This window comes from Brienomyrus brachyistius, chromosome 11 (assembly GCF_023856365.1).
Source record: "Brienomyrus brachyistius isolate T26 chromosome 11, BBRACH_0.4, whole genome shotgun sequence".
In the NCBI taxonomy this organism is placed as follows: Eukaryota; Metazoa; Chordata; class Actinopteri; order Osteoglossiformes; family Mormyridae; genus Brienomyrus; species Brienomyrus brachyistius.
The window spans coordinates 15,733,821-16,022,178 of NC_064543.1; the positions used below are offsets into that span (position 1 = coordinate 15,733,821).

General features: G+C 43.4%; 8 protein-coding genes across 21 annotated transcripts; all 8 read left to right on the top strand.

The window, feature by feature from the left end:
* Window positions 1-1,639: 1,639 nt before the first annotated feature.
* Window positions 1,640-28,847, top strand: pkd1l2a (polycystic kidney disease 1 like 2a). Its single transcript, XM_048969621.1, has 41 exons — window positions 1,640-3,261; window positions 4,184-4,342; window positions 4,450-4,656; window positions 8,184-8,294; window positions 8,823-8,970; window positions 9,313-9,539; window positions 9,666-10,073; window positions 10,995-11,086; window positions 11,509-11,665; window positions 12,825-13,008; window positions 13,796-13,907; window positions 14,137-14,257; window positions 14,391-14,789; window positions 15,050-15,180; window positions 15,350-15,502; window positions 16,108-16,245; window positions 16,946-17,101; window positions 17,743-17,867; window positions 17,976-18,096; window positions 18,212-18,343; window positions 18,571-18,796; window positions 18,918-19,108; window positions 19,467-19,697; window positions 19,891-19,992; window positions 20,608-20,786; window positions 20,902-21,048; window positions 21,734-21,933; window positions 22,277-22,524; window positions 22,740-22,938; window positions 23,758-24,221; window positions 24,366-24,462; window positions 24,581-24,718; window positions 24,893-25,078; window positions 25,505-25,832; window positions 26,062-26,195; window positions 26,286-26,413; window positions 26,542-26,702; window positions 27,229-27,439; window positions 27,717-27,818; window positions 27,905-28,036; window positions 28,188-28,847. The coding sequence occupies exons 1-41, from the start codon at window positions 2,940-2,942 to the stop codon at window positions 28,329-28,331; spliced, it is 7,551 nt and encodes a 2,516-aa protein (XP_048825578.1). The 5' UTR covers window positions 1,640-2,939; the 3' UTR covers window positions 28,332-28,847.
* A 5,878-nt stretch (window positions 28,848-34,725) lies between these two features.
* On the top strand, window positions 34,726-89,391 carry nfat5b (nuclear factor of activated T cells 5b). Of its 9 annotated transcripts, XM_049030072.1 has the most exons (16): window positions 34,726-35,100; window positions 60,471-60,556; window positions 60,697-60,855; window positions 62,637-62,762; window positions 71,467-72,145; window positions 73,653-73,842; window positions 74,369-74,559; window positions 74,924-75,096; window positions 78,492-78,626; window positions 78,734-78,786; window positions 79,251-79,383; window positions 80,812-80,892; window positions 81,222-81,346; window positions 81,487-83,440; window positions 84,664-84,920; window positions 85,217-89,391. In XM_049030072.1, exons 4-15 carry the CDS (start codon window positions 62,705-62,707, stop codon window positions 84,900-84,902), a joined length of 4,011 nt encoding a protein of 1,336 aa, XP_048886029.1. In that variant the 5' UTR covers window positions 34,726-35,100; window positions 60,471-60,556; window positions 60,697-60,855; window positions 62,637-62,704; the 3' UTR covers window positions 84,903-84,920; window positions 85,217-89,391. The 9 variants fall into 9 exon arrangements, with proteins under 9 accessions (XP_048886029.1, XP_048886026.1, XP_048886024.1 ...); XM_049030069.1 differs by lacking the exons at window positions 60,471-60,556; window positions 60,697-60,855 and having other exon boundaries at window positions 81,487-81,774; window positions 81,847-83,440; XM_049030067.1 differs by lacking the exons at window positions 60,471-60,556; window positions 60,697-60,855.
* A 471-nt stretch (window positions 89,392-89,862) lies between these two features.
* On the top strand, window positions 89,863-100,860 carry kars1 (lysyl-tRNA synthetase 1). 2 transcript variants are annotated; one of them, XM_049031438.1, is made up of 14 exons: window positions 89,863-89,957; window positions 91,182-91,326; window positions 92,531-92,696; window positions 92,927-93,020; window positions 93,390-93,576; window positions 95,383-95,508; window positions 95,793-95,912; window positions 97,074-97,236; window positions 97,343-97,516; window positions 98,195-98,280; window positions 98,366-98,451; window positions 98,567-98,693; window positions 98,882-99,025; window positions 100,372-100,860. In XM_049031438.1, the coding sequence occupies exons 1-14, from the start codon at window positions 89,911-89,913 to the stop codon at window positions 100,444-100,446; spliced, it is 1,740 nt and encodes a 579-aa protein (XP_048887395.1). In that variant the 5' UTR covers window positions 89,863-89,910; the 3' UTR covers window positions 100,447-100,860. The 2 variants fall into 2 exon arrangements, with proteins under 2 accessions (XP_048887395.1, XP_048887394.1); XM_049031437.1 differs by lacking the exon at window positions 89,863-89,957 and adding an exon at window positions 90,339-91,063.
* Window positions 100,861-102,922: 2,062 nt separating this feature from the next.
* LOC125704075 (glycine cleavage system H protein, mitochondrial-like) lies at window positions 102,923-110,544 on the top strand. Its single transcript, XM_048969379.1, has 5 exons — window positions 102,923-103,110; window positions 106,091-106,170; window positions 108,331-108,394; window positions 108,483-108,614; window positions 110,025-110,544. Exons 1-5 carry the CDS (start codon window positions 102,957-102,959, stop codon window positions 110,120-110,122), a joined length of 528 nt encoding a protein of 175 aa, XP_048825336.1. The 5' UTR covers window positions 102,923-102,956; the 3' UTR covers window positions 110,123-110,544.
* Window positions 110,545-118,973: 8,429 nt separating this feature from the next.
* Window positions 118,974-159,674, top strand: LOC125704154 (copine-7-like). The gene is made up of 17 exons (XM_048969500.1): window positions 118,974-119,553; window positions 119,991-120,154; window positions 122,773-123,335; window positions 133,121-133,303; window positions 133,599-133,673; window positions 135,137-135,211; window positions 137,270-137,353; window positions 137,553-137,642; window positions 138,221-138,319; window positions 138,759-138,845; window positions 139,341-139,400; window positions 140,077-140,210; window positions 146,656-146,710; window positions 151,206-151,257; window positions 151,474-151,607; window positions 153,007-153,243; window positions 156,019-159,674. The coding sequence occupies exons 3-17, from the start codon at window positions 123,150-123,152 to the stop codon at window positions 156,154-156,156; spliced, it is 1,689 nt and encodes a 562-aa protein (XP_048825457.1). The 5' UTR covers window positions 118,974-119,553; window positions 119,991-120,154; window positions 122,773-123,149; the 3' UTR covers window positions 156,157-159,674.
* Window positions 159,675-196,225: 36,551 nt separating this feature from the next.
* zgc:162592 (uncharacterized protein LOC561993 homolog) lies at window positions 196,226-199,698 on the top strand. 4 transcript variants are annotated; one of them, XM_048969609.1, is made up of 3 exons: window positions 196,226-196,379; window positions 197,557-198,337; window positions 198,924-199,698. In XM_048969609.1, the coding sequence occupies exons 1-3, from the start codon at window positions 196,377-196,379 to the stop codon at window positions 199,232-199,234; spliced, it is 1,095 nt and encodes a 364-aa protein (XP_048825566.1). In that variant the 5' UTR covers window positions 196,226-196,376; the 3' UTR covers window positions 199,235-199,698. The 4 variants fall into 4 exon arrangements, with proteins under 4 accessions (XP_048825566.1, XP_048825568.1, XP_048825567.1 ...); XM_048969611.1 differs by lacking the exon at window positions 196,226-196,379 and adding an exon at window positions 196,507-196,751; XM_048969610.1 differs by lacking the exon at window positions 196,226-196,379 and adding an exon at window positions 197,291-197,308.
* A 7,038-nt stretch (window positions 199,699-206,736) lies between these two features.
* LOC125751319 (cytochrome b5) lies at window positions 206,737-210,823 on the top strand. Its single transcript, XM_049029983.1, has 5 exons — window positions 206,737-207,093; window positions 208,450-208,578; window positions 209,195-209,221; window positions 209,401-209,429; window positions 209,711-210,823. The coding sequence occupies exons 1-5, from the start codon at window positions 206,947-206,949 to the stop codon at window positions 209,799-209,801; spliced, it is 423 nt and encodes a 140-aa protein (XP_048885940.1). The 5' UTR covers window positions 206,737-206,946; the 3' UTR covers window positions 209,802-210,823.
* A 715-nt stretch (window positions 210,824-211,538) lies between these two features.
* Window positions 211,539-227,640, top strand: dhx38 (DEAH (Asp-Glu-Ala-His) box polypeptide 38). Of its 2 annotated transcripts, none has more exons than XM_049029981.1 (27): window positions 211,539-211,678; window positions 212,054-212,475; window positions 212,729-212,889; window positions 213,056-213,205; window positions 213,288-213,450; window positions 214,065-214,183; window positions 214,900-214,979; window positions 215,179-215,334; window positions 215,749-215,910; window positions 215,990-216,097; window positions 216,418-216,542; window positions 216,646-216,783; window positions 217,131-217,317; window positions 217,792-217,977; window positions 218,069-218,209; window positions 218,551-218,661; window positions 218,741-218,857; window positions 219,149-219,256; window positions 219,671-219,783; window positions 220,736-220,944; window positions 221,295-221,449; window positions 222,116-222,271; window positions 222,706-222,840; window positions 222,927-223,052; window positions 223,422-223,517; window positions 223,865-223,986; window positions 226,415-227,640. In XM_049029981.1, exons 2-27 carry the CDS (start codon window positions 212,147-212,149, stop codon window positions 226,494-226,496), a joined length of 3,735 nt encoding a protein of 1,244 aa, XP_048885938.1. In that variant the 5' UTR covers window positions 211,539-211,678; window positions 212,054-212,146; the 3' UTR covers window positions 226,497-227,640. The 2 variants fall into 2 exon arrangements, with proteins under 2 accessions (XP_048885938.1, XP_048885939.1); XM_049029982.1 differs by having other exon boundaries at window positions 211,543-211,678; window positions 212,112-212,475.
* Window positions 227,641-288,358: the final 60,718 nt, after the last annotated feature.

The window sequence follows — 288,358 nt, forward strand, 5'->3', positions numbered from 1 at the left end:
AGGGGGAGCGGGGTAATCTATTAAATTGCACATCTCTAACTTTGTATAGTACTAATACAATTAGTAAAATCAGTTTTAAAATTTGTAATTATTTTTATTAACGTGACAAAATATTTTGCCGTATCGCACAACCCTAACATTTTATGTGCAGTTATACCTTTCATGTAAAATATGTGCATTTATAAAGATTTCATCACTATTATAAACAGACCCTTTAAAACTGCCTGCTATCAGTACAGATAGCTGTATCACCCTACCCCTGTATTATTCATTTTCACTACAGTTTTTCTATAGTTTTCTCAGCAAATTCCTATTGAGTTGTAATGGCACCGTTATAACGTAAGAAGAGTTCAACATTTTAATTATAGCTACCTAACAAAACTATAAAAATTGAGTTTATTATAAGCTAGGCCTACTATAATATATACTTATTACACAAACTAGCTAAAGTTGGTCTTTAATTTTGCTACTTCCTTACCATAATTATTCTTTCACCAGACACTTCTCTGCTGTCATGACCTGCGCCTGCAGTCCTGGTGATGGCAGATGAACGACTCAGATTGGGATGCCAGTCAATCAGGGCAGTGGCGCCCCCTCCTGTATGTCAAATACACACTATCAATTGTCTCTTAGTGTCCGTCGTCTCTTTTCGACTTTATTATCGATTTATTTCTAGTTAAAATCTTGAAATATCTCTACCTTAGGCTATAACCAAAAAATACAACTTTATAGTTTTGGACCATGGTCAATTCAGAGGTGCCAGTTAGTGTGATGAACAGCGGGGAAAATGAGGGCTCAGATATGGAGACAGGAGACACGTCCTTGTCAAAAACCAGCACAGGCAGACAGAAATTGGTGGGACAGGTGAGGGTCAGGCAAGGAGCGAACAGCAGTCAGAACAAGGGCAAATCAAAATCCAACACCGGAAGACAGATTTCAAATTGCACTATCAAAGTCTCAAAAACTGGGGCAGATTCAGGCAACAGGTACTACCAGAGAGGCAGGACGGCCACAACCAGGGACTCCCAGGGAGGCAGGACAGCCACAACCAGGGACTCCCAGGGAGGCAGGACAGCCACAACCAGGGACTCCCATGGAGGCATGACAGACACAGCCAGGGACTCCCAGGGAGGCAGACAGCCACAGCCAGGGACTCCCATGGAGGCATGACAGACACAGCCAGGGACTCCCAGGGAGGCAGGACAGCCACAACCAGGGACTCCCATGGAGGCATGACAGACACAGCCAGGGACTCCCAGGGAGGCATGACAGACACAGCCAGGGACTCCCAGGGAGGCAGGACAGCCACAGCCAGGGACTCCCATGGAGGCATGACAGACACAGCCAGGGACTCCCATGGAGGCAGGACAGACACAGCCAGGGACTCCCAGGGAGGCAGGACAGACACAGCCAGGGACTCCCATGGAGGCAGGACAGACACAGCCAGGGACTCCCAGGGAGGCATGACAGACACAGCCAGGGACTCCCATGGAGGCAGGACAGACACAGCCAGGGACTCCCAGGGAGGCATGACAGACACAGCCAGGGACTCCCAGGGAGGCAGGACAGCCACAGCCAGGGACTCCCATGGAGGCAGGACAGCCACAGCCAGGGACTCCCAGGGAGGCAGGACAGACACAGCCAGGGACTCCCATGGAGGCAGAACAGACACAGCCAGGGACTCCCATGGAGGAAGGACAGACACAGCCAGGGACTCCCATGGTGGCAGGACAGACACAGCCAGGGACTCCCAGGGAGGCAGGACAGACACAGCCAGGGACTCCCATGGAGGCAGGACAGACACAGCCAGGGACTCCCAGGGAGGCAGGACAGACACAGCCAGGGACTCCCAGGGAGGCAGGACAGACACAGCCAGGGACGCCCATGGAGGCAGGACAGACACAGCCAAGGACTCCCAGGGAGGCAGACAGCCACAGCCAGGGACTCCCATGGAGGCAGGACAGACACAGCCATGGACTCCCATGGAGGCAGGACAGACACAGCCAGGGACTCCTAGGGAGGCAGGACAGACACAGCAAGGGACGCCCAGGAGAGGAACTATGATAAGTTAGTCCACCTCAAGTCTTTGGATTGCAGGAAGAAACTGGAACTCCTAGAGGCAATATGCCCAGACTCACATTCACACGGCTCGTTTCCACCAATGCGGTGCAGGAGGGGTGGATCCCCCAGCCTTGGATCACATTCACCAGCTGCTTAGCACAGGATTTTTCATATGTTGTCTTTGTGCCTTGGCTAATGTGTGATACTCCACATAAACACTAACAAACTGCTAAGTTTACTTGTGCAAATAGTGCTACTGGTAGTACTGTAGCTGTAATGTGATAAACTTCATGTCATCTGAATCTGTGCACTGATGGCTACGGATTACAGGTCGTGTTCTCTTTGCTGTAACAATTATAAGAGGCTTTCAGTGCTTTATTTCAGTTACATGAATACATTTTAACACATGACTCATGGGATACTTTGGAATATATATTGAGCATCATTTTATGAATGTATTAATGTAGTATACTGAAGGAAATGTTCCATGTGGAGTAAGAGAGCTGTCTTTCATTTGTGTTTATGACCCATGGTACTTAAAATGGGCCATGATTATCAGCAAATGGTACCACAAAGCTTATCTCTCCCTGCAGGTGGAACAGGAAAACGGTAATGAGCGCCCGGTTTGATAGCAAAGCACCCAGATGTATGCAGATACTCAGAGTTAAAGACTTTATTGTTGCTCGCCTATAATGCCTTGGTGCGCCAGAGATAATGGATCTTCTTGAACCACACAAAACCAGCCCATCAGTCGTTCAGGCTCATTGTCGGAGCTTACGCACATTGTCCCATCGCTAGGAGATTGTCAGTGATGTCATTGCACTTTAAAGGTAGACTGTGGGGGTGCCTGGGTCAGACCTGTGAGGGACCAAGCGAAGATGGGCACTGCCCCTGTTTTGCTGGGTCTGTACGCTGTTCTACTGTGTGCATGCCGGTTAGGTGCTGAGGAGCAGGGAGGTGGGCCACTCTGCCCAGAGTACCAGAAGAGTTTTGACACCTCCTGTTATGAGTTTGTTAGCCTGCAGCGCTCCTTCCTCAGTGCTCAGGGCTGGTGTGAGAGGGGTGGAGGGCATCTGGCCTTCGTCCTGAATGATGAGACCCAGCAGTTCCTGCAGAGGCACCTGAAGCCAGAAAAGGACTGGTGGTTGGGATTAGCACCTGCTAGGCAGAACCTCACTCTGGAACTCACTGTAGCTGAAGGTAGGACCCCTGTTTCATGACTAACCTTATATTAGCATGTGTGGATTATAAAGTGCTTGACTAATGTTTCGTGCAGTAATAATTTTAGTTGAATGAGTTGTATAAACACTTAAGGTCTGACAAGGGAAAGGATGGATGGTTCCCTTCTTGCTTCCAAAAATGCCTCCGGTGTTTGTGTACACAGAATAATCAGGTGTCATTTATAGCAAATTACTCAAAATTTAAGTGCCAATGGAAAAGTATGACAGTGAAAGGAAGCTTTGGTAGTACAATTCATTAAAAAAAAAGAAATTAAAAATTCCTAAAAAAAAATTGATGAGGGTGACTTCATGCCTCCAGACTCAGAAGATCAAATCCCCCCCCCCCCTTCTGTGTGCTTAGAATTTGCATGCACTCCCATGTTTGTGTGGTTCTCCTTTGGGTATTTCAGAGTCCAAAATGATATAGATAGAGGGAATGGAGTTTCTAAATTGACCTTAGAGTGTGGACATGGTCCCCAGAGTGTTTCTCTACCCTTTAACACATTCTTCCAGGTATGGATTCCAGGCTCACCGTGACCCAGTGCTTGATAAGTGGCACATGTAAAAAAAAAAAATGTTCTTATCAATTACAATTATGGTCTCAGATTAGCCACAGACATCCTTTGCGGAACACACAGTTAGGATTCATTTATCCCTTGTTCAATTGGGCTTTTTATTGTTTCCATAGTTCACATTACCAAAGGATGCGTCATACACCATTTCATAAAAGTCTTGTATGTTTCAAATGCACGGGAATTCCTCTATACAGATGCTACTAAAACTGTGTAATGTAACTGAAGGAGCTCCCAAAAACAGTTGATATTTCCTTGAATTTCCATGAACAGAAATGTGCAGAATAAGAACTTTTGGTTTCTTCTTCGCTGATTTTGTTGACCTCACAGACTCGCTGTCCTGGTTGGATGGCTCTGATGTCAGCTACGCTAACTGGGCTGAGGAGCCGCTTCCAGGTGCTTCCTGTGCCCACGTCCAAAGGCACTCAGGCTTTCAGTGGGAGGCTACAGACAACTGCAGCCAGGAGTTATACTTCATCTGTGAATTCGGTGAGTCCAGCCAGCCTGGCCGCTCTTGTGCAGGATCATTGGCGTGTGGCTTTTCTGCTTGTGTGTGTCAGTGATTTCCCAGATTCCCTGATGTTTCTGTATGTCAGAGTCGGCTCGCTCCTTGGCCTGTGCAAACCAGAATGCCACTCTTCAGTGTGGATCGGGGCGGGTGATCCAGGTTGACGACAGCTTCTACGGCAGGAAGACCCCGCACTACTGCCAAGTGACATCCACGCCCCCTTCCACACCGGGGTGGGAGGCCCCGTCTGTCCTGGAGGAGTGCAGCTGGGTGGATGTTAGCCACCTAGTGGAAGGTACTGCATTGCACACAGCCTCTATGCATGTCCCCAGAGTTTCCTATGGAAGTGTTGTTGAATTTAGCCTTAGTACCCTGTGATCTCGAGTTACAAATTCCTACAGGGGAAGAGCAGAAAAGGCACTGGCATTTTTGTCATATGCAAACTATTTTTGAGTGGTGCTTATCCATTGTATGCATAACACATATTTACATTAGACATAAGACAATATGTAATGCAAAATAATAATAACAGAGAGAGAAATATATTTCCCAAGAATCGTGAGAGAAAATCGTGATCTCGATTCTGAGTAAAAAAGAATACTGATTCATATTTCACCCAGAATTATGCAGCCTAACTCCTTTTTTATGTTTCTGTTGCAGACATAGCAAGTCAAAAAACATATGTAACAGTAGCCAAATCACAAGTATAAATGCCAAGAGTACACACAGTGCGTTAAGCTGCAGGTGCCCGTGATTCTCTGTCTATATTCCAGCACATATAAGCTATCACAGTGCCGTGACAAAGTATTCATGATTCCTTCTGTATTTTCTTATTCATAGCATTTAAATGTTTCTATCTCCAAACAAATTTAGGGTAATATAAAAGTGTAAACACAACACACAGTTATTAATTGATCATTTGATTTATTGAAGGATAAAAAATTACCCATATCACCTTTGTGACAAAGTGATTAGTCTCTCAATTGACTACTGAACTAAATCGCAATGATAATGGCTTAAATTACACTAGACCAGGGCTCTTCAACTCTGGATTCTGATTCCAAATCCAGGCCTTGTTTTCAGTTCTCCCAGTTACTGATTCTGATTGGCCAGAGGCTTCACATCTGGCTCACAGGTAAAACAGTGCTTGGACCTTCAGGACCATGAGTTGCATAGACTTGCACTAGACACATCCAAGCTTGATTGCTACCAGCCCTGTTGAATCTACACATCACTTAAATAGAATCATTCCAGGAATGTGGGGGGTGGATAAGAGATTTCAAGAAGTAGCATGCCATACCTCGATCAAAAGACCTTCCTGAAGACCTGAGGAAAAAATATTGAAATATATCATTTGGGAAAGGGGTACACGGGACTCTCTGAAACCCTTGGAGTCCAGCGAACCACCATGAGAGCATCATCCGCAAATGGAAATAACTTGTTGAGGCAGGGTATGGTAGAGTAACAGGTGATCCATGTTGTGCCTTACAAAGCAGGGGAACTTTATTGAAAGGCGAATTCAAAAAACAAGAAACAAATAGGAACCACAAGTGGTCTAACAAAGGCACGATATAAAACTTGAACTAAATGGTATGTAACCGTAACAATAAATCAAACACTGGGACTGAGAACAACAAGACAGAGGTGAGGCTCATTAGCTAAAGGTTCAAACACTAGGAGACACCAGGATTGCAAAACTGGGGCACAAGGAGAAATAAACAAAAGTACCAAGCAAAGAACCATGCAGAAATTAGAAAATCAACAAGGTATATTAAACCGGATATAGATTACACAAAAATATTCAACAAGTTCAAACCCATGATGGAAGAGATGCTTAGGTAACAACCACTCACTTAACCCATTCAGCCAGAAAGTGGGTGTGGGAGCAGAGGAACACACTAGGAACAGAACAGACCTAAAAAAGTACAACATGGCCAGTGACACCTGCTGGCCAAAAGGAGGATATGACCGACAAAATGGGACAAGACAGGGATCAATCCTGACAAACACAGATTTCCACACAAAGAACATGCCCATAATCAAATATGGTGGATGTACTGCCATGGTGTGGGGATGCTTTGCTGCTTCAGGGCCTGGGTGATTTGCCATAATTAGGGGACACATGAATTAATCTGTGTAGCAGAGAGTACTGAAGGAGAAAGACAGGTCCGTGATCTGAAACTCAGGCGCAGTTTGGTTATGTAGCAGGACAACGATCCATAATATAAGAGCAAGCCCATCTCTGAATGCCAGAAAAAAAATAAACAAAATTTATGATTTTGGTGTGGCCTAATCCTGACTTGACTTCAAGATTCATGGTTCTTTATTGTTACATATAGCTACAGTATACAAGTACAACGTGTAGTGAAATGTAACTTGAGCCCCATTGAGATAGAGTAGCGGGACCTTAAAGGGGCACTTTGTATTCCAAAACACTCCAATATGGCTGAACTTCTGTAGTGAAGAGTGGCATCTCTAGTGATGCTAAGGACTGATCATCTCTTACCCCCCAGTGTTTGATTACAGTTGTGGCTTCAAATGGTGGCTCAACCAAATATCACTTTGTCACATGGGTGATATGGGTTTTGGTGAATTATTTCATTTAAATAACTCAAATGAACATTTCTAACTGCGTGTTGTGTTGACTCAGGTTGTCTTTTGTATTATACTAAATTTGGTTGGAGATCAGACACAATTAATTGTTATGGATAAGCAAAAATAGAGGGAAATATGACAAAAGCCTTGTTGCAGCACTGTACCTAACAACTGTTCATTTGGTATTACCATTCATTTAATCATGATGTATTATTTTGGTAAAATAAGTAATAAAATGAATTATTAACCATTTTAATGTTAACTTTTTTTGCACCATTTGATAAAAGAAAGCACATGCACTTCTCACTGAACGCGTTTTTAATTCTGTTAGCTAGTTTAAAATATAAATTCAGATATTTTTTTACCAAAATGTTTTGTCGATCTGTCTGTCTGTATTCCCTATGACTGACTTCCCGTCCATCCTGGACGTTTCCCGCCTTGTGTCTTGTTCTACCTGGTATAGGCTCCAGGCTTCTCACAACCCTGTACTGCATAAGAAACCAGAAAGAAGCTAGATTAATATGTAATTTAATAAATCTGACTTGAGATCACCTGTTTAATTATGATCTCTTGTACTTTATGGTGTCTGACACTGAAATGTTTGATTAGGTGGGAAGTTACATTTAAACTCTGTACAAACACCCATTTATCGACCTTGCAGCTGGTTCTGTATAAACAGATTCCTGGGAAATGTGTTTGGTGCAGGGCTGGCTGATACAGCCCCAGCATTAGCTGGGGTGGTATCACTAATGATCATTGGAGGGCCTCGGTCACATGTTCAGTGTCAACAGAGGACCAGATGCACAGGCCACCAATGAAAGCCACCTTGAAACCCAATACGAGACTGTCATAAACATGCCTTTGTACTGCAGAAAACACATTAGCCATATCAGATCCTGATCAACCTGTCCCATCATCAATTATAAACCACAAGGGACTCTCATTTTCGAAAACACCCTTTGACATGCTGAAAGATAAAAGCATATTTAATTACATGCTGACCGAAACAACTGAGTAGTATTTGTGTTTTTATATCATGTTTCCTGGGTAGCATGATAAGTATTGATACTTGCATGAATTGCAAAAATAATGAGTCCCATTTAATGCAGAATGTTCCCTTTTCCAGCTAAGTTGGTGTTGTAGACATGATGGTCTGAGGGCAGAGAGCTGTAATAGTTTCACTGAGGTAGACAGAGGTGCCGCCATTCAGCTTTGCTGCGTTCCCAGGCCACTGCCACGGACTGCAGGTGTGCCAGGTTACTGCCGACGCGGGTTTGTTTGGGGAGTCCTGCCCACGGCTGGGTAGCTACCTATCAGTGGACTATCACTGCAAAGATGGTCAGTACTGTGGAGCATCATGAATATGTTTGACATTCACTGCTAGGAGGTTTTGTTGATGTAAACCCTTACATTATATTATATTATATTATATTATATTATATTATATTATATTATATTATATTATATTATATTATATTATATTATATTATATTATATTATATTATATTATATTATATTATATTGCATTGCATTTGCAAATTTGCATTATTGGGCATTCAGAAGCTACAAATCCAGACCAAGATTTTGTTTCTACCAAGCAGTTCAGTCTCTGTGACTGTGATTCTTTAAGCTTAGCTGGTTAGTAGAAACAAAATCTTGATCTGGATTTATAGTTTCCAGCCTGAAATGCCCAAAACTGCATATTTGTCATTGCTCATTTTGCCCATAACTGTAGATGCTAAATATTAGCCACCTGAACACACAAACTGTGTACAAATGAACGTATTTGTAACCATATGTTTGCTCTGCACTGGTAGCCTAGAGAAAGTGGCCTTTGTCTTTATTCCTGTTTGTTGTGGCCCTCAGGCCTGCTTCTGCTGATGAGCGAGGTTGCAGCAGTTTTTGACAACATCACCATTACAGTAAAGTGGCTGCTTCACCCTTTCCAAGGAAATCTTACTTGTTCCCTGAGTGCTGGAGATGGACACACTGTCGACCCCTACAATCCAAAAAAGTGAGTAGTTCTGTCTGTCCTGATTCCCATCCTCCTGCTTGCTTCTCAAAGTGAGAGCATACACCCAGGGCAGCAGAACATCCTTCAGCCAGGCAACCCAATTGCAGGGCACACAGTCCCACACAATCTCATACATCAATCCGCCTTCCTTTTGAACCCCTGTCCCTGAAGGTGTGAGATAGCATTACTACCCATTGAGCCACCAATAATAAAGAGATTTTCTCTACATCCAGCTTTTATCAAGCACTTTTACTACCTTGAAACACCAGTTTAATATTCGCGCTGTAAACCAGCGATTAAATGTGCAGTACTGTGTTTGAGGATTTGGGTTCTTCCCCTCAGGTCAGAAAGTATGGTTCACAGATACAACCGATCAGGTGTCTTCACTGTCAGTGTGGAGTGCAGCACCAGCGAGTGGCATGTGACTGCACAGAAAGTCATCATTATCCAGGAACCGCCTACTGAATTTGGAACCATCAGGTGCTACAGTTCCAACCAAACATGGGAGAGCAACAACTGCAAGGCCTTTTACGGCAGCACACTGGAAATCCAAGTTCAGTTGGAAGCTGGTAGGAACACATCTTCTCCCAGCATGTCTGTTTGCGTCAAGCCAATGGCCAAACACCACATGCTTATGTCGTTACTGAGAGGTCATATGACATCTTTGTGAAACTAGTTATGTTTAACTCTTACAGGAAGCAATATCACATACAGATTACAGCAAGGTGAGGTTTTGCTGGCCATGGCCATGACAATGAGAGGCATCATTCCATGCAACATCACAATGGATCCTCTGGCTCAGCAGCAACTAGGTATCGGCTGCCACCTGGTGAAGCTGTCGGCCTCCAGCGATATGATGGCGGGGGCCATAACCACGCCTTTGGAGGTTTGCCTCCTTGAGGCCGTGGACGGTCTGCGGGTCTCCGTGGAGCAAGGCCCAGACTCGTGCCTGAGCTCCAGCCTGCAGGTGAGCGTGTCGCTGGAGCGTGGCAGCCCAGTGCAGCTTCTCTTCCAGGTGTCTGGAGAAAGGAACAGTTATTCTGAGGCAAGGGATATGCTGAACGGCAGCCTGCAGGTCTTCAGCATTACAGCCAGGATTCAAGGTGCTAATCCAGCCCATTCATTCATCTGATTCCCCCTATCATTCATGAAGTGTAACCTATACTAGTTTTTCTTTGTTTATACATATATAAAGTTAAGAAAAAAAGACTAATAATAAAAATATTAATATGACAGCTTTACTAAACAACTAGGCTTTTTCACATTTTCAAGATATCGTCAGTGTCCGATGAAAAATACATACAGTATCTCCAAAAATCCAAGAGCACGAAAACGAAACATTTTTCGGAAACTACTTCACAAAATAAACCTGCAACTTCAGCTGAGCAGGCACAAATAATAAACAAAGTGAGAAATAATGAAGTTATCCTGAAATAATATAGTTCCTGCGTGAAGTACAAGAACCTTCATGACTAATCACTGATGAACAAACATGGGACCAGTACTTAAATGACACTTCGTTACTGGTTAATAAATGCATTAAGTAAGCGTGTACTACTACATTATTTGTGCCCCTCAATTAGTGCTACCAATAAACCTATAACAATGTAATGAAACACCCTTACCATCACTGATGGAAACCTATCTGTACACAGCCTAGAGTGAATGGCTTAATGTTTTAAATGAACTTCAGCAAGGCAACTATGTGACTGTCAATAAGATACAAGCTAATCTCGCTTTATGTTCAAAATTACCAATGACGCTAGCAAACTATTAGCTATCAACTTTAAGATGTTAAAATTAGTGATATAAAGTAATCAGTACAAATGAACATCATGAAAACAAATAGTCAAAAAGTGAATATGAGGTTTGCATCGGACAGTGACAATATAATAGTTGCCAAAAGATTCTTAGAGCTTTATTGTAATTGTCATACCATTGATCAATGTTAAATATGTAGATACACTTATAATGCTGTTAGACGTAGATCACAGCAGTTTGGAATTTCATCCCTTTTTTTACAGGGCCAGTGAGTGTAAAAGTCAATGCAACAAACAGCCTCTCCAGTATGGTTCAGGATGCTGGGAATATAACCCTGATTTGCAGTGACCCTGTCGTAAGTTTCATTCTGTCTTCCAACCTGTTTCTGGATTTTCATCTAATCAGGGTTAACGTGGAGTTAGCATCTTCTCTGGAGTTAGCATCTTCTCTGGAGTTAGCATCTTCTCTGGAGTTAGCATCTTCTCCACATTTTCCCCCACAGTCAAAAGACTTTCTATGGCAGTTTATAAACTGGTGTCTTTAAATTTTCCATCGTGTGTGCATGAATGCACTCATTCCAGCCAGGGATCAGTAGTTATGGGAGATGGAAGGGTGGATGGATGGATGGATGGATGGATCTTTAATTTACAAATTTTTAGACAGCATGATATTTTGCTAATCCTTCTTTATGCATATGTTGTATATTTGCATTGCCATTAAAAAAATAAACTCACGTTATGTATTTTTTTTAATACTATGAAAATTTGTCTTTCATAGCCTGGTGACTCTTTGAGAGTGCCTCGTGATTATACAGGTGGATTTGATATTGAGGCAGATCCAAATGTTATATACCAAAACACTACAATGGTCACATTAACAGCAAATGGTGACAGTGATGTCCTGAACTCCGGTGCTACCTACTCGTGGTCATGCAGTAAGTGTAATATATGAAACCAATGATAAAAGAAAACATTCTGTTCACAGATCACAACTGAAATCATGAATAGCTTATGGCAACACTGGGTTACACAATAGTTTGCTTTGTTCTTTGAAAATAAATCTTGCATCTTTTACTGAAAAGAAAACTTTAGATGGAGGTGCTACTTACCATATTTTCAGTATAATAGCAAAATATTTGGATGAGGTTAGTGGGAAATATTGACACTTCTAGGACTGTGGGTTTAAATTTGATCTCTGTGTGGTTAATACATGGTCTTTGCATATACACTCACTGGCCACTGTATTAGGTACCTTGGTTCAGTTTCTCTTAGAAGCAAATACCTAATCAGCCAATCCTAGGTCAGCAGCACAATGTATGAAAATTTGCAGGTACAGGTCAAAGGTATTTAATGTTCATATTAAACGCAAGAATGGAGAAGGATGGTGATTTAAATGACTTTGAATGTGGCATGATTGTTGCCAGATGGGCTGGTATGAGTATTTCAGAAACTGCTGATCTACTGGGATTTTCTTGCACAACCATCTCTAAGCTTTACAGAAAATGGGCCGAAAGACGAAGAAACACATTGAGTAAGCAGTGGCTCTCTGGGTGAAAATGCCTTGTTGATGGCAAAGGTCAGAGAAGACTGGCTGGTTTAAGCTGATAGAAGGGCAACAGTAACTGAAATAACCGCTCGTTGCAATATAGGTACCCAGAGAAGCATCTATAAATGCACAACACATTGAACTTGAAGTCCTTCTGCTACAGTGGGCATGTGCTCATCAAAAGTGTAGAGTGGAAAACTGGATAAACATTCCCTGGTCAGATTAGTCTCAATTTCTGCTGTTTTGAAGGCAAAACCAGGTATTAGCAAGGTGCACCTAATAAAGTGGCTAGTGAGTTCACCAAGTTTTTTAATTTTCCTTTGTAAAATCCGAAGAATTCCTCTAATGGTAAATTGGTTATTCTGGCTTGTTCATAATATATGTACAATTTAATGTTTGTATGGTTCTGCAATGATTTGACCGCGAGGGCTACTGTGATATTGAAATGTATGTATCCAAACTCAGCATTTCTTCTTACCTTGTACAATGCATAAATTGTTACCTGTGTTATATTTACGCATATTTTCTTGCCTATTTCTATTGTATAGGTGGGGTGTGTCCCTGTAACACCACCAGTACTAATCAGCAGTTGGAAATTGAAAATTCTTGTCTTCCTGAAATGTACAACGTTACAAAATACACTTTGACAGTGACAAGTTCACATGGCAAAACTCATACAAGCAGCAAATGTATTATGGTTGTCCCAATGAATAATATTTCACTGAATATCACGTAAGTATGGCATGCAAATAACATACACATGACATACAAGTTTTAAAGCCACAGGAACATACAGAAACCTTTATGACATCCCATTGTAAATCCATAGGCATCAGTATGGAATTGGTTCCCCTTTTACATCTTCTTGGAAGGCCATTTGGTGTGTGTCTGTGGGATGTTTGCCTATTCATCTCGAAGAGCATGCATAAAAAGACATTTTGTACAATTTTATCTTTCCAGTTTTGTGGGAACATTTTGGGGAAGGTCTTTTTCTGTTCCAGCTTGACTCTGCCCCAGAGCACAAAGCAAAGTCCATAAAAACATGGTTGGGTGAGTTTGGTGTGGAAGAACTTGACTGACCCACAGAGAACCCTGACCACAACCCCATCAAACAGCTTTGCAGTGACCTAGAATGGAAATTGTGAGCCAGGCCTTCAGGTCCAACATCAGTGCCTGACGTCACAAATGCTCTTCTGGATGAAGGGACAAAAACTCCCACAGACACACTCTAAAATCATGTGGAGAGCCTTCCCAGGGGAGTGGCAGCTGTTATACCTGCAAAGGGAGGAACAACTCCATATTGATGCCTATGGATTTAGAATGGGGTGTCATAAAGGCTCCTGTAGGTGTAATGGTCAGGTGTCCCAATACTTTTGTCCATAAAGTGTATATTTCATGTTTATGCAAAGAAATTTAAGGTACAGTCATTATCGAGTGGACACATAATACAAGCATAGTCATTTGTATCTTGTGAAGTAAGAATTCGGAAACACATATCTGTATTTTTGTGTTTTTCTAGGTGTAAAGAAGGCTGTGACCCCACAAATTCTATGCAGAGTATTCAACTAGCAGTGTTCAGTGAGCAGTGTGATGACTTTATGTGGTATTATGAAGACACTGCTAACATGCCTGTAAGTATTTTGCTTGGCAATGCCACCATCATTGTGGTGTGATTTTATGTCTCTCAGTCGGATTCAGAGAGTGCGTCATATTTAAGAAGCCTCTGGTTTAAATTTAGTAAGACATGCTTTTCAGAAGATAGGACAGTCAGTGTAATTGCTTCTTTTTTACCTGTGCTTTGGTTTTTACTGGCCTAGCATAACACAAATTTCAGATCAAATCCGTTTTTTATCTTTTCAGGCTGCTTGGTACGGCTGCCAGTCTGGTCAGGTGCCTTTAACTCTTTATGCGAAGAAAAATGCATCGATTGTGATAAATGGGCCAAAACTCCTGGCTACCATAAAGAGAGTCGTAGTCGTAGGTGAGACTCTGATTACGCGACGCTAACCTTATTGCCATACCATGTGACACGCTGAAGAATGAGTAGTGTGCAGTTAAAATGTCTGCCTTCTGGAATGAAATTACAGAAACCCAATTTTTTATCACTTCTCCAGGCTTCTCTAATGATGGAATGTCTGGAGTTGCCAGCTACAGCCTGGACCATACCAGGACCACTCAAGCCCCGTCAGAACACAGATATTCCCGGACCACACATCCAGCCCCAAGCAAAGACTATAAAGTTCCAAAGGATCATTCTCACACCAAGCAGCCAAAATTCTCCACCTCCTCCCCTCCTGTGTCCAGAACTACTGCCAGTGACAAGCGTCGTCTCCCATCCGTCACCCCCGCACACAAACCAGCCAAACCCAGCTCTGTGCCCACCGTTCCCAGCCTGAGCTGTACACTGGCGCCCCCGCAGGGCACTGTCCTCACACCCTTCACTGGCACTTGTAATGTGCCCCCAGGCTTCTGTACACCTGGCTCCTGCACGTTGTGCTTCAAGACTGTCAAAGGTAAGGACCCCAACTCGGTGGCAACCCACTTCCACTGCAAAGGCCCTTAATCGCATTAACTCTGCCTTTCTTTGCTTGGTGCCAGAAGGAAACCCTGCCGCAACCGTTCTGTCGTTAGCGATAGAAACTGAATTTTTGCAACTGCCGCCAGATTTCCATTTGCTGATCTAACAAATGACTTCAGCTGTTGTGCAGTAATAAAATCTGAGTAAAATTTTAAAAATGACAGTAAAATTTCAAAACACTGTCTCCTCTTCCAGGCCAGAACCTGAGCTGTGGACATGAATTGGAGATGAAATCTCTGTTCCTCCCTTCAGGGGACAATATCATTCTGATAGCATCTGTAAATAACAGCAAGGGCCAGACCCTCAGCACGACCCTGACGACGCAGGTACACGATGGACATTTTTAAAAATGGTGTTTTATTGTGTTATTATTGATTAATGATATAACATTTTTTCCAAATCTAAAAATGTGTTTCTCCTTGGTATTCACTCTCCTGTACAATGAAATCTGTACTCAGAGTTTCTGTGAGATTTGCTGCTCCTCCTGACTCCCAGGTGAAGGATGCCAATGCCACCACCTCTGCAAAGGACCTGCAGGACCTCGTGAAAAATCAGCAGCACTTGTCTAAGGAGGCACTGGGACAGCTTTTCCATTCTGTCTCTGCCACCCTGAATGGAGCAGCCGGCGACAATCGGGAAAATGCAAAGGTATGACTGGAACTGGAAAATAGAAGAGCGTAACAGACTAATAATTTGCTGTGTATTTTATATATATCATGTATTTTTATATATTTTTATAAAGTATACTGAGAAGGCAGGCCCACGACAGCACGCACTTAGTGTCTTAGTGTTCCTTTGAAGGTGTATGTTCTATGTATGTGCTGCTCTTGTCAAACAAACATGCAGCCCTGTAGTTTTCAGGTCGTTTATTTATCCAGCAGGCTAGTCACTCAGTAATGCATTGGTCAATCTAGCTAACAAAAATTTCATGAAAGGCACTCGGTGACCGGATCTTCAAACAATGAAGATGGTTCACCTGTACGGTTCAACAACCTTAACTTGTACCATCTGTTTTTGTAGATTGCTCTGTTGCTGTAGTAATGAAGTTTATAGTGTTTTTATATCATAGTACAACTGTAATTATGGAAATGGGCCTTTAGGTTAGTACAAAGAGGAACGGACAACGAGTTTAGCTTATTTTTTAATCATATGATCAAATGTACTATATATTTTCTATGTGGCTAAACTGTGTAAAATGTCTGCCATGGTATCTATAATCCCTCGTATGCATTGTGGAAAAACAAAATCTGAAGGTCCGGGAGAAGATGTTGGACAGCCTCTCGGCAGCTCTGCAGGAATACCCTTGTAATGCCCCCAGTGATGTGCAGCTGACCGCCGAGGCAGTGATTCAAATTACCCAGACGACAAATGAGCTGACCTCATCTGCACAGGTACTTGGAGTGGAGGTATTGGGCTGGACCCCAGGACTCTCACTTGCTATTTCCAGAAATGCCGTGCAAGCAAGACATTATAATCATTACAATACCGCTGACTTTTAATATGAAGCCCCTCATTTTATGTATACCTGCAAAGAAACAATTAGCAAAGCAGAGACTTGGAAGCATTTCGAGATATGTTATATATGCCAGACTAATTCTATGACAAGTGGATTAATATGTACATTGCTGGCCAAAATTGTGAAAACACTTCCACTTTTTAGAGATAGTAGAACCAGTTTCTCCAGTTACTTATTTAATCATACTTAAACGTTGTAGGTGTAATATTTGAAAACATTCTTTGATCATTTGTAAACATTACTGTTGATATTCATGTAGTAATTTTTACAATTTAGAATTAGAATTTAGTGATCAGTGATCATTGTTGACACACCACAGCACACAGTGCGCAACAACGAAATATCTCCTCTGCATTTAACCCGTATGTGACATCGTGACATAGCAGGGGGCAGCTAATTTAGCGCCCGGGGAGCAGTGCTTGGGGGCGGTACCTTGCTGGTTGGGGATTCAATCTTTCAATTATAAGTGCGCTTCCCCAACCATTAAGCCGCTACAGTGCCAAAAATGGTAGGCGTTTCCACAATTTTGGCCACTGCTGTAGTCCTGTGTATACTTTATGCTGACTCCTTTACAGATGCAAGCAAGTTTTTTGCTGGCAAACCTCAGCCAAGCCCTGCTCACCATGAACAGCACGGGAAGCGAGGGAACTGCCCAGGTGCAACTTGCAGCTGGTGTCATTGTGAAAGCAGCCAGTAACGTCCTCCAGGCCTGGGCAGAGTCAGGCCAGCAGGTGCTTTTTCCTTAATAAATTCATGTGACCACAGGCCAGTCTCCTTGGTCAGCTTCCTGACTGGCTGGGCCGAGGCCTAGAGCTCAACTGTCATTGAATTACAGAGCCAGTTTTCCACATTTCAACAAAATCACACCACCACAATACACATGAGACATATCTGTTGTTATTTATATAATGAAAAGTTTTATTTCCAATTACCATCGATTTAAAGCACTTGTTTAATATGATTCCTGCATCTGTGTATCTCTGAAAAGTTAACATTCTGATGATGTTTTTTTTAGCAGACAGTTAAAATTTAGTCTATGTTAGCTACACCACTCGGAATGGCTTTTAGATTTACTTTTTCAGGTCAACTATTTTGAGGTACATCTATTTCTTAATTCTTCCTTACAGCTGCAAGGCAGCAGTCAAAGAGCCATAAGTTGCCAACCCCTGGTTGTTCTTGTTGGTTGTGGTGCAAGTGCCCTCTAGTGGCCAGTCTGGTGCCTGCAGGTTTCTAGGCACTAGCGTCTCTACAGTCTATGCTCGAATGTTGTGCACAGTGCTGTGGCTGTATTTCTGGCAGCCATACAATGCCCAAATCAGCATTAGGGGCAGAATAATATATAACACTGAACTTTGCTTTATCACCTTTTCAGAGCGAGATTTCTAGTTGTCTGCTGCACACCATGGACAATGTGCAGACCGCCCTTTTGGCAGAAATGGGGACCAATCAGGACCCTGTCATACTGTCATCCCCTGATATCAGTATTTACGTAAACAGGTGGGATTAGCACATCCGCTGCCTTATGAAGGGCTCCTCCTGAAATGCTTCACTTCAGTAAAAATGTATGGGTGTCCTAATTCTGTGCTTTTTGATACTTTACCAAAGACTGTCACCCGATCAGCTTCAACAAAAGCCTATCGGCATTCAGAAAAATTCCACTTCCTGGTTCAGTCTTCCTCCAATAGGACCTGATATCTTGCCAGTCGAAAAGCCAGTGGATGTACGGGTGGGTAGTGGACAGGTGTCACTTTGAATCAGCTTTCAAAAAAACACAACTTAGATCTTAGTGAGTGATGGATTGCCCTCATCTCTCTGCCTCACTCCTATTTTCTGATCCTCAGATGATGAGTTTGGGCGTAAGCCCTTTCCCCAAGGGCACAGGGGACTTAATCAGTGGGATTGTTGGTGGCCTTACTCTGACAAACCACGATGGCTCCATCATCCCAGTGAAGAACCTCAGCAGTGAGATTGAGGTCAGAGTAACATAATTCTAGCCCCAAAATGAAAAGACATAATCTACGTGCATTTGAATTACAAATAGGTTTAGAACTTGCTTCAAATAATTTATTTCACTAAGCTGCATTCTGTTTCATATACCTATGTCTGATCAGCATCCATGAAGCTTTCACTGATTGATTCACAGACTCGTTCGTTCTTGGATTTCCCTTCCTCAGTTTGCCATCTTCTTCTTGCTCCCCAGATCTTTCTGCCGCAACCAAATGAATCACAAGTGAGCGAAACATTTCTGAACCTGGGCAATTTCAGTACAGTGGCCATCAACGTGACTGTGCCCAACATCTCACTGGTGCTGAAGCTGGACCCCTCAGAAAACTTGACCTTGCAGCTGTTGCTGGGCTTCCAGAGCTATCCCAACCAGTCACATTATATTGCCATGACCAACCTACCTCAGCAGGGTGCTACTCTAGGTAATGCCCCCCTCCACCTTCTCACTGACAGATTAAACACAACATCACATGCTCGGAATTCAGGAAGACTTCTGTTTCTGCGTGTGAATGAATAAATAACATGTTGCTGTCTTTGGTGCAGAGGAGCAGTACACATGGGTGTTGGGTCCTGGGAACCTGACCGGAAATCCTGGGACGTACTATCTGCTGGTGAGACCTGTGGTAGCAGCAGGGGTCAGTTCCATAAATGCCACGGTGTCCGTCACCACCATAGCTTCCCAGTGTATGTATTGGGATGAGGTTACTTCTGATTGGAGCACCCATGGCTGTAGGGTATGTACTGCAAGATAAAACACACTGATCGTGTATTTTGATTCTTGTTTGTGTTCAAAATTGATATAGTACTAACAAAAAGTATAACCATGTTATACTACAGAGCAGTGTCTCCCAACCTAGTCCTTGGAGACCCCCAGACAGTGTCTGTTTTTGTTCCCTTTCAGCTTCCAGTGAGCAAAAATGTGGACTGTTTGGCAGGGAGCAAAAATGTGGACTGTCTGGCAGGGAGCTGGGAGGGAGCAAAAATGTGGACTGTCTGGCAGGGAGCTGGGAGGAAGCAAAAATGTGAACCACCTGGGGGCTGTCGAGGACAATGTGAAAGAACAAATTCTTCATGTCATCTGTCTTTCTTCAGGTCGGGCCTCTTACCACCCCATCGGCCACCCAGTGCTTGTGTAACCACCTGACCTTCTTTGGAAGCTCCTTTTTTGTCATGCCCAATGTGGTGGACGTTTCCCAGACAGCTCAGCTCTTCTCCACCTTTGTCAACAACCCTGTGGTGGTTTGCTTTGTGGGTGCCATCTTCCTGGCCTACCTGGTGGTGGTCGTGTGGGCGCGCAGGAAGGATATCCAGGACTTGGCCAAGGTCAGGAGGGGTGGGGGGAGCTATGAGTTGGCACTCAGCTACACTACGTATTCTTATTGTGTATTATGAAACGATTACGTGGGTAGCAGTGAAGGACACATTGTTTATTTATGGTTTTTTTGTAAGCGGATTATATTGGCCTGTGTTGTGGCATGACTGTGAACTTCCTTTAGCTGCTTTGTTGTCACCTCAGGTTAAGGTTACAGTCCTGGCAGATAATGACCCTCTCGCCCAGTACCGCTACATGCTGACCATCAGCACTGGGCACAGACGCGGGGCATCCACCTCCTCCCAGGTTAGACCTCCTGCCTAGCATAGCTGCTAAATAAAGTCATTAGAGTATAACCATGATGGCAAAGTGATTTTATGGTTAATATCGCACCAGTATCTTGACCTTGACCATCATGTTTTATGGGTTTCTCCTGTGTGGTTCTCCAATGGTAGATTGAGCTGCCAAACATTTGCTCATCAGATTCTCTCTCCACCTTCAAGAAACATCTAAAGATCCCGATGCCTCTGTGTTCCCTGGCTTTTCTTAATGCTGCACTTCTGGTCAATGAATAGTATTATTATGTTCTTGCTTTGTCTGGTAGATGTTCTGCTGCTAAGTGAGTATTCATTGGAAGCTCAGCCTAACCGCACTTATACTTTATCGACTCCTTGCACATATGTATGTAAGGTGCTATTTGCCTCACTTTTGTCCTTGTGGACAACAGGGTCTACTAAATGAAAATAAATGTAAATGTGAAAAGTTATATGCTTTCTGTAAGTGTGATTAGTAGAGTAACAGTAGATTTTTGTCAAGTTTGTCATAATTCATTTTGTTTTCAACTGGAAATGCATTTGGGTAAACGAACATAAAATGCTACTGTAATAAACAGTTTCCTAATTGTCTGGATTGTCTTCCAAGGTGACGGTGATTCTGCTGGGCTCAGATGGGGAGAGTGACCCTCATCACCTGAGTGACCCTGACAAACCGCTGTTTGAGAGAGGGGGGGTGGACATGTTTCTGCTCACCACTCCATTCTCCCTGGGGGAGCTGCAGAACATCAGACTCTGGCATGACAACTCAGGGAGCCACCCTGCTTGGTGAGTACATGGCTGCAGATGTCCTGTCTATAAATGAACTTTAGTTTTCAAGACATATGCAGTACAAAAAGCTCTGGCACAATACACCTTCATTTGTTAATCCCATAACCAACAGGTACATCAATAAAGTGATGGTTCAGGACCTGGAGACAGGTCAGAAATGGCATTTCTTGTGTAACTCGTGGCTGGCGATAAACATGGGTGAATGTGCCCTGGACAACGTCTTCCCTGCTGCCACGGAGTTGGACCTTACACGGTTTAGGTGAGTCTAACCTATAGCATCTTTGGCATGACCTTTTGGGATCAGCGTTCTAGAGGTCTGTGCTAATATCCCACCTGGGATGTTGGCTGACCTTGGTTATGTCAAGAGATTCTATGACAAATAGAAAAAATTATCTCTGTTTAGGCAAAGGTTCCTCCATTAAAACCTGAAGCTCTTTAAAATGAAAGGTGTTTTGCATTTGCAATGTACCGTCCATATTAGATAACCTTCCTACTGATAGCCCTAGATCTTTTTCATAATTAATGAATCAAAAATTCAAACATGTTTTAGCTCAGCTAAGCCCAACAAAAACTGGATGGTTAAAATGCATGTTATCTATGTAATATGCTTAAATTTAGCTATTATTCATGCATTTTTTCAGTAGAAACTAGAAGTAGGAAGTTCAGGTCCAGAAAGTACAAATCCAGAAAATGAAATTTGTTCCAACCAACCAGCTGAGTATGAAGAGTCCCATTCACAGAGTACTCACCTGGTTGGTAGGAACAAAATCTTGGTCTGGATTTATACTTTCTGGATCTGAAGTTCCCCTCTCTGGTATAAGCCTTTTGCCTGATACACCCTAAAGCTTTTCATCTCTATTACCTGGATTTCTGTAAAGAGTAAACGTATTGCTGCTGGCCCTTTCCTTCCATAGCGTGATCTTTATCTCCATGTGTTTTGGCAGTAACTTGTTCTTCACGAAGACAGCAAAAGATTTCGGCGATGGGCATATCTGGTTCTCTGTGATCAACCGGCCCCCAGCCAGTAACTTTACACGGGTGCAGCGGGTCTCCTGCTGCTTCTCACTGCTGCTCTGCACCATGCTGACCAACATCATGTTCTGGGGCATCCCAACGAACCCATCTGAGCAGAAAATGGACTTGGGTACGGCATCTTGTTGCTGACTATGGGAGACCAGGGACAAATTGTTAAATCAAATCTCGTGCCTATTTAGTCATTAATCTGTGTACTTATAGCATGACATGGTTCATAAGCATCATGGTTGTTGTTAGGACACTTAAACTAGCAGAAGTGGAGGAATGCATAGCTGGGATTAGCTACGTGTTGAAAATCAGTTCAACCTTTCTAACCCCATTCAACAATTGTCCCAGGTCTTTCCTAACTGCATTGAACTGCTGTCATTCCTATGATTAGACATGACAGTTTATGGGGATACTTTATGACGAATTCCACGTGAGAGAGCAATGCACCATTTGCCCATACCCAGGTCAGATCGAGATCACCTGGCAGCAGGTCATGATAGGTGTCCAGAGCTCCATCATCATGTTCCCCATCAACCTCCTAATTGTGAGCATCTTTAGAAATATCCGCCCAAGAGAAAAGAAGGTACTGCAGGTTAACAGTCAAGCCAAGGCAGATCCTAACAAGCAGGGGAAGACCGGCCGCGTGTTTCCAACCCAGCTGCCGTCCCCAGGGAACATCCACAAGGAAATCACTCCCAGTTCTGTTGTCAAGGTAACCTTCTCTATGCGAATACTCTTTCTTAATCCCCAACATAGATGTACAAAAATACCTTTCATACTCTATTGTCTATGGCCCTCACTTTGAACCAAATCCAACTATGATGCCTAAGAGGGCCTCTCTCATTCATGTCAATATTCCCGACCTGTCTGTCCTGTAGTACAAGTTCTTCGCAAGCCTTCAGAATGTGTGAAATCTCGCCCCCCCAGGATATCAAGAGGATTGCCCAGTCTCTCTCTAAGACCAGGAGGAGCCCGGTTCCTCAGCTTGAGGCGGGTGCTGAAAAGACAGCTGACATCAACACTCTGCTGTCGCTAGTGGAGGAGATCATCCAGCAGCAGAACCGGGCGGGAGGCGACTTCTATTCCGAAGGCTGCAAAAACGAAGCCGCCCTCGTCCTGACATTAGGTCATTGTAATTGGAGTTTAAGATTAAATTCATGGATTTGTTTAAACAAGCTTGCAAGAACAATGTTGTTCCAGCACAACTAACAGTGCCTGCATGAAGTACTTTATGATTGATTAATGATAAACAAACATGGGATCAGTACATTACTAACCATTAGTTTTCTGGTTAATTAATACATCAAATAAGAGTGTAGTAATACATTACTTGTGCACCCTCAAGTAAATAGTTATCAATATGTGTTTGAGCATAATATAAGAAGACAAATTGTTTTGAATTAGTGCTTCATAGTCTTGTATGTCTGATTAGTATGATTTCACGTAAACATCTAAATGTAAATATACAGACGCTCCTCTACTTACAACCTTTCAACTTATGAACTTTCAGACATACGAATGAAGAGGACTATAAGTCCAAATTGTGTTCATTGAGCTCCCGTTTCCTGTCCGCAACATCAATTTTTCTGCGCGCCAATTCCGCCTAGTACTGCTTCTGGCTGCTACTCCCGCTGTGCAGCAGTGTAGTGTACGTACTCCCAGCGTCTTAGTCCATTGTACTTGCGTATACCCTTAAAATGATGTGGAATAATGACTTACGAACATTTGAAATCACCAACGGCCGTTTGTTATGTATCTCATTCGTAAGTAGAGGAGCGTCTATTTGTATGTGTGATGACTGTAGGTTTGTTGTAGTTATAATAATCTATAAATCTGGAAATCATTATGTAAGTATGCACAAGCAGTAGATAAACATACAGAGAAATTTGCAATTTGAAGTTGGTTTCCTGCATGATAATGTGTTTGTGTTTTGTTGTGCCTGCAGAGAGCAGCCCTGGTGGCAGCCCAGAAAGGTCAAACAGTGTTTCCCAGAGACAGAGAGACTACAGTGAGTATTTGTACCGACAGCTACGTCACGTGGAGAAGGAGCTGGAGGTCCTGGACCCTTCTTGCTTCCCTAATCCAAGAAGTTACCAGCAGGCAGTACGACAGGTGCAGGACATGAAGGGTCTGCTGGAGGGTCGGCTGTCCTCCAAGAGCCTGGCTGAAAAGCATGTCGTAAAGACCCCCTGCCCCCCAGAGCAGGAAAACAAGAAGAAGTGCTGCCAGGGAGGCCTGCCCTGGTGGTTTGTGTTTGTGGGCTGGTTTCTGGTAGCGGCCACTAGTGGAGTGGCAGCATACTTTACCATGATGTACGGGCTCACCTACGGGAAACAAAAGTCCATAAGCTGGCTGATCTCCATGGTGGTGTCTTTCTTTGAGAGCATCTTCATTACCCAGCCACTCAAGGTAAGCCGGCCCGAAGATGACAAGAGTGGCCCTCCAGCTGGTCACTGGGCTGTTGTTGGAAGTCTGTAGCTTCACCATAGTAAATTCTGGCATTAGCTCCTACTAGGAAATTTTCATCAGCGTTGCATGGATGTCTTGTGACAGGTCTTAGGTTTTGCCATCTTCTTTGCTCTGGTGCTGAAGAAAATTGACCAGGAGGAGTATGGAGATGCAACCATTGAAAAGGCACTTGTAAGCTCAGGTAATCCAGTTACAGGACCCATTTTTGTAGTGATAACTGGAAACCTTGCTTAAATTAAAAGTCTCAGGAGAGTTTAAGGGCAAGTGAAGCCCTTACTACACCCTCTCCATCCTAACAGACCCCAACGTAGTGCTGGGCACACGGAGAGACAGCACATGTAGCTACTATAAGCCTCCTCCACCCACTGACATCGAGAGGATGAGGAATAATATGATAAAGGAGCAGAAAGCCATTGGGCTCATCATGGAGATTCTTGGTAAGCAACAAAGCTAAAACTGTCGTCAGAGTTATCTCAACATCCTAAAGTCAAACTGCTCAAAACACTGAAACTAATATTGAGTGTACTCATTATACAGTAGCTTTATGGGCCAAACAAATACATTTTTTTTACCCAAATGATTGTATTTATATTTTTTATCAATTGTTGTAGCCTATTTGGGGTTCATGTGGATGCTGCTGCTGGTGGCATATGGTCAGAGGGACCCAAATGCTTACTTCCTGAACCAGCACATTCAGCAGAGTTTCGCCAATGGCATCTCAGACATGATGAGTCTTAACGATGTGTTTATGTGGACCAACACCACCCTCCTCAGCAACCTCTTTGGACAATATCCAGGTAACGGTTTTTCCGCTCTGCACACATGAATAGCTGTCTGAATGTCACGGTTAACCGGACAGGTCGCTAAGAGACACGGCCGTGTGAATGAAAGTCGCGGTAGCCGAGGTGTGACCATGACCGTGCTTATGGTTTAACTTCAGCCTTCCACGCTCAATCTCTTCTATCCTTCATGAAGTAGACATTTTAACTCTTTGTTCATTCTATTTTAAAGATCTGTCTGATTCCGGCGTGTGTTACTCTGAGGCTTCTGAAATTTGGTCGTGAATGTTCCCATTGGTTGGTCCATCTTTTATTGCTGTGGTATTTGCGAATGATCACCAACAGAGGCAATCTCCAAATGAGTGGTTGTATTGGAACCGCTAATATAATATTAATTGAATATGAGGTTATTAAAATCATGGTGACATTGCGATGTTCTTGCAGGCTTCATCACAGACGGGAATTCCATGCTGGTCGGTAATGGTCGCATCCGTCAGGTGAGGGTGAAGAGAGACTCCTGTCCTGTTTCCCCCTCCATTAGCAGCTTGGCGCCAGACTGCCAGAGTCTGTACTCCTGGGACGTGGAAGACATGGGCCAATACGGACCAGGTTGGAGCCAGAACAGCAGTGCCAATGACACTCTCAACAGCAGTGCCTGGACATACCAGAGTGAGGGTCAGCTCAGGGGGTGCCCCATATGGGGTGATGTGGTGCTCTACAGAGGGGGGGGCTTTGTGGCTGAGCTGGCACTGGACCAGGAAAATGCAGGAGGGTGAGTGAGCAGCAAAAAACGCCAGATTTTGATTAAAGCTAATAATTAGGAAGAATTCCCCTGCCTTTTCCCTACTTCTACAGCTTAATATTTTGAAAGGTAAAACATAATTCAAAGTAACGTGGCATGTATTTAGTAATTGCATTTTGGAACTACATTTTCAAAAACAAAGTTCTTTTTCCTGTCGTTCTTTCCATGATCACTCTTTCCCATGTTCCTTTGTGGACAGGGTCCTTCAGTACCTCTTTGACAACACCTGGCTTGACATTTACACGCGGGCAGTATTTGTAGAGTTCACCGTCTACAATGCTAACATTAACCTCTTCTGCATTGTCACTCTGATATTTGAGACCTCAGCTAATGGTAAGGAGATTGTTTTTTCAATCTTTGGCACCTTGGAATGTAATCATTATTTTTAGAATAAGGGTAAGCAGAATTACTTGGACTTTCCAGGAGCCTTCCAGTATCTTACTGATCTGCAGACGGTCCGGCTGTATCAGTCAACTGGTGGCCTGCAGATCTTTGTCATGGCTTCTGAGGTCATATACTTCCTCTTCATTCTCCACTACATGTTTGTTCAGGTTGGTTGGTTCTTGATTACAATTGTGAAGAAAGTTCAGCAAAAGTATCTGCACAGACGAATGCATATAAACAGTCCCTCCATGCAAAAATACAAATGACTAAAGGAAGATTCTCTTGGCCCTTGCAGGGAAAGCTAATGAAGCAACAGAAGTGGGCATACTTCAGCAACAAGTGGAACCTTCTGGAACTAGGCATTATCATCCTGAGCTGGAGCGCACTCACTGTCTTCATTAAAAGGACATTGCTGGGGAACCGAGACGTGGAGTTCTACCGCACCCACCCAGACCAGTGAGTGGACCGGCCCATGACAACAGCTTCAGACTGCATTGTATTCCTGTCACCCTGAGCTGCCCTACTGGTGAAAGCAGACATTTAACCTGCATTCTATATAATCCTCAACCACACCCTCAGAGAGCTGTTACTGATGAGCATTCAGTATTTCAGTGGTTACTAATACTTTTCAAATCCTGTGCTTATTCAAAGTTTTCAAATCAATCATAATATGATCCCCAAAAGTACATGTACTATAAGTTAATGAGCTTTAATGACCTAATGAGTGAGTTCCAGTCATACACTTAAACGTCTATGAAATGTGCATGAAATCCCTCTATAACACAAATGAACAGCAGCAAGGGGTAGTATCGTGATGTCATTATTTGGTCAGTTTTATGTTACAAATCAAATATGAAATCGGTAAAGTCAGTTCAGGTATTCAGGTAGTCAGCAATTCTGCCTGATTTCTTTGACTGGCACTTTAAATAAGAGGTTTCTATGGGTATACTGCTCTGTGCTAACATTCTCTACCCTCGTCCAGGTTTCCCAGTTTCTACGAGACGGCCGCTGCAGACTCAGTGCTGGGCTACCTGATTGCATTCTTAGTGCTGCTGGCCACCGTTAAGCTGTGGCACCTGCTGAGACTCAACCCCAAGCTGTACATGATCACCTCCACACTGAAGAGGGCCTGGAATGACATCTCAGGCTTCATCATCGTTTTGACGATCATGCTCCTGACCTACTCTATAACTGTGAGAGCTCTGGGTGCCCTTGTGCTGCTAACCATGCCACTTCCTTGTTTACATCAGTTTTCATGTCAGTGTTCAGTGTCATTCAAAATCAAGCACTTTCTTCATTATGTAATTCGGTTCATTGCTTTTTGGCCTGACTACATGTCACCTTGAGTCTGTAAAGATATTAAGTGAATTGTTTTTTGTGAATTGCCTAATTCATATGTCATAGAGCACATAAATTGGAGAAAGGTAAGAAATGTGTGAACTTGACACAACATTCTGTCTCCTACTGCAGTGCAATCTAATATATGGTTGGAAGCTCTACTCCTACAGAACTCTTTTGGAGGCTTTCCAGACCATAGTCAGCTTGCAGTTGGGCATCTTCAACTATGAAGAGGTGAGTAGCGATGTGCTTGAGTCTGCCTATAGCAGATGCAGTGACTGTGAAAAGTCAGTCATGTGATCACTGGGAACGTCTCACAGATTCTGGACTACAACCCAGTGCTTGGTGCATTCATCATTGGTTCCTGCGTCATATTCATGACCTTTGTGGTCCTCAATCTCTTCATCTCAGTCATCCTAGTTGCATTCAGCCAAGAGCAACTGCACCACAAGGTAGAAGTACTTTGTCTTAATAATACTTGTGTTGGTGTAACTGTTGTTTTTGTGATGTTATAATGAATATATAATCTTAATAATAATCTTGATATAGACTTAGAAACTTAAAAAAAAAAACTTTGTCAAGCATCAACTTTTCCATCTGCAGCCTTCCGAAGAAGAAGAGATTGTAGACCTTATATTCACAAAGCTCTGTAGTCTCCTTGGGATCAAGTATAAAGATGAAAAAGGAAAGGTTGCAAATGAAAGGATCGTAACAGCCTCCAAAAAAGAGAACTCACCCTCAACATAGACATATATGAATATATTCTTTATACATGTTATAACCTCGCTGTAATGTGCATGTGAAAACTGACTCATTATATGTTAAACTAAAAATAGCACACTGAACTATAATTTCCTTTTCCTTGTCCAGACGTGATGTACTCTAAATCGAAAATGGTAGAAGAAATGCTTAAACTGATCTATCTGGGTGTACTTCGAATGGTTCTTAATATTCTAGGTATAATCTGCACTTCTGTATTAATCTGTGACCATTTTCTCAAACATTATATAGAGTATGTCAAGTACAGTGCTGATTATTAGTTAAATAAAAGTATGTGAAAATGTAACAATTAAAATGTATCAATTGTGACTTAAATGTCCATCAAAGACTTTCCTGAAGGATACATATTCCCTTTTAAATAGAAAAAAACAATGAAAAGCATTTCACAAAAATAAAACTCCCTCCTTGTATTGTTGAAAAGGTCTGAAAATCATGTGCTTGTGTGTGTGTATATACGTGTGTGTGTGTATAGTATAATTTGATTGTTAGCAATAATAAACTGATGTGCAGTAAACTGTACTGAAATATTACATATTTACATATTACATATTACATAAGTGCAGTGGTTAGCACTGTTGCCTCACACCTCTGGGACCCGGGTTCGAATCTCCGCCTGGGTCACATGTGTGTGGAGTTTGCATGTTCTACCCATGTCGTCGTGGGGTTTCCTCCGGGTACTCCGGTTTCCCCCCACAGTCCAAAAACATGCTGAGGCTAATTGGACTTGCTAAATTGCCCATAGGAATGCATGTGAGAGTGAATGGTGTGTGAGTGTGCCCTGCGATGGGCTGGCCCCCCATCCTGGGTTGTTCCCAGCCTCGTGCCCATTGCTTTCGGGATAGGCTCCGGACCCCCCGCGACCCAATAGGATAAGCGGTTTGGAAAATGGATGGATGGATGGATATTACATAAGGTTGAAATATTACATATTGCCAGGATATATTTTGTTCATTATGAAAGTAATGTTTTCATTCATTTTGCATTATGCTACCTGCCACTCAAAATAAACATAACCTTCATACAGCTAAAACTAGTCAGGAAGATGCTAATCAAGTGAGATTTAGGCATAAACGAATCATAGGAAATACTCATCCACCATATCTACGACTGACTTTTGTTATTTCAAAGCTAGTTCACCGGGTATTTACTTGGAATCGGCCTGCTAAACAAACAACAGTGAGTTTACAAATTCACACAAAATAAAACTTTCATTGTAAACAAAAAAAAGCGATACAATAACACCTTTTAAAATGAACCATCACACTTAGCAACACCAACATATGGACAACTTTTTCGATCACCACCTCCACCATTTTCTTTCAGTAAACCTACCTACTTTCCTCTACTCGCCTAATAAATAGAGAATTGCTAGAATGAACGTAAACTTCAGTGAGGACTACCGCAATCCCATAATGCAATAGGATTCCGGAGCCCCGGTCACGTGTGTGCTAGGGAACAATTAAGAGCATGCGCAATGTAACTGGAGGCGTGAGCGCTGCTACTTGCTTGAGCTTTATTGTTGTAGTAGTTTTGTTCTATAGCTTTGTGCACAGTTGTGTAACATATTTCACTTATCGTGTTACATTTTTAGAGCTACATTCTAGTGCATTGAAATCGAAGTTTTTCGAAATGGTTTTCGAATGTGTATCTTGCCTCTGAGTTAACTCTTAAAGAGTATATTTCCAATAATATATCATTTGTATTTTTGTTTGGAAAATTATAAATTAAGAAAGCAAGTTGCAATCAAACAGTGGCAAAATCAGCTATCATCCTACTACATGGAGCCTGACTTTTCAGTCATACTGTTTATAACTGAGCTGTTAGTGAAGTGTAATGCAAAACAAGTAAGACTAATTCTATTGATTTTTCTTTTATATGTATTTTTAATAATGTAAATATTACAAAATAATTTATTATTGTTATATTTTTAAAGTATATCTTAGGACAAAGACACATCTAATCTGATATTCATATAAATATATATTCCTCAAACACAAATTTGGATTAATAATATTTAGTTTATTCTAATTAGCAATATGACTCTCAATCAAGCATCAAATTTGGAATCTATATTTTTCAATGCCAGCACACACTTAGATATGTGACGATATCAGATGCTGGTGCCAACATGACTTTTTTATCCAATGGCTATTTTTTCCTGCTTACTCTCAGTCAGGTACAGCGGAGAATTCATGTATGCAGAGTTTACACTTACATTGGACTAAAGGAACACTGTATTGTACCATTTCTTCTGGTTGCTACTCTCACAGTTCAAAAACGTGCACTTAGCACAAAGATGCCAATTAGCCTATCAGAAAAAGTATCAATTTGCACATAATGAGTGTACCATTCCTTGTCACTGGGGCTGTACTATCCATTGTCTGCCAATTGTACTCTAGCTGTAGGTAAATGTATCCTTTAGTCTAATTTAAGGTACAGAAATGGACTCTGGAGCGCATTTTTCTACCATTAAGGGTACATTAATGTTCTTTGTACCTTTGCGAACAAAACTGTACCAGGGCTGTACCCTTTTTTCTGGAAGTGTAAATTACTCATAGTGTATGTTTGCATGTGTGAGTGTATGTATGTGTGTGGCCTGTGGACTACCGTCCTGTCCAGGATGTGCCTTATATCCCATGCTGTCCAGGACAGACTTCACTCCCCCTAAGACCCTAACCAGGATTAGTGGTTAGAAGATGTAGTAGAAGTGTAACTGCATTTTTAAATAATGAATGCTGCTTTTACCCCTGTAATTTCTGTAAAACAGGAATCCACAAACCACTGGATAAAAGAATCTAAATGGTCGTATACACTTAAATTATTTAAAATCGGCGTATTTCCAAATATCTAATTTGGCTTGTCTAATTAAACATTAAAGCCCATTATTTTGACTGGTTGCACTGGATCCCCGTGGATGAATAAAAATGTGGTAATGGAGCACTCACTGAAGAACAGAATCAGATATTGGCAGATTGTGCGGCAGGAAGTATGTATAAGGAATATACTGATTTCAAATGCACATGTATATATATGAGGTTTAAAAGGCAGCATGATGCCTCGGGAGGTCACATTGCTACTTCTCATGTTCAGAGTTGGAGGTTTGAAGCACTCTCCCTTGCAGTTCAAGTAGTTTGCTGGTTCTCTTTATGTTTTCTCTGGGTACTGTAGTCTGGAAACAGGTTTAGGCAAAGTGGCGACCTTCCAAGTGTGTGCTGGTTGAGGCTGTGTAGGAGTCTAGGATAACAATTCACTCTGGAAAAGATTCCCGCTAATTATATCACGTCAACATTAATATTTAAACACAACATAAATATACCTTAGTAGGTCTTGTCTTCTGGGTGGCTGTGCAATTCCCCACAAACCTGTAACACAGCTGGCATTTGTCCACACAATGTGCCCATGCTGACCAAAGCATGGCCAAAGGGGTGGAGAGAATGGCCGGGGGGTTGGCACTGAATGGTATGGGTGGATTGACAGCATCTGAAATGTGACACTTCATCAACAGAGAAGTGATAGAAGCTAAGAAGACATTCAAAAACTTTAGTTCCCTCACTCTAGACTGTGAGTGGGATTGACCACATATGAAAGACTCACAGCAAAAATATACTGATGTGACAACGAGCTGGGTAAACAAGCCAAAAGTCATGTTTTCAAAACAAGCAGTGCGGAGAGAAGAAGAGCAGAGACTAAAAAGTGTCTCATAAGCCACCCATCCAAAAAATTCCAAAAGGAGTTTGTGATGTTCCAATTTCCAAATTATTCTGAGAATCACATTAGCATTTTAAAATGTCATTTCAGTGATTATTCAAATGCTTTACATGAATCTGTCATTATTTATGACTTGAAAGATGTCGGAATACACCTCGGAGTGTGCAAAAAACCCAAATTTCAAATCTTTGCTACCAATGACGGCTAAGACTCATGCCTGCACAGAAAAAAAACAGTAGATAGTTTCATCATTTGAAAATTAAACAGATTATTTAGGGCTAAAAATGCTCTACATCATCACACATTAGGTGCTTCACCTGAACAATGGAGTGCAAAACAATCAGGCATGTTTAAGTCCACATGCATGTTCTCATCTGCATGTATACAGTCACTGGCATTCAAGGAAGATGGGTAAGCATGTTTATTTTGCTGTTACTTTTTCAGATTCCCACTTCAAGAAGCTTGGTTACAGAAATAAAACAAAAAATATATGTGTTTATGCTTGTATTTTCACATGGCGTCCATATTTGGCATTCATTTAAAAAGTTTCAGAATGCCTGATACCCACAATGTCAGGATCAGTCCCTGCCCTGTCCTGTCCATTGTATCCCCATTTGGCCAGCAGGGGTCGCTGGTCATTCTGTTCATTCCTCTGTTTAGCTCCTTCACTATCCCAAACATGTTCCCCTGGTTCCCTGGCCTCTGCATGGCTGAATGGGCTGTGTATGTGTGGCCGAGATCCGTGCATCCCTACTGTTATCAATGTTGATATTTGTTTTTGTTTACCCCATATTAATTATCTTCCTGTGTTCATATATTTCAGTGTTGGTCTTGGCTTGTATATCTTTGTTTTTGGTTAGTCCTGTCTGTCTAGTTTTATAGGTATGTTCTCAACCATCTTCCTAGTACTTCCTAATATTTGAGTCCTTAGTGCTTGTTTATGATCGTCACATGTTCTTTGTAGCTCTGGATTCCTAGTGTTTGAGTTAAGTATTAAGGATGACCTTGTCTTGGTGTATATATGTGCCTGCCCTTGCCTTGTTCCTGTGTTGGTTATTGTGGAGGTTAGTGCTGTGTTTGTTCCGTGTGTGTAGCACACAGGTTTTGGATGCCTATTTGTGTTTTGTAATATGATTTCCTTGTGCCTCTTTGAGTGTTTAGTAACTCTGGGAGGGCCGGCTCTCATTCCAACACCATCATTATTTTTATTATTAATGAGAAATTCTTCATCCGCTTATGATAACTAACTTCCACATACTCTTAAAGGTAAATCAGATATTTTTCTCTGGGCATGGATTTCATGAGGTCTAAGTAGTTGTTTAAATGTTAAAGTTATAGAGATAATGAAATAGTGCTTTCTTTTAAACACTCCAAATAACTGAGGCGGTAAATAACATTTCAGTCAGAAATGTTTTAAACTCTTCTCTGAAAATCGTCATAATTCATTGCTTAATAATTAAGAGCCATATTTTATTTAGTTTTCAAGCCCTAATATGCTCTCGAAGTATGCATGTATGGGGACTGCAGCACGTCCAATAACAGTACGTAGTTGTTCTCATCTGTCTTCGGTTTTTATGTATGCTTCACTGGAAAAGTCATGAGAAAAATTTACCAAAATTAGATAAATAGTGGAGGCAAACGGTAAAAGAGATTACATATGGTTTTGGATGTAGCTTAATTATAAACAGCCAAAACAAATCGCCATCAAATTGCCTTTTTAACCGATGAAGTAATATGTTTTCCCGTTTTGAAATATGTTTGTAAACGAATCAGTGGTTTTGCATTTGAGTACATGGGTACATGGCTGTTAATAGATTTCATAAACAGAATACCACCCTCAATCTCCATTAATCATTTAACATAATAATTGACTCATAGCATACAATACATTTGTGTTGAGTGAATATGCCACATGCGGCTCGTTATTTCAGGACTAGTAATGTACGAAGGCTTCTCTAATGAAAAAAAAAATCTTTGTGACGTAGATTAGAATGGAAAATTACAACGCTAAGAATTTAACGTTTTTTAACAACTAACAGTTAAGCTTCTGGTATAATCTCCGGAGCTTTGCCACCCTGCATAGGCCAGGCGGGTATAAAGGATATTTAGAAGGATGTTCAGGATACGTTATGTTTCTAATGTGAATGTTTTAGATTTTAAGAAAGGAATTCTAGCTATAAGTGGTATTAGATGAAATCATATTATACGTTGGTGATACAGATGTACTATACTGAGTGACATAATTTTTGAAATGTAAGTACAATTCAATCATTTGTAGAACTTTCTTGCAGGCTGGCCTGTGGGTATAAATAATACCACTGTACTGACAAACTGCTGAATTCAACCAATTCTTTTATCAAAACACTGGAATAAGGCATAAATAATTAGCAATTATATATAAGTTAACACTTTCACTATTTGATAAAATGTTTCCCGCATCAGTTCTGGGAAAGAAATGTCGAGGCGTTGATCCTCAGTCAGGGTGAAATGATTCACAGACCATGATGTAACAGAAGCAGCAGGACACACGCACGACGGCCCGCATGCCGGCCTGCATACCACCCAGCCAGCGGAGTTTGGGCAGACTGAGTAGCTAATTCCGCGTAACCCCGGTCTGGGGCTAGCAAAATCACGTGACAGTCTCGCGACCTGACGCGCCTGCGTGGAGGGGAGGAGTCGCCAAGGAAGCAGAAAAACGAAAGGCTTTAGGCGAGCTCCTGGGTAACGTTATTAGCTCAGCTTTTAAGGAGACTTAACCGGACACGTCAGGCACTTAAAATAACTTAAACTAGTTTGTAAGAGATATACTTCCTCGCCGTCCGCTTCCTTTTTTAAACACTCGTCAAGCTTAACTTTTTCAAAGGTTTTGGTGACTCTTCGGTGGCTAAGGAGCTAGCTACATTTTTTCCTTACCCAAAGGTGTCCGATTTCCCCTGCTCTCTCAGAGGCATTGCGATGCCCTCTGATTTCATCTCCCTGCTCAGCGCTGATCTCGACCTTAATTCCCCCAAATCCCTCTACTCTAAAGGTAAAACATATTCATTTTTACTCCGAGTATTGTGTCTGCTTGCAGATGCGAGCTGTGTTTTCTGTCCGTGGTGCGGCGCGGTGCATGTAGCCAGTCCTGCAATGTTGTTTTCCTCCTCCTCTTTAGCCATGTTGGCATCGATGCCTTTTACCGCCTTGACTTGTGTACATTTATGAAAACGTAGAACCTAATAAGAAGCAAGGAGCTGGTGGAGCTGTCATTTCTCCACTCAAATTCATGACTGGAGCCTGTTTACCTTGGAAGTTGGGGAATTGAAGGGCAGCTCCCTGAACTCATCAGTTCCGTTGTGGTCCATAAGTGCCTTTACAGAACAAAACCCAGCTACCTGTCTCTCTAAATAAGGTAACTGGGTGTCAGTGAATGTGTGATTTGCGTTGGCGACCTGAAATTCTGCTTGCTTCTGGCTTCTTTAATTTCGTTTCTGGGATATCTAAAGCTATGAAAATGAATGTATTCACCTAGATGACAAATAATAATTGTAAGCACCTTGACGATCAAGGTTTAGAGAATGACGTGGAATTCTTTGATTTATTTTTGTCACTTTATAAGCGTTCAGTGTTTAAGAAAGTATTTCTGGGTTTTTGGCTGAATCGCTCGCTAGTTTGTGTTTTAGCTTGAGCTAGCTAGCTCGCTAGCTTGGTATCCACGCCACTGAAGACTGTAACTTGGCATAAATACAAAGGATTTTGTTTCACTGTAATAGGGCCGCGGTACACTAAACTTTATTCCAATGGCCAAATAAGACACGATTATGATGTATAAAAGTTATCACTTTTCACGACTATATGCATTGTCCTTATGCATTTCTGTCATTTTTGGCGTGATGCCCCCGCCCCCCAAGACCAAATTGCGAGGGCAGGCTTTAATATAAGAAGTGTTATGGGCTTTACGTTTTATAACAGCTTTACACGGTGTGAGTCGGTTATTTATGTTTGTGATAAACGCTTGATGGTCGTGCACCAAATATCGAGACACTCCAAGAGGTAGGTTTTCAGGATTATGAAGGGACATATTTTCATTGCACTTTTCTCATTTGAGATGAAACCTACAGATACTTAAAATGTATCTCGTGCACATTTTAACAAGTTTAAGGGCACTCACCCGGGACCATATCTAAATCGCTTCAATTTAGGTGCCGACCTCGTTGCCGTTAATTCTGTTACCAATGTCGCTGAATCAGTCCAGCAAATCATAAGCACAGTTGTTGTGCATTAAAATCAGGATCATTGACTGAAGAGTTTAAAGTTTTATAATGCAGTGTGTGGTAGTATATGCATTTTATGGTCATTTTTCCTTGAGTCAGATGGTTGGGATTCCTCAACCTGTAACTGGAATCCTTGCACTTTTAGTAGTTAGCTGTTCACATAACTTTTTCCATAGTTTACAGTTTGCATGAACTTGTCCTTAGACACGACTGCCATTTGAAACAGTTATGTTTTCCTGTGTAGGTGGTAATGACCAAGATGAGCTTCCCTTGCTAAAAAAAGCACCATCCATCTTTATCTGTGAAACCCAGAGTTGCTTTAAGAAAATATAGTTTAAGTACTAAACAACTGTATGACTGGCATTCCACATGTGCTGTTCTTTATTAAATTCTCTTCTTAATAGGATTTGTTCTTAATTTCCTGTGTATTGGAAAGAAAAGGAGAAATATAACAGGTGAGCACTCCATATATACCGGGCATTGGTCAGTGGCTATGCTGAAATCCTTGGGTGTGCTTAGTGGATACAAAAACAGCATGTGGAGATTAGTAGTTGTGGCCTGTGACTAAGCCCAATCCTTGGTCAGTAGCTACATTTGAGTTTTATTTGAGCAGATATTCTTTGGGTCACTACTTTAATCTTCTGTCATTCCCAAATTGCTTATGCTGAAAGTTCTCTATACTGGGAAAACATTTCTTTGACTTATATTTATTGCTGTTGCAATTCAGAGTCAGCTCCTACTTATATTCTTGATGTATTGGTCTTCTGTGAATAGTAAACAGAGTAAAAAAGTTTGAGATTCGAAAAAGCTTAAATGATCACTCACTCGTCAAAATAAGGTAAGCGCTATTTTTCACTGAAAGGTGATGGCTTAGTTTCTTGTGTCTCTTCCACTGTGGTGCAACATGAACCTTAAGTAAAGAATAATATTATGGGTTATTTGTGATAGCTGGACAGCTGCTACTTTAGCTGCTGCTGTTGTCATGGTCGAGGTATTTTTAATTCAGCCCGATTATGACGGCATGTCTTGTACTGAATGGTTCCTGTTGTATTCCGTTTCTAGTTGCCCACTCTCATTGTTCTCTGAGTTGAGGGGTATTCTGCTTGTTATGCCACAAACCAACAAAAGGAGTTTCTTCTTTAATGGACATGTTGGTGGCTTGCAGAAAATACATGTCTTAGGTTGGCTACCCTGTGAGGCTGCTTGTGTGTATTAATTGTTTTTCTATTTTGTTTTTTAAAAAGCCTTTAAGTGCTTATTCAGAAATAGCATTAGTTAATAGAATTGCTGTTAGCTCATGACTTGTACTTATTCAAAAATTACCATTGCTTGATAAATGCTATTAGCTTATCACTTGTGCTTTATTTAAGACACAAGTCTTATTGAGATTCAGCCTCTATAGGTAAAGCTCCTATTTATTATATTTTAACAAGGCAGGTGTGCAAACAGCGTAACTATGGTCCATCTCTGGTCTCCCTTCATTTGTTTAAAGAGTGAGAAAAAATATTTGCTCACAATAAAAACACCCCTTCCTATAATGGAAAGAATTCGATTGTATTCTTTTTTGAGCCGGGAGAATTATTTGTGGTGTTGCTATGAAATGTCAGTGATTCCAAGCATGTTGACAATGTAGTTCGCGTATGCATTTTGTAGAATCTGATTCCAGTGTTGCCTTCTTTTTATTTATATTACTGTAATATTCGAATGCTTGCAATGAAGAGGGATATGCAGAAATGGATCTTGTACTGTTCAGTAAAGTTAGTCTTATTTTTGCATTTTGATATTGTGGTTAAGGCTGAAAAATGAAGTCTCCATGGTGACAACTGAAGGTCTGCTTAACTTGGCACTGCTTTAAAGGACATTTGTGTTAATGGGACACATAACAAAGACACATTGTTTACGTCTTGATGAAAGCTTTCTGGTTTTGAGGGGGGAAAAGTTAGTGGTCAGATATTTTTGCTATTCACCTGAAACACCTGTGACAGATTAATTTTTGTAAAATCTTTTCCCATTGGCGGCAAGACTATACTAGACATTTTTGGCTCAGTTTTGCCTTTGATGCACCTGCAGAACCACACAGGGTATTGTCACATAACTGAGCCAACTGACAGGTCCCTTAAACTACGTTGGGTTGGGGGATATTGTTGTTATCCTGGGAGTTTTTAAGAGGTGGGAAGGCACAATTTTTGGGGCTGGGGAGAGGCTGGTATTAATGACTTCTATGCAATAAGTGTCGGGGTAATATTCATCCACAGAGTGGTGAACTATCTATTTATTCTGTAATGTTATGTGCTTTTGTGTATCTTTGAGTTGTGTACAAACCTGTAGTAGTTCCTGGAGTGTGTTATACTTCCAGAAACAATTATTCTGTGGATCAGCAGTCTGGTACTATTTGTATTCACATAAAATTTCCTTTGAGTTGTAGTGTGGCAGGGTTTGGATTTTGACAATGATGTGCAATTTAGATGTTTATCTTGGTAGAATGGTGTCATTCTCCCTGATGAATCTGATTAAAGATCAGGTTGGATTAGGTCAAACAGGCCAAGTAAGTAGAATTGGGATATTCCTCCTGTATTTGCCCCTTTGGAAAACTGGTGCATGTAATTACAGTCAGTTGTATCAGAAACAAATGGATTATATTGTGATAATAGCACCATTTATCATCTAACAGCTTATCTTTGTCAGGGGGCATTTAGAGCTTGTCCTAGACGGCACAGGGCACAAGGCTGCAGTACACCCTAGTTTTAATGCCAGTGCATTGCTAGGGACATATATGCAGATATTCATACACACGGCCATTTATTGTGGGGCATTGTGAGGTCCTGATTAGCCTAACTGTATGTCTTAGGTTTGAGCTAGGAAATGGAGTAGCTGGAGGAAAAACCCACATAAGAGAACAACATACAAACACCACACACAGAGGACAGATGGCATTCAAATCCCCACTCCTGAAGGTGTGAGATCTGATCCACCTTGTAATATAAGTAGTAGTATTTGGAAACCATTTTTTTTTTTTTTTTTTTTTTTTTTAAAACTAGTTTAGGTGGCTTGACCTTAGCCAAAAATTAATCATTTTGTTTAGGAAATAAGTATTCTGCTTTGTAGGTTTGTATAAGAAGGGGTGGAAATCATTGCCCCAAGGCGTTTGGATTACAATTACTGAGGGAGCAATTAGATCCATCGGAAATATTTAATTTCTGTCATAATTTGATTCAATTAATTGATTTATTCAATCATTTTTCTATCCTAAATTCAAACGTTTCATAACTTTGCTGAAAAAAAGTCACAAATATTATTACGGGAACTTAATTACACACTATTTATTAAGGGTGCACCAAAGCATTTTTTACAGACTGAGTGCTGATGCTCGTTTTTTGGTACTCACCAATACCGATACCAAATAGGGCTGTGCAATGTCTAAAAAATAATATGCCACATTTTAACTTACAAATACAGGGTGTCCTCGGGTAAAGAACATCAGACTTGCAGACAACTCATACTTATGAACAGACTGTCATAAAGCCTATTATAGAAAATAGGAGTTAAATACATTCGTTCTTAATTACGAATACATGCAGTCCTTTGAGACATTCATGAAAACGTTGTGCGTCTTAAGTAGTTTGTTGACTTGAGGTACAGTACTTTATGTAGTTACTGTATAATTATCATTATCCATCCATCCATTTTCCAAACCGCTTATCCCACTGGGTTGCGGGGGGTCCGGAGCCCATCCCGGAAGCAATGGGCACGAGGCAGGGAACAACCGGCCAGCCCATCGCAGAGCACACTCACACACCATTCACTCTCACACGCACACCTACGGGCAATTTAGCAACTCCAATTAGCCTCAGCATGTTTTTGGACTGTGGGGGGAAACCGGAGTACCCGGAGGAAACCCCACGACGGCCTGAGTAGAACATGCAAACTCCACACACATGTGACCCAGGCGGAGACTCGAACCCGGGTCCCAGAGGTGTGAGGCAACGGTGCTAACCACTGCACCACCATGCCGTCCCATAATTATCCTTATGTACTGTTTATTTTTTGACTTGCCTAAATTCCGCTTAATGGCGGACTTAGACAACAGATCTGGTTGCTCGTAACCTGGGAACCGCCTGTATTGAGATTAATGGTAATATGTAACTCCTGCCCCCCCCCCCCACTACACACACGCATGCCACAGCACCACCTAAGACACTTAATTTTTTTTCTAGCCAACAATAAACAAAAACCTGAAAACCACAATATACAGACAAGCCGCTAAACAGCTGGCATTGAGATTTGACACCTGAAGGGTTGGAGGAGAGGGCTGGTCATCCTTTAATTTTTGTCTGAAAATGATGGATTGGCTGGTTAATTATTTAAAAACCTGCCACTCTAAAACCTTTAAAGCAGTGATCCACAAACTTTTAATGCGGTGAACCACCTCAGGAAAATATTACGCTTTTTGCATACCGCCATTACGACATTGGGCCTGATCGATACTGGGTAACTGCACAAGGTTTATCCTTTTTTTTCAGGCCTCTTGCACATTGCACTTTATATTGCACAGCACCATACCTTTTACCTATCACTTATGTATAGATTGTGTGCAGCTGAACATTTCATATATTTTTTTGTAATGGATTCGCTTATAACGGAATATTGTCTATAACCAACGAGTTCCGCTGGTCCCGGCCGGCCGTGTGCCTTTAAGAACATGCAGAAAAAGCGTCGGATATAGCGACTTGCAACGGCTCTTATAACGTACAAACGATCTGGTCCCCAGGGCTGCTTTTAACTGTAGTTTTGTTCGTTATAACGGACATGCAGCTCCGCCTACAAGGCACTTGGCGTGCCGGTGATACCCAGCGCAGATACTTAGTCAGGATTATAATTGGTCACGCATCTGGTCAGGTAAAGTTGGATTACTACATGTACAATATACTAATCTATACCACAAGTGTGTCTGCTGGGGTGTGGCATGAGTAAATGGTGTCCTGTAGTTGAGTTCTGGGCAGACAAACTCTGAATATAACTGACTTTGGATATAACAGAGTGTTTTGCCATGTCCCTTGAGGTCCGTTATAATGGAATTTTACTGTGTTGTTTTTTTTTCTTCTATATTTTGTTACTCTCATATCATGCACAGTTTCTTGTAGTGTCCAGGGTTACATTTTCACTACATGCTGTATGTGTACAACTGAGTATGTGATGAATAAACCTCTTGAATCTTCTCTCCGTGCTAGTGTTTGCTACACGTATGGTTGTTAGAATGTTGCTGCTGGTGGCAGTTTCATCATACTCTTCCTTATGCTTAGTTTTTAGAGGTTTAATTATATTACTAGTCTTGTGTGAACCTGGTTTTGTACCTGTAGCGCACATTTTGCAGTTTGCTGTGCTTTGGACTTTCTTTTGACATATTTTCACAATGTGGATATTTTGTCCCTTTTTTATTATTATTAATGATATCGTTGATGTGTCATTATGTAGTATCCGTTAGATGTCGGCGTCTTGTCACCAGTACGAGGACATGAGCATGGTATCGGAGCTGATAACGATACTAATATTGGTAGTAATACTACAGATACTACTACTGGTATTGGTACATCCCTACCATTAATGGAAGACATAGAAAGTAGAACATCTCCAACATAATCTTGAACATTATCTTTTGGAGAAAATGCCACTGTAAAAACTGTCAAAAGGCAAACTACTGAACTGCAGAATGAAAAATCAAACGCATTAAAGGAAGTGCTACTTAATGGGGGGGGGGGGGGGGATGTGGGTTACTGGCACAGATTAGCGGAATGTCATTATATTTTGTTTAGAAAGCGAAAGATCGACCTGTGGGCCAGATTTCATTATATGATAAACATGTCACAGCCTGATACTTTGAGACCTCTTCTAAGTGGTGGTTGTGCACATGAAATCTTTTATCCTTCACTAGGGAAAATGCCATCATCTCTGTTTCAGTCGTTGTGTCTTTACCTCTGGTGCTGCTAATTTTGAGTATTGATAAAGTTTAGATATCGTCTGGGAGAACCGGCCATAACTGACGACACAGACCAATGCTGATATCTTTTTTCCGCTAATTCCAATTATGTTAAAAAATGTTATTCATCTTTAAGGCTAACAGTAACATTACTTGGCTAGCTAGTTTGAAACCTCTGGGTTTTGACCATTGATACTGTTGCTTGCAAAAAAGCACTACAAAACAGAGGCATTACCCAAAAGCATGGTAGTGCAAAGATCATAAGGTAGTGCTTCTATTATGAATATTTGATGAATCTTCCTCTGCCTTCCTATGTTTCGGAAATTTGCATGCCACTCCTATTTCTGAGCCGCGTGAACAAAACGGTGTGCAACCCAGTAGTAGGAGTATCTTTTTATTTTACGCCCAAAAATCGAGTCTAACTTTACAGATCAGTGCATTGAATTGCAACCTTAATCAGTTCATCACAATGCATCAATGCATCTTTACACCCCTATCTATAGGACAAATGTTTACAGTGTTGTGTGGGTCTGCTATATATGTACAGCATGAGTGAAAGGTTTGCCTGTGGCTTACCCTCACTTGCATACAGTATATCCCAGCTGCTGGTGTCCTGTACTTGGAATTGTTTACTACTGGCCCATATTTATCTGGCACTGTGGTTGATCTGGACTGCAATGCAATGAGTCGGAAATACAATACCCCCTGTCTGTCACAAACTGTTAGCAGCAAAGATGCAAAGCATCAGCATGGATTGCAGGCAATGATGCTGATGCTAGGCCAAGTTCCAGTGGATGTCACTTGTGGTGGTTCGAGGTAGGGTGATATGAAATTGCTGCCAAGCCTGGAAGAGCAAGGGCCTAGCAGCAGCAGGGTGTGTGGCGTGTGGCTGACTGGGAGTGGGATGGAAAGAATTTGTTTCCATACCCCCCAAAACAAAAGCCACAGTTTAACTCTAAATATATACTTTTCTTCAGCAAGAGACTGTTTACGCAGTTTTAATCTGTAGGAGTTTGGGATGTTTCATGAGGCTCTTGTCTACAACAAACTGATAATGTGAGTAAACTTAGTTCAAGTCCCCCCACCCCCCTCATTTGCTAAAAATAATTTCAGTTGGTTTCTTGCTAAGAATAATTCCTATTTTCTTTGAAGTACTCTTTGGAATGATTGAATTTAACAATCAATATGTATTTTTGACAATTTTGTCACGGTGTATAGTATATACCAAAATATAATCGAATAGCATATCTGAATTCCTTGACTGTGAGGATTAAAATTTATGCTGCTTAATTTTTTGGAAGTTATCCCTCTTTCAAATGATGTTTTGTCGTGCTCAGTTGACAGGGTTTATTTTTGATATTTGTTTATTTTGATATTTTGAAATTAAAATATTTCCCAACTAGCTTCAGTAGATGGGGACTTAAGCTTGTAAAGCATTAGGTGTTTTTGTAACTGATTTAGCTTATGTAAACTTAGTTTTACGCAGGGTAATCATCCGCATTGTTCTTTTTCCATTTTTGATCCCAAATTTGAGGATTGTGATGAGTTGTTTTTTTTATTGATAATGACAATAATCACCAATAAATAGTTGACAACGGATATGATTTAATTAACTGCTCTTGCGGCTTAATTTTGCAGATAATGACATCACCACCTAACAGCGTTAACATTGGTGTGTTAAGCCTAGTTCATACTTCACTTTTCTGCTTGTGGTTATGGCTCGTCCATATACATGCGGACTCTTGCATGCATACTAGATTTGTTCATGGACACAGTCAGTCATGGTTGCCTCAGGCATACTGCTATGATCTGATGGTGGATGTGACAAATACTAGCAGAGTAGTAACTTATGAACAAACTTATAACATTTAAAGTTGTTACTAGGCTTGGGCAGTATTACAGTAATTAAGTATATTAGGGCTTTTAGCTGATACCTACCGCCCCCCAGCATAGCTTTTGAAAATTATGTGTAAACACTGTATACCCCAGTATAAAGTAAGCAAGATTAAAGTAACATTAAAATATTATTAATTTTATTTATTTATTAATTTATTTATTTAATAAAACACTTGCACTTCTCTTTAAACTGTTTTGGCCCAGCTATGCGATTAATCATCTAATCACATGATTAATCGGGTATTAAAATAATCAGTTTTTGCAGCCCTAATCAATTTTAATTTGAATATTTTGATCTTAAATAACTGAACGTTGCAATTTTTAAGGTGCGTTAAGTGACCTGAATATTTCTCTCTGTGTAGCAGCGCAATGACCAGGTCATTTTCCTTGGCCTTGCTTTCTGAGAGCAAAACTTATTTTAGTGAATTATATTGGTTACTAGCTAATCTAATTTTATTGTTGACTTCCGCAGAAAATAATTGAATGCATAATTAGTTTGTAAGTACATAAAACTGAACTGAAAATCTTCCTATGCTTATCCTTCATCTTTTTAGTGTAGACCTCAAATTTACATATTACTTAACTTCTCAGTCAGTCACATAGTATATTTTTATTGTATCACTCATATGTGAATTATGGTCTTGGTGAACACAAATTTGAGCCATTAGTCTACTTAATAAACCAAAATGTGTGTTAAAACTGGACCACAGTTTGCACAATCTGTGCCTTAAGTGGGCTGATTTTAGCCTAGAATAGCCCAATGGAGGCTAATATATATGCGAGTACCTTTTTATTTCCCCTAAAAAACATTAATAAAGCTGCTATATACTATTTAAGCAAGTGTCACATTGGGTGACTAATGTTTAAGAATATCATAATTTAGTATTCAGCAAATAGATGAATACTTCTGTTAGCTTACAGTTAGCTGACATATCGGTTTTTATTGCTTTCTGGATTTCTGTAGTGGGTAGCATGGTGGTCTTAGGACATGCACATAGAACCAGAAGGTCACTAGCTCAAATACTCTAGAGGAAAAGTAAATAAACTAAATGTTAAACAGTAAAGTATTACAGCTATACAAGGCACACATACACATTAAATGGGTCGTTCTTTAATTATAATTGGCAGTATGTAAGGTGAATTTAATTGAAGCTGTTGGCCAACAATTTTAAAGCATTGTTTTTTTTCCATCGACTCCCCATTGTGTCTTGGGGGGGGACACTGTGCTAACAGGAAACTTGCATATATATTGACTGATATGTTTCAGGACCGGTCTGTTGTATTATTACTAATCTATCAACTTTTATTCTTGGAAATTTCTAGATTTCTTTATATAATTGTTTCTTTTGGTCTGTGCATGTTAGGTAAGCTCTTCCCTGTTTTGTCATGGCACAGTGTGTGAACTCATCTCCCATATGTATTATCAAGGTGCGCACTTAGTTCAGTAGTTCATGACCTGCTCTGAAGCAGTCTGAAATTGTGCATAAAAAGCTGTTGGCTTATAAAATCAAGGCTGGAGTTCCCCTGTGACCACCAAGGGATTCACGTTATTTATGCCATGTGAAGTATTACTTCAACAAAACAGATGCTTTCCTTGCTAATAACTTCTTTTTTTTGCTGACTGTCCTCCTCCCTCTTCGCTATCCATTTTTACCCTGCCACCACTGTGCAGGAGCCCCAGGAACTGCGTGCCCTGATGAAGCTTTGGGTCATGTGATGCAAATAGGACTGTGGAGATGGCAGAGCCATATGCGCGCTCTGTCCTAAATGACAGGGAAATGCCCTTGAGAAGATGTTAATAGATTTATTTTTGGCCATGGCCCGTGTGTACTGCTTTTAACAAACGTTCTATAGCCTCATTCATAACCAAGAGAAGGAAATCCCAGATAAGTACAGACACCTGGTTCTTTTTATATCTGTGTCTCACTCATATAGGAATGGCTTGGCTGCCTTGCCCAGTTGAAAGGAAACATGTCACATTCTTCTTCAGTCTAAGTATGGTTGAGCACAGAATGGAAGGTCCAGTTTAGGGCTAGGTAATATTGTATCACAATTGTGTCTTGACACTCTATCTCGCTTTAGCTGATGCAACATTAAGGGAAGACAGCAAAGTTGTCTCAGGATGGATGTGGATATCATAGGGAGTCCTCTATCTTGGCTCTTCTGGCACATCATAGCAGATGCACCAGTGGCATCAGGGTAACTGGTTTGGAAATTTGTGTGTGTGCTCTTTTGATATTAATTCCACTTTGCCAAACAAACTCTGTGTCATGTCCCTCTTGCTTGACATTGCTGGATTCCCTTGAATTTCTAATCTCCATTTACCGCTGAAAAAGCCTGAATAGTTAATGCAAAAACAAAGTAGCACTGATCTGCTTAGGGAATATCTTGCTTTGCTTGGTTCTCAGTTTAATGCACTGTTTCATGTCTTATCTCCCAAGCTGTCAACAAACGAAATGTAACACCCATTAAATTTAACTCATGAAAACATTTTTTTAAAGAGCTGCTGTCATGGTGTCAGTTCTGTAGAACAAAAAGCCAGGAATGTGCGAAGTCTTCTCTACAACATAAGTTTAGCAGCGTTAATGGACCTGAAAAGTGCCCCCCCCTTTCGTTTTTTGTATATAAAGGTGTGGGAGGTGTGTGCTCCTTGTTGCCAAGCAGCTGATTTAAGGCTAAGGTGGGCTGAGCTGGTTAAGAGAGGGCAGTGCTGCCAAGCCCCAGTGGAGGCCTGTGGAGTGGGTGATGGAAATAGCACGGCCTCATTACCAAGTTATGCTCCGCTTCGGTTTCCAAGGTTTGTCATGTGATTCGCTCATTTATGCAGGGTGTACTTTTAATGCTCTTTCTCTGAAGTCCCTCCCCCTGCTCTTTTTGTATAAGGTATGTGTGCTTGTATATGCAATGTCATGCTTGTCTACACACTCACGTAGACATTTTGAAGTGTTTTTTATTTTTCTTTGCTATCGTAAGCGAGTTTGTTAGTATGGTCATAGACGCCGTATTTTGTGTGATGGACGCAGGTGAAGATGTTGATTGCTTTTGAGGGATATAAAGATTTGCATCCATGGCCACGTTTTCTTTCTACACAACTAAACTTCATTTGAAGTTTGAGTTTCATTTCTTGCTTGAGGAAAACCCTCTTTGCTCAGATATTTCTTTTTTATATTGTATATCACTTTGACTTTGTTTCAAACCTAAGTGACAGCTGTCTTAAAGTGAGGAGTACACATGATAGTTGATGCTCAGTATTACTAGTCATGCAAGGTAATTGTTTTACTTTTTAACAGAGTTGTATTTGGATGCCATAGTTTGACTCACACTTTTTTATTTTGAAACTCTGTTCATTGCAGCACAGTGTGGCTTTATCATGATCACAGACCTGTTTATAAAAGCTTTGCTTAACTGCTCATGACTTAAGGTTCCTGTTTAGCCGCTTTGCGTCCCAGCCTGCTGATGAACCTGTAACTTGACATTTATTGGAGTGCAGCTTGTACTTGAGGTGTTTTTGCAGTCATTGTGTAAATTGTGAAATAATGCAGGTGATCGTAGGTGTAGTGCTGATGTTTCCACCTAAGTTTCAGGTCATTGGCTGGGACGAGCTGTGGATCCAGGAGCCTTACCTGAGCTGAGAAAGTGGTCTTTGTGACCTCTGGTTACAGCGCTTGACGATGGCTGCCGTCATGTATCCCGGACGGACGTGCCGTTGCTTTGGAAACTGGAAGCATGCCCTCTAGGTGCTGCATGAGGGCTGTATTTTCAGCATAGGCAAATTATCTGCTGAGGGAAGAAATTAGTTCCACGAGAGTAGGAGTGCTTTGCTTCTCAGCAGTGTGACTTACTTCATGCTTTTATACGGTATGGCTGTGCTCTGGGTCCTGTTTTACGTAATCGCTGTGTCTGCTGTGCAGTCTGCATGTCTCCATTTAGTGCTAGAAAATCCAAAACAGTCATAAATGCCAATAAAAACAAAGCAGTACTGCTCTGCTGACAAACTTCACAGAATGGGTTGTCACTGCAGGCAAATTCAGGTATCCAGTCATAGTACTGAAATGTGGCTCTGCCCAAACTATATAAAACAGACGCTGCTCTACTAGCGAACGAGTTGCGTTCCGAACGGACTTTCGTAACTTGAAATGTTCGCAAGTCATTATTCAACATCATTTTAAGGGTATAGTCAAGTACAAAGAACTAGGATGATGGGAGTATGCGTGCTACGCTGCTGCACGGCGGGAGTAGCGGCCAGAAGTCGTATTAGGTGGAATTGGCGCGCATAAAAAAATTTATGTTGTAGACAGGAAATGGGAGCCCAACAACAACAATTTGGACTTGCAGTCCTCTTCGTTCGTATGTCTGAAAGTTCGTATGTTGAAAGTTTGTAAGTAGAGGAACATCTGTATAACCTAAAATAAGATGTAAAAAAATATTTCCCCTACTTCTCGTTTGGAACTCATCTAATTTTGCATATCCTCCTTTAACCATGGGGCAGCACTGCACAAGTTAATTGTTAACTTTAACCAAGCTGCTCCAAGTGTGTTAAATAATATTTCTTTAAATATTTGCTGCATATTTTGTGTGTTTTAGCACAGGAGTGTTAGACAATGCAGGATGTTACAATGAGTCCTGGTTCTCTTACCTAGAGCGATTGGCATGGGCCCTGCAGGAGTTATTTATTTACTTTTTAGAGCTTTTTAAAGATTGACTAAAAAGCAGTCATTTGTCAATATGGCTGCTGCACATTCACTCATGTTGAATGTGCAACCAGGCATTCTGTGTTTATTTTTTCATCTTTTTTTGGTCACAACCATTTCCTTTTTGCTAGTCCCGAATTTTTCTGTTTTTGCCTTGACCCTCCACATAGTCCATAGTTGACTCCTTTGCATGCATGGCTTGCATGTTAACCAACAACGAGTTCCTTTCTATAGACTACTTAGCTTATTGTAAGACCAAATGCCCTTTCACTGCTTCTCTTACATTAGTAACAGCATCTAAAGCTTTTTTGAACCTCACTTCTTGGGGGGGGTTTTTGTACAGAAAACTCTAACGTTTCAATGCTCAAAACTCCAAGGGTCTGGAAATTTCCGGCCATCGTGTCTTGAAAATGGCATGATTGTCACAAAAACATTTGCAAAAATGACTGCCATTCATTTTTTTCTTAAAATTTTGTAAGGAATGGGAGTCACAGGAGAGAAAGTCAGGTGGTAAGAGTGTTTTTAGATTAGTTCTACCTGGCCCTGTTTGCAGAAACGTTATTTATTGGTGCATTGTGTGTGCTTTCAACCCCCAGACTGGCTTTGTACTTTTTTGTATTTGCTTTCTTTTCTACCAAAATAATTTTATTTTTTATTTTTGTGTGATAGTCCAGTCATCCATGTCCTGCCCCATAATAACTTGCTAATCCCTGTGTCACATGGTTCTCTTGCTCTTCTTACTGAAGGGACCTTATTACAAGCCTAGCAAATGTACAACGGTCCTTGGACATAAGGGTTTACTGTGTAAAATTCTGTAGACAGTACCACAGAAAATGGCACTGCTTAGAATAATGGTAAAGTCTGTTGATTGTGTATGTGAGGTGTTTGATCCAGAGAGATCATGTGTTTTCTATGTGCTGCCCCCGGCTATGACATCTGAATCAGTGCCCTAAATGACCTTAATAACCACCTTTATAATAATAATACGCACATCAAAGTTTTTATTTGATAAAGTTGTTGATGTAACCTTTGAGCCAATGGGGTGTCCCAAATCCAAATTAACATCTTAGCTACAAATTCTGTTTGTGGAAGTATTGGACAACGGAAATGTATTGTCAATCAGCCCCATGGGGCGATTTTGTGGCAGTCAAGGAGACCCATCTGCAGCGGCCAGCTCGATGTTGTGTTCCCCACTCAGAAGTCAATGCCGCAGTGAATTTTTTATGAGGCCAGACAGGGCTACTGTCAACCTGTGTACTTGTGGAAGAAGCAGTGGCCGGACCGGGTTACAGGCTCGCCTTACGATGCCATGGCACTGTTGTCAGACAAAAGTCTTATGCTTTGCCAGTATCTGAAATCACCTCACTTGTGCCCCATGCCTTTTCTCACTGTTATACTCTTGTTGCCTATTCAGGTCACCTGTCAAAAGGGGCAGGGTGTTGGTAATGAGAAATGAAGTCTGAATTTTTAACCTTTGGTCATGTCCTCCTGATCTCCTGGTACCTGTTCCCATGTGGATAACCCTGCAGCCTGTCATCATTGAGCTGCTGATCCAGATTTCCCAGCTCCTGCGCTGTAAATGGATTTTCATTAAAGCTATTGCCATCCTTGTTTCCGTTATACCCGTTCACTGGGGTTTGGAGAGATTTCCCTTGAGCAGATGATCTGCGAGGGATTTCAAGGCCCTCTGCAGCAGTCCATATGTATGTATGTGAAAAAATGTTAGTTCTTCTGTAATTTTAATTTCCCGTGCTTTCAGGCTTACACTTCCTGTCTTTGTTGCCAAGGTTTTATTATGGTTCGTCAAACTAATTTGCATTCTTACATCTCCAAGAACATAATACTTCCTGAGCCTTCTTAAATGTATAAGGAAAGAGTACATGTTTTGTTTCAAAGTGCAGATTTTAGCAGAGTAATTACATTTCATAAGGACAGCTAGGACTTCATGTATTCAGTTTGGGGGAAAAAGTGAAGGTGAAGTTCAGAATAGGTTAGTGCTACTTTTTACTCATCTACATGGAGGAATTGGTCAAGGGTGTGGGTGTGATATTATTACTTCTAGATTTGAACTCATGACCTTCAGGACATGGGTAAAGATACTTAACCTGCACATCACCATATTCACACAGCAGAAAACAAATCCTGGTATATTCACCAGAGATGCAAGGCTATTCAGATGGTTTCTTTAGTATGGGAGTTTCGTTTACAAGGGAGTAATTTTACAATAGGATTAAAGTGTAATTGCACTTTGCAGTGATTATTTGTTTGGTTTGTTCACCCCAGCAGGTCTTAGTCAGTAATCATTATGCTGAGTTGCATGTGGTTCAGAATGGGTATAATTGTTGAAAAGTGATGGCCTTTATCATTCACTAGTATAACTGGCTTGGTGGAACATATCAAGCTGATAAGGGTCCTGGGTTATGACAGAGGGAGGAACCCCTGAGTGATCTCAAAAGGAGACATATCCTGGAAAGGTATCTGACTTTTCCAGGTGACCAACCTTAGGTGTGTTTCTGCAGGTGGTGAATTTATATAGTTCAGTTTCTTCTGTGTTCTCATAGGTGAAGCTTTTCCATTTTCCTGAAATACCTGCTGCTCCTTGTGACCTTAATGGTTGGATGAACTTATTTATGTGCAATTAATATTAGTCTCCTAGAGTGCAGGTGGTGCTACTGTTGACCAGCTGCATGGCAAACATTCAGAGCAGTAAAAATGCTTGCTCACATCTTTTCCTTGAATTTACTTTTAGCCTAATTTAACGTTTGGCTGCATAGCATACTTAGCAAACTAGCAAATAATTGTTTTGTTTGTTTTCCCTAACTTGAACGGTTTTCTAGCGTCTTGCAATTTTTCCATTTCGCAGAGGGAGTGCCGAAATACATGAAGTAGCTGACTGAACAGCGAGCCATTTGCGGCCCATTCATTGTGATCGTGGTTTTTTTCAACGCTCCTTCATTTTCGTGACCTTTTCCCTTCACGTTTCAAAATAATTATCAGACAAAAGTTTAACACAACTAGACACAGGTCCACTGGTATGTTTCATATTGTGGGACAAATGTATGATGGCCCTTGTGTAGGGTTGTGTGATATGATGTGTATTTGATGACGAAATAAAAATGTCTATCGTTTCTTATTATGCTCTATCATTTATTTCGTGTTGTCGCAAAGTACACTGTTTACGGCAAGATTTTTTTCATCATTTGTACACGTGAAACATGTTTTGCACATTTGTGGATCCCTTCCTGTTTGTGGACCATGTTACATTTATGACTTCCCTCCTAATTTATTTACGGATTTTTGTCCAGTTCGTACCACTATGAACCCCTAGGAGGTATTTTGTTTAAATAGCTTTATGTTCCCTTGCAGTAGTTTTGTGATCCCAATATGCCACTTGCCCACTTGCTGACGGCAAGGATAAGCCTAAATAATACAGACATGTACTGTAAAGTGTGCTTTGAGCATTGAACTGTGGGGGACAATGTGCAGTGTCATGTATTTATATGTACTTATTAATAATTGCACTATGTATATTCACTGCCACTGACTTTAAACAAGACAGTTGGGCTATTGAATGTGAAGTGTACACATAGAAACAAATATAATACTTGAAAAACCTGAAATATATTACAGCCGGGAAACTGCATATAAACCAGCTTCACCGCAGTGTCACAGTTAAGGTTTAAACTCGAACCTGCTTTCAGGAATATTTTAGTATAGATCCGCATATCCCCACATACGTCATCAAGCGATAATACCAGGGAGGTATAGACCAAAGTGGGTTCGGGTTTATGACACTGTGGTAAAGGTAGCTTTATAGTCAGTTTTCCAGCTGTAATATCTTTCAACAGAAGCAAGCAGCACCCCTTGGTTTTCCATATTTCTTTTTGGGTAAATTTTAATTTATATTTCAATGTTTGTGCGTAAACTTCACGTTCAATAGCCCAACTGTGTTGTTCACAGGGCCTTGTGGTAAATGGACACATCGCCATTATTAATAAACATACATAAAACACACACATGAAAGTTACATGCTGTGCACTGTCCCTCGTGGTTTAATGTGAAAAACTATAGCGAGAGAACTCAAAATGATAAAAAAAAAAGAAACATTTCTCGCTCAGACCTCTTGGGGTTCCATATACTGCAGCCGATCTGTAGAAAAAAATCACAAATACATCACTATTCACAAATACGTATTTGTAGTATGTAGTAATATGTAGTAATTTGCGTTGTGGTAAATTATCCACAAAAAGTGGGTTTTGCACATTTGTGTGTCACATTCCGTCCATTTATGACCTCGCTCCTTTTTATTTGCAGATTTTCCTCCAATTCCTATGCAGCTGATCTGTAGAAAAAAATCCATGAATATGGGGTACAGTCGTGATGTATGTCTGTCGGGATATGAGATTTTGAGATGAGAGAGGGTCTACCGTTATGAGGAGAAGTGAGATTACGGTTAGGAAGAGCACTTCATATTACCTAAGTTATTATGGGCATTTATTTTACTGGCCTGATCCAACAATGTTGCCAGGAAAGTTACTAAGTTCTTTTGGTAAAACAGGGAAAACCCTACAGGGAATGCGGGTGCAAGCGGGTAATTATGTAGGGTATTTTGAAAACTCCTAAGCCTGTTGTAAGTCCCCTGGGGTTTGCCAGTAGATAGATTGCTTTTCCCATCTTGAGATCCGCAGGTGATGTTTGATTGTAGCTTTAACAAGCGACTAAATGCTCATGCTTCTGTGATATTGCAGCCTTGAGCTGAGATATTGCAGCCTTGGCTTCTGTCCATCGGTACCCATCAAGTTTAGTTTTCTCAGAGCACAGTGTTAACTTTTTTTTTTTCCCTTCCCTTGAATACTGTGACTTGGTGGCACCTTTTAAAATGAGCTGGTTGTTCTGGATGTTACTTTGGGCTTGCTGTGTGAGATGAGAAACAAAGAGAGCTTTGTCCAGGTTTTAAGTCGATCTGTTTGCTTGTGCTGTGCTATGCTGAGCTGAGCAGAGCAGCAGGCTGAAATTAGATGCATGAGGGAGTGAACCCCCCACCCCTCGATTTACCAGTTTTCCCACTTGCTTTATAAATACCTGTGGGGTACACCCAGCACCTTGTGAAATAGCAGCCTTGTGTTTTGTCGTGGTGATGTGTGCCGGGGTTTTGCGACCTAGGAGATGACAGCACCATGCCTGGCATGTAATTCCTCCAGCCTGTCCTATTTCTTCTGACTTTTTTGGGAATTTTTTATCACATCTTTTCACACTCGTGTGAGTGTGCATGTAACTTGAAAAGATGGGTGGAATTCCTCACCACCCTGAAGTTTCACTTTCATCCTAGCTGAGGTGTAGGTGCCTGGCATTCCTGGGAGAACGATATAAAAAAATAAAAAAAACTGAAAAGGCAGAATTTTTACAGAGACGATTTCCTAACTAGACGTACCTTTTTCCGAATGCAGGTCCTACATTCCTGTTTTTAAAACTATGGTATCACTCTTGCCCAATGAACTTGGAACTTTATTCAAAGTGTTTTAAATGCAGCAAACTTAAAAGTAGATATCTGTTGCCTTAGTTGCTGAATGCATCATTGGTCACTTGGGGTTGGTATTGCAAACTTTTTAACACGATCAGAATACACAATATAAATTGCTATCCTTCTTCCCAGTTTTGAGACTGTCAAGAATATCCAGACTTGAACTTATCTGTCAGCACCATTTAAAACACAATGTCTCATTAAAGCACACACAAGTCTCAGCTGTCTTTCAGCTTCTGATTGACTGAACACACCTGATCCAGGTAATCAGCCTTTGTGTAGGGCAGGGATAGCTGGAAAACAAGCAGGGCAGTGGGGCCTGAGGACCACTGCATTAAAGACATCTATCCATTTTCCAAACCGCTTATCCTACTGGGTCACGGGGGGTCCGGAGCCTATCCCAGAAGCAATGGGCACAAGGCAGGGAACAACCCAGGATGGGGTGTCAGCCCATCGCAGGGCACACTCACACACCATTCACATTAAAGACACTGTTTTCAAAATAGTCATTAAATCCAGAGTTAAACTTTATTTTAAATATTAAACAGAGTTGTGTTGGCAGCTGCATTTTATGGTGGTCGAATTGATTTTTCGTTTTTACTTCTGGAAGTTCGGACTGTGGCCCGACAAAGTTTACAAAACTTTGCTTTGTGAAATATTTGACCGTGCATAGCCAAATCTCTGCCACACTACTGATGTAGAGTCCTTTTTCTGCTACCAGTTCCTCATACGCCATGGCGATAGCTCACATTGAACTGTTTTTCCAAGTACATCACACATGAAAGAGACCATGAGATAGACATGCAATGTAATCTGGCTGATCAGCACAGTCATCTAGTAGGAAGTCATTCTGTTGGTTTGTGAATGTTGCATTTTTCTGTGTTATAACTGGCTATCACAGTTTTGCGTGAGGTTTAGACACATTAGTAGGAGAACATAAAAGATCACGATTTCTGCAGTTACAAAAGTAAATCGTAGATGTCTTCAAGACACTATAAAATCATCAGATCCCCAACTCCTATTGATCACTAGTTTTTTGCACAGTCTGGGGTTTATTACATTTATTTTAATCAAAATTATTGATGTCTTTCTATAACCCCACTAATGTGCTCTCGACATGTGCTCTTCACTAAAATAGTATACTAAAATACTTGTATCCAATGGGAAAAATAAGGTTGGGGGAATGTGATTTCAAAACTTAACTTGCGTCAAAGAAAACGAATTAAATAATAAAACCAGTGATTCCAGTGGCTAAATATGTACTTGTATGCATTTTAAATAGGAAATAATAACGATGCATAAATTATATCTTGAACATCTCCTATGGGTCTTATTAGTTTCATGAGATTTGCCTAGCAACCACTTCAGCTGAATGTGCTGAACTCACTGACTAGTCGATTTGCTGAGAGTCGGGAGCAGTGAGCCACAACCAACCTGGCCGGGCAGGAGTTTTTCGGACATTTGCAGTTCAGCTTTTATCTTTCAGGAGAGTATATGCGAAAATAGGCGATTCATGTTTGAAATGGAACTCTGTGCGCTTCCAAGCATAAAGCTGTCAGTGCAAAAAGTGCTGTTTAGGATAAAAAGAAATCGCTGGGAGATACAAAGTTTAATGGCCAAGTCTTTGATCTTTTAAAATATATTTTCCCAGTATGACAGAAGAGTAGAAGTGACCCCCCCCCCCAATAAGATTTGCCCCTGTTGAGTAAGCTGTGTGGATGGGTGGTGTGACTGACTATTAAACAGCATCGATGATTGGAAGTGTGGTGTCTTAATCTGTTTTTTGTGCCATTGCTTAGCCTTTTCTTTTATAAATGCTTGATTAATACATAGTAATACATCGATCTTCATTTGTGGGGGGGGGGGGGGAACAGACGGTAGTTTATACTGCTGTTTAAATTTCGTAAATTAAAAATCTGGTCCCTCCTCATGGTTTTGGGTTGTTCTTGGGAAAAGGGCGTAATTTAGCCTTGAACAATGAACTCTGCAAAGTTGGGAAAAATTCTGCAGAACGTCCAAGTCCACAAAGAACATTCCATAATTTATGGAGCATCTAGATATGAGGGAACTGCCACAGGTAGCACAAAGTCAAGTTTTAACAGGCCCTGGCACTTGCAGTATATCTGCGTTTTGATATGCCAATATTAAGCTTTAAGGCTCTCTGAATTGCATTACATTTAATGACTCTTAAAAGGCCAAAGGCAGTTCCCCCCTCGCCCCTTCTTATTGTATGGCATAGATTATGCATGATAAGGAGCACATGGTGGTTACTGTGGAATGAAGTAAACATCCCCACCCCTGCTGCCCACCAACCCTGTGCTGTGTTGAATGTGGGCCCTCTTTGGTTTACTATGCTGTGAATTATGGCTAAAAATTACTTGGACTTTCAGCTGTAATCCCTGCATTCCAGGGTTCAGTGCTAAATCTCCAAAGCAATAATAGTAACTACATCTAACCATGAATTATGGATATAATGATAAAATCTCTTGTTTACTTGTGAAAGAACTAAATGACTTTAGTTGCCATCAACTAAGTATTTTCTCTCTACTACCGTCAGTGGAACTGGGAAGGAAGGGGCCCATGACAGAATTCAAGTTTATTGTGTTACATAATTATATTATTCAGTAGGAAAGCAACAGTTTAAATGTATTAACTGAACCTTTTCTTTAATGTTTGAGACTTACATTTATTTACAGGGTAAAATCCATCAGACATTTAAGCAGAAAGCCCTGTTTCTTTATGATTCTACACTGTGCTTTTACACTCCTAAGGAAGTGACCACATCATATTGATCTATGTCGTGCTTCAGACATTCATTTCGTGCATGTCGTCTTAAATATAAAAGCATATTCTGTGCATTGGACTGATGCTTTGTAGAATGCTCTCAAAGCTTATTTGTGACTATGTTGCCGGATTTAGATTCACAGCAGGTGCGTGAAACATTTTTCTCTAACATCTTCTTTAAGTTTTTGGCGAAGTGTTTTTTGTTCTTTCTCCTTTTTCTCTCTTTTTTTTTTTTTTGAACTGGGCCACCTGTAGCTGTATGGGGGGGGTGTTATCAACAACAGCGTAACATTTCACTTTAACCTTAATAAGGCCAAGTTGTTTTGCTCTGTCCAAATGACCATTTGTTGTTATACAACTGCCTTTAAGCTATTCTATTTTAAAATCATGTGTAATACCTCTTCAATGGCCATCCAGTGATTTTTCTTGTATTATGAGTTTGCACATAGTTGCCCTTTATTCTAATGATATGATTGCTAGGTTTTAAAAAACCCTGTTAACTAAAGTACAGCCCTTTCGGCATAAATCTTTAATATGTTTGGCTTTAATACGTTATAGCAGTCGACGGGTAATTATGACTGAAGAAAGTGTGTGCATTTTTGAGCTTCATTTTTTTTGTAGTTTGTGCATGTTTTGAACAAAACAGAAAATTTAGAACTGCTTACCTGCGTGGTTGCCCCCCCATATGTTTCAGATTTTAACCAAACTGGTCTCAGTCATTTGTCATGTGACCATGTAAACAAACATTAGTATCTCAAACTAAAGTAGCACAAATTAACATTTCAATGGCACAAACACAGGACAAACAACTAAGGCTTGGTTCAAATCTGACACAAATGGGGGACCGACTTCAAGGTGGTGATGTCACCTTGTAAACAAACATTTAGGTCTATATCTCAAACTAAAGCAGTACAAACTAAAATTTCAACTGCACTAACTGGCACAAATGTGGCACAAACAACTGAGACAATCTGAAACGTATAGTAATGCCGTCTTCATGTAAGTGACCTGTTAAACAGCAAATTTTAGTGCATCTAATCTGCACGTATTTCTGGAAAAAATGAGAAACACATGGCACTTGTACAAGTATTTTGACCTAATTTAAAGAAGCTAAACCCCCTGCAAGTAGGAAATGCAACTGTCTAGAACATCAGGACAATCAGCTTTTTTAATCAAGCTGTCATGGTTTCTAAGGAGCTAAGCAGGTTGTAAAACGTTCTTAAAAATGGTATGGAATGACATATTTTGTGTTATTTAACCATAATTGGACTTCAAAATAAAATGTCTTTCAGGTAGTAGCTGTCCCACAGAGGCACAGTGGCATCACTCTTTACTTGCTTCTTAGTTTTGAATTGTTTTTGAGATGTATGCATGTAACATATCTTGTGATTTAATTAGGAAAAAACCTCAGAAGCCATTTTCACATGTAATGAATTATTTATTTGCAATTTATATGGCAGACACTTATCCAATGCAGTGTGTGTGTGTGTGTGTGTGTGTGTGTGTGTCTTTTTAAATAAAGAAATTTTCAAACAGCGATTGAGAGTTAAGGGCCCCGCTCACATGCCTCAGTGACATCATTCTTCCAAGCCCTGGATATGACCCATCGACCTTCCAATCCCAGGCATAGCCCCCCTAACCTGCTGCGCCACACACTGCCCCATTAATCTCTCACATGGGCTCCGAAGCAAGTAAGCGAAAATGCTGTGAGCGTTTTTCAGTTTAGCTTGTCTCTAGTTAATAATTACCCATTTAATGAATGGATGGAAAAAGGCAAGTAGGATGGAGGATATGGGGTGGTTTGCGAAAGGGGATGTGTCGGCTGTATAAATTATACAGTAGGGTACGGTCACTTTCAAGGGTGTCTGTGCATATGGATTATCTGTGGACTGGTTTAGTTCTGGGTATAATTTACGTTTTACTTTTTTGCATCAATTTTGATGCTATTTACGGCAGATACAAACACTGTAGTTTTAAGAATGGTGCCATTCCCCCCCCCCCCCCCCCCTTAATGTTGTCATTCCTTTTTAAAACATTCTTAAACGGTCAGCTGACGTAAATGTCAACGGTGTCTTTCAGGAATGCGCTGCAACAATACAGTGTATTTCCCATTTCTTGTAAGCTATGGAAAATAATACACTCTTTGTTTTCCTTTGTCTACCTCTCCACCTGCGCAGAGACAGGAGCCCTTGCTCATCAGGTTAGGAGAAAGATTCCCTTTCGCAGTTTTCTCTGTTCAGAGAAGTGTGTGACAGTGGCCAGTGACTTGGTCTCACCTCTCCACCCCTCCACCAATGACAGGAACTGATATGTCAGTGTTTTTGGCAACGTGAATGTGAAATTTGAGCCAAATTTCTATTCTGCTAAAGTAGAACATCAGCCATTTGCAATTCTCATTTTATTAGCTCTGTTTTTGCTTCACGTCCAATTTTTTTTAATGTATGTCAATTTTAAATTAATAAATTCAGTGGTTTGCTTCAACTAAATTTCATTGTATACTAATATGCAGTGACAATAAAGCCAATATAGTCAAATCTCTTTGTGGGCTAATATTTTTTTTCTTAGCAAGAATTGATCACTGATTTGATCCTGGTGTTATGACTGTTGGTCTGCCGGAAAATTTTGACCTATTTAGTTTTGGTTTTGATGTGTTTATATTGATGTGTAGCCTTCCTGTAGACATGTTGGAAACTTGTTTAATTGCTGACATGAACTACTAAATCGACATCTTGCAGAAGTATTCATATGTATACCTATATCACATATTATTGTTTGATGTATAGTGTTTGGCTGTAAACATAGCAGTTGTGTTATAAACATTTTTTTGCTGGTGTTCATTGTTTCTATTGCAGTCGTCCTTCTTAAAGACTAGTGACGGCCATGGAAATGGGCCTTCAGGCAAGGTCCACCCCTGAGGTTGTGAAATCTTCACTCTGTTCTAGCTTTATACAGCCTCCCTTCTGGCAGCCTTTTTTGCTTCTCTACAGCCATGTCACAAGTAATTTAATTGGAAAAACAAGGAATAGGGAAAGTCAAGAGTGCGGTAGAATCTGCCACGAACATATTTACTGCTGTATTACAAACACAAATGAACAGTTTTATTTTCAGTCTCTATCCTTAAAAGACTGAGCAGTTTACTTCTTGTAAGCAGCTTTTGACCATTTCTTAATTGGCTTTGCTAAATACTATGTGCCTGCATATACAATAAGGCACTTATTTCTTTTCACCTTTCTTTAAATTTATTGGCATAAATAAAATGAATGCATGTTCTCATTGAAGATGGGTCCCTCAAACTGCTGCGACTCAAGGCTGACTGAAGTCATACCGAGTTACTTATGAAAAGGAGATGCAAGTCTCACTTGTATGTACGTATGTATTTATGTATGTATATATTTAAGAGGGAAGGTCAAATAGGGGGTCAGAGTTCTGGCCTGCCTTGTCAAACATCTCAGCCAAAACATGTTTATATACGACAGACGGTGATGATATTAACTTCCATTCTCAGCCTTCGCAAGAGGCAGCGTTTATTCCGCACTGACAAGCAAGCTCTGTGTCTCTTCAGCAAGAGGCGAGGGAAACTTGAGTTTTCTCTTGGTAAAAGCCTGTAAACTGTGGAAACACTTTTAACAAGACTGCCTCTGATTCGGTGCTGATGCCGTGAGAGGTGAGTACATATTTTCTGTCCGTGTGGTTGGCAGTCTGTTTACTGGAAGGGCTTTTGCTCTGCACACGTTCCCTTGTGTGCAGACGACTTAAGTGAGACTTTGGAAAGGCAATATTTTTCTTTTTTTTTTTTGGGGGGGGGGGGGGGTGGGTAGTATATATGATGGAGAAATTAATGAAATCCAGATGACATTAAATCCAATGCAGCACAAAAATTCCAGTTCAGCAAATCAGTTAGACGGCCTCCTTGCTACCCTGGAGTAAGCATATAAATCCCGGTCAAACACAAGGAAATGTGGAGGTAGAGTCACCCAGCAAGGAGCAAGATTGCGGGTCGGGATCCTAGAATCTCCTGGCAGGCGCTTGTAACAGATAGGCTGGTGGAGTACCATGGAAAGCCAGGGCCAGCTGCAAGTAATTAAAGCTGGGAGTTGGCGTGGACACAGGCAGCCGTGACGCTTGTGGCCAGGCCTTTCCATAATATTTGCATGATGAATTTAGACGGTAGTAAAAGTTTTATCATAGTGCTGCACTGATGCCCCCCCCCCCAGCCCATTGCAGTTTGTAATAACCTTCCGGACGTGATCAGAGGAATCTCACTGTCAGCCTGGTTAGTTTCTGTAAAACACTTGCAGCAGCAGCAGTTTTTTATTAAAAAAAAAAAATTAACCTCTTTTTTTGGAAGCATGACAGTAAGGAGAGTGTTTTGTCCGGCGAGGTCCCAGAGTGCCCTTGTGATTACAGACCCGGGCGACGGTTCAGGGCTGCATCACACGTGCCCACTCACTACGGCCCGGCTGGACATACTCACACACACGTAAACGAGGAAGCTGGCCAGTCTCAGCAAAGGGAAACCAAACAAAAATAACACGCCCCCCAGGATTGTGGAGGATGGGATGCCAAGTGATTTATGTTTGGCCCAGAGCCTTTAAGGGATAGCAGCTTCCAAAAGAAGATGCAAATCGGCCCAAAGACCTAGTTAAATTTTATCCGCTCAGCCTGTGTTCCACTCCCATATGTGGTGACGTGTATGGCTGTCGGGGCAGGGATGGTGAATGCGAATGGCGGTATGAAATGGTAACTGTCGCTGAGGGAACAGGCGGTACCCATTAGTTAATCTTTTGTGGTGCAATGTATTGGGTGGCTGAGCGGCGTCAGAAAATCGGGATCACCGAGATGTTCCGATCGAGGCCGGCTGACAGCGGAACCCCTGGCATGCCCGCCATTCCCAGCCTGTCCGTGTTTTTCTGAGCCTTGCTCCTCGGCATACCAAACATGGCCAGAGGGTATTGTGCTCGGGTTTCCCTAAAATAGCTCCCTGCCATCTGGGGAGGCCCTAGCTGCTGGGGCGGGGAGGGGCACGATGGGGAACTGCAGTCGGCATTATTCTCTGGCAAAATGGTGAGGCCTGCTTATCTCTGCCTGCTGTCATAAGCAATTTTTAAGTCACCAGGGCGCTTTGCAGAGTGGCAGCCGGGCGTGGTGGGGATCTGGTGCCCTGCCGCAGGCCTTCGGGTGAACGAAGCAGCCAGAGCTCTGTGTTTATGAGAACTTTTCATTGCCAGAGTTGAATGTGATCCATATGTGGCCTCTGGGGGATCGCTGGGGGAGGCCCCTTACCCAGGAGGCCGGGCAAAAATCATGCATTTTATCCACTGTGAGCATAATATACACTCTGTTGAATTGGGCTAAAACTGAAGAGTTTGATGGCGACCCTGTCTGTTTCCTTTGGAACTTCACTGACTCCCTCTGCCCCCTTCATCTCTCTCTGTCTTTGCTCAGAATCAGTATATGACCTTCTCCCCAAAGAGCTGCAGCTACCGTCCACCAGCGAGAACGACCCCACAGCCATGAGCCAGAAGAGCGGTGGAGAGGCGGGGCCCCCGCCCCCCACAGCCCTCGCTTCGGGTAAGCCCCCATCTCGTGCCCTCGCACTCGTCATCCCCCCCCCCCCACCCCGTTGTCCTTCGTTGGCCGTGAGCAGTGCTGGCAATGGTTCTATCTTGCTTCCTGGAGTTCAGCCCTCTTTAGGCCACCTGTCTGGTCTTTTAAACACCTTCCAGCTGCTAGGAATGTAGAGCAAGTGCATGATGCGGACTGTAGCTGTGTGAGGAAAGGCTAGCGATGGCCCTCAGAAGGGGAATGGCCCTGTTTCTGTTTGTTTTATCTGTTTGGCCTGTAATGTGATGGAGGCGATGGACTCAAAGCTTTTGGCTGGAGCTATAGCATATGTTCTTCTCGGCCTCTGTGTGTGAATAGACTTTGGCTTATTTCAATTTTAGAAATTGGTTGGTGGGTGTTATATTTTAGTTTTCGTTTCAGCATGTATTGTTTCTTTTTTGAACTTGATAATGTTCATGTCGTGTGTTTTTCTAGATATTCAGACAATAGACATTATTTTTGTTCCAGAGTACCTTTAAAATAGTCTGAGGTGGACCTTTTTGGAGTGAAACATTTTGTCATTTTCTGACCCTTTTATTTGTAGATGGAATCTTGTATGTATGTATGTATTGTATGTAAGTGGCATCAGGTAGATTGAAAGCAGAGCATAAAAGCTTTGAAAATTCAGTACTTTCATTACAAGGAGCATTTTCCATAAGGTTGTATATTTGGCAGGAATGGAAGTGATACACCAAAATTGTAACTCATTTTGGTTTCTTCACTAGTGCTTTGTAGATGTGCATGCACGCTTAGGCAGTGCTGACCTTTGAGCTCGACCTCTGCTGTGACCGTTGTGCCTTGTAAGTCAGGAAATTTTTTTTCCCTGTCTCACTTTGGAGCGCCGCCGCTTCTGCTCTTGGGGGTGCGGAGCTTACGGACTTGGAAGCTTTCATGAGCAAGTAAAATTGGTGCAAATGCCACGATTCATTTTTAAGAGGGGGTTCACAATTAAATGTCACAATTGCAATTGGCTTGTATCACCAAATCCTCTCACCACAGGCTTCACTCCATTTGGGAGTTGGTTCATTTGATCCATACAGGCTCAGCCTGAACAAAGGAGATGTTCTGAAGCTGGGTTCTAAACCATTTCAGTACTGCTCACAGAACGTTGTGGTCCAATCTGCATAAATATTATAATAACATGATTATTATAATAATGCAGTATGAAATTAGAAGTTTTACTAACTGTTCACTTGCATTTGTTTTGCAGAAGATGTTAATTGCCAGCTTATAAAGTGCTTAAATTATTTGATACACTCACATAATTTTTTTCGAAACTGCTAACACGAGTGTTAAAATAGCCACCAAAAGCGAACCACCCAATCCCTACTTGCCTGAGAACAGTGGTAACATTCCACTCACAGGCTTAATCAATTGCTTCCCTCACAAACATGTGAAACGCATAGAGAGAGAGAGAGAGAGAGAGAGGCGTAAAGCCGTAATTTGGTTGTTTTGCACAGATCTGAACTGAACATTCAAAATGCGATTCACCTTAGTCTCTTTACTCTGCCCCTCACTGAAGTCTTTAGAGTGAGTTTCAGTAGAACCAGAAGTCTATTGCCTTTGGACATCAGTACCTAACTGCAGGCACTTGCATCCCCCTGGCAAGACGGGGCTCTCTGGCTGTATCTGAAGGAAGGTGAAGTATTTTTCCAGTTTCATGATTTTTTTTTGCTCCAAATTGGCCTTACCTTTTCTGGCCTCTTTTTCATTTTTATATATATATACATGATTTATTTTTACTTTGGTTTCTTTATCCCCAGACCTATTATATAAATGGCTTTAAGTGTGACAGTCTGGATTGCTTCTCACCGTTCAGTAGACGGGGAGCAGCCCACTGGGTGAAACCTCAGGAGGTGTCCTGACTGGGGTAGGGGCCAGAGGGGATGGCGGGTGCAGGAGCAGGCCTCGTTCTCCATGTGGACTTTCCCCATGTGTCCCGTCTTTGGGGTCACACATCAGTTCTGTTAGCACTTCTATCCAGGCCCTGCATTTGTGTCACACCCGCAGATATACATGGCTGACCCCGTGACTGCCCCCACCCCCGGCTGGGTGGCTGTACCAGCTCCCACCTCTCTAACCTCAGTATCTACTTTAGATTAACACCCCTCCCCCCCCAGTGTCTCTGGGACACGATTTATAGTTTTCAGTATCAGTATTTATAGTAGTCAGCATGGCCTCTTGTGGCTCTGCACAGGCAGTATTATTTGGATGCTGGTCTCCTTCTCCTCCTTGGTTCATTGTCTGCCCCATGTGGTATATTTTCTTTCACATTCATAACTGCCTGTTGCTGTCATTGAAATGTTACATGTTGTTTTCTTTTAGGATACAAGTATTAACGTCAACATGAACTATTAATGGAAGTCCAAATTCGGCTTTCCTCGTTGAAGAATAAATTTAAGAAATGTGGTCTAGTAATAGTGGATTTTGATAGGTTTGGCACCTGAACAACTGCAGGATGGCTGTCAGACGGAACATCTCCCATTTTTAGTGTCGATACCATCATGATAACGGGCAGGACTGCCTTCACTACACTGTGAGTCGGTTCAGTAAATGCCCATCTGTGGCAGACAGGCGCTGTTGTCATGGCACCAACTCCTGTTGCCCCTGGTGACCAAAGGCCTATCCGTCACCGTTATCTTGCGTCACTCACATCCTTCCATTCAAGCGGCGATATTTCACACCTCCCTCCCCCTACCCCCACCCCGCTTTCCCTGGGCAGGGTGTGTCCGATGTCAGGTAGGGATGCCAGCAGGAATCAGACTTTTAGTTCTGCCAAAACAAGGTTTGTTGCATGAGTTGGATGAAAATGAATTTCCTTCCTTGCAAGTCTCTATTTTTATGATAAATGTGTCATAAAACCACCGACAATTACCAAGAAACAGCCATCATTATGTTAATAAATTATGTAGTTTACATAGAAATTTTATAGTCTCTGGGTATTATGTGCATAGGCAACATTTAATTTAACAGTATTGATGTTGCTTTAACATGAACTAAAAATGTATAGAATAGCGAAGGAAAGTTTCGTATGTGTTGCTAGGATGTTTTTGCCATTAATGCATTAATGCAGACCTCATGTAGGGAGGGGTGGCAGTGGCAGTATCGTTCTGTCAGTAGTGAAAACATTCAGTCCCAGAGACGCTTAACCCATCAAATCTCATTCAAGGCCATAGTCCAGTTTATTCTAGCATTCAGATATTTCTATTTTGCTTTTCAAATTTCATCGGGTTTCTCTTATTACTGTTATAACTGAGTAATTAAAAGATTTTCCCTCTGCTGGATGTGTCTGTGGTATTCAGTAGGCAATCTGGAACGCTGTGTAGTGAAAAGACAGGCAGATTTCTGCCAGCGGTGACACTGGAAGGGATGGGGGTGGGGGGGACCTCTACCCCCACCCATCTCCACTCTCCATCCCATCAGAGGAGGCAAGGGTTTCTGGGACACATGGCTCTGGGAAGCCCCCTCATGCTGGGTATCTCATACTCAGGACCCTCCACCCGGCTGAACACAAATGGGATCTGTTACCATTTTTTTAAATAAAACTAGTGTCTTGAATCCAGCTTCACCCCTCCCCTGGAGTGTTTGATTTCCTTCTGGTCACTGCTTTAGATGTCTAAGGTGTTTCTTAGCTCATTCTGTCTGCCTCTGCTCTTTTGGGAGGATAATCTCACTGGACCTCGTTACCCATTACTTCTGTCTTCTGGGAGGCTGCCGACACTTAAACATATATATAAATAAATAAAAAGGAATAACATGGTATTCAAGCTGTCCAAAAAATGTGTAAAGGCAACAGCTGATTTGCAGCCAGTTTGAGTTTACCAACGTAAACATCAATGACCAGGTAAACCCCAGGTGTTAAAAAGATGACTTCACGTTACTGAAATCAACAGATTTAGGAATGGAACTGCAGTTAGATTTTGTACAAAACCATGCTTTTTAAATTCCGCTTTGGTTACAACCAAAAAATGGAAATTGAATAAAAATAAACATTTTATCTTTTTATTGGTGGCTTCATTTAAATGGACTTTGTACCTACTTTATGTGTGTCTTAAACTCTTTCCTCAGCTCTAATGGCTGTTCAGTACTGCCATGTCACAAAGGAAATATTCAGTACAGCCCGTCCGCCCCATTAAAGAAGGCATGCTTTTGGAATAAGATGACAGTTTTTTTGTCTAAGAGCTTCTGATGGTCACAATCAGTACATGTATACTTTACTTAGCTGTGTGCAATGTAAATAAGTAGGCTATGAAATTGGCTTGGATATCTTTGTGTAATGTCAGTTTAACCTTGCTGTAATTAAAGTATCCTTTTGTGTGTTCGTGCATCATGTGGTATGTTTTAGACATAATCGGTCACCCATCCAAAGGAAGCGTCACGACGTATCAGAGTTGGCGCTGTAGTGCTTCTGCTCCATTGGCCACTGTTGTCACAAAGAGGAGAAAAGTTTATAAGGTGGTTCTAATCTCCCGGGGGGTTGAGCAGGTTTGTTAAATCTGCTGTCCTGCTCTGCAGCATGACCATGGAAGTGTGTTAGTCCTGAAAAGCAAGCTAATCAGAGAAACACTGGGTGCAGGATCACCTGTTATACCAAATTGTTGACCGCACTAATCACAGTGTATTTTGTCCGCTGAGAAAGTGTCACTTCAGTATGACCGTGATTGTGCCCATTTTTAGCTATTCCGAAGTCGATAAGGTTCAACAACTTTAGGTACTTAAAAATGCTGAAATTCCATGATTGCCTAATGTTAATGAAATCAAAACCAAAATGTTTTGAGAATTTTTTTTACCACTATCTGGTGGTTAAATGACTAGAATTAACTTCAAAATTCTTCATTGTAGAACAAAGTCTAGGTCTCTAGGTTCTGTCCTAGTGGAATTTTAGTGTCACAAAATAAAAAGATCAAAAAATATAACCGAATGGGATGGGACAGTCGATGCCGGTCTGTCTCTTTTTTTTTTCTCTCCCCATTATTCAGCAGTTCGGTAGCCTGTTTGGATCAGTGGTACACGAGCAGCCCAACATGGGGGAATCATGGGAAAGCAATAAGTAAGGAATGGGGGGGGGTAAGCTTAGCGTTCACATTCCAGGCTCTAATTCCAGTGACCAGTACAGATCCCTCCCCTCCCTGTCCATCTGCTGGGCATTTCTGTATTTCTTTTTGTTAAACAGGTGACTCATTTTCCCCACTGGAAATACTACAGCTGTCACAAGGACAGATTCTTACATGGTCACATGGCCGCCTGTTAGGACAATAACAGAAGGCCACTCCCCTAACACAGCACAGCGCAGGCCCACAAATAGTGCTTAGCCTGTAACAACAACATGACCAGAGGGGCCAAAACCAAGAGCAGGGGACCTAAACAAAGCTGAGGGATTATAATAAGCAGGCTTCACTCGCTGCTGTGCAGAGTGTTGGAAAGAACAGTCTCTCCACTGTGTTTTTAAAAGCGTGAGCCACATGGAAGCAATTTGGGTGCTGGCGGTGAAATCTACTTGTTGACAACAATGTCAGCAGACAGGCAGTGCGGGGACACGTGCTCTCAGTGGCTGCAGACCGCTCGCTGCGGTCCCCATTTTTCTATTTTTTTTTTGGTACTTTGTGAAATACTTTGCATGACAGACATTCTTAAACGATTTTTTTTATATATGTGTTTAAGCTGATTTCCATTATTTACAATACTTGTGCCAAGGTTAACAAAAAACAATGCCTTTATTTCATTCTTTAAGTTATAGGATGGAATATGAAATGTGTGAAAATGGAACTGGATTAACTCATGTGCTCCAGGTCTCCTCTGGAGGAATCTGACTGGTCTTAGGGAGGAGTTGGAGCCTGTCGGGTTTACGGCCGAATGGCTGGAGAGACGTGCAAATGAACAGAGGTGTATCCGTTATGATTTGCAGTGTCTTTCCTCAGTGTTGTTAGAACGCCTCAGAATAGCGTCATGTGACATCAGTTTGTTGGTGTCTGAAGATCAGTGTCCTTAAAGCCTGTTTTGGAGCAATTACACCAAAACACTTAAACTGAGGACCTTTCTCAGCATCTGATCTATGTCTTTAAGAAGCGACATCTGAGATGGTAGCCCACTCTGCAAGCAGTAGCTTTCAAAATGATAACTCTGCTTAACAAAGATAACACTGTTGGTTAGTTGTGTGTGGAAATAAATGAAGTCACCATCCTAGCATACTCGGTTACATTTTCACTCTCAAAGGGTCCTGTGTGTTGAAGGCATCATGCTGGTAGCGTCCCTCAGTGTGATTCCCAGCTGAAAGAAAGGGAAGCAAAGGGATGAGCAATTTGAAAGCATTCTTGAACATCTGGCAGCCTCCTCTTTCCTGTGTTCTCTCCTGCTCTGCGGTTCTCAACAACGGTGCTTTTTTGAATGCAATTAAAAAATGTGCATTTTTCTTCCTAATAACATTCCATACGCATGCTTACATTATGAAAATTTAAGCAAAACTTTTTACTTGTATGTTTCACAACGAAGTTTGCATGATTATTATATTCCTTGTTTTTGTCAGGCTGAAGTCTCTATCAGCCAGCATAAAGAAAATAAGCAGCTTTTGCCACTGTGACAGTCGGCTTTTTCATGTTTGGTCTTTAGCTTTTTCTGCTTTTCTTGATCATCATTGATTATTCAGAAATCGCCAAGTATGCCCAATGCTGAGGTTTGAATTAAACCTTCTCCTGTCTAAACAGTAAGAAGTATCACTTCTTTCTGTTTTAGGACCATTATTCTCACATATGGGAAATGTAGCCGGTTTTCATTAGACGGTTTCTCTATTAGACCATAAACTTTATTTTGTTTGTGTGTTCGTCTTCATCGGTTTGTTCTGGAATCCCACTGATGGAAAAACATTAAAATACCAGAGAGCCTACCCCCGATCTACAGTGAGGCTTTCTTGCTATGCTAAGAGCTGCTTTTATTTTGGTGAATCTTTGGGTGCATTTTTAAAAATCATTTTAGCAACTGTACAGTGAGATAATGTGCATCTTGTTGCCTTTTGGCAGACCATCAGAGCAGTTGTGTAAATACTAGGTAAAAGCAGCCTTTGAGATTACCTGCCATTTCATCTCTTCTGGCATTCCTGCAGTTTGAGGTGTGCCTTTGAGGCCAGGCCTGCGTGTATGAATCTCTACATGCCTGGCCCTGTTTTTTCCCCCCTCTCCCCCTCCTCCTGTTTATCCAAACACACTGCTGCCTCTCAGTCTTGCAGCCTGTCCCTGCTGTGGTTTGGATTGGAGTCTCCGCCATCATTTTTATCTGGTGGTGTCTGGCCGCGGTTCCTCCTTTTCTGTACTGGTGAACGGTCTTATGTTCCACTTTGCTAATAACGATACCTGCTGAAATTCTTCTCTTTGTCTGTAAGCAAAGGGGTCTTCTGAGATGTCTGTGGTAGACCTCTGTGTTGTAGTAATACTTGGCGAGGAATGTTGCCCTCCGACATTAGCAGAATATTAGTGGAACAAAGCCTTTCCCAACACTTGCTCTGTAAAGCAAGTATGGTGATTAATCCCTTTCATGTCTTGCTTCCAATATGCCAAGAGTTTGAAATAGTTTTTAATAACCTGGTCTGTAAGCTGTTTGCTTCAATTTGACGTGTCTCCATGTAATCTGATTACTTTTAAATACTTACCAACTGGAGAAAACTCATTAACACAAAACACAATGGCATGTCAGATTAAATGGAACATGGCCTATGATACTACTCCATTTCATTACTCTCAGCTTTTATCGAGCCACTTCTGTCATCTGCCAGAAGCCTGCATGCAGGTTCTCCATAACCACCTTGTTCAGAATGCTTTTAAATTGTGGTCAGCCTTCGCTACCTCATGACCCTAGACTCGTCTCTGACACCTTCTGTAGATTTGTCAGATGACCCAAGTTGAAGGAAGTACAAATGTTAAACTGTCAGTTCCATTTTCACAAACTTTTGCTTTAAAAAAAATCTATACAAGATTAAACCTTGAATGACCAGCTTTTGTTGCTCATTCGTTGTCTCATTTTTATTCCAGGAAGTTCCCTCTGAAGCAGGGAGTGTCTGCATATAAAATGGTCTGCAGTTCTCTGCTTCATAGGTCAGAAGCTTGTTTACTTTGTTTCCATGGCTACGCTCAGTCCCAACCAAATTGTTTCAACCTGTGTGGGGGAAAAAAGCTCCAATTGGCATGCATCATCTGACACATGATAATCGTCATTCGCTCTGAACTTTTTTCGAAAATTGATCTGTTAAGATTTTTTTTCCCTTCTTTGTTCCACTAAAGTATGATGAACATCATAGAACAATCACAACCGATAATGTTTTTTTTTTATGTTCCTCAGTTTACGTTTTAATCAACTTTATTTCCTAAATTGTTTTTAAAAAAAAAAAATAAAAAATCAGTTTTTGGAAGAACCTATATTTTTTAAATGGAGGCCAACATTTTCTCAATTTCAAATTGAACCTTCATATGAAACAACACATTTTTTGTAAATATATGCATACAGACACATACAGTCGACATATTTGCACACACAGCACACACAAATTATGATGCAAAATAAAAAAAAAAAACTTGAATTTAAAATTGGGAGAAAAAAAGAACGAAAAATTTCGCTGCTTGAATGGGACTGCTAGCCAACGCTGGTGGAGATGCCTTTATTCACTGTGCAATTGTACACACCACAGATGCCATCTCCACCTCCTCTTCTATGCCCATGGGAGGTCCTCGCAGTGCTTTTCCTGCCTCTTCCAGCCCCACCATTCACTCCTCTACCTCAGTCACTGACCGGACCTCCGTTCACGACAACTGCACTCCGGCTGAGGGGGTAAGTACCCGAGGGGGAGCGGAGATGCTTGGTGTGGAGGGCCAGCTGGGAGGCGCCAGCACGTCCGGGGGCGGAGGTCCCGGCAGCGGCAGTGGTGGAGGTGGTGGTAGCACCAGGGCCGGGGGCAGTGGAGGAGGCACAGGAGGTGCAAGTTCCGGAGCAGGAGGAGCTGGTGCCCAGCACCAGACTACCCCATCTAAACGGCGCACGGTGCTGAACATCTCACCACCGCCGGAAGACCTGTTCGACGACAGCCGCATGTCCTGCCAAGACGAGCTGCTGCCAGACTCAGAGCAGAGCAGCAGCATGTGGATGGATGACTCTGCCTCTAACTTCAGCCTCATGAGCTCCAATTCATACAACGACAACAATGAGGTGCCCCGCAAGTCCCGCAAACGCACGCCGCGGCAGCGACCCGGGCCCAAGCCCGCCCCGGCCGAAGAGGCCAGCATGGACGTGTTCGATGCGGACAGCGCCAAGGGGCCGCACTTTGTCCTGTCTCAGCTGGGCCCCGACAGCAAGCCCTGTCCCAAAGCGAGGTGGGTGTGCCTGGCCTCTGAACGGACCCTCTGATAGTCACATGTCCCTCTCGGCTGCCTTTTGAAAGGCTCTCCTGCTTTGGTATTGCATGGACGCTGTCTGCTACTTGGTCATTCCCAAAGTGGACTAAAGAAATGAAATAGATCTGGATTTTTTTAACATGTGAGCAAATTACACACAAATTGCCCATTACCCAAAAAAAAAAACAAAACAAACAAACCTGGAAGTCCTACACGCTTAATATTTAAGGGGTTTTGTTTCAATAATCACAGTAAATCCATCCATCTTCCAACCATTTATCCTGGACCCTCCTCCAGGCTTTATAGGACATCAGGTAGGGGCCACCCTCAGCAGGATGCCAGTCCATCGCAGGACGCACACGAATGCACACTACTACTGATTTAGAGAGACTCATTAGTGTGTCTAAACTGCATCTTTGGACTGTGGGAATAAACCCATGCAAGATGGAGGAATCATGTGAACTCGACATATAGATACACACAAATGCACAGCAGAGGCTAGACTGAGACACCCCCCCCAAGCTGGAGATGTGAGGCCACAGTGCTGTTTACTAAGCCACTATATTGCTCTATACAATAAATCATATAAAAAATATTAAAGACTGGTTCAAAACACTTCTTTGTCTTTGTGTTTTGACTTGATTTAATCATAAAATATTTTTTTTTTACTGAAGTGTGTTACTCATTCAGTTTTGTTTGGAACCTAGTTTGGTTTAAGTCAGAAGTTAGCAGCGCTGTTGAAAACGACACCTTAGTTTAGTTTAACCTGATCATGACCGCCAATTCTGTAGGTTAATAGCAGACACTTCTTCCCCGAATGCAATGGGTGGTTCCTGATGGTGCTGCCTGTGTGTTGATTCAGTCCCCTCAACGAAGGCCCTCCAAAATGTCTGCAGACAGACCTGTGCCCCTCGCAGTCCTGATAAGCTGCTATGTAAGTGGCTCTGTAAACAGCAGGCAGCGAGTTGGAAGCCACATGAGGCTGTGCCTCTGCTGGAATGCCGATAGGAAGTGGCCGGGATCCAGGCCTCGTCCCTGGCCTACTACTTTGAGTGGAGGCAGAGTTCCAAGACCCAGGCTGATCTTTCCTCTCCGTGGATAAACGAACACACGCTTGGCATTCTGTTGGAGCCGTTTAGCGGCGCAGGCCAAAGCCTATGGTTTCAGTGAAGGAGTGATTATCTGTCCCTCAGGGTACCGCCACAGCCTGGGGACTAGTTAAAGATACCAGTCACAGAATAGTTAATGTATTTGCGTGGAAAATTAGAGGCCTAGTTCTACAAACCTTTGAAGCGAGTCAAGGGTCAGTCTCAGTATTTGCATCACAAATGATTGCAAAATTTCGTTACTGATATCCCTAAGTAGAAATGTCTTAACGACACGATAGCATTGCTGTCATGTCGCGAAATCACCCTCGGATATTAAATGTTGGTTGATCTAAATTCAGTTCGTATTTATCTTGGACATTTTGATATCTCTTCTGCAGCTCTACAGAATGTTCCCCGGCGTCCAGTCAGAAAGGTGGGACGCTGTCGGGCCAGTTCCCGGTGAAGGCCGAAGGCAAAGAGCTGAAGATCCTGGTGCAACCTGAGACCCAACATAGGGCACGATACCTAACAGAGGGCAGCCGAGGCTCAGTCAAGGACCGCACGCAGCAGGGCTTCCCCACTGTCAAGGTAGCATGGATATATCTGTCTTTTAGCTTCAGCTGCTAATTAATGCTAGCCGTCATGCGTAAAATTTCATAGCTGCTACAGTGAGCATGAGCATAAGTCAGTCAGTGTTTTAATGCAGAGACATCGGTTGGTGTCTTCAGATTACGTCGAACGCTGTTTTGGTTATAGCTGTTTTTTCAGTGATCTCTGTGGGAAATATGACGCTTGCTCACATTGGTTTTGAAATAAACCATGTGACGTGTAGCGGCTCTAAATATTGACATTAGATCATACACTCATTGTGTAGGAAGTTGATGAAATGACTTTCTACAGATGCACATTGCTTATTTCCTCTTGTGATAGCCTAAGAGCAGAAGTAATACATGATATATCAGTTTCATTTGATGTTGCTCCATTGTTCGGACTGTCTGAACAAAAATATGCCTCTAATGTGCACAGCTGCTGACCATATCATGTGAACATTCTGGAAACCCCATGACCATTCATGTGCTTCCCACTGAAAAAATGTCAACATTTGTCTCCACAGTTGGAGGGCGTGAATGAGCCAGTGATCCTGCAGGTGTTTGTGGGTAATGACACGGGGCGCGTGAAGCCGCACGGCTTCTACCAGGCCTGCAGGGTGACTGGCCGCAACACGACTGCCTGTAAGGAGGTGGACATCGAGGGCACCACTGTCATCGAAGTGTGTCTCGACCCCAGCAACAGCATGACGTTAGCGTAAGGACTCACCCTCTTGCTCTTATCAGCAGATACGGTGACTCATTGATTTCCGAGTCGTAACGTCGACATGATTAACAGCACATGGTGAGCCACCAGACACACTAGAGCTCATAGAATGATACATGCCATTTACTCCTAAAGGCATCCCTCTGGTGATGTTTAGGAAGTTTTCTCCAGTCTAATTTGTCTTGAAGAGTAAGGTGCCTCTGAGTAGGAAAGATTTTACTTGTTAGTGGGACAGCCATGTTTTCCTCCCAGATGGTACCTCCACGGGGTGCTTCTCGTACCAGCGATGCCCCCTGTCTGCAGAAGGCTTACGGTGTGTGCCGACGCTGGGCTAATATGTGTGTATCCTCCGCAGGGTGGACTGCGTGGGCATCTTGAAACTGCGGAACGCTGACGTGGAGGCCCGCATCGGGGTGGCTGGCTCCAAGAAGAAGAGCACGCGTGCCCGGCTGGTCTTCCGGGTCAACATCCCGCGGCCCGACGGCTCCGTTCTCACCCTCCAGGCCCCTTCGTCGCCCATCCTCTGCAGTAAGTCTATCCCATGCTGCACCGGGACTCCGCCCAACTCTTCTAGGAATCCATCTGTCGCTTTAGGCTTATACCTCACCTGTGAGATCCACAAGGGGTTTAAGGGATTATACCCTTCCCTCGTCACTGGGTCATGAGGCATTATGTTTGCTACAGCTCCTGTGTGGTATTGGAGGTCCTTGCCCCTATTGAGAATCAGTTGTCATGTTAATGCTTATGATATATTCTTAGATCTTGCTGAAAATACAGTGTTCACATCCAAGCAGCAGGTCACACCCAGTCTACAGAAACGACAACTTCAGAAAGACCTTTTTGGTATTTAAAATTGGATTTAAGTGTTGAGTATAAAATGAGGTCGTTGACGGTTGAAAATGATTTTGAAATCAGATTCCCACAACTTAATGTCTGTCGTCAGCCTAATCAAGAGAATAAAGCATGCCTTAGCTTTCCTATCAAACAGAGAAAGGCTGATAATTGTAGGTAACAGAATGGATTTAACTGCCAGCGCACAAAATGGCGAGACTTGTTTGCTCTTAGAGTCAAGGGCTGCTTGAAGCTTCTCCTCTAGCTGTAATTGCAGTCTGTTATTAAGTTTAATCCCCACTTGCCCATAGAGCACCCTGGCTGAGTGAGGCTGGGGTACGTCCTGGACAGCATTCCAGTCTGTCACAAAGCACATATAAACCTTCATTCTCTATGGGCAATTTAGAGATATCAGTTGCTTAAGTGCATGTCTTTGGGCCACACGAAGGTTTTCTTACCCGTTTCCTGTTATCAGGCATGATCATGAATTCGGATCCTGTATGAGCATGATTGATTAGCCCACTTGCATACAGTCTCTCTAATCCACAGACGCTCGCGAGGACAGGAGTTCTGGTGTCTTTTTTTTTTGCTTGAATGCCACGGCGCTTCACTCCTCGCAGCAGGTCATACCTGCTCCTTCCCAATCTGCACGTGCTGCTTTATAGACGCCTCACTTCATCGTCAACATTAAGAGCATTAATTTGAGGCCTACAGCTGCTTCTGCTAACTTGGTCTGCTGTTTTTAGACCTAGAAACCCAGCATGTCAACCCAAACTACTTGAAGGTGGTTATAAACATCCATAATGGGTGCTCCTTTCTTCTGCAAACATGACATCACTAGGCATCAGTCAGGTTTGGAATGACAGTGAATTGATGTAATCACACAGTTCTTTGCAGCCACATTTTCCCTCTTGTCCACTAGTTCCTTAATGGCCACTTTTGCACAGCGTTTTGTTCTGTTGAAGTGAAAAGTCTGCTCAAAATTCCACACCATCCAGTGGATGCAGCATGTAAAATTCTTTGTCATTTAATGTGATTCCCCGCATCCAGTATCCCTTACATGTATATTTGATGTCTTTCAGGCACTTCTAAATGTCTTACAGCTTCGCTGTTTCTTTATGTACATACAGTTTTATGTGATGTTTTCTGTCAACAGGATCTTTTTTATATTTTGTTTGAATGAGGCCGAGCTTTACTGGAACATCAGGATGTGAATTGCTGGAGTCGGTGTCTTTATCTTGGCAACCTGCCATCTCTCAGAGTGTTTTTTTTTCTGTTCCAGTGCTTCAGCTCCGCTAACACTTTCACAGGACAGAGTGACCAAGTGGGCACTGTCTTGGTGAAATCACTAGTGGTAGTGCTGACAGTCATTTCCTGCTCCTCTTGCCTTTGCTCTGTAGCCACCCTCCTCAGCAGATCCCCGCTCTCTCTGACCTGCTTCGACGCATCTCCTCATATGCTGAGTCCTACTCCAGGCACTTTTAATGCCATTTAACGGCCTACTATCTTTGTCAGTGTTAATCATCAAGTAACACTGATTGTTTTCTCTAAGCCCAAGCGATCGTCTTTAGTCTATCAGACATTTCAGTGCTTGTCACTTGTCACAGGAGGTTCCATATCACCTTTAACAGGAGTTGACTTGGCTTCACTCTTTTTACACTTAGTATCAATCATGATTATGAAACTATGAATCTGTGTGGAAATTCAATTTAAATTTTTTCAAGTGTCAAACGCACATAATGACAGGCTATAGTGTAACGTCACTTACAGTAACAACACATATACATATAACACCAAATACACAATTCAGTTTTTGTCATGCAGCTATTGCTGAAATGGATCAGGCAAAAACATCTGATGAATTTCACTGATTATTTCAGTGATTCATAATCACATGAAATAGAACTAACCCCTGACTAGATTGCCTAAACAGTGAATCCACACAAGGGAGCAGTGATCCCTGTCCAACACCTGGATATCAAACAGGAGTCACTGTCCAGTACCTTCAAGAAGTCAAATTACAATGCGTACGTCAAACTTAAACATTAATGATCGCACATAAACCAACATAAATTCTGCAGTACGGAGTTATTTTTATATACAGAGTTGGCTGCATCACGTCTTATGTCGTAAAAGAAGGTGGCTCACCGAATTCACACGTATTTGGTAGATCAGGTAGCTGCAGATGAATCAACAAGGATCTCCTCTGGAGATGGTTGCATTTCATAGTGACTAACTTTAATGTAAAAGAGATAAAGCAGTCAAAGTATGAGGCAAAAGAAAATGAGAAGATGAGTGCTCCCGGACCCTGTGAGACGTGTATGTCTTCGTCAGTGTCTCAACCCAATGTAGGACCCTCCACAAAGATACGGTGTTTTCAGCTTCCACAGCCAAGGACACATTCCAGTATATTTCCAGAAAACTCTGTCTTTGCGGACCTAACAAACCTGATGGTGTCATATGGAAAAATACCCGTTGGTTCATTTAGAAGAATGCAAAGTGTGGAGAACAGCAAGCACAAGGCAGGGTACAAAACATGCAAAAGTAGCATAACAACATATTGGCAAAAACATATAATTAAAAATACCTCAACCCCGAAACCCACATGAAATGGGGGGAACTTGTAAAAAGCTGAGAGGTTTGTGCAAATGCATAGGAATCAGGGGTGGGGGAGTTTGTTATGAAACAGTTTACAACAAAACAAAACTCTGCATTCTACTATTGGGTGAGAATGGAGCAGATAACAATGTTGTTGTTTTTGTTAATGACATTACAGTTGGTGCGATGACTGATTGTACCACAGAAGGGAAGCCAGCATGGTCTGTGAACCCAGTCATTTTTAAATGCTGTTTATGAGGAATATCAAATGATCAGTATCCCTATACTCCAGCTCAGGTTCCCCTGGGGTGTGTTGACTAACGGCTTTCAGTACCAGGTGGTGATCAGCCATCTTGCCTGTATGAATGCAGTGTGAAGTGGCGGTGCTCTGAAGATCTAACATTCCTGTCATTTTTGTGGGCAGTATTTCTGCTTAGGAAACGTTTCTGCCTTCCTCATTAGAGAGGCTTACTTATATTCCGTTCTGTCCACAGCCCAGCCAGCGGGGGTGCCCGAAATCCTGAAGAAGAGCCTGCATAGCTGCTCGGCAAAGGGAGGGGAGGAGGTCTTCCTCATCGGAAAGAACTTCCTCAAGGGAACTAAAGTCATCTTCCAGGAAAATGCGTCAGGTACAGACAAGCATCCAGGCATTTACATCCAGTGCATCTCAGTGAAGTTGGTGTATTTCCTGAATCCTTATATATCAATAGATAACAATTAACTAAATTTCTTTTAGATGACAAATCTTGGAAAGCGGAAGCTGAGATCGACACGGAATTGTTCCACCAGGTAATATGTTTTTAAAAATCTCCATCTAAATATTTTTAGTTGTTACTTTAATTTGCAAGTTTTTCCCTTCTTTAAAGTACTTCAGGTGCAGTGACTGTCGAAGTGTTATTGTGTGGTAAAATGATGACTGATTTCTCTGCCATGCTAGTCTGATCCTCTCTGACTTGTTTGTAATTGTTGTCTTTGGCTCAGGCAGTGGATCTGCAGGTTTTCATTTGAATTTTGCAGTAAATATCCACAGTTGTTTTTGAACGTTTTCTTTTTGAGTTTTGAATATCTTCTCAGCATCTAGACACCAAGATGCTTCTCTAGGTAGATGTTTGTTTGTTTCAGCCTTCCCACTTCCTTTTTATTATCTTCATGCTTTTCTGCAAAGCTACAGACATCAATGCACGCTCTGTATAATTCTCTGCTCTGCACTTTGAGCCTCACCAGATGAAGCTGATCTTTGGTGTTTCCTGCAGAATCACTTAATCGTCAAAGTGCCCCCATATCAGAACCCAGCCATCTCTGCTCCGGTGTCGGTGGGCATTTATGTGGTGACCAATGCTGGAAGGTCCCACGATATTCAGCCTTTCACCTACACTCCAGAGCCAGGTGTGTGGTGCCTTTGCACCAGCTGCTTTTGTTTCCAATACCGTGCATATTCCAGTAGGTGTGCTAATGCATTAGAAGCATGAGGTTTATCTCCCTATCTGCTCTTGTGAAACCAGGCTGGTGTTCTGTCTCTATATGCAATCAGCTCCAGGGGCAGACTGATGAAGAAGCTACCCTAGGCTATAACCTACAGCCCCCTGCATCGTTTTCAATTCTCTCTGGTTTCACTTTCGGCTCTAAAAGTAGCTCAAGTGGGCCGTTTTGGGCTCTCCTAACCATGTTGGCCTAGGGGCCCCAGAAAAGTGAATCCACTCCTGGTCAGCTCTCTCTATTCTGAGGTAATGCTCAGAAGTGGAGAGCAAAACCAGTGAAAAATGTTTGTATTTTTTTTAAATAAAGTTTATATACATATATATTAATCTGAGTACCCTGATGACATGCTTGAAGAGCCGTACCAAGGCTGCTTTTCCACTGCACCCGGTGCCGTACTTTTGGTCCTTCATATTTATTATAACAAAGTCTCATGGCAATATTTGGAAATGTTCAATACTGTGTAGACCTAGTATATTATACAAAATACTTTTTTACTTCTTGTCATGCCGTCTTGGTCTTGTTATATCTCATCTTGCGATCAGATCACAATTAAGGCTTGGATATCTTCATTTCTCCATGCGTCCATTATTACTACATTTTTTTTTTTACCTTCGTTTACTGTTTGCTGAGTTAGTAACTGTTTTCAAGGCGGCATTTGTATTGTATTTCAGAGGCAGGCTATTTGCATAACCAGTTGACAAATGTCCCACCCCAAGTACAGAAGTACCAAAAAAGTACCCCAGCTGGTTTGGCACATTAGGTACTGTAGGTGCTGGAATCCAGTGGAAAACAGAAAGTACCAAATGTACCGCACCAAAAATTCAGTACCTGGTGTGATGGAAAAGCCCTAACAAGCCCTTTTGTATCAGACCAAGCCAGATGACACCAAAATTAAGGACTGAACCTTGCGTCTTCCTTGGAAGTCCTTTAGCAGTGTGAAATTTAAGCCAGATCAGAAGTGGACATTGTTAGAGGTGGCGTCAGAAGTGAAGTTCACTACAGGATTTAATTACAGCGATGACAACACTGACCAGTCCGGTTTCCAGGATATTCTTTTTAAAATACTTTACCAAGAAGCTGTACATGTCAGTTTTATGTCAAAGCAATGTTAAACAAAACATTACTTTTTAATGTATTGACATGTTAAGTGTCTCCCATTATATTCCTCAACTTGCAATTTTTATGATATTAGATATGACAAGGTAGACAATGTGTGGCCCTAACCAGGTTGTGTGTGTGTGTGTGCATGTGTGTGCGTGTGTGTGTGTGTGTGCGTGCGTGTGTGTGTGTGTGTGTGTGTGTGTGTGTGTGTGTGTGTGTGTGCGCGTCTTTCAGCAGTGACAGTGGTTGATGTGTCAGTGAAGACGGAATCTTCGCCCCCAACCAAACCCTGCTCTTTTGAAGAGCAGATGAAAGGTACTTTGGTTGCTATTGACTCAGCGTTATTTATAAAACTTGGAATTCTATTTTTTCTGTTTTTGTAATTTAAATTATATATAAATTAAATATAGTGCATTGGGATATTTTGTATTTTAATTGTATGGAGGTACTAGTAATACTATTTTACTTTTTAATTGAATTTAACAGTTATGTTTGCTTAGGACAGACTTTCGATGTAGTGTTGAGCAATTTAAAATGGTTGACTTTTGTGCAAAAACTTGTTTTGTGGTATTGCTGCTGTTCTTTAGCGGTCGTATGTGTGACGCGCCTTTTATTTGTTCCTGTTTGCACCTGGGTGCTCTCAGTCATACAAAGCAGCAACTGTACGCTGGATGACACTCTGATGGCGCCCATGATGCCTCTCGTTAAGAGGGAGGAGGTCACGCCCATGGAGGTGTCCAGCAACGCCGCAGCATCAGCAGTCTTCAAGGTATTAAAAGATGTAATGATAACACACAGAATTTTTCCCATTTGCGTAATTATTGCTTTGCTTTTATCATACATTCACCTTTTTTGGTTTTTAATCAGTCATTGGATATTCATTGGCTTTCATTGCTGTGTTCCGCTCAGACGTCCGATGCGATCGTGGCTGCACAGCAGCCCCTGGACGTGTGCTCCGGCGTCCCTGCCAGTAGCGGCCCCTTCCCTGGCCCCATGGCTAGACAGCAGGGCGACCCTGAGCCGCCACAGGGGGCAGTCTTTGCCACGGCTGAGCCCCTAAGCACCATCCAGAAGCAGGACCTGGCACCCAGTGGCTCGTTCCCCGTGCCGGGAGATTCCCTGCTCCAGCAGGTACCCCAGTCCTTCCTCCTGGAGACCGCAGATGGCCTCAGTCGAGAGGCGGCTGAAGGCACAATGGTAGGCCTCGCCCAGATGGTGGACGTTCCTCAAGCCCAGACCCAACAGCCACAGCTCCCCCTCTTCTCCCAGGATGGGGTCGCTCAGCTGGAGAGGGCGGTGAGACAGCTGCAGGCCGGAGGCTTCTCGGCGAGCGGGCCGGGCGGCAGCAGCCTGGTGCAGCAGGTCCTGGAGGCGGCTGCACAGCAGCAGCTCAGCACAGTTTTGTATAGCTCCGCCCCTCCCCCGGAAAGTGTCCAGCAGCAGGTCCAGGAGAACATGAACAGCCTGCAGCTGCAGTCCGCTGACAGCCCACTGGCCAAGCAGCAGCAGCAGCAGCAGCAGCAACAGCAGCAGCAAGTCCTGGAGAACCTCCAGCAGCTCCAGTCAGAGCTCTTCCAGCCTCAGATCCCCATGCAGTGCTCTATCTTCCCGGGGGGCTCACGCAGTGAGACCCCTGAGCAGCAGGGCTCTCCGCAGACCCTGGTTCAGGGCCACAGCGCCCTTTTCCAGCCGCCTGATGGTTTGATTGGCAGTGCCGCCCAACAGCAGCAGCAGCAGCAGCAGCAACAACAGCAGCAGCAGCAGCAGGTGGCCCTTTTCCAACAAACGGGGGAGCTGCTCTCCATCCAGACGTCCAGCTTTCTGCAACAGCCTCCTGCCCACCCCTCTCCTAACCAGCAACTCTTTCACACCCCGAGCCCCTTGACAGACACACAGGACCAACAGAGAGCTCTGTTTCACGCCCAGAAGGCCCAGCCCACCCAGGAGCAGGTCCAGGCGGCCCTCTACCAGAACACGCTGAACGTGCTGACTGGCTCCAGCCTCTCTCAGGAGCAGCAGCCCGCGGGCTCCGGCCTCTTCCTGTCACAGAGCGCCCTCCAGGGGCAGCTGACAGCAGAGGCCGGTCAGCAGCAGCAACAGCAGCAGCAGCAGCAACAGCAGCAGCAGCTGGCCTTCCTCACCTCCATGCAGACACCGGGCGCCGAGCCCCAGTCGGTCTCCGTGTTCCAGGCGCAGCCGCAGCTGGCGTCACTGCAGCAGAGCAGCCCCATGGAGCAGCAACAGTCTCCCCAGCAGCAGCAGGGCTCCCTCTTCCAGAGCTTGTCCCCCCACACCCCCAGCGGGGCCCTCTCACCCAGCCCCCAGCAACCGCAGCCAGCCACCCTGCTGTACTGTGGCAGCCCCCTCAACCCCCAGGAGCACCCCCCCGCCCTGCTCTTCAGCAGCCAGGCCCAGATGGGTGCCGGGGGCCTTTCCTCGCAGGAGCCCACAAATCAGGCGCTCCTCTTCCCTCAGAGCGTTGCCCAGCAGGAGCCGTTGGAGCCAATGTCCTTCCAAGACCAGAGTTCCACAGTGGGGAACCCGTCCACCAGCGAGTCCCCCAAACAAGGCCTCTTTCAGGAGCAGCAGCCTATGCAGCTGGTGCCCAGCTCTGCCGGTGCCACCGAGCAGTCCATCGCCATCTTCATGCCCCAGGCCACCATGACAGCCCTGCAGGGCGGCCTGGGCTCCCGGGAGCTCCCACAGACCTCCATCTTCGCCACGCAGAACGGGGGCCTGCAGACCAACAGCTCCTCTCCTGTGCAGCAGCCCGGCACGCTGTTCCAGACGCCCGTGAGCGGCGCCATGAGTCAGCCCGGGCAGGACCAGCCCCCTGGGCTCTTTCTCTTTGGGATCCAGAACGGTGAGGGCGTCTGCCTTGGCTGGGATTTCCTGCTTCCTGTGTCTCTTTTCTCCAATTTTTATGTATTATGTATTAATGTATATTAAATTATATGGGTTAGTATGTGGCTCTTTGGGTTATGAGGTTAGGACGTTGTGCCCGCGATGGGAAGGTCGTCGGTTCAATCCCAGTTGTTTCCACATTCCTTTCATATGAATTTGAAATTTCTCTGAAAAACTAAAATCTTTATATGCTAACTCTACTTCATCTGCGGTATACAGATTAAAATGCAAGGTATTTTCTTGTCATAGTAACACAAATGCACATAAAATAGGTGCGCATCTGAGCTTTTACAAACAATTGATTGTCCCACGTATCGCTTTTAAATATGAATGCAGACTTACAAAAGAGTTATGTCCATCCCTGATTATAATTTAAATAGTCATATTATCTTATATTCATAAATGTGACTTCTGGAAATTCTGTCTTCACGGGGCCCCTAGTGTTCGGGGGCCCCAGGTGGCTGCATACCCGTGCCTAAAAGGAATTTCAAAACATAGTTTAATAGTACGCCAAAAGAAGTCAGATATCACGGTATGTTTACATACTCCCATCTCTGTCGCTTAGCTAATACTTCTGCATGACACAATTCATCCAGCTGTACAGAATTAGTTGAAACATGGCGTCTCCACCCTACAGAACACAAAGAAAATGGGTGGTATAGTGCAGAAGATGTTAGGTCAGAATTCATTGATTTCTGATTTCAGACCTGAAAGTTCCAGGTATGCATGAATTATGGGTAATATACCTGTATTCAGGCTGTTCTTGGCATTTAGCAGTGTATTCTACAGTTGCTCCAGTGAAAGCTCAGCTTAACGCTAAACGGGCCTCAGAGTGGAGAAACAGTACATGTTTCTTGAAAAACACATACTTACCATACTTAAAACTTCTTCCAAATGCCACAAGGCACTTCTTGTCTCTTTAGCAATTAGGAGATAAGCCACCATTTATTTTCGTCATGTCTAGAACAGAGGTGGGCAGTCTTACCCAGAAGGGGCCCCTGCATATGCAGGTTTTCACTGCAACTCCCAAATTAGATTACTAATTAGAGGACTGATTGGCTGAAGAGTCCTCTCATGTGGGTTTGAACAGTTGACCTAATGGTTACCCCAAAAATCTGCATACACACTGGCCTGGTGGCTACACTCCGTGTCAGTGCTTGACGACTCCTGTTGTCTCCCCAGAGTGCGGTCAGCTCATAGATTCTCCTGGGCCCACACTGTCCGACCAGCTCATCGCTATGAGTCAGTCGGGCCAGAACCAGCGGGAGAATGATGCTCAGATCCAGTCCCTTCTTAACCAGTCAATGTCTGAATCCGGGAACATGCAGAACAGCCTGACAACCTCCCAGAACATGGAGAAAATTGATGACCTCCTTGTGAGCCTCCAGGATCAGAGGAACAACCTTTCCCCCCCCTACTAGCAGGACCTTTGGACTCAGGTGATTGACTGAGTCATAGTACTTTTTATTTACAGTTTATGTTGGCTATAAATATGAATATTAAGTTCAGGTGATGCAATTTCCTGAAATGTCAGTTTGATCCTCCAGTGATCTCTCCTAAGAGGTGCACACAGCTCCTGGCCACCTTATCTTGATCCCCCCCCCCCCCCCCCCCCCGGAGCAGTGACATTTACATTCCACAAAATGACGTGACCGTAATGAAAACCAAATAGCCAAATTACAGCTGTGAAGTTGAAGGATGATCTCACACTTAATGCTTTTGGATCTCCATGCAGATTCTGGGAGGACTCCCGCCCATCCCATACCGGGATGCTGCAGAGGAGGAGTGAGCGCCCACGGAATCCTCTTCAAACTAACTGCCCCCTCAAAACATCAATGACTTGTGGCTCAAACACATTACAGCTGAGACCGGCACAGAAGATCAGTGTCACACCTCAACTGGACCTGGGGGTGGGGGTGGGAGGGGAGAGACAAAGGTTACTTTATCCTAGTTTGTCACATTGTTGGAATATAATTGCTATTCCCCAAGAAATGACAGAATCATTGTTGTATAGTCCTCTACCGTTAAGTAACAGTTGTTACCATGTCAGTTGATGAAACGGTTAAATGTCTCAGTTCTCAGCGTAGCACATTGCAGCTCCCCCTACAGGGGGGTAGATGTCAGTGAGCACACAGGTGCTCTGCACTTTAGAGTGCTGCCTGTGTGTATTCCTACTGTTTATGAAACCATGGTTCTTTTTTAATGTTAAAGAACCGTTTTAGGTAAATAATTGAAAAGATGATCTACAACGCAAGAAAAAATGTCCCTTTGTATATTTTTGACATTAGACTTTCAGCACTTTATAATGCTTTACTTTGAGACCAGTTACCCCTTGTACTGACCTGCAGCTCTCTCTCTCTCTCTCTCTCTCTCTCTCTCTCTCTCTCTCTCTCTGCTATTTCATTTTTTACAAATTATTTGTAAGTCTTTCGATTGTTATATGAACATCTCTGCCCATATTTACTGTACATATTTATAGTATTTTCTTACTCATGCATGCTTTTTTTAACCTAAATTTTATAAGGAGTTGGATTCATTGAAGCCCCCCCCCCCGCCCCTCCTGCTCCGTTTTTACCCAGAACCTAAAGGGTATAACGTAAATTTCTCACACTGGTCGCTCAGAATGATGGTAAAGAAGATGAAGACAAGGGAGAGATTAAGGGGGGTGAAGATATAGGCCAGAATTTAGGTCATTCATAATATGCAGTGTGCTCATAACCATATATAACAGTGTACACATAAAATCAGTGTGTGTGTCTATTCAGAATAATGTAGTGTATATTGTTAATTATACTGTGTGTGTAACTGTATATACTTTATTTGTTAGTGATGTCTCTACGGTGGATGTCATTTTAATTTTTCAGCATCTGGCACATGTAATATAAAGGGGTAAATTGGCATTGGATCCTACAGGAGCTCTCTGCCCCTTGTAGTACTAGCGTGAAACGCATAACACAGCTGTATGTGTGACTGGAAGGCAGCAATTTCCCCGCTGTGGGACTCATTCACTCACTTTTACCTTTGTCAGTTTTTTGCCATGTGACGTGGTGCTACATGCAGGAGGGATAGAGTCTTTTATCATGTTAACTATATTAACAGTCATGTTTGTATTAATGTCGATCTTACTGTACAACCCCCGCCCCCCCCCCCCCCCCCCACACTCTTGCATCATGCTCCGCACCCGGCTATGCTCAAAATTTGGGAAATCGAAACCCCCCCCTCCTCCCCCAGGCAGATGTCTGACCTTTCGTCACCTGCCACCCCTTTACACATCAGCACTTTGCCAACTTTATGGCTGAAGCTGGCATATGTTTGCATCTACTTTTCTCTTTTAACAGAGTCTAAGGAGTGAAAATCATGTGCTTTTTTTTTTGTTTTCTTTAAAACACCTGGTGGTGTGTAAAGCTGTAAATCTCAACCTGCTGGGTGCTTCTCAAAGCTGCCAAACTCATTTCTCTTTTTCCACACACGTCCCCCAAGTGTGTGGCTGGAACAGGCAGGGCTCTGGCTGTAGTTTTGTTCATAGTGAGACTATGCAGCTAAAATATTTGCCGAACCTGAGAGATTGGTCTCTGTGATGACGACAATGAAAATGCCGCCGTGAAATCTTCTTTTTACATCTGTGTCCTTGTTGGTGTTTTTAACTGTTGTTATAATAATTACATTTACTAATTGTTGGAAATAAGCAGCTTTCTATAGCGGGTGTTTGTGAAGGTCATCAGTGAAGGGCCCTTTATCCTCTCAATACTCAAGTGTTATCTTTTAGTTGTTTAAAGGAACCTACTGCAGAAACTGTAGCTGCAAGTGGACTTCTGAAGGAAATTACTGTCTGTGATTTAGATTTTTTTTTTTTTCTTCCTTCAACTTGGATTTTATTTCCAATATGGATTTTTGTATATTTTTAGTTTCGTTTTTCCTGGTTTACATCTTGGCCATTGCCTCTCTTTCATCACATATCTGATTTATTCACATTTAAGACTGACAGCAGTGAATGACAATTATCATCTAAGATTGGCTTCGTGTACAAGTAAGATTTTGGTTTAAATCCACGGCCCAGTTGTTCTTAATATTTATCCTTCTATAGTTTTCTCATTAAAAATTGATATTTGGCTGAGCAACTCCCTTCTGAAATTGCAGTTCAAAAAATTATGTAATCGTAATGGAACGTTCAGCATTATGTTACGACATTAATGGAAAAAAATCCCAGGTGTACCTTGTACACTGTGATTGAGAGACACGTTTTTATTGTTTATATACCTTGTTTCTTATGCTTGGTTTTTCCCTAAAAAAGAAGAGTGCATCAATATAGAGAACTGATGTTTTTGTGGGGAACCTATGCTGTACTATCAACATGTACAACTTATGCCATTTCATCATGCAAAGCACAGGTTTCCATGCATTCTGGGACAACAGTGATAAGTGACACCATATAAGTGGTAAAACATTAATCAAAACTCTGATTTCAGAGAGTCAAAGATATGTACTTTGTGTACATTACCTCATAAAAGGTGTAGGTTGTACTTAGACCTCCTGCATCTGAGATCGGACCAATTAAGACATTCTTTATATATTCTTATACATAAAAATATTTTGGCAGTGGAATTTGGTAAAATTTATTTGATAAGAATAAACACAATGACCCGTATTTTTCCTTCCAAATCTCAAGCACACTGTTGTTTTTAAATATTACATATTAATAGTTGTGTTTTAGGGGGCCAATTTTTAGGGGACATTTCTTTTGCCTTGATGGTCTTTGAGATGTTTGGATGGAACCATAATTGCGCAAGAAAAACATATTCATTTGCATACTCATGTACATACACCTAACTGTTAAGACGTTTAAAGAACTACATTGTAAGTTGAAAGATGGTATTTCATATTTTGGAATGTGAAGCAGATGGCAAGAGTATTTCAGGCTATCAGTTAGTACATTGTTTGAGATGTCTGTGCCTTGACGAACCTTTTATGTGTTTTTAATCAAAATGTAATTTCCTGTACCAATGCTGCCTATTTCCTTTTGTCAGTGGTACAGATGTTAGTGGATGTTATTTTCAGTAATGACTTGCAAGCCATTGCATCAGATGTGTGTGGTGGACTATTGCCCATAAAGAATAACCTGTCCCTTTCCCCTCCCTATCCAGAGACCCCGTAAGTGGGTGCATCTGTGAGTTCTTTTTTTGTATAACTCATTTTTACAAAAGCATTGAATTTATCTTGTGAGACTTACCTACAGTTGAAGTCTTGTGTCAAACTGCTATGCAGCTTGATTTGGTACAACTGTAAACCTGTTACTACTTTTTTCTTGTTAGCCACTTGTGATTTTTCATTACAAGAGGAAGGGGAAACTATGACTAAATATTATAATTATGCTGATTTATTTATGTAACTTATGGGTTTTTTCTTTTTTGTTTGTTTGACGCCAAGGCAGTTGGCCATGTTGCCCTGGGGCCGGGGTGGGTTGTGGGTAGAGGGGGTGGGGGGTTAGAGAGCTCATAACCAATCAACATGACCTAAAAAATTTCACTGAAAGTTTAAACACACCCATCACCAGCGTTTTTGTGTGTCTTTTGTTTATATTCGTTTTATTTTGCCTTTTGAAAGTATTATCGGTCAGCTTTTGCACCATTCTCATTGTGTGTCCCTTTAACCCATTGTTTTGATGTGAACGCTTGCTTTATCACCTGTAGATGTGTCCTTTATTTCTGAGCTTTAGTAGTTGACAAACAGCACTGATTTGGGAGGAGTCTGGAGAATAGTTTGCCTATGTGTGTTTAGCTACCTAGGTGAACAACTAATTATTAAAATGGAGAAATATATGTATTTTGCTTTTGTCAAGACATTTGTATACTCTTGCAATTATATTTCTGTATACTTGCTGCTATCTATATCAATAAAAATAGATTTTAAGTTTTTCTTTTCCATCTGTGTTATTTACTGTGTGAGAGTTTATTAATATTGTTATATCTTTAAGATTTGACTGTGAACATTAGCTTGGCTTTAGTGAGTTTAGGGGATGTCGTGATCCGGAACAAAATGGCTGGTATTTTCACTCCAACGGCTGGAAAACACGCATTGTACAATTATAAAATATTAATTTAAAAACTAAAGTTGAGGAAATGTGGGTTCATGAGCAGGTCTAACTAAAAAATTAAAACGTCTTACAAAAAAGTGTAAGCGAGCAAAGTACATAAATCTAACGCAATAAATGAAACATTTTCATCATGAAATATACCGGGAACGATAGAGTTATACTGTACATTAACAATCCGATAACATGATTGAGTAACGCAACATCCTTCAGGGCTTAGTCATGCATGACGTATTTAATCCCACCTCCACGCAGCGTCGCTAAATATTCTTCCGCAGCTGCCCGGAAGAGCATTTCTTCGTAGTGCTTTGTACTGTTTCCCATACTGTAAGCAGGGGATCATGGCGGACGTGGTATTATCCGATGGGGAGACCAAAGTTAGCAAAAAGTGAGTAGACGCACCACAGTGTTATTTCATGTATACTGATGCTAAATTTGAAAAAGATTATATGAACAAATATATTAACCGCATACAACCGGCTAGCTTCCATGCTACGCGGTTTATCGTTGCACAAAAATTGCATCAGGTTCACGAATTGAAAGCCGGGATACCGAGTCTGAGTTGAGCTGCACGTGGGATCTGAAGAAATACAAATCCCGTCGATCCTTGCGTCACTGAGCTGTTCAGTATGACTGTTACTTGTAGTCTTATTTTTGCTATTTCACATTCAGTTTATATGGTATCTGTTGAAAGAGTACTCCAATTCCCGTGAGATACTGATATGAAAACGCAGTGTGCCTACCCTGTTCCTATAGTCCGTAATGTGACGCTGTTGGCACTAGTGGACTACTTTATCCTTGAATATTTTGACGTGTACGAAATAACCATGCTCAAAGAAGTTTTGCTTAATGTTATCTAAGAGGGGAGGGCTGTCGTTTTTGTAAGCAGAATATCGAGAAATAGTCATGATTGATTTAGACGAAAATTCAGACTGAGGAGCATCGTATGCTTTTGAGTTAAACGTGAAGTGACCGATCGATGTGCTTATGTCGGTTTGGTAGCCAACTAGACACTGCAGTGTAACTAAAATGTAGGAAATAGACTAAATTAAATTGAGGCAGCGTATCTGTTTTTTTACCCGTCATTTTAATAAGATAAGACATACTTGATTTCTTAGCACATTATTGCATGACTGTCCTAACGTATACTTGATATGTAGCTAAGCAATACGGCCAACGAACGTTTGGGAGCTCTAGGTAAAACCCCTCTATTATCCAGCAGCAGGATATACTACAGTCATGTGAAATGTTGGCAGACCAAGATAGGCACAGTGACTTTTCTATGAATATCTGTGTCTGTCTCTCTAGGTCTGCGCAGTGACGGGACTAGTTTGATAGCTCAGCTCATCACACCATGCTGACTCTCGTTAAATATGCCAGGCAGCAGGTGTTCCGATCTTTGGGGGTCGGGGTTCAGAGGTCAAATTTAATTCTCCCAAACACAACTGCCATCCCCTCTCGTCTACTGGGGACTCGGTTGCAAGATGACAAAAGGTTGGTAGCTTTTCCCTCTACCCAGAGGAAAAAAAAAACGACCAACCTTTTGCCATCCCCTTAACCTTAACCTGGCTGTAGCTAAGCTCATCTTGTTCGCTTCCTCCTTTCTTCCCAGTGAGCTGAAGAGGCGCCAGAAAGCCGAGAAGAAGGCAGCGGAAAAGGAAGCTAAGGCCAAAGAGCAAACCGGTCAGAAAAAAGAGAACGAGGACAAGGGGGAACAGAACCTGTACAGTGCCGACGAGGAGTCTCTAGACCCCAACGTGAGTTGTTTACAAATTCTGAGTGACGCCACATAGAGGAGCTGATCGGCCCTCACATAACAAAACGGGAAGCCCTGTTCAAGCTATCAAAAGATATATTGTCACGTAATCTTCCTAAGACCTTTGTTTGCCTGTATCATACAGGGAAGGAGAAACCCATTTAGATATTCCTTCCCACATTTCCCAAATTCATAGAAACAATCCCCTAGCGTAATGTGGCTGACAGGGAGCTTTGTTGTTATATATACTGATACTATTTAATAATTCAACTATTTTTAGATATTTAACCTTGAAAACCTGGTAGAATCTCATCTTTAGGTTCCTCTGTAAAATGGTTGCTCATCTTTGATTGACAGTCCTTATGTGTACAGCCATATTGCAGTGTTATCATGCTGTGTGCCCTGAGATGCAGTGTCATCCAGAGGTGTACGTTTCAGGTCCATAAAGTAAAAATTCAGACCAGGGATTTGTTTGTCACCCAGTTGAGTATACAACAGGGGCAGCCAGTCTAATCTACAAAGGACCAGTGAGTCTGTATGCAGTGTTACGATCCCATAGTCTAGGGGTTTGGGTCAGCTGGTCAAATCCAGGTGTGAGTACTCTTTAGCCAATCAGTCCTCAAATTAGTAATCTAATTAGGAAGTTATGGCGAAAACCTGCACATACAGCAGCTCCTCCTGGATAAGGTTGTCCAGAGTTACAGTCAGAGTATTCAGTTGGTTGATTGAAATAAGTAAAAATCCAGACGAAAATTTTAACTTGCCTGAAGTGTCCACCTCTGATAGCACCCAGCCCAGGGTGTCCCTCGCCACATACACTGGCTGTGTGGAAAATGCCCCAGGCTCGTTGAGAGTGTACTGGTGAAGAACATGGATAAACAGAATGTCTGATTTTAACCAGTGATTTCTGATATTTTTTTATTTGCATCCTATGAAGCAGAAATGTGACTCGTTCTAATCTTATGTATCTGGACATGCATTGTTTCCTCTCTCACAGTATGCATCAGAAATCACAATGCCAACTCTCTGCTGTTGGTATATTTTATGTCCCTACCATTTTGTACTACTAGTCTTGCAACAAAGGCTTTCCTCTGTCATTGTTCATACAATTAGTTGATAACTTGATCACATCATAGAAAAGGACCAGCAAGCTCTTGTCCTTGTCCTGCTTGTTGTCTCATCTGAATGGTACTCTCTCACCACAGCAATACTACAAGATACGTACGCAAGCCATCCAGTCACTGAAAGACACGTCGGAAGACCCCTACCCTCACAAATTCAAAGTGGACTTGTCACTCACAGAGTTCATTGAAAAGTACCAAAACCTGCAGCCCGGGGACCAGCTGATGGACGTTGTCCTCAATGTGGCCGGTAGGAGCCTGTGGGACCCTGGTGTCATTGTGTTGTCCTCAGAGGTGGATAGTTCAGGTCCAGAAAGTAAAACCCTTGACCAAGATTTTGTTTCAACCAATCAGTTGAGTATAAAGAGTCACAGTCCTCAACTGGTTGGTCAAAATAAAATCTTGGTCTGAACTTTTACTTTTTGTACTTGAACTGTCCACTTCTGGTCGTCTTCATAGCAACCATGTGCTAACTGACAGGTCGTGTTCATGCCAAGAGGGCCTCTGGTGCCAAGCTGCTGTTCTATGACCTCCGGGGGGAGGGCAAAAAGTTGCAGGTGATGGCCAACTCCAGGTATGTACCTCTGAACTGTCATGCTGCTAGTCTACCAGTAAATCATTCTTCTATGGGGCTGGTGTGTGATTCAGTGGGTTGGGGGCGTTGTGTCTATGATAGGAAGGTTGCTGGTTCAAATCCCAGTGTTGGCAGAGAGATTTTACCACTGGGTCCTTGAGCAAGCTTGTGTTGACCCTGCTTTGGATAAAAAAAGCATCTGCTAAATAAGTAATGTAAATATTATACTTTATTCTACAATTCTAAAGTGTTTTGTATAGCTGTACTGTATTGTTCTTAATTTTACATATAGAGCCAATATATGGGTTCTAAAGAAAATCCCATTAATCTAAACTGGCATCCTTTTCTGTTCACCCTCTGTCACACCAGGAATTACAAATCGGAGGAAGGTTTTGTGGCCGTGAACAACAAGCTCCGCCGTGGAGACATCATCGGTGTCCGTGGTAACCCCGGGAAGACCAAAAAGGGCGAGCTGAGCATTGTCCCCATCGAGATGACCCTGCTGTCTCCCTGTCTCCACATGCTTCCGCACCTGCACTTTGGCCTAAAGGACAAGGTGAGCCGCGGTGGGAGATATGCACTGGCATGCTTCACCCCGTTCTGCTGACCTGTGTTTGTGATCGGAAGGTTGCTGGTTCAAATCCCAGGGTTGCCAGAGTGTTTTTTTTTATTATTATTTTTATTATTATTATTATTATTATTATTATTTATTATAGCTCTTGAGCAAGACCCTTAACCCCCATTTACTCCAGGGACTGTCTGACTTTGCTTCCTTTTTGGATAAAAACATTTCCTAAATAAATGTAAAGAACGACATGGGTATGAAGGGATGATGGGGAGTGCAAGCCTCACTCCAGGCCAAATGCCAGCGGATGCAGGAGTGGAGGTGGGCTTTACAATGCAGTGAGGAGCAATGAAAATAAAGAAGGGTTATATGCACCGATGGAAATTGGAATCGGCTAAGAAAATTGCAAATTTATTTTATTCTTTTTGCAAGTGTCACTTGCCGATATTGAGATTTGCCAATTATTTTCGTTCTAAGAACTGTAATTGACAGCATTTATAAACAAAATAAACTTTTCTTCAATGCATTTTTTTTTCGAAGTAGTTAAACTTTACAGTTTCCCCCAAAATAATAATAATCAATACTTTTATTGTCCCCGTAGGGAAATTGTCTTTACGCCTCCCACAACTTCCTTTTTTTTCATAGAGGAAGTTGTCTGCGAAGGGCTGCCACCCGTAGCGGCACCCAGGGAGCTGGGGGTTAAGGGCCTTGCTCAAGGACCCACAGGCTGAGGCTGGGTTTGAACCTGCGACCTTCTGATTACAGGCACACAGGCTTAGCCCACTGAGCAACATGCTGCTCCCCAAAAATGCACTACGTTACAGGATTTCTCACTTAAACAAGTCTCAGAATAGTGTTCTGTGACTGGAAAGAGGTAGAATGAACAATTAACTGAAAATGTGTTGCTGTACACCCAACTTTATCTGATATATTTTACTTTACCAAACAAGAGCAGCTGCAACAGAGTCAAATAAAACAAATGTCAGTTACTTATATTTTCCAGTTTGCTTACATTCACCAGATACTACATTGACCCTTTTCCTCTGCATAAAAAAGTCCAAATAAAACAGAGGTGTACTTTAATCTTCTGAATAATAATGGGCACATGGTAACATTAACAATACCAACATCCTATGTTATGCATGTCCAATTCTTACATTGCTAGATTAAGATCGGGTTTTTTCATACCTTCATTCTGTACGGACGTTGTAGCGCAGGGGGTTAAAGTTTCATTAAAACATTTTTACTGTCATAGGAAGAAAATCTTAACTAGCTTTACAATTTTAATGATCATTCCATTTCAAGATTATCTAGTATATGTTTAATAATCAGCTTTTAAAGTTTACCTCTGATGTTTCACCACGTTTTCGGAATGGTTCCCCACAGTTTTAACTCTATATGTATTACAAATTGCAAGCTTTATCATTTTCAATCACAGTGAAGAATTTCCACACCAACAGCATGTTTGCGTTTGGCTGTGAGGCTATTGCCTGCACTGCTGTGTGTAGGGCGTGTGGTGTATGCATAAAGCGGACCGGTTCAATATTGGAAATGCATGAGGCTGGCTGGTCGGTCTCTGGTCTGCGCTGAGCATGCTGAAAATCGGCCAATTCTGGTCCCTGGCCGGTCGATCGGTGCATGTCTAGCTATAACAGGATGCAGGCTACTCCATCAGGGTCTGACCACGTTTTCTAGTGCTGAAAGGAGGGGACAAAAATGTTCTCGTGACCTAACTTTGCCCTAACCTCGGTTAACTGAGACATTTTTGTCACTGACACTTTGACTTTTTTCCTGAAGGAAACACGATTCCGTCAACGCTACCTAGACCTGATCCTGAATGACCATGTGCAGAAAAAGTTTGTGACCCGTGCCAAGATCATCACCTACTTGCGTAGCTTCCTTGACCAGCTGGGGTTTCTGGAGGTGAGAGCAGCATCCTGCAGTGTGCATCAAACCTTGCAGTCTAATGAATTTTCACATTATTTAAGGTTATGAAGGTAATTCGACAACATTAAGAATTAATTAAAACGATGCAGGAACAATGTGTTGTGGTTTAATTTGATTAAATTAATTGCTAAGATAATGAGGTCTGAAAAAAGCGATGTTTAATTGACCAAAAGGGGGTGGACAATGAAAGACACGTTTTAATTTCATGCCCAGTAGGAAGTGCCGCCGGTGTGCTGGTGACTGACATTCCCCTTTGGCAGGTCGAGACGCCCATGATGAACCTCATCCCAGGGGGTGCCGTAGCTCGACCCTTCATCACCTACCACAACGAGCTGGACATGAACCTCTACATGAGGATTGCCCCTGAGCTGTACCACAAGGTGAGACGAATGTCAGATGCAGACTCTGCTGGGCTGCTGCTGGGATATGTTTGGCATTTATGAATGAATGCTGAGAAAAAAATACACCTGGTCACTTGCTATCGATTCAGTGTCGGCTTGTGACGACTGTATGGACGGTGATTCTCTAGAACCTCGGTTCTCAAACTGTGGTACATCGGGAGTCTCTGATGTTGTTTCATGAAGATGAAATATGATGATAACCCTTAACCATGAAATCACTGAAATTTTAAGTTTTAACTAGGTTTTGTCTTTATTTCAAAAAAAAAAAAGGTTTTGGAGCATTAGCAGTATTCTCAATGCAGTGCAGTTGATGTGCCCCTCTGCTGTGCGTGTTTAAATGCAGTGCAGTTGATGTGCCCCTCTGCTGTGCGTGTTTAAATGCAGTGCAGTTGTTAACATTTATATTAGGAATACAATCACCACATATGTAAACTATATTTGGTTACAGGTATAATAAGGCCTACACTGCTGTATTTTAATGCATAATGGTCAGTATGGTGGTGCTTGGAGAGCCAAATATTTTCTGAGCTGGTACTTATTGCAAAAAGTTTGAGAACCACTGTTCTAGAATATACCGTCTGGTTCTACAGGCTTCATTCAGTGTTGTCATTCCACTCACGAGTTACATACAGTTCAGGGCAGGACCATTTATTGCATATATATATATTTTCTTTAAAATAGTGCTGCTTGCTAGAAATCAGTCTATAAGAATCTGTAGTCAGTGTATATAGGTAATTTACGTAACATATTAGAATATTGTTATTTTATATATTATTATATAATACTGTTTGTATATTGAGTTCCCTTTGTAATTTGGCCGATTTGTATCTTTGGTTATTGTAATATTTTGTCCATTTGTAATTTTGATATTACAAATTTGTATTATTTGTTATTGTATTTTACCTGTTACTTATCTTACTGTCCGGGAGCAACTGAACCCACATAATTTCCTCAGGGATCAATAATGAATCTGAATATGAACTTTGTTCCTACTGGTAGGGAAACTGTGATTAAAGTTAAAGGTTCCATCGTTTTTGTTTTTAGTAGTAAGAAATTGTTGAAGTACTTTCATGCTTATTTGAAAGCTGTCCGCCGCAACTAGACCCGACTTCACCCTGCTAACATCCCGTCTCGGTGCAGATGCTGGTAGTGGGGGGGATCGACCGCGTCTACGAGATCGGCCGCCAGTTCCGAAATGAGGGCATCGATCTCACCCACAATCCCGAGTTCACCACCTGCGAGTTCTACATGGCCTATGCCGACTACCATGACCTGATGGAGATCACTGAGAAGCTGCTCTCAGGTCAGTCACGGGCGGAGTAGCTGTGAGGAGGACAGTCCTTTGGGTTTGCGCTGGGTTGCTTTGTGGAGTCTTGCACTGATGTTCCTTGTGACACCTGCCCTTGTAGGAATGGTCAAGCATATCACGGGCGGGTACAAGCTGACCTATCATCCCGATGGGCCAGAGGGTCAGGCCTATGAGATTGACTTCACTCCCCCTTTCAAAAGGATCAGCATGGTTCATGACTTGGAGAAGGAGATGGGTGTGAAATTCCCACCCACAGATTCTTATGACTCTGAAGGTTAGTGTTTGGAAAAATCAATCAGCATTTAAGTATTTTTGTCGGAATGAGCACTAGTCTTAAAGAACACAGTGAAGACGAACGCTTTCCAAGAGCGCTAAACTGCCGACACACAGTACTGTGCAGGCAAAGAAAATGTTACTTAAATGATCTTTTAGTGTAAAACTGTGCTATTATGCCTGTCAAAGTATCAGCTTAGCCATTTCAAAACTTTTGCTAAAATCACCCCATTATTTCCAGCAACTATACAATACATCTGTGTATTTTTTGACTCTTGCAATTTTTCAACCACTAGCGCTCCTCATATATTCAGTATTGACTTTTTTTTAAGTAATTAAATTAATTAACTGAGCTGGTGGTGAAATTTAATAAATACATGTAACGTTTGGGGTGCCCCTGAGGAGAGGTTTCGGAACAGAAACGGTGTTCTAGCCATCCTACAAGGTACCTGTAATTTGGCGGAATAGGCAAAGTTTTTACAAAGTTTTTCTGCTGATAAGTATTTCTTTATTCTGAGCAAATGTGCGCATACTGCCCAGAGAAATGGCTTTAAACATTTCTTTTGACTGCCTGAGACTATTGCACAGTACTGCAGATTACTTTGGGCCACTTTGACCTCCTGTCGGTATATACTTAAGGTACTCTCCATGCATTTCACGCATTGCTCCCTTGCCTCAGAGACCCGCAAGTACTTTGATGACCTCTGTGCCCAGAAGGGAGTGGAGTGTCCGCCCCCTAGGACTACTGCCCGCCTGCTTGACAAGGTACGTTTTCTGCTTGCATAAGGCCTCTGAGATGCCAACCTTGGTGTTGACATAACAATCTCATCATACGAGTTTACCTTTACAGCTCGTGGGTGACTTTCTTGAGGTCACCTGCATCAACCCCACATTCATCTGTGACCACCCCCAGATCATGAGTCCCCTGGCCAAATGGTAAGCGCCTGCTCTAAACCCAGCGAGCACGCCCCCACTAGCCTGAAAATGGCTTTGATCACCAACTGCTTTTTCAAAGTGATACAACAGTCGTTTTGCCTCCCCATGCTTGCAGGCACCGCTCGCAGAAAGGACTCACAGAGCGTTTCGAGCTCTTTGTGATGAAGAAGGAGATTTGCAATGCATATACTGAGCTGAACGACCCCATCAGACAGAGGGAGCTGTTTGAGCAGCAGGCCAAGGTCTGAACATGTGATGCAGCCGTGATAATTGTGTCAGTAGATGATATTTATTAACAGTAATCAAACAACTCATTGATTGGTATATAAAGGTAACGTATGCATGTGATGTTTGTATGAAATGTAAGTTTTGTCTTATTTAGTTCTTATAAATGGTGGAATTATTTTATTTCACTTGCTTTTTCAACCAGGCCAAGGCCGAAGGTGATGATGAGGCCATGTTCATCGACGACAACTTCTGCACGGCCCTGGAGTACGGCCTTCCACCGACGGCCGGCTGGGGAATGGGCATCGACCGTCTCACCATGTTCCTCACAGACTCCAACAACATCAAAGTATGTTTCTGTGTACTAAAGAACATGAAGAAATTTGCCGTTCTGTTTAGGTTAAAGTAAAATCCAGTTATAAAGGACTTCAAGGGACCTGGCAAAACACTGTTATATCCAAAGTCACTGTCTGCCCAGAACACAACTACAGGACACCATTTACTCATGCCACACCCTAGCAGACGCACTTGTGGTATAGATTAGTATATTGTACATGTACCAATCCAACTTTACCTGACCAGATGCGTGACTATTAATAATCCTGACTACGTATCTGCGCTGGATATCACCGGCACGCCACACGCCTTGTAGGCGGAGCTGCATGTCCGTTATAACGAACAAAACTACAGTTAAAAGCGGCCTTGGGGACCAAATTGTTTGTCCATTATAAGTGAAATTCCGTTATACGCTAGTCCGCTATATCCGATGCTTTTTCTGCATGTTCTTAAAGGCGCACGCCCGAGACCAGTGGATATTATAGACAATATTCCATTATAAGCAAGTCCATTATAACGACATTTTACTGTATTGTTATGGCCACTTCATACTTCACTTTTCCACGTGCGCTTTTGGTTGCAGATGAAAGGGAAGTGGTGTGAATTTCGTCATCGGGTTGGCTGCGGTTTGTGCGTGTGTAGCCCAGATTTTTACGTCTGAAAGAAACCGTGTGCATCTGTTCAACCGTACATGTGCAAGATAATTGATTAGGTATTTCCAGTAGGTGGCAGCACCAATTTTCACAGATCAGCGGTCAATGACACAAGAGTAGAGGAAGAATAGCTCTTGTAGTTATGGTGAGCAGCTGTAGGAGGAATGTCAGGGGTACTAACATATCCAATTTGTCATACTGTCCGAACATTATACGAGGTATATGGTATTTTAAAAAGCAACACTTCTGGCATTTTGACATATTGCCGATTTAAAATTTACCAGGTGGGTCTGATCCCCAGATAATGCTTAATGTAGTAAGGATTTCAAAATACCTTATATGCCTTTATACTGCTAAGGCTTAGACTTATAACTTTAAAATTGTTCATAAAAATGTGTCTGTTTCACTACACTGCTTGTATCTGAGTTTGTTGCAATGCATCTGCCCTCTCCTTCTCTGGAATATCACTGCTGCATGCATGCACCAACTGCAACCATCCGCATTCCGCAGTCAGATGTAGTATGAAGATAAGTTGCCACGTGCATGATTGTCCGTTGCCCGGAAATGCACGTGGAAAAGTAACGTATGACCTGGCTTTTAGATGTCTCCATTGCGTCTGCGATGTGTCCATTGTGTTTATATGATGTGTGCACAACCTCTGTACTACCTGCCTTTGTGTCAGACTGTGATTGCATTTGTTTTACAGGAAGTACTGCTCTTCCCTGCCATGAAGCCTGATGATAACAAAACGTCCGCCCCTGCCGAGGGCACATCTGTCTAATGTGGACCCTCCTCTGCAGAGAAATCAGTCAGGATTAGCATTGTCTGTCTAAATCAGTTTGAATTTTTCACCGTTTCTCCTACAGGTAATTTAACTGGATATGCTGTTAATCTTGCAAGTTTCACTGACACAGTGCTATTTTAAACTATTTTTCCAAGATCAAATAAATGGATTTAATCATTTTTGTCTGCTATATCTTTTGCTTGTGGTGTGATATATATTGCCACAAAATGAGCACCAAAACTAGCTCTTAAACTAGATTTTTATTTTTGAAGAAAATACATTAAAATGCATTGTCCATCACCTATATTTTAATATTCTCATCCATTCTCTTTGCCAATGATGAAATGCAGCAAATGAAAGTTTCATTTGTAAGAAGGTGATTTCAGCAGTAATAAACTTAATCATTAATGGTTTTGTCTCCATTGAATTTCGGTTTTAAAATTGTTGCTATATAAATATGTGGTTCTGAGTACAAAAATAGCTCTCCATATGTGGACTAGCATGGAAATTTGTATTGCTTGCACAATTAATCTACTCATTGTACTGCAACAAGAAGTTGTTTCAGATTAGAATAGAGTTTATTGCCAAGTACGCTCACACATGCAAGGAATTTACTTTGGTGGTTGGTGCCAGACATTAGGAGATAAAGGTGGGTTATATATATATATATATATATATATATATATATGTCTGAGAGAAATGTATACATATTTAAGAGAGTGCAAGCTTATACTATAGGCCACTTGTGAGTGACTGGTGTGTGTGTGCCCTGCGATGGGCTGGCCCCCCATCCTGGGTTGTTCCCTGCCTCGTGCCCATTGCTTCCGGGATAGGCTCTGGACCCCCCGCGACCCAGTAGGATAAGCGGTTTGGAAAATGGATGGATGGATGAGTTGTTATCATTATTTAAAAATTCCTTTTAACTTTTGTAGGGGTTTCTGTATGAGTATGCGTATTAAATTTGTGTCTCTAATGCTGTAATGTCTATGGGTATGTGTGTAAGTATTCTTATTGGGGTCTCTAACGCTGTGATGTGTATGTGTATGAGTATGCCTGTTGGTGCCTCTAAGGCTGTGATGTGTATGGATATGTGTATGAGTATGCCTGCTGGTGCCTCTAACGCTGTGATATGTATGTGTATGAGTATGCCTGTCGGTGCCTCTAAGGCTTTGATATGTATGATTATGAGTGCCTGCTGGTGCCTCTAAGGCTGTGATGTGTATGAGTATGCCTGTCGGTGCCTCCAACGGTGTGATGTGTATGAGTATGCCTGTCGGTGCCTCTAAGGCTGTGATGTGTATGAGTATGCCTGCTGGTGCCTCTAAGGCTGTGATGTGTATGAGTATGCCTGTCGGTGCCTCTAACGGTGTGATGTGTATGAGTATGCCTGTCGGTGCCTCTAAGGCTGTGATGTGTATGAGTATGCCTGTCGGTGCCTCTAAGGCTGTGATATGTATGTGTATGAGTGCCTGCTGGTGCCTCTAACGCTGTGATGTGTATGAGTATGCCTGTCGGTGCCTCTAACGGTGTGATGTGTATGAGTATGCCTGTTAGTGCCTCTAAGGCTGTGATGTGTATGAGTATGTCTGCTGGTGCCTCTAAGGCTGTGATGTGTATGTGTGTGAGTATACCTGTTGATGTCTCTAATGCTGTAATGTGTATGGGCATTTGTATGTCTTATCTGTGAATTTGGGCTGCTATGATGAAATGCCTTGCAATTCTTCTGCAAACAATTTCCAAATGGGGACAATTAAAGTATATCTATCTATGAATCTGGGGAATTATTACAAATTAAATGTGGTTTACGAAGTGCATTCAATGGCATTACAATATCACATTCTTCAAACTGCAATACTATTCAAACTTGTCATTAAACCGTATCAGGCACTGCAGCTCTCCTGCAGGGATTAGTTGATCGTCATTTTTGAGTTCACACTTCTTGGTATGTGCCGTCTTAGCCGCTGATCAGACCCCTTTCTCATCAGTCTGAATGGCACATGGACACCAAATGTTTCCGCTGTCCTGGCTCAACTTCAGGTTAAAACAATGCGGTCCTAGAACAGTACAGGTCAAGGCAAACCGTTTAGGGGAAGATGGATTGGGCGGCCCGTCATGTTTAATGATAGGAATATGGCTCTTCCACCTCCACTTGGTGTCGCCTTTTTGGGCGGGTAAATCTGTTGGGGATGAAGTTTTTCAGTTGCCCAGTGTTGCTAACTGGTTTACCTCACAAAACAGAAAAAACAAAAAAATCGCACTATTAATTTCCGTGTTGTTATCTTAGGATTCACCTTAAGACATAAATATACTCTGAACTCAGAATATTTCAAATGTACTATATCGTGCTGGCGATATGTACATGGACGTAGGCCCGTTAATTCCCAGTAAACTGATGAATGAATGATTTGCGAAGCGCGATTTACAGCGTGCTGCGAAGCTCATATTGACGTGCGCGCACTGCGCGTTCACATGAGCGCGCCCCACATTCCAATCCAGAACGAGCCAAGATGGCGGCGTGCGTTGGGCTGCGCTGCGTGCTACAAAGTTTCCCTTCAGCCTTGCCCTTGGTCTCCAGAACTATAGTAGCACCTTCATCCAGGCTGTTGTCCAAGACCCATCTTCATCCCCGAACACTGAGCACAGCCTCTCGCCTGGCTGCAGGTGAGCAGTTGCACCATTTGCCTTATCAAAGAGCTAGCTTTTTTAAATACCCCTGCACTTTTGCTCACTATATTTTATTTTCTTCCTCTAAAAAGTGAAAGAAGCTATCTGAAGTATTTAACAAATTGCGGACATGCTCGAAAGTTAGCTATGAAGCTGTCGTGTAGCTTGATGTTAACCTCAAGGACACCTGTCGTGAAACTGTCTGTTAATGACTATAATAAAGCATTTCTTCATGTATTTATTCTATACGTAATTTCGTACACTTTTTACTTTAAATTTATTAGGTAACTGTGTCACTGTCATTATTGTATAATTTGAATGAACAAGTGTGATCTGCTTACTAGTTTTAGAGAAAATAATCATCCCGTTCCTCTTGTTTGCGTAAAAGAGAAAGAATTTTGTCATCTTAGCAAAAAAAAAATGTTATGAATTGTCTAACAGTTGAAGTATTGTAGTTTACCATGTAGTTTACCATACCCGCCTTGGGATATTAGGTACCTGTATTGCCTGTATTGTGCTTAAAGAATCATTTGGGAGCTTAGTGATAACACTGACAACTATAAAGCACAGTTTTGAATGACATGATTTAGCTTTATATGGAGTAAGATCGCTGTCAAAAATAACTCGTAATAATGTACGTCAAATGTACGCTTCACAAGCGTAAATTACGCTTGCACTTCTGAAAAATACGCTTGCTTCTGAAATTTACGCTTGCGCTTCCGAAAATTACGCTTGCTTCTGAAATTTACGCTTGCGCTTCTGAAAATTACGCTTGCTTCTGAAATTTACGCTTGCGCTTCTGAAAATTACGAGTGGTTTCTCAAGCGTGAACAACCTGTCAAAAACCAAAAAAAAATCATTGGACATATAAGGCATTCTCTATCGAGGAAGAAACAATCGATTTTTGTTATTGTATACGCATGTGCCAGAAAGATGGAGAACCAACCAAACGCGCCGAATTCACAGCTATTTCTATTAGTTTACTTGTTGTTGCACAACACTTTTTCTCGGTGAACAGAATGTAAAAATATTAAGGTAAAGAATGTTATACTTTATTCATAGTAATTATAGTTGGTTATTATTTATAATGTGTTATTACTGTCTTAATTTCTGTCATTGCAGAAATGTGTATTTTGCATAGTATACAGAGATCTGGAATGTCTATGACATGTATTAAACTTTTTATGTTGTGTTGTATGCATATGTTTTTTTAAATTTATCTTTATTTTTGTTTGTAGATTCATTTAGCTGAAATTATTAATACAGCACAAAATTTGGTGAACTTTGGTCATGCTGGTGATTTTTGGTGAAAGTTGAGTCATCCTTTCCAAAATTCCAGAAGCGTCAACTCTGTGCAGGCTTTCTTTGACACGACTCCACTGAACTCTGTGTCCTTCTGCTTGTAGACCTGGTTGACAAGCCCAATTCCCTCATACGTCTAAAGATGGTTGCCTCACTAACACCTAATATATTTGCAATACAAGCCACTGAGAGTGGCATATCAGTTAGCAATCCAAGCAGTTCACTTGAAAACACAAAATTTGGACGACCACGACCCTCACACCCTTGCCTTACAAAGGCAACAAAGTCCTCCTGTGCAAGGCTTCTCTGCAGCTTTATTTGAAGGTCAGACAAAGTATTTATAATTTCAAACGGAATATCAAAAACTGTTGAAGCAGATGTCAATATAAACATTTCCTGATTTATGACATACAAGAAGTAGTCCAAATCCTGTTGTGGTTGATTTAAAATGGAAATTATACTGTGTCTGAGTCTGTCCAGCACTTGTGTCACCAATGATACCTGTTAAAGCAAATAACAAATAATTTTCAAAGCAAATATCAACAAAACTTAATAACTACTACATGCCCGTGAAGTGGTTTGTGCTCACTGAACCCTAAGCTGTATGAAAAATCTTATTCTTATGAAAACAAAATTAATTGTTAGCCATAGCTACAGTACACTGTTTATTATTTATCAGAAAATAACAGTGTGTACTTAAATGTCCATCTCATATACATGAGACTATTAACAACTTAGCCTGACACATTACTGGACAGCAGCAGTGACATACGTCTGCATAATAAATAATAACCAACTATAATTACTATGAATAAAGTATAACATTCTTTACCTTAATATTTTTACATTCTGTACACCGAGAAAAAGTGTTGTGCAACAACAAGTAAACTAATAGAAATAACTGTGAATTCGGCGCGTTTGGTTGATTCTCTATCTTTCTGGCACATGCGTATACAGTAACAAAAATCGATTGTTTCTTCCTCGATAGAGAATGCCTTGTACTTCCAATGACGGTTTTTGACAGGTTGTTCACGCTTGAGAAGCCACTCGTAATTTTCAGAAGCGCAAGCGTAAATTTCAGAAGCAAGCGTAATTTTCAGAAGCGCAAGCGTAAATTTCAGAAGCAAGCGTAATTTTCGGAAGCGCAAGCGTAAATTTCAGAAGCAAGCGTATTTTTCAGAAGCGCAAGCGTAATTTACGCTTGTGAAGCGTACATTTGACGTACATTATTACGAGTTATTTTTGACAGCGATCTTACTCCATAGCTTTAGCTCATGGCCATATTGGGAATGACCTAGTAGGATTTTGGAATAGTCACATTCTTGGTAGCATTGCCATAGTTTGTGAGAAAGTTGTTCATTTACAATGCGAATAACACTTGTCTGTAATGGAAAGGAAACACTCGAGTATACTGTGTTATGGTATGAATATTTGTCATCTTGAAAAAGATATTGATAACCAGGTTGCAGAGGAAGAGACACACCTTCAGGAACAATAGTCTTAGTTTTTCTGCTGCAGCCAGGAATATATTTTTCATGACTTTACTTTTTTTAAACATATCATTGGAGTTATTTCGTGATTTGTATATGCCTGATGCTCTGAAAATCACTCGCCAAGAAAAGGTTTGGCCACGTCACCGTTCCATATAGGCTTGTCATTTGCATTTTTTCTGCAGGTCTGAAGTTCACAGACAAACATGAGTGGGTGCGAGTCGAGGATAGAACTGGGATAGTTGGCATCAGCAATTTTGCTCAGGTCGGTATTTTGTTTCTTTAATTGCTGATGGTGTTTATGGTGTAATTAAATTGACCGATAACTGCTCTCAGACTTAAGGATGTGAGAACTACATTTGAAAATGGACGAGAAGTTTGTTCTGCGTAATGACCACCGGGGTGATGTCTGATGGGTTGTCAGTACATTGGAGAAGTTTGCATCTGCGGTTCCACTCTCAGGGTTGACTCAGCCTGCTGTTTATAATTGGTCACGTTTAAGTACATTCATCATTCATTAGCCAAAATAGTGGTTTCACTTTCAGATGTGCAGTGTGCAGCTAACCTCCTTTAATGTAAGGCGCTTGATGCTCCTTGAGAGAAAACCAGTCAAACCACAAGCCCTTCTCTGCTTCAGAGTACATGGTAAACGGAGGTGCTTTGCTTGATAGCTAGAAGACAGCCAGGGCAGTCTGTAATCAGGCTAATGATCAGAGTTGGGAGGAGCTGAGAAGAATCAGAAAGACTTTTGATGTACGGCATCGATATTACCAACAGTCTGGTTTAGTTGAAGCTAATTCCGCTAGAGTTTGATGCTAACATGACATGGAACCTTTCAAAAATGTGCTAGCAGAAATTAGCACATAAGTAAATCATGATGTACACCATGTGAACAGTAAATAACGTCTTTTTGGTTTTGTCACTGTTGCTCTCCAAACCACACCAGGCCTTAACATGCGTCTCCGAATGCGTCTCGACTGACGGCTTTTATACGGATCTCACATTCTTGCACCTTATTTAAATAAGCATGTAAATCACTTCTGTATGCAGAATCTGCCAAACAATAATAGAAGAAGAAATCAGGAGCTATTGGCACATTTCAGGATAAACAAACCGCCATAGATGTTTGTAATACTCATAATAATCAATGTGTTCTTTTATTTTTAAATAATCCCATAAAGGGTATTTTATTTCTTAATAAGGTTTATTTTCTATGTATAAACTCTAAATTGTATTTCGTAACAAAGTTGTGATTTTCAGTCGACAGTCATTATAAAATATTATTTCACATAATGCTAACGTGTTTTCGTAATTCAAACTATACTTCACAATAAAGTTCAGGTTTTCACGTTGTAGTCATGCATTTTTATACCGCATCAGCACAATACAAATGTGTTAAGGTCTTGCAGTACTTAGTTTAGTGCTGTCTCAAACAATTATTTTTTAAACTATTAATATAGCGATTATTTTTTAGATTATTCCACTAATCTAACAACAAATTTTTCGATTGATCTGATGATAAATTTATTGACAAGCAATTATTTTTAAGTCTTTTAATATAACACTTCACCTCCTTCGCCACAAATCTGAAATTCTCATTAACATTTCAGTTTATTAAAACATTTCTTAAACATTACAGCATTATTAACAAAAAAGGAAAATCTTAAGAGATTCAATAATATTTCTATGTTAGACTTAAGTTAATAATCACTGTAATAGTTTTTGCTTAATTATTTTAGTACACCAATTTGATTTGAAATAGATGCTAAAATATGGAATGATTTCACAACTAGAGAAACATGTTTTTAACAAACTCTAGCAAAGGTAGCTAATAGTTAAGCTTACTACAGTAAGCAAGGAACAATTTAGGCTACAGTGTGTAGCGTGTGTATCTTTGTATTGTAAATGAAATCCATGCCGCAGGTCCAATAAGTAAAATATTGTAGCTCTCGAGTGGCGAAGAGATCATCAGGTGGACAGTAAAGTTCAGTGATTAACAGACTGTTTTATTGCGCGATTCTTAAAAGGACAGCGTTAACGTGCTACCGAGGGGAAAAAGTACTTTCCCCTACAATAGGTTTGCTTATCACTTACACGTTGACGCGTTTTTATAATTGACATTGTCAATTCCGTCGAATAATCGTCCCAGCCCTTTTTAGGTTAATACGTTTCCATTCAAGGGCAAAGGGTTCAGTCTGTAGTGCATCATGTTTTTTTGCCAAATAATAATATTCCGAAAACGTTTCAACGAAGAGGTTCATTGTTTTGTCGAAATGCTGAATTATGTCTGAGTCGGAGCAAGTTAAGTTGACTCTGATGAGTCCTTTTGTATAAGATATTTTTGCTGGACTATATAATCAGTGTAATTTTGAGTAGAGGTGCAGGCCTGTTCCATTTTAATAATAATTATTGTACTGCATTCCAGGAGGCACTAGGAGATGTAGTGTACTGTGGGCTTCCAGAACCTGGGACCAAACTTAATCAAATGGGTGAGTTGTTCATTTAGAATTGAGAACATTTTCCATGCACCTTGAACTGTTTCACCAGTTGCATTCTCTTGTGTGTCCCGTATTTCAGATGAGTTTGGGGCCCTAGAAAGCGTGAAGGCTGCAAGTGAATTGTACTCTCCCCTTACGGGGGAAGTGACTGAAATCAACCAGGACCTGGCAGACAACCCGGGCCTTGTCAACAAATCCTGCTATAAGGACGGTGAGCTAATTCTTAAGCATCTTTCACAGTGTGTCAAAGATGAAGGAATTTAAAGGTGAACCGACACCCTAAATTCTCAGAGAAAACCAAAGGAGAAAATGAATAATCTTCATTAGGGCTGAACGATTTGGGGAAGGTATCTAAGCTCAATTTTTGTAATGGATATTGCGATTTCAATTTGATTTGCGATGTCAAGCATCAGTTTTTCCTGAGTGGTATTAGATTTAAAACATATGACTCAGCATTACCACACGAGTCACATTTTGATTGTGACTGGTCTATATTCTAATGCAAGGATGAAACTTAAAGGTATGAATTGCTTCCAAGATGTATTTATTACTTTTTTAAACCCTTGTGTACCTCGAATCTTTAATGACCTGGCATATATATATATATATATATATATATATATATATATATATATATATATATATATATATATATATATATATGTATATATATATATGTATATATATATGTGTGTGTAAAAATCAAGCCAATGAGTAACTGTGCAAACGTTTATTGGATACCTCATTCCTGAACACTAAGAAGAATTTCTAAACAAGCAGAACCTTTGACAGTGTCCTATAATATCGATGGTCATATTATTTGCTATGGGCACTGTCATTTATATGCCAATAAATGCCGGGTCACTAGCGACCCGAACATTGTAAAGTGATTGTATTTTTACACGCGCATTTTAAATGCTGCATTTGCAAACAACCCTTAAACTTTTTTTATCCTTAGTAAAGTAACAGCATTTCCTGAAAGTCCCATGTACATACGGGTTAAATTAAAAAAAAAAAACTGTTTTATGTTTGTTCTAATTTATCATAAAATGACTGTGTTAAGCTAAATAAAGTAATAATATAAATAAAACAATTCCAGTAAGAAAAAATACAACGATATGGGTCCTGTAGCTAATGCTGCTTGGACGCCTAAGAACAGGACGTCTCTGTAAACCATCGCTGACCATGAAGTCCGCAGGTAATTCACTTACAGCTCAGCAGCAGAGTTGACATTTTCTTTTGCTCCGCGACTGTTTTCATAGGGGGTTTCACATGTTAGCTGTTTGTGGTCGTATACGCAGTCACCTTGGGTCACTTCTGCTTGGTGAGCATGACAGGTACGCAGGGAGCTGGGTGAGAATCAGTGTCACACAAGGAGGATGGCACGAATTTGTAAAACTAACCTTGAGTTTTAAACCCTGGATCAGACGAGCCATATAATGCACATGCTAAACTGCAGCCTTTGTGATTTGCTAATTGTGTTTCGTCAAATCGCGATTTCAATTTGAAATTGATAAATCGTTCAGCCCTAATGTTCACTAATGGACACCTGTGCCAAGATGGCCCTATTTTGCGAAATATCACCAGCATGGATTTTTTTGTGTTCTGATTTCTTTTGTAGGCTGGCTGATCAAGATGACTATTGACAAGCCGTCGGAGTTAGATGCCCTAATGGATGAGGCAGCCTATGAGAGATATATAAAATCAATTGAAAACTAGGAGCACCGGTGGAGTCTGTTGTATTTCTAACAGTAACGATGCTTGTAAGTCTTGCACTAATCCTCACCCTATTTTAACCTCTTATCACATCAGCGATGGGAACTTTCCTTTGTGGAAAACTCCAAAATAAATTCTGGGGTTTTTGTAGCTGGGTTGCCACGTATGTTATTTTTTTTGTGGATTAGTTTCAGAGAACAAAAAGTGTAAAACCTTAGAGGTTTAACAAGCGTCAAAAATAGTTTGTAGGAAGTTATGTGGGATGGAAACTGGAAGTCCCCAAATTTTCCTTGGGTCTTTCCCATAGAGAAGAAGCCTGAGACATTTCCAAAATGTTCAGAGGTTCTACTGGAGCTGGAGAAAGCCGTATTCTGGCATGTTAGACTGTAATGGCTGGGATAATAAAGAAGTGTCTTTATTTCAAAGTGCATCGTGTTGTGTTTGTTTGGGCTGGATCAGCTGGGGAAAGCAGCCCACAACTAGCTAGGATGGCGCAATTTCAAGTACCATCTTCCTCAGAACTATTTTCATACCCTTGCAAACCTGACGGGTGAGAATGTCTACAGTTCTGGTTAACAGTAACCTTGACACATGCAGACACAATTGCACACTGTGGGCAACCCAGCGATGCCATTTGTGCTGCTCACTGAGTCACTGTGCCTTTTACAGTCTCCTCATGGTCTCAGGTTTTCGTTTGTTTAAGAAAGTAAAGGTTGAAAAAAAATACTGTGAGACAGCACCTCACCGGCTTGAAAACGGCAACACCTGACATGTATGTACCTGTAGGTTTTTTTCTTCCTTCGGGTTTCTCTTCGACAGGGAAGATCACAGAAACTGTCAGCTTCTAGGTTTGTGCAGTCAGACCGTAGAAGATAAATCTTATTCGTAACATACACGCATGTTGGATGATTGATGTTATTTTAATTGATTTGGTTTGTCTCTCATACTGTATGTAGTATAATGAAATGCTTAACCATCACTTTGCTAGGTGCTCTACTACAGTTATAGTAGAAGCTTGACACCCAATATCACTTTGCCTGACATGCAGTTTGCTAAAGGATTCTTTTTAAGAAGGGCTCTGGCGAAGTCAGTTATTATGGTGTTTGTGATGTTTAGTTAAAACGCATTCAAATCGTTTAGTGATTTATAAAATTCCATACACCTGGAGAACAACAAAAACTGGAACGTACTGTGCGTTTCTTTCGTCCGCGAGTGCGTGACATTCGGGAGGATTTTGCTAAATGTACAGTCCCTTGCTCACAATTCAAACGATTCATTGATATTTACTGCCACCTTGTGGTCAGAAATGCTCATTCTCTATTTTGCGAAGAGATGCATTTTGTTAGTGAAAAGTTAACTTGTATGGGTAATACGCGAACGCGAGCAGTGAATATTGGAGGTGCAGCCACTAAAGATCCAGACGACGTCTAACCTCAGAAATATAAGTACTTCGTATAATAAAGGAAAAATATTTACAACGACTTTCTTCCTCAGAACTATTTTCATGCCCTTGCAAACCTGACGGGTGAGAATGTCTACTGTTCTGGTTAAACAATTATTTATTGCTGAAAAACAAATACAGCCTTTGTCACACTCAAGTTTGCCTTAAATACAGGCCGATATACCATACAAAAGCTGCGCGCGCACAACAACAAAAGCAATGAAACTAGACGTATGGGTCTGCGTTTTACATACGCCGTTGCAAACATCTTTTACAAGAATGAAATTATATTACAATTGGTTTGTTATGCACATGTGTTGCAGATTTTGCAGATCACCTCCCATGGAAGGTCCATTTAATCTCTCCGCACTCATAGTCGTGGTAATACAAAAGAATCGTCGCAGCTGTATAAAATAAATATATAAATCACTTTATAATATTGGATGTATGCCCTAGCAATACAGTTTAGCAAAGGGTTACAACAATAACATCATCAAAGCGATTAGCCCGACACAGAAGAGTACCGCCTGTGTGGTTGCTAATTTATAAATGCACTTCCTGACAGTACTAATCAATGGCATGCCACACTCCTCCACACAACACAGTATAGTCCGTTTTTAAAGTTTCATATAATTATTCCACCCATCAGTGGAGCAGTGGATTTGTCAGGGCTTCATAGAACGTCATATATCTTTTTTTGAGACTGTTGCTAAGGATTAGCCGTTAAGGGCTTGTTTATACATTTTCTTTTTTTTTTTAAAAAAAGCAATGTTTATTACTAAATCAAAAATACATTGCATGAGGTGGGATAAAACAGGACCCACCATCACGAAGCAGGATTAGCAGCTGGTAAGGTAGTCTGGGGTAGATGTACTGTAAGGTAATGAATGATATGGAGAATGATCGCTGTTGATAACAAACCTGACCTTTTTAAGTACCATAGGCCTGTGTTATTTTTGCACGTGCATTTTAACTTAGCTAACATGTTGATGCATTATTGATGGAAACAACTGGGTGCCGTCCTTTTTTTTATTTGTACTTAAGTTGGACAGTCATTGTTTGAAAAGCATCAAGAGATTTGCGGAAAACGTGGGAGTGCTACTTGGTGTAGCAACCAATAATGCAAAAGGACATAAACCATCAATCACCTCCCACAATTACATCCACGACACTGATAAACTGGTTCTTAATTCAATTCGACATTAAAGTGCAGGGTCTTAGGAAATAAAGTGGCTTTGCTACTGCAGAAGATGACATTTAATGGAAAAATGGTAGTTTTATAGATTTCATGGCACAGTTTTAAGGCCAGTTGTTTAGTCTATTTATCAACTACTTACCCTGTTCAGGGTCGCAGGAGCTCTGGATCTGAACATAGGCAGCCTACAGTGGTACAGTCTGCAAAGGATGCCAGTTTTGTTACAAACAAAATGAGAGGAGACTGAAAAGACTATACTAAGGACAGCTGGGATGGGAATCAGGACAGGATTGACGCGGCTCAGACCACTGCCAGTGCAGGGCAGCCGAGTCTGAGTCCAGAAAACACAAGTTCAGTTTTCCATGAATCTGAATTCAAAAACCATAAATTGAAAAGTAAACAAATAATTAAAATAATCACCACCAAAAAATACTTTCAGTTTAGAAAGAAATGATTTGTCAAACACAAAGTATCAGAAATACATCTCCATTGTATCCTGTAGTAATTATTAATTCCATTCTAATGTTACTATATTCTGCTGAATACATTTTAAATTCGTTCTGGAGCCAAAGATGCATAAACCAAGTAAGACCACATAACTACTGCAGGGGGCTGAACACTGACCCTGTGATCTGATCCCAAACTTCCCTTCACAGTCTTACGCAGAAACTCTTTATGGTTTATGTATGTCAAACGGATACAGGGACATGAGTTAACTCCATGGGTGCATGCACCAATGTTGAAAAAACACAGTCTTATATATATATATATATAAATATATATATATATATATATATATATATATATATATATATATATATATATATATATATATATATATATATATGTGTGTGTGTGTGTGTGTGTGTGTGTGTGTGTGTGTGTGTGTGTGTGTGTGTGTGCGGGGTGGGGTGGGGTTAGAGCTCCATAAAGGCTGCAGACAGGCGCTATGGAAGGTTTTTGAGTAACGAGTATTTGACCCCCAGTTGCAATAGAGTAAAAATGTATCTGAGTGCCTGAAAAGACAGAATCCATTCCAGGCCTGTAGCCAGAGATGCATTTTGATAAGTCCACTTGGTATACTTTGCTGATCGGGGGGGGGCTGCATGGATTTCCCGACCAGAGGGCTGAAGATAATTTTGAGCGTTGAGGAGATTTTAAAGGCTTAATTAGAGAATTGTGACAATGGCATTACCGGAATTAAAATGGTGCCAGTTGTAATTGCACGGTTTTGAATACCCGCTTCCAAAAAGACTGGCAAAGAAGCTCTATGTTCGGTTTATCTCCTAAAACAGAAACTGGCATAAAATGGCACCTTACTCAGACTTGTTGTACCACACAATCAGTACCGGCTCCAGGACAAAATCATTATGTTCATCTGAAATTAGTGAGGGGGTATGATCCCCACAGGTATGTCACAGTCATGGGCTGATTGCCTTCCACCTGGGGGGGCACATTATTAATCTGAGGGTGCTATGCACCCCCATGAACCTTAGTAAACCCAGCGCACAATCAAATCCAGTACAAAATGTCATTATGAATCACATTTCAGAGTGAGGTGTGGGCTGGTCTTTTACATAATAAAATAGCTAACATCTGAAAACACTAACAAAGTTTGGAGTTTCTAAAGAGCTACGTAAACATGGGCTTCAGGAACTGGCATACAGCTGCTACTGACACAGAGGAATAATTTATTAATTTCAGGAATCAAACACTGCCATAATTCTATGGAGGTTTAACATGAAGAGCTTCTGCATGTGTTTGTGAATATTTAGATGATTAATAAAAAGCTAAACCGGTAAAAATTATTCTCAGAGATTCATATCCTAGAAAGTGCAGCCCTAAAATCTCTGTATAAAGTAATTTGCTATACAAGGGAATCTGCCCCTTTCAAGAGGCTGCAATTTAAACTGTAAGCTAATATTTCAGTCTGATGGAAAATATCACTTAGTCTTCCTGTTGGGGTCTCAAAGTAAATTATCAAAGGTTTCTTCGATATCTGATGGGTTATTGCCAGGAAAATTACATTATGTTATATTTTTATGGTGATTGTCCGAATCGGTTTGAATGTTCGGCGAAATGTGATAGTTGAAGAGTTGGAGCCAAAGAAATTCTCAGTCTGACTTAAGGAGCAGCACTGAACTTTCAGTTACAATGGTAAGGCTGTGCACCGTAATGTTATCACCTGCTGGCGGTTCTCCAGTTTTGAAGGAACTTTACACATCACATGGGTCAAAGCAGCATACTAGCCGAAGAGCAGGGTTTCTCGACCCAGTCCTCGGAGACCAGCAGATGGTCCAGGTTTTTGCTCTCTCCCAATTCCGTCTGGTGGTCCCTGAGAATTGGGTGGAGAAACCCTGCTGTAGAACATAAATAAAGAAAAATTTCAGTCTGCTTGCAGGAGTCAAGACAGTGTTTGAAGGAGGAAAATATCTTTGCATGGTTAACGGTAATGGTCATCGTACTCACTGGTGGAGTGGAGCGGGGGACATACACCTCTGGGACTGGGGTTCAAATCTCTGCCATGGGTCTAGGTGTGTGGAATTGACATGGTCTCCCCATGTTGCTGTGGGGTTTCCTCCAGGTACTCCAGTGTGCCCCTCCCAGTCTAAAAACATGCTAAGGTGAAATGGAGTTACCAAATTCTCTGTAGGTGTGACTGGTGTGTCTGCCCTGCAATGGGTTGGTACCCCATTCTGTATTAATTCCTACCTACCGCCTGTACTTCCAGGATAGGCCTGGACTGCCCATGACCCTGAATAGGACATGTGGGTACAAAAAAAAACAGATGGTTATTCACTGGTTAACAACAGCAGGCTTTAGATTGAGAGGAATCTGCTTCATTAATCTTACATTGTTTCCCTTCTTCATTAATTTTTTTTTTTTATCAATTTAATTTTATGTGTTGCATACTGTATAAATCACAAAATGGCTACTTGCTTTTAAATGCTGAGTTAGTTTCTTTTATTTTGCAGCTGCATAATAACTATGATGATCGCTGCACCTGTCTGATACTGTCCTGTGCCACGTAAATAGAGGCTGATTAACCTGAGATGATTGCGTGGTTGGCGTGGTCGTATTTCACAGCCTGTCTGTGCCACTGAAGAGCACCGAGGAACAGAACGAGCCGTGTTTGAACTTCATTCTGAAAGTTGGAGTGAGTGTGGATTTTGAGTCAGATGCTGTAGAGCTTGCTGGTCGAGTCGAGTGGCATCCTTGACTTTCTCTAATTGCCATGGCAACGTCAGAGCCCTCGGGCTTCCTGGGAAAATGTCAGGGTTGCGAAATGTGCCAAGAAATGAATCATTTTTGGTGGAGATGGTCAGGTGGCACTTCAGAGAACTGAAGTAAAGCAGGAACACCCTTGAGAGTCAAAGTTGGAGAAAGAAGCGACACCGAATCGCTACATTCCAAGCTTTTGTAGGTAGATTATCCAACAGTCATGTCATTCAAGTATTGCTGCACATGCTGGTTCTCAGTCAATTACTCCCATCCTCTAAATGTAGTTACCAGGTAGCATCATCTTCAAAGGGTCCTCATACAAGAGGCTATTGGATGTGTGCTTTTCCCCTAAAACAGACAGCGTGCCATGGATTCTGGATACTGTCACTCTCCATATCAATGGACAGTCTCACAGCTCATCGAGACAGCATTTACTACATTATCCCTGTTCAGTACATTGTACCTCAGGTGGAGCTCATATTGGTTGCGCAGCATTTGCTGGCAACGAGGACTTGAAAACCTTGAGCTATGTGTCTATACCTTGCAATAAGGAAACCCTCAGGTCCATCTTATCAATGACCCCAGAATGGATCCGTCAACAGCTGTCAACCTTTTCTGATGGAATAATTCAATTCTCACTATCCCTGAAAAACAAATGTTGTATGTCACAGCCAAAATCAGCCAAAAGGATGAAAGAAAATGATCACTACTGATGCAATAACCAATAATCCGATTCTCATACAGAATTTTGTGTTAACTTCTATCATGAATTGGTAATAGGGCCTCAATTAAGTTACAGTACCTATACGACCAATGATCTGTGTTGCAATAAATAAATAAATATAAAAGGTGACCTAATACATTGAATTTCCTTCGAATTTGTGCCAGGGTCAGCTTTTGTTGGGAAATCGTATTTAAGCTTACTTAAGCCTGAGTTGACAGGTTGTACTATTAATAAGGCAGAAGACAGCCACCTAGATTATGATCTGTAATTCTGCATCTTCGTAATTCTTATTTGTTTCTAAGGAGGAACTGAATCAAATGATGTGCATCTGTGAATAATATAGCTTTTATTGCAAACTGCAGCCTGGTTCTTCTCTGCTTCTCATTAATGAAGGGCTTCTTCCTTGCTTTACAGTATGGGACTTTAGTCCTGCTTCTAGGAGCTAGTTATGAATTGTCCGCTTCATATCTGCACTTGATGTTCCCCATTCCTTTTGAAGGTCACTTGATTTGTTTGTTTAAAAATATGTTGGGGGGGGGGGGTCCCTTATTTTTTCCCGTGGCTGTGAGCCTGGAGAGCAGGGAGTAATACATTTTTGAATAACTTCAACGCTGCAGATTTGTTTTGGAGTTTGCGTCTGTTGAGGTGTGAAGTGTATTTTGTACAAGGGACTGAGCTAAAGCTGTTCGAGAGTAATAAGTCATCACAAAGGAGGTTTCCTGGGAGAGAAAAAAGCATAAAATTCCTGTTACCACAGTGGCGGATGAGCTGAGTGGAGCAAGGCGTAGTTCCACGTTTCAGCGGTTGTTGTTTTAAGTGGGACTCCCGCCAGGCTCTCTCTCAGCTCAGCTATGATTAAACAAGCCCTGCGGTGCCGCTCATTTTCATTAATGCCATGTCTTGTCACTCCCCAACGCATCTTCAGTAGTAACACAGCCTGCAAAAGATCAGCATCATCACTAGCTACATTCCTTAGACGAGTGGCTAGACCTTTGCCAGAGCAGGTAGCTTTGACTCTTGATAAGGAGGCAAAACTCATTCTCCGCCCTCAAAACATGGTTTCCTAATCCTGCATGTTTGGATTTGTGGGTTCCTCATCTCATTGGGGCCATAAAGGAGAGAATTACATGGCTAAATTCAGGCTAAGACACTTGTGTCACTGTTTTGGTCAAATGCGATTCAATGCATCACTCCTAGCATTGCCTACAGAGGTCCATAAAACCTTCTGGAGTGTAGTGTGTAATTAGCCCCCCCTCTCCGCCCAGTATCCCATTGACCATCCTGAGGGGTGATGTTCCCAGGTCACATACCCATTTTAGCACTTCATGCAGAACACAAAAAGCAACTCACAAATTGAGCCTGGCAACCGGGAGAGTCATTCGGCTGCATCAAATTCCGCATCCCAGCGTGCTCTCAAAGAGATGAACTTGTGGGCAATCTGAAAAAGGCAGCGCAGGCGAAAACAACGCGGCCTTCGTCCATCTGTGTAGGTGTGTTTTTAGACATTTAAAGTGAACTGAAGTATTTTGCACTTTGAGACCGGAGTGGTTAACAATGCATCTTTTTTTCTTGTTTTAGTTTTTATATTTATTTCAGTTTTTCTCTTTGATTATAAACAGCGCAGCCCTGGAGATGGGTATCGCTAATAGGCTTTTTTTTTCTCCTTTAAACACACTGCTTATTATCTGTACTGCCGATGCCCAATTATTGCCTTTGCTTTTCCATCCACCTTTCATGTCTACTGAGGTCTTCCTTTCAGTTTTTACCTCTCATCCACAAATACTAAATTTCATATTAGTTTTGTTCCATATTAGCTGTTGAAACTGTAGAATGTGATAATAGTGTCAGGTTTTGTACGGGCTGTGAGTGTCGTTATCTTACAATAGTGGCCGCTTGCTCTTACTGTTGCCAGACTCTGTTACATTAAGACTTTTGTGCCAAAGGCTTTGCTGCACAGGTTTGGGATGATCTGCCTGATTGAATCTGAACTGCCTTCTAAGACAGCCCAACCATTCTCTTTTATTTGGTTGTTGTGTGGACTCAGTCTAGATATGTATTCTATATAAATAGATTTTTTTGTTAGATTAATGATGGTCACAGTGACTATTACTGTGGAAAACTACCAGGGGAAAAATGTAAATGGTCAGCATTTCAGTAAGAAGCCATTTGTTATTATAACACTCGTTTTTCCAATGTTCGCTTGGTTAACCCTACAAAGTCCTGTACTCTATGAATTAGCTAGAACAACAAAGCATGTAAGTCAAAACTAAAACATCCCAATTAAACACCGAATCCAATGTGTTCGGGGATTATTAACATAAATATTTTTTAAACAATACATTTACACAAGCCACGTGCAATTAGTGTTTCTTTTATTATCCATGGGGTAGACTATGCTAAAATATACTTGCTAACTGCAGAAAAATCCCCCAAATTTGTTTTTGAATATATTCATTTATAATAGAAGAATAATCCTCAAATACAGCCGCGGGTACTGGAAGAAGCGTAAATTATTGCTATTATAAGAGTTACGTAGCGCAAGCGTCAGCATGGATTCTCTGAGGTTAGGGGTTAGGCTCGTGCTCCTCCGCACGCGTTCGCATGGCCGGTTTCCTCCCGCAGTACAAAGACGAGCAGTTAAGATAATCCGTGTGTCTAAAATGCCCATTGTGTGTGATAGTGTATGTGCCCTGTGACGGGCTGGTATATTATCACTCCAGGGTATTCCCACCCAGCCTTGTGTCCTGGGCTGCTTGCATAGACGCCAGGCTACCCGCCGCCACGACCCAGACCAGGAAAGGTGTTGGATGATGTCAGAAATGGCCCTATTGTTGTAGCATTTATTTGCACTTGTAAGTAGCTCCCGATCTATGTGACGTTGGAACCACACAGTTAAGTTGGATTAAACATTAATATTAATGTACCATTTTACTGTCTTTGACAGCAGTAACAATAACGTTTTATAAATTCCGTTTAATTGGAGAGGCTGGCTGTAATCTCCCATTGAAACTAAGTTTCTAATGAAGCAGATTCTCTTTAAACGCCACAAACTTTTTATTTTCCTTTTCAAGGCTATATTTGCTCTAGCAGAGCAACGGGAGATCGAGCTCTACAACACAGTTACGCTACCGGACTTCTTAAAATTTTAAAGAGCGTGTGATGGTGTGTTTGGACCGGTGTCCCATCCAGGGTATTGCCCCACCCTGTGGTTATAACACAGGTGGACGGTCGATGTTTCTGTCCATGTTTGAAGTGAACATTGCATCCCCTGTTGCTTTCCGTTGCGGAGCTTTGGTGCCTCCCCCTAGCGGACAGCAGCGGCAACTGCCAAGGCGGCGCTTTCTCATTGTCCATCGCACATTCCTTCCATCGCCACCTCCCTCCGACGGCGAGTTTAAAGGGGTGATGGGGGAAAGGCTTCAGCAACGGGCTCAAGTTGAAGGGGAATCACAGGTAAGCTCCACTGCTAAATAACGAAGGCATGGAAAATAATTCTGTATGATCATAAGCAAATATTTAATGTTAAGCATGTGCTGTCTTTTCATAATCAGGTTAAGGCGGGAGTAAATCAGAGTACATTTTTCTGTCGTATAAATTTTCTGTAAGCTCCTTTATCAGTTTATATTGAGTGCATAACAACCTGTTTCGCAAACATCAGTAAAATTGCATGAGATTGTTTCAGAAACACGACAGGGCGAAGTTACTTAAAGCTTTAAAAGCGCATAAGTTTCTCCCCTCTTATGAGCTTTTTCTTGCTCGTTAAGATGCTCTATATTCCATTTATTCGACACGTGTATTTTTACTGTATATTTTTAGCGTACCGAAGTACCATCATCATTTTAGGTGTTTAGTTATTGATGGCAAATCACAAAACAAGATTTCACGCTTATATGTAATGTAGTTTCTCTGTGTGGGCATAATGCTTGTGAAATGATGGTTTTTTTACGATTTTCTGACGATGTAATTTAGAAAGAGTAAAAACTACTTTTGTATTACATGGTTTCGGGCGTTCATAAATAAATATACGTTCTCCCCATGACATCGCAGTATGAATATTTTTAAATAATGAAGGAACAAAGGTCTCCCCTGTCATTTTGAGATTATTATAATTTTACGTGTAACGATTTACTCCAGGTAGCCACAACGAACAGGACTCCTAACAGAGGTCTGAACGAGAGCGCTTCAAAACCAAACTTTGGATTCATTTTTTCCCCCAGTTTTGCTGTAAATTAGTACAATATGAATTCGTCAATGTTATAAATATGAATTTATATAGTACCTCCCCAGCTTGACTATATAATAGTATGTTATAACTTATAAACATTTGTTGAATCTTGTAGCTTGGGGTTATTGAAATTACTATTACAAATGTATATGATAACGTATTGTTATATAGTTTTGAATTTATTGTTATATGTGCAGTCTGGGGACTGCAATTGGGTGTTTGTACCCAGAACACTTTCGGGCAAGCTGCGCTATAACCGTCAGTACGGGCTTGACAGTAGCTGCTAGATATCAGTATTATCTAGAAATACGGTAATGGTGTTGATGCTTTTTTTATTATTTACTGTGGTTAATAGGAAGTAAATGGCAAAACATATTTGAGCACAAACGTGCTATGAATTAGAAAATGTAAGACTTTTTTATATATCGTGAAGAACATTTTCTATTAATTATGAGTCATTCAAAAATGCGTGCTAGGTATTAAACGGACATTTGGTAGAAATATATATATCCATAGGAAACAGATGAGCAAGAAATCGATGCCAGTTCTTCCCGATGACTCATTGTTCAGCATTAACGCTTCCATCTGACTATCTGCTTTGAGAGGGTCTATATATACGTTATGTATGCTGTGCCACGCCCTCTTTCTTCCACGTGTGCTCTAATACCGAGACACCCAGCAATGCGCTTGACCGATCAGTATTATGGACGTCAGCCATTCTGAAAGATAGCAGCTAGCGTTGACTAACTAGTTCTTAATATACATTCTCAGTTTGAATAAAACGAAGGAGTGTGAAATCCAGTCCAAGCAATTCTCACAACACGTTAGTCTAACTTATGAGAACTGAGTAAAACAATACAGCATTTCACAATTTTCCTGTCAAATGTAGAGAAATCCACGATTCATATAGGAAGAGCACATCAAGTCCATTCAGTAAGACTCGGATTATACAGTTTGAATGTGTGAGTTCTTCTGTACGGCACACCCTAGGTTGGTTAATTCCAGAAGTTGAACATTAAGATTATAAAGGAATTGGTTTTGTTAACAGGAAGGTTTTTTTTTTATTCATTTGATAAATGACCCATTAATGATTCATGTACACAATAAGAATGGCTGCTAAGGGATCTGCATCTGTGATAAGATGCACCGTGGTGTTCAAATGATGAAGGGAATGCTTGAAGCTCAGTAATATTTCCAATCGATATGGCATTTAGTTTAAATCGCTTTTTAAATGGTACAGAAATTTACACTAACATGTTTCATGTCTTTATACATCAGAACTGGCTCAGGAAAACGGTCACAAACTACATATTAAATATCTCTTTTATTTAGTGTACTGTTAAGAACATAAGAACTATACAAACGAGAGGAGGCCATTCGGCCCATCAAGCTCGCTTGGGGAGAACTAAACTAATAGCTCAGAGTCGTTAAAATCTTATCTAGCTCTGATTTAAAGGAACCCAAGGATTCAGCTTGCACTACATTATCAGGAAGGCTATTCCATACTCTGACTACACGCTGTGTAAAGAAGTGCTTCCTTATATCCAGCTTGAAATGTTCTCCCGCTAATTTCCACCTATGGCCACGAGTTCGTGTGTTTGAACTAATATTGAAGTAACTATTTTGTTGAACAGCATCCAAACCTGTTAGAATCTTATATACCTGGATCATGTCCCCCCTCAGTCTCCTTTGCTTGAGACTGAACAGATTTAGCTCTGTGTTAGTTAATTGTGTTACATTTGTGGATGTTTTCAGTAATTACACATACAGTGATGGTAGGATAGTGATGCAATACAATCTGTGTGACTATGTATATTAATTTGCACTTTATTTTGAATTTTTGTAGGGTGGGTGTTTTAGGGTGGATTTAAAGGAATAGGCCGTCTATCACATGCATTATCTGGAATCTCTACTAATTCAGGAGGGACCTACACAACTGAGAAGACCCGCACCTGAAGGGACTGCCTCATCGTTTTGAAGGTTGCAGATACTGGGCCTTATCTTCACAACGCAGGATTTGAAAAAGCTGACAGAAGCCACCAGATTTTCGCTTTATCTCCTTAAGTCCTCGGACTAGTCCTATGTAAGTTTTCTGGAGGTCCTGGGTCTCTCGCTACCAAGGCTGACTCACTGCTCTAAAAACAAAAAGGACCCCACAATCAGGACCCAGACAGTAGACCTTCCATTTGCCTGTGGTTCGGTCCTCCCGCACCCCCAGCCGGGATGAATGACGCCCAGGAGCTGATGTCCCGGGCCTTGCCGGCAGCCGCCCTCAGCACGGTCCCCTCAGCTTGTGTGTCCAAGGTAGAGCTGCGCGTCTCCTGCAAGTCCCTGCTGGACCGAGACACGCTGAATAAATCCGATCCCTGTGTCATCCTCATGGTGCAGGCGCAAGGGCAGTGGACGGAGGTGAGCTCCTTACATCGCATTAACATGACTCAACCCAAAGACCTTGACCAATCACTGCTGTTTGTTGGGGGTTCCACCCAGCTTGTGGGTTTCCCAATGTGAGATTAGATACCTAGGCACTGTACATGAATGCATTTAAATATTATATATGGGGGGGGGGCATCTCATGGGCACAAGCACAATCAGGAGAGCCACTCTTTACTGGGGTATCTGATTTTAATAGAAACGAATGAGAATATACTATTTAAACTAATTAGTGTTTATGTGGGTGTGCTAAAAACCCCCCTTAAACAGCCTTAGCAACAACCTTGGGCTCCAGCTCCACCCACGACCCTGTTCAGAGGTTAGATGGAATGGATATGTATAATTTATGTTTAATTTTTACCCAATTCAGCCAATAAACAGGGCTGCATATCCCTGTTCAATGATTAAAATTTGAATCAGCTGAGATAGATTGATTTGAACTGGTGTCTGAGATTTATTCATCTGGAATGTAAAATTATAATTACCTTTATGTTTAATGGCTCAAATGCTTCTTTAAATCATCCTTATTTGATGCAAATTATTGCGCGCAAGAAGCAAGACACTGTGAAATACTGTTGTTATTTTATTTTACAATGGCTGGAACTTCCCATACACAGAGCGAAACAAATCTTAGCCATTACTCAAAGATTATGATGATTATAGTAGTTAAGTTGCACTTTGCAAGAGGATCTTGCCTCTTTTAAAAAATATATTCTTTCACCAGTGCATGGAACTATAATGAGTTTTCTGCATGGAAAAAGTCATATATCTCTAAAAATCCGCCGATATGATTTCAGGAATGTAATAAAGTTTGACAAAGTATCTCAGGGTGTTAGCATGGCCAATCATGGACATCGTTACTTCCTGCCAGTTCAACAGCTTGTGTATGTGGCCATTATGCGTTAAAATAAATGAGCTTTTTGGTAGAGATGCCAAATAATTAGTTGTAGCGCCGCCGAAAAATTACCCCGAGCTGAAGTGCATCATAACTTCACATCTCTCTTCCAAGTGATGGTTTACTGTACTGAATAACACACTGCCACAAAAATGATTAAACATATATTATTGGGTATCGCTATGAGTGTGTCGTAAACAATACATGGTCAATAAACACAAATAAAACATGCCACATGGGGAAAATTAACCAGAAAGTTCCATTTCCCAAACAGCTGTTCCAGTACAGCAGGGGTGGGGAACCGGTTCTATGAAGGGCCGGTGTGAGTGTGGGTTTTTGGGATGACCTCTCAATCAGCCAGTAATAAAACAGTAGTTCTTAGCTTAGATTTACACTTTGTATTTATTCATTTGGGTCACAGATGTGTTGTGTGGCTTAGTGGGTTAGGTTGCTGTGCCTGTGATTGGATGGTTGCTGGTTTTAATCCCTGGGTTGGCAGAGTGATTTCATCATTGGACCCCTGAAAAAGAACCCCAATTACTTCAGGCTTGCTCAAATGTATGTTGCTTTGGATGAAAGTGTCTGCTACATGAATAAAATGTGCATGTTACATACTGTGAAGGTTACAGAGAAGTGGAGGGCAGTAGTTTCATGGCTGACAGTGTGTAGAGCAAAGCCCTCAAGTCCCATCTATAGAACATCAGCGTTTAACTCTCTTTAGATCTTTTAGAGCTGAGAGTGAGTTACTAGTATTGAGAAAGACTGCATTCAGTTTGGTAAATAACTGAGAGGCAGAAAGAAATCTTCCCATTGAGAATAGGATCATTGAGTTAGCTGCTAGATTTTCTGCTGCAGGAGTCCAAAATATAGAGGTGCTTCTCTCTCTCTTTGCTGGTTGCTAGGCGTGTACCCTGATAAAACGTTATCATCACTTCATCAGGAAAAAAATCCCCACTAACAGCACAATGTTGCGATGTCTAATTTTGCATGGTGTCTTAATTTTATTATAAAGTGCTTTGTGGGGATTTTGCTATTTGAGATAAAAAATGATGATGCAATAATGAAGCATGGTAATACAGAACTTGCCATTATTAGTCCGAGGAAATGATGTGTTAGAAAGAAATAATGACAGGAAAAAAAAAACAAATTTAGCGAAAAGTATCAATTAATTGAATTGCATCTCTAGATTTCCATTCCAAGCAATCGTATTACCCAATTCTGACATTTGCGGCAAACTGAATAATTCAGATGACTTACTGAGTGATAAACGTAAAAGTCCATTTTACATAAATAAGATTAAATAACAATGAGATGCTTTGCTTGCAATATGACAGGCATCATTGAATTGAGAGGACTGGAGAGAGAGTTTTTCCAGGTCATGTGATGTGTTCATTGAAATAAATGCTGCTTTCCAGATTTTCCTCACTGGAACATCCGAGGCTTGTTTTGAATACCATGTAAGGTCTTCCATAACTTTCAGCTGGCTCAGAAACAATCTGAAACATAAGCAAGAGGGACTACACGTCTATTAGAACATCACAGGCTTTCAGCTTCACCAAATGATATATCCATAGCCATGACAGATGGCATAGAAATGTATGCTGTGATAGAGAATGTAGGATCCTGCGTTAGACTGGCATTTTCCCAGATCACAAGCAGCGTGTCAATGTTTTTCCGTCTGAAACCCACAAAGTCTGATTTTCACTTCCGGTTGTGGTGCGATGCTGCTCCAAGTGATATTTTACACAACTGTGCTACTTTTTCATTAGGCATTTGTATAAGCATATTTTTGGACACTCCGATAGAGAATCATATTATTCAGGAGTAACAAGTCAGTTGTGAAGAAATTACATAATTGTCTGTATTGACTTTTTTTGGGTGATGCATGTAATTTTGTTTTTACACTCATTTGGCCTCGTTTTCCTGAATGTGTCTCTCTCATTTGCATGCTTCATTTTGGGAGGCATTTTTTAACACAATTTTGCTCAGTATTTGGCAGGAATCCCACTTTATACCCTCAGTTTTTACCCACGTTTCCATCCATTTTAGGCAGATCTTCCTGTTTTTGAGAACTTACTTTAAGTGTCAGTGAGACTAAACACTGATGTAAAGGAACATGCATCACCATTTTGCATAATGATGATCTGTCCTTAGATAGTAATGATCGTAAAAAGTCTTCCTATGGGCATCTGACCCTGAAAGCCTAATGATCCTAGTTCAGTAAAACGTTTGTAGATGAATAGTGGGTTTCGCTGCTGTTTGCCTGAGTCTGTTTCTAGAGCTCTTTCCATCTTACCCATAGTGGTTCACATAGTTTCTAGAATCATTACAAGTCAGCTTGCAACAGAACTGGCCTCCAGTTTGCTCTTCATGGAATGTATCTAATCTGCTGCATGGATGGAAAACCATGTTACATCCCAGCATGCTCACTTATTCATTTTAGATTCCCCCCCTCCCTGTAGTACCAATCTAGCCAAACATAAAGCTGATCTGCTTTGTTAAAGGGGGGGTCCCACAGCCTGACCGTCCCATTGTTGGGGCTGCAGTTCCTAGCCTAGATCTGTGTGTGGAATCTATTCTCATGTTTGCACATTCCCCTTTGTCCACATTTCCCCTGAATACCTCAGTTTGGCATCTCTAAATGTGTGGGTGTGCATCCTGACGATGCACTGACCTCCCATTGAGGGTATTCCTTACCCTGTGTCTCCTGGTAAATGCTCAGTGCAACTCTGCTTTAGCTTTATGGAAGACGGGTGGCTGGATGATTTCTATTGTGGTGATTATAAATGAGCACATTCACCAATCTATACTTTGAATGATACATTTTATAAACATTGCTGTAATATGCAGGAAGGCATCTATGAATTGTGATGCACCTTTAGAAGAAAACAGATAACTGAATAAGCAATGTTTCAGTCCTTATTTACTGTCAGTGTACGGGGATGATATGACCTTCCATAAATTATTAAAACAGAGGCAAATCTGGTGAAATCGTTAAGCAATTTCCATTGTACTAAAGACATGCCTAAATATATAGTTTCTCTGTAAAGGTAGATTGGGGAAGCATCTGTGAGCTTTTCTGTGGTTCTTGTTTGGCCCTTTGCAACCCTTGTAAGCAGACGGGTCCAAAGCAGTGAACTATTTAGAGACGATTCCCCTCCTTTCGATGTGTCAGGAAACACTGCTAGCGCTTCATCTCGCAGCACAGAGAGCACGGTGCCAGCCGCGTGAGCCTTTTTCACACTCCACTCTGGGAAAAGGTGATTTTTATTTATTTTTTTCCTTTTTCCTCTTTTTTTTTCTGTTGCTGCCAGTCAAAATGAAACTAAAACAGACCCTGCTCAGTAGTCAGAAATGAAATCACTTTCTCCCCAGATGCTGTCATCATTTGTCATCTTAACTCCTTATGTTTATTTGGATTGGCTTCCACACAGGTGCAGCACTCTCTGTTTTTGCATTAGTCAGATTTCGTGTTGTGTAGGTCACACGGGAAATAGATACGTACGATTCAAGGTATCATGAGGCGCTGGGTTGCACAGCTTAGTAAATTTACATTTTTTGCATGGAGATTTTTACAAATTGCTAATTGCTTTATTGCTGAGATGGAGCATATGAAATTTTAACATAAGTATGTTTATGAACCAGTCTTACCTCACATTAGTGCTGTAGTGATTCATGCAGTTATTAACGTCTAGTGAATTTATTCCAGTTGCTAAATTGCCCGTAGGTGTGCATGTGTGTGTGAATTGTGTGTGAGTGTGCCCTGCGATGGGCTGGCCCCCCATCCTGGGTTGTTCCCTGCCTCGTGCCCATTGCTTCCGGGATAGGCTCCGGACCCCCCGCGACCCAATAGGATAAGCGGTTTGGAAAATGGATTGATGGATGGATGTATGTATTTATTCCAAAATCTATCTGTCTGTCTATCTATCTATCTGTCTGTCTGTCTGTCTGTCTCATTAGGAATGATGTACTACAATACGTTGTCAATGGTGTTCCAGTAAGCTTTAACAGGTGTGTGGGGGCTCCAAATTTGGACGTATGCCTAAAATACTGAAAGACGGCTGCATTCTGTTGCATTTGGCAGCAAATCTCAATACATGCTGTCTGCTGCTGTTTGTGTCATGCATCCAGTTATGGCTATATTAAAGGGTAGACGCAGAATCTCAGCAGGAATGCAGAGGAATTTATATCGAGCTTAAAGGAAAATGTGTTAAATTTCATTCCTGTTTGAATCTTTGCCCTTTTTCTCAAAAGGAGGATATTTAGAAGGACAGTTTAGCTCTAGAACAGTGTTTCTCAACCCAGACCTTGGGGACTCCAAGACAGTCCATGTTGTTCTAAGGGGCATGAAATATTTTACATACGTAAAAGAAGGAATCAAATGTCAGCTCAGATTCCTTAACATATTTTAATCTGCCTTGAATTTCACTCTAAGCAGCATGTTGTTAATATTCTCAGTGTTTGCAAAAAAAAAAACTGCAAACTGCACCAAAGCAGAATATAAGTGTTACCTACATACTCATCTCTGAATGATCTGAGGAGAAACCTATCACTGTCTGCTCTGTTATCTAACAGTCTCCTTGCAAGCGACACTATATTTTTGCCTCAATGAATGTCCCATAAGAGCAAAATTGTCTGCAGTAGGGGTATTCATAAGAACATAAGAACTATACAAACGAGAGGAGGCCATTTGGCCCATCAAGCTCGCTTGGGGAGAACTAAACTAATCGCTCAGAGTCGTTAAAATCTCATCTAGCTCTGATTTAAAGGAACCCAAGGATTCAGCTTGCACTACATTATCAGGAAGGCTATTCCATACTCTGACTACACGCTGTGTAAAGAAGTGCTTCCTTAAATCCAGCTTGAAATGTTCTCCCGCTAATTTCCACCTATGGCCACGAGTTCGTGTATTTAAACTAATGCTGAAGTAACTATTTGGTTGAACAGCATCCAAACCTGTTAGAATCTTATATACCTGGATCATGTCCCCCCTCAGTCTCCTTTGCTTGAGACTGAACAGATTTAGCTCAAGTAACCGTTCCTCGTATGACATTCCTCTAAGACCAGGAATCATTTTTGTGGCCCTACGCTGCACCTTTTCTAAGGCCACAATGTCCTTTTTAAGATATGGTGACCAAACCTGCACACAAAGAATCCCTGCACCACAGGGAATTATGACATTTTCATGTAAATGAAATTTTACATATAACTTTTTTTCCCCTCAAAACTAAATATTTTGCCACGGGCGAATCTTGCCACGGACATGTTTGTCCTTGTTGGGACCGGGTGACGATCCATGGTACTGGCGGATCGATAGGTGATTTACCCAAACACTGCACACGAACATGACAGAGTCATAAAACATTGAAAATATATAGCTTGCATTTGTGAGCAATCCCACCGCAAAACGAACCGGGGATGGGAATGCTCAAGCTGGAAGACTATTGCTTCATGCTCACATTAGCTAGCTAGCTAGTTAGCATATATCATTCTGGGACAGCTGATTTGATATCAGTCTCTTTTTCAAACTGGCCAGCCTTATCAGTATTCTGTTTTAAGACAACAAATGATTACTGATTTAGCACACATTATACTCAAATTCAAGTGTTATAATAAGGTCTTTTAATAAAGGGCTTTACCTTTGGCATATCCCACACCCTTGGTGTAGAACGGTGCAGGCCCATATCATCTGTCCTCTTGGCCACATCATTCATCATCATAACTTTATGTTTTTCTAAAGTAGTGTCAGTTTCCTTAGTTATTTTAACTTTGATTTTAATCTTGATTAATTTCTTTGCTCCCCTTTTTTTAGATGTTCAAAATGCAGTCAGGATGTTCGAAAGACGTATGAGAACAGACCTACATGTGCTTCAAAAGTAAACAAGATGTTGTCACAGAAACTCACTCATATCAGACAATAAAATCCTATACAGGATTTGGTTGTAAGTCGACCCTTTGGTTATATCGGTTTCCTGTGCTTTCCATATGCTTATATCTCTAGCTGTACATACATTTTTCTTCTGCGTCTTAAGGCAAAGGCACAGAAATCATGTAGGCCAGTGTTTCCCAACCCAGTCCCTGGAGGCCCCCAGAAAGTCAACATTTTTGCCCCCTTCCAGCTCCCTGTTAGTCCACGTTTTTGCTCATGTACACTACAGTACCTGGTGGTCCCCTAGGACCGGGATGGGAAACACTGATGTAGAACTGTAATGGTGACCATATTAACCTATTAGAATCAGAGCTGATTATTATATAATTAGCTCTTTATTTTTCTATATCCCTTTGTTTTGAAGCCTAACCTTTGGTGGCTGCTCCAGTCTGCTTGAGGAACTTTTGATGGACACTTACTTCACCTTGTCCTCTGGGACACTTCCAATAATAAAATTTTAACTTAACCTTTAATTGACAGTTAATTTAAAATTTGAATTAAATTTAATTTCTTTAGACAACATTGTTTGAGGTTTTGGGTTGTCCAGAAAAAAATATTATGGTATGCAAGATAATTGCACAAACTCTAGTTTTGTATTTTGTGCATCTGGTTCACCATCTTAATGCTAAAATGGGGTTCTCGTTTAATCACTCTCCACTCTTGTCTTAAAATATGTCATATTCCTTCCATTCTTCTCCATGTCTCTGTTTATTGTCCCACTGAGAGCAATCTTACAGTATAAAATTTGTTAAATATGCAGTACATAACAGTTGAATTGTATTGTTTTTTTAAAATACCCATACAGAGTTGCTGGGTGATTTTTGTTTTTGCACATTTCGGTTGCCGGCTTCTGTTCCTCAGTTGCATTTTGCCTAAAATATTGACACAAAAAATTCCACATAGGCAAATTCAATTTGGTGCCATGTTAAAGTGTAATTGCATTTCTTATATTTAAATTACATTTCATGTTAAAGTAATAATAATTATAATACTACTAATAATACAGTAGCAGTAAAGGGAAAGCAAATTAGCAAAACAAGGGAAACCAGAGTAACAACTTAAATTCAGTTTGAGACTGTTCATGTAGATAACACCACCTACACACTCTCTCCCAGCACACCTAAGCCAAACATTCAAGAACACTAAATAGCTGGGGTGTGTGGGGAACTGAGGGGGGGCACAAATGTGGACTGCATTCAGAATATTTCACTTTATAATGTTGTCCACCATGACCCTGTACTAGATAACAGGTTGGGTGGAGGTTTTAAATTCTTTTAAAAATACACAAAATGGACATAAATGCTATCTTGACTGAATAGTCAATGAATCCCTTGAAGGAAACTGACTCAGTCTGCACATTAGCAAAGAAAAATAATCAAACGTCAAACCTATCAAAATGCAACACAAACACTGACAATGAGAAATGCAGTCACTGATTTTATAGAAGATACAAACCTATGTGTAATTCCTGTAGGGAAAACTATCAGCTCTAATGACTAATAAACAATACCAAAATAACATTTATTCCTGGAAATATAACCCCCCAACACACACATACCCTGGAATGATTCTTTTTTGGAGACATTTCCCATGTTATGTGATTCCGTAATTTTCACGTGCTGCTACTTACGTGACATCCATCAAACTCATGAACAAAGCGTTGTTCGCAGAACTGCCTAGACAGATGACAGATCAAGAATGAATATTACAGTAATCTTTATGCTAACACATTTCTCATGGAATCAGCCATTGTATATGAGGAGCTTCTTGTCAATTATGACTCACCCTGCAAATGATCCAGAACATGTCCTGCTTTCGTCTGTAGAGGTGAAAAGCACTGCATCTGCTGGCCCTGGATTCTGAGGGACTAGAAGGAGCTTGATGTGCTAATGATGTTGTGGCTGTCAGTGTTTTTAGGGCACGGCATTGCTGATTTAAATCTCACTTTTCTTCTTAAAGAATGCAGGTATTTGTTAAAAGTGCCAGGAGTGGCCCTGCATATCCCATACATTTATATTTTTTAGCTCCAGATCCACCTAGAACAGTGTTTCCAAAATCCAGTCCTCAGGGACCCTGGGAGGAGCAAAAATCTGGACTGTCTGTGGGTCCACAAGGACCAGATTGGGAAACACTGGCCTAGAGTGATAACAGGAAATTGTGTTTTCAGAAATACTGAGAGCTCACAGATTATCTTGCTCATTTCTTTATCTTCTTTGCACAATGTCATCCACGTTCATTGAGCCGAGACACACAAAGGCAATTCCTGCCATGCGCTGAATGATGATTGACGGTTGAATAACAGTCAATATATTTTTAATATTATGTTCACTATTGAACAGCCCATATTGCTTATTAATGAGTATCAGTATGTTTGTTGCCTTAAGCTATTCATATGATGCTTAATTGATATCTCTGAACAGAGATTGGATATAACGTTATGAAGGGGAAAACAGGCATCAGAATCAAACAATGAAAACTGCGATCAGAGTGCTACAAAGAACCAACAGAATGTACTGCAAGTCTAGGGTTTTGCTGCTCTAACACAGCAATGTAAACATGGTTTTGCTTGGTTTTTTACTTGCTACTTTACTTCCCAAGGCTCTTTGGAGCTACAAGGCTGCAACGTGTGGTGTCTGGCTCAGCAGGTTAGGATTGGAAGGTTGGAGGTTCAAATCCCAGGGTCAGCAGAGTGATTTCACTACTGGACACTTGATTTGTGACAACCTTATCCCCCCATTTGTTCCAGGGAACTGTTTGACCCTGCTTTCTCAAAAAATATGCCGTTTCTCATCTGCTGATAAAGCAAAAAAGAACCATTCCACTGCTGTTTCATACGAAATCAGTGGGCTGGTCAGTGTCCACGCATGCACCATGAACTGATTGCTGTGCATGCAGAAGAACCCACTGTGACTGTTACGTTATGTCTCCCCGAATCAGCTGGACAGGACAGAAGTCATCAAGAGCAACTTGCATCCTGTGTTCTCGAAGGTCTTCACTTTGGATTATTATTTTGAAGAGGTACAGAAGCTGCGCTTCGAAGTTTATGACATCCATGGCACGCACAGCATCGGCACCCGCGACGACGACTTCCTGGGGGGTGTGGAGTGCACCCTGGGGCAGGTAGGACAGCACCGCAGCCCCTCCGCACCTTCCAGTGACATGTCACCAAAATAAATCACACAGTGATACACAACAGTGCAGAAATCATTCCACTGGAAGAACAGCTACCAATAAGAAATAAATTAGTGTAATGAATCACAAAACCTGCTTATTGTTCAATGCACATCTGAATGAATTGTTGTCAAAAATGCGCTGTTCTGGAAGTGTTACCAAATAATTACTTGGGACTTTGCAATGCAGGAAACTGATGATTGATGTTTCTGAAATTCTGTGATGAATCTCTCGTGTTCCCCAGATTGTGGCCCAGAAGAAGATGGTAAAGCCTTTGTTGCTGAAATACGGGAAGTATGCTGGAAAGTCCACCATCACTGTAGGTTTCCAAACCAGACAGCTGCATCATTGTGGTTTGTCCTTTTGCGGTGCCTAAATGACCAGCTAGTGGAAATACAGACAGTCCTCTACTTACAAACTTTCAACTTACGTACTTTCAAACGAAGAGGACTGCAAGTCCAAATTGTGTTCATTGGGCTCCTGTTTCCTGTCCGCACCAGTTCTGCCTAGTATGACTTCTGGCCGCTACTCCCGCAGCGTACAGCAGAGTAGCGTGCGTACTCCCAGCGCCCTGGTTCTTGGTATGCCCTTAAAATTATTTTGAATAACGACTTATGAACATTTCAAGTTACGAACAGCCGTTCAGAACATATCTCATTCATAAGCAGAGGAACATCTGTATGTGGTCACTTGATGCAACAAATCAGAATTAAGATGCTGAATTGAGAGGATGGCTTGAGAAAGGAGAGGAGTACCAGAACATGACTGTGTGTGAACTCCTGCCCATAGGTGGCGTACAGTTTCTCAGCAGTATTCAGATGGGAATAACCCAGGGGAAGGCTGTGCTCTCAGCCTGAAGCATGGATGTGAAAGAGCTTGTTAATGTAGCTGTAGAAAAGGTGTGTGGAGGTGGACTGAAACCACAAAGGTTACCTGTCAGAGCACAGGAACAGCCGGCGGAGAGCAGGTGGTCTAGGGGGGGGTGAAACAGGATTACAGGGGCAGAGTGGTGGGGGAATGTGTCACATCAAGGGACTTTCTTGGGGGGTGAAGTGTCAGACTATCCATGTAGCTGTCTGGACTTGTTGTGTAGTACAGTTCAAGGGCACTGCCACAGTGGTTTTCTGAAAATGCTAATATATGGTGGTGTGCTTAACTTATTTTGTTAAAGTATAAACATTTCAGACTCGTATTTTAACAAACGGCAAAGATGCCTGAGTTAGTATTTGAACTGGGGGGAATAAATATTCTATATCTGGGGCTGAGAAGCCATTTTGGATGTAAAAAAAAACAGAAAAATATCCATTGAGTGCTGGTGACTCAAAGGACTGAAAAGAATAACTGAGTGAGATTTCATGTGGATGGGCTGCTGATGGGAGCTGATTTTGGATGGCACTGTGATGGGAGTTCTTGGAGCCCTCTGGTGTGGCCATAATATTCCTGGGAACCTACGTGTGGGGTTTGCACTCAGCGATTTGCTGTTTTGCTAATGGATTGAAATCTCTCGGAGCCATTATGACTAATCTTGAAGGTTATTTTTATGCATCTGCAAGCTACATTTTTAAAATTCTTCCACAGTTTCTAACAAATGTCAAGTCTGCCATAAATAATAATAAAAAAACAGGTAAACAAGAATCTAAAATAGACATGAACTTAACGTGAGGTGCTGATGTTATGGGACTTGAATAAAAATACCGTTATTACGCCAAGCTTTGTAAAGAAACCGTCCACTTAAGTCACTTAACAATTTACACATTCTTGCTCATGTGTTTGAACTCTAAGGTTCATGCAGAGGAGATCTCTGGAAACAATGGATATGTTGAGTTTTCCTTCAGTGCCAAGAAGCTTGATGACAAGGTAATGTTACATGCTTGTGCCTCCTACATTCTATCAACAAACATCAAAATGTTGTTGGAACTTGTCTGCCTGATGTACTTTCTCTTTCCCCTGAAATTAGCCTGTACATTCATAAAGTATGAAATCCATCCATCTATCCATCCATCGATTTTTCCATAACACTCTATAAAATCTAGGGTCACAGTAAACCTGGGTTCTGTAATATGAAATATATCTTTTGTTATAAAATGTATACCTTGAGACAGTCCAGGATAGATGGATGGACGGATGGACATAAAAAGTCTAAGGAAGGGTGTCCTCGGACCCTTTCTCTTCTTATCTGAGGGATCACTTTCGTTGCAGTTCCTTTGTGAGTTACCTGTGCTCTGCTCTAAACATAAAACAGAGAATTCCATTTGGAGCTACCTGCTTTTAAGTTTCTCCGAGATATACTATAATGAGCAGACATCCACATTGCATGCAAGGAACCAGAGCTACTATGTCTCTGATATAACTAAGGGTCTTATGAGAGAGACAGTGTAATGGGAGTAACTTTGTGTTGACAGTCTAATTGTCTTGCATAGCTTTCCGTATGCTAATTAGGTGACTGTTCTAAGTAGGTATCTCCGTGTAATTTCTGTGTGCTAATCTGGTGATTCCGTGAAAATCAGATGATTCTGTATGCCAATTCTGTACACCAGTGGCTAATCTAGCTAGGTGACTCAGTGGCAGAATAAATTCTTGTGTGCTAATCAGGTAGCTAACCTAGCTGGTTGACTTTTCCCTTGGTGTTGCCTTGGCTGCCTATGACCACACAACAACTGCGTGACTATTGTAGTATGATGAGCAGTTGTGACCGGTGTGTCAACAGCATCACCAATGTGTCTTAGGGCGTTTCTGGGATCACCTTTGGGTTTGTGTGCCCATCCCGCGGCCCCCCTACCTACAGGCATGCCTACCACCCTGTTCCATTTCTCACATTTGTCGAGATCCAAACCGCCCCATTACCCAAAACTACCCTTCACAAGCAACAACAAACATCTCATCTTCTTAGCTGCTGTTCCAGTGTTGGCCCTTTAAATTAACACCTCTGATTCAGTACCTTCCAAATAGCCCCACAAGGGAGAAATTCCCACCAGAAAAATATGCACAACTATATTCCCAGATATTCTGCCTGCCTATAATAAAAATTGTAGTGATTAAATCAGTCCACATGCAAATGCTAGGAATCCACTGGAAATGGAAATTCTGGGCGTTGCAGCTGTCAGAGTTATGCTAATAATAGCATTATAATGTGTTTGTGGTTGCTTCTGGTTTCTGTAAAAGGGTTAGAATGCTAAGGAAAATAATTTATATTTTGAAGGTCATGGAAGATGATATTTTCAGGTGGTATTTTAGAAGTCTTCATTGTTGTCTTTTCCTGATGCATAAATGAGTGCATGACCTCATTAGTGAACAATGACATACTTTAAAGGCAGCCATGTATTTCACTATGCACAAGAGAATTCGACAAATAGAGACAATGTGAATTAAACAAGGGATGAGACAAAGATTGTTGTGTTGGTCAATGGTGTGCATTCAGCATAATGGCTGATTACTATCCAGGGCTGTGACTGAGTGTTAACAGATCCACATGTAAGTTGGTCTGACATGATTTTATAGGGGGTTTTACTGTAACAGCTTCTGCATTTGCCCCTGTGTCTGTGGGGAAAGTGATTGTAATAAAAATTAGAAAAAAAGAATTTAGGAAATTAAATGCGTTGTTCTACAGCATCCACACAGATTGTGGAGTACGTGCCCTGTATGGTAAAGAGGTTGAATCAAATTACAGGTCTGAAATTCTTAACTTCTTAAAAGACACTGACATTTTGCATTGACTTCCAAATTAGATTTGTCACAGCAATTGGCAAAACATTGCAGAGTCAAACTGGCTGTAGATTCATTTAGTAGAGCAGAAAGATTAATCGTTTTTTTTCTTAAAAGCTGTTAGAACCTTTAATCTGGTCAGGATAGTCCTGTACATTGCCTCAATTATTCCATTGCCCTTCGTCACTGATGACATGTTTTTCTCTTTTGAAGGACCTCTTCAGTAAATCTGACCCATTCCTTGAGATTTATCGCATCAACGATGACGACACAGAACAGCTGGTGCACAGGACAGAGGTAAGAATGTCCAGAATCAGTCAAGTTTCTCACTTCCTGTAAATTCCCTGTTGCTTTCTGGATTTGTTCCAACTGCCAATCCCTGCACTGCAGACTCCATATTCCATATTCCCCTTCATACGTGTACACCGCTAGATGTTTGGTGCATGGGGCTGTTGTAGGGCTCTTGAGAACCTCATGTGTCCTTAAATTTCGGCAGGTGATCAAGAACAACCTGAATCCCATATGGGAACCTTTCAAGGTGTCCCTAAGCTCTCTCTGCAGCTGCGATGAGGACAAGAAGCTGAAGGTGAGCAGCTCTACCAGAAAGCCCGCTGTCTTTGGTTCTCTTAATGAGCTCTCGCCTTGGGCGTTCAGTGACCTCACCCCACTCTCTGTCAACACATCCCTAGCCCAGAAGTAGCCTGCTTCCATGTATGATGCCAAACTTTGATTAATAGCTTGCTGGATAATACTAAAAATAACAAGATAAAGATGCTCCACAATGCCTCTGGCTTTTTATATTGAGCTTTTGCAGGTCCCTAGACTCAAGAACTTATTTTTCAACTTATTTTTTAAGACTGTTTTGACTTCGCACCTTCATAATCATGAGTTTCAGTTCAACACCTGTGCTATATGCGTGGAAACCTAGACATCCTGCTATTTATCCTTAGTCATTTGTGTGCGATTATATATCTGTATGTTTACCATTCATCTACCCACCTATGAACCCATCCATCTTCCATACCTTGTTCTTAGTCATACTTAAGTCTTGATACTGACTTTCTAGGGCACGTAAATATGATGTTATTTCTGAGTTCAGTGAAGGTATGCACTCAAAGAATGAATGAGATATTTATGAGTAATGGATTTGTTTGCATGTCCAAGTGCTTGGTGTGGGACTATGATTCGAGGGGGAAACATGACTTCATCGGGGAATTCTACACCACCTTCAGAGAAATGCAGAAAACGACAGAGGGAGAAAAGGTGGGTAGGGTGAGAGAGCGAGTTCCGGTCTCACATCTATATTCGATATGCGGTAACGCTTTGCTTAAAGCACTCATGTATAATGCACTATAGATGATGACATAATTCATTATAATGCATTCACCAAGTATTATAAACACAACTTGAACTATTTATAAAAAGGCATAACACGTAATAACATGTTTATTATGCATTATGAATGATCTATGAAGCTCATTTATAATTAACTATAAATGCCTTCATAATATCCTATACTGACTATGAAGGGATCTGTAATGTATTTATATGATTGCTTTAAGTAAAGCAATATGCAGTCTCAGTATTTTTTGTCTTTTTTAGGAAAATGCTTTTTATTTTTGCACTGTTTGGACAAATTCATTTCCTCTCTCCCGGGGCTGATATGGCTCCATATGCTCTCTTGTCTTCTCTCTGCTCCAAGGTCACATGGGACTGTGTAAACCCAAAGTACAAGAGCAAAAAGAGGAATTATAAAAATTCGGGCTTGGTCATCCTGAATGAGCTCAAGGTAAGTGCCATTACTAGGATAAGGCAAGAGCAATGCGACATGACCCTGGCATACATTTCGCCCATTTTGTGTGTTTTATTGTTTATCTCTGCTTTGGAAGCAGCTTTATCTGATGCCCTTTGTGGGAATAGAAATGCCTGCATGGACAGAAGCCTGTTATTGCTTTGGATTTGACTGACATGAAAAGGACAGTATGGTGATTTAGGCAGCATACTTAGATTAATCCTTATATATAATTTTTAGCTTTTCATGGTGGCACTTGTAGTTTCTTTCTTTTTTTCACCTCACGTTTTTTCCAAGAAAAAGTCTTACAAAATACCTGTTACCTAACCGTACCTGTAATTTTATCAAACTTTTTTTTAGGCTTTGTTTAACTAGACTGACGTCTTTGTTCACACTGCAGTTGGAAAAGGACCACAATCTTCTCTCTGACACCAAAGCGGCATTATGTGTGATAAACATCTCCTTGTCTTTTCTCACCGCTTCCTCCTGGAGCTGCACAGAGTGTACTCCTTCCTGGACTACATCATGGGGGGCTGCCAAATACACTTTACGGTGGGTTGAGCGCCTGGCGTGATGTGGCGAAATGTTTGCATGCCGCATGGATTTGGGATTAATGTAAAAGTTTTACACGGATTTATGGTTTCCTGGTTTAGCGAAGGCGCGTCACTTTTTAAAAAAAACTCTCAGATCTTTGGGTAATGTTAAACTCGCTTGCTGCCCAACTTGAATCCTGGAATCCTATGAATCATGAGCAATAGCTGTTTTTTGAAAGCCTTACCCCTTTCCACGCTGTCTGTCAGAATCTTTTTCCTTTTTAAAATATATTTCTTCTTGGATTGAGGACTTCTGTTCCATTGAAGGATATAAATGGTGATGATCATATTGGAGGCTATCTAGACCATTAGATAAAATCAGTTCTAATGGCCTCCAGACTCTACCATTAACTCTTTTCGCCACTTTCCCTTGTGTTCCTGCTACTGTAGAAAATGCATATTTATATATTTTGGAACATCTTGTCTGACACAACTGCCACAAACATCCGATGTCTTCTTGTACACCCAAGACTACAGAATCCCTTCCATGGCAGCTGATAACACGAAGATGTTCAGTCACTGTAGCTCCATCAGGGGAAAAACAACACATTGTCCTCCAAATGGTACGGTACGCGTAGTTATGCAACTTGACCGAAATCACCTCTTGATCCTCTGTCCCTTCTCATTTGTTATAGGTTGCGATAGACTTCACAGCATCCAATGGGGATCCTCGGAACAGCTGCTCCCTGCACTATATCAACCCATACCAGCCAAACGAGTATCTGAAGGCCTTGATAGCAGTGGGGGAGATCTGCCAAGATTATGACAGGTAGTTATCAGCCATTTGTCTGCGTGTCGATAAATAGATCCTGATATCTGCCATTGAGACCAGTTGCCATTCTTAGTAGGCTGTCTGACTTGAGTAGGTCGTAGCTGGGTGTGTGGTCCTCGTTGGGCATTAACAGAGGTGGAGATTTCAGGTCCTGAAAGTACAAATCCAGACCAAAATTTTCTTTCAACCAACCAGTTGAGTATAAAGAGTCACAGTCACAGAGACTCACCTGGTTGGTTGAAACAAAATCTTGGTCTGGATTTGTACTTTCTGGACCTGAAATCTCCACCTCTGGGCATTAATCACAACATTACGCTACCCACTGCTGCCATGGTCTGAGTGCATGGTTGTAGCTTTTAGGCTTAACAGCTGTCTGCTGGGAGATCCCTGTTGTTCACTTGAGCTAATTATTTGACAGATGTTACAGAGATGTTAGCTATGTGAATAAGCAGATAATGATAGCATCATCCAGGACAGCTTACGCATTTCTCACTGATTTTGGCTTAGATTGGGACTGTTGCAGACAATACAGGACAGATTGATGTTTGTTTTGTTTAACCCCTTTTCCCTAAAGTCTCCAGGATGATTCAGGATGATTTTACCAGTTGTTAGAGGTAGATATTTTGGTGAAGTAATTCTGATTAAGCATAATAATGGTACAACAGCATAGCTTCTGCTGGGATTTCATCCCACAACCACCTGGTCCTGAGTCCCTGTCGTTATGCAGTATGCTGACCTGTTCTGTCCTGTCCAGAACTGATGTAATGTGGTTAATCATGGCAGCCGTGTTCGGGCTCCCATCCGAACCGGGAAAGTAAAACATGCAAGTGGAAAGCACAAGGCACCTCCTTTCTAAAACCAGACGAAGTGGACTTGACATATGTCAAGAAGGGATCTAAGGAATGGCTCACAGGAGCCTCCGGCATGGGCTGGATCCGAACCGACACCTCTCATATTGCCCACAGAGGAACCGACACAGCAGTTGGTTTTAGGTTTGCTCCTTTCTAGCAGTAAGAAATAAGGGACGCCATCCCCCATTACAATATAATTTGGGAGGAGATGGGGGGGGGGATGAATCACACGATCCACATTAAAATGTATTTGGGCTGGGGGACCCTGATCCAGTGTGTGCATGAAATAATGAAACAAATTGCATCCCTTATTGGTTCAGAACGGGACACAGCATTTTATTTTCCGATACCGGACAGTCCTGTAATATATGGGGTGGGTGGTAACTCTAATTGGCCTGCCGTTAGCTAGGGCAAAGTATGGCAACAGCTACGTTTGGCACCGGCATCACTGTGCCATTTCCCCTGATACCCGTCCTCCCTCTCTGGGCTGGGTTCCACTCCTGGGCTCGTGCCCTCGGCCCGTCCCTCCTGCCACGGCCCGAGCTCTCCGGGGAATGGGTGCCAGGCCCTGTTAGTTGGCACGGGTGAGGAGGCCGAAAGAGAAGGCTCTATAATTAAACACGGGGGCTGGGGCTGTCGTGCAGCCTGTGAGCGCTCAAACAAAGCAGCACCAGGGAGGTGTCCGCCCGCACTCCAGCTTTTAACCCCCCCTGCTTGCAGTGGGTTCCTCTCCACTTGCTCATTAAACCTTCTGAGGTGTTGCATCGCTCGCCAAATGCTTCACTCGTCTACTAGGCAGCTTGATCCCGCAACCCGTGTACCTCGCGGTTCCACCCGTTTAATTAGCTGGATGTTTCGCTGAAGGTTAAGCGGCTCGGCCTAGAGCGCCGCGCTGGCATCCCGTTCACATCCTTAACCTCCAGGCTCCCAGCCGCTGTGTAATTTCTTTGGTCACGGCTGAGTAACCCAGGATGCTGCTTCTTCTCGGAGTCGATTACAGACCCATTGAGTCGCCTGACTCGTGTACAATAGCTGTGTATGTTTTAGGAAGTCATGTCTGCTTATTTTTCCACTGATTAATTGGCCGTTTGCATCCATGTGAATGACCCAAAGAAACCATACTAATAATAATCGCTTACATGCACATAGCTAATTTTAATATTCCTGTCTGTCTGTCTTTCAGCCACTTAGCCAGTACTGGGTCATGGGGCGGCTACCCTCGATAGAATGAGGGAGCCACACAAAATTTCATGCTATAGGCAATTTAGAGATTCCAGTTTGCTTAATCATGCCTTAGTTGTGTCTTTGGTTTTTGGGGGGAATCTGGATTCCCATTAAACAAAAAAACCAGCCATCCTACATCTCCTGGACGTTCCAGAGCTCCAATTTTACAGCATCTCCCTGACATCCGACAATGATGCACAGTGCCCCCGCAATTTGTTGTTCTGCTGTTCAGTGGCGGTTTCATTACCATAGCACACCCCAAACTTAGTAAATTGCCCCTCCCCCCCAGGTTTGGCCAGTATCTAATTTTTAATATGTCATAGTGTCCAGACATTATACTGCGTTATATGGTATTTTGACGGTAATTGAAAAAGCAACACTACTCTGGTATTTGCCAACAACATTTGCCAGGGGGGGAGGATATTGGCGTAATACCTAGCCAGTTCTCCTCCCCCAGTTGTCCCTCATCCGCCTCCCTGAAATCAGTATGCCTAAGGTAGGATGACTGGCGAAGGGGAGCTCCACACAGAGAACAGTTGCAGGATTTATGGCCCCAGCCTCACTGCTATGCGCTGATCTGCTACCTTGCACTTAATTAGATAATTACTTCCATCCTTCCATCCTCTGACCACCTATATCCTGTTTGGGGGGGGGGGGGGGCCCTGGGGCCAAACCCAGGCAGCATAAGACACACCATAGATGGGATTCCAGTCCCTAATTTAATATTTGATTAATTTGTATAATATGGAGTAATATTTGTCTAATTTAGATTATCCATAGTAGCACTATTAGGGTTAAATAGTAACTCCATTAGAGTTAAATTATAAGTTATATCAATTAATTTGTTAATTGGTAATGACATTTAAAATAGTTCTCATTTAAGGGTTTAATCCCAAATGAGCAATTCACACATGGAGTGTAGATCTCATGTGGTAAATATCATGGAATTGTTTCTGTCCTGATTAATGATACATGAGGTGAGCTCCACTGCATGAAAAAACTGGCAAATGTGATGAAAGTGTGAAATTTATGGAGAAAAGTATTCCGACATTGCAATGTGTGTGACTGTGATAGATCATAGTGGCCGTCCGTATGATCATAGTCTGCTGTATGGCTGATTTCATCTGTGTGCTTTTTTACTGTGGTCAGGATCATCTGAGTTACACGACTCGTTAGAGGCAATAAAGTCAGTGATGGGGGTATCCTGGATGGTTTATGCTCTTAATATTGATCATTTGGGAATTAGCTTCGTGTCTTGCTACTGAAAATGGACAGAAGCATCACTCCAGTGACACTGAATTAAGCCTTAATAGTGTCTCTGCTACCCTAAACGGGGCCTGGAAAACTGGGCCTGTCTTTTCATAGTTTTGATGTTGCACTATGACTCTGTCAGAAGATCAGGAGTGCCTCATGCTTTGGATATTATTCTAATATCAGAGGAATAACAAAAATATAAAGAAGAAATGGATGTTTTATCTCGGTATTCTGATTAATTTCTAATAAACCACGTTTAAATGCCTCAATGTTTTTGCACTCATAATGTTATGCCGAAAAACTGATAAGAAATTGTGGGTTATATTGTGGAGTGTGACGGTGGGGTCCTGCCAAAATTGTTGAATGCTGAATGTCGGTTAGATGCTGATAGCAAATCAGCCGCATGTGAATCATCGTTAATATCCGTTCTCTCGTCCGGAAAATGGCTTTGTCCTGCATACCTGCGTCAGCTTGCTTCAGAGACGTCCGCGGCGCTTTTGTCGTGCGTCATTGAAGCGTTTTATTGGTCCTCTGTTCAGAAACTGGGGGAATGGGGGGGTGGGCTGTCTTTAGAACAAGATCACAAAACTCACATAAGGCCCCAAAGATTTAGTCCTGCCCTGTACAGACAGGAAAGATGTAAATGCTGGAGTTCTGTTAAGCGTTTTTGTCATCGTGTTAGCTTGTAATCAATACTTGTAGCCTAACAAAAGCATGGTCTAATGGTGTAATGTGCGTGTTGATGTTCTAGATGGGACATATAAGGGGGAATGTCTCACTGAGGCTCTGTAAAGGTTTCGTTGTCTTTCATTGCCCTGCTCTTTGGATGTGGGGACTCTTTGTTCACTGTAACTCATTTCCTTCACCTACCTGCTCATCCCTAAAGCACAGTGGATGACTTAATAGAGGAGGAGAAGCACGGTTGCTTAGCTGCGGTCCCACCGGCAAACGAGCTCCAGCGGTGCAGGGACACACTGGGGGGGGTGGGCTCGGGGTGGGGGTTGGTTACTAAGCAGTGTGTTTGGTGTTTTTTGAAGGGGGGCTGGGCATACTGTATGCGAGGACATATTACTGTGCAGGAAGGTGTAGGAGGACCACTGGTGCAGGTCAATGAATGACACGCAATAAGTACCCAGCTCTGCATCCTAATATTTTTTTCCCACTGAAAAAAGTGTACAGGCTGATTAGCGTAATAGCTCGATGTTCAACATGTACTTCTGTATGTTGACTCTGTGAGTAAGCAGGGACCAAATAAAAGCTATGGCCCCTGGCTTGTTTCTATATTTGGCGGAGCGTACATAGCGCATTTACATATTCTTCGCGTGAAACGGCTTTGGCTGAATCAGGTTACGGAGCGCAGCTGTTTTAGCCGCATAAGGATGCACTGCGTCTGGCCGCCCTGTCGAAGTGGAGATTAAGCAGCCGAAAGCTCCTCCTGCACTTTTCCCGTGATTAGCAGTAGGATGTTTCAGGTCTCTCTGTCGCCAGTGAAGGTTGTTTTTTTTCTGTCCGTTTTTTTTCTTGGCCTCTACGTCAGGTCTTGTCTGAGTTTGCACAGCGCTGTCTCCAAACTGCCAGCGGCCGTTCCTGTTCCGTTCCGGAACTCGACGGCAATGCCGGTGTGTTTGACTCGCAGCTCTATTTGCAGCAGAGTTTGCGCTCCCGCATATCATTTTTAATCCCGTTGACCAGAGTAATACTGGAGCCTCTTTTTCACTTGCTTTTCACTCATTCAGCTCTTAGGCGGTGTGAGCAGTCCCAGACCGTCCCCCCCACCCTCACTGGATTGATGTCATCTTTCTTTCCCTCATTTACCAAAAGTTTGTTTCCATGTTCATGTGCCTAGGTCCATATATCTGATGTTGAGAGTCTAAAAAGCGAGCCGTAGCTGTGTTTGCAGATATTGGGGGGGGGGGGGGTCATATTTCACAGTCGTCCCCCTAATGTCCTTGGTCAAGCGGTGAGTGGTGTTGCCCGTGCCACCCCCGCCACAGTACAGGAACTAAAGTGCCGATCGGAAGCATTGACGGGCGCCAAACCCGGAGTTGTCGTCAGTAGGATGCTGTTCAAGATTGTGCCGCTCAGCTTGAGGAAAAGCATGGAGCAGCAATGGCAGCGGCGTAACCGTGGGAGACAGACCGCTAACGCGTTGGGTGAAGCAGGAGATACTGCACGACTGCTCAGGATCCAGGACTGGGGGGGTGGGGGAGGGAATACAAGGTATGAAAGCAGTATTTCACCAGTAGATTCATCAGCCGCTCTTAATCCAGAGGTTCATAATCTCTACTCTTGCATGAGCTAACCTCTAAGTTCTGGTTGCTATCTTGGGCTCCTGTTAAGCTTCCAGGTTTGTTATATTGATTGAAATTTTTATTTAAATCCCATCATGATTTGGTGCATGAACACTTTTGCAGTACTGTACAGCCTAAAGATGTTGGTCAAAGACACAGATGACTGTGTAGTGGTCTAGCATGATGCATTGAGAGAACTGAAAGCATTTTCATCCCAGAACGTTCTCTCTAACTCTTAGGAGCCCTGCCAGGGCAGATCTGGCTTTCTGGGGAATGTTTATTCATTTTCTCTTCACTTCTGATCGGGTTCCTTAGCGGGGACCTGCAGGAGTGGGGATCCATACTTGACACCTAATGGTCATGTGCCGGTTGTGTGATCTGATCTGTCTCTCTTCCCCCTTGGGTCCCTCAAGGTTTGACCAGTTGTTGGCCATTCGTCTGTTGTTTTTTGTGACTGTCCCTTGATCTTCTTCCCTTTCCCTCTGCATTACTGTGTTACTCCTTTGTATTTTATTCATATCATTCCACAGGGACTCATTTAATTCTCTCTGCATTTCTGTAGTTCCTTTACATCTTTGTCTTACTGTGACTCCATTATCCTTTTCTCTTTGCATAACTATATCTTTCCCCATATGCTCTCGCCGCTGCCTCTCTCCTAATTCTGAATTTCTGTCTCGCTCTATGGTTCCTCCCTGCTCCGTCAGAATATAGTGTCTTGGTTCTGATGGCCAGACGGTTCTATGTCTGAGATAAAACTGTTATATAAAATGTGCCAAATATACCTGCGAGGAAAATGTGAACTTTGTCTCCTTTTTCCTCCAGCGACAAAAGATTTTCTGCCTTAGGATTTGGTGCAAGAATTCCCCCAAATTATGAGGTAAGCAATTCATCTCAGAGATCGACGCAGTATTTCAGACTTCAGCTAAATGGTTAATGCACTTCACTTTTTTCAGTTAGGAAGGTATTTCCATCCCTGTAACATGGACCCTAATGTTTGCACGTTGCTTCTGATTTTAATGACCCTGTATATAGTGATTGACTAATTGTTAACCTCCAGCCTACAATTTGATCCGGCTTTCATTTCTCATATTCTCAGAACTACTCACTGCAATTTTGCCTGAGAGGTTGTCAAACTACTTTTGTCTTCCTGTCTAGAAGAAACAATACTTACCATAGTCATAGTCATGGATTTGAATGTAGGTATTGTCTAGCTTTGTCTAGACTAAAATGTCAGTTGGGTACTGACAAGAATTTGTATATAATGTAGTGATATATATGTATATGATTACATTATTAGGTTTACCTTTTTGCTAATGCATGCAAAATGGCTGCTACTGAATACATACAGACAGAATCAAGAGGTTTATTTACTGTTCAGCTAAGCATTACAGTGGTTGATGCTTGATTTAAGTCATTTTGAACGCGGGTGTCATACATGGCCAGAATGTCAGAAGATACTGCCACCCCCCCAGGGATGTTCATGGATACAGTATCTACAGATAATGATGTGATGGATAAAAAGATCTCTGGGGCTGAAAAGAAGGTCAGAGGACAAGGACCAGACTTTCTGAGACTTTGTTTGTGTTTGTCCATTAGGTTTATATTACATTGTGGGTGGGGGTTAAGGCTGTATTGTTGTGTTGTTTTGCCCATAGAAATGAATGGATGGTCCCGACAAAGATATATGTACAGGCCTGTGTGTGTGTGTGTGTGTGTGTGTGTGTGTGTGTGTGTGTGTGTGTGTGTGTGTGTGTGTGTGTGTGTGTGTGTGTGTGTGCATCTTTTTGTAATTATTATTACATTGTGGAGACCAGATTTCCCCACGTTGTGATAAAAACCTGTATTTTTTTTTTTTTACCTTGTGGGGACATTTTTTCAGACCCCACAAAAATAGCCTCAATTTATAAAAAATCTGTGAATGCAATAAAAAAACTAGCAGTTAAGGTAGGGGTTATGGTTGTCATAGTTACAGTCATGCCCATGCAAATGAATGGAGAGTCCCCATAAAGATACGAATACGTGGACTGTGGATGCGAGCATGTGTGTGTGTATGTTTATGTTTGTGTGTGTGTGTGTATGTTTGTGTGTGTGTGTGTGTGTTTGTGTATGTGCGTTTTTGTGTGTGTGTGTGTGTGTGTGTGTGTGTGTGTGTGTGTGTGTGTGTGTGTGCGTTTGTGTGTGTGTGTGTGGGCGCGTTTGCCTTGCAGTGGACTGGTATCCTGTCCTGGGTGATCTTGGCATTGTGCCCTATGCTGACTGCAATCCACTAATTCAAAAAGAAAAAATGTGCAGAATTTCTGCATTTTAGTTAACTTTGCAGCCCTTCATGCCGACATCTGATCGTCTGACCCTTATTTCCCAAAAGCTCAGCTCACTGTCTAGCTGGAACACCTTTAGGTCAAGTAATATGTCAGAATAACCCAGTACCAGGGCATATTGTCCATTGATTTTAGTAAATTTACATTTGTTCTTAGGTGGATTTGCAGCCCATAAGTAAACTTCTCGAGCATTTTGTTCTCAGTTCTGCTGCTTAACATTTAACAATGCTGTGAAAGCTATGATGTGCTATGATACACAGTTGCAAGAAAAAGTATGTGAACCCTTGGATTCAATAAATGGTTGACTCTCCTTTGGCAGCAATAACCTCAACCAAACATTTTCTGCAGATCAGACCTGCACAGAGTAATTCTTCACCATTTCTCTTTACAGAACTGTTTCAGTTCAGCAATATTTTTGGGATGTCTGCCGTGAATCGCTTTCATGAGGTCATGCCACAGCATCTCAATTAGGTTGAGGTCAGGACTGGGCCACTGCAGAAGGAATATTTTCTTCTGTTGAAGCCATTCTGTTGTTGATTTACTTCTATGCTTTGGGTCGTTGTCCTGTTGTATCACCATCTTCTGTTGAGCTTCAGTTGGTGGACAGAAGTTCTTCTGCAAAAATTCTACTGCAAGTTCTCCTGCAAAAGTTCTTGATAAACTTGGCAATTCATTTTTCCTTCGATTTATAGCAATCTGTCCAGGCCCTGACGCAGCAAAGCAGCTCCGAACCATGGGCTATGGACCATACTTCACAGTTGGGATGAGGTTTTGATGTTGGTCTTTTTCTCCACACATAGCGTTGTGTGGTTCTTCCAAACAACTCAACTTTGGTTTCATCTGTCCACAAAATTTTTGCCAGTAGTGCTGTGGAACATCCAGGTGCTCTTTTGCAAACTCCAAATGTGCAGCAATGTTTTTTTGGACAGCAGTGGCTTCCTCCTTGGTGTCCTCCCATGAACTCGTCTCATAGATTCGCCAACAGGGATGTTAGCATGTGCCAGAGATTTTTGTAAGTCTTTAGCTGACACGCGAGGATTCTTCTTCATCTCATTGAGCATTCTGTGCTGTGCTCTTGCAGTCATCTTTACAGGATGGCCACTCCCAGGGAGAGAAGCAACAGTGCTGAACTTTCTCCATTTATAGACAATTTGTCTTACCATGGACTGATGAACATGAAGGCTTTTGGAGATACTTTTATACCCCTTTCCAGCTTTATGCAAGTCAACAATTCTTAATTGTAGGTCTTCTGAGAGCTCTTTTGTGCGAGGCATCGTTCACATCAGGCAATGCATCTTGAGAAAAGCAAGCTCAAAAACTGGTGTGTGTTTTTTATTGGGCAGGGCAGCTTTAACCAACACCTCCAATCTCATCTCATTGATTGGACTCCAGGTTGGCTGACTCCTGCCTCCAATTAGCTCTTGGAGATGTCATTGGCCTAGGCCTTAGGCATACACATACTTTTTCCACCTGCACTGTGAATGTTTACATGGTGTATTCAATAAAAACATGAAACCATATAATTATTTGTATGGTATTAGTTTAAACAGACTGTGTTTTTCTATTGTTGTGACTTAGAGGAAGATCAGATCACATCGTTTGACCAATTTGTACAGAAATCCATATAATTCCAAAGGGTTCACATACTTTTTTTTGCAACTGTATTTCTATAATAAAAAAATATAGTGCAGCTGCTTGCTCCTCAAAACTAGCATGGAAATAACAGCAAGCATGTCTCCCTTGATTATTAAATATTAAAATATGGCTGCTCACCACCTATAGGAGGGGCCATAGGGGTTGGGTGCGATGTTAGTTGGGAAATGGCCCAAGGCGGGGACCTTGGCGGTCCAATCCTCGGCTGCAGAAGCTAGCTCTAGGGACATGGAATGTCACCTCTCTGATGGGGAAGGAGCCTGAGCCGGTGTGCGAGGTTGTGAAGTTCCGGCTAGATATAGTCGGGCTCACCTCGACGCATGGTTTGGGCTCTGGAACCAGTCTCCTTGAGTGGTGTTGGACCCGTTTCCACTCTGGAGTTGCCCATGGGGAGAGGCGCCGAGTGGGCGTGGGCATACTTATTGCCCCCTGGCTGGGCACCTGTACATTGGGGTTCACCGCAGTGGACGGGAGGGTAGCCTCCCTTCGCCTTCGGGTGGAGGGACGGGTCCTGACTGTTTGCGCTTATGCGCCAGTTGGCAGTTCAGAATACCCACCCTTTCTGGAGCCCTTGGAAGGGGTGTTGGAGAGCGCTCCTCCTGGGGACTCTCTTGTTCTGCTGGGGGACTCAGTGCTCACGTGGGCAATGACAGTGAGACCTGGAGTGGCGTGATTGGGAGAAACGGGATGGGGGAGTTTAAGTATCTCGGGGTCTTGTTCACGAGTGAGGGAACGATGGAACGGGAGATCGACAGGCTGATCCCTGCTGAGACTGCTGCCCCTGCGACGCAACCTCGGATCTAGCGGGAGATGATGGATGGATGAGAGCATTGCCTGGTTGCTTGAATTGTATTTGGCATGAAGGGTTACACCTTCATCCTTGTTGCTGCTTGTATATTTTATGTATTCTGCAAACATGAAGGACTCACTGGTGGTGAATTTTTTTAATGATATTTTTAACTGCTTGTGGTCCCCAAACAGGCCCTAATGAGCCCTAGAGGAGACTTGCTGGATTGTTGTAGTATTATAATTTTGCCCAAATTGAGTAATGGCAGTTTGTAACCAGAGACTTCAGTATTGGCACTATAGAAGCAAGCCAAAATGATGAAAGCTAGCTTCAGTTTGTGAATGAATTTCCTCAGTTATGGCTGTGTGGATCGCATTGCATTATGGGAAAGATGCTTGGTCGTTCAGCTTACTTAAGTTCTCCCCGAAGCAGACATGTGAGGGAGGGAGCAGGGATGTACTGGGATTATAAATTGACCTTGGACATTGGGATTCCCCATGATAAATACTGCTGGCTTGCATCCCCATAGGCTCACCCAAAAAATACCAGGTGGCCAGTTTTGCCATAGGAATAGGTCACCCCAGCCTGACCCTGCTGCTCCTTTTTGCGCCCAGGTCTCTCATGACTTTGCCATCAACTTCAACCCGGATGACGACGAGTGTGAGGGTATGATACTATTTGCTGAAACTCTGCTGTATATCGCCTTTAACTAGTACACCACCCCAAAATGGTCAAAATGATGCAGTAAAGCGATGTTATCCACTTTTATTCATGGCATAAAGCAGTCCTACCAAAAGGCTCTTGTATACTACTTGTGAGAACTTTACCATGCATTGCCTTCTGCCGGGATGCTAATTGCTACTTTCGTTTCTCACTGACCAGAGATCCAAGGTGTCGTGGAGGCATACCAGACCTGCCTCCCCAAGATCCAGCTCTATGGCCCCACCAACGTGGCCCCCATCATCAGTCGGCTAGCCAAGGTGGCGGCAAGGGAGGAGACTACCAAAGATGCATCAGTGAGTCCCGTCTGCCTTATGCACCTGCGAAGATCTCCAGTGAAGGACAGGAACTATGTTCATTCTAATTTCTTTTTGTTTTGACACCTTGGGGAAGTTAAAATATCAAAAGGAAGCTGTCTTAGATCCCTATTTAGTCTAAATTTAGAGGTGTATCTAATGCTATGTTCTTCAAATGTTTTCTGGCTGTTAATGTGAGCTCTTTAGCCTTTAAACGGGAAGCAGGGCTGCTCAACTACGCTGAAAATTCATCTGAGAGGTGAACTTTGTGCAGCTGGTTCTTGTGTTCAACAGCCACTCTTGGCTGCAATTCATTACAGCTGGGGTTTGGGGGAAATTAGCTGACTGCCCGCTCCACCACTGCGCCCTTGGGGTCACCTTCATTAATAATGTATCCACTGTTACCCCCTCCATTCTATCATATCAAGTCACAGTACAACGTTTCAAGTGATCAATGAGCACGACTTCTTCACATGACTTGTGCGTAAAAAATGTAGTATAGTGGAGGCCTAATTGGTATGTGTGAGCTGATCATCTACAGGGAGACTTCTAGCTGAAATGAACAGATTCAGAGTGGTGTTATTGGTAGTGCTGTGTCCTAGCATAGTGCAGAGCTTCAGTGCTTAGTACTGTAGCCTTACATCTCCGAGGTTGTGTGTATGAAGCATGTCTCCCTTCCTCTGGGTATCCCAGTTTCATAGACCAGATAGGTGAACTGATATTTCTCTCAGTTTCTAATGATGTGTGTCAGTGCGTGCTCTGGAATCCAATTCAAGGAATTCCCTGTCTTATACCCTTTGATTCCTGGGATAGACTCCAGGCTCACCTCTTCCGGAAAAGTGGTTATGGTTAGACTTAGCTGAACTTGCCCCCCTCCACCCCCCATGCCAGTAGATTTTGCTGATCAGGGGGCTGAAGGAAATTGAAGGGAGGGATTTCAACTCTTAACTTTTTGGCCTGGCTGCGTACTTGACCAGTAGCAACATCGAGGGTCCAGTGGGCTAAGCCTCTGTGTCTGAGATTGGAAGGTTGCTGGTTCAAGCCCTGGCCTCGGCAGGATAGTGACATGTCTGTGGGCCCTTGGAAAACTTCCCCAGCTCCAGGGGTGCCGCATGTCAGCTGACCCAGTGCTATGGCACCCAAACTTGCTCTCACTCACATATACACTGTATGTCATGTGCTTCACGGAGAGCAAAAGGGCCACATTTTACTATGTGGCCACATGCCTGGGCATATAGTGTCAGGTACAGCCACTGGAGGGTCCCTTGGCATGTGTTCCAATAAGGTTTCTTAACAGCAGTCTGAACACTGAAAGGAAAGTTCAATGCAGAAGAACACTCTGAAACAACAATGACTCACCCCTCCCCCTCCTGCCCCCCTCACTGCCTCTGCCAACCAGCGCTACCACATCCTGCTGATCCTGACAGACGGCGTGGTGACCGACATGGCAGACACTCGCGAGGCCATCGTGCGCGCCTCCTACCAGCCCCTGTCCATCATCATCGTGGGGGTGGGGAACGCCGACTTCACGGACATGCAGATCCTGGACGGTGATGACGGAGTCCTGAGGTCACCCAAGGGAGAGCCTGTGCTGCGGGACATCGTGCAGTTTGTCCCTTTCAGGGACTTCAAAACGGTAAGTCTGTCTCTCTCACCGTAACTGCCAGTAACACTAAATATCATTTTACTATAGTCTTTACCGTACCATACCGTACAGTACCATACCATACTATACCATACCCTATGGTACCATACCATACGAAACGGTACCATACCCTACGGTACCATACCGTACCACACCTTACCATATGGTACCATACCGTACTATACCATACCAAACAGTACCATACCATACCATACCATACCATACCATACCCTACGGTACCATACCATACCATACCACACCATACCATATGGTACCATACCATACAGTACCACACCATACCATACTGTCCTGAACCATACCATATTGCACCATACCATGACCGTACTGTACCATACCAAACAGTACCATACCATACCATACCATAAAATACCATACAGTACCACACCATACCATACTGTCCTGTACCATACCATACCATACTGTACCATACCACACCATACCATACTGTCCTGTACTGTACCATATTGCACCATACCATGACCGTACTGTACCATACCATACCATACCATACCATACCATACCATAAAATACCATACAGTACCACACCATACCATACTGTCCTGTACCGTACCATACCATACAGTACCACACCATACCATACTGTCCTGTACCGTACCATACCATACTGTACCACACCATACCATACTGTCCTGTACCGTACCATACCATACCATACCCTCTGAGGCATATTGATTTCAAAGAGGCGAATGTGGGACAGCTGGGATTAGGGGGGTGGATGCTGGCTAGGTGGTGTAATAGTAATGCTGTATACCATAGTATATTTGCCATTTTTATTGTGGGGTGCTGGCAGTAAATTTTGCCAACTGGGGGGGTGGTGTTGGCAACAAGACTTGTTGACTGGGGGCGGGTGGTGCCAATAAAATTTGCCAACCGGGGCTAGAGGGTGGTGGTAAAATTTGCTGACCAGTTTGGGCGGGACTGAAACTTTTTGCCGGCTAATTTTACTGCCGCCAAGTAGTGGGATGACAGATTTCCGGGACGTTGCTCATCATTCACGTGTGTCAGGGAGCCGCTGTCACTTTGCAGAGACCCCCGGAACTCCTGGGAGAGGTGGGCTGTCTGCTGTACTGCACAGGCAGACCCTGGGTTAAGAACTTCTGAGACACTACTAATGAACGCTTCCCTAAAAGCGATTATATAAAAAATTTGGGGTAAATAAAATGGTTTGTGTTAATGAACGCATGTACTACTTTGTGACACATGAATAACTGCATAACTTCAGCAGTTCATTGACTTGAGGTACAGTACTGAACCATATGTAGTTACATTTATTACTACTGTATAATAATAGTTATTATATAATATATTGGTTAGCACTGTTGCTTCACAACTCTAGGGCCGGGGTTCCAGTCTCTGTCATGGCTCCATGTGTGAAGTGTGCAGGTTCTCCCCATGTCATTGTGGGGTTTCCACTGTGTAGTCCAAAAGCATGCTGAGGTCAATTGGTGTCATCAAATTGCCCATAGGTTAGGTGTGAGTGTTCCCTGCGATGGGTTCGCACCCCATCCTGGGTTATACCATGCTTTGTGACCCCCCACGACCCTGAGTAGGACAAGCGGTTAGAGAAGATGGACAGAGGAATATTTTTTCGACTTGCCTGCAAATTTGACTTGAAAACTGGCTTGGGGAACAGATCTTTTTGTAACCTGGAGAATGCCTGTACTATACTATACTACAATATGCTATACTGTACATGTGAAAACAAAACATTACAAATTATGTTACATTAATAATAAGCTGCAATTTCATTCTGACCCTAAAATAATTTGTATGTCTAAATATTCATCACTTAAATCTCTCTTTTTGTGTTAGTCTGAATGTTCTGAATGCATTTTAGTTGGCCATTAATTCCAGCTACATGACTCGGAATCATCCCAGAGGAATTTGCAGTGGACCTCAGATGGTCCTGCACTGCGGCAGTTTCGTTGCCTGTGACGGTGGCGAAAACCTCACGTGACCCATGACGTGGACGGTTCAGGCCGTTTTAGGGCAGCCTCTCAGTCTCACGGAATAAGACCTTCGTGCTGAGCACAGCAGAGGTGTTCAATCAGTTTTTTTTTTAAGTAAAAATGCACAAAAATGTTCCTCCGGGCCAACTTCTCGTCTTTCAGTTTTGAAAGATACAAAATAGAAAATGTTCATTATAGTATGTTTGCTTTAAAAAAAAAAGCCTTTAAAACCAAATTGGCGCCTGTACTGATGTATACATCCGGATATTTACGGAAGAAATTGGCTTCCAAGGGCTCGGCCCAGGGGCCTCATAAGAGTCTCATCCTGCCTTGTCCCTTAACCGCCACGCCGAATTATTTCCTTGGAGCAAATGGAGAGGCAGACTAGGCTTTCGCTGAATTCCTGCTGCGGCCTGTTGTGGTTATCACCGGCTGGCCTTTTGCGGCCTCAATAATCAGGGCGTGGAGCTTCTGCTGACTCATTTTTCTATTATAACCAGGGCTGGGCAGAGGTTTTTAATGTAGCTTTGCATCTGATATGATTTCGCATCTGATATGATTCGGCACGCGTCCCGCTTGGCCAGTTGCTTTTTATCTTATAGTATGATGTTCTTTTTTTCCTTACTAGGCACTTTTAATTTAAAGGGCCTCACATGGATTAAACATAATGCTTAATACTTACTGATGCTGTTCTGTTTAGCGTAGCTGTTATTGTTAGATTCTGGGATGTGAACCAACAACCACCCCACCCAGCTGATGGTGTTCCTTGCTTTAGGCCTCTCCTGCTGCCCTGGCAAAGTGTGTCCTCGCCGAGGTACCCAAACAGGTGGTGGAGTACTACAGCCACAAGGGCTTTGCCCCCAAGTGCCCCATTGCCGATCCATCGTACTCCATTTCTGGCACCCCGGAATAGCACTGAATTAACATGGATGCGCCTCCTACAGACTTCTCTGCGAACTGCATGCCGCGGCCCTTCACAGACTTGGCCGGTAAGGGGAGGGGGGGGGCCCTATTGCTCCACATATATACCTTTAAACAGCTACATTGACATGCCCCACTATATACTGATCTACCGACGTTTTCCTCTTCTTTTACGTATCTTTTTTTAAATCCGATTCTTCTTTTCTTTTTTCTTGGTATAGTTTGGTATTTTTTCTTGGTATTGCCTTTTTTACTCTTAAACTTCCCAAGATATGGCAAGGTGATACTCTCAGAGAGGTCACCAGCGGGACTGGGCTGAAAGAAATGGCAATTATTTCATAAAATTTTTAGTTAATTACAGAAAATACTACTTGTTTTGCAAAGAAGAATACACAATATGTAAGGATGCCTCCTTATAAATGACCTCCTGCCCACAATCTCCAAAAGACCTCTGAGAATGTTCTTTAGACAGATCCCAGTTTCATCTTCTTGTATGGGATGTTTTATTGGGTAATGCTCCTCAGAAAGAAATATGTATTTAATGTTTAAAAATACCCCACGATACTGTATGGGATGAGTGGTTGAAAGATGGGTGAATGGATGCATGTCTAAAAATATGTTTAAATGTCATGTACAGTGTTTCTACGTATGCCTGTTGAAATTATCGTTTTTAAAGAAGTTTTATGCTCATTTATAAGTGATTATAAACTCTTTTAATGTTATTCCCATTCAATGAACGCTGTAGCTGTTCTCTGTAAGTTAATGTACAATTCAGTGGTTGGGAAAATGAGTGATGGTTCTGAAATATATGCAGATGTTTGAGTTCTGACAGCCAAGAATTGTGCAGCTATATATTCTCTTAGGCCTCTGAGCTCCGGCTACAAACGGACCCATCTCACAACTGAAAGGTGTAGCTGAGTGTGGGAAATTTAGTCTACATTTATAAAACCTCACAATCACTATATTAGTTGCCGTAGCAAGGATTTGCTTTGCATGTGTTTGATCTTTTTTAAAGCTCTATATCATCATACACTTTGGTTGTATGTGTGAACTTCATGAAGCAGTTCAGTTTGTATTGGGCAAGAGTGTGTGTGTGTGTGTGTGTGTGTGTGTGTGGTTGGGGGGTGGGGGGGGATTAGGATTATATTATGTTGTGGGGACCAAATGGCCCCCATAATGTAATAAAAACCAATGTAAGAAAGATCTGTAAATGCAATCAAAAAACTAAAAATGCCAAAAGTCTTGTATTTTATTTGGTTGCTTATGATTAGGGTAAGGGCTTGGTTCGGGTTAAGGTCGTCATGTTGGGATTAGAGTTTTCCCCATCGAAATGAATGGGGAGCTCCCACAAACATATAATTAGAAACCTCTGTGTGTGTGTGTGTGTGTGTGTGTGTGTGTGTGTGTGTGTGTGTGTGTGTGTGTGTGTGTGTGTGTGTGTGTGTGTGTGTGTGTGTTTATAGTCCTTCCAGAAGATTCAGTCTTGTATAGATGCAGCACAGGCTGGTTCGGATTTAGGATTTTATGTTCTTATTAGACATTCAGGGCCATACAAGCCTTGATCCTTATTAATGTTTTGTTTCGCTTCTTAAACTTGGCAGTGAAAATAAATAAAAAATGTATCTAGGGTGGGTTTTCCAAAGTAATGAACTGATGGTCAACTCCTGTCTTAATTGGAAACTGATGATGAAGATTATGCCCTGTGTTACTGGAATCTGAGTATTACCCTCCATGAGCTGTTCAGCATTTACTGGCCATAATTTGACTCTGGTTGAAATGTTTGTAATTACTTAAATTCAGACTAATTATTTTGTTCTAGCCTATTGCAGTGGTACTTCTTTTCTGAAGACCATGCTCTTCGCTGATGTAGAATTCCAGTTACAAAGCCCTCAACTTTTGTTTGTGTTCTTGAAGAACATATTCAAAATAACCAGTGTTCTGTTTGCTCAGTTCAGGACACTAAGTTAGGGCAATATGGAGTTTTTTACATCAGTCAACCATTTCTTGGTTGATGCTGATGTGTTTGCAATCCATCTCCTGGCAGTGAAAATGTTTTTTTGGCAAAATGTCTTGTTACTTTGTGGAGTTCATGAATCCACCCGTCAGATTTATCCTTTCCTGGGCATGTGCCACTGTGTCTCATCAGAACAGAACACCGTTCCAGCCGCAAACCTAATTTCAGTTGCATTTTATGTTGCGGCCCTTCTGTAAAAGCTATTTTTATGGAGGTGACATTGAATAGCGGTGTTAGAAAGTCTGTGACCTGAAAATGCCAGATTGTTTCAGAGATTTCCGACTGTCCAACCTGAAAAGTACATCAGGGCAAGATGAGCCCTTGTTAGCAGCCTGGGAGCGTCGCCGTTGTTCCAGGACCCGTAAACTTGCTAGCAATTGGCAAAGTAGAACAAAGTTACAGTATCAGTCAAAAGTTTGGACACATCCATCTATAGAAAGGCTTATTTGTACTAAGAATAATTTTAGAATAATTATGAAGGTATCAAAACTATAAAATAACATATGGAGTTATACACTGATCAAAAAAGTAGTGAACAAAAAAAAATTGTTGGGGGGGGGGGGGGGGCTCTGTGACTTGGGACTCAGAAGGGTGCAGGTTCAAATCCTTGGGCTGGCAGAGTGATCCTACCATTGGGCTCTTGTGTGTGGCCCTTCACCCTAATTGCTCCGGAGACTGGCTGACCTTACTGCCTCCTCTACGCCAGTTTTATGAGGTGGCGTACAGGGATGCTTTCCCAGCTGTGCTGAAGGAGGTCCCACATATGCTGAGCTCTCATTGGACGTTTTCCCTTCACTCTCTGGTCAAACTCAAAACTATCTCCACTGTGTTTAGGTCAGGTGACCAGGTAATGTGATGCGACACTGTCACTCTCCTTTGTAGGCAGCTTGGTTTGTCCAAATTTTTGACTGGTACTGTATGTTTTTTTCTGGATTTATATATACACACACAGACCCCCCACACACATCTGTACACATCTACATATCTGAGGTTGATAATCTTTTGCCTGTTGATTTTACATTATGTTACCACACTGATGCTGACATTGTTTTTGAACATATGTGGATGATTTTCAGGACCCCAGGAACACAGCGAATCACTGGTGGTGAACAGACAATTTCCTAAGCTTCCAGTTAACTTAAAAATGTGGCATATAATTGCAAATACATTTTTCTTAAATACTACTAAAACAGACACTTTTCAGGTGTGAATATTTTGCTGCAGCTTATCTTAGAGGGAAAAAAAATAATGAAATCAGAAAATCAGGAAATGACTCATACCAAATGTATTATACCAAATGTGTTGAACCAAGATTTTCTGAACCAAAATTGTTCCCTTTTATACTGTCTGTAGAAGAAATGAATATTCTGAACAACATAAAAATGGAGGTCACTGTATAGTGTGAATAAAACTGAGGGCGTTGTAATTTAATATAGTTTCAGGATGTCACCTTGAATGCATGCTCAGGGCTGCAGAAGGGTTTATAATCAAAATAAAGATATGTATTTTATATATATATATATATATATATATATATATATATATATATATATATATATATATAAAATAAGAAAGTAATTGAAAAAAATCCATTGTGCTTGCATACCGCAGAGTTTGGGCCTAGTAATTTGCATATTTGGAAAAAAATAATAATAATAATCTTCCCTGCATTCAGATAGCCTCCAGCTGTGCTTAAAAATGCTGAGGAAAACAGCAGGGGGGGGAGTTCTCCTGAGCGTCAGTCGCTGTGGGCATCAGGAGGCAGCTTTGTCCATTTCAGCGGGCCTGATCTCACGGGTTCGAGTAGCTGTGGAGCACTGCTCACAAGCTGTGACTCTCGACACAGTTGCAAATTCTGCAGTGACTAAACCCAGCTGTGTTCCACTTCAGTGTGTTGACAGCAATTGTCCTCTTATGAAATACTCATCCTGAATTAGCGCTCTGTCTTATTATCTGTCTTACAGGCGTCTATTATGCATACAAGAATTTGTCCTTAGAGAAAATGAATTTGAACACTAGTTTGGAGGCATAATAAAAGCAAAGAGGAGCGTTTGTTCTGAACGCCGATTATAAATCAATGTCGCGAGCTCCTGTGAAATTCGCAAAAAAAAAATGGAGAGCGTAAAAGAATAGTTTTCATCTTTCAATTAATAAATCATACTGTAAAGTGGCGTGCCAACCTTTACCAGAGATTGTGAATATGGTCAGCAAAGCTGAACAGACTTGAGCTCCCAGGAGATACAGATAATCCTCTGCAGAATCTTTACCCTGGTGTCTGACATGCAGTGGCTGTGTTTACATCACTCAAATCATGCATTTGCATTGGGGGGGGGGGGGGGTCTCCTGCTGACTACACTAAATATGAAATAAACGGCATCCTGATTTAGGAGACGTTCCGCTAGCCAGCTATGACCTTCTGACTCTGCTTGCTAGCTAATCTATTTCGTTTTTGGGGCTTTTCGTTTTTGGGGCAAAGGGACTTTGAGTGGGACCCCGGGAACAACAAAGCTTCCTCTGGTGACGTTTCCCCAGCAAAAAGCCCACTGAAGCCTCTTAGGGTTCTCTGACATGGCCGCCCTCCAGACTCCAGACTTGCTCCCCCAGTAACTGTCTGGATCTGCAATGAGGGAGGGCACTGAGCTTCATGATGCAAAGTTGGGGAGTGGTCAGTACTGACGTCCCTGAATCTCTCATGACCTGCCATTCCGATGAGAAGAGGTTACATTTTTTCATTAATATTAGAGTAATGGGGATTTTGGCCCTATGGTTGGACTTGAAACTACATTTGGATGCAACAAGTATGTGTATGGTTTTGTCTTGCTTGTACTCCAAACTGCCTTGATACCTTGAAGTACAATGCTGTATATTATTGACATAAGTGTATTTATTTTGAGTTTGGGAATGGGGAATGGGGAAAAAAAACACCAATAGTATATGAATGCAAAGAAAATACTTTATTGCATGCTTACTTTGTGTGCGTTGAAGCTGTGCTGTCTGTATTTTCATGTTTGGTATGGTGCATTATGTATAAAACATAAGCCAACCTTTGCACTCAATCTTAAAATGTATTATCTTTATGTTATATTGAGTTAAATAAACCTTTCAGCCAGCTGATAGTGTTTTAAACGTGTTGTATTTGTGAAAAGAAGGGAACAGTTTGTCTGTTTTTACCTGCCAAATAAATAATATTCCTAGACTTTTTCTTATGTTTTTATTGACTACTTGATTGTTTGTTTATTTCGCCAGCGTGATTTCAGTCCATATGAGGTAGTAGCATGGAGTTGGGTTAAACTAATCAGTTAATCACAGGTCAGAAGGACTAATCACAGGTCAGAAGGAACCAACACCTGGTGAGCCTAATAAAATTCCTGTCTGTATTACCATGCCTACCCCCATGGATAAATGGGCCATTGGGAACACCGAGAGAATTCCCGGAGGAGAAAAAAAAATCAATTGGGATGGAACGTGTCTGGCTGACTTTTGTTCCTCTTTCATTCCCACTGCTCTCATTTTTATTTGTACTTTTATTCTTAAAAATACCCTGCTGTTCCAACCATATGGCAGCCCCTCTTCCCGGGATCTGCCAAAGTATGATATGTCGACTGTACAGATGGATGCGTGCTTGGTAGGAAGTGGGAATGTGGGAGAAGGCGTCTCCACTTTGGCCCCCTGTTTTTTCCTTCGTGGTGCTTCATGCCATGGTTTGCTATGGATGGCTAAAGCCGGTGAAAGGCGTTTCCCCTCCCAGACTGAGGCGAGCCGCACTCTCAGGCATTACCGAGACTACAGCTCTCTGGATTAGAACGTGTATGTTAGATCGCTAATTTCAGTTTATCCGCTTTGTGCATTTGCATAAGCACTTCATACGTTACCTGTGTAATGCACCGTGGCGTTTCATCTTTCGAAGAGGAATTCCCAGCTGCAGGTACTTTTATGCTCTAAGTAATTAAATCATGTGTCCATTTTATAATTTAATAATTATGACTAGTGCAGTGGATGCCGAGGGGAATATCAATGTAGGTAACACTGAAGAATAGGAGAGACCCTGACTACTGGATAGACCATCTATTTTTAAATAGGTACAGTCCGTGGATATATTTCTTTGTAGGTTTTGAATCACCCATGGGCCTCTGTTCTGTGACCTCACACTGCTCATCAACATAAGACTTTGCACTGAAATAGATCCCCTCATGCTGAATTTCAATTGGTACTCTGTGGGGTTTTTTTTTCTTACTTTTTCCTCAGAGGCATAACATCATGTGATTGCGTTGGTAAGGCTGTCTTTCTGTAGGAACAAAGTCAGTGTAAACCCCACCCCCCCCCAGAATCCCAAGGAAAATGCACCATAGGTTCCATTAATGGCTCAGTGATGGTTAGATCATTTTGGATCCCTGTTGTCACTACCACCTCTCACTGGAGACACATCCTTTGCCCTGAGTTTGTTTCCGTTGCCCCTACATTGTTAAGATCCACTGGTTTGATGAAGGTCATTATTTTATTAGAAGAACTGCATGTACCACATGACACTGGAATATGAAATCATCTTTCATAATGTGACAGCTAGTATTAATGATAATAATAACAACGATGATGATGATGTTAATACTGATGTAAAGTGTTACTATTTCACTGATTGACAGTGTGGGCCTGTGTCATTATCCTAATTATTTCGTTATAATTTTGTGATTAATTCTCGATGGCTGGAACTGTGTACGACAGTGACCTTCTACTGGATAAGTTTTGGATGATGGATGGATTGATGTAATTATAAAGGCAATCAAAGTAATTTGTCAGAACACCCCTCATTGCAATTCTGTCTGTAAATAAATGTTTCACAGAACAGAACAGTTCGACATGTAACACACCATTACATGTCGCCTTTTTACTTACCATTCTAATGCCTTTGTGGTCAGATTGAACTACTTGGAGGTATGCCTGAAAAGAGCCAGTCAATCTCTACCATTGCTGACGTTTCCTTACTTTAAGAAGAATGGTTAAAAGACAGTGAAGGGCAAAATTGCTTAAATGGCTAATCACTGAAATCAGTCCTGAAGAAGACACCTTGACACAAAAAAAAATGCTGGAGAGAACAAACTTAGAACAGTGCTTGAATTGGCAAGTGCACTTTCATTATGACATTGTGAAGACAGAGATGTTTCCATGGTGACCGAGCATCAGAAAGCAGAAACTAGAGACCCAGAATCACGTGGAGTTTTGCTTTGCAATTGGTTTGAAGGAATAAAGGGCTTTTGATTGTTTGACTCAATTCATGTACAAGGCCAAAGGAGAGTAGGGGTTAGACATGCTGCCTTACTGCAGAATAAAGCTTGGTCTGATATTTGCTACTTGATTGTATAACAGCCTAACACCCTTGGCCAACACCAGGGGAGTGATGGACTGATCACTGACAGGAGCACGCTGTCCTAGTGATCATACAGTTGCAGATAGAGATTGTTATCCTAATAAAACATTTTTTCCACAGTAAAAGCCAATATCTAAAAGGTAACCTTGCCTCAGGGTTGAAGGAGTTAATTTTGTACAGCAGGAGTCAATGGAGTGAGAGAGGAAGTAATTGGATGTTTTGCCAATCGTCTTTGGGGAAGCGGTAAACAAGGAGTAGCCGGCAAGGCGGAGACTCATTGATTTACCAGCACAATTAGACGGTGTTGTACACAGACCGTATAGCCACCTCTGGTGGATTTATTGACAGTAAAATCACAAGTAAGTTGCACTTTGAGACTACACCGGTGCTCTCAGACATAATGGAAGGAACAAGTGGACTCGTTGGTTGAATTAAGTTTGTTTTAGCTTCAGGGACCCCTCGCCCCATGGGCACCAAATTAGCTAAATCTAAATATTGACTGGAGTTGTGCTTTGCGGGCCGGCAGAAGAATCTAATACAGCAATCGGTAAGAAGTGTGGGCCATAGATGTTGTTTGGATGAATTATTTAAGCGTTTTATTTTTTCTCCTGGGATACAGGGAACAGCCCATTCAGCAGGGCTCATTTGGATCTAAACGTAACAAATACAGACACATATAAAATTTTCATGAATTTAGCTTCATTTGCTTCTGCGTTGTTTAGTCATAAAGGGTGTCTAAGTGGAAGAATCTTAGTCCTGTAGTATTAGTCATGATTTGTTTTTTGCTGAAATGAGTACTGGAGGATTGAGGCAAAGCTACCCAGTTGTGCAGGGTTGGGTGCAGCTATCGTTGGCTTTTATTTCTTCCTGCAGCTGTTGTCTCCTCCCCCACCTAAAAAGCTGTCCAGTTCCTTCATCTCATTCCTGTGTTCCATGTACCTGCATGCCACCCCGCACTGAGTAAACCTTAATAAGCTGTGAAAATATTATAGTCATTATTGCCTCCAGTGTCAGGAAATCATAAGTATATTTCTTTGGCTCGGCATAGCGGGCTGCTTGCACTTGGAATTCCAGTATGTTCTGCAAAACTCACACTTGCTCGTTCATTTGACACACAAGTGGTTTTGAGAGTTTTCCCTTGAAAGCCACATTGTCCCAGCTCGCACTGAGCACGTTAATTATGTTTTATGCTAAGTCGCTAGGGACGGAAGTCTCTTCTCCTCCAACTCTATCTCACAGACGGTGTTTCTATCTACCAAAAAGCAGAAAACATCTATTGATGAATGGTCATGGAATGACTTTCCCAGAACCCTCTCTGTGTTTTGGGGTGAAAAAATGTTTCTTCAAATTGTGATCACTATCTATGACACTAAATGTTTTTTTTTTTTTTTTTTTTTTTTTTTTTTTTAAACTTCATTGCCTTCTGGAACATTCATCTGGGGAGCAGGCTGATAGTCTTTAGAGTCCATATTCTCTCCGTCAAATCCACATTCTTTTTTTAGACGTGCTGCGATGTGCCTGTTATCTGTAATTCCAGCACTATGACTAGTTTCACAGAAAACAGCTTTTGCCTCTGGCGTCGTTTGTGGGTGGTTCTGGGTAATCTAACCCTGATAAAAGAAAATCATTTACATTCACATTTGTTTATGCGGTGGGCACCTTTCGCTAAAGAGAAACAATCAGCTCATTAGACAACAGGACGAGGGTGTCAGCATGAGGATTGTTACACAATAAATGAAGAATATCTTGTGCAGCATTGCTACCCATTTGTGATAAAGCATAGAACCTGAAAACATGGAGGGGGACACAACACATGAATAGGCTTTTAGCTGCCACAGCTCCCAAGGCTCATATAAACCATATACAAAGAAGTGAAAGGGATTTGTTTTGCACAAATGCACAGGTACACGAAACAATAAATAGAATAAAAATAGTGATGTGAAATTAATAAATACATAAACATAAGCATATAGAAAAGGGTGAGAGACCAAGATGTGGTCTAAGATGGCCTAAGATGATGATTTTCCATCGGTAAGTTATAATTGTACAATGACGTCAGCGTTTTTGACCACGTCTTCAGCACGCAGCCTGATTGGATGCATTTTTTAAGTTTGGCCCAAATCCTCACTTGCACAAGCAGCACAGCGAAATCTCACCAACATTTATAGGTAAATCCCCATTTTTATGACCTGCTAGTCCCCGTTTATGAAGTGATATTTTTTGTTCTGTTTCAGAACACTATATCGTGCCCAGGAATCAAACTGTGAATCGTTTAAAGATGGGATCGATATCAGTAGCTGCTTTAAAAATGGGTACGATATGGAGCTCCATGTATGGTCAGGTGAATGGTTACCAAACCACAACAATGAATGGTCACATTTACCACCCAATGTCTCTTTTTTAATGAGCAGAAGCCCTTCAGCTCAAAACATTCTCCTCATGGCCCCAACCTCGAACCCCCCCCCCCTCCACTGCACTTCCTCATTACAGATCGCAGATCTGCAGAAACAGAGTGAACCCCTGCCTACCAGCAGGCTCTAGTACATAATAATGGTACAACTGAAACCCAACTGAGCACTTCTGATCAATCGTGCAGAACTTCTATCACGTCCGGTCTGCATCCCACCTGCTGCGGGTAATCTGTGCGCCTGGATTTAACCCAGACACGGCAGCCTCCGGAGATAAGTCTCAAAGTCAGCGAATTTATGAAGCGATACTTCACAAAACGGTGCTGAATATCAGAACACAGACCCCCAGCTTCCCACAGGCTGAATCGGAATCAACGTACGAAAGGGGGGCAAAGATCCAACAGCGGAGCTGATATACGGGGTGAGAAATTATTCTATTCATATACTGTGTATCACAACAAACATTCTCATCTCAAAATTTCCACCCTCACATATAACCATGCTGCTGAGGTGCAGGCAACAAAAAGGATCAAAACATCAATAACCGCAAAAGTACTCATGCAGAAAGGTGGAAATGCATCATAATTAAATTGGTGCATTAGCCCTTGAAATGCTAGAATCCAGTACTCTTACATTTAAATTTTTAATTAAATCAGTGCTGTTTTGAACATCCGTACTGGCAAAGTACATTTTTCACACCACTAGAGCAGAATCAGTATTTACAAAGCTTTCCAGATTAACAATTTAAAGGCATTTGAACATCAACACGTTACAAAACAAATAAGGTGGGCCCTGTGCAGGAAGCATGACCTATTTACAGTGCTACTGTGTGCAGCAATATTTTATGCTTTCTTGAGCTTGTCAGAGCGTTTAACTTTATAAACGTGATTTTACTAGCTTTCTTAACTCTGATGTGGGATAAAGCAACAGATTTTATTTTATTTTATTACTTATTTTATTACAGTTCTTTACATTAATGGCAGGGTAATATATACAGATGAAAGCAGCAGGAAGCGGACGCCTAGCAAACGGGCCAAGGCTTGGGTGGGCGGTCTGTGGGTCCTGCAGCAAGATGCTAAAAGCCCACAGCTTCCGCACCCAGCCAAGGAGCGAGATGCAGAGCTGCTCTGCTGCATGTAACCCATGCAAGCAGCTCAGGTGTTCCACCTCGCATTAAATCAGGGTGCTTAACACCTCCAAAACACTACTGGAGTGCAATCAAAGAAACATGTTAACATTAAACAATATAATGGTATCTCACAGAAATCTATACAAGAATAATTTGCAGTGACTGTTTTTCTCTTTATTTCTCTCAACAAGGGAGAATTTGTCTTACTTTTTTACGCCAACTTTTAATTGCAATATTTACAAGTCCACTGCCAATGGTGATGAGCTAAGCAGATTGCATGGACTCACAAATGTATGTTCCGTGACCTTCATTTGGCATTTGTTAGCTAAAACAAGAGAATGTTAGAATTGTCATTTTGTTTGAATTATAATTTTGTATGGTGGTGGCCTGGTGACTCACACCGCTAGGGTTATAGGTTCGAATCCTACCTCTGCATCTTTTTCCCACACTACATGAAATGCAGTTTGGCTGACTGGTGTCTTACCATCATACTTTATGGACAATCTTATGTGTGGATTGTGATGCACTGGCACTCGGTTTGGTGTTCTCCAGACCCATGTGAACCCTCAGCCAAGATAAGCGGTTAGTAGATGGATGGGTAACTCTTTACATGAGGGGGCATAAATACTTATTAGTTACTCATTTACTACTGAAGGACAAATTATGAACAAATATAGCTGCTACTTGAGATAAAAGATGTCAATTAATAAATGATAAAAAATATGAGATCATTATCTGTTCCTTCAATAGTTCCTTCAGTACTTCACAAAGGTTTACAAAATTCACAGATATTGTATCAAATATAGTAACTGCTTGTGATAAAATATCTATCATGATTCAATAATGACGAATGAACATGAGATCAGTATGTAACTAAGACATAGTTTAAGGTTATTTAATACATAGCTAATGGCTTAATACTCCATTAGTTCTACCCCCTCAAGTAAAGTGTTATCAATGGATGGATAATCCTGTTTATGAGCATTAATCTAGTGACCAAACACAAAAAAATCTCAAAGAAAGTGAAGAGGTGGTATTAAAGTATGCACGTTTAATATCAAAACAGTCAAAAGGTGAAGGGGAGATTTTTTTTCCCTGTCTCTATTGACATTGTTATATTGCATTTACAATTCTATGTCTCCAGGTCATTGGAGGATATAAAGGTTCAAACCAGGCTGTGTGTGGCATTAATACATTGCAGCTTGACCTCATCTATAGTCCAGTGAGGCGACAATCAGCGGCCCAGCCACCTCATGAATCCCTCCAGCTGCGGGTGGGTTTAAAGGCTAATGGAACGGAAAAGCTCCCAGGCTGGGCTTCATTGATATGCACCTGCCTGGTTGGCTGCCGTGAGCAGTGGTGGGGTCATCCTCACGGTCCTAGTGCTAATTGGATTTTTGGGGTATAAGTCTGAAAATCTGCTTAAAAACCCTAACTCACTGCGATGTGTTTCTCTCCCTATAGCAGTTGTGTGTCTGGGTCCAGTGATCAATATAGAGTTTTGGAATGTCTAAGTAGGAGTTGAAAGCGTGTCCAGAACGTAGCACCACTGAAGGATGCCTCACACTGTATCCAAGGACCACAATAGCACAATTACCTGAATCGGCCAAGATGCGACCACTTACATGCATGAAGGTGTGCCCCCTGTCATGTATACCCACTCCAGTACTCGTTCAGGATTAATTGTAATTATTGTAATTATAGCTATTTCAAATTATGGAATGGTGTGCTACAGTGGTTTAGTGGTTCGTAGTCTCACACCTCCTGGGGATTTGAATCCCACAACCTGCTCTGTCCATGTGCAATTGCTCCCCATCTTTAGCTTCTGATTCAAGTTTGTTGTCACATCTAAACTATAAGCTATAAAAAGTGAGTGAAATTCCAAACACAATGCAGAATATACTGTAGTAGCACTCTGAAATACCTTTCAGTAACAAATACTGTATGTAAAGCATAAGCAGGAGTACTGCTAGAGATTTTGGGCCCCATGAAAGCGTATCATATTTGGTCCCCAATCCAGACCAGTCCAATTATGTTCCAAAATCTTTGGGGCCCCTGTCAACCTGGATCCCTTGACATCATCGTAACCACCCCCCCCCCCACTTTACAGAGCCCCTGAGAGTAAGAATTAATGCAGGTATCAGGAGTCCATGCGACAACCCCACGGGGGAGTCAGTACCATTGATCAGAGCCTTGTGTGACAGCATGGACCTGGTCAGAGATTGGGGAGGGGAAGGTTTACTGCAAACAGAGGAGTAAATTTCTCATTCATATGACAGCTTGACTGTCGTCACATGTCATGTCGGGGGACATGGCCGTTCAGCTGTAATCTTAAAAGCGGGCCTTTATGAACTTGTCTTCGATGCTCCGGTGGGGAGGGTTCCACTCCCTGGCCAATGGCGGCCTGTCAGTGGTGCGACAGCGCAGAAAGCCACGGACTGAGCCACGGGGGCCCCCCGCTAACACTGTGCGCGGAATGTGCTAATTGAAGCTGTCACTTAAAGCTCCAGGGTTTTCGGGCGTGTTGTTCCACTTTAAGAGGATTGTAATTGTCGTATTATATATTACCAGGCCAGGCCAGAGAGCAGGGCAGCTCGAAGGGGCGGAGTTACACTGATCATCTCTGTCGCCATATTGATTGATCACCAGCCCTGGGCCAAGACTTGTCTCAGGTAATCAAACCCAACACAGTGTGATTAGGCTGTTCTGGTTGGGTTTAAAAATGGGTCAGCTGGGTGGGGAGAGGAATGAGGGATGGGAAGAAGAGGAGAGGAGAGGAGAGGAGAGGAGAGGAGAGGGAAAGGGGAGGAGAGGAGAGGCTGAATTTTCATTTCATTTTTTTTTTATTACCAAATGTAACTAGTGCTTTTGTTCTGCCTTTCTGGGAACACTCTGCACCACATGCAGGTATTTCAAATTTAGGAACATATTTTAAAAATAGCTTAAATTCATGTTTATGTTAAATTCATTCCTGTTTGTAGACCCAAATACTGGCCCCACCCCCAAGCAGATTATCCCTCCAATCCAATTCGAGAGGTAGAGAAGAAAAACTGGAACGAAAAAACAAAACAGTACAGACTGTCATTACTGGGCTTGTAGCAGCGGTCATTTAAATTTCTGAATGTTAAAGCCTGTCCTGCAGGGCCATGATCTGCAGCCCCCCCCTCTTCCCCCCCCCCCTCCTGAAGCTGCGCCAGTGCAGTTCCTGAGCCCTTTTATTCAGAAGTTATCTCCTCCCAGCCATTTGCTGTGGAGGCTCTCAGCACCACTGAAGCAATATTCTGTGACAGCAGCTTAACTTTCAAGATCTCTGCTGGATCCCTTAATGCCTGAGAAGACTGTACATTTCAATCAAAGGGGATACGCCATGTATTTAATTTTAATTCACTCCAGGACAAAAATATCTGCTATAATATCAATAATTATACATTGAGTCTGTGCTATTTGGCACCAGGAATTAATGAGAACCTCTGTACTGTGCAAGTTATTAGAATTTAATGTTCTTATGGCAGTTGAATAGCTAAAATGTGATTATTATACTTAAAGTTTAATCTTATTGAAGTAGCAAAACAAAGGATTCAGCACTCAAAAAAGTGATAAACATTTTAGTTCTTATATGTAGGCGTGCAAGCATGCACAATCTGAAAAAAATATATACACGTCTTGTGGATGTGTTTGGTCAAAGTTCTTTACCTGAGAAAAACATGCTGCTATGTGTCTTATTAGATAAGCCTAGAAAGAGGAAAGTCTGGAACATCTATGTGTCTTTGACTAAATCCCCTCCCCATGAATAATTCACATCCAGGGTGTCCTTTGCCTGGTGCATTCTGGGATGCATTCCAGGCTCAACACAACCATGTAATTGAACAGCACTCATGGAAGATGGATGGATAAATATGACGGTTCCTTAAATAAAATTGAATAAGTATATTAAGCAAAAAAAAATGCCAAGGATTTAAAAAAAATTTTTGGATCGGCTGAAGGTTTGCCCTGTGATGGGTTGACGCCCCATTCTGGTTTGTTCCTTGCCTCGGGGACAGGTTCCGGGTTCCCCCACAACCCTGAATAAGTGGTTTCAGAAAATGGATGGATGGATGGATGGATGGATGGATGAAAGTTTCCCCCCTACCTTGCTTTATCGAATAAGTTCTTAGAAGATGGAAGAATGCTTGGTGTGTTGGAGGTCCCCTGTCAGGCGAGGGATGTAAACGGATTCAGCAGATAGAAGGCACTACACTAGGAACATTACGACTGAGCGTGATGAGTAGCTTCAAGAGACGCTTATCAAATTAGAGCAGGTCTGTAACATAGCAAATGAGGCCAAATCAATCCTCCCTCTTGATGTGCTAATAGTTTAGTGCTACCCATTTGCGGTATTACCTACCACGGGGGAAATGGACTTCAGGGGTGTCCAGATGTAAGAGAGACCCAGGCGGCAGTGACTGTCCGATGGTCAGGACTGAATTCGACAAACTGCCATTGATTACTGTGCAATTACAGGCTAATCCCCCTGCCCTGAGAGACACGGGCTACTCTAATTGAGCATCATTACTGTTTTAATGAGATAAATCCCATCGATATTTACACCCAACATGGGAAAGAGAAACACGTCTAAGCTCCACTGAAATGTTCCCTGTCAAAAAGTAGAATCTAAATCAGCAAGAAGAAAGAAGTCAAATATTGCTTTTGACTTGAAGGTTCACGACCTTTAGCCTTTAGCCTTTGTATTCGTACTACAGCATCATTTTTCCTTAATGCATTCCTTCTCGCAAGCTTGCTTTCTGTGTTCATTAACATTACCTCTTATGGTATGCTGCTAAAATTATTCTTAATTGGTCCAACTGAACAAGCCGGTAATGAGCAAGCAACCACGTCACTCCTACCTGCTAATGTTCATGAAACGTGTCGAGGGTCAGAGTGTTCCATCCCTGCACCTCCTTCCAATCTCCTCCTTCCAGCTCCATGTATCTTCCAGGCATCTGGGCTGTCTCTCAGCATTATGGACCAGTCGCTTAACGTGACACGAGCGTGGGGGGAGTGTGCACCTCCCCTGACAGCTCTTACGTGTTCAATAAGCTGTATATTGCAAATATGCAAGCTTCAAATTCATGATTTTTCCATGCAGAGAGCAAATCTGTGGGATGCATTTGGCAGAAAGCCAATCCTAAATGTTTTGTGGGGCTACTTTATTAGTTTATTTTCTGGAGGGGGGAGGGGCGATGCATAGATTTTATTTGGGGATTCAGAGCTTTACTGTATCATTTACCTGGGTGTGTGTATATAAAAGAAATAAATAGACTCAGTGGCCAGTTTGTTAGGTACCCCTGCTAGTTGACACAAACAGCCCGCTCATAGTGTAGCTACACCTGAATGCATGCAGCACACAGACGGGGTCAAGAGAGTTAGCTACTGCTTGCTTAAGCATTAGAATGGCTAAGATATGTAATCGAAGTAGTTTTGAATGTGGTGTAATTGTTACCAGATGTGGCGGATCCAGCATCTCAGACAAAGCCACCTTCTTTTGATTTTCACACAATACAGTGTCTAGAGTTTATAGAAAATCTTAGAATAAACAAAAAACATGAGCAAGTCCAGAGACGCATGCTCAGGCTCATAAAAGATACAGTGGTACCTCGGTATACGTCCGCTTTGGAGTAAGTCCAACTTGGTATACGTCCTGTTTGAATGCAAAAAAAATTGCTTGGTATACGACCTTTGTTTGGAATACGACTCACGTGCTAGAACTTGTATGGGTCAAAATGAGTCACAACACCGTGCGCTACCCTGGTTTACCGCGCTCTCGAGACAAAGCCATGACTGCCCACGAGCGTCAGTACACCAGTTGCTACCATTCAGTGAACAACCCGCGCTATAACTCTCTGTGAATTTTCACGTGATTTTGTATTTTTTCCCGTAAATTTTTAGTAAATGACTTCTAAGAAAGTCAGCACTCGACTCTTCTCAGCAAGGTAAAGTGAGGTTAAAATTTCATTTATTTCATCTAATTGCTTTTGTACCTATTTATGTATTTTAGTATTAAGCAGTGTTTAAACTATTTTATACAACCCCATAAATGTATAATATGCCAATAACAATAGGATTTTTTTTTCATGTGAATGGATTAATAATTTTCCTTTATTTCTTATGGGAAAAATTTGTTCGGTATACGTCCTGTTTGGTATAAGTCCAAGGATCTGGAATGGATTAAGGACGTATACCGAGGTACCACTATAACTGTAAGGCCACAAGGTTAAAGCTCTGTATACAAATGATGTGGAGAAAGACTTCTCTGAATGCACTTGCATACTCTTGAAGTGGTTCTGGAGTTGGTCCCACCTGGTCCTCGGTATACCTAATAAAGTAACCAGTAAGTGGGTATATGTTCTGTAGAATGTAATGATTGTGGCGTGTCAGACGATGGTCCTGTGAGATGAAGGTTAATCGCCAGGACAGAAGTCCTGACACTGGTCAGATGTTTGAAAATGGAAATCTATAGCCGCATTCATATCATGTATCCCAACAGACACACGGCGATGTCACAGGAAATGAACTATTACACGGTAGGACTGTGACATATTATGATCTGCGGTTTTTTTCCATGTCACATGATATTAGCATTCCGCGCCATCCCAGGCAGTCACCACATGACATGTTCTTCCGTTAAGGGATTCGCTTCCCCCGGCCTGAAACTGATCCACTGCAGGTTGTTTACATTTTACAAAATAGATTTTTTTTAAAGCCTGAATTCTGACCAGAACTGCCACCTGAGATTGAGAAGTCGAGGTAGCGCTGACGCTCCGGGCTGTCAACCATATGTCGCCGGTAATGGGATCGAAAGCCAAGGCTTTATGACCTAGGGGATCTTCAGAGGTGTTGATGGTGTTAAACCCTCTTTTAATTTAGTACGATTTCCTCAACATTCCATGCTGTTTGCGGAATACTGATTGGCTTGTAAACAGACAATCGTTTGTTGGGTTTGATTGCACATTCAGTGTTTCACCGTGTCTTTATTCCTGCTGCTGGTCATTGTTCACTGTTACAGAAGATATCACAGCACGATTGTGTAGCACGTACAATCTACATGTATGTATTGGAATACATATGAGCAATTATTCCACCCCCATGTATCTTGACAAACTGGCTGTCTTACTCCAATCCATAATGATATGGACAGGAATACAACAATCTTAATGGATTAGGTGTGTCGTAATAATTTCGAAATATCCCTTCCTGCAAAAATGCACGATCATCAAACAATTCTCATCAAACGTAATTGTTTGCATATCAGTTGTCAGCTTTTTATTTGTACAAAGTTATATTTCAACATTTTACAAAAGAGACTGATGGATCAAATAGATCCTTGCAATGTCTTAGAGATTCCAGAATTCATCTCCAATCCGTGCTTTTCGCCATATTTTCACGCGATCTCTATTTATATATGAGTGTCTAAAACTTCTGATATCTTTCCTGTCGTTTCACAGTTTCATCCACTGAGGTTCATTTACCTGTGATCAGTCCACTGCTAACATTCCTTCATTATTTTTCATAAAGCCCCATTTTAATTCTGTGATCCTGGCCAGGATACGTGGTTAGAAGATGGATAGATACTGTAGGTGAAATTCCATTTATTTTAAATTAAGTTCCATAAAATTTCCATTATTTTCCATTAAGTGGTGCTGTGCTGCTTTGTGGGATAGGAATCTGAGCCCATAATGTAGTAAGATGCCAGAGCAGATCCGATGGTCTGCAGAAGAGGTACATTTCCGCTGGGACCTTAAGCAAAGCCCTTAACCACAAAAACTGCCCCAGGGCACCAGATGAGCAGTTCATCCAGCACTCTGACCCCAAATGTCACTCCCAACTCTATCTTTGTGTCTCACAAAAGAATAAGAAGGGATGTGTGAAAACTGAAGGATTCCAATGTATATGAACAAATGGCAAATGAAGTATCTCAAAGTAAATAAAGGTAGCCGTCAAGTAGGACAGGAACACTGTACGTGTTCCAGTGTCGCAGTGAGTACATTTTGTGTCAAGGTCCTGAGAGTCCTGACTCACTTCCTTGACACCTGAACAGTACAGTATGAAATATGGATTCTCTTTTCTTTGCCTCCCATTACTCTAGTAGGAGATGTCAGTCTCAATGTTCTCGAGCCTCTGAGTGTCCCCAAAACATTATTAGTGCACCTGAGTAATGGGCATTGACCAAAGTCAAAGGAGGAACTTTCAGGCTGATTTGTATTGGTGATGAATAGCTAGATCAAGGTCAGGATTTCATCCATAATCTATAATCACAATCCATCTTCTTTGTGAGAACCTTTGTCACTAGGCCTTTTGCTCACTCCGATGGGTATTTTTAAGGGAATGTAGGCTTCACGCCGATTTTTAAAACTACTGGCTTGAGGGTTTGATATGTATTGATTAATTTTTTTTTGCTTGGCACATTTGAGAAAGAGGTTGATTCAGCGCGAGTGGCAAATACATTTTGGTTATCATCTATATTAAAAAATATTATTATTCCCTTCAAAATAATATGTCAATGTATAGCATATTACTCTTATTCCAGACAGCACTGTTGTGCTTTATTCCTATACCCATGCATATCTACTAGCATCCCATCCTGGATGGGATGTCAGTCCATCACAAAGCACACAATAAGGGCAATTATGAGATGCTAGTTTGCCTAACTTTGAACCGTGGGAGAAAATCTGTGCCACACAGGGAGAAATTGGAGAGAAAACTCCTCACCCAGGGAGCAGAGGCAGAAATCGAACACCCAGCCCTGAAGGTATAAGGTTACCAACCACAGAGCTGATGAGCCACCATTCAGAAATGCTAAATAGTGACAATTATAGCAATTACGTCTATCCGGCAGGGTCGCGTGGGGGCCTGGAGCCTGTCCCAGGCAGCACACAGCAAGGGCCTGCCCACACTACTAAGAGAGCTCCCTTTTGTATCTCTTGGCTCCGAAGCAGCTGGTTCAGCAGTTATGGAACTCTTAGGCTTGGGGCCGGAAGTTTGTTAGTGCGACTCCCTTGAGGGTCAGTGCTGTTGTGTCACGGAACTTAGCCCAAATTGCTTCAGGGTAAAAATGGAATGTAGAATTTTTTTGGGAAGTTCTGGGTAAATGGGACGTGTTTGGTAGGTGAAGACTGTACGTGTAAAGTGATGAATCATTCGCTTGTCTTCCTGGAGATTGCATCAGTATCATTTCTGGGTCCTCCAGACCAGAGAAGGTGATATTCATGAAGCTGCAAGAGCTGCATTACACGTTAGATGTTTCTGCTGTAACCTGGCTGCATCAAGGCTATAGTCTGTTTTTTTTAGTGTGCAATTAATTCCAGACTTTGTAAGTTACCACATCATAATATCGATGGAATATAAATTAATATGAGCTGCGGAAGGTGAGATCCCCTCAGCATTATGCGGTTAGCCTGGGAGTGCAGAACCTCTGGCCCATTCCTGCAATCCCAGTGAATAGTCTTGAACAACAGATTGAATTTCACGCCTCATACTGACTCACTTGTCTTTACTACATGGGAAAGAGAGCGTGACCTTGTCGGCGTGATTTGATGTGGAATGCTTTAATGGCGGCTTATTTTGCAGTCAGACCATGACGAGGTGAATAGCCTCGCTCTGCTGTCCCCGATTTGCCTCAGATTTTCTCCACAGAGGGCTTTGAATTAATGGTACAAATGAATTTTATATCCTTATTACACTTAGAATGAGAAGATAAGAAATATACTTTTATTTTGAATATCGGTAAAACACTTTCACCTGTTCTGTGCCACAGAATTTTGGGGGTATGTGGTTTTTAGCTCTGGGGGAGAAGCCTTGGGCGGGGCCAGGCCGCTCACCTCTCAGGCTCCCTGAGCCCCAGCTGTTTGCTCTGGGGGAGGAGCCTGGGGCGGGGCCAGGCCACTCACCTCTCAGGATCCCTGAGCCCCAGCTGTTTGCTCTGGGGGAGGAGCCTGGGGCGGGGCCAGGCCACTCACCTCTCAGGATCCCTGAGCCCCAGCTGTTTGCTCTGGGGGAGGAGCCTGGGGCGGGGCCAGGCCACTCACCTCTCAGGATCCCTGAGCCCCAGCTGTTTGCTCTGGGGGAGGAGCCGGGGGCGGGGCCAGGCCACTCACCTCTCAGGATCCCTGAGCCCCAGCTGTTTGCTCTGGGGGAGGAGCCTGGGGCGGGGCCAGGCCACTCACCTCTCAGGATCCCTGAGCCCCAGCTGTTTGCTCTGGGGGAGGAGCCTGGGGCGGGGCCAGGCCACTCACCTCTCAGGATCCCTGAGCCCCAGCTGTTTGCTCTGGGGGAGGAGCCGGGGGCGGGGCCAGGCCACTCACCTCTCAGGATCCCTGAGCCCCAGCTGTTTGCTCTGGGGGAGGAGCCTGGGGCGGGGCCAGGCCACTCACCTCTCAGGATCCCTGAGCCCCAGCTGTTTGCTCTGGGGGAGGAGCCGGGGGCGGGACCAGGCTGCTCACCTCTCAGGCTCCATGAGTCAGCTGCTTGTTCTGGGGGAGGAGCCGGGGGCGGGGCCAGGCCGCTCACCTCTCAGGCTCCCTGAGCCCCAGCTGTTTGCCTTGGGGTCAGAACATTAAAAAAATCATTTGGTCCTTACCAGGTTCTAAAATTATTTAAATACAACCTTATGCTTTATTTTTTATACTTAATAACATAGCATTAGTAATATTAATTCCTGACTGCTTTTATTCAATGACAATGAATGAAAGACATTCTATGCTATTTTACATTACACACAGGAGTTAATGACTATTGACTCTATTATACTGTGTATAAACATCTAGTATAAAGTACAACAGAAAACGTCACTATAATAGATTTGCTATAAAACAGTATGTTAATAAGCACAACATTGCAATGCTAGGACTGGATCAGCTATATCACTATCAAGGGAGGTAGAACTGGATCAATACCAGAGGCCTGAAGTGAGATATTGCACTTGATACTAGAATGACAGTGCATATATTTCATGCAGTAAAACAATAGCTATTAGGGAATGTCAGTCCCCCTCTTTCTTTCATACCTAGTGATATGAATCAAAGTCTTTGTCTCAAATGACTAATACTAAGGGCTGTTGCTCAGAATGTCTTTGTTTTGTTGCTACCCTGCACTGATGCGTAAGAGAGAATTGTTGTTTCTTGAGTGATTTTCAATTACCAATATAGCATCTCAGTTCTTAATAAAAAGCTTGTTTGTTAATCTCAGCTTGATCCACTTGAAACCAGGTCTGTGATTGGCAGTGAACTTTCTGACAGTGAGATATTTCTGGAGAAAATTGTGTTGTTTTCAGGGGTAGTGGGGTTAAGGTGGAGTGTATGGAGGGTGTTTTGTGACAATATTCAATAAATGATAAATAATATTCAATAAATAAACGTAATTTAAATTATTATTTAAATTACATTTTAAATAGACATTTAAATGCTTATCTAGATTATCGTTGAAATTGTTATTTAAATTATTGTTTAAATGATAATTTAAATGATCCCAGGAACTGTTAAAATTATTTGTGAAAGTCACCCATCAAACTCAATGGGCGGGCTCTAAACAAAACGTAACGTCTGATAGGTTGCATTGCAAACTAAGTTGCAACTGATCGATCTCACCTAGTTGACTGAATTTTGTCTGTTCTATCCTGGGGCTAAGCCTCCTAACAAAATCCTACAAAAGCTCTCCTAACTTTAGGATAACAGTTAAGTTATTTACCTGTCCCAAGTTACGAAATGAAATGTGTATCACACAAGCTTCCAGCTTAACAAAAGCTTTACTAACTTTAGGTTAACAACAGAGCCCCACTTATGACAAATCGATAAAAAGTATTTATTGTTTATTGTGGCCACGTTTTACTACAATAGTCCCCCCATATCTACGGGTGATACGTTCAAAGATCTAAGATGAAATCAAATATTATATTTTGTTTGGAACCTGCCCCCTGAGTTTGATGGATGACTTTGACAGACAATTTTAACGGTCGCTGGGACCATTTTAATTGTCATTTAGACATTAAATCATTTAAATTACATTTATCAATAGTCATTGAAAGGACATTTAAAATTATAATTTGAATAATCATTTAAGTGACATGTTTATTTACTGAATATTATCATAAAACACCCTCCATAGGAGAGGGATTAGGAACATGGAATTGCAAAAAGAAAACTGAACATAGGTGGGGGCCCGAAATGCAGTGCCGATCTAGGAGGGGGGGGTGGAAGAATTTTTGGCTTGCTAGCTGGAGCTGGTTTTCAGGAGCATAAAGGATGAAGCTTCCTCCAGGTTACTGGGCGTAGAACTGGGAAAAACCCAGTAAAAAGAAAATCAAAGCCATGTTTAAGGGCTTTTTACAGAACTCTTAGACTATTACACTCTTATTTCTCTTATGCCAACAAAAGACACATCAAAGGGAATAGCTTGCCACTAAATATTGTATCAGTCTGATCCTGTGTACTTCACAGCTTCATGTGCATTTGAAAGCAGAGGGCAATGCGGAGAAATCAGTAGCAGAATGACATGATGGTTCCGGAATGTTTTTGTGTCCCTACACTTGTCTGTTCTGTGCCCAGTATCTGCTATCGAAATGAAAGCTAGGGGACGTGTCAGACATCATAAAGGCCGCGGCGCAGGGCACGGAGGAAAAACAGACACGTAGACAAGCTGTCATAAATTTCCCCACTTGTGTACTTTCATTTAAAAATTGTTCTCGTTTCTCTGCAGAAACCTGAATAAAGTAGACTCCATCAAAGAGTCTACTTCAAAGGTCGGAGCTTCACAGAGGTTCGTTTCATTTGCTGTTAGTGACCTCATTATGGAATAATTCGATTCCTGAGACTCAAGTGCCCAAGAAAATCATTCCTTCCTGTTGTCCTGCACCATCACCAAATACTTACCAAAGACTCGCACAGAAATGTCCCATGTAAAACATACAAGACATTTTGTCCTCAGTGTAACACGTGGGTCCTCTGTTATCGCCAAAGTGCCAAGATGAATTCCCTACTTGACAGATGGACTCAGCCGTTATTGGGGCAGCATGTAAATGGAGAACGAGGCCAGAAGTCACATATCATATGGTTCACTTCAATTTCTGAACCACAATTCATTAAGCCAGTGGCTTCTGTTTCAACAGCATACAAGCTCTTTATAAGTACAATAACTGACTGCTTCTCGTCTCCTTGGCATGTTATATGTCCCTCTTCCCATGTGGGCTGTTCTGGAACTCATAACTACTTGAAAGACAATCAGTTATTGGGTTCTTGGTACGTCCTCAGGGCAGATGTCTTCCTCTCTAGTGTTGCTAGGAAAAGACCATGTACAGAATAGTCAGAACGGACCAAAAATGGTCCAATAAAAATGAAAAAGCATGATGGGTTTTTAACAAAATACTCCGAATTCCCAAATTGAGAAAAAAACTATGAAAGCTGCAATGAATTCCACAGTGAGCCCAAATTAGAACTCATATGTATTCAAGCACCACACAGACAGATCTAGGGCTCTCTGTACATCAGCTGTGGTCACCGAATTAAATCTAAGAGGGCAAGGGTATTTCAAAGACTTCTCATAGACTTTAGAGTTTTATGAGATGTGACTTGTCCGTGTTAGAAGACAGCGTTTAACGTTGGTCTCAGAGTATGCGATGTAATCCTGTTTATGTGAAAAAACTCATTAGCTGCTTCATTGACTTCTGATGTTGCCATTGGCTCCCTAAGCAAGGCCCTTAGTATAAATTGCTTCAGGGTTGCTGCAGGCTGGCTGACCCTGTACTGTGACCCCCTAACTTACTCTCATTTGTATATGTACATGTGTGTCTCATGGGGAGCAATGACGAGGTAGGAAAAAAGACAATTTCCCCATGAAGATGCATTAAGTATCACTGTTCTATTCTATTCTATTCTATTCTAGACGCATTAATGTCTTGCACTGCATGCATGGATAACCTCAGATTTGCTGTTTCTCCTCCATCTTACATGATCCTGCTCTGCAGTTCGGAACATGATCTACTTTGACCACCGTTCAGCCTTCGTTTGGAACATTTGGCAAACAACACGTCCCTTTTAATTGGCCACCCATAGAACCGTCTGATGCTAAATGAGCCGTGTGAATCACTGCAGTGTTTGGGAACGTGGGAGACACAGCGTGTGTTACAGTCAGACGTTTGGTAACTCTAGCTGAATTATTTTTGTTAACAGGAATGTCCTATTTGCTTCTGGCACCCAGCACACTTTATTCCTGTTATAGGAGTGCCTTATATAAACTTCTAAATTAGAGTAGCATATACTAACCTTAAAAACGTCAGCACGTTACATTCTGCATTTTAGACAGCATGAATTTTAAGGTTTACATAATATTGAACAGAGAAACATTTTTAACATTGTATTTCTCAGTGTTTTTAAGAAGAAATTTAATTGTAAGGGGCGGCATGGTGGTGCAGTGGTTAGCACTGTTGCCTCACACCTCTGGGACCCGGGTTTGAGTCTCCGCCTGGGTTACATGTATGTGGAGTTTGCATGTTCTCCCCATGTCGTCGTGGGGTTTCCTCCGGGTACTCCGGTTTCCCCCCTCAGACCAAAGACATGCTGAGGTTGATTGGAGTTGCTAAATTGCCCATAGAAGTACATGTGTGTGTGAATGGTGTGTGAGTGTGCCCTGCGATGGGCTGGCCCCCCATCCTGGGTTGTTCCCTGCCTCGTGCCCATTGCTTCCAGGATAGGCTCCGGACCCCCCACGACCCAGTAGGATAAGCGGTTTGGAAAATGGATGGATGGATTTAATTGTAATGTTTATCACCTCTCTTGTTATTAATGAAACATATCTGCTCGACAGTGCCTGTTTCATTCGTGTCCAACCCCATGCAAACGTTAAAATGTTTCAATATTCTTAATTAATAAGGTGGCACTTCTCTGTTGACCTCATTCACTGGTGACCCAGTATGTGGCCGCTTGTAATGTAAGTTTCAGCACTGGACAGCTGGACAGCTCTACTACTAAGTCCTGGAGAAGCTTTCAGAGGTATTCAGGACCAGGAGCTCTCCATAAAAGTGAAGGAAGAAACCACCCTGTAGGGGTAGGGGGGGTAGGCAGCCTAAGGACACCTAAGGACCATGGTTTCCTCCTTGTGGACGCTGGTTTCAAATCTAGGTTTGAGGAAACGTGGCCCCGTCTTACAAAAGCAGCCAGTTTCATTTTGCTAATGTTAAGCCGCAGCTGAGCCTCATTTTCTACCATCTTTCTGCTTTTTTAATTATTCCTGAGGTAGGTGGGAAGAGATTCCCCCGTTTGTGCTGGGTTTTTCTCTGTTTCCATGAGCACTCTTCCCTGGGGGGGGCTTTTGTTTGGTTTTTCTAATAAAGTCCCACCCCTGCAGCTCATTCCACCTCCTCTGCACCCCCTTCAATGCTGCATGACCCATAACATATCATACTCATGTATTATTTATGCATTTATCAAGTTCTGTATAGTTTTGTTGCCAACTTTTTGCTCTAGTTGTGTTATTTCTGAAGTCCTACATTTTTACGTAAATACTCTTTAATTGTCAGGGTCAGCGCCCGTCCGACCTGCCTTTTATGTCGGTATATCCTGTTCTCCTTCCTGTCTCTTGTCCTCCAGCCCCAGTGTGCTCCCTCTAGTACCTGGGTCACTGCATAGCTCAGTGGGTGGACTGTATGGGTCCGAGAACGTAAACCTGCTGGTTGTGGGTTCAAGGCTAAGTTGGAACCACCGTCGTTGGTTTATTTTATATTTATTAGATTTTGTTCCTCAGTGTTTGTTATTTTCTGTCATAGTTTTCGTGCCTTAGATTTATCCTGCTTGTGTTCCATTCTCTGCTGATTCTGTTTTATTATCCCTGTGTTGTTCCCTAGTTTTAATGTCTGTTATGTTTCCTGGTTTGTGTTAATTAAGTGTTCCTGGTTCCTGTGCTTTCATTAATTGGTTATTTGGTTATAATGCTGCCCTCTTTGGTTATAATGCTGCACCCCTGCATTATGTCATTTTAGATTTGTGTGTCTTTAAGTCCCTGCTCCTACTTTGTTCTCTAGCCAGTCATTGTTAATGTCACTGTGTGTTTGTTCTATACTGCACAGTTCCAGTCCCTGTGTTTTCCCCTTAGTTCCTTAGTTGTGCTTTTTTTATGTTTTTAGTTAATTCATTATTTAATAAACTCCTTTGTATCTCAGAGCCGCCGGTGGATCTTCTCATCTATAATGCTATTGATTCCTTTATAACATTAATACTATTACATTTCTTTTGAACTCATTGGGAAGTTATAACTCAAACTCACAGTCAGACTAGAAAAAGCTGAGTGCAGTGAAATCAATATTTTAATATGATCTTCCCATACAGCTGATATTGGCACTGTAGTCATGGAGGACTTACATAATACAACATGTACAATTTTAGATAGTAGAATATTTGCTATCATTTTACTTAAAGTAGTTAACATAATGCATTACAGATTCCTTCATAATGTATTATAATACATTCATAAAGTATAATAAAACCGGTTATAATGACAGAAAAAAGGCATAACATAATATAGCCATGCTTATAATGCATAACACTTCATAGCCATGTGTATTATTAATTATGAATGTTATATGAAGCTCTCATCTATAATGCACTATAGATTCCTGTGTAATGCATTGTAATGGTCGGTATAAGTATTAAGGATGCTTTGTAATGCATTAGTGATGGGCTGGCCCCCCATCCTGGGTTGTTCCCTGCCTCGTGCCCATTTCTTCCGGGATAGGCTCCGGACCCCCCGCGACCCAGTAGGATAAGCGGTTTGGAAAATGGATGGATGGATGGATGTAATGCATTATGAAGGTATCTAAAATGCATTATACATGAGTGCTTTAAATAAAGTGTTACCGAATATTTTGCTTATTTTTTGTGACATATGTTTAATTATATGTGTCAATTTATCTTTAATTATATATGTCAATCTATTGTCCAATAAATACATCAGTAATTAAATATGTCAATAAAGTATTCAAATTATTATTGCGCAATGTATTACAATTTATATTTCACTATTTATTGAAACATTTAATGAATGATATATTGTAAGATTTATTGAAGGATTAATTACAAGATAGATTGAACGATAGATCCTCCATAAAGATTAGGCTAGAGTTGCAAACCTCATGTACCAAAATTTTGGGATGCTTGTATCTCAAGGAAATTTGAAAGGTAAGGCATGTGAGTTTACCATGGTCATTAGTAAAAGCACAGAGGTTATACACAGCTTTTGCCTTCTTGGAGCAGTCATCACCAGCAAAGGATTCAGCAGTCAAGAATCACGCCACAGACTGGCCCTGGGAAGAACTGCAATGAAGGATGCTGAAACAATATTCACAGGTATTTTTAAGAACAAAGACGGATTGTCCAAAATATAGTATTTTCTGTCACTCTGTGGAGATGATGGCCAGAGAATGACGAAACAGGACAGGCAGACTGTCAATAGCTTTGGCGAAGTCTTTTAGGGACACCATGGACTGCGACAGAGACAAACAAATGAAATGCACAGATTTTCACTTCAAGCACAAATGGTGAGAGTGAAATTGGGTGCATATTATCAGAAGACCCACTGCATTGGTAATGGAGAAGAAGAAGAGGACAAGAAAGAACAAGATAGATGAACTCAGTCATTACAACAAAGAACCCCTACAGAGAAAATCTATTTAATGTCTAATGCTGATTTATTGAGAAACTTGAAGACCTGGAATGAAGATGGATACTTCTGGAGGAAAACCACCTGCGTGGTGGTCAGGGCTCAACACAGACTTGATGGCATCTAATAATAATAATAATAATAATAATAATAATAATATTTTTAAATTCCATTGTTTTATCACCTGCATACGATGCCTCCTGCACACACAAATATCAATGCAAAATAACAAAAGTACCAAATTATTCAGTTCATTTTCTTTATATTATACATTGGTTTTCTCAAGATCTCAAACAAATTATTCTGTAATCAAGAAAAAAAATTATGTTTGTTGTCCTGAGACCTCAAGAAGAGTATTCTGTTATCACCGGAAAACAACTTTCATTTTCTCAACATATCGAGAATATTATTCGTTATCATGAGAAAGCAATGTTCATATTCCAGTACCACTTGAAAATGATACATACATGACAAAAAATATATTTCACGGCCTTTCTCAGCTTCCATAGATCCTCAATATACCGTATAGTTTGCCGTGATCTTATAGTGCTGGGTGCATCACATATGCCTTTTGCAGACACAAGTTTAAATTTGATTTCTGTGTGTTCAGGTGTCACACATTTGAAATATGAATGCCACACTCCAAGATCCCCCAAGTTCTAGGCAAATATGAAACAGCTGGTACGATGAGTTTCTCTGACAGATGGGCGCAGGCTTAAGATGGAAAGCTTCCTCTCACTTCCCACCACATGGCTGTGTTCTGCGTCGTGTGAGTTCATGTATGTACACTGTATGTGTCTGCTCTCACGGCAAGTGGAAGAGGGTAATGCCTAGAAGAGGCGTGCATGAATGCCAATCAGGTAACCGGTCTGCACAACCTCTCATTTCTCTGCCTGATCTGCATTTCTCTGTCCTTCTCCATTTTTTAATTAACGATCAACGTCCCCTTGTTCGTGTTGTACTTTTTCGCACGTTTTTTTCACTCATGTAATTTCCGCTTCATATACCTTCTGGTTCTGGCGAATAATCCTGATTGGCTCTCCTCTCCAGGGGCACGTCGTCACGGTACAGTAAAGCAGTGACCTTTGCTTGGGTGTATTTCAGCGACACATTACCTTTTACATTTATTCATTTAGTGACATATAATGTAAGCCGGGAAAGATTGTGGTCAGAGAGCTGTTGGGGTCACGGACCTTGCTCAATAGTCCAACCGTGATATGATCATTCTGCTGGCCCTGGGATTTGAAACTATGACCTTGAAAGCACAGATTCCTAACCCACCGCATGAGTGTGACTCAGTCTTACATTGCCGGTATACTATAAATAAAATAATGGAGACAGAGTAGGTTAAACAGCTCATCTAGAGTCACAGCAGCAATTTCCATTGTGGGATCTAAACCAGCTGCACCATTTTCTTTGCAGGTCTTGGTACAGCCCTCAGTTAATATGTTATAATGTTATGTGAATGAATGACATCACTGAAATGAAACCCCTATCATGATCAAAGCAGTGTAATCTCTGCCCCAGAACACTGCAGTCTCACAGAAAGGAAATTGCATTTTGCTGTTATGTTTCTTATATAGCGATTGGTTTATGACCGGCTCTTAATTAACCCCCTGATTCACCATGTAAAGGTGATTTATTGTACACATAAATTCTGCCTGTCTCTTCTTAACATGGTTTTTATTACTGCATGCAGCTAATGCTCCAATAATAAGCATGCGGTCTATCGTTTGTCATTATTAGTGGGCTCAAAGCCTGGCAATATTCTAGCTTTATAAATCTTGCCTAGAGGACTGCGATCAGTTACTCTGTTTCCTTTCTCTGAAGTAATGCTGCCAGGCAGTTCAGTGAGACTCATGTGCTATTTTAACTCCTTGAACTATCTTAGTGTTTTAAATTAGTTTTGCTACAATTTCAGATCATAATTATTTTGGCAACGACTTTGTGAATTACTGGTGCAGTGCTGGCCCAAAACATAAAAAAAATTCAAATACAATATCATTATAACAATTACTAAGAAATAAATTTCATTTTTCACATGTTCAGAATCTATTTTTCTCTGTGGTTTTGGAATAATTCTGCCCTTTTTCTCTCTCTCCTGATTTTCTGCATGATTTTATAATGCCAGTTTCTTACTACAAAAATGTATTTGTTGCTTACTGTAGTAAGAATAAAAAACAAAATTTGTGCTAATGTCATCCATCCATTGTTAAATGTCACACACTCCAGAAGGCATTCTGTGAGCAACGTTTATTGCTGTTATACAGTAGTTCTGTAAAACACTTACAGACTCAGCATATGAATTTGACTGAAATTAAACTACGTACGAGAACGAGTAGGAATTACTCCGGAAGCCTCTTTGCACTGGCGTCATCTGGAGCCTGTGGATTTGGACTTGCTTACCAGTGCTCATGTCACACGCTTCATACCGCAGCGATCATCCAGTTTCTGTGTCCCCCATAAAATCAGTACAAAGCATTCTTGTCCCTCCCACCTTCCTGACACCAAACACCAATCCCCACCTGACAGCCAGACCTCCCCGGCACTCAGTCCTGTTGGACAGACGAAGGCCTTGGTTTGGTTGCAGCATTGGCAGGGGCCCAATCAGCCCCGAACCCCCCACCCCCCTAAACACATGTAATACTCCCACTATCTTGGTAGAGACTCATCTCTTCCGTCTGTACCCAAGTACTTGTGAAAAGGCATTTTTATAGCAACACACTTCTTCTGTTCCGCAAATGCACTTTTCCTAAGCATTCATCAGTCCGCAGTTACCTACCCTGTGATATCCAGACCGCGTGGACTGTGCTCTGGGTGGACAATAATTCTTCATTATTGCTGTTGCTGTTTTCTTTTTTTTTGTTTTACTAGCATCATTTCATAAAGGCAAATATGTAAGATTTATTGGTCACAGGACACTCCGTTATTGTTTGTGTCTGGTTCCTCCCAAGGCTTCTTCCTATTAGGGAGGTTTTCTTTGCCACTGTCGCCTCCGGCTGCTCACTGGGGGGGTTTTGGGCAGGGATAATGTAAAGCGCTTTGAGACAATGTAAAGTAAAAATTCTCCATGCAAATAAAATTTAATCGAATTGAATATAATGAGAAGTCTACAGGTTACAGATGCATTTCACATTGAAAGCCAAAGAATTATAAATTAAACTTCTTTGATATTACTAACTACCCATGAGATGCTTCAGATCCTTGTTATAAATTGACGTGAGATATTCCCCACCCATGCTTTTGCGATTATTGAACTTTTCTCATTGCCATACTTATTAAAGATGTTTCACTGCTCCCCTGGTGCATCAGTGATTGTTCCTCCTAGCTGTTTATGATTGCTGAGAATTTTAATCACAACCTTAATGTAATCGAGTGCAGGTACAGGTGATCTGGAAGCTCCCTGTCATCAGCACCAGCAAGCAATTTCACTAATAGCCGGGTGCTTGTGTGCATATGTTTATAAATACATGGATATACCTCATTGATTCCAAGGGAATATTCAGCTCAAATGATGCTTGTTTTATTTGCTCATTGTATAAGTGTGAGTACAGGTACATTCGAATGCTTCTTTTCACATACTGTATCCCATCTTGATCTGATTTGAGACACACATACAGGCGAGAGCAAAGTTTGGGATCAAAGTGTAGGGTCAGCCATTTTTCCAGTGTCCCTACATTTTTTTTTTAGGGGGGGGGGGGGTTAAGGGCGATGGTGGCTACTCTGCTGAGCATGGGATTTGAACTGATAACCTTCCGAGGACCAATCGCATACTGCCCCAGAAACAGCTGACATGAAGGCCTTACAAAGAGTGTGTTATCCCTAATCTGTCATTTGACCTTATGGGAGCCAGTAGGAATGCTTACATACACAGTAGGAATGTTAACACGTCCAGTAGGAGTCCTTACACATCCACTTCAGTGTGCGAGTTGTACCAGATCTGCCTCTCAGAGGCCACATGCATTATTCATGACGTAGCCTATCTTAGCTCTTTGATATGGAAAGGAAGTGGGTCTGTTAGATATGTGAGCCAGCTGTTTCTCTCACCCTCTCACACGTCCTTTATGAAATCTTAACACAGAGGACCTGCAGGCTTGCTGAAAGTGGCTGATTATCATCATCGCTGCTTTATTTAAATATGTCTCAGGGTCAAGGGGAGAGAAAGGCGGTGGCGGCAGGATAGGGGAAGGGAATTGTGGGGGGTGGGCGGCGCTGGTAAGGGCCAGAAAGTCAATGGGAAAGTAGACTGTATTCATGCTCGAACTTCATTTTAAAGAGTGCGTGGGGGGGGTGCCGGAATGTTCTAGAACTGGTTGGAGAGCAGATTGGCTGCTCTGGACTGTATTTGTTCCATAAATCACAGGCCTCCTGGTTCCCTGAGCTAAGAAAGGATGGAAAAAGTTCCACCAGTGTGGCAGGTTGTGGTGTGGAGGACATGGAAGCCCAGGACTGCAGGGTTAGGCACTCTGAAGGACACGATGAACACAAAGATAAGGAAAAATAACTGCACGGTTCCATCTCTCGTGCCCCTCTGAAGTCACCCAGCTGACTGTATCCTAACAGGCAATTAGTCCAATCAGGGCCAGCTGAGATTCATTAACTGGGCTACTCATGAACCCAGGGCTGGTAATCAATCACCATGGAAACCCCAGCTCAAATAAAAATATGGTGACGCTCAAGAGAAGCTTGTAAGTTTGATGCAAATCGGGCAGCAGGTGGCGAAATGGCTAAGAAGCGTTTCAAACCCCAGGATGACAAATTACTGCAGTTGAAGTTCTGAAAATGGATACAAGAATATGTTGTTTCAGATAAAAGTGACAATGATTCCCATCCCTGGTTATTGCAACATACAGTATATCCCCCAATCATTTTGGTTCTTAATTAATTGATTGAGAATGCATATCAGAATTAACATCATATGGCACAATATGGTACTAGAGGACTTTCCAAAAATTTGAATATGCATTAACCATACAGTACTAGGTTGCATGGTGGAACATAAGGCAACACTGTTACTACATAGCTCTAGAGCTGAGGGCTGAAATGCTGCATTAATCTAGAAGCGGTTCATAGAGCAGTTGGTGCTGTTAAAGTGTCTCTGGCATGTGACTGCGTGTCTGCCAGTGGATTGGCAGGGCGGCAACTTTGTCGATCCCTGTGCAGAGCCCACTGACACCTGTATCATTTGTGAAAGTCTAGCAAAATTATGCCCACCTTTTTATTTCAAAGATAATAAATAGAAGACTTGAAAATAAATGGAAAATTATTGCAGTTATTCAGCAAACACATTAATTTAATCATAATTCTAGCTAAAAGCATTACAATTTTAAATCAAAGCAGTGATTAATGTTTGAAGGAATTGTAGGTCAGTGTTTCCCAATCTGATCCTCAGGGACCTACAGTTGGTCCATGTTTTTACTCCCTTCAGCTGGAAGGGAGCAAAAATGTACACTGTCTGTGGGTCCCCGAGGACTGGGTTGGGAAACACCGTTGTAGGTTCTCAGTCCCACTTGGAGTCTGGATTCAGTCCAGCTTCGCAGAAGGGTATGAATGAAAACTCCAGCGACCAGGAAACCACATCTCAGCTGGGTGACAGAACTACTCATACTAGCTCATCCCAATATGCCTCTTACTATTACTTACTTAACAATATCCAACTTACTATGTGGATACATTACTGTCTGCCATGGTTATAGCCAACATATCAAACATAATCAACGCTACTTATTGCCACAATTCATCTGCAACAGCAATTATCACATGAACACCAACTACCAAAAGCAGCAATATACACACAAAATATGCATGCATACCACCATAAAGAGAAGTGAAGGGGCGAGGTGTCTTTTGGACAGCTTTCCTCTAGGTGGCAGTCTTCCAAACCTAGGTCCCCACCCATGGAGAGAAAAAAGCATCGCTGTCATTTATTTATCTGGGGTTGGTCTTTTGCCTGGTCAGGGCTCTGCCTCCCTCTGCAAAGGTACTGCTGATGCTGCTGCACGTGCTCCTCACAGGGCTGAGACTGCAGGAATCAGCCCCCCTTACAAGGCATGAGCAGTAGATCTCTTTGCCCATGGAAGACGCAGGCCTCTTCTTCCTCTGATTGCCGAATCTGGATGTGGAAGGAGAATGGCGTTCCGTCCCCCGTTACCTGATTCCTCCCATATTTAAGGACATGCTCCTTCACACCTTTGGGTAACTCATGGAGCCCTAAGACCTACTCTCTCTTCCCAGGGTGGGGACGATGTGCTTGGGACTCTGGTAATACCTTCAGAGAAGGAGGTTCAATGTGTGGTTGGAAATTTGATCAAACCCTTAATGGCGCTTTCAATAATGACCCATATCCAAAGAGACGCTAGTTGCAGCGCAGTTCCAGCTTGCCTCACTTTTCCGCTGTAGAAGGGTCGGCTTGATAAAGGTGCTGCTGGCTTTGGAGAGCAGCAGTGATGTAAAGCCGAAAAGACGCTTATTTACTGTACATACAGTGTACATCATGATTTACTATGTGCTCATTTCCGCTAGCATGTCTGTGAGACTCACTCTTATGTTAGCATCAAATGCTAGCGGAATTAGCATCTGCATACGGAAATTCGTATTACAAATCCATTGCATTTAGTTGATCCATAGTACGTTCTTTAGTAGATGGTTGGAACTCTTCAAGTTCCAAGTTATTGGGAATGCATCAATACATCGTGATCTGCAGTTGTTGCAAGGATTGGTGTATGTACTGCACTGTGTGCATGCACTGCAAGTTCCCTGCCTCTTCTTTCCATTCGCACTGTAAAGATTGTATGTACCATATCCTCTGTATGTACTTTATGTCTCCCTGTTATTGTTTGCACTGAACCACAATCAATTCTTATATGTTCACATATTGGCAATAATGTGTTCTGAGTACTGATCTGCAATGCTACTAATAATGAATAATATATAGACGGTGCCCTTTTTTCCTTCAGAAAATCCATGCATATTGATGCAGAACATTCAGTATCTCCGTGCATTTTGCCCAATCAGATGGTGGTGACGTGACCAGCTCAGTTTAGTCACTCTTTCGGCTCTGTTAATAAGCAGGGATGTGTCAGTGCGGGTACGTCTCAGGTACGATTCGGGTAATGTACAACCGTCTCTTTGCGGTCCCCTTCAGGTATGGCTCAGTTCTTAGTGGCAGTGGAAAAGCACCATAACTGCTCTGGGTCTAACCTAATCTGGTCCAGTTTTGTTACCGAAGCAGAGCTTGTTGATTCGGAGCCGGCAGTCAACCATAACACAGACGCTGATCGTGCTAACTCAGGCTTTTGCTGTTGCTCTGCATCCTATCACCTCACAAATTAGTTTTATATTATGTTATTTACTTTATTAATGGGATATATTACATATTTATTCACTGTGTACCTATCCTGATTGTATCCACAATAGAACACATCAATAAGACATGAGTGTAGAGCTGCCTTCTGAAGGTCCACGCAGAGACTTATCCGTTTTATGTTAAACTAGCCTGGCAGCCTCTGTCAGCTAATTAGTCCATCACGGCAGATTCTGGTTACTGGGCAAAATGCTGGTCAGGCTGAAAGCATGAAGCTTCTCGCTGTCTTACTCAGACAGACCGCCTTGATAAGATTCAATTGGCCCCCCGCCACTATCACCCACAGGTGTCCAGCCACATAACTGTGTAAATACACACCAACTATTCACCATCCATAAGCACTTGTCCAGTACAAGGATGGGTGATCATTGAGTCTACTGGGTACAAGGCACAAGGCATGGGACCCCTAAAGTATACATCCATCCATCTATGAACCACTTACACCAGCCATGCCTACAGGGCAGCCTGAAGTCCCTGACAGCACGAGGCACGAGACTGTAGTACATACTGGACAGGACGTTAAAATATACAGCATAACTGAAACCACTCTTGATCCATCTATTTTATTAAACTAAAACACCATGTTCAAGATCCCTGTACTGTCATTTCCTAGTAATGCTTATAACCTTTTGACAAAATTCTCTCCCTTATCGTAAAACGTTTAAGTAGAATGTAGGTGCAAAATAATCCTTCACAATGATTCTCTAGCTATATAAAAATACAGTTGTGCAGTAAATATACTGCATGTCCAGGAGAATCTAATACACTGCCTGAAATTAAGGAGGCAACGTTGCATTTCATTACTTCATGTATGTTCTGCCACCTTTAAAAGAGGATCTTTTCCACCTCCTGCAGGACTCATCCCATTTTTTACAGTCTGCCTGGTCTAAACACGGGGTATTGAGAGCATTTGTCTCCAAAACCATGCTTAGCGGAACAAACAAACCTAGTTATTTGTGAGGTTATGGGCCTGTAAATTGTCACTCTGGACAGGGATATTGGGGCTTGCGGCAGTTGCATTTGAGGCAGGAGGCAGCTGGAGAACTATAGACTTTATGGTGACGGGCAAAGGTAAATAAGCACCAGTCAGTTTCAATTCACAAACAAGCTGTGGAATCTATACCATCAATGCTCTGGAAAATTTGAAAAGGCAAAGTCTAGGAGTGCAGAGATGCTGGAGGCTGCAGTGGTTGCTTTACAATGACTGGTGTCTTTAAATGAAAAGATTAGCTATACTGGTGCCTTGTATCCTATGCCCCCCCCATCACCCTACTCAGCAGCAGCTGAAAGAATAGCAGCATCCTTTAGACAGTCTTCAACACAGTACAAAACATAATCAACACATCACTAATCGTTTTAGGAAAATAGCTTATATAACATTAGACATGTGTCTACATTCTAGATGGCCAATCAGTATATCAGTCATCAAATTATGTAAGCTAAGATACAGCAGCAGAAGAGCAGGAGCCATTGGCTAGATCTGCTGCTCTGTTACATGTTCTCTGATCATGCTATGAATGAATGACGTCACATTTCCCAGTTTATTTGAAGTCAGATGCACATAAGTCTCTTTTGTCCTTTTCTGAAGCCAAAACAGGAACCGGCTCGGTGTCACATGATCAGCAAAAAAAAAAACACTTTGCTGGCCTAGTTCATTCAGCTGGAAATATGTGTATTTTTTCAGTGGTTCTGTTCTGTTGAAAAACAATAAATATTGTATTATTAGTCTGTTTTTCAAACCAGGTCTGTAGTCTAATAAGTTGTGTCAGCGTGTGGTGTGGATCGCTTACATCAAACGTGTATGGAGAGTGCAGACTGAAACGTGCCTTTGAAGTCCTGGGCCTGTCATTGTCCCCTTCAGCTCATCACACTGTCAGAAGACCATGGATAGAATTAGAGGGAGGCAGGCAGGCAGAAAGGCAGGCAGTCAGAAAGGTAGACAGGCAGGAAGGCAGGCTGGCAGGCAGACAGGCAGGAAGACAGGCAGACCGGCAGGCAGGCAGGCCGGCCAGCTGGCAGGCAGACAGAAAGCCAGGCAGACCAGCAGGTAGGCAGACAGGCAGGAAGGCAGGCAGACAGAAAGGCAGGCAGGTGGACAAGCAGGCCGGCAGACAGGCAGGCAGACAGAAAGGCAGGCTGGCAGACAGGCATTAAGGCAAAAAGGCAGACAGGCGGACAAGCAGGCCGGCAGGATGGCAGACATGCAGGAAGGCAGAGAGAAAGGCAGACAGTCCAGTTTCTTGCCCAGTGAAGCTTTTATTTCCATTGGCCAGCACCACCCTGTGTTGAGCCCTCAGGTTGATCACTCCAACTCACCCTCTCCTGCCTGATTGCAAAATATTTCCTTTTTTCTGTTTTGTTCTGTTCTATTCAGGGTGATGCACATCAGTTATATAGTGAATGTAAACATCATAAGTAAATGTAAACAACATCACTGAAAATAGCACTGACAGGCTGTCTTTACACTGATGATCTAGTGCTTTGGTTATGGCTAGGTGACCCTCCTAGTTCCATGTCACTCCCACACCTGAACTGTCTCCACTATGACACAGCTTGAGGTTTAGTGTCAGTCCTTCAAGTATGACAGGTCTTCTCTGTTTGGAGGATTAAACCTGCGTCTGAGTAATCGTGTTCTGCACAGATGTCTCAGCAAGATGGGTGATTCTACAGACTGAATACATGTATCACATGTGTTTCACTATTCACACTTTTCACAATGTGCACTGGTCAGTCTCAGGTTCCCTTACTGATTTTTTTTTCCAAAATTTTAAGTGGAAGGTGGTTTCTCAATCTTGTTACCAAAACCTAAAGAAAGTGTTTAAATATCACATGAAAATCATATAAACTACTTCTTTTGTGGCCCTCCGTAAAGAATTACAAAAGAGTTACAAAAATTATTTTATTTGTGATTAACAAATAACTATTTATGCATGCAAGTTTTCTCTTTATATGAGTAACAGGACAGAAAGTAACAGGACTGAGTTTTAGCATAAATTAGCAAATTCATGAATCATAGCCACACGTCATCAAACATAATAATATGATAACACTGAACACATTCAAGTAACTTACAAAAAATATCTTTCACAAATAAATGAATTAAATCTAAGAAATAATTTGGATAACAGGACTGAGCACTGAGTTCAACCAAATCAGGCATACTTACAATATCATTTAAAACACAGGAAAGAAAATGAGAAAACTAATTTTGGGTTTCCCGTGGTCTTCAGGCGACTGAGATGATGCAAGTTCCTGTTGAACATGCCACTTGAGGAATGTGCCAGATATTTTAGGATCAGAAATGTATCAGGGTAACAGGAATGAGTGCAAACCAGGAGGCACGACTAAAATGTGTATTTTAACTACCAATCGATAATTTACTATAAAAATGTACTATATTTACTATTAAAAACATAAATGGGAAATACCGTCACACAACAATACAAAAAAATAAGATTACTGAAGGTTTTTAATCATTATATTTCATGATAAAGTATAGCGTTGCTAAAAAATTGCCCATAGGTGTGCATGTGTGAGTGAATGGTGCGTGAGTGTGCCCTGCGATGGGCTGGCCCCCCATCCTGGGTTGTTCCCTGCCTCGTGCCCTTTGCTTCCGGGATAGGCTCCGGACCCCCCGCGACCCAGTAGGATAAGCGGTTTGGAAAATGGATGGATGGATGGATAAAGTATAGCAGTGGGGAGCAGGGACGGGTGACATAACCCTTTTTTTCAGTGTTCTAGGTAGGTTTCTATTACTGTTTTACATTATGTATCTTAAATTTGCAATGAGGACATTATGCAGGACACTATGCTTGATAATAACATGCATTATAAAGCTACTTTTCATACATATTTATACATATAATGTCCTGGGAACAGAAATGGCACCGATTCGGTGGAATGACCTAGATCCTCAATCCACTATCCAGAAGAACTCTCAGTAGATATGAGAAACTCCTGAAGTCAGCCCTACAGAATATACTCCGGTAGATTACTATAGTACATAGAAGGGAAAAAAAAACAGAAATTCAAAAGTTCGGCCCTTAATTGTTTCAACCAAGACAAAACAAATTAACCAATGGAACTGTTTCTCTCCTCCCTGGATATTCACATGAAACCTATTCGTGTCAAATGTGCCAACTTCATGCTTAAAACATTTGTTCAGCATGTGAATATCTTTCCCGACTGGCTAAGGCACAGTCATCTCACCCACTCCACAATAACGTAACAATCGTTTGACAAGAGGTACATGAAAGAGAAATGGTAAGTGCATTATTTCCATTTATAAACGTATAAATGTCATGTCAACTTTTACGATTATGATTTCTTTTAAATTAATGGGTCATAAAGCTGTATGGTATTATACACACTGACGTACTATATTAACGTGCAGCAGTTAGATTTTAATGAGAGTGCAGGACAGGGCTTTTAAGAAAGTAAATAAATTGCCTTTACAGTTCAGGTGAAAGTCTATAATTAAACATCCGATCAAACTGCAAAAGTTTATAACGTTTATTATGGACTGGCATCAGCAGCACTTATCCCAACAAGCAGCTCACAAACGCAAGACAAACCATTAGCATTTTCACAGAGCATGTCAATGTCCCCATCTGAGCCGAAACCACCCGGTATAAGGTAAGCAGAAAGGCAGTTCTTTCAATGCAAATGTAGACAAGCCTGCTTCTCAGATACTCGTTTCCAGAACATATACTCGTGTAAAATAGTCTGTACATCAGGAAACGCATCTATATGGATTAACATGTGTCTATGGTTAAATAATGTTTAGTATGGCCTTCAAATATTTTCTTTAGCAAACACAGGTTTAACAGGCGTTAAAGTAAAATCGGCACGAATTAAGTTCCTCCAGTTGCCACTAGGTTCATTACTGTTGTGGTATTAACGCAACATCTTACTTTTGACACAAACGTGGTAAAAATTGCATGATATTGTTAATATATTGCATGATTTAAAAACTTGTCGTTTGGTATTCAGAAATATTTCTCATTCGTGATTTTGCAGCCGAAACCCTAAGTGAACTCCCAGCAGAGCTAGTAAGCAGTATATTTCCAGAAAACAATCTAATTTAATTTGTATTATGAAGGAATATAGCTTTAACAATATGAGTATTCAGAAATCTAAAGTTTGTAGTAGTTTAATCCAGGTTTCCCTTACACCTGCTGATTGATTGCATGGTACGTAGGACCACGTGGATATATAATTAGATGCGACACAGGTGCGCTTTTAATTGTGGAGCTGGTCTTAAGATACGTGTGTCTAATGTCGATATGACAGTATAGATTAATTAGATATTAAGTTTGCCTTTTGTAGTGTTTTGTTGAGTGCATCTATTTTGGACAAGTTGCTGTACGGTACTGGCAAATGATAGTAATTTTACAAAGTAATCATGCCTTTGACCGCGAACTTAACATTGTTCGGGCAGGTCACCAGCGAGGACTTCAATGCAACCAGCGTGGAGTATCAAAGGCTTGTGGAGTTGTCTCATCGTCCCATAAAAGTCGCCATAATATCAGTTTTGGGTGCCATGATCACGTTGGGAAACATAGCGGTGATCTTGGTTATAGCCTCCTCGGTGGCCGGCTGGTCCAGGAACTCTCGATACTTCCTGATGTCTCTAACTGGGGCAGACACTGCTTTTGGGCTGATCGTCATGCCCCTGAACCTGTGTGTAAGTCTTCTGAAGGACTACAGCGACGGGCCGGACCCGCTTTGCCATGTCGTGGCATTCGTGAATTCCACCATCTACGCCACTTGCATGTACACGCTGGCCACTATAAGCATAGAGAGATACGTGGCCGTCTTTTATCCACTAAAGTACTCTTCGGTCATGACCCGAAACAGAACCCAACTTCTGATCGCCTTCGCCTGGTTCTTCCCTCCAATTTTACTACTGCCCATTTCTTTCCCCAACACGATCATCGAGGTGCACTTCTCCACCGCATCTTTAGTTTGCAATCCTTCGTACTCCAGCAACGTCGGGTACTCGCTGACTTTAACCGGCTTGATATTCTTCCCATGTTCTACCATCATGACATACGCCAACCTCCGGCTCTGGCTAGCGGCGAAGAAGCAGCGCATCAAACTTTCAAAACACGAAATGGGAGGCAGGGACCGGCCTGACGTCGCCTCGCGGGTGCTGGTCCCGGTCATGACCGTGTACTACGCCTGCTGGACTCCTTGCATGGTTACAATACTATATAATGGTGAGTATGAGTGAGTCCCTATTAAGCTAGTCTTAAGGCGTTACATTACAGGATTGCTTTGTCTTCTATAATAAGTAATAGTAATGTATGCGACATTAGATCGTTTCAAAGGGTTAAACCTAAATTCGTCCATGCAATACTGAGTTATAGGTTGCCATCAATATCCTGGTCATTTTTGTGCAATGGAACCAAAGACCAATGCAGATGACTGAAAAGCAGTCGAAATGACACGTGACCTTAATATATGAAATGCATACGACGGTAATGTATCTTTGGTACATAAAATGTAATTTCCAGATTGTGCATATTATACTACACCGGTCTGAAGTTACTGTCTGTTTTATATGGTATAATGGATCACTGTCACGTTTATTTGCTCTGTGTGCTTGTAGGTAAGAAGTGAAGATTGTTATACAAGTAATTTGTTCAGTTACAGCTTATAAAAGCACGGCTGTTCAGGATTGATTTCTCACCTGTTGAGGTGGGGGGTTAAGCTATCTGTACAGTATGTGTTCTGTGTGGAGATGCAAAAACCTGCAGAAGTGCACTCAATTTCGGCACTGGTTTTTATGTCCCCCCCCCCCAGCCATCTCGGGCAGTGCGGTCCCAGAGTGGGTGGAGTTTGTGGCTGTGTGGCTGCCTACCGCCAATGGCTTCCTCAACTGCATCTTCTATTTCTGGATCAACCGCAGCTTTCGGCGGAAGTTTCGATTAGTGGCACAGAGGCTTTGCCTGTGCATGTGCCCCCAGCCCGGGCGGGGGCTGAGGTGCTCGGTCCCTGGGGGGGTTCACGTGGTGGCCAGTGTCTGGGACAACAACAATTGCCTCCAGGAGCGCTCGGCCAGCGTGTCCTCGACATGCACGCTGATCACGCTGGCCATGGAGACCCACATGTGACGATTTGGCTGCTGGCTGGCCCCTTCTCCAGCAGCCTGTGTACAGTGAACCCCCCACCCCAAAACACAGGTCGGTCGCTGTGGAACTAGAATTAATAGTTAAGCTTCTGTAAAGGTGAATCCAAGATCAGTCAGTATGGTGGTCGGTCTGATTGAATTGGTCTGAGATTGAAGGCTGAGTATTTTCCGCTGGCTGCCATGATGATTTTGTACGATGGACTTTGACAACTTCACCAGAAATTCAATCTTGAAGGACCTGGCTAGTTTGATCTGTATATAACTGCATTCTCTTAAATCGCTAATCTGAACATCGTACCATGTTTTTATGCTTTTCAAACAAAAAATTAATGAATTTGTATATTAAAAATTTTATATTTGTAAAAAAAAATATGCACTTAAGTACTGTATGCTTGTTCAAAATTGAATTTGTAAGGGGAAAATAAAGCTTAATGCCTTTGTTTCTAAGTGGCTCTTTGCTATAATCCTGCCTAAGTACATCCATTTCCTACCTAAATGCTGTTAGCAGTGAAGATCTACTTGACTCAGAAATGAAATGCTCAGTCTTTTAGTGGTCATGCGCCCGTCGTAGAAGCAGCGTCCCATCGAGAATTACTACCTCCCTTAATGGCGCCTCCCGCCCTATTGCATAAGACGAACTAAGAACTTGTGAGTTTATGGTATTGCAAGTAACACCGCCAACTGAAGTACAGAAGTTAGGATACACTTCTAAATACAAGAGAACCGTGGAAATGTTTTCTCGTATGTATCCTAACTGCAGTTGGCTTGGGTGGAGATGTTATGGAAATGACCATTGGATCTCAGTCTCTGTGTGACATGCTTTGTTTCTTGGCCATTGAAGTTGGCATTACTGCTTTTTTTTGGGGGGGAGGCTTCTGAGCTTGTGGGCTGCTAGCCGCAGATGTCACATGGCAGCTGAATCAATGTTGGACTAATGCGGACAGGCTCTCTGGGGGGCAAAAGGTGGACAGTCTCCACCTAGGAGCAGACCATAACAGATGTGGCACCATTCCTCTAAAGCAGTGTTTCGCAATCTGGTCCTCGGAGATAGTCCCACATTTTGCTGGGAGTTGATAGGGAGCAAAAATGTGGACTGTCTGGCAGGGAGCTTGGAGGGAGGAAAACGTGGACCAACTGTGGGTCCCTGAAGACCGGATTGGAAAGCGCTACTCAAAAGCATTAATCTCGTGCAGCTCTAATGCCAAGAACTGGCATGTTAATATGTCTGTGTCTTGCTGTGTTTAGTCATGCGACATTTCAATGTTACTGGTATGTCATTAACACATGCATCTTGTGGGCGTTTCAGAGGTGCGCCACCATGTGGACCTGGCCAGGATTACACATTATGGTGTGTGACAAACAGTGAATGCCTCATGTGATGGATCTGTATCAAGTTTTAAATCCACTGATCAATTATAAACAAGTCCCCACACGGACACATGTATGGCGTGTGCACATAGGTGTTATGATTATGTAAACTTCCCACTGATTTTGGTTTATGGGATGGATGGATGGATGTGAGTGACACACAACAGGTCGGATAAAAAATTCTATGTGGATTGAGAGTCCAAAATAGCTTAGGCCTGTCCAGCACATATTTAATTTGTTCTCTCCTCCCGTTAATCTTGTTCATCTAATCAAGGCTTATATTTGTTGAATCTGGTCTGATGCTTTTGGAACAGAAGATGTGGGATGGCCGAGGGTGAGGGAGTGATCCTGCCCATCACTCCTTGGGCTGTGGTTTGACTTGGAGCCACTGGGCACTTGGCTTCTGCTTTCCCATTGGCCAGTCTGGAGAGGAAGGCACTTCTTTGCCAAGCATTATTTTGGGACCGCCTTGAATTGACTGGTTGCTAATTCAAACAGGCACTGCATGCTGCCTCTCAGTATCATAAATGTCAGGGCATAATTACATGATATATATCAGACAGTGACTGCAGGTCATTCGAGGTGGGACTTGCAGGCGGTTGGCAATAAGATATTAACAGATACTATCTGCAGTCTGGTCACTCTGTTGCGACACACGATGTTTACCCACAATGACTTAGTGAACTGTGCTTTAAACCAGTGTTTCTGGGCCTCCCAGAAACAGTCAGGGACTCCCAGACAGTCCGCATTTTGGTCCCGCCCAGCTCTCAGCACACCTGTATTAAACAATCAGCAACACTGAATAACTGGCACAATTATACTAGGAACAAGAAGGGAGCAAAAATATGGACTGTGGGGGTTTCCTGAGGATTGGGCTGAGAAACGCACATTTAACATCCATGGAGGGAAGTGATCAGCCTTTCAGATTCAAAGCAGCAGTTAGCAAGGCCTTATCCTTCTCATAAATAATGTCTGATCTCAGAACTATATCTTAGTCCTGAAGTGTATTTTTAAATTTTTAATTTAATATGTGTTGCTAAAAATTCCAATTGCATACAACTAAGGGGTTTTGAAAATATCTGAGACATCAGAGTCAAGTCAACCAGACCATTGGAAAAATTATTTTACACAACCTCACCTTGATTCCCTTTAATGTGTACAATTAAGCTTATTAGCATGTGGACCTAAATTCTTACACAGAATGTGGGGTCAGAAGCTGTGAGACATTTGTTCTCTGGCTACGTGATGAAGGCCACTGACTGGGGAAGGAAAAAGTCCCTTGAGGCAAACAATCAAAGCCTGTTTTTTTTCCTACCTCGTTTCACTGGCAAAAACCATGAATGAACTAATCACTCAGCTGTTGTTTTCACACTGAATTAATTGTCAGTTAGCAAAGACATGAAAGAAATGAGGTTATGAAAGAAAATGGAGCCTTGATCCATCTTCAATAACCCAAATTCTGGCAGTTGATTAAATCTCCATTCTGATGCAAGCATGTAATTTTGATCAGGACACAATGTCTTCTAATAAACTGAGTGGCAATGAGCTACGCTCTTTGGAGGCTTGGAGAGTGCACCGGTTTTGTGAGGTGTTCTCTGATTATGGCACTCTCAGCTTATTTTTTTTTTTCACCTGGAAAAGCTTTTTGTAATTAAGACTGTTGAGTCTGCAGATTGTGTTTTGCAGGATTTTCAAAGGGCACTGCTCTCACTAATGCTTGCGTGAAATGTTTAATAAAACGTTTGTTAATGTGTCCTTCTATGGAGACAAAGCCGGTATTTATTTGTAATTCAGCCCCATCAAACCATTTTCCACAGAGAGGTTAGACTTATTTCTTCCCCTTCACTCACATGCAGAAACCTGGTTTCCTCATAGTGATTTGATATGGTTTTTCTAAAATAAAACGTTTACATATTTGTTCCGCACACTGTCCATCTGACTGCATGTTCTTTGACCTAAAATAGAGAGCACGGCTGATTTGCTTTTCCTGTGAATTCCTTGCTGTTCCAGAAATATATCTGAATGTTAGGTCGCAGATGTTTTTCAACCATTTGCCCCTGATTTACTTGGGGAGCATCACAGCCGGCACTAGCAGCTGACCCCCCCTAGACACTTTCTAGCTGTACATATAAGTATTGCATGCACAGCAGCATTTTACGATGCTTTCAGATCAAAATGGCTGCACTCAGGTTTTGTTTATGCACAAAAACTCAGCATAAGGCACTGAATAAGCAGGTCCTGAGGCGCAGTCCCCCCCACTGTACGGCTTTTTGCTATTTTAGCATCCTAAAAATGATAAACGCTAACGACGAGAGTCTCTGTAGCTGGAAGTCTGTTCAGTTGTGTATGTGTCATTGATGCATCTAGCAACTTTGGGGTCTGCATAGTTGAATACGAGCCTTAGCTTTAATAATAAAATCTAACGTTTCTCTCCTGCCTGCAGCCTTCTTCCACACGTATCACACGTGTGTTTCCTGTATGATCTTTCTTTGGACCTGGCATCTCGCTGAGCCCTGATAATGGGAGATCTATTACCACACAGGCGTCTTCAGTTCCCTCTCTTTGCAGCTGTAATGTTACCCTTTTCCTTCTCAGTCACTCTCGCTCACTCAGTACACTCCTCCATTGAGCACATAATCCATGCCAACTAACTCCTTTACTCCCCTCCCCGCCAGTATTACAAAACCCAGCTGGACTGATGTCAGATAACACATACTTATAATGCAGCCTTAGACTACCTAACATCACTTCTAATACAAGGTGATAATGCTATTTCAGCTTCTTATCCTCTTATAACCGGTACTGTTGCATGTATCTGGTTTCCTCTTTTAAGCGATCTTATGATGTATGTCTTCTGCCTTGAACTGGGCTTAGTGCTCAGCTTTTTACTAGCAAAAACTATGCTTGCTGCTTAACTTTTTGCAGGACTGAGGAAAACTGCACTGGAATTTATCCTTGTCAGTTCTGGTGGTTGTGACCTGGTAAAGAATATGGAAGATGAATGGGTGAAAATCCAATGCTACTGCTAGCCGTTCCTTCTTTGATCTGGGTCGTAGCTCCTTCTGGACCCCGTTGGAGTTTACTTCCCGATGTATTCATCTGTCACTGTGGATCTGCTCTCTGCTGAGCATCAAGAGGATGCTTGTTTGTGTGAAACAGTTGAATAATCCCTTTTTGCTCATCTTCCATACCCAGTTCACAAACATCCACCAGCTTGTTCCAGCCTTCAAACAGTAATCCACTACTACACAGGCGTGCCGTCACCATCACACTGGAATTTGAATCACTTCTGTGCTTTAGCACAATTGTTTCACCCTCTAGTACAGACAGACATGAGAGGTTGATGACCAGTCGATATCCAAGCCTGTTTGTCTGGTAGCAACTGTGCATTGAGATCAGCTGTTGATTATAAGAGGCTAAGGGATACTTGATTGTTGTTCAGGGGTACATCATGTTTGTACAATTCTTTGCCGTTTCTGAACACTTCCAGAATGCAAGTGAAGGGCTGTAACAGAACAAACACACACACAAGCTAATAAAATCAAAGGGATGAGTAGCTCTCCATGCTTCTGCATTGCTAAGGTCTCGTTAACCTTGCTGTTCCAGCTGCCAGCTCATCCTTTCATGCGTCCCAGTGTGACAATATGTACATTAGTGCCATCATTATAACTGGCACATTTACCAGCTGCAAACCAGAGTGGATGATTACCTCAGCTTCTGGTGTAGTTTGAACTGCTCTTTTATGAAAATTGCCAAATATTCTGACGCATATAAGTAAAAGGAAGTGGTCCAAAAATTACTAATCTCCTTGTAAACAATCAGCGTTTGAGTCTCTTGTTTGCACACAGAAGGGGGCATCTGTTTGATAACAAAGGGGACAAAGCCAGAACCCTTTAAAGTAACCCGACAACATTTTACTGTGTAACTGACGTAAGTCCAGTTAAGCACTACCTGGCGCATGAGTAAACCAAGCAGTCACATCATAAATACGTGTCATGGAATAGCTATAAATGCAGGTACAAGGTTGAATCTGCCTGCTGGTTAATAATATATTGGGTACATTTTCATTCATTTACATGGGCTAATATACCCATACTGGCATCCTGTCCAAGGTGTACCCCTTTTATATATATATGTGTACACACACACATTACACTTTAACAAGCAGATAAAGTAATTCAGTTCCGTCACTTTCAACAAGTTTGTTTTGTCCATGGATTTTATATCAAGTTTCTGTGTTTACATGTTTTCAGTTGGTTACTAACTTCCTATGGAGAGGTACCAGGGTGATTAAAGATTAATCTGAGTAATGTCATAAAATTACGTTTGAAATTCACATTTTCTTTAAATAAAAAGTAGATTTATTCTAAATCGGATACCAGACCTTTATCATAGCGCCATCTAGTGCTAAAAACCACAAACCTTCCATATTTCAGCCAGTCGTCTGAAAATGGGCACACGGCAAAGTTTTCTGTAGTTTGTTTTTATCTCCTCTTCTGTGCATCCATTAAACTTAGACTTGTGTATTATAACATACACGAGACAATCAATATGTTTTTATTCCTTCTGGTTGTACTACGGAGCCCCTAAGAGGTCAGGGTAGGGAAATATTTTTTGAAATACTTTTGCGTTCCCGCTAGACTAGCCCACTTATTTGCCTCAACGTGACGGCACGAATAAACCTAAATAATACAGATATTTCCTGTAAAGTTTTCTTTAAGCATTAAACAATAGGACAATGTACAGCATATAACTTTAATAGTATGTGTTTTATACGTATTAATAATTGAAATGCGTTCATTCACCACCAGTGACTTAAAGCAAGACAGCTGGGCTATTGAACGTGAAGTGCACACCAAAATATGGAAATATATTACAAGATATTACAGCCGGAAAACTGCATATAAAGCTAACTTTACCGTGGTGCTGGAGTTAAGATTTAAACTTGGACCCGCTTTCTGGATTAAGTAAATATGATATTAGTCTGTGTAACAATTCGTCCTCATTGAGCTCTTCTGTTCGGTGCAATAAGGCAGTATACTTCCTGACGAGGTGTTAGCAGATATTCCCACCACTCCTCCCAGCAGAATATCCAGTCTTGTATGCATTACTGGGACATGCAGACATTATTTCTGAAATAAAGACTTGGTGTCTTCATGGATGCGATCTTAATCCTTTATAACTTCATTTTTTAAAAAATCTTTACAAATAGCCACGGTTCCTTTGCCGACTAATTAAGTTTCTCTGACTGTCTCCAATATTAAGGCATGTACTGTAACAGATCAGGAGTGTTAGTGCAGAAATGAAGTTTTTGATAACGAACACATTGCATTACAAACCATGGATATTAAGAACTCAGTGTTTTTGGCTTTAATGACTTTTTTTTTACTCCACTACTTAACAATCCTTTCACATACGTAATACAAATATAATACAAGCCTCAAACAATAACCAGGCTCATAAATGAACAGTAATTTGTGCGGAAAGACATGGAATTACCAGCCCCCCTTTTGTCATGGCTGTGTGCTGCCACCCAGTGGCGACATAATGGAAAATGTTCTTCTTCATCCCCAGATGTTAACTCGATTTTTCCAAAAATATGAGGTTTTATTGTTTGTGATATCAAATCGAACCTAAGCGTAAAAGTGTAAAAGGTCAGGTAAACATATATGATGATGATGAGCACTTCTGCATTCCTTTAAACAGTAAATACAAGAAAATCCCAGACATTTTATGTATATCTTTGCTTACGTATGACCACTCAGCGTTATTCAGAGAATCGGCGCCAGCCCGCACCCATAGATATATCTTATCAGTGGTGGAACATTAACATGGACGGAGGCCCCATGGTAAGAGTCACGTAAAAAGGGGTGACGGTTAAAGTTGCTGATTGGGGCGGTGCATTAATATGCCTCTGCTTATTGGGGTTTTGGAGCGCCTCATACTCGACTGTGTAACGTGCTTTTCGTGCGGTACACAGTATTTTTTTGTTCAGGTTATTAATTGTTCATATATACTCCGGTACTCAGGCGATCATATGTCGGCGATTTTGATTGGTAATTTTTAGAAGCCCGAATTTTACTGGCTGAATTGTGCAACTCCAAGATGTTGATTGGGCTATTCAGCCATTGGCTATAGTACGTGACAGCTGAGTGAACGTTACGGTGGCCGAAAAGTTATTCTCTTTCCTTTCAAAGGGAACCAGAGGTTGCGGTGTCGTGCTGTGCTGTGGTTGTGCAACTGTAAAACAAGACAAGTTTGAATTTAGCCACAAACAAACCGTCTCGATTAATAGGATTTTTATCACTGCCGACGAGTAAACACTAAATGGATACGGACAATAACACGGAAGCTCTCTCAGAGAGCTCTGTCAAGTATTTCACGCTTGAAGAAATCAAACTGCACAACATGAGTAAGGATACCTGGATCATTATTCACGACAAAGTATACAATATCACAAGCTTCCTGGAAGAGGTAAGGCATGCGTCCGGCGCCTAAAACCGGCCATGTTCGTTTCCACGGCCATTAACTAGCGCTTAGGCTGTACTTCCACCGTTTTCTCATTTTACGTGATGATTAGCCGGGGGTTTCTGATTCATTCGCTGGTTTACAAGTAGTCGTTAGGCCACCGATTTGAGCAAAAGGGCGTCCAATTGAAATGAAAAGCCCTTTAGCTGAATACATTCCTCCAAGAACGATACCACATTCTGGATTTAAAGTACCATAGGACCAAGTACAGGTGATCGTGTATAATTATGAGCTGACATATTTAGCTACAGTCTAATGATTAATCCTGAACCATGAATGAGACAACTGTATCCACTGCATTTAGACAGACATCTAGTGAAGAAACGTCCATGGAAGTTTCATCCGCTTGTGCAAAAGCGGTCAGGGGTTCGCGTAGATTTCCCGATATATTTTTTTACTCGGAAGTAAATTAATGTGTTACGTTAATAGACAGGCAAAAGTTGTCAAAGGTCTCACCGACATATACTTCTCTGGAAAAAATGAAACGACCCCTCCATATTTTGAAAAGTCCTGGTTTAATCATGGTTCTGCTGGCAGAAGGTTACCCTGTGAGGCAGGCTGCTTCCAGGTTCAAAGTTTCTAAGTCACCAGTACACTGGAAGCTGGAGACACTGGGAACGACCGGAAACCAGCCAGGTAGAGGGAAGAAGCAACTTTCTAATGGAAGGGGTTTTGAAGGTGTAACTTCATTGTGGTCCCTACCCATTTATAATGGCAATATGATTCTTGGGGGGTTACGCCTATGACAGAGATGACTGTCACCGTTATCCGTCAGTACCTCATAAATCAGAAAATGACCTCAAGTGACATTAAAAAAGAATGGGAAACATTAAGTGGTGTGAAGTGCATGGCTAACAGGCTGCTAGAAGCAGGACTGAAGTCCCATAAAGCAAGGAAGAAGCCCTTCATCAATGAGAAGCAGGCAAGAGCCAGGCTGGAGTTTATATCAGAGAGACATGCACACACTGAAAATGCTCTTTTACACATTTAACCCCACGTTCACCTGGTTCCTTTGTGAATCTACTGTTCTAGGTTTATCGGAGAGTTTAACACCTTAATTCTAAAGACTGATACAGCACTAAACTGTGCCTCATTGGCCAAGTCCTTAATTAAGTTTGCCGTCTAAGTTTTAATAAATGCCTTGAAAGAAAAATTGAATATCCTACGGTGGATTTGCAGTGCTAGTATGCATTGTTGTATGTATATACGTAATGTGAAATATGTAGTGATGGTCGGTTTTGTAACAGTGCAATGCAGTATGGGTAATATGATTGATTTATAATTGATTTGACCACTGGCCAGCATCCAGGAGGTGAGGAGGTGCTGTTGGAACAGGCGGGAACAGATGCCACGGAGAGCTTTGAAGATGTTGGTCACTCCAAAGATGCCAGGGAGATGCTTCAGCAGTATTTCATTGGGGAACTTCACATGGTACATATGCATCTTGCTCCTTATGCTGTCATTGTCATGAGTGCTTAGAAATTACACATTTGAAAGGATCTCTTTCAGCATCACCATTTCAAATTATGAGTAGAGACAGAAAATGAAATAAAACCAATGTATAGATAATCTGTAAATAAATGGATGTTTTGATAGTTAAAGCATTGACTAGTTGAGTTCTGCATAGCCGATACAAATTATTTAATGATGAGCTACATTTTTTAGGAATAGAAACTCATAGGAAAGTAGGTGGTAAGAAAGGATTTTAACACTTTTTTCCCCCAAATGGTATATAACAAACAATTAAATACAGACAATGGCAGATTTACATCTACAGCTTAGTGGAAGAACATCGGTGTGGAAAAAACGTAACTTTGTTCTGCTTGAGCGACCCCTAAATAGGCACCAATATTACTCAAACTTTGCAGAAATACTTCTTTTGTTGCCTGTGACAGTATTAGGGGGCGGCACCTAAGGAATCTTGCAGTTTTATTTTTGATACATACTTAAGGACCCCCCCCATTGCTTGTGTATTAAAACGTATGCAGCGATGCCACCAAAGTACGTGATGTAATGTAAAGCATAACATTTCAAATTGTGCTTTCAGAATGATCGCAAAAAGGATGCTGCAAAGGTGAGTCCAATTGGTAATTTACATATCGAGTTATAGTATATAATATATTATATATAAGTATATTTACACTGCTGTGTGTTGCTTCCCTAAATATTTTTCATTCAGTTTGTCAGACCTGTTCATGTTAAGTGGCCATTAGCTCTTGAATTATATTAATATGTGTGCATTTTCTTCTCTAGGATATTTTCATTACGACGGGCAAGACCAGGTATGTGAAGGATATCGTTCATGAAGACATTTCTTTGTTGACTGGAAAGAAGCTGGTGTTTGGATGGAATTAGGGCCGACGAACTTCGCATATTTTATTGTTCACTTTTAATTCTTGATTGATATACACAGTATTACCATAAGCTGATACTGACCAGATGTTTTATTGTTCACTGACAACAGAAGCCATCATTTCTGCTTTCTCAATAGTTTTATTCATTTAAAATCATCTGGGGAAAGTATATAAACTTTGACTGCCTCCCCACCCCCCTTTTTATACAGTTCTTGGACCACCTGGGTAATTCCTGTCTTGGCAGCAGCAGTGGTTGGTGTGATGTACCGGTACTACATGCTGGAACAGAAGTCCTCTTGAATCACCTGGAATCCGCACAGCATTGATGTCGTCATCTCTCTCTATCCCTGGAGGCCTTGATGTGATGGTCTGTTAGATCACTTACCACACTGACTGCCCTTAACGATCCAGAGATGTACCCTGCTCCCACACTGCATTATTAAACCAGTTTGAGAAGCAGATGAAATAGGGGTGGTGTCAAGCATAGCTGTACCATCCACCTGCAACCCAAAGCCCACCAGAGATGGGGGGGGGAGATGCACAGGAAATCGGCATATCTTTTGTATAACGTCATTTCCATTTCCAGACCCCATTCCACTTAACTATTTATCAAGTTCACAGGTTGTTGTTCTTCATGGTCTATGGAAATACACCATATGCTGTGCTTGTCATTTTTATACAAAAAAAATGGTGGTGTTTTTAAATGGAGGAAAATGTCATCAATGTTTTGTAGGGCTGAATATCAAAAATACCAAGAAATTATACTTCTGGCAGACCAAGAATGATTCCCTCATTATTTAGCTAAGTGTCTACCTAGTCTGGTATAGCTGTTAAATACCTTGAGCACTTGGAATATATTTGATACTGTGTTCTGGTTGGATAATTTTACTTAAGCTTTGAAAACCGAACCTAGTGGTTTATGTCGATCATTTCAAATTACATCCCTTTTTATGTCCCGCCTGCTAAAATCAGTAAGTGTGGGTTTGATGCACATAACGGCTATGCTGGCTGTTTATTTTCAGTACATGGTCTTTACACACAAATGACACTATAGCACTTATCGTAACTGAGGATCCTCAGTTTAAGAAGTTGCCTTTCAACTTGCAATGCCTTTTTGTCGTTGGGATATTTTTTGTGTTTACAGAACTATGTACTGTGTTTATTTTATGGCCATTTAGTCCATTTTTTACGTTATCGTACGCATTTCAGCACTGTGGAATACCTCTATGGTTTTGGCTTAAGATTGGTTGATTTCCAGAATATGTTCATGTATTTTGCTTGTCCATATGCACTTTTGAAATTAAAGAAGCAGCCTCACTGTCTGTCTTTTAAGTTATTTTCAAAATAAAAGTAACACGAAACTTAATAGATTTTAAAAATTATGTATAGTTTAACGTTTTGGCCATTGTGGGTATTGTAATAGACAAGTTTACTGCAGCAGACATTTTCATCCATTGAAAATACTGTGATGGATAACACGATAGAAATTAAGTTTTCTTTTTTCTTTGATATATGCTTGCTGGAGATACGCCTATTAAAAGCACCTGTTAAAGACGATTTATAATTGCGAAATGCTGCTGTACGGTATATGCGAAGCGTGCGTATCGTTTGGCTATTGGACGACTGACATCCTCGTCGAATCCGCGTGAAGTGGGTGGGACAAGTCAGAAACCCCGAATTCCGAAATGTGACGGTATCCAAAATCGGTAAAATAGCAGTACACAAGAACAAGGGAAAGCAGGATAATGAAACATATAAATACATGTGTGTTGTACGTGATACATAAACTACACAGTTAATTCTGTTGAAAAGTCATTTCATATCATCGAGATAGCCGGCAATGCGGATTTGAATGTTGCCTTAGTGGTGTTTATTTTTCCTGAATGATTTTATATACAAAACAAGCTGCAAACAAAATGCGTTATTTGTTGATCATACACTCGTCATACCTGCCGAATCACCAATAAATGATTCATCAAAATTTCCAGAAGTGTCTCTGCCCCGTGTACAATGTCACTGTCAGCCACGATTCTGTTAATAAAGTTTAATCAAACGCAGTGGATTGTGGGTCCGCTATGGCGGCCCTGTGCTGTTGTTTGTAAGATCTACACAATATTTACAGTATACATGAACTGAAATTAAAGCTTACCTTGAGGACAAGAGTTTACATCCACTAGGTAAGTGCGCGACTCATAATTATGTTTTTGACAACATAAAGATGACTATGGGAACTGGTTGATTGTTCAAAGGATGTTGATCTACTCGACATATAAACGTTATGTGAGCCAGCTGTTTGCCAGTTTACGAATATTTTTTCCGACATTCCACATATATACCGTTATTTGTCGTCTAGTTGTATATAAAGTGTTTATCTCATTCAGATTCAAATTATGTAGCTGAGAAGTGTAGTATACTGCTCGTTTTGACAATGACAGTTTGGTGATTTAAATTTTCACAGCAGCTGCAAATCTGAAGTTAACGTTATGTTCAGTGTCCCGGAAATATTATTTAGAGCATGTATAAACGTTTTACTAAATTGGTGTTTGATTTAGTCTGTTTTAGGTTGTACAATATTTACGTAGCACCCAACTTTATAAACCATCGATATAGTATTTTATCGTCGCCCCTGAGCTGCCCGAGAGAAGATGGAGGATGATGCCACTCTCCACCGTCTGGAGGGCAGCAATTCCGGCGCGGAGGTCGGCGGGCTGATCGTGAAGAAGAAGAGCGCCGTGTCGGAGCAGCACGTCTTCCGGCCACCGACCCCTCGCACCTCCCTGTTGGGCCTCGATCTTCTGGCGGCACAGAAGCGCAAGCAGCGTGAGGAGAAGGACCGGCAGGAGGCCGAGGACGACGCCAAGAAGACAAAGAAGTCCAAGGTGTCTTCATACCGGGATTGGGAGGACGGCAGAGCCGACTCTGGGTCTGATGATGAAGATGATGATGAAGAGGGCAAGGGGGACAAGAAAGAGAGGTGAAGTGTTATGACCTACCAAACTTTTAACACAAGCACAAGTGTATAATATAAATATGTCTTTTATAAGTGAAGAATAAAAGAATAAAAGTAAACAGCATTGGTATTGGTGGCTTAGTTGAGGTCTTGCATGCGGCGTTATGGCTGAGTTTGTATGGGTTTCCTCAGGTATGCTTGATTTAGATGGATTGTGTGTAAGCGTGTCTGAGTGCGCTGTGATGGATTATCATCCTGTAATCTCCTTCTATGTCAGGAAATATCGTGTCACAGGGTCTGAAACGCCGTCCAACCCCGGTGGAGTTAGTGAAGAGTTTCGGAAGAGACACCAGCAGAGGGAAAAAGAATGGCGTGAACACGGAGTTTATGCCTCGTCCAAGGAGGAGAGGAAACGAGAAAGGGACAGAGATCGGAGAGGTGAGCAAAGGATTCCTAAATTCATACTTGGGTACCAGAAGGTACCTTTTACTTTAAACAGCTTCATGGTCTCGTTTTGTCAACATTTGCATGACTGAAGGATGTTGAGTTTCTGTTGTTTATTGTCATGTGACTGACGGACCACATGGATTCAATATTGCTGTAGATGAGCGGGAGCGCAGCCAGCGTAGCACCAGCAGGGGGAGCTCTGAGAGGGGTGAGCGTAGTGAGCGCTCGCAGAGAGAGGGTTGGTCTGAGCGGCTGAGTCGAGGAATAAAGAAGGATGAGCCCGAGAGCCCTCGACACCGGCCCAGAGGTTAGTATCCCCCCCTGATGGATGTGGCCCATCTGTGGGGCCCAGTACCGGGCTTCACTAAAGGCCCCCCTTTCCATTTTAGATGCTCCCACGCCGTCGCGCTCCAGCTGGGACGAGGATGACAGTGGCTATGTTAGCTCCCGGCGTTCCCATTGGGAATCTCCATCCCCAGCGCCCTCACACCGGGAATCGGACAGGTCTGAACGGAGCCACCGCTCTGGTCGGGAGAGCGAAAGGCGGGACCGGTGAGTATTCAAGCACCAAACACAGACCCCTATTACCTCACTGATCATTAAGATGCCTGGATATCTCACCTTCTCTGATGCAAAGTGAACATTATTATTATTAATGGGTCATTGCTCAGTGGTTATTGAAACTTGATAGCGGGCGGAATAAAAACTGGTGAAATTAACTATGCACAACAACCGGGTTAGTGTTCAGTGGGTGGCATTCTTTGCTTTCACCTCCAGGGTTGGGGGTTCGAGTCCCTCCCAGACTTTCTGTGTGTAGGGTTTGCATGTTCCCTGTGGGTGCTCTCGTTTGCACCTGCAGTCCAAAGACACACAATGAAATCTGTAAATTAGCATATTATATGTATCTGCCATGCAATGGATTGGCATCCCATCCGGGGTGCTCACCTGCTTGCGCCCTTGTGCTGCCTTGGATAGGAGACCCTGTATTAGATAAGCTGTTGGAAGCTTGCTGGACGTACCTGGTGCCTTGTGTTTTTTTTCTTTTTCCCATTTCGAAGATTCATTTGATGTGGTCCATTATCATGGCGTTGTTCCTGAGCGTGAGGCCCATGCTCGTCGCAGAATGGCGTTCCAGCTCTGACCTCAGCTCTCTCTCTGTCTCCAAGGTCTGTGAGGAGCCGGTACCCGGCTGATACCCCCCTGCCCACTCCCTCCTACAAATACAACGAGTGGGCCAATGACAGGAAGCACCTGGGCTCCACCCCCCGCCTGTCCCGCGGGAAAGGTACGGCACACGTACCCTCGAGCCTGACGTGATCAGACGGGATGCACTGTAATTGTCACTCCTCAAAGGATCTGTTACTGTTTTAATCATATCTATGCATGATGAGATGGCTGATCCTGGGAGTGTTTGTCAGAAGCCAGTTTGTTTTAAACCGACATTTTTTAAATGGATAATTATGGATAATTATGGTATGACACTGCAAGTAAATTGTGTGCTTTGGTGTTACGGTCAGTGAGCTTAGTTGTTACGGGCAGTGAAATGGGTTTAAGGTTGACTGTCTAGACAAGGTGGTGCAGTGGTTAGCACTGTTGCCTCACACCTCTGGGACCCGGGTTCGAGTCTCCGCCTGGGTCACATGTGTGTGGAGTTTGCATGTTCTCCCCATGTCGTCGTGGGGTTTCCTCCGGGTACTCCGGTTTCCCCCCACAGTCCAAAAACATGCTGAGGCTAATTGGAGTTGCTAAGTTCCCCATAGGTGTGAATGTGTGAGTGAATGGTGTGTGAGTGTGCCCTGCGATGGGCTGGCCCCCCATCCTGGGTTGTTCCCTGCCTCGTGCCCATTGCTTCCGGGATAGGCTCCGGACCCCCCGCGATCCAGTAGGATAAGCGGTTTAGAAAATGGATGGATGGATGGATGGATGTCTAGACAAGATGAGGAACGTTTTTGTCCTGGGGTGGGTCTTGGACATGGCTTATTGTGTTGCTGCTTTATGTAGGAGGAAAGAAGGAGGACAGAGAAGATGGCATCACGTTTGACACCGAGGATGAGAGACAGCAGTGGGAGGAAGATCAAAAGGTCAGTTAAAGGGGTGGTTGGGTGGAGGTGGGGTCTCACTGTCTCACTGTTATTGTGGCACAGATCTGTGCCTTTAAGTCTTATGCCCTCATTCGACATTGTTTCTTTATTTTGGGTCACCTTGTTTAAGAATATGTGCCTAAATCTGCGAAGGGCAGATAGCCAATGGCAAACGTGAAACTGGACTGTGGTTTTGCAGCAAGCCGACCGGGACTGGTACATGATGGATGAGGGCTATGACGAGTTCCACAACCCGCTGAACTCCAGCTCAGACGAGTACGTCAAGAAGAGGGAGCAGATCCTGCAGAAGCAGACACAGAAACGCATCTCTGCGCAGAAGAGGCAGATCAACGAGGTAGCCTTCCCAGCCTGCCCTCTGCTGGTCGGGGGGGGGGGGGGGGGGCGTGGCCACTCGTGAGATGTTTTAAACATGATGTGGTTTAGTCTCTGTGACATTCAGTTGTGCACCAAAAATTTTAAGGGCCTTGAACATTTTAATATTTTCACGAAGTAGCAGTGTAATCAGGCCGTCAGAGGCTTGGATTGACTTGATGGCTCTTTAGACTCATGTTCGCGAGAAAGAGCCATAGTTACAGACATAACATTTCAGATGTCACTTATGAAATGGCTGCTGGTGATTTAGTTACTGTGGGGAACATTCTCATCTTCTCAAAGGCTGCTGTCAGTGAGTAAGTGCATACATGGAGGCTACCTTTCATGGTTATGCGGTTCCTGCTGCCTGATGCCAGAATTGCATTGTACTCTGCAGGATAACGAGCGCTGGGAGACCAACCGCATGCTGACCAGTGGGGTGGTGCACAGACTGGAGGTGGACGACGAGTTTGAGGAGGACAACGCTGCCAAGGTGCATCTGCTGGTGCACAACCTGGTGCCCCCTTTTTTGGATGGCAGGATCGTCTTCACCAAGCAGGTAACCGCCCGTCAAACAGCACGTCATGTGATCAGTGATCATGTCACCTGTCTGACCCATATCACCTGTCTGCCTCCAGCCTGAGCCCGTCATCCCGGTGAAGGACCCCACGTCTGACCTGGCCATCATCTCCCGCAAGGGCAGTCAGCTGGTGCGCAAGCACCGGGAGCAGAAGGAGCGCAAGAAGGTAGCCTGCCTGCTGGCGCCCCCTTCAGCTAGCACTGTGAACTTTTAACAAAAACCATTGTTTTTGTGGATCGTGCTAAACGCAGCCATTATAACTGCTGAGTGCAGAGACTGAGAGTGTCTCCTTCAAAATACTGGTTTTCAGGCATGTGGAAGGTGTGATACATTCTCTCTACATACCTTTCCACATTTAGCAAGTTTAAGTTCTGTCATTAGGAGGTATTTGCCTTAATCTCCTGCGCGTCGCCGTCTGCGCGTCGCCGTCTGCGCGTCGCCGTCTGGCTCCATGGCATGTCTTGATGCCTCCTGCTTGTCCGACAGGCCCAGCACAAGCACTGGGAGCTGGCGGGCACGAAACTGGGCGACATCATGGGCATCAAGAAGACTGAGGAGGAGGACACCAGTGCGGGCAAACCAGTGGGCGAGGATGGCGCCGTGGACTACAGGTACCCCCCTCCTGAAGGCCTCTCAGACCGTCTCGCGTCCCTCTCCTGCGACTGCTGTCTTTCCTCTGATCAATGTTGTACACCCCCCCCTCGCCCCCGCCAGGGCTGAACAGAAGTTCGCTGACCACATGAAGGAGAAGAGTGAAGCCAGCAGCGAGTTTGCCAAAAAGAAGACCCTGCTGGAGCAGAGGCAGTACCTGCCCATCTTCGCCGTGAGACAGCAGCTGCTCAACATCATCAGGTACCTGCGTGGTGAAACTGCACGCCACCTAGTGGTGACAGCTGGACGGGTCTATTTCAGGACCTGTATCACAAATTGAGATTTGCTGCTAAGCCAGATCACTTGTCGGATTTAAGGCGCCCCAGTTTAAATGACTTTATTTTCGTTCATTTACATTTGGCCTAGATTTAAATCCCATAGGATATCTTGCTTACCTAAAAATCCAGCTTTGTGATGCAGGCCCCTGGTTATTAGTGAGCAGTGAGTGTGTGTTAACAAAACCAGGCCCCACCATTAGCTGGGTCAGACATCCCGGCACGTCTGAGTGCCCCCAGTTTGGTAACCCCCCCCCCCACTTCCCGCCGCAGGGACAACAGCATCGTCATCGTGGTGGGCGAGACGGGCAGTGGCAAGACCACGCAGCTGACGCAGTACCTGCACGAGGACGGCTACACGGGATACGGCATGGTGGGCTGCACGCAGCCGCGCAGGGTCGCCGCCATGAGCGTGGCCAAGAGAGTGAGCGAGGAGATGGGTGGCAACCTGGGAGAGGAGGTGAGGGGGTGGGGCCAGGTTTCACGTCTTCTCTGGTGCCCCTGTTTAGGACCTCCAGTTTTTTTTTAAAGATGGTTTTTGTGGTTTATTTTGTTACGCACACCCCATTTAAATGTCCGGAAAGTTTCTTCTTTAATTTGTTCCTCTCAAGTGGGCTTCTAAACCCACTCCGCATAGATCCTCAGACATTCTCCCTGGACCAAACAATCCCGAACACTGAATACCTGTACCGTGGTCTCTGTAGACCAAGTTGAGAAACACTGCTGTATAGCACTTTGAATTACCTTTGCATAAGTAAACTTGTGTAAGTGTAAATAAACTTGCCTAGAGTTTGATGGCCTTTACAGAGTGATTAAATCAATTTTCCTAGCTTAATATCTCTGATTTGTTAAACTGAGATCTCAGATCAGCCTTTCTGATGAAAGCCGGGTGGTTCTTGCATCAATGTCGACTCTCTGGGTGGTCTGCATCCAGGTGGGCTACGCCATTCGGTTTGAGGACTGCACCTCCGAAAAGACGGTGATCAAGTACATGACGGACGGCATCCTGCTGAGGGAATCGCTGCGCGAGTCGGATCTGGACCACTACAGTGCCGTCATCATGGATGAAGCCCATGAGCGCTCGCTCAACACGGACGTGCTGTTTGGCCTCCTCCGGGAGGTGAGTGTAATGGGCGTGGGGAAGTGGGGGGGGGGGGGAGGCATGGATGACACCAATGGTCAGCAAGTTTGACTGTGTGGAATCCCCGCAGGTCGTCGCCCGACGTTCGGACCTCAAGCTCATTGTCACGTCTGCCACCATGGACTCTGATAAGTTTGCCGCCTTCTTTGGAAACGTCCCTATTTTCCACATTCCCGGGAGAACGTTCCCAGTGGAGATTTTATTCAGCAAGGTGCGATATTTCAGTCCTTTTTCATTGATTGTCGATCTGCTGTTCTGTGCCTTCAGTATTTTACTTATTCTCAGTTGTCAAGGATGATAATGGTAAACTAGGAACAGCTGAGAGTAATCTCACAATGGTCACAGTGATGACGATGAGCTACTGTCAATTAGCTAGTGATATGACGTTGGCAATGAAATAAATGGCGGTCCTGGCGACGGTAGTCGTGGTGACTGGTAGTGATGATGGTCATGGTCGTTATGGTGATGAAGGTGATGTTTTTGGTCATCATGCTGGGAGTGTTGATGGTGGTCACTATGGTGCTGGTAATGATGGTGCTCATGATGTTCCAGACGCCCCAAGAGGACTACGTGGAAGCCGCGGTGAAGCAGGCCCTTCAGATCCATCTGAGCGGGATGCACGGTGACATCCTTATCTTCATGCCTGGCCAGGAGGACATTGAGGTACCACAGTGATGTATGTTAGGGTCAGTGCAGGTTTTATTTCTGTCCTTCTGACCTGGGTTTCTGGCCTCTGATTCAGGTGACATCAGACCAGATTGTGGAGCGCTTGGAAGACCTGGAAAGTGCTCCTCCACTGGCTGTCCTGCCCATTTACTCGCAGCTGCCCTCAGATCTGCAGGCCAAGATCTTCCAGAAGGTATGACCCACTCCTTCATCTAAGCCTGCATAATAAGGGTCAGTTATATCATGTAACGTAGTCATTGAACTGGATGAAGTAAAACCGTCCTTTTAAAGGTTTTAATGTCACCCATCGCTCATCATGAATGTGTGTAACAGACTGTGACCTTGAGTGAATTTCAGTACCAAGAATACAAAGACCGTACTCGTACTGGTCTTTGGCAGTGGAAGGTGATGTAAAACGAGTGCCAGAGAACACAGTACGGTGAAGTCGATGTTGAGATTCACATGTTGTTTCCGGGCACCGTAGGCTCCTGACGGTGTGAGGAAGTGCATCGTGGCCACAAACATAGCGGAGACCTCTCTGACTGTGGACGGCATCATGTTCGTCATTGACGCGGGATACTGCAAGCTGAAGGTGAATCTTAGCTCCTGGAGCCCTGCAGCCTTTGCTAGGGCCGACGTGCTCTTTTGTGTGTCTATGCACTAACAGCCTGTAAGAAGATTCCTAAATCATAACGGCTGATGGATGAGTTTAGTGAAGTTGCATCTTGCCCAGCAGACAATTGCCATCACAAAATTCATGGTTTATATTTGTGGTGCGGCCGTGTAGTTTATGAAGTGATGGCATGTCTACCATTAAATGAGATTAAATGTCATATGGACCATGTGACCTCAAGGGAGCAGAAATAACAGCTGAGTGATTGTTCGGGTTCTCCAGCTTACAACGACCATATGGACACCGACGCGGTCGGGCTGAAGCTGAATTTGTAATGACTCATTATTAAATGTCCCGATTGCTGATACGAATGACGTCCATCTGCTGCCCCAGGTGTTCAACCCTCGCATCGGCATGGACGCCCTGCAGGTGTACCCCATCAGCCAGGCTAATGCTAACCAGCGCTCCGGCAGGGCTGGCAGGACGGGGCCTGGCCAGTGCTACAGGTAAACACCGCTCCTGCCTTTACACCCCCCTGCAGCCTTTTGCACATCAGGTGGCACTGTGAGTCTCTTACTTTGGTGGTCATGATCAGACTGCAGATTTGCAACAACAGCCAAACTGCTTCTTTTATTTTTTTATTTTTAAAAATGTTTTTAAGCACAGCGTCTCATATGCAGCCTTTTGCTGATGTCGCCCTGTTGACCTGCTTATACAAACCAGTTTAGGCTCCTCTGGGCCTGGCGTTACAGAGGTACCCACACTGCTGGCCTGCTCTTGGGTCATTACCGAAAAGCGATGTACAGAAACCTAAGATAAGAATCCTCGTGACCTGCAGGGTCTTATTCTGAGAGCCGTCTGGCACCTTCCGGAACCTTTATCCATGTATTAATGTGCCTGCTTTTGGGTTAGATGTGATAACGCCTGTACAGGTGACTGGCAGGCTGTGGCAGCACTTCCTGCCCATGTGCCTTCCCAGCCTGCTTTGCCAGGCCCCGCCCCCCTCTGCTTATAAGCCAATAAGGATGTTTTCTGTGTGCTCTTGGTGACCTCACCTGTCACACCTGTAAGACCACGATGAGAGCTTTCCAAACTGACCACAAAATGGGATGCCACTCCCCCTTTTCCAAACTGACCACAAAATGGGATGCCACCCCCCCTTTCCATGGTTTTTCTTCATCCCCCCCCCCCCCCCCCATGATATTCGTGTGACACTGAACATTAGTTGCTTAGAGTTGATGACTTACATTTTTATATTTGACAGATGCTTTTATCCAAAGTGACAAATGATGAAAAAGCAGGGTCAGTCTGTACCAGGAGCTGCTGTGGTTAAGGCTCTGCCGGTGATGGGATTTGGGTCTTGACCCGCCGAGACCCTCCCCGCTTCCGTTTTCCTCTGCCAGGAGATACCCACCCCCCCATGTCTTTCCTATGCATCCCTGTCGCCCCTCCCACCAGGCTGTACACCCAGAGTGCCTTCAAGAACGAGATGCTCACCACCACCATCCCGGAGATCCAACGCACGAACCTGGCCAATGTCGTACTGCTGCTCAAGTCACTGGGAGTCCAGGATCTGCTGCTCTTCCACTTCATGGACCCCCCACCGGAGGACAACATGCTCAACTCCATGTACCAGCTGTGGATCCTGGGGGCTCTGGACAACACTGGTACGACTCCCCCAACCTCCACACCCTATTGGTTGTCTGTATCACACTCTGCTCCTGTTGGTCCTTTTGCGCTCAGCTTGCTGTCTTTAGAGAAACTGCCTTGTGATTGATGGATAACTGGGGTCCTAAAGTCAGCCCAGGGGCGTCTACAATGGTGCCAAGCAGAAATCGGAAGTGGTTGCCTTAATTATCATTAATTAACAGGGCTCTGTGCTAGTCGAGAAGTGGCTCGTTTAGGAAGATGAATCGGCGGCGTTCCGTGTGAGGCTCTCCTCGTCACGTTAATGACTTCCTGTTTCCGCTGACGGAACCTGCGTGACTAACTCCGTGTCCCCCTCCCCTGACCCCAGGTGCGCTCACCCCCACCGGAAGACTCATGGTGGAGTTCCCCCTGGACCCAGCGTTGTCCAAGATGCTCATCGTCTCGTGTGACATGGGCTGCAGCTTGGATATCCTCATCATCGTGTCCATGCTCAGCGTCCCGGCCATCTTCTACAGGCCCAAGGTACCGTGTGTGTGTGTGTGTGTGTGTGTGTGTGTGTGTGTGTGTGTGTGTGTGTGTGTGTGTGTGTGTGTGTGTGTGTGTGTGTGTGTGTGTGTGTGTGTGTGTGTGTGTGTGTGTGTGTGTGTGTGTGTGTGTGTGTGTGTGTGTGCGTGCTTAATCATTACATTTTGAGGAAATTTGAGGTCCTGACAAGGGTGTCAGTGCAATTAAAAACTAAAATAGGCAGAAGACTTTTTTTCTTTTGTCACTGAGGGTTAAGGTTAAGGCTGGGTAGGGGTTACGGTTAAGGTTAGGGCTGGGTAGGGTTTAGGTTAGGGCTGGGTAGGGGTTAAATTTGTCATTATCCGCCAGTATTAGTAGGTGTGTCTAAGCAGGGAAATCTGCAAACAGTGTTGCACATTGGCCCCCCAGGACCGGAACTGGGCCAACCTGCTCTAGATTATTGAACCGGCCCACGGAAGTGACGTGAATTTGGGGTTCTGCTTGAAAATGTGGCCCAGTTTCTTTTTCGACTGGTTTCCCTTGTAGCTCCGGGCCAGAGTGGCTGTTATTCTGTGGATCTAGTGTTAGGGTTAGAACGGCGCAAAAACCCGAAACCGCGAACGGCGTGAGAGCGGCCTCCACCTTCCTGCCTCCTGATTGTCCTTCCTGTCTCCTGCCGAACAGGGTCGTGAGGAGGAGAGCGACCAGGTGAGGGAGAAGTTTGCCGTCCCCGAGAGCGACCACCTGACCTACCTCAATGTCTACCTGCAGTGGAAGAACAACAATTATTCCAGCATTTGGTGTAACGAGCATTTCATTCACACCAAGGCCATGCGTAAGGTAAAGCGCCTGGGGGGGGGACCTGCTGCTGGGGGTCGGGGCTCAGCCCTCAAATCCATTACAGAGCAAGGGAAGGTATAGTGGGGTTTAATGGGGTCCTGGCAGACTATGTATACCAAACCTGACCCGTTTTCTCTGTTAGATTGTGTAAAGCGTAGAGCTTATTTTTCACAAAAGAAAGCCTCTGTGCTTCTGGAAACTTCCATAGGGGAAACCAGGAACAATTGCCATTGACTTTCAATGCATGTAAATAAGAAAATGGCAAGAAAATAGTGTTAAAGGCGCTTTTTAAATGTTTAAAATGATTTAGCTATTGCATATATGTCTTTTGATCTGAGGGTTTTTCTCCAGTGAAAAGTCCCCGGTCTCCTGTGTCACGCTCTGGGGGTAAAGCGTGGGGAGGGGTAACCACTCCTGCTGTGTCTGTGTCACAGGTGCGAGAGGTGCGGGCCCAGCTCAAAGACATCATGGTCCAGCAGAAACTGGACCTGCTGTCGTGTGGCTCCGACTGGGACATCATCAGGAAGTGCATCTGCGCCGCCTACTTCCACCACGCCGCCAAGCTCAAGGTGCGAGTCCCGCATCCCAGCCCCTCGTCGGACTCGGCGCGCCCAGCCCCCGCTGACCACCTGTCTGTCTGTCCCCCCACTCACAGGGAATCGGGGAATACGTCAACGTGAGGACCGGCATGCCCTGTCACCTCCACCCGACCAGCTCACTCTTCGGCATGGGGTACACCCCCGATTACATCATCTATCACGAGCTGGTTATGACCACCAAGGTGAGAGACCCGCAACGCCACCTGGTGGTTGCCAAGCTGCAGTTCGCCTGTGTGCCGGTTTGCTGTCTGTGTGGTGAAAAATTACTCTGGCAAAAATGGCGAAACATGCTAAGTAACCAAGAACAAGCATCCAGCTGCTTTTCTTCATTTGAAAAGACAACTTTTGTTTCTGGTCAAGTATTGAGTATCGTGTGAATGTTGTTAACAATGATTAAACGAATTAACTTTGAGGAGGACACCTGTGCATGTCTGTAAGTGTGTGTGTGTGTGTGTAATCTGCCTCAGTGCTCGTGTGATGCCGCCTGTGTGTGAGTGTCATGCGCTGTGATAACGTGTGTGTGTGTGTGTGTGTGTGTGTGCCTCTTTCAGGAGTACATGCAGTGCGTGACAGCTGTTGACGGGGAGTGGCTTGCTGAGCTGGGCCCCATGTTCTACAGCATCAAACACGCTGGAAAGACTAGACAGGTGAGGACCAAAGTGTCTCCCTCCAATTCCGCTGTGTTCCTTACATCCTACTGCTGTAACGAACACTCTGCTTTGCTGAAATGACCGTATGGAATTTTGTCAGACTTCCTTGGACTGGAAAGTCCATCAGGCTGGAAAATAGCAAACGCTTGTCGCCTTTGGTTATGGTAGCCTGGGACCCCTGCCGCCTCGCAGGCCGAATCTCGGTGTCTTCGCTGGGGGGTGGGGAACTGCTGATGTGGCCGACGCATTTGCCCCCTCCTGTGTTTGCCGCTGCACCTTTTCAGGTCCTCACATCTCCCACATCTCTCCCGTCTCTCACATTCCTCACGCCCCTTTCTTTCCAGGAGAACCGGAGGCGCGCCAAGGAAGAGATCTCCATCATGGAGGAGGAGATGTCCCTGGCACAGCAGCAGCTGCGGGCACGGCGGGATGAGCAGGAGAGGAAGAGCAACCTGGGCAGTACCAGGTATGCCCCCATTTGTACATGCACGCCCCCCGCTCTCCACTGTACACACAGTTTCCATCTGATCGTGTGGGTTTTCCGTGATTCCACATTTAGCTCCAGTTGAGTCACTGTTGAGCTCCAGACTGGTGTTTCCCAACCTGGTCCTCTGTAGCCGCATGTTCCTGTCTGTGACTCTGCCGTCTGTAGCCATGTGTTCCTTTCTGTGACTCTGCCATCTGTCTGTCTGTAGCCGCGTGTTAGTCTGTGACTCTGCCGACTGTCTATCTGTAGCCGCGTGTTCTTGTCTGTGACTCTGCCGTCTGTAGCCATGTGTTCCTTTCTGTGACTCTGCCGTCTGTCTGTAGCCGCGTGTTACAGTCTGTGACTCTGCCGTCTGTCTGTCTGTGGCCGCGTGTTACAGTCTGTGACTCTGCCGTCTGTCTGTCTGTGGCCGCGTGTTACAGTCTGTGACTCTGCCGTCTGTCTGTCTGTGGCCGCGTGTTACAGTCTGTGACTCTGCCGTCTGTCTGTCTGTGGCCGCGTGTTAGACAGTCGGCAGAGTCACAGACTATCTGTAGCCGCGTGTTCTTGTCTGTGACTCTGCCGTCTGTAGCCATGTGTTCCTTTCTGTGACTCTGCCGTCTGTCTGTAGCCGCGTGTTACAGTCTGTGACTCTGCCGTCTGTCTGTCTGTGGCCGCGTGTTACAGTCTGTGACTCTGCCGTCTGTCTGTCTGTGGCCGCGTGTTACAGTCTGTGACTCTGCCGTCTGTCTGTCTGTGGCCGCGTGTTCCAGTCTGTGACTCTGCCGTCTGTCTGTCTGTGGCCGCGTGTTCCTGTCTGCGACTCTGCCGTCTGTCTGTAGCCGCGTGTTACAGTCTGTGACTCTGCCGTCTGTCTGTCTAGCCGCGTGTTACAGTCTGTGACTCTGCCGTCTGTCTGTCTAGCCGCGTGTTACAGTCTGTGACTCTGCCGTCTGTCTGTCTGTGACCGCGTGTTACAGTCTGTGACTCTGCCGTCTGTCTGTCTGTGACCGCGTGTTACAGTCTGTGACTGCCGACGTCTCTTTCTATTCTTCTTATTCCTCACTTTTTTTTCCCCTGGATAAAGAAATATTGGATGAGCTTTTCTCACCTTTCTACTCTCCTACTGAGAGAAAAAGAAATTATATTGCCCTCAGAGCTGACCCCTATTACTGTATCAATTTAAATTGTGCCACAGAAAAAAAAAACTTGTATTAATTTTTAGATTAAACCGTGTTAATTCTGTGCACGTCAGCAGGCTTCACAACAGGAGACTGACTGTCTAGATCAACTATATATAACATAAAATATAAAATCCATTCATTATTGATTAATGAGGTCATTTATCTGTACCGGAACGTTTACCTGGGCACTTGCATGGTGGACATCTTGACAAAAATCACAATGAACGCTGACATTTTCAGTCTGATTTTTACGGGTTTTTGAGGCACGTTAATGTAAGTCGTGCTGGGCCTGGTGACGCGCCTCCTTTCTGTGGCACTTTGCAGCCTCGTTGAAGGACCATGTAGCAGCATTGGATCGGCACCGGCTCTCGAGGGCCCAGCTAGCACTTATTAGGACCCTGGCATGGCCGCACCGGCATCTCCGAATTGCTCATTTATTTTCGGAGGTTACGGAGGTCTCTTCTTTGGGTTCGAGTGACATTTCAAAAACGGAGAACCGGGGAAGGGGTGGCGATGGGGAGGGGTGATGCTCAGCACTCAGCCCCTGTGAATAATGGTGGCCGTGGGGGGGGAGCAGGTTTGATGTCCAGATGGGGGCCCTGTGTGGCGTAGAGAAGGTAGAGAGTGAATGAGATCTTACTGCCTACTGCCGCCCCCCCCACCAACCCGTATTCGGACTGAGAAACACCTGGTTGTTCAAAAGGGACAAACTCTCATACATGGGGCCTCTTACAGCACTCGAGGTGGCTCAGGCACCGATCTGTCTGCTTTTAATCCAAGTTCTAAAAGAATCTGGCAAAGACAGCCGGCCTTCCATCCATCCATATTCTAGCTGCTTGTCCTGGTCTGGCTGGCGGGGGCTCCTCCCACTGCTTTAATCTTGGGAAGCCTTTCTGCCACAGCCGTGTGTGTGTGCGTGTGTGTGTTAGTGAGAGAGCTCTTTGTCAGGTTTGAGGTGCTCTTTCTTGAGGGTCCTCAGTGCACTACTCTCTTCATCAGTCTGTGAGTGTCGTGCTGGGGGGTGCCTGTGCCCTCCGTGGTCCCGCGCCGTATTTATCGGCTCTCCTCTGAGCCACGAGAAACTGGAGGAAAAAACCTAACAAGATATCCTAGCTGAGCGTTCGACGCTGTGTAGCTCGTCTTCTCCCAAGCAACTGATTCCGGGGTGTGCCTTCTCACATCTGATATCGCTGAAACACATTTCTGACCCCACCTCCTGCCACTGTGCCCCCTTCCCCCCACAGGTCTGTGAAGATCTGCACTCCTGGCAGAAAGGAGGAGGCCCCTATGACCCCAAAGCGTACACCAGCTCGATTCGGACTGTGAGCCTCTGCGGACAGAAACCTACCCCTCACCAGCAACACCAGCAGGCTTCTCACTTAGAGCGGAGGCCTCGCCTCTGGCCCACAGACAAACAGGTTTAATCTGCCCACCTTTTTAATGCAAGGATGCAGTTTTACAGGGCTGGCCAGTAGAGGGCGGAAAAGTATAAGACATGACTGCACTGTGGATAGATCAGTTCCTCTGCTTCGATTTTAAATGTACTTGTTCTCCCGTCCCCACAAAAACAGTGGTATTAATAAGTCCATTTGTTTTGAATTCCTGTGACATGGAGAGTATATATATTTTTGTTTTTATGTGATGGAAGCTTTTTAAAATAATGAGTAGTGTTTTGATGTCTGGTGTTATAGGATTGGTCTGCCCAGGTTATTGAAATGAAAGCCCCTTCCCTCTGGTCTTTAAACCCCATCACTTTAATTTGCCGTTCGCTCCCAGCTCTCCTTCCAGCTGCCTCTGCCTGCAGGAACCTCAGAGGCTCGGGGGGCTTTATCACGCCATTGTTATTCCTTATCCTCCATCTTAAATGGACGTTCTTCCCATTTTTTTCTGAGCTCAGATGGCCAGGTATATGGTATTCAGTGGTCAGGTTTATATTTTGTTTATTTCCTTTTGTTTCTTTGGTACACCGTTCCATGTCCCGGAACGAGATTAGCCAAAAAAAAAAACCATTAAATGTATTTTTCTATGTATAAATAAATGTAATTTTGTGATGTCGCATCCTGACTCTGGATGGCCGATTTTGATTTTATGACCATAGTTAGTCTGAGAAGCTGAAGGCGACACACGTCACACTGGGAACCATGATCCTATCAGGCCCAGTTTGAGAGGTTCATGCCTTGTTGTTTGTAGAATGTTCCGCTTCGCAGTCTGTCCGTTATGTGAGCTGCAGGAACATAATTCGGTAGAGTGATGCAGTCGTTCGCAGCGGACGGAAATGTAATTTTCAAATTGCTCTCATCAGATCGTTTCATGACCTTTTGTATACTACTTTTGAGAAGTGGTATAAGCATGCTGTGTAAAAGGGATGTGCCCGTGAGTGGGTTTTATGTTTTGCTTTCAGCGCTTACCTACCAGCTATGAATAAATGCATTTGTTTTTGTAAGGATCATGTATAAATAATTTAAAAATATTTTCTCTGGCCTCCTTACTCCCTTTCTGGTCCAGACCTCGGTGTTGTCGACGTGCATCTCGTTACTGCCGAAAAACCCTTAAATTGCCTGCTCCACATTTGCCGACATGTCCTCTGCTCCCCCCCCCACCCCCCCCCAAAAAAAAAAACAAAAAATTACACCTCATTTTATGTCCAGGAAACCGTTGTCCTGCTGATTGTGCACGCGTGAGCTAGCCATGTCGCTGTCTGGCCCCAAGGGGGGTTAGAGACTCATGATGTGCCGACGTGTAATCGGGTAAAATGAGTTGACTGCGAACATTTTACAGACTTAACTTTGCTAATGACGACAGTGCGGGAGAATGTAGCAGCACTCGTTTGAATAAACAAGCAGATGCGGTCTGGGACGCGCTCATTAGCGGCGCGGTGGAAGGACAGACGTCTCTTAATTAATTCCCTTTTCCCAGCAGCCCCGGGGCTCCACGCACACAATTCAATTACTCGCCTGGAGCCGGCGAATATTTAATCAGCCACTGATCAGACAGAAAGGTGAGGTGACACAATCCAATTATAATTATGATGGATGGACCCACCTTGGCCAAACAAAACTGTGTCCTTTACTCTTCTCCATTTTATTTTTTTTATCTTTTTTTTGGGGGGGGGGTGATGGGGGGGGGGGGCATGGGATTTACAGGGACCTTGAATGTTTCATTGATTTCTTGGCTGCTTTGATTGCATTTGAAAAGGCCGGCAGGTTGTGAAACTGCATCTTTCGGACGGCAGATTTAATTGCGGTTCTCTGCTGGAGGAGGATGTGTGCCAACAGAGATGGTGGGGGGGTGTCCTTCATCACACACACACCCACACACACACACACACACACACAAACCCCTCTGCTGGGTGCGACTTTCTGCCTTTAAACCGCGGTGGGTGTGATGTCGCATTATACGCACTGGAGAAGTATGTAAATTCTAACGCTTGTTCTGAGTCTCTCAAACGGAACTAATAATGTGCCATATTTCCGGTTCCTGCCCAATATCACCTCTCGCTGCTTCTTCGTCTGCTGTGTCACGGTTTCCCAGCGTCCCCTGTCCCCGAAGTGAGTAGGCAGCAGTGCTCGCCATTTCTCGAGTGGTGTGTGACGACTAGGTAGGCTGAGGTAGCAGCAGCGGTGGCTCCTCTGGGACCTGCCAGTCGCTTGACGGCCGCTGTTTGGTAGCACTCGGTGCCGTGCCGCATCGCCGAACGTGACACTGAAGTGGAACTTCCCTTGGAAGGACTGTTTAACCTCCCGATGCTCATTCCTCTCAGCCCCATTATCCCACCGCCTTTGACCGTTTCATCAGTATCATGAGTGTGTGAGGATTGATTGGGCACAAATGGTTGATGAGTTCCTTTATTAGTAGTAATGTTTTGGAAAAAATTTATGAAAAAGACAAATATTAATTCAGTTTCATACAAAAGTTTCCAGATTCTGAATTAGTCATTTATCCTTTGATCAGGCAGCAAGATAGTTGGGATTAAACTGCCTGTCCAGAACAGCAAATAGAGGCACTCTCCATATACCAGGGCTGTCCGGTCTGCTCTGCTTCACACAGGGCACTGGGCCACCTGCACTGTCGCCCTTCTTCGCAGGACCAATAACATCCCTGATGTCTGGTGTCAGTGGGCCGTTTGAAACATCACGAGCAGACCCCTGAGATACCACAGAGCCCGGTTTGGCCACGGCTAGGTCCAAGCTTCTGGGCCGAGATCCGGTACTGGTTTGTGTTGCCGCTCGCCTGGGAATGCTAAGAAAGCAAAGTCTCGGTGGTGAAACGCTGTGTCCCCCATCCGTCTCAGGTCGCCCCCCCCCCCCCCCCCAACCACGTGTCGCTAGGCAGCCAGCGATGGCCACACTGTCATTTCAAACGTAATAAGAGCGCAAGTGAGATTGATGAGGCAAGCAGCGGCATCAACCGCTCTTTTAATTAACTGCAATCTAGTAATCGCTCTCCGATAACGGTGCGGAGGGAGGCATTCTTTACCCCCCCCCCCCCCACTGCTGTCTGTTGCCACACCACCCCATAATGAACAGGCCGCTGGGACCCAATTACATCCAAACCTGCATTAGAAGCTCAGTGGGGCCCAGTGGAACTTAACTGGAGTTATTCCTCTGCTGCCCACCCCCAAATCCCCGCTGGGCTGTGCCTTTGTTTGACTGAATTTAGAGGAGGATGTCACCATGTCTTCCTCCCCCCGCCTCATCCGCGGACTTTTCCGGCTGGCCGTGGCTTTGGCAGGAACGAGGCCCCTCGCTCCTGCACGCCGTAGAGTGAACTGGGGACACCGCATTCCAGGGACACTTTTTAAACGCAACATTCACATCTGGCGATTGGTGGGGGGGGGGGGCAACCTTCAGTTTTGTTCGGAATCAACGGCAGGATCAACCTTCACTTCACACTTACGGGGATTTTTTTTTTTTACATTTTTCCTCTGGTACTGCATGCAAAGATACAGGGTTCATACAGTAAGGACAAGAAAAATACAGGCCAAAGAAAAGTGGTTGTTGCCAAGTGAGACAGTCCTGCAGAAGTAGTTCTTGACATCCTGGATTGTTCTGGTTCCCAGAGATTGTTGGGAGGGTGCCCTCGTCCTGCAGATGTCCACTGGAGTTTGTAGACCAAGACTTGCTTGGCAGACGGGCAGGCGTGCTGCAGTTTGGGCATGTAGGGGGCCGAAGTTGATTTAGATTTTTGCCTTTACTTGTTAGTGTCATTCCTGTAATGTACAGATTGAATGTAAATCTAATCATGCACAGTATAATTGAACATAATTTCATATTAACCAAACTAGATGCAGGCAAAACTTGATTCCAGAGCAAGCAGATTTGTTCATTTGTTTTGTGAAAAACTGACTGTTTAGTCCCATTATTGCCCAGTCAGATACATTGAAATTTGTTGGGTATTGATGTAGATCTGTAGCTAAGTTAAGGTCTCAGAAAAGGAAAAAAAACAGTATGTCTACATGTGCGAAAAAAAAGGATTACAATAAATTTCATGCTGATGTTCACATAACCGTGTGGTGAACCTTCACCTGAAGTACCGATTATAAACTACATGGCAAATTTCAGAATAACAACCATGCAGTGACTGCAGTGGAACGATCGCATTACAGAGCAAACAGGTATTCACTGCAGCAAATTGGCAAAAACCCATTTGTTACAACCTTGAGAGGAGGGGGGCACTGATCACATAGCAAGCTGCGAACGTTCTGACCCCTCCTCCTGTTACCTGAGCAGATCAGCCTCTGAGGGTAAAGTGCGCCCCTCTGGCTTGACAGGCTAGGCGAGATTATTGAGTAGTTCATCAGGGCTAAGCTAACGGGGCAAGACTGCTCGCGCTCAGAGGGAGCAGGCCGATTGGGCGAGAGGCCATGCAGCCTGACCCCGCGTACTTCCATCAGCCCCGAAGCAGCCGAGGTTTCAACCCCCCCTCCTCGGCCCCAGAGATCCTCTGCTGCTGCGCGATTGATTTAACTTTCACATACAATATACAGTAGCAATACCTAGAATAATTACAAGAGGTTACTATGCTATCTCAATATATATGGAGACTACAGGGGGTTCTCAGAGTAAAGCTATGAGAGTTTTAAAACTATTTTTCTGCGTTGAAAACTCGAAACGACGTAACTTTGTGATTTGTGTTATCAAGTTATCTGCTGTTATCTGCATCTTGCATTGGTCCAAATGCGACCCCACTGTATGTGATTCCTACTGTAAGCAGTGATCCTCCTCGTCCATGCCGACCCGTGTACCGCAGTGCAGTCATCTCTACATCCTACATTTCCCACATGATTCAGCCCTGCTGCCTCCTTTCCAGTGTATATTTCTACATAATTGGCTTTCGCCTGTATGTGCAAACAGCACTGGATGTTTCGATGTGTGTGTGAGTGTGTGTGTCCGCTATGTGTGTGAGCGTGTGTGTGCAATGCACGTGGAGTTAGTGGATTGTCAGTTACACTGGAATTACACCCAAACGGCATGCTTGGGGATAACCGGGGCATTAATAACAATTATTGGCGTTCTTTAGTTTCTACAGACACCTTAAGTGTTGGGTATCGACTTGCTGTGCAGGAGAGAAAGCTGCCTATTGATCCAGCGCAGGCAGAAAGGGGACGGCCTCTTCCTGCAGGACCCTGACTAATCCCCGCCAAGCCTGTGAGCGCCGCTGCTCGATACCATTGACTGGAGCCTCTTCAAAAAACATCCCCTCCTTGGGGCTGCCCTCCCCCCGCCCTCACCCCAACCCCCCACCCCCACCCTCACAGCCCTCTCCGAAACATGGAGGTGTGCGGAGGCCCCGGATGGTTTTCTGGAAACTCGCTAAGGACTAATGAGGTCTGTGCTAAGCCCACAGTCAGGCAGACGGGTACAGGGAGAGCACAGAAAGTTATACATCCTAAAAGTTCTTTTTTCATTTTCTTTTTGAACGGGCACAATCATGACAGACTCAGACTCAGGCCGTTACCTGCAGTGTGAACAAGGTGTCTCTTGGTGGCGATAGAGATCAGGCGTGGCAAAGACGTTTTATAACAGCCTCTTATTGCTTCATGTGGCCTCTGAATGATTGCCCCTCTCAATTAGATTTCATGCTGATTTTATCGGTGTATTATGCACATAACTACCTGTTTTTTTCTCATTAATTGGGCCCTGATGTCTATAAACAAACATTGCTGCCGATTTTTGGATGGTGACTGTGGTCCAAACGGTCCGACGCCCCCCCCCCCCCCCCCCCCCAAGGGAACCGCATCTGCAATTAGTTTTCGTGAATCATAGTGTTGCAGCAGGACAGATGGCTCCACAGTAATGGCGACATGTACAAACTTTGCAGGGGGGTCCAATCAGAAGTGTGGATAATAATCCACATTATTAACAATACACTTTTAACCATGTGAATAGCAGTGTTTCAGGCAGAGGAAGCAGCTTATCATAGGAAGCTCTTTGGGGATGAGGACTGGATGAGTCAATTGCTTTAATGTGAGGTGGGCAGCCAGGAGACATGTATGTGGTCAACACCCCATGTGGGGGTAAGGCACAAACATCAACTGGATGATGGATGAAGATGAGGGGAGAGACAAAATGAGAGGTTCAACAGACAGGACAGTTAGAATGTATGGGAGTGCAGGGTGAAAAAATAGATGGGAAACATAAATGAACTAATGGATGGCACGAGTGGATGAAAGAAGATGAAAGTTTGGAAGAAGAGATGATAGATAAATGGGTCACGTGGGATGACCTGGGAAAAACAGCCACGAAGACTAGATTTGGCTAGATGTGTTTGGATAAGACAGATATACGAACAGGACCTGCAGACGGACAGGCCTAAACACGTAGGATTGTATATTTCAATAGGATGGACAACAGCCCCGTCTTCTGTTGGAAAATGCCGGAAGATGGCCGAGAGCTCCGCCTTCTCATGGAAAATGCCTGAAGATGGCCGAGAGCTCCACCATCTCATGGAAAATGCCTGAGATGGCCGAGAGCTCCGCCTTCTCATGGAAAATGCCGAAAGATGGCCGAGAGCTCTGCCGGCTCATGAAAATGCCTGAAGATGGCCTAGAGCTCTGCCTTCTCATGGAAAATGCCGAAAGATGGTCCGAGAGCTCCGCCTTCTCAATGAAAATGCCTGAAGATGGCAGAGAGCTCCGCCTTCTCATGGAAAATGCCGAAAGATGGCGAGAGCTCCGCCTTCTCATGAAAATGCCTGAAGATGAAGAGAGCTCCGTCTTCTCATGAAAATGCCCGAAAGATGGCCGAGAGCTCCGCCGTCTCATGAAAAATGCCTGAAGATGGCCGAGAGCTCCGCCTTGTCATGGAAAATGCCGAAAGATGGCCGAGAGCTCCGCCGTCTCATGAAAATGCCTGAAGATGGCCGAGAGCTCCGCCTTGTCATGGAAAATGCCGAAAGATGGCCGAGAGCTCTGCCCGCTCATGAAAAATGCCTGAAGATGACCTAGAGCTCTGCCTTCTCATGGAAAATGCCGGAAGATGGCCGAGAGCTCTGCCCGCTCATGAAAATGCCTGAAAATGGCCTAGAGCTCTGCCTTCTCATGGAAAATGCCGGAAGATGGCCGAGAGCTCTGCCTTCTAATGGAAATGCCGGAAGATGGCTGAGAGCTCCGCCTTCTCATGGAAAATACCAGAAGATGGCCGAGAGCTCCGCCTTCTCATGGAAAATACCAGAAGATGGCCGAGGAGCTCCGCATTCTCATGGAAAATACCAGAAGATGGCCGAGAGCTCCGCCCTCGCATGAAAATGCCGGAAGATGGCGGAGAGCTCTGCCCTCTCACAGATAACATCAGAAGATACAAGAGCTACAACTTTTCTATCTCTATCTTTTTTCTTCTCTCTCATGATGGCGATCTGCCATAAAGATCTAATCGCAGGGCCTATTTAGGCTCCATCTGGGTAACTTCTGCTCAGAAGCGTATGTGAAGTATGAATATTTCATCCTTTGATGTCCCAGTAAACAGGCGGGCAGCTTTTTGGTCAGTCAGGGGACCTTCTAGCAGGAGATCAACTGGAAAGAGAGATGCTAACAAACAAGCCGCCCCTCAAACCTCGTAGAGGGAAGGGTGTTTTCTGTACTCTTCAGGAGAAAAATGTGTGTATATATTAAAAAATAACAAACTGCCTCTGGTTTTTTATAGGACGTTTATAGTTTCCCTTGGCAACTGGAGGGGGAGTACGAATCCACACTTAAAACATGGTAAGCTTTTGGGGCATATAGGCCTAATATAAAACATGCAATGCTAGCCTTGTAATTCATATTTTAGCTTATGTGTAAATTAGCACCCCCTCTGTACCCAGAGTTATTGGGGGGGGGCAGTAAAGTGGGGCCCTCTGGAATGGTATGGAAGTGCAGATAACTCCTGGATGGACAAATACACAGAGGACACTTTGGACAAAGAAAACTATATATCATGCTATATGGATTCGGTTAAAAATGTCAGCTAACCACTGAACGACGTCAAAGTAGACCATTCTGCACATAATGGGGCCCCCTGATCTGTCCGTCTCCCTGTTTATCTGCTCAGAATGTCGACTTAACAGGGTTCTCTCTAGCTTTTCACAAGCATTAGCTATTGTGGCTAACTGTACTGTACTTCCCTTAGACATGCATAAAATGCATTAGCCACAAAATCATTCTCACGCTGAAAGCACAGATGCAAAAAAGGTCAGATTTGTGAGGCTGTGATACTGAGTTAGAATGACAATGTGTATCGGTAGTATAAGGTAAGCATCAAAAACTAAAATGCATGAATTAATTTAACAGATATGTATGTATGTAGGAATGAGGGATCTATTCAATATATCTATCCTCTATCTTTTAAAAATAAATAAATGATATTCTGAACTTGAAATATTGAATAAATCCTTAAATTCTCCATATAAACTTGAACAGTAATTATGAATATTTCATTACTAATGTTTATGATGTTCAGTACTATGTTTATGATGATAAACAGCTTTGTAACACTAACAAATAGTATCAAGAATCAAAACTTTAGAAAAATTCTGAACTCAATTAAGATTTATTTACGTTAAGGATTTATTCATTCGTGTTGAGTATTTCTATAGAACGTTACCTTAAGTCATGTTTCGTCGTGTGGGGCTGTCTGTCCTGCTGCAACGCTATGATTCCTGTTTATCTTTTCTCTTCAGATTCTACATGTGCCCAACAATGTAACTCGTTTACATAAGCGTGCATAAACTTGGAGAGCAAAAAGTGTATCAGCAAAACATGTAACACCCAAAAAATAAACTGTTATGGTTGGGATTGCGAATTTGGTCTTAGCCAGTGTGGTGAAATAGTTGAGAAATAAACTCACAACATCCGCATTTTAATCACGAGTGGCGATGTGCCAAATGGCTAGCGAGTACCTAGCTACTCAGTGTCTGCATTGCGAAACCTGACCCACACGCGTGTCCCTGCGGCCTGTAGGACACGCCGAATCGTTTTCCCGGGTTCGCTAACTTACTGGTCAGCTAATCGGAGGCGCTCTCTCCCCGTCATTGGTCACCGTCTCTGGGGCGTGTGCAGCCATTTCACACCCCGCCAGTTCCACCGAGTGAGCGATTATTCACCAGGCCTCTCCCTCTAGAACTTTCTGCAAAGGAGGTGGGACTCTTTGTCCTATTCATGCCCATTAGCGCGCTTGTAATTCAGCTCAGGAGCCCCTCTTCTAGAAGCACCCCATCAGTGGCTTCCAGGGATAGATGTTCAGGCACTGCTGAGCAGGGAGGCAGAGGTGGGAGAATATGGGATGTGGCATGTTGGACAAACAAAGAGCGAGGGAGGAGGCAGGAAGGAGACACAGAATCCTGAAGCACATCTGTCCGGCATATTGGATTCCAAAAGCCAACCTAGCTAAAGCTTTTCTTCCTGAAAGTTCTGGACCAAACTTGCATTAGTTTATATAAGATTTTTAAAAATTCACATAAAGAGATATCAGTGACAACAGGAAGTTCAGCATCGCAACACATAAATCAAAAAAAAATAAAAAATCTGTCATATAATATTGTTAGTTTATACTTACATTACATATACTTCCATCCACTCATATTCTGTAACTGTTTATCCACTACAGGGTCTCAGTGAAGGACAAGAGGCAGGGGAATCCTGAAAAGGATGACAGTGCGTGTTATTTCAATAACTGACAGTTAGCTTGCATTGTTAGCACTGCTTACTGAGTGAAAATGCACTGACACTCAAGCCTCATCACAAGGTCAATCAGAAGAACACATAAGGTGCTGTGACCTCCCCCAGCTCAGAACCAGTAAGAGACAAGTCAATTGAATAAGCGAACATAAGAGGGCGACTGTCTGACAGCCACCCCTGCCCCCAAAGCTACTGTTGTGATTGTCCATTCAGTTGGAGAAATGCGCCTCCCTAACTGTGTGGCGAGCCGCCCCGGTCCCTTCACTGCCCCCCCACCCCCACTTCCTGAGCTCCCAGCATGCCGCAGGGCTGCGAGATAAGGAGAGCACGTGCTGCATTAACGGTGCCATGGCAAACGAACTAAACAAAATCAGGGTAGCCAGGAGGCATCGCACTCCAGGAGATGGAGCATCAATCTGTGGGGACAGCTGGGGGGGTCACTGGGATTCACATGCGGACGACACAGGCCATCATCCACCGCGATATACACACGCAATGGTGCTAATCCCACTGCAGCAGGACATGCTCTCAGATTCAAATAAAGCTTTCAGGAGCTACAGAGGCCGACTCTGAAGTCCCAGAGCCAGTCATACTGCCTGATGCAGAGGGTTGTCATAAGTGTTAGGATTTCCATAAGGATGAGAACTAGGCTTAGGGTTGCAATAAGGGTTATAGCTAGAGCCGCCAATAGGGTTCAGGTTGCAGTGGGGGCACTTGAGGCAACGTTTGGCTCAGTAGGCTAAGCTTCTGTGCCCTTAACCCCCCAGCTCCCTGGCGGCTGTCCTTCACGACCAGCTCTCTCTCACCTGCAGACAGCAAGTTGGGGAAGGCATGAAGAGAACTCCCCCATGGGGAGCAGTAAAGTATCAATTATTATTACGTTTTTTAGTATGCACTAAGTATTACACACTTTGTGATCCTATGTCTGTACGTTTTGTAATATACACTATGTAAGATACGCTTTGTAGTGTGCACTATGTAGTGCATACTTTGTAATGTACACTTTGTAGGGTGCACTAAGTAAGGCAGACTCAGTTGGGTTCGAGTTGGAGTTGCCAGTAGAATTATGCAAGAACTGACATGTGAATCTCTGCAGGATAGACTAGTGGGTATATCGAAAGGTGGTGTGTCGAAAAATTATTATTGGTCGAAAATGCTGTCAGTAAAGGCTGAACATTATTTCAGAGAGACCACACATTCACCAGGCATATGAGCCAGGCAATGACCAAGATTAACAGATATCTATAATTAAATGCTTGTTTCATATTTGTTCATATAGCGCAAGGACATTAGGTGCTTTCACATCAAAGTTCCAGAACCTGATCCCTAGAAAGAAGTTCCTGAGCTATCTTAACTGGGAACTTTTTGTAGCTCCTGGCAACTTTCATGTGTCGCTTTCACAGCACACAACAGGAAACTGGAACCTTTATGTTAAATAACAGGGGAGGTGCAAAAGCTCATAGGTTAAACTTCACACATAATCTAAAACAAAACTACACTGTCACCCCAAAACAATGGAAAATGAACAAATCGTTTTGTTAGTTATTTGTTAGTTCTTGAGGGGATCGATTAAGATAAAAATGAAACACAGCCTTATTTATACGACCCGTGACATATATATAATTCATTATTAAATTGGGCCAGCAAATCAATCTTTTTTTCCACAGAATAAAAAATTATGTAATGTTATTCCTCTAATAAGCACTGGCAAGTTTCACTGGTGAAACTGGACAAAAGCATATTGGCTATTGATCAAATTTTCCAATGCATAATATGAAGACACAAACAAAAAATGTATTAATTGATGCATTAAATGTAATCGAGGTACAAATATACTTCCATCTGCTCAAATTTTGCTCTGCTAATTCTCTCTTTTTCCCGCACTTCCAAGAGACTTCAAATTAGCGCCGGTGCTTGTGGTCAACCAATCGGCAAGCTGCTATCACCTCCCCAGTAGTTCATGGTTCCACCCACTTTGCCACACTTTATTCCTGTTGACACGCCACAAAACCTTTCGACACGCCTGCAAACCTTGTGACACACACACCACTCCAGCCTGCAGAGTCCTGTCCTTGTTAGAAATAGTGCTACGGTTGGCATTAGGGTTAGAGCCAGACTTAGGGTTGCCATAAGGATTAGAACTAGGGTTTGGGTTGTCATTTGCGTTAGATTCAGGATTAGGGTTGCACTAAGTAGCTTTTTTGTATGCATTAAGTAGTATACGCTTTGTAGTGTGCACATCTTGTAGTGAACACTATGTAGGGTGAACTCAGTAGGGCACACTCAGTTGGGTTCGAGCTGGAGTTGCCAATAAGATTGTAGTTGATATTGTTTGGCACAATTGCGCTCACAATTCAGTTTAACGTCCCCACAAAATACTAAATCGAGCTAACAATCTTATTGGCAACTTAATATTTGCAGTTTATTTTAATTAACAGTTTATTTACTACTAGCACTCACACACTTCAAAACTATGTGCGGTCACTTGACTGCAATGCTAAGACTCTAACTTCTGCACAGACTTTAGGGATTTTCTAAGCTCCATTTAGTATTTTGTTGGTAAGTTAAACTAAACTGACAGTACAATGTTCCTGGAAAATCTGCAAAAAGGCTCACGGATTACATTTAGATGGTGGATGGGTATGTCCACAAGATGGCTGCTGCAGCCGCACTTCCTGCTTTCTGCTGCCCCCTATTGCTGCTGTTTCATTTTTTCAAATATTCAAGTCTATCAGGTATAGAGAGTTAAGATGCAGACAATATCAAGCGCCTGAGGCCGACCTTCTCTTTGCTATCGCCATGTGGTGCTGCTTCTATTTTGGGGTGATATGTCTAAAAATTTGACCACTTCACCCAGGCAGTGTGTCTGAAAAAGATCCGTACGTATTCCACAGGCAGGCAGGGAATGTAATTAGAGTTAGAGCTAGGGTTAAGGTTTCTGCTAGGGTTAGGGTTAAGTAAACCCGATTTCCTGCCTGAGCTTGCCTCTGCAGCGAACACAGGACATGAGCATAAGCTACAAAAGAGAATACTTTTCCTGACTTTTCTTGTCATTTTTTATATAGAGTTTCAAGATGAATTGGTTGTCAAATTAATTGTTTTAGGAACCCTTAACAAAATTCATTTAATTATCCCTAAAGAAGTTCAATACAAATCTATTTAATTAGTTTGAGCCATATATTAATGAGAACAACTTTAAATAGAACAAAATGCAATCCTTTTAATTAAGACTTCCAGCGCTAAACTGTCAAGAGATACAAAATGCAAATCAAGCATTCAGAATTTCAGATATAAACTATTGCTAAATTAATTAGAATTAATTAACCAAAAGCCGGTTTGAGTAGGCAGACGCATGCATTTGCCTAGAAAACTCTGGACAGCTTTGTGTTAGCTTTCATTGACGATGCTCTGGGCTTTGAGGACTTCCTGAATCGCACCCCGCCTCCTGTTAAATGGCAAACAGACCCCCCCCCCCACACACCACACACACACACACAAACCCCAGCAACTGTAAATGACACAGAGCACTTCTCCGTCAACAGATGGAGGTGTTGAAACAGCAATATCTTCTGTGACTTCTCACATCTCAAGAGAGAATGGCTGTTATACCTGAGAGTCTTACACCAGCTTTCTGTATGAATGTCCAGCTCTGTGAACAGGTAACAATATACAATGTGATTAAGTTACCTCAGATAAAAACTTCACAGTTGAACCATTCTTTTCTTTGCCAGATCTTGGTGAGGAGTTAGCAGATACTTTGGCTGATCTCCAGATCATGACATTACCACAACCTATGCACTATGGAACCCCCATGTTCCCTAAATTCAGCCCTTCACAAACATTTCACATCTACCACTCCTAAGGCATAACCCTGGATGCTAAACCCACCACCATTTTCAAAGTAACGTCAACACTCATCTCACTATGTTCCAGAGATGGTGGGCCATCGGGGTCAGGTGGCACCGTCAGAGGCAGCTCGGCGGACCCTCTGTCGGTGCCGTGAACTTCAGAACCACGACAGCCTAATACAACACAGAGTGGACCTGATACCCATGATGAAGAGTCTGAAGGCAATTAAATCCATCTCTAGCACACTCTGCTTGTGGGGGGTGTGGGGGGGCTTCCCATAATCCCACTGTGATCACACTGCGGCCAGAGCCCACAGTTCAGCTGTAATCCTCAAAGAGGGCCAGCCATGCTAACAGAGTGCTGCGGACTCTTACAACCCCCCTCCAAACCTCAGCCACATCTCCCTCCTTCTCCTTCAAGTTCCACATGACTGGCCGTGATCATTAAAGCCGGGCCGCAGAACGAGCCTCTCAGTCCTGCCAGGCAATTATTTCTGAAAAGCTGCAGTAAAAACAACATGGCCGACCCAAACACACACACACACGCGCGCATACACACACACCGAATTATTACTTCCTGGGGGGAGCGTTTGCTGTTCCTCATCTCACACAGGCTTCAGCCGCTCTCCCTAAGCTAGTCAGGCATCCCCCGAAATGCCTCCGCACCTCGCAACATTGGCAGCATGTAGACGCTGGCAGGTAGTGAGAGGGAGGACGCCCTGATCCGCTCCCGACCAACTTGCCGGAACTGACTGAGCACCGTTGACGAAGTTCCGCGTTGGATGCTGCACCTAATTGCAAACATGAATATGTATTAGGATGGAGTTTAAGCTTCAACCATCTTCTGAATCTGAGCCCTCTCTTCTTTTGTGTACCAGACTGAGAACAGTGTGTCTGTGAGTGTGTCTGAGGATTAGGACACTCATTACGGCTTGTTTAAGGGGATCACATGAAGGTGAACGGCGGAGTTTATTATTTATCTGTCTGCAGGCGGCCATGTTGGTGTACCTGGCTGTACTCCCCATATCTTCCAGAAAGCCAGCGAGGAGATTGGACCTACCGCTGCCCCCAAAGGGTAAGGCATCACCTCACCGGACGCCATCCTCCACCTTCTCCTCCTCCATCCACAGCCTGGGTTCGATGGAGCTTTACTATCACCTCTTGTGTGCTGACAGATGAATAAGCGTGAAGCAAAAACATATAAGGAAAAAAAAAACACATGAATGCAAACTCATACATCTAGTGGTGGGAGCGAAGCTTGAGGTGTCTCCTGAAAACATCACCCTTGAGGACAACATGGGGTGCATTATTAAATTGCATTCGTTTACTATCAGACTGATTATGTTGATGCAAGAAATCAACCACGGACCACCTACACAATGACATGATGACCCTACCTCTCACTAAAATCCCACCTTCCCCGGAGAAGGACTGGGCCAGGCACTTCCTCCTGTGGCCTGGAGGAGGCGCCCTTGAATTCCATCACTCGCCACTGAAAACCTTTGCATGCCCCCTTGTACACAGACAGCCACCATTTAGGGGCCATGGGGACAGGAGGCTTTAAAAATACATAAATAGGGGAAGCCTGACAGCTCTGCTCACTATTAAAGGATTAGCATCTGATGGGAAGGAAGATGAGCTCCAGAATCTTCTGTGCTCGTCTGTGCATGGCAGATATTAAGGTAGGATTAGGGAGATTTATTTCATAACATAATTGACTGGGAAGTTTTCGATTAGATTTATTTCACTTTCTGAGCATTCATTTTTTGAATTTTATTTCTTAGTAGTTAAACTGCAGGCTAAATGCTGGCTTCTTATTTCATAAAATACAGAGATCTGAACCGAACATTTTTATAAAGTATTTAACCTTATTGCCTCTCTTGAGGTTAAAAATAATTAGTTTGGCACCCACAGACGACCTTCAGACTCAAGCAAATTGTATCTCCCTCCTCCCCCACCCCCGACTGATAAATCGATATGCAGTGTGGGTTTTATGAAATAAGACATACCAAAAGCTGCCAGAGGAATATGGGGGGAGGGTAACCCAATGCATGACCTGCATATATAAGGAACACCATGACCACACCCCAATTAACCCAAGGGAAAACATTCATTTAGCATTTGCAACATAAATAAACGCAAATGTCCAAAGCAACGTACAAGTTAGCCAGTCAGTACATCACAAGCATACAGCCTAGGGCTGCAGGTTAGGACTCGGTGCCAGTGATCAGAAGGTTAGCAGTTCAAATCCCATAGCTGTCACATAACGATGTCACTATTGGGCCCTTGGGCAACACCAGCTGCTCTAAGGACTGTTTGATTCTGCTTTCTCAATTGTACATCACTTTAGATTAAAATGTTTTCTAGATAAATAACTGTAAATTATAACGGTACATTGTACATTTACCAGTAACAAGCGAAAGCTATACAGCATACAGTAGAACTAATATCAGAAATGTTACTGAAATAAATATCATGAAGGGAATCTAGGAGGAATTATGTCAAAGCATAAAATATGACAGAGCCTCCAGTAATGCCAAGTGATGCCATTTCAATAGAGCCGTCAATAAGGACAGAGAGCCAGGGAAAGCCGGTGAAAGATATGACATTGCACTCCCACTAGACCCGCCCCCAGCTCCAGCAACAAGCCCCGCCCAAAGAAAGCAGCCGGAGAGGGAAGAGGCTGGGGTCCCAGTGGTGCATGCAGATGCCGTGGGAATGAGCAGCGGATTTCCGGGCCCACCAAGAGTGTTACATAAACACCACATTTACATTGATCGATGCATCGATTCAGTGAGCTTTAACTGACTTAGGCTGGGAATCTGAAGAACATTATTCATGCTGACGTTCACTTCGGTCCTATTTGTTACCACTGAAAGGTAACAAGCCAATGAAGGTATTTTAGGGATGCTAAAAAAAAGTCTATGCATTCGCATTCAGGCTGCCGTGACAGTTCGATTGTTCTATGATGAGACTCGTTCAAGAGTGATGTCAGCGCCATACGTGCAAGAATCTCCCTCGCAGACCCTTCTCCTGCTCTTCTGGCCTCCTGAGTAACCACACCTCTCTCCTCCTGTATCTGCTTATGTCACCAAATCAGCAACATTCGCTGGAACCCAAACATACAAACACACACGCACGCACTGACCTCATCGCCCTCCTCCCTGTGCCTTGCAAACAGGAGGGAATTTCCCGTTTTCCCAGTTTAACCACAGCTGCGCATGTGGAAATGCCAGTTGAGTGGCTAATTGATTTAATTCGGCCAGACAGATTTTCAGGTTTAATGAGAGCGTCCTGGACTAATTATTATAGCAAGCATCTGAGATTGGTGGTGCATGCGGCTCATCCAGCAGTGAAGGATTGGCGCCCCCTACAGGAGGGGGGCCAACACAGCTGATTGAGTGGTGGGAACAGAGCTTGAGGTGTCTCCCAAAAACATCACCTCTGAGGATGATGGAGGGCAAACTTTAAGCCAGCTAGCAATGAGCATTGGACGGACGTGGCGGTATGGGCCTTGTTCCAGGGTCCTCCACCAATACCAACCAATCTCAGCCCAACCAAAAAAGGAAAGAAAGATGAAGGAAAAGAGGAAGTGAGAGGGTTTGGGGTGGTACTGCACAGCGGATACGAGAAAGCCCCGAGCCTCGCTCTCTCCCCCCATACATCGACAGTGAGCTACAGTAACAGCTAATCGATCGCAAAATCCACCAGCACCCCCTCGCCAGGCTGATCGATATTCCTGGCAATTAGAATCCTCTCTCTGCCTGACTGCTGGGACCCCAGGCTGGCCCCGGAGCCCACAAACACCCAATTTAGTCATGGGCCTATCACTTAATTACTAAATCCCCCCTAATGCGTATTGGCAGGCCGCGGCCACGCACAGCACCTGGGGGCCCCACTGACGTGGCACCGCACCTTCAGCGAGATGCGAGCTCAGAGAGCAGCGCACTCCTAATCCATCGGCCGGTTAAACATCTGATTTAAAGGGGGGAGGTGGGGCTCGACCCGCAAATCGAGCAGCCTGTCCACCCTGTAGACGAGGTAGACACAGGGGCAAGGGGGGGGGGGGGGTTGTGGCAGTACTGTTGGCTGAATCCCAGTAACAGGATGCAGCCAGATATTCGCAGATATTCGTATTGGTGACCATGACCACGGACATTGCAACGCAGTCATGTGCGGGGCGGGGGGCGGGGGGATGCCTGAGCACTTGCCTGTTTTGCCCGTATGACTGCCCATATGCTTCCCTTCTGAGTCCCAAGTACCATGTATCAAATACTATGGAGTACGACCCCCCCCTACCCAAGATGGCAAATGTTACTGAGCGCCTGTTTTCGATCAGGAGATCATGTAAACGAGGACCCCCCCCCCACCCCAAAATTCACAGACTGAGCCCCTCAAAAAGTCTCCCTATGGCCCCGTTGTGATGTTACCACAGTCAATCACCTTAAAGGTACAGCTCATGTGCCTTGCCTGGGATTCAGCACTACAGCCTTTCCGCTTCCTCCCCTTTAAAGTCTGTTCGCACTTTGGCATACTTTGACACTGCACATATCACCCAAGTGCCAAAGAAACTGTTTTCCATTCCTTTCACCTTTTATTCTGTCCCCCGCCAGCTAATTTCCCTTTACATGACGTGTATCTACCTGATTACACCCAGGAAGTGCACGGTTCAGTGCCTGTGTGAAAAAGAACTCTCTTAGCCTCTGAGACATCATTATCAGAATTACTTTTATATTATTATTCCTTTTTAACTTTTCACATAACAGCACCAACGTTTTCCTTCATTATATTGACAATTTATTAACTTTAACAAAATTAAAAAGTAACTTTTTAATGGGCGACTTCAAGGTCAGCCTATTTGCTGAAATAAGCTCTGCATGGACCTAGCTTCGGTCCCTTTGGTCCACCATGTTTGTTCTGGCCTGGATTCTGCTTTGCATCACCTCCCAATGTCTGCATGTAGAGGTGAATCAGTCAGGTCTAGGGATTAGCCCCAGCAGGTTCTGCTGGCTCGTTGTATCCCTGCCAATCCAAGGTGTCCGCAAGCACCAATCCCATCTGGGGTTAACTCCTACATCCCTGCATGCTAGTTAAGTCTTAATTCTGGCTCTGCGTTTCCGTACCGGTTGTCATCTGGAGTTAATCCTTGAGGGCTCCGCCCGCTAGTTAGGTCGCAGGGTTAATCTCAGGGGTGAGCGTACGCTGGCTAGCTGGCACCTCGGGTTAATTCCGTGTGCGCAGATGTAACAGCCTCCTCGGGAGCACCGAGGCTGACAGGGCCCCGGGCGCTGAATTGATGATGGGCTTGCTGAACGGACGGGCGGCATGCTGGAGAGCGGCTTATTAAAGACCGCCCCGCAGCGCTCTGCTCCGAGGCCCGCCTGGCCCGAACCGTCTCTCTGACACCCCCCCTGCCACTTCTCGCTTCCTAATTGCCTTTTTGACACTGAGGACTTTTTTAAAACCCGAAATGCCGAGCGGGGCGTCGCGGCAGCACAGTGGGTAGCACTGCGGCTTCGTGCCGCCGGGTTGGGGGTTCGACTCCCGCCCTGCGTGTGTGTGGAGTTTGCATGTTCTCCGCATGTCACATGGGTTTATTCTGAGCTCTCCGGTTTCCTCCCGCAGCCCAGAGACACGCAGTGCGGCTAATTGGCGTCTCTGTACCGTCTGTGGTGCGTGTGTGTCCTGCGATGACCTGGCATCCCATCCGTGGTGGATGGACCCCCTGCGTAGTGCTTGGAAGATGGATAGATGGATGAGGCGAGGACCCTCATGCAGCTGATGAGCTGCAATATTAACTGCATGTGTCAGATTAGCCCGGTTCCTCCCAGAAACATTCAGGCGCAGCTGAAAAGTGGGTGGTTCACATGCCACGTAAGCAAATATTAATCCCAACAAGGAGGCTCACAAATCACCTGACGAAAGATCAGAACCCCACTGAGATCAGAATGAAGAAACACCCTCAGGATGATCTAATGAACAACCAGCAGGTTTGGCATCCCCCCCCCCCTTACTAAGTCTGCATCATTATTGTGTCCCTGTCATACATAGCTTCCATTCTCTAATCAGGAGAGGCTGTGGCCTGGCAGAGAAATAGAATTACACAAATATACAGCTGCGTGTGTGTATGTATGTGCTGCTTACTGGGTTCTCAACGTGTACCTGCAACGTGCGCTTCTCATAAAACATTCAGGACGGAAGGGCTAGATGTTATTTTCAAGTAAGAGGAAAAAAATAAAACAAGGAAAACAGGCACCAGGTTTGCAGGGAAATACATTCACGGATAATAGGAATAATATTATTCGCAGTCGTCGTGACGGGAGCCCAACTCTCCCCCTCATTTCAGGCTATTAAAATAACGAGGAGTCACATGGTGTCTGCTTGCCCGTTCCCGCGGTGACAGGCGTCAGCATGAGTCTATACCTCACGGCCACTTACAGATGTGTAAACAGCGAGCCGGAATGCTGTAACCATCGATAAAACAGTGTTGAGTTGTGGCGAGGCGTCAGCTGGCCCTGTCCACGTGATGGGGGGATGGGGCGACCAATCTGGGGGGGAGTGGAGCAGTTCGGCCGTGCTTAAACGGGGGCTGTAAATCACGCGCCATGCAGCCCAGGTTGCCGCAGTGACGGATAGCCCCGCCGCACTCCATTAGACACGAGCGTGTGGCGTGTGAACGCCAACATAACAAACACTCACGTGACCGGTCGAGGGCAGTTATGCCGCCCGCTCTACAGATCAGCCGCTCGCGGCAGAGTCCTCCCACAGACGGCTTCGACTTAAAAGAAAGTACGGCACAACCTGTTAGAATTTAAGAAGCAACTCCTTCTCTCAGGGTGGTGGGTGAGTGGGCAGGTTTGACTTTTGGAATGCGTTCCTGAAGAGACCAAATGGTCCAAGAACAGGAGTCACACCATGAATCATGGGACAAAGTGTGGTTCAATGGTTAGGCCTCGGTGCTTGGGATAAAATGTTCACCTGTTTGAATCCCATGCTCTTCAGAGAGCAAGGCCTTTAACTCCCTGAAAAATGCTCCACGGGCACTGGAAGAATCGCAGAACTTTTTTTCCCCCGAAAAGGAGAACAAGAGGCAAACATGAACACATTGCAATACAACTGTTCTTGTACAATTGGCAAGTAAAGCAACATCGTCAATCTGATCAGCAGAGTCTTCAAAAGAGCTGGAACATCACTGAAAATTGAGACACTGAAGCATGTTAGCAGTATCCCTGTTTGACACATACTAATGTGTTTGAGTATCAGATTAAACATCATTAATTCTGCTTTGCAATGTCCCACATTGGGTGCCTGTTACCCAGGGGTCTGTTTTCCGCCAAAACCAGCATATGGTTGTGACTGGGAGCTTGACCCAGTGTCGTGATTTAACTTAAACAGCCAAAATGTTCCACCTGTGCTGGTGCTCTGATTTTTTGACGTCATGTCTTCTTCTCCCTCATCTTATCTAGATCCCACATGCTGCTGAAGGAAACAGCCACACACAAGCGTTTCTGATGACTGGAGTGATAAATCCGAGTGCCACTTTCAGTCTCGTCGGCATCAAATCATCGGGACGCGAATCAAGTCTACGGCGCAGGCGAGGAACGAGGAGAGAGGATCTGAAATCAGGTCATGTCGATGATCTGCCACAGAGAGCATCTCTCGTTAGCCCCGTGGGTGTGGGGGGTCTGGTGACCGATTTGAGAACTTTGTGGGCCCCCAACAATGAGAGATATGAGGGGTGGAAGTGATAGGGAGATGAGGTGTGTATATGTTGTGTGTCAGGTAGAATCAAGGCTGATCAGACTGTTTACCTGCAACTGTGCATCACGAGGGCTGCCAACCACCCAGTGTGGGAACAGTGGAGCTCCAGGGGACGTACTACGAGATGTAGGAGTCTAAGGGACTGATTGCAATGACGACAGGCCACATCCCACAGGCTGCTGTTCTGTCACTAAGCCTCCGACTGCCCTCATTCTTCCCGCTGCCCCCCAAAAGGCTCCTCCAAAGCAGAGGTTCCCAACTGGCAGACTAAAGCACAAATAAATCCGAAATGTGTGATCGATTGGCAAATTGCATTGTGGGGAACACCACCCCCATGCTCGGCAAACTTTATTGGGAGCACCGAACCTTGGCTTTGTGTTGCTGATGGAATTTGACCCTCAGAGAAAAATAGCTGGGAAGCCCTGGTCTAAAGGCTCCTCTAAAGCACATCTCACGCTTGCATACAGAACCGCTCGCCTCCTCCACTGATCCCATAAACCAAAAGCCACACTTGAAAAGACCTCGTCAGTTGAATGTCTTTCCAGAGACTAAAGCCATTTTCCTGCTGCTTGAAGCCCATGGAGTGAAACAGCCTGAATATTTCCCTATATTATTTTCAACGTCATTTGTATGGGCCTCATGATTCCGGTAAATCAAAGCCCTCTATCGCGTCTGTGTCAGGCACTGCCGGCCTGAATGACCTGGCTTGGCTGCAGTGTTTAAAGGCTTCTGAAAGATTACCTCTCTCTAGCTGACTTATCATTTACTGTCTAGATACCCAACCGGCTAATGAGTCACAAGCAACGCCAAGACCAATGTGGTACCAAAAGGTATTGCCCTTCCCATCGTGAAAGTCTAACCGTACTGCATGGCCATTTCAGACATTTTAGTGTTCGTTACACTTGCAGATCTCCCTCCACTGAAGCCCACCCCAGAAGATCCGCCCGCATCCCCCTCTCCGCGTCCAGGACGTTTCAGACAGACGCACTTCGTCGGCATGGTTACACGATGGCACAATTTACCTCAGGGCTTCATTTGCTTTGATGACAGAAAACAGGGTGAAGTCGAAATACTATCAGAATACAAACAAGAAAGACTGCAGAGGAGAGGCTGTAGTTTTCCGAGAGTGTGTGTGGGGGGGGCTGGATCTCTATCTTCCAGGCCTGCTCTGAAGCACCCCCCCCCTTCCCTGGAGCTCCACTCTGGTGGTCTAATGGCACAAGCTCTATGGTGCGTTATTACACTCAAGTGTGCAATATCTGTAATGGGATAATATCACTTCCTCCAGCCGACGATGCATAACAATAACATGGAGACCGCCAAGCCGAAATAAAGCCATATAACGCAGGGAGCTGTGGACAGAGGGAGAAACGAAACGCTTTGTCCAGATGGGGCTCCAGCTGCCCGGTGGCCCCGAGCGAAGACCCCGCGGCAAGAAACAGAAGCTGCAGAGTGGGGGTCTGTGTGTGCGCCAGGAAGCCTGTACAGGCCACGGTACTAACCAAGCCCGTTTTATTAGAAGGATAGAACTAGATAAAGATTCAATCAGACCGGGCCCTGATGATCCTGAAAAGTGGAGCGTGTACTGATACATGGGGATCGGAGCCATCGGAAAACTAATGAGGTAAATAAATAAATGGCAAACAGTCAAGAGAATGATGATGCAGTGTTTGTGTGTGTGTGTGTCTGTGTGGGGAGGGACACATCCTACCAGTGTCATGACGACCGAGACGCACCTCACGGCTGCATACATTACTGTGGCAATCAGCGCTAAGCTGCAGTGTAATTTTCTAACTCCCCATTTTTACCCCCCCCCCCCCGAACCTCATCACACAGACAACACCCCACGGCTATTTCTGATGAGATCCGCGGTTGTTTATAGACTAAGCCCACTCTCCCTCTCTCCTTCCCTCTCCCTCTCTGCCACTCTGATTCATTTCCAGCCAGATCACTCGGCTAGCAGAAACATTAGCATACAACTTTCATGGATCAGCCTGTGCGACAAAATCCTTTCATCAAGCTGTTTGTCAGACATGGAATTTCAAATCTCATTTTGTTTGTAATATAATTTTCATACTAGAAGAATAAGTGACATGGGGGGGGGGTGGAGAAGCTTTAGGTGGGGGGAGGGATAGGAACAGGTGAGTGATCAAAATTAAGCAAAGTTTTTAAGTAAAAGCAATAAAGCACATCACGGCAAGTCCACAAGGGGTATCAGAGCGAGGAAATTCCAGTCAGGGGAGGGAAAAGCTCCAGAATGTTCAAGCAGCTCGCTGGAGCTGCTGATGAAGAACCCTTAGCATGACCCCACACCTGCCTCATTCGGCTGGTGGATGGTGGCACCTCACAAGACCAGTGCCACGGTTCTCTGACGGCCACAATGCAGCATAATGACCCCCCTACACCTGTAAAGATCACACTGTGCACCCCCATCCTCCTCCCCCCCTGCGGAAGGGAGCTGAGCTGCTGCTGTGAAGGAGAACAGCACCATGTCATTTTCATACAATGCAGGGGCCGTGCAATTTAATCAGACTTATTTAATTACAAAAAAACCTATATTGTGAAACAATTAAGGTGCGTAAACAGGATTAAAATAAATGAAAGAACTATGCCAAGAGCAACTCATTTGTAATTAAATCATGCTAATTGGGATTTGCTTGGCGTGGCTAGATCTTTGTCACACAACGCCCCCAACTCCACTGGAGTACCCCAAGGTGGTGTACCGCCCCCCAAGTGGTGCCTCGCCCCCATTCTGCTAATGCTTCCTGTCTGCTCTGTCTCTGGTTCTGCTGTCTGCCTGGGCGGTTCTGAGTTCATCCTTAGTCCTCCTTTTCCAAGACTTTAGTCTTTCTTTTTCTTAAATGAGTATGTGGATCTAGGGGCCACGGAGGGGCACACGCCGCTGAACAGGAACACACACACACACACACACACAAACAAACACACACACACACACACACACACACACACGCAGGTTTGTAATTATATCTTTGTGGGGACTCTCCATTCGTCCCTATGTGGAAAACTCCAATGCCAACATGATCAGCTTAACCCCCACCCTGCCCTAACCATAACCACAAGTAACCAAGCAAAATGCAAGAGTTTTTGCATTTTTTTATTTTTTCATAGCAGTCACTGATTTTTATAAAATAGTCCCCCTTATGGGGACCGGTTTCCTGGTCCCCATAAGGGAAAAAAACGGATATTTATCACGTTATGGGGATATTGTGTCTCCATAAGGTAAGGTATACCCGCTCACACACACACACGCACATGCACACGCACAGAACACCAATGACACCCATTGTCTGGACTTTCTCCATCTGCTGCAGGGTACCTATAGCTGCTGCTTTCTGCTCAGCGTGTCCTTCAAACTGAACACCGACATCCTATCATTGGTAGTTTGCTCCCCACTTTCCCCTGAAAGCAAGGCCATGTGATCCCAGGGGGGGTGACAGGGGAGAAGTGAGGAGTCCCCTGTCGCTACACTCAGCACTCTGAGGCAGGTGTAGGTACACTGCACAGGGTCAGAGCTGCACCAGTAGCTGGGGTGACAGCGCAGACCAGCAGCACAGGTACGCTGCACAGATCAGTGGCACAGAACAGTGGCAGCGTTACACTGCAGAGACCAACTGCACAATTACACTGCACGGACCAGCTGCACAGGTAAACCACACACATTTGCCACACACACACACTCAGTATGCATGTATACGCAGAGAGACACAGGAAGCCCACAGCGACATGCTGGCAGTTGCCGGTCATGCCCTTCTCCCATTTCTCTTCATGCCATGCGGCTTCCCCCCCCCTCATTTTGCTGATCCCCCAAAGCTCAGACACGAAGTAAAACAGGAAGGAAAGCCTGAGTAATAACTCACAGCCCCCACCAGCCTGTCACTTCCCGAACTCCCATGCACACATCCATTCGGATTAAAATCACATCCCCCTGCGAGTCGAAGAAAACGTCACATAAAGCAATTACCAGCGCGGGAAGGGGGGGGGCAGGAGTGGGGAGGTGCCCTTCAGCAAAAATGAATTTTCCAATTGCTGTTAGTTTTGCCATGAATAAATAAACAAATGAATAATTGAGAGGGCGACATAAATAAATAACAGCAGAAACATTTCGCTGGCCCTCATGAGCGCGTGAGCAGATAAGTCATCCTGCATGTTAATGACTTGGATGGGAAGAGGCTGCAGCTACAGATGAATGATTCAGCAACCTGGCCTGAAACAATCTTTTTAAAAAAAACTTGCACCCCCCTCCCCCCTCCAGGCCAATACTGCCCACCAAAGTGCTGCCCCATTTGCAACAAAGGACACAAAGGAAAACAAACAGCTGACTGGCTAGGCGGGGGGGGGATGAGATATCCTGCGTTCGACTACCTCTCTCCGAGTCGGAACGAAAAACGTCACGAAAAACGTCACTTCCCGTCGGAAACACGCCTCTTTTATGACGTTTTATGAAGTTTCCCCTGTGACATCATTTCCACATGGGGGCTAATACAGTAAACAGGAATTCTATTGTATAAATATTTAAAAATGTTTATTTTGTTAAATGTATTAACTGTTATAAATGTAATTGCACGTGTTCGATTTAGAGATTTTTACCAGACTTGGCAGTGTCTTTGGTTTGTTTGTAGTTTGTCTGGCTCTCGAAAAAAGAATATCGCTATGAATGTACTAAAATATTTTAAAAAGCTTTTAATGTGGTTTGACTAAGTTCCTGTTTCTTGTTTGTTTGTCTCTCGGAAAAATAATCTCACTCCAAATCTGCTGAAATATAAAGCAACAACACACAACAGCGTATTCATGGGGGCAGCCATGTTTGTTCCGAGATGTGGTAGCTCGAACGGGAGATTGTCGGACGTGATGTCACATACCTCGGAATTTCCGAGTTCCGAGAGAATCGAACGCACCAATAAAACAGCTTTGGCCGGGCTGCCAATCAACGGGGATCCAGAAGATTTGATTGAAGCTGAAACTTCAAAAACAAATAAACAAGCAGTCCAGGCTTGTCAGGGGCCTCCGAACAAGGGTGATGTGTGGTTCCTGCTTGAGGTGCAGAGGAAGAGCGTGACAAAGCGAGCTGCAGGTATGATTTGTATTATTTAACAGGTGAGCAGGTTCCTCGTCCTCGGAATTACATTCCTCTCAGTCAGTCAAACATTATTAAATAACATGTACTTTTATAAGCAGCTGTCCAACAGTCCACCAGTAGGAGGCCCAGCCCCCTACTGAGTAGCAACGCTGAGGAAGCCTCATCACAGGGGCCATCAAAAACCAACCACACAACATGTGCCACTGTGAGGAACTCACTCAGGGCCAGGCTGCTACAGTAAAGAATTCAGGGGGTGTCATGCGTTGGCTCAGCCAGCTGGTGGCTTGGTAGTTAACACACTCAAGAACTCAAAACCAATGGAAGGTTCTGGTCCAAGGAAGTTATTTTGCAATGTAATTAGTGATGTAATAAAATCAAAGGAAGTGGAGGTAAATGGAGTGTCATGTAGTGTGATAAACACCTGGGTGACGTTGTATCAGAGGCTCATACACACAGACAAGAGTAGACATGTGGGCGGATTAGGGACGTAACTGTTGTGGGAGGAGTTCTGTAAAGGAACACGCCGGAAACAAATCCCCACCCTCCCTGTCATACGTCTGAATTACCAGTGCTGCATGATAAAATACAATAAGCAGCTCACGTTTTGAACTGCTTATTACCAAATGAGCCAATTAAATACGAGTGTCTGTTGATAATTCGGTTTGTTCGCTGGCGCAAAGCATCACGGGATCTGGTATTACAACTTACGCCTCCACCATTGCTCACTGACATCCCTGCAGCGGGGAAGTGTGCCTGTACACCTCCAGGTATGAACGAGATAACCGACAGCGTTCATCATCAGAAACCTGCTGTAAAACCCCAAGCACACACATCTTATGAAGAACTTTCGTCAAAATCAAGAAATCTGTTGAAGGTCGATTCATGGCGTCGCACCAAGAGCAACCTCTTTCCGTCGACTTCCGGAGGGGAATTTTAAACAGCCTACGCGGCCGCAATCACATCACGTTGGGCTAACAAGAAGCGAAAGAAGGCGAGAGCGCGGCCGCATCTCCTCTAATTGCCGAAATCGCCGGCCTTGGAACATTTTCCCCCGCCATTCAGACGCAAAATTCAGGATGAAAAATGTGGCCCATTTTTTCTCCCATTAGTGAAAAATTGCCGGCATGTCAAGCAATTTCATTGCTTTAGGGAAACCGGTTGGTTTAACGGGAAGCTCAGCGCCCTATTCCCTATTCGACAGCAAATTGGATAATGTGGGGTTATACCGCTCTAGCAAAGTTAGGTGAGGTTAGCAGAAATTGATGGGGATTACAAATAATTAGCCATAAAGTACATATTTTCTCTCCCTGGTTTTGCAAATGTAATGGTCCAGCTATGGTGTAAAACTGAGGAAGGTGTGTATTTATTGCCACGTATGGAAATCTCAGGGTCCGTGCCCATCGAGGGTAATTACGCAACGAGGCCAGGGGCAGGGAGACCAGTATGGTGTTATTATCAACAACAGGGGGTAGGGGGTTCAGTTGGGCTAAAAGTGTGGGTATCTGTACAAAAAATACTCAAAGGAGCCAGGATGGGTGGTTATGGGAGCACTTCCATCCAGACCTTTGCTTTTGGAGAAACAATGCTGCTTATTTGTTTGTTTATTCTTCACCAAACTGTCAGCCCCCCCCCCCCCCCCCCCACCCGACTCACTGTGGAAGCATCCCACTTTATTGAGGGATATCAGTCCTCCAAGAGGATATTTTTGAGACTGCAGCACTAAATTGTCGCTCAATAAAAATGGCACTTAGACATGGATTTACAGCAATATCGATTGCAAAGAAATCCTCAGTAGTATTTGTGGGACTTCGACGAAAGCGGGAATGAGCTAACAGAAAGCTAACAAAAGGGCTCTGATTAGAAGCTGATGTCTGCTCCATTCACAGGCTGTTTAAATGGTCACCGCGACTGCCAGCCGTGAGACACAGCGTCTACAAATATGCGCTCCTTTTACTACCAAATTCAGCCTCCCGATAACTGCATCGCCATTACGACAGCCCTCTGATTAGATGGATCACTTCACTGACGACACCCCCAAGCTTACCTGCCACCCCCTTCCGACTCATACACACTTCCTGTTTACGTCACCTCCTTCTTGCAGCACCTCCCAGCTCTTCCTTGTGCCATTTCTGAGATGGCTCACCTAGCCTGTGGAGAGAGGGTGGACATCACGTCAGGCTACAAGTGCAGACCACGGGGGGGGGATCAGAGTCAAGACTAAGGCAGGAGTCAGAGCAGACGTCAGCCTTACATGTACAAGCAGTGGAAAGCTGGATAGCTAGAACAAGAATCCCCCCCGTTTCTAACATAAGCAAGTTATGACCCCCCGCATGGCTAGCTCCACCAAATCTGCGGGGGGGGGGGGGCTCACCCATCACTTATACACACAAAGAAAGGGAATCCCGTCAAGTATCATAACAGGATTAGCACTTGTGTGTGTGAATCACGTGCACCATCAGTAGCAACACGGGTTGAAAACCTGGGCCCCCCAATAAGACCCCCCCCATTAATCTATCTGTTGGACCAGCTGGCTGTGCTTTGAAGTCGACTTTTTACGGCGATGCTGACATGTGGTGGGTCCGGGCCATAAAAGCATGGCATGGCCACTGTGGGGGGCTTATCAGGTTCCCCATAAACCACCTCAAGCAGCTTTCTCAGCTTTATCACCCACCCACCCCCCGTTTTGAGGAGGTTCCACTTAGGATGATCCATACCGTGCCAGAGCAAGTTTGACCCCCAGATCGCTAGTATGATTGTGCCGTACTGTGCCTAGGTCCGTTTGAAAAGGTGCGTCTGGGCACAGTTCAGGTGGACTCACATCTAGTGTGATCGCCAACCGTGTCTGAACACAGAACACAGACATGACGTCAATGATGCAGGTGGCACATGCCTGAGCACATATAATGCATAGACTATAATGACCTGGACCCGGAAGGAAAGGATCAGCTAGGCTCTACAGATCTGGTAGCAACAAACATTTAACAAACACTGCGGCACAGACATCACTTTGGCCTACGGCAGAGGTGCAGTGTTTGCTGGAAATTTGGGCGGATGAGAGCATCCAGGAACAATTGGATGCAACACGCAAAAACTCCAAGATATTTGGTAAAAATACGTGCAGCATGATTAAATGAATATCACTGTGTTGCATACTTGATAAATCTATGAGGGCCGTGTGTCACGGTGCCCAAAACGACTCCAAATAAACCACAAAATAAGGACATTAATCATGAGCCCCATTGTGCTGTCAGATAGCGCTTTTCTTCCGATGTGTTCTTCAACATAAAATGTTGCACGGTGATGACGAACGTGTGTTCGAGATGCAATGTGAAGCACAGTGTGAGTGCAGACCCGTCTGGGAGCAGGGAGGGGGTACAATTCTGTCCAGCCTTTGAGCAAGGCCACCAGTCCAAGTGTCAGTAAGCCCTCAGGTTCCCAGTCCACCCTGCAGCTGAGGTGACATCCCAGCTGTGGCCCAGGCCTGGCTGGACACTGCCACTCTTGTGCCAGGTGGATCGGCCTAGCCTGCAGTCTGCCCCTCCTCCCCTTATGGGGTCACTCTTCTGACACAGAGCTGCCGGGGCATTAGAGCGAAGGGAAAACTCCAAAATAATAATAACCCACGGTGGCAAACAAAAGGGAGGAGATGTGGGGGCTGGAGTGGTCAGTCTCACTCGCCTGATGTGAATCTAACGTGGGACAGATAACAGCAGGGCAGAGCTGACAGTCCAGGAAAATAATAACACTCAGCTTCAAGTGCAGATGATAAAGTTTGAAAAAAAAGTAATGAGTTTGAAAAGAGTTACAGACCAAAACATGAAAAATGTGTAATGATGATGTGTTCTGTAACAATAGCTAGGGAAACCACAAGGCTAACGAAATGATCAACAACATTAGCTACTAAGAAGGGCAATGTTGACCATCTAGACAAGAATTAGAATTTCAGTGATCAGTGTTGACACACCACAGCAAAATGTGTTCTCTGCATTTAACATAGTAGGGGACAGCTAATTAAGCACACAGGGAGCATCACTTGAGGGTGGTACCTGGCTAGTCAGGGATTCAAACCAACAATCTTCTAATTACAAGTGCACACCCCTAACCATTAGGCCGCCACTGCCCCAAATTCAGAACTGAGGAAACCCTAGGGTTGACTTGAAGGTGTTTTTCTGGAAGATGATGGGACCAGGAGAGAGCAAAGTGCTCACCAAATCCAATGTAGGAGGTCAGTGAATCTTTGAGGTTGGAGACAACCTTTCAGAAAACCATGTGTCCAGGAGCCTTTGCACGAGGAGTCATCGGTTTATGCTTAATAGGATGATCCCGCTGGTCTCGGACCGGTAGATGTGGGTTAGGGCAGGTGACAGGAAGAGGATAGATTCTACTGGAGAGATCAGATGGCAGTTACTAAAGGGAGTTTCCGGGAGGGTGGGAGGGTCTTGTGCGAGCACCAGCAGTGGCAGATCTGACGCATCTCCATGGTGAAAAGCTCGTTTGCACCTGAAGGCCCCGTTTGTCTGTGGAGTTAAGCTCTGTAAGGTTAGGAAGTGTCTGTCAGCTATGGGGGGGGGGGGGGGGGGGGGCGGGTAGAGGTGGATTCTCCACTGGTTTGAAGGCTCACGTCAGCGAAGTAGACAGAGCAGACTTCCCCACGGCTTCCATCCCCACTGTCTTTGATGGGGAGCTGGGGAGCGCTGTGACATCCTGAAGGGAGTAAGCAGATTCCCCCCAAACCCATACATCACACACCTGGCTGGTGTGGACACTCCATTAGCTCCTCGCTGACATAGGAGGTGCTGGATGGGCAGGCTGCTTAACCGAGAGCCTTCTGAAGCTGCCGCTAATGGATACAAAAGGCACCATTACACACCCAAACGCCCTCTATGCCAACTCCTTACCCCACCAGAATGCCCACTACCCCAACTCCTTACCCCACCCAAACGTCTACTACCCCAACTCCTTACCCCAACCAAATGCCCACTACCCCAACTCCTTATCCCACCCAAATGCCCAATACTTCAACTCCTTACCCGACCCAAATGGCCATTACCCCAACTCCTTACCCCATCCAAATGCCCACTATCTTAACTCCTTACCCCACCCAAATGCCCACTACCCCAACTCCTTACCCCATCCAAATGCCCACTATCTTAACTCCTTACCCCACCCAAATGCCCACTACCTCGGCTCTTTATCCCTGCCCAAATGCCCACTACCCTGACTCTTTAACCCCACCAAAATGCCATCCTCCTCCGCAAAGTCCTCTTGTAACTCCCCATTGCAGGAGGGGCCCAAACCAACCATATCATCTCTCAACAGTGCCGGCGTGCCCAGACACTGATTTATAATTTTAATATCTGTAATTTCCACACCAGCGCCCATTTTCCAAATGTCATTTTCCAATTTGTGTCGAGCCAGGCGGCCATTTTTCTTAATTGTGATTATGAGGAGCGAGTTTCCAGGCAGATATGCAATTCAGATCGAGCGCTTGTATGGGCACAGAGGCAGGTGTGTTGGGCTGCTTGTGTTTTTATTTTTATGAGTGCGTATTCTGTGCTATTAGGTGGGGGGGTGGGGGGGGGGGGTGGATATCACACATATTACAAAAATATTTCTTTTCTAAGAAAAGGCCTGTATAAACAAAAATGTATGATCATAAATCACCACAAATGATAACTGTGCATAAAATAACACATCTGACAGGAATAATAATCAATTAAAACCAGAGAATCCTAAAAATTGACAGAAGACATTGTGACTTTCAAGGGAAAGTCTTCTTCAGAGCTGTTACAGCTTTGGGCCTGGTTCTCATTAGAGAGGACAGGGACATGTTGGAAAAGGAGAGGGGGTCACATTGTGACCTGGGAGATTACAGACCGCAGAGGTGCTCCAGTCATGCGTCTGTTACTCCTAAGGATCCAGATGGGAAGTTCTGCCTCATCAGGAATGACCAGACTGCCAGCGAAAGGAAAACCGGCAAGGACCAGGCTTGCGGGTCCCAGTTTGGGGCAGCTTCCTGTTTAAGTGCCACGTTCGGACCTTAGACCACTTGCCTGTGATTTACTGACCACATTATTGCCATTACTACTCTCTTCCAGCCCAGACGCAGACTTTGGGGGGGGGGGGGAGGTTCCTTCTTCTATTCCTCACCTGTTGTTTACTATCAAGCCACCAATGAGGTCAATCCGTCAGCACGACATCACGCCTCGGAAAAAGGAGGAAGGGCCGAGCGTGCAGGCAGCTTGGAGGGCACGGGCGGGCATGTGAGTTCAGCTGTCAGGGCCAGGCCCTGCCCCCCCACCCCATTGCCTCCAGTCTATCGATTTGCATCGAGCGGCGGGCTGGCAGCGCGTGTTGTATCCTGTCGGAAAGAAAGGGTGGGGGCGGGGGGGGGGGGGTAGAAATAACAGGAACAAGTTGTCGGAAATGAAATTTCAATTCATCCAGTCCCTTTATACACTGGTGTGGGAACTCGCAGCAGAGAGGCGGGGGGGGATCAATAGTGTTTAGACAGCGGAGCAGATTTTCTAAGCGCTGGATCAATAGGAAAGGGAGAAGAGAAAGACACCCTGGCTTTTCTTTAGGTGTTGTAGTAAATAGAACAAATGAGTGGCCTTAGGCTAAACGGATTGACCAGCTGTTTTCAAGCCCCACGCTGTAAATAAAGATCTTTCCGGAATGCTCCGCTGGAGGCCCATCGGGGAAACGGGCGAGGGGAGCCTACCGGCGCAGAACTCAGGCACTCAGATATATCACTGGCAGAGAGCTGACTACCAGGTGCTGGGAGACGGGTTGTGTGATGCTGTGCCATGGCAACGCAAAGCCTGACCTGGGCTCAACCAACGGGAAGCCAAAAATGCGGCAGTTAAGTTGGAGCTCACTTGACTGAGCCATTGTAACCAAAATTACTAGCAGTGGATGAGTCCCTGAAAGAGTCCCTCCCTTGAGTGAACAACACCATGCCTCTCATGGGACTTGACTTCATATCATTAACCCAACTATGCAACTTGACACTCCACTTAACCCAAATTCACTCTGTAATTACTCAGACATCTATGTTGGTCATACTGTCGCCTGCCCTAGATCTGCTAAATTAACTACATGCGCAAAACTCAAGCAGACAGCTTCAGTTTGTCTAGCGATGATAGCGATAGAGAACACTACCGACAGGCTTCAGACCCAGCTACGTCGACGAGAGGCTCCATCCTCACGAGCATGACTGGTGAGTGCCCATGGAGGGTGCTGCAGGGTGGATCTGAGGTCACCCCGGGCCCTCAAACCCAGGGCCAAGGACCTGCAGGACTCGACTTCTGAGATTATTTTATAGAAAAGAGAAGCAGGCCACTTGCTAAGCGGTGCACTGGCTGACATAACGTCTTTGACTCACCCTTGGAGTCACAAAGACACACGGGAGAAATGCAAACAGACAGGAGCCAGTCGTTTCAGCAGGGGGATAGAGCATTAACGCGCTTTAAACACAGCGATTCGTCAGAGGCTCTGACGCTGACGCCAGAGGCGAGGACCCCAGGCTGCGTAAGCCCGGGTGGATGGAGGATCCCTGTCTGTAACGCCCCATATTTTAACGTGGTGTGTAATCGCCCTCATTCTGCCACACACAAGAAACCATTCTCCTTCCCATCAATTGGATTGGCCAGCACTGACGGGCACATGTCCCACTCATTTGAAGTGTGAAAGGTTGTGATTCAAGCACAACTTGGCAGAATATCGGGATAACAAATGTCACATGTACATAATGAAATCGGTGCATTGGTGGTTTAGTGGTAAACTTCTCGCCTGCTATGCAGGAGGCCTCAGACTGATTCCCGGCCAACTTAGCTCTCAATTTATGAAATTTTGTTGAAAATTGACAATAAATATGTTGTATTCACTAAATGAGGAGTACTGGATGCACTCGCTCTCTCTAATGCCTACTGCCCTATCAACCCCACTCCCCCAATTCCATCCATTTTGCATATTTTTTGTAGAGGTCATGAAAACCAAGGTAAGGTCATTTCATTTTACTCCTACCTCAGCTGTTACACGTGGTGGTGGGGGGGGGGGGGGGGGCAGAGTTATTTCAGTCTCACCAAGATGTTTTTATTACTCCCAGTAATGGGATTGGTTTAAATATTAAAACAGTTACTCTATACAAAAGGCACTGATAGGGAGGGAAAACTTCTATTTTTCTCCTAGCTGTGGACCAAAACCCATTTCAGCAATCGGGGAATTAAAGGGGATATCCCATCATCCATGGCATTCCTTTTGAGATAAGAGTGCTTCCAGGCATTCCAGCCTTGCCATTTTGAATCATGTTTATCCACAGGCTCAGGAAAACCAGCAGTGTCCGATGCTAATGCCACGACTCAACAGGGAGGGTCCCCTTGGTCACCCGTCCCTTGTCCATCAAATTTGGGCCAAGATTAAATGCGCATGAAAATTCATGCTCTGCGCTGCTGCTTTTCTGGGAAAAAGTCAAGGTGACTAACAGGTTGTTTTCCCACTTGTCTGAACTGTGACATCAACAGCGTTCACTGTTATCTGGCTGACCTTGGTGTTGCTACTGAGGTTCAAGCAGTACAAAGAAGAGCTTCTGAAACTTCAGCCTTCTTTCTGAAGAACAACGAAAACAACCGAGAAGGTCAAGAATTAAACAAGTTTAACACCCGGCCTTTACTGCACCTATATATCTTGAAAATAAAATACCAGTACACTACCCTAACCACAGCCAGTTTGTAAATTCAGCTGCCCAGCAGAGAGGAACTACGGCATACAATCAACATAATAATGACAAGCAGTCAACATATACTCCTGATAACAGCTGAACACCTGTCTCGTAGATATGCAAATGAGACCCCTCCTGAGATATGAACCAAAAACCTTCAGGTTACAGACCCAATGTGCCCCACATCACATCAAATGCTTGTGAATAATGAGCTAGTATCCAAAGTTTGCTCATGGGAGTTTTACTTACCTGGCAGAGCGAAAAATGATTGGTTCAGAGAGATAACGAATCAGATTGTAGAGAAGGTGGGTCCAAGCAACTATAGGAGGTGGGACCAAGACATTGGATTGGATGGTCCGCCTCCTCTAGTTGCTTAGACCACCTTCTCTACAATCTGATTGGTTATCATTCTGAACCAATCATTTTCCATTCTGACCTCAGAACATTTTTGCGTAATTAAAATTCCCACAAGCCCAAAGTTCGCCCAGGGTTAGATGCTTCTCTCCTTTTTGTTTTCGAAGGACACAAGATTAATGGATGTGGGGACAGGGTTAGGGGGCAGGAACTTAAACTGTGCCTCACGTGAGGCCTGAAGGCTCCCCTACTGCCCAGTTGCCCCCAGTTAGTCTTTATTGAAAAACAGGTGGCCAGTAGAACAAGGCATGCTGAACAAGACACGCAGTTAATAATGCACGTGAGCTTGAGTGGCGTCGAGCTTTCACTCATGCCAAATGGCAGTGGGACTGGCCATCTGCCTCTCACTCTCTCCTGACACACACGGGCACAACTATGAACGGCCCTGACATTTTTCCACAGCCACCAAAAATCCACTAAGGCTGCTGTCACCCTGCTTTCAAAAGTTACGAGGGGCATGATTAATGTCTGTTTGAGCAGCCCCCTTTTTAAAACACGCTTTTAATTAAAGAAAACACCCCTTACCATTGACTGCGTGTTTGCCGGCGTATAGATGGAGATTAAAAGGTCGTCTTAACCAATCCCTCACATTTGCCCTTCAACATAAAAGGCTGAAGTGTAAGTAAATATGGGAGGTGAAAGAGCACATATTTCAACGCCGGGCAAAACGAAACAGGATATGGCATCGAGCAGTGGCTGAATAACATGGAAGCATGACGTTAACAAGGCGCCCTGTTTAAAAGCCAGCGGTGACAGTTGAGAGTGAGAGGCTTTGGGGGGCCGAGCTTTCACAGGAGCTGTTTTCAAGCAAGAGTCGCTTGCAAACAGGCGCCTCTCCAACGGGAGGTTGGGGGGGCAGGATGGACCTGGCCCATCCAATCACGAGCTTGCACCACCCGAAGGCTCTGGCAAATGCTAGTTTTTTATTTTTGATGAATGGAAGAAGGAAAGCCATTTTTAAGGCAGACATTTCCCCCAAACACACCCATTTCAACAAACACACAAACACACATGTAGGGTATACCTATATCCTTATGGGGCCCGCTCATTCACTTCTATGGGAAAAATGCTAACGCTAACTATGACAACCTTAACCCCCACCCTGCCCTAACCATAACCACAAGTAACCAAGCAAAATACAAGAGTTTTTGCATTTTTAGTTTTTTCATAGCAGTCACTGATTTTTATAAAATAGAGTTTTTTTATAAAAACAGATTTTTGTCACGTTATGGGGACATTGTGTCCCCATAAGGACAGGTATACCTGCTCACACACACACACGCACACACACATACACTGGGCCAGAAAATCCTGTAAAACCGCCCAGCACCTGAGAGCCAGAGCTGGGCCCGGTTCCGAAGTGTGCTCTCACTGGGGCAATTAGGAAGGGGCGCGGATTACACCTGCACCCCCAACTGCAGCATCGCAAGCCCCACGACACAGCTGATGTAGACAGTGGCCTTGTTCCCCCAAGAGGAAGGATGAGGGGAGGGGGGCAGAGCTCCTTCTGCTCCAGCATCCAGCATGTTTCAGTACAGCCGTTGTGCAAATTCTCTGTTCGCCATTAGCTGTCAGCAGATCACAAACAAAGCCTACAGCATTTAAAGCAGACACAGAAAAGGGGGTTTCCCACCCATTTTTATGATTATTGTGACTATATTTCATAAGACCTTTCTGTATTCGCCACAAACTATGTCAATGCTCAGCTCTTATGCTATTATTTTTATTATTATTGCTATTGTCACGGCATTAGTATGCTGGAAAATTCTGAGCCAATTACCGAATGCGGCAGGTGAGATGGGGGAGTGCGCCAAAAGGAATCGGCAGTTGCCATGGAGACACAGAGAGAGAATCTAAGTGCACTGGTCATGTGATCCATCTCAGAGCAAAAAGTAGAAACCAACACTCTGCAGACCAAAGGACACTTAACCTCAATGGCTGCAAGCGATTGTCGTCGACTCAATTGAATTCATTTGCCATTTTTGTCATGGGTTAGTGTGACAGAGCCTGGATCGAGGAAGCCGCTGGTTCTTCAACCCAAGGTGGAGTGACTGAAGTGCTGGCCAAAGAGGTCCCGTTTCTCCCCCCTCTCTCCTCTGCATATGGAGCTCTGCTGTCGGCTTCTGACAGGGCGGGGGTTATGGAAAAGCACAGTGCTCCGGACCTTCCGCCTGGAATATTTACGGCAGATGGGACATATCTGTAAATAATGATTCCTGGGAACGCTGAGGTGTCGGTGTCTGACACAGCACTTGAACCCCTGTGGATGTGACAGCACGAGACCCACAGAAGGATCTCAGCCTCCCCAGACACACTGATATATATCATACGTGCATAAATTATGATGTAAGTTATAAGACACTCAGTCTAAAGTGACTATGGGGACCTGGCTTTTCGTCACTGTCACAGCAAAACCGATGCACATGTTCCCACAGCTGGGAACCATGCGCTAACACAGTAACATGCTGGCCCCTGCATTTCGGACCTCCGACGCTACTTAGCCACTTGGGTACGTCATGTGATATATACAACCCAGCTGACTAGATCATTTCTATGGCAAATTCAGAAATACATTCTGGGGCACAGAAGTAAACAATGCTTGGTTGAAGATTATATGTTTGTGACACTTTTGTGACATTTTTTCCCATTTCATTTTCTATGTTTTAGATTCATGAAACACTGTTATGGCTGAAATTTGGAATTTCAAATTTAACATGACTTTTTTTTAAAAACATATTAAGGAAACAATAACAATTTAACAGCGAAACTACTTTTGAGCACATTATTTGCCACATTATTGCACATTATTTGCCACGACTTTCCTAAAACCACCCTGATTGGCGCAAACAGCCCAGGTCCAACACCTTCATAACACGCCCACCTCTGCAAGGCGACGCCAGAGGGCGACGACTGTCTGTTTGCAAATAATCCCCAATAAACCTTCACCATTTCTCACCGCAGAGCCAAACAAGACTGAAATTTTTTTTTATTCTGACCCAGAGACCAAATGGAAAGATAAAAAGAAAAAAAAAGATATATACATTTTGAACAACAACAACAACGGTGATGGAAAACCAGGTCTAGCGAAGCAATTATGGATCTAATCAGCGTTTTCTGCATGAAGGTGCCGTTCCCCTGTCTCGCTCCCATTTGCATCATAACACAGCGTGCAATATTAATTTCCTAGTTTACTGCTTATTGGAAATGCAAAGTATAAAAAGCCATTAGGGCTGCAAATGGGAAAGCAATTTGCTGTCACCATGGGCCTGGCTCTATTAAAGAGAAAAATCTTGTTAACCATTTGGAATTAGACTCATTTGGCAAAAGGCATTCTGCCGCACTCCACTAAAATAAGTAATTATGCTTCCCGTCTTTTTCTCACTATTTTTTTTCATTTGTGGGGGGGCTGAACCACGTGGTTTTCCATTGGCCTGCCAGCAACACATGGATAACCAGGCGGTCCTGATGCTTAGCCTATGGAGGACCTTCGCTTTCCATGTAGTGTTGCTATAAATGGGTCAACCTCATGTCTCACGGGGGAGCTGAAGTGGTTGGGGGGGGGGGGGGGGGGGGGTAGAGTGCCTGTTCACCATTCAAACCCGGGGAGCCCAACCACCCAAACAAAAAGGATGGATCACAGACAGACAGACAGACAGATGGGTGATCCAGCAGGATTCCTGGAGGGAAGTGCGGGGGAGACATGACAAGGTCAGACTATGACCTGGGTTTCACCCCCCCCCCCTCCCAAAAAAAAAAAAACCCCTCTATCTCCAGAGCCGACCAGCCCAGTCTCATTAACGCACACCACTGATATCATTAAGACATTTCCAGGAAAATTAATTGAAAGACAGATTAAAAATAAATTAAGAAAAATGTGTTGCAGAATGCCGGGCCGCACTTCATAAATCACCCGGCGGAGCCAGGAGCTGGCTCACCATAATTAAGTACAGACTATTTATTTTCTCCTGACGGTATAAATTAGAATTCCGACACACAGATTATATTAAGGGTGTCTGTCAAGCAAAACTGCAGTGAAATGGGCAGAATCTCTCACAGAAGGGATCGGTGAGCCAGAGCGTCAAAGAGGAGCTGCAGAATCCCAGAATTAAAACCCAGAAATGAGGAAATGTATTTCCCTATAAAAATAAAATTACGCATCATGTTACTGTCTATCCAATCATGCATATTTTAACATGTGTAAAATATTATAGCAAGGAAGGTGACTGTCTACGAATATTTTTTTAGATCAGTTACAGTGCTGATCATACCTCTATTGAAATTTCAACCCTAATCCGCAAAAAACTGTTACCTTTCACTGTTTACCGCTGCCCCCAGCTCAAGGAGAACACGTCACTCTCCTACCCCCAGCTCCAACCAATCATACACCCCCCCCAGAGATTGCACTCTGATGCTGGCATGCAGTCCCCCCCCCCACCAAAGTGCTTAGCAACACCCCTTATGAGTCGCTACATCGCACCACCGACAGCAAGTTACAAGAATATATACATTTTTTTTTTATTTTTACTTAATCCTGAGCGACAGTTGAGAGTAATGCTTAAGAGCTATGCCTTTCAACCGCTCCGAAAAAAACTAAAAACCACTCCAGAATAAAATGTACTAATGTCAAAAAGGAAAAGAAACACACACACAAACGACCACCTTCAAGCACTCCAGCAAAAGCAAATAATCCTATAGATTACGCGAGATATTTATACATTTTATTGCCAGCAAAGCTCTCACTTACATCAGACAGGAAAATCGAAAAACTTACAATAAAATCTCCCAAGGTCTGTTAAAACATAAATAGAAGCTGAGGCAAGTTCTGAGCAAATGTGAATGGTGTCAATGCCTATACTTTAAAGGTTAACACTGTGTAACTGTAAAGTATTCTTTTAAACATTTCTGTTTAAATAAATAAATAGTAAGTGATAAAATGCACCCACTAAGTGCTCAGTAGCTAGAAGTTTCCAAACTTCATGCAGGGGGAAGGAGGCAAGGTTTCTGCAAGGGACACTGACTCTGTCTGTCATGGTGTATGACGGAGGAGGCACATTCCCACTTGGGAGGGCTGCCTGCAATACAAATGGAAATCTACCTACAACCCATTATGGTGTATGAGGTTCAAGGTTATTTGCGGAGCTTCAGGCCCTGGACTATCGTTTGAGCTAGCAGCTGCTGAACAGTCACATGGTAGCTGCTGAACAGTCACATGGTAGCTGCTGAACAGTCACATGGTAACTCACCTAAGAGCCCACCTTGACCAATGGAAGCTCCATTATGAAATAATACATTTCGCTGTTAAGTTTCCAAATGCAAGAAGGTTAAACAAATATCCATAAATACCCAAGTATGCTTAGTCTCTTTGCCACTGAAGAGTCACAGGCCTGTAGGCCTGGAAACGGCACGTTGGATCAAATCACTTTAAAACTCAGGGATTTATAGTGTGGTTAAAAGCCCATTCAAGAAATAACCATAATGAGTATAACGTTGGAAACCAGCACAAATGGGGGAGGGGGTTGAATGGAAACAAAAAGCCAAACTGACTTATCAAACTCCCCGTCCTCCAAGAAGCATTTCATTCTGCAGTTCCATCCGGCCTCTGCGGCTTTAACGGCGGTCTTTCGATCGCCGGGTGAGAGGAGCGGGCTTCAGACGCCGTCCTCATTAAAGGACAGAGGTGCTTTTTATTTCTGGGAGCGTTAAGCGGCTCCTCTGCGGTGGCAGATCTCGACAGAAATCCCAGAGCAGGAGCAATCAATGACAATAACAGACAAACTTGACTTATGTGCTTCCCTCATGCAATTATTAAACTGCAGAAAGTGTTTCTTCTCCGGCCTGACAGGAGGAGATGATTTACTACGCGGGGGCGTTGAGCCTAAAGTAAATATTATGCCCGATGTTTTGGCGGAGCAATCGGGCTCAAAGGAGCCTCGAGGATGATCTGCGGAAAGCATCGCCATGGCGTCCGGCCGGACGTTTAAATCATTTTTAAAGAGCCGTTGGTCATAGTAGAAGTACAAACGCGCAGCATGGATCTCGCCATCTTAAGAGACGTTCCCAAAAGTCGAGGACGCGACAAGCCGCCCCCCCCCCCCCCCCCAGCATGTATGAGAACTTAAAAACTGAATACAAAAACAGCAGCGTCCCAGACCAACGTTCAGGGAAAAGGAATGGGGGCGGTGGGGTGGTTGTGAGAGGCGAATCAGCTGTAATAGGAGACTGGGAGGGCAGGGATAGGTTCACTGGAAGTAATGGTGTCTGGACGGGAAGAGGATCAACACAACCCACACAGCCATAAGGAGCATACAGGAGGATTGAGGAAGAGATTGTAAAGCAGGACAGATACAGGCAAAGCGGGACTTGCCAAAACATACAAAAGGAAAACAATTGATGGGAACAACGAATTAGCACACAAACCCTACGCTTCAAGGGGACGCTCCTGAGCCAAGTAATCCTGTGTGTATTCAGATGTCAAACGTGACAGATAATGTCCCAAAGAAAAAGTCAGAACAGAGAGATGAGGCAACTGGTCAGCAGTGTTTACCTACCCGGGAGCAGGCACAGAAAACGTGCTGTCATTCAGATTGCTAACTAGGTGAACAGTCCTCAGTGATGCCCATGGCACCCTTAACTGTACTCTGGAGTATGTTCTATAAGACACGCACACACTAATTAGGTATTAATATATTTGTGGGGACTCTCCAGTCATTTCTATGACCATAACCTTAACCATAAGTAACCAAACAAAATAGACTTCAGGTTAAGTGATAAGCATATTAAAACAAAAGCAACCGTTGCTTCTAGGATATGATTTGGGCGTTGCAGATAACAAGTAAACAGCCATGGTGTGGCCCTGGAAGACAAGACAGGCTGCCTTTCCACAGGCGTCCTATGTACAGTGTTTCTCTTCTAGCTTATCAAGGGAGTCTGCCACTAGCAATGGGCAGAACCCTCACCTCACCCACGATGCCCTGTCCAGGGCAAGGAGCCACAGCCCTTCTCAACAAGTCAGAAGCCACCAGTTTCCTCTAATATATGGGCTGAGGAGCCTGATAACGCTTATAGCAAATGCAGTCACCATAAACATAAAGCTCAAAACAATGGATTCGAGAAACAAATGCTTGCCCTCATTCTACCACCCGAAGCGTAGTCCTTCCCTACCCCACTGCAATAGACAAAATGCATCACGCTGTACCAGCGGGAGCCCACCAGTGACACACAGTGACGCCCGTTGCTCCGTATTCCCCCAGTGGATGTGCTGATGTGCCCGCAGTGCCTCCCTTGGCCATTAGGTGTCTCTCTTTCACTGTACATGCCCGGCACTCTGCTGGGAAGCCCCTCCCCTACCCGACCCCTCCCCTTCCAGGCTCCCGTTTCCACATAATATATACACCATCATTTGAAAATGGCAGCTTTTTGAAAATTCACCTTGATTATCAGACATTAAAAGTGACTTATCCAGCGCTGGGCGTCTGGCTGGGGGACGGCTGCAGACAGCCAAACAATGCAGCCCGCCGCAGTATTAGCGCCTTGCTGGGGTGTGTGCAGTGGGGGGGGGGGGTGGACCCTTTGTTCTCTCCCGCATCCAATTATTTCTAACGCGTGCCTCTTTTCACAACAACAAGAGCAAATTTAATTTTAATGCACTCCAAAGAACGAAAAAGGGCAAAAAAAAAATACATCTATTCTTAGATGGAGAAAGAAACTAGCGGTGGGTGGCTGGGAATTACGGACACAACCCTAAAAACGCTGCAATGAAATAAAGCAAGAGGCAGGCCCCCCCCAGCACCCCCCCAGGTACATCCATTCGTATTTTCTCCACCTCATGTCAGACAACGCTGTCACATGGACACCTGCTTAATTGAAACCGGGGACAACAGTCACACCTCGACATGCATGCTGAGATTAAGGTCACGCATGCGTGCACGCGACTCAGCCAAGTGTCCGAATAAAACAAGCAATTAAAAAACAAAAATAAAAAATTGGCAATCCTGTGTGCTGCCATCCGGAAATAAAATGGACCAAACCCACAACGAGGTCCGAGGTCCAATATTTTTCTAATTGGATGAGTGCTTTGTCTTGCTGTCAGTGCGGCAGAAAAGAAAGAAATAAAATAAAAACAAAGCCCGGGTTGGTTGTTCCCTGAAGGAGAGAGCTGTCCTTTTATTAGCCTGGGCTGAGCCTCGCATGCGCGCTCCTGCTCTAACCTTTCATCAGGCGTTTGGAACCGCAGCTGGCAAGGCAGGAAAATGCAGGGGGAGACGCAGGAGCGGAAACAACCGGGCGCCACCACCTAAGGCCATACCGCTCCCGTTTTGTATGGCAGCCATCTTTGCTGCTCTGACTTCATCACCCCCACACTCGAGGACGGCTCTCGTCCTTTTTCTGGGCCGCCAGACCAGCTCAACTGTGCTACTGGCCCCAGTTCTGCACTCTGGACCCAGTTCCTTCAGAGGCGGTTTATAGTTCCCATTCTCTGATTATTTCAATCAGATGCTTTATTAACAATTATTGGGCTCTCGCTTTGGCCTATCAGTCACCTGCAGGGGGGGTGGTTGAGGGGGGGGCCACAGTCGTGCACAGGTAAAAAACATCCCTATTATGGAGACGAAGGTGGGAACACTTCTGCCTGGGCTGGGCTCAATTATTCCCACCAGCATCCGGGGGAGAGTCATCACAGCCACTCACGGGAAGCGGCTGTTCTATTCCCAATCCTTTCTCCTCCTGTGATTGGGCGGTGGGGGGGTCAAAATGCAACACAATACCCACATGTGGCCACAGTAAGGAGTTACAGACACCTTGTTGCGAAGGCAGGCTGTCGGAGGCGGACACACGCAGACAACAACTCCAATTGGAAACGACAGGGTCCAAACCAGGAGCACGAAATGGGGCAGAGGCCAGAATACAGAACTCTCTCAGATCCCATCGTAACATCAGAAAGGAGATGCGATTGTCAGTAGTGAGAGGCTTTGAGAGACAAAGCGGAAAGCCTTTGGCGGTCAACTGTGTGGAAAATCGTGCACAGACAATGGGGTTCGTCGCCGAGATCAGGGCCAGAGGCAAGGATCAGGGTGGCTCCAAGGGAACGCCCCAGGCCAGACTGGAGAGCTGGGAGAAGCTGGGAGGGCAGGAGGAGAGCTGAGGGTGAACCGGGGGCAAGCTGGGGGCACAACCGGGGCGAGTCATAACCTACCTGCAGACGGCCGGGGTAATGCCGGGTAGTTAGTGGGGTCACCCTTGTGTGGCTGTGGTTGCGTGGAAACATACATGCCGACACACACAGCAAGGAAAGTGATCAAGAATGACTGCTGGACATTTGGCAGCTTTAAGGCCATTGTAATTATAAAATCATGCATATGTTCAAGATAATGTTTGAAATGAACAAGAAGGCTTCTACACACTCCATGTCGATGGAAAGAACTGTTGGGACCAGAGGGGGGCTGGGGTTGAGGCTATTAAAGCACACCACCCCCTCCAGAAGATGCAGCCCTGGGCAACTGCCCATCTTGCTCTTGCCAGGACCAGCCAACGGCTGTGACTCGTCAGCATATTTCCGTACTCTCTTTCCTTTCTCCATACATATCCGGACACCAAACTGAAATTCCCTACTTCTCCGCACTGTGTAGAAACACTGAATTAAGAGTTAACTGCTTCAAAAGAGAACACATGTCCACCGCCAGCTCTTCCTGGTTCTGCGCCCTTTGCTTCTCCATCAGACTCAGAGCAGTGCTGCTGATCCGGCCCCCCATGTCAGACTGAGGACACCAGCCATGTGTGACGCTACTGCAAAAAAGCCCCCATCAGTCTTACTGGGAACAGGGGCGCCACAACAAAAGGACACAAACCAGCTATGCTCCATCACTTATTGACCAGTGGCTCTTCAAAGGAACAAGCAGTTTAAGGGTACTCAGATGACTGGGTGGTTTGTCTGGGTCCCCAATACAGGCTCAGCTGTATTGGATGCTGGAATGGTTTGACCTTGCAGGCTGAGCAAAAAACAAAACAAATAAAAAAAAAAAACGACTGGAAATATTCTTATTGCAATGGGTCTCAGTGCATTTCAAGCAGCAAAAGTATCCTGCAGATAGCTAGTGGCGGAGTGGACCTGAGAGGTCCCATTGCTACTCCTCAGATTGTTCTAGGCAAAATGGACCTGCGAAAGAATCACCTCTCTGACTTGCTCTACACACGTTTTTCTTCTCAAATTCTGGCGATAGGTGTGTGTAGGCAAGTCGCCACCCTCACCAACAAAACAGACAAAGTCCTCTGGGCACACACACACACACACAGACACACCGACACACATACGTTTGTACTCATGTCTTTGTGGGGATCGTCCATTCATTTCTACGAGCAAAACGCTAATCCCAACAATAACAACCTTAACCCCTACCCAGGTCTAACTGTAAGCATAAATAACCAAATAAAATATGAGACTTTTGACATTTGTAGTTTTTTGATTGCAGTCACAGATTTTTATAAAACTAGTTTCCTCTTGTGAGGGGAGAAAAAATGGTCCCCACAACATCAATATAACAGTTTTTAATCACATTGTGGGGACATTTAGTATATACATAACCCACACACGTACAAAATATGCCAACATCAGAGGACGAATATGGGCTTCCTATCCATCAAGAGATGATTTCCATTCATTTCAAGCTAAACATAATTTATATGCGAATTAACATCCCCTCCCTTGAAGGACAGGATGTCAGGATAATGTCACAGCGACTAGGTCTGAGAAGCAGACTGCTAGACACGCTTGGCTTAAGCAGGATGGAAGACAGGATGACAGCCATTGGGCACAGGAATGGCGAATTGTAAACGAGACCGTCAGCTGAACCTGCTCTGTGATGCATTGGGGAATGGACATTATTTTTCAGAATGGTATCTTCAGTTCATCTTATGTTGGAGGGTGAAACTCCAGAGTGTTCAAAGTTGTTGACCCTGGTAGCGCTTCCAACATCTTCTCCAACAAGTCCAAACAAATAAACCTCCCCATCTCAGGCTTTCTCTGCTGGGGGCACAGGGGAAGGTAGGATGGTGGTAGGTAGACATTCGGACCACCTGCAGGGCAGAGACAGGCTTGGCCTAGTTTACATTCTGCTCATGTCGTTTATCTCCCTCACCTTGAGTCTGTTATTTTGACCCTTGTTTGGCAGACTTTTCACAATTAGGTCAGAATGGCCAGTGTTCTTCATGGTGACAGCCCCGTTTGCAGTGAGCGGCCAGGGACCTAGTGGCCATGCCTTCTGTATATCCTCGGTATCCCCAGTGATTGCTGTGGCTATCGACTATCGTAGGTTAATTGGGGGGTAGAAGCTTTGGAACCCCAAGAGACATATGGAGGTGAAGGCACATGATTCATTGGAGGGTCAGTGTTGCATCACACACAGATGTTTAGTTACTAGCCAAACAAAAGGAGCTGTTCTTTTACCAGGCGTCTAACTCTTACACTGCTCTGTCCTTCTTTGGACTGGCATCCCCTCCAGGATGTCCCCTGCCTTCTGCTCTGCGTTTACTGGGATAGGCTTCTTGTTCACCTGAATCTGGAGAAGTGGATATGAATGATGGACTGTCCTCCACGTATGCTCCTACTAAAGGCCTTGACGCCATGTCTAGATAAATAAACCTGACATTATACACCTTTGGCGAACGAAGTTTCCCTCTAGTACTATAGTATTACTGTGTGCCATTAAGTTATTGTCCCAAAACATGTTCATTATTGTGCTTGAATCCATCCATCTTGTTGCTGGCTTTCCTCTTCCTCTTTTATCATCTGCTCTTCCAGTGAATTTGGTCTTCCCATAAAATGCCCAAAATAAGATCCAATCTGGTCATCAATTCAATTTCAGAAAAGGTGAAATTTCACCCTTTACACAATAGCACGTCTCCACATAGCATCCCTGGTATTCAAATATACTTCCCGAAATTTCGGAGTGTTTCACATTAGTTGTTACGATGGTGGGTGTCTGTCCAAAGAAACAGGAGTGGTATTCTACACTCTCACTCCACACCAAGTAGTTTCTGGTAAGTCTCTTCCTTCTCGCTGACCTGAGATCATCATTTACATCATGTGTTTCACATGTTCATTCAAGGACGCTATTCAGCTTTAAGACCGTTTTTGCATTTATGAAACCTAGCAGGCTGACTCCAAAGTCAGACAGCAGAGGGAAGTCTCTGACCTCCTGCTTTCGGTAACAAGGGCAAGACCTCGTCCACCACGTTGGACATCAGTGAATATAATCGGCTGTGACATCTCAAACCCCACATTAGCCAGCAGAGCATTCAACCATTTACAGATCTAGGAGACCTCAGCCAAGGGTCGCTGAAGCATGCACTGTGCTCAGAAAAGAAGCAATGACACAATAGAATAAAATCCACTATTTGTTGCTTATTTAAAATAATTAACAATGAAAAGCACTCATTCACACATGCACCCACCCTCCAATCCATCCACAGTAAATCCTGTAGCTCTTACCAGCCTACTCAGGGGTATTTGTCTGGGGAAGACCCTGGATGTGTCGAGTCCATTGCAGAGCAAGCACACAAAAAAATACATAAACACACACACACACGCACACTCACTTCAACCCCTTAACCATAAGTAACCAACCAAAATATGGGACTTTCGGCATTTTTAGTTTTTTGATTGCAATCACAGATATTTGTGGGGACCTGAAAAATGGTCCAAGCAACGTCAAAATAACAGGTTTTTATTACATTGTGGCAAACCAAATGGTAATGGAACTTAAACATAATCCACACACACAAACACACACAGGTTTGTAATTATATCTTTGTGGGGACATTCCATTCATTTCTATGGGGAAAACTCTAATCCTAACGATGATGACGTTAACCCCTACCCAGCCTTAACCTTAACCATAAGCAACCAAATAAAACAAGACTTGACATTTTTAGTTTTTTGTTTGCAATCAGTTATTATTTATAAAATGGTCCGCACAACATAAAAATAACAGTTTTTTCATTTGGCCCTTAGATGTAGTACAGCCGCTCCTTACTTAACAACCTACCTGTTTAACAAGCACCCGGACTTACGAGCAGCTCTCCCACCAGTCAGAACTGTACGCTGCACAAGAACTTTGGTCCCGGAAACAGCAGTGTGGCATTTCCGTTCTATTCTTTCTTCAGAAACAATGGCTGTAAGTTTTTCACTTGTTGAATACCTTAGTTAATATGTACAAACGACATTTATTTTCTATGCGCTGTTCAGTAATGTGCAAAAGGACACACAGTGATTCACTGGATTGCAGTGATGTTAATTTGTGATACATGCCTACAGTATATATGTTAGCGTATCATTTATTTGTAATTCCGTTGACAATTAATGTTAGCACTTACTGGTCAGCGTGTTGTGACTTTGCTATACTAAATAAGAGATCGTCTAAGTCTTTTCTGTGTTTCATTTATTACAGTTTCACTCATAGATTTTCACCTGTAACAAACGGAGAAAACACGTACTGGGAACAGTATACTTACAGTATAACGTACACTAGAGTATAAATATTTATAAATATACTAAAAACGTCCAAGTGGTGAAAAGGTGACACGAAAACAATATCTAAAGATAGTTGACACAACCCACTACCAGTACAGAATGTCTGAAATATCAGTAAGGGGTGGTCCTCACTTACCGACAACTCGCTTAACGACCGAGTCGGAGGAATGAAACTCGGTCGTTAAGTGAGTAATGTCTGTGTATACATAACTCACACACACACAAACCCTGTATATACAAACTCCACACACACACACACACACATCATCCCCTGTGAAAAACATGCTAAAATATTTCAAATCTATTTTCTCAACATAGAATGATCGCATTATGCATTCCCCAAAATATGGGTCTCCATTAAGGATCACGGGAACATCGGAACATTCCGCCGAGCAGGAATGTTTTTAGGGGACGCTAATGAACTTAGACAAAGCATAATTTTTGAATTGATATTAATTAACAAAATCAATAACTTTACACATTCCCCAATGTGAAATGTCAATGTTGCAAACATGTTGCTAGATAAAAAACAAGGTCTACCTATGATAAATCAAACAAGTATTTATGATAAAGAGAGGGGAGGAATGTATTTAGCTTTGCAAAAAGACAGCAGAAAGCAAGGCCGTGGAGGCCTGGGCCTTGCAGTGAGTTGCATACCCGAGTGGTGTGCTCCTCTACCTGCCAGCCACCCTGCGAGCATGCTCCCCAGCCGCTGCGCATGGCTCCATCTATGCTGGAGCCCTTGCTACTCACTTCATTACTGACAAACCCCACGTACCTGGAGGTCCAGATATTGAACCACAAAAGAAGTGGGGAGAAAAGCAAAAGAAAATCAATCTGCTTTAAAGATCGGCTTGCTTGTCTGGGGTAGCTGGAGTTTTGTCCTCAGACGGTGCCCCCCCCCCCACAGATGCTGCCTGAGCCAATGATTCTGCAATATTAAAACACCTTCAATTCACATTTTGATACCAAACTACAAAAAATAAGTGCCAGTCACCTGTCACCATAAGACAAGGGTCTTCTGTTGGTGTTTTGAATTAAGACCATATCATCTTAATCGGGTATGATCTGTATGGTCAGTCAGACAGCAATCCAGAGACAAAACGCTTAACATACATCAATAAAAGATTCAGAAATGAACACACGGACACCCTGACGGTCCTGTAACACAAGGGTTCCTTACCTCTCCGGCTATTTATTTCAATTTTACCATTTTGCCGTATTTCTATCCAAAATGAACGGTGTTTCATTTACACTTGACCTTTGGTCGACAGTGACTCTTTGCGCAACACACTCTCAACAAGCCAACAGGCATTAATAAAAGCCCTGATGGGCAACAATGTTGTGTTCATCCTGAGAAAGAGAGAGAGAAGGGAAGAAAAAGGGAGAATGAGGCAGAAAGATACTCAGAGAAAGCCAGATTGCCAATTCTGGTCCATACGGACACGGATGTAAGCCATACCCTCCCATATGCTGTTATGAGAATAACGCAAAGAAAGAACCTCAGATCCAAGATGGAGGTCACGGAAAACCCGCAAGACGGTCCACTGGGCTATTCATTGTATATGGACAAAAGTCATAAAGGCAAAAATGCAAAAACAAGGTGCCGGCTGGTCGCCTTTTCCCTCTCCCACCGACAGCCACTGCGATCGCCACCCATCTCAACTCACCCTCTGCTACCATCGGCGAGAACATTCCGGTGCCTTCCCGAATTCGAGCCGGGGACGAGGAAAACGAAGCGTCCTTGGGATCTTGAACGCGGCTCCTCCGTTAGCTTGGAATCTCCCTTTTCTCTGCGCCATCCACCCCGATAACCCAGCGTGGTCTTTCTTTTCCTTACAATCTCTCTCTCCCCCTACTCTCTCTCTCTCCATTCTCCCCTCCTTAACTGATCAATACTTCATTTAAATCATGACATTAGCACACTACAACAGAAAAAAAAAAGATTGGAACATCGAAGTCAATCCTATGCTCCCAAGTGAAAGTGAAAATGTATTTTTCATGTGTTTAGAGGGAAAAAAAACAATAAAATGAATATAGAAAACAAAAAGATAAATTAATGTACAGGTGTGGGCGAGTAGGGCAGAATTATTGCTTAGTTTTGAACTTGACAGACTTCACACTCAGCCCGGGAGCCGAAATTGATAACTTCTCAATAAAATCCCGAAAAAGTGTGTTCGCCACTTACATCAAACACAGCCAGAGCTTGAGGAAATGTCACACATATACAGGAAGAGGAATTAGATGGAAAATCTTGCTTTCATGGAGCAGAGCTGGGAGTCTTTCCACCTACTTCAGTACCAGATTAGATTAGAAGTACAAGCAAAGTATAAGCAAACTTCTGCATCGTAATCTGTTCAAATACAGAAAAATGACACCAGAAATAAGACCCAATATGTACTCCTGCAGACATCACTGCTCAACTGCAATCGTGTAATAATTATGTGACGAGATGCCTGCAAGCACCAAAAAGGGAAAGAATAATGGTGTGCGAGGGAGAAAGCAACAAAACCATGTGACACAATGACACGTCTGTGTCAACCAATGAGGAATTAGACAGACGAGGCTGATGCTATTGATCTAGACTCTTTTCCTGAGAACTAACTGCTCTGGCAGATGTGTGACGTTACGGTAGTATTAAGATTAGAAGGTGGATGGTGGGGGATCTCACCCCCAGGCCCCACATCTCAAATGGTAACTGGCCCTTACCATTTAGTCCAGTATTGATCTCTTGTTATGTATCACTGGCCTTCAGAGTCACAGATAAGCAGGGAGGAACATGCAGACAGGCTAAGGTACACACAGCACACACGAAGAGGTACCGGCCCGCTTCTGAGAGACACTGAGTCATTCCCGCAAGTTATTCAGTCCAGCAGTCAGCTGTCATCAGCATCCATCAGTACAACAAAGACCAGATGGGATAATATGAAAAAAGGAGAAATATGAAAATCAATAACTACTACAAATTGTAATAAAAAAAAATTCACAGCTCTATTTTCAGATACGTTTTTGTCATGAAGATCGCTGGTGGCGAGTCACCCGCTGCCTCCCCCCTGCCACCCCCGTGCGGAGAGCACATCTTGGCAGCCTGGGGTAACAGCAGCCCCACGTCCATGGTAGGGTAGGATAGTAGACCAGCCTGGACTCACCAAATCAGAGGGGCTCTGTGCTGCGAGCAGGGCAAGGAGGAAAAGAGGGTGTGGCCATAGGGGAACAGCAAGGGGGAAGTCAGACACTTGCTTCCAAAAATAAAGCAATTCACCGTGCAATTCCACATCCCGCAGGATGCCGTATGGAAACTACCCTGGGGGACATAGATAACTGCACCAGATGGGGACCGGCAAACTAGCCTGTAACCACCTGACACGCCATAACATACAGCAGCGGGAAGAAATGGCTCAGTGCCTGGACTGAACAACACTGAAACCTGCTGTTTATTTCCTCCTGTTCATTTCGACTTCTTTAAGATCGGCATGTTCATAACACAAAGGCCAAAAGAGGCACGATGACAGAGAGCGTAAAAATAAATTTAACGAACGCTGCACACAAATAACTAGCGGACATGTCCTCTAAGAAGACGGCCATCCGCCACAGGACTGAAACATCTCGGCAAAGAGCAGCTCCGGAGAGCTGCCAGCATTTCAGCCCACATCAGTTCGTGTAGAAAATAATCGGCTGGGCTCCATTTGCCTTTTTACCCCACCTACGATGGTCCTATCGCCTTAACCACCTGTCTCATATACTCCATTGTTTTCTCATTTACCGACATTGCATTTCTGAAAGGGACCATCACAAGAAATCGAATTCGCTATTAAACACCAGCCATACTTAGGTCACCGAGTCGAAAATGCTTCTCGGGATTTCAGAGGTAAAGATCTTACATGGGTTTTTGCAATAGGCCTTTGTTAAAATAAAATGACACAATAAAAATACGATGATGCATGATAGTGTGGAACAAAAGTAGAATGCTAGTTCATTGAAAATCCCTTGGAAAATAAATTTGACTGTTTTGGAAATTTTCAGCATTTTGTTTCATTTGGAAAAAAGGTCATATTTCAAAATAAGTCAAAAAGCAGAATAACGTGGAACAGAGCAGAATGTGATTGCCGATTCCCGGCTGCTTTGAGCAGAAAGACACCTTAATATTTGGACTTTTCGCGTCACTCGCTGCTAAAACCCTAGCAACCACCATAGCAACACATCCCAGCGTCAACGTGGAGTGCATGGCAAGTTCTGTCTTGCAACTAGCCGTAGAGGGGAGGCGAGGGAGGAAAAAGGTATGCTTCAAAGAACAGAATTAAATAGCCAGCGAGAATTCCAGATGAGCAAATAAACAAAAACAGAAATGACAAGGAGAGACTGAATCAATAATCATAAAGCACAGTGTGGGTGACAAGTCTGCCTTGTCTGGCCAAAAAGACAGCTCTGATAATGGCTGCGTGGATGAGAAATGTATGTTCTGCAGTAACATCTACACACATGCATAAAATGGCTAACATCGCTATATAAATTGCATAAACAGGGAAGACTCCACACTCCTCAGTTAGAGGCAAGTGAAGACATAGAACATGTGGAGTTCTCTGCCGGTCAGGGTCACTGCTTCTACAGGTGGAGCTACATCCCCCCCACACACCACACCACACCCCACCCCTCTAGCGGGGCAACCTCAGACTGAACCCCGCTTCTGTCAGACATGGGCATCCCAGCATCTGGTTTCCTGGCGCTCCCAGGCCAGGTTCTGATGAGTTCAGTCAAAGCTCATTAGGTTTACGGCCCCCAGCCTTGGGGTCCCTAGTGACGGGGTCCGAAGTATGGGCCCCTCCGTGACAGGAAGCCACGGGGGCTCTCAGGCAGACAGACGCTTTACTGCCCCCCAGCTCTGAACCCCGCAGGTAGAGGAAGGACCACTCCTGTCTCCCTATCCCCATCCCCCACATCAGAGCCAAGGGGCCCCCCCAAGCACACCTGCGGATGGCGTTTGCAGTCTGGAGAATGAAATTAAAACCCATCCATCTACTCCAGACCTGCAGATCCACGCATGACGGAGGAGGGAGGGACTCGAAAGCTCATGTGGAACCAGGAACCATTCCACGCTTGAGTTAACAAAACCATAAAATATATATATACAAATATATTTCAAAAAGAAAGAGCAGAGAGATCGGGTTTCGCCGTATGCCTTTGTAGTCTCTCCGGTCTATGCAGAGGGGTTTACCAGAGTGACAGCCTGCCGGCTGGCTGCGTTACTGCTTCCTTTATCTGGAACATTCATACATTCACTCCCAATCAACACCCCTGCCGAACCGTACACATCAATTATATCACCCCCACCACCCACTCAAAAACCAGCCCACTTCTATCACCCTGATTGTCACTCACAGCTGCTCCAAGTTACCCAGGGTGTCACAGTCATAACATATGGGTCCGACGGGCCATAAAGTTCACAGCGAAGGGTTATCTCAAGCTTTTACCCACAAAAAGAAAAAAAAGTCCCACTATGAAAAATTATACAGCTATATACAGGCATACAATGCTTCATAAAATGTAGTCAAATTTAAGTTCCTGTGCATTTGAATGTGGTGTGAGCCCAGCATTTTCGTCATGCCCCTCACTGCAACATCCAGGAGAACCCGCACAAGTGAGGGCCTTTAAATAATAGGTGGACGTGGATGTGTCCAGTAAGAATTTATTGCGAGCTGGGGCAGGAGCACACTCACAGCGGAACACGGAGACGCTATTAAACAAGTATCTGGCTGACCCATGGTTTTAGGCTTCTGGGTCCCTGACAGGCTGCAATAAATGGATTTAAATCTTCATTTCAGGGGAATAAAACTGTGGGATCCTATTCAGTAATTCAGGCGGTACCTCTGCAAGAGGATTCTGCTTTGCAACAGGATGTTACATGGATGTTATGCTTGTGATCGGAAGGTCGCCAGTTCAAATCCCTGGCTTGGCAAAGTAATGTCACCGTTGGGCCCTCAAGCAAGGCCCTTAACCCCCAATTGCTTCAGGGTCTTTTCAATTGTATGTCGATTTGGCTAAAAGCATGTGCTAAGTAAATAAAATGTAAATGTAGTGGTATGTGCACTCAGCCTCACTCTGGGATCAATGCATTCATTTTAAAAAATGAGAAACAGAAGGTGTAAGCAGTGATAGGGAAACATCTCAGAGAATGAGATAACAGGCCAGATAGTAATGATGGCACGTTGGGTTGAGTTTGAGTACCATGTGTGCTCCCTACTAGAGCATATAAAACGACACAACGTGTGCCCCGACGCCCAGCCGCACCCGTTGCCATTTTCGCATGCCTAATTCCTGCGGCTGCTCGGGAAGACTCATTACCGACAGAGTCCGGGACGAACGGCGCCGCGGCTGTGTGTCGCAGAGATAAAAAGCTTAGCAAATGAAAAGAAAATGGGAAAACACGCTCAGTCGATCCCTTCGCCTTTGATGCGGCGGGGGGGCCGTCGGACGCACAAGCGGCCCCCGAACCAGCAAGGCCGCTGCGTTAACGGTAATTAGCAAGGCACACAAAGGGGGATTATAACGGGCGGATTAATCCCAGCAACCAGGCAGCAGCCGCTCCCAATTACGCGGAGGCGCGCTCGGAGCGAGCATGTGACACGCACCGCTGTGTCTGGGCAGAACAAAGAGGGCGCTTGCAGACATAAACAAAGAATATTCCGGCATGTGTGCAGGAGCACAGAAACTCAGATCAATCAAAGTCAGAACAAGGAAATGTAACCTGGTACGAAAAAGATAATGTATTCGGGGTTTGGAACTAAATGCAATAACTATCCATATTACTGGACAATACAATAACATGTTAAATTATTTTATTTTTCACAGGTACTGCGTGGTACTGACTGTATGACCTACCAGAGAGTAGCGGCAGCACGGTCATTACGAAGCGCTTTAAAAACACCCCCCCCCCCCCAGTTCTGCTCGCAGATTAGCCTCACTCTGCGCCCGTAAAATAAATCACGGGAAAACAGGCAGCCTCGACGTGCAGGGAACGAGCAAGACTGTGTCGCCGTCACACGGAAAACGCGCCTTCGTGCCTTGTCATCGGATCATGTGCCCAAGGTCGTCAGACTGTTGCGCAATGAGGTGTTAAGTGGTCAGGTTCCCCTAAAATAGGAAAACTGGAAGCTGCTCCAGAACGAATGCCTCTGCTAAGCGTCTGAAGTAAAAAATAAGTGTAATAAAATTTGAATAACAAGTCAGACAGTCCTTCTCACAGACAGCCAGAAAGCAGACTGAATGTTTATTTGTCTTGCTTCCCCTCGTTTGGACCCAGCACCCACAGGGTGGAGGTCTCGCGTTCAAACTCAGTCAACGCCAGTCATCTTACCTCCAACAGGCATGTGGATAAATGATGATTTAAGGTTATTTCTGATAATCTAATCGGCTTCTTCCGGTCACGTTTCGCGATTAAGATGTATGTACATCTTTGCCGCCCGAATGTTCCGGAACCTGAAAAGGAGGTGTGGCGCGCGCATAGGCAGCCGGAGGCGGCTTATCGGAGCTGGTCCGCCGTCAAGCGTCACCGCAAAGAGCGCCCAAGATGTCAAACGGGGCAGGTATTAGATACTTCTCTTTACAGAGCTTTTTCCACAATCCTATAAACTCACCGCAGAGACACAGAGAGGTTATGTTTATGCATATATTGTTTGTGTTACCGCCCCCAAAAACCTGGTTAAAGTTCACCAAACCTCCTTCTAGAGGAGACCCCCCCTCCATCTTTGCTTATGGAGGACAAATCGCTCGGGGTTAATCGATGGTGTACTGCCCGGCTCCACTCCGCCGTTTCCAAATCCAATTTCTCCAGCGCCATCTCAGCGCTCGTTCACAGGGTGCCGAGCGAGTGATTATCTCCCGCAATTTCCAAAGCCTTCCACCGACACACGCCGTCATGGATCAAATTAAATGGGGGGCGGGGGGGTGTCTGTGAGGCGCATTTCTTAGGTCGCCGGTGGTTAGATGGTACCTTACAACCGCCCTTGCCCCTGTAATACTGGGATCCCCAAAACTACTCCGCAACGCCTGAATCCCACGATGCTAATAAAAACCTGCGTGCTATGTTCCTGCAACTATAATCAAAACTGCACGGGTACTGAGAACGAACGAATGTTACCGGCATTTTCCTATAGCCTCTCCTCCTAGACAAGGTGCTGTGTGTGCGCGCTTGCATTCGTGCGCGTACTAAATGTGTCCATCAGAATAAAATGCTGATGTGAAGCAAATCTGTCTTGCCCTCCCTCGCACACGAAACCCTCCCCCCCAGTCCGCCCCAGCTTCTCCTCCCTGCGCTAGGCTCCCTGGTGATCACCCCTGATAGCAGAGGCAATTGCGGGGGAGAAATAAATAAAAAAAAATGAGCACGGCATTTCATTTCTGTGCTGCCCAACTTTAATTGCTTAATGCATCCTTTACTGCTGCCCCGCTCCCCGTCTCCCTGCCCCCTGCCTCCCCCCCTTCTACCTCTGCGGCTCCGGTAATTAAAACTCTACTCGCACATAAACCGGACATGGAATCGCTCTCCATCTAGCGCCTATATAATATGAACACAGTGCTCACGGTCCCAGAAATAGAAGTTATTATAATATTCAACCAATCAAACCTTTTTTGTGGACTGTGTGTGTGTGTGTGTGTGTGTGTGTGTGTGTGTGTGTGTGCGCGCGCGCGTGCGCGTGCTTGTGTGCCTTACCCTCAATGCTACCAGAAACCCAACCCTGTAAGTCTGGTCCATCCAAAATAGCAGGTCCATAAAAATATCCCTTCTCTTTCCCTTTCTTAACCAAACAAGAAAAAAACTGAGATACAGAATTAAATCAGCAAAAGATCAAGATATAGTTATAGAGTGACGCATAGAAGATTTAAACATGAATGTCCTATATGATACTTGCAGCGGAAACGGCTATAAGTGACACTAAGTGGCCCCACAACTGCTCCTCGACATACCTGACATACCTTCCTCTCACCCCAGGGTTTCTGGAGCCCATGTGCTGCAGGTAAAGCCCCACTGGATCCCCAAGCCTTGGGCTGCCCCCACCTGCGAGTGTCCTGTTCCAAACACGTTGCGCTGAATGGCATGAGGCGGTCCGTCTGCCATGTCCTTCAGGAGGGCCTTAACTTTCGACACACAACTGCTTGGTTTACTCCACTGCATGTCACTTCCTCAGAGGAGCTCATTAGGGGACATGTCATGATATTTCGTGTGGTGTGACACTGAGAATATACATTTCTGCCAGGTTATTATGTAAAAACTTGCGTAAACTGTTAATTTCCCCTGACACTGTGGCACGGCTCTGTCAGACATCTACAAATGATAATTCTTACAGATAATCTATCTTAATGGTTGTGGGTTTAATTCCCATTCCAGGCTGTGTGTGTGGAGTTTTAATGTACTCTGTATGTTGTTTGGGATTCCACCCCCAGTCCAAAAACACACAGTTAGGCTAACTGGTGCCGCAATATTGCCCATAGATTACATTGCCTGCAAAGCATGTACGCGCTCGAGTTTGATGGCCATGTCTATTGGATTCCTGGCGGAAAACATCTGAGCAAATGAGACATCACAGATTCATCATTAAATGACGTTTTTATCTCTCGCTGTAACCACAGTGTCCCTGATGAAAACCAGCCTGAGGAGTGGAAGCTGTGAGTGCTAACAGTACTGTAACATGGAAGCGCTCTCATTAGGCTACCAAAAGCAGGTAAGGTCTTTTTTAATAGCTGAACTTATGTCTCAAATATCTGACCACACACAGAAGGTCAGCCAGAAAACCCTGCAGCTCGTCATCCTCCCAGATACAATTATCATGCTGTTGTTCCTTGTCAGTTTTATTGTAATTGAACAATACTTGGACCAAACACAATTATTTTCTTCCTACAATTAACTTGATTTCACCATAATTCTAGAATGTTCTGTAACCATAAAATCCTCATTGATTTATGCTGCCAGCACCTTGTGGAGACAGCCAGAGAAGTCAGGCTAGACCTTAAATACTCTTGGGGGCCTTATCAGTCACAGGGCCATCCACTGCATCTGCGTGATGCCCCCTCTGCCAGGTGCCTCAACCCAGGCCAGCTCACACTCAGCAATGATCAGGATACACATAGGATCAGGATACACATAGGATCAGGATACACATAGAATCAGGATACACACAGGATCAGGATACGCATAGGATTAGGATACACACAGGATCAGGATACACACAGGATCAGGATACACATATGCACGATCAAACAGATTTACACAATGTTGAAACACACAGGAGCCTGAACACACACATGTGTGGACCAGTCCTTACAGCCCCAGGTGAAATGTGGACATTCTAAAAGGCCCTTTTTGCTGCCGGCATGTGGCTCCTCCCGTAGGAGAGGCTAGCGTGAGACAGGGCCAGAGGGTCCTCCTTTAGTTCATTTCACGTGAAAACAATGCACTGACACCGCTCTGGGGAGTCTGCGCGTGATCTGTGACTGCTGAGTTACTTCACTACTTGATCATGAACGATGACAGTCAATTATCAGTCGATCCTCAAGCCGAAATGGAAACTGAAAAACAGACGGAAGTGCAAATGACTGCTGACATCGTCAGATGTGCTAATGAGCAGAAAAGAGGTCATTGTCACCTTTACTTTTATAATAAGCCGGTCTTCGAAGGGGGGAGGGGGGCACTTGATGTGTTTGAGAGGGGAGAGTAGCCTTAAAGATTACACGATCACCTGCCCTACTTCTGCCCTGGGTTAAAAAAAACCAATGTGCCAATGTCACATATTAACAGTGAGGACCTGTCACTAATCACCTACCGGCTGGCTTCCGGACAATAATTCACAGAAAGCTGTTAATGGCCCTAAATACAGGTTTACATGTCGACAGAATTCAGAACAATGAGGAGGAAACAGAAAAAACTCTCTCCATTATCTGTAACCAGGGATGTGGGGTGGGGGGCTACGGTGCTATCCTGGGAAGCGCAAGGCACATACACACAAACAGACACCCTGTATGGGCAATTTAGTGATTTTAATTCACCTAAACCTGCAAGTCAACAGCTGTGTCGAGGAAACCCAAGTAACGTGGGGAGAACTTGCAAACTCTACCGTTTGTGGGTATCTGTCTGAGCGAAGCTCTGTGGCAGGCCTTACAGGGCACCAGGCAGTGTTAATAGTGTGAATCTTCCAGATATGTTCAGTTGAAACCACTTGCAGGTGGTAGGTGGGAAAAAAAAACAAAACGAAAAGCACCAGTCCTGCTACCGACCGTTTTCTGGTGATCCTGACTACGAGAGGAGTTCTTACCAACATCTAACCAGCCTTATGACCAGGAAGAGCCATCTGCCTCCATCCCACCGCACCGCCAAACTGACTGGAAATGGGTGCTGGCCACCTGTGCTCGTGTGGGGAGGCCCGACGCACTCAGAGCAGCAAAGCAGCTGAAGCCTATTGCCGCACACGGCAGGCGATGGGCAATAAAAAGAGTCACCTCTGACTGAACCTCGACTCCGACGACATCCAGCCATGTGACTCCAGCTTACTAGAGGAAGGGCAGCTCCTCTCTGGAATACAAAATAAACCCTGTTTCAGCAGGTCGCTGCAGCCCTTAAACCAGAGCAGCTGGTGAAAGTATTCGATTTCACCCCTCGAACCCCTGACCCAGCTCCGAATGCGTCTCTCCCCATGGAGTTTCAGTCCTCTGCTGTCCTGTCCTGCAACTGACTTACAAACGAGTGGGTAAAATACGATCAATATATTTATGGCACCTGACGCGAGTAATGAATGATGGAAAAACGCTTAACCATGTCTGATTATTATTAGCCCGACGAGAGAGCATTAAAAATGTCCTTGTAGCCACGGGTGGTGGGAGTGGCGCAGGATCGCTCTGACGGGGCATGATTGATGGCCTATGATGAGTGATCGGAGCAGCAGACCGAGGAGATGCACCCAGCCGTCAGCCTGAGAGCGTCATCAACATCTCGTTTGGGGGAAAGGAGGGACTCACCCAGCCACTGTCAACGACACGGCCATCCTCACCCTCAGACGGCATGGGGGATTCTGGGAAGGAGCTAACCAACCATGATGAGGACGTGAATGAGAAGGCAGTTATTCATGACCAGTTTAAGAAAACCACCCCCCTCCTCTCCACCAAGTGTAATCAGGAGACTGAAGAGCACATCTTTAGCAGCAGGAAAGTGGATGGTCCAGCCTCAGCATGCTGACCGCTGAGAGCACTGCACATCACGCTCACGATCTGCATGCATGTCGGGCAGAGCCAATCAGGAGTGGATGCTGGGGAGCCTCAAAATGGCCGACAGGGAGCTCTACCTTCTAGTTGTTTGAATGCATCATTTAAAGCAAAGAAAAAAATAACAACACTGGACCTAGCAGCCTATTCTCATGTGGCCCTTTCCATATGACATCAAGCCCAAGAAACTGACCCCTCAAACACATACATTTCAGCTGCCTGTCAGTATCCACCTTCATTAAACATCCAAACCAGCTGGAATTAGGTGTAATACATTGGGGGGTGACCTTTAAGGGGGGGGGGGTGTCGAGCCGAGCTAAACACCACCTGGCATTTCACACGGTAGCATACAAACAATGCTCAGTCCATCCATAGAAACACAGAATAATCACTCCACACACTCCTTGGTTAAAATACCTGTT

Bases quoted from the DNA above. Each gene is read 5' to 3' on its own strand.
- nfat5b (XM_049030067.1), top strand. From the start codon at position 35,028: ATGCCCTCTGATTTCATCTCCCTGCTCAGCGCTGATCTCGACCTTAAT. The intron at 79,384-80,811 runs GTGTGTGGTGCC...CGCGTCTTTCAG, and splicing joins CACCTACACTCCAGAGCCAG to CAGTGACAGTGGTTGATGTG. The intron at 81,347-81,486 runs GTATTAAAAGAT...TGTTCCGCTCAG, and splicing joins CAGCATCAGCAGTCTTCAAG to ACGTCCGATGCGATCGTGGC.
- LOC125704075 (XM_048969379.1), top strand. From the start codon at position 102,957: ATGGCGGCGTGCGTTGGGCTGCGCTGCGTGCTACAAAGTTTCCCTTCA. The intron at 106,171-108,330 runs GTCGGTATTTTG...ACTGCATTCCAG, and splicing joins GCATCAGCAATTTTGCTCAG to GAGGCACTAGGAGATGTAGT. The intron at 108,615-110,024 runs GTGAGCTAATTC...TTTCTTTTGTAG, and splicing joins CAAATCCTGCTATAAGGACG to GCTGGCTGATCAAGATGACT.
- zgc:162592 (XM_048969608.1), top strand. From the start codon at position 197,521: ATGCCTTTGACCGCGAACTTAACATTGTTCGGGCAGGTCACCAGCGAG. The intron at 198,338-198,923 runs GTGAGTATGAGT...CCCCCCCCCCAG, and splicing joins GGTTACAATACTATATAATG to CCATCTCGGGCAGTGCGGTC.
- LOC125704154 (XM_048969500.1), top strand. From the start codon at position 123,150: ATGAATGACGCCCAGGAGCTGATGTCCCGGGCCTTGCCGGCAGCCGCC. The intron at 139,401-140,076 runs GTGGGTTGAGCG...CATTTGTTATAG, and splicing joins GCTGCCAAATACACTTTACG to GTTGCGATAGACTTCACAGC. The intron at 140,211-146,655 runs GTAGTTATCAGC...TTTTTCCTCCAG, and splicing joins ATCTGCCAAGATTATGACAG to CGACAAAAGATTTTCTGCCT.
- pkd1l2a (XM_048969621.1), top strand. From the start codon at position 2,940: ATGGGCACTGCCCCTGTTTTGCTGGGTCTGTACGCTGTTCTACTGTGT. The intron at 8,971-9,312 runs GTGAGTAGTTCT...TCTTCCCCTCAG, and splicing joins GACCCCTACAATCCAAAAAA to GTCAGAAAGTATGGTTCACA. The intron at 9,540-9,665 runs GTAGGAACACAT...TAACTCTTACAG, and splicing joins CCAAGTTCAGTTGGAAGCTG to GAAGCAATATCACATACAGA.
- LOC125751319 (XM_049029983.1), top strand. From the start codon at position 206,947: ATGGATACGGACAATAACACGGAAGCTCTCTCAGAGAGCTCTGTCAAG. The intron at 207,094-208,449 runs GTAAGGCATGCG...ACCACTGGCCAG, and splicing joins TCACAAGCTTCCTGGAAGAG to CATCCAGGAGGTGAGGAGGT. The intron at 209,430-209,710 runs GTATGTGAAGGA...CTTTTTATACAG, and splicing joins ATTACGACGGGCAAGACCAG to TTCTTGGACCACCTGGGTAA.
- kars1 (XM_049031437.1), top strand. From the start codon at position 90,924: ATGCTGACTCTCGTTAAATATGCCAGGCAGCAGGTGTTCCGATCTTTG. The intron at 92,697-92,926 runs GTAGGAGCCTGT...GCTAACTGACAG, and splicing joins CGTTGTCCTCAATGTGGCCG to GTCGTGTTCATGCCAAGAGG. The intron at 99,026-100,371 runs GTATGTTTCTGT...TTTGTTTTACAG, and splicing joins CAGACTCCAACAACATCAAA to GAAGTACTGCTCTTCCCTGC.
- dhx38 (XM_049029981.1), top strand. From the start codon at position 212,147: ATGGAGGATGATGCCACTCTCCACCGTCTGGAGGGCAGCAATTCCGGC. The intron at 216,543-216,645 runs GTACCCCCCTCC...CGCCCCCGCCAG, and splicing joins GATGGCGCCGTGGACTACAG to GGCTGAACAGAAGTTCGCTG. The intron at 222,272-222,705 runs GTAAAGCGCCTG...TCTGTGTCACAG, and splicing joins ACACCAAGGCCATGCGTAAG to GTGCGAGAGGTGCGGGCCCA.